This window comes from Leptodactylus fuscus, chromosome 1, assembly GCF_031893055.1.
Source record: "Leptodactylus fuscus isolate aLepFus1 chromosome 1, aLepFus1.hap2, whole genome shotgun sequence".
Taxonomy (NCBI): domain Eukaryota; kingdom Metazoa; phylum Chordata; class Amphibia; order Anura; family Leptodactylidae; genus Leptodactylus; species Leptodactylus fuscus.
The window spans coordinates 54,014,257-54,302,614 of record NC_134265.1 but is presented as its reverse complement, the minus strand read 5'-3'; the positions used below and the strand labels follow the sequence as shown (position 1 = coordinate 54,302,614).

At 43.5% G+C, this 288,358-nt stretch overlaps 6 protein-coding genes across 8 annotated transcripts; 2 read left to right on the top strand and 4 right to left on the bottom strand.

Moving 5' to 3' along the window:
• Nucleotides 1-5,939: 5,939 nt before the first annotated feature.
• ENC1 (ectodermal-neural cortex 1) lies at nucleotides 5,940-17,803 on the bottom strand. The gene is made up of 3 exons (XM_075270468.1): nucleotides 17,535-17,803; nucleotides 10,539-12,339; nucleotides 5,940-6,868 (listed from the first exon to the last, which is right to left on the bottom strand). The coding sequence occupies exon 2, from the start codon at nucleotides 12,326-12,328 to the stop codon at nucleotides 10,559-10,561; it is 1,770 nt and encodes a 589-aa protein (XP_075126569.1). The 5' UTR covers nucleotides 12,329-12,339; nucleotides 17,535-17,803; the 3' UTR covers nucleotides 5,940-6,868; nucleotides 10,539-10,558.
• A 63,916-nt stretch (nucleotides 17,804-81,719) lies between these two features.
• HEXB (hexosaminidase subunit beta) lies at nucleotides 81,720-118,929 on the top strand. 2 transcript variants are annotated; one of them, XM_075270689.1, is made up of 14 exons: nucleotides 81,720-82,044; nucleotides 87,114-87,265; nucleotides 88,401-88,466; nucleotides 89,238-89,284; nucleotides 90,258-90,368; nucleotides 91,085-91,186; nucleotides 93,261-93,393; nucleotides 105,117-105,297; nucleotides 107,413-107,499; nucleotides 107,826-107,898; nucleotides 111,892-112,066; nucleotides 116,872-116,962; nucleotides 117,800-117,904; nucleotides 118,260-118,929. In XM_075270689.1, exons 1-14 carry the CDS (start codon nucleotides 81,755-81,757, stop codon nucleotides 118,318-118,320), a joined length of 1,674 nt encoding a protein of 557 aa, XP_075126790.1. In that variant the 5' UTR covers nucleotides 81,720-81,754; the 3' UTR covers nucleotides 118,321-118,929. The 2 variants fall into 2 exon arrangements, with proteins under 2 accessions (XP_075126790.1, XP_075126798.1); XM_075270697.1 differs by lacking the exon at nucleotides 111,892-112,066 and adding an exon at nucleotides 109,547-109,721.
• A 1,781-nt stretch (nucleotides 118,930-120,710) lies between these two features.
• GFM2 (GTP dependent ribosome recycling factor mitochondrial 2) lies at nucleotides 120,711-137,998 on the bottom strand. Its single transcript, XM_075262417.1, has 21 exons — nucleotides 137,944-137,998; nucleotides 136,351-136,439; nucleotides 135,761-135,848; nucleotides 135,633-135,678; nucleotides 134,830-134,927; nucleotides 134,583-134,708; nucleotides 134,401-134,489; nucleotides 132,046-132,134; nucleotides 131,767-131,827; nucleotides 130,511-130,696; nucleotides 129,652-129,732; nucleotides 129,002-129,150; nucleotides 127,426-127,566; nucleotides 126,921-127,020; nucleotides 125,346-125,532; nucleotides 124,775-124,851; nucleotides 123,867-124,005; nucleotides 123,131-123,301; nucleotides 122,332-122,447; nucleotides 121,818-122,000; nucleotides 120,711-120,889 (listed from the first exon to the last, which is right to left on the bottom strand). The coding sequence occupies exons 2-21, from the start codon at nucleotides 136,399-136,401 to the stop codon at nucleotides 120,764-120,766; spliced, it is 2,304 nt and encodes a 767-aa protein (XP_075118518.1). The 5' UTR covers nucleotides 136,402-136,439; nucleotides 137,944-137,998; the 3' UTR covers nucleotides 120,711-120,763.
• A 283-nt stretch (nucleotides 137,999-138,281) lies between these two features.
• Nucleotides 138,282-142,423, top strand: NSA2 (NSA2 ribosome biogenesis factor). The gene is made up of 6 exons (XM_075270457.1): nucleotides 138,282-138,434; nucleotides 139,355-139,542; nucleotides 140,554-140,704; nucleotides 140,787-140,966; nucleotides 141,956-142,148; nucleotides 142,248-142,423. The coding sequence occupies exons 1-6, from the start codon at nucleotides 138,432-138,434 to the stop codon at nucleotides 142,313-142,315; spliced, it is 783 nt and encodes a 260-aa protein (XP_075126558.1). The 5' UTR covers nucleotides 138,282-138,431; the 3' UTR covers nucleotides 142,316-142,423.
• A 3,858-nt stretch (nucleotides 142,424-146,281) lies between these two features.
• FAM169A (family with sequence similarity 169 member A) lies at nucleotides 146,282-215,666 on the bottom strand. Of its 2 annotated transcripts, none has more exons than XM_075270628.1 (13): nucleotides 215,461-215,666; nucleotides 182,997-183,133; nucleotides 182,797-182,896; nucleotides 181,666-181,751; nucleotides 172,154-172,325; nucleotides 170,256-170,435; nucleotides 165,912-166,037; nucleotides 164,092-164,228; nucleotides 161,952-162,003; nucleotides 161,535-161,658; nucleotides 160,773-160,950; nucleotides 156,813-157,007; nucleotides 146,282-146,948 (listed from the first exon to the last, which is right to left on the bottom strand). In XM_075270628.1, the coding sequence occupies exons 2-13, from the start codon at nucleotides 183,129-183,131 to the stop codon at nucleotides 146,430-146,432; spliced, it is 2,004 nt and encodes a 667-aa protein (XP_075126729.1). In that variant the 5' UTR covers nucleotides 183,132-183,133; nucleotides 215,461-215,666; the 3' UTR covers nucleotides 146,282-146,429. The 2 variants fall into 2 exon arrangements, with proteins under 2 accessions (XP_075126729.1, XP_075126738.1); XM_075270637.1 differs by having other exon boundaries at nucleotides 156,813-157,004.
• LOC142200435 (ropporin-1-like protein) lies at nucleotides 150,520-151,429 on the bottom strand. Its single transcript, XM_075270794.1, has one exon. It carries the CDS (start codon nucleotides 151,278-151,280, stop codon nucleotides 150,621-150,623), a length of 660 nt encoding a protein of 219 aa, XP_075126895.1. The 5' UTR covers nucleotides 151,281-151,429; the 3' UTR covers nucleotides 150,520-150,620.
• Nucleotides 215,667-288,358: the final 72,692 nt, after the last annotated feature.

The window sequence follows — 288,358 nt, the reverse complement described above, 5'->3', positions numbered from 1 at the left end:
CACTTGAACCCTTGTGCACCCTCGGCTCTGCTACATCAGAGCCGAGGGTGCGCTTGAACCCTTGTGCACACTCTGCTTCATCAAGCTAATAGAATGCATTGGCCAGCGCTGATTGGCCAATGCATTCTATTAGCCCGATGAAGTAGAGCTGAATGTGTGTGCTTAGCACACACATTCAGCTCTACTTCATCGGGCTAATAGAATGCATTGGCCAGCGCTGATTGGCCAGAGTACGGAATTCGGCCAATCAGCGCTGGCTCTGCTGGAGGAGGCGGAGTCTAAGATCACTCCACACCAGTCTCCATTCAGGTCCGACCTTAGACTCCGCCTCCTCCAGCAGAGCCAGCGCTGATTGGCCGAATTCCGTACTCTGGCCAATCAGCACTGACTAATGCATTGTATTGGCGTGATGAAGCAGTGCTGAATGTGTGTGCTTAGCACACACATTCAGCTCTACTTCATCGGGCTAATAGAATGCATTGGCCAGCGCTGATTGACCAGAGTACGGAATTCGGCCAATCAGCGCTGGCTCTGCTGGAGGAGGCGGAGTCTAAGATCGCTCCACACCAGTCTCCATTCAGGTCCGACCTTAGACTCCGCCTCCTCCAGCAGAGCCAGCGCTGATTGGCCGAATTCCGTACTCTGGCCAATCAGCACTGGCTAATGCATTGTATTGGCGTGATGAAGCAGTGCTGAATGTGTGTGCTTAACACACACATTCAGCTCTACTTCATCGGGCTAATAGAATGCATTGGCCAATCAGCGCTGGCCAATGCATTCTATTAGCGTGAACTGAGTTTGCACAGGGGTTCTAGTGCACCCTCGGCTCTGCTACATCAGATTGCTACATCTGATGTAGCAGTGCCGAGTGTGCATCAGATGTGTAGTTGAGCAAAACTGACTCAGCAATGCTAAGTCTCTGCATTCGCATAGGAATGCATTGGCCAGCCTTCGGCCAATCAGCGCTGGCTCTGCCGGAGGAGGCGGAGTCTAAGGTTGGACCTGAATGGAGACTGGTGTGGAGCGATCTTAGACTCCGCCTCCTCCAGCAGAGCCAGCGCTGATTGGTCGAGTTCCGTACTCTGGCCAATCAGCACTGGCCAATGCATTTCTATGGGGAAAAGTTAGCTTGCGAAAATCGCAAACTGACAGGGATTTCCATGAAATAAAGTGACTTTTATGCCCCCAGACATGCTTCCCCTGCTGTCCCAGTGTCATTCCAGGGTGTTGGTATCATTTCCTGGGGTGTCATAGTGGACTTGGTGACCCTCCAGACACGAATTTGGGTTTCCCCCTTAACGAGTATATGTTCCCCATAGACTATAATGGGGTTCGAAACCCATTCGAACAGTGAGCGGCTGTTCGAATCGAATTTCGAACCTCGAACATTTTAGTGTTCGCTCATCTCTAATAACTATATTGCTAGAAGTCTCTCTCCTGGTATACTATACAGGCCGGTAAACCTGGTCAACAAATGGACCAAGTTTCACAGTCATGTGAATGCGGAGTTACAGAGGAAGTCATAATAAGACAGGTCATCATCACTTTATACTCTTGCTTTCCCATATGTTAAGTGCAGGATAGGTCTACTCTAGATTCCATTGTTTGTGTTGACAGATAGAGGGGAATGTAACAAGATTGGCGTTTTATACACTGGTCTTAATCAAATCCCCAATTAGCACAAGATAAGTCTTATTAATTAATAGGCTCCGACGTCTTAATAATTCAGACACATCCTGTATGCCAGAATTTAAATCTATGCTAGCCAGTAACTGGTTTAGATTTCTAGTACAACTCATGCCAGTGTCCTAATGCGAGTTATAGCAAATTATTTGGACCAAAACTTACCTTACCCAGTCCTCCTTGGCCTCCACCCAGTCCTCTTTCGTTACAGAGTGGGGAGCAAGGTGCACAACCAACAATGTGGCCCATCTTTGGTGCAAAAGAGGCTATGCGGAAAAGATGCAACACAATTACAACAGGCACTGATGGGTTAGTAAATTCCCGCCATAGTGTTAAACTAGATTTCCTTGGGTCCAACAGAGGAAACAAGTTATTTTTTTCTTTTAGAAATGTATGTAAGTATTAAATTCCCCTGCAGTGACCTTCTCTCTGGGGTCCAGGGACTTGTGTCTACCTTCCTCTTGCTCTATGCCTATAAGATAACTGGATAAAGAGCAGCAGCTTCCTACTCTTTCTTGCCTGCATTAAGACATAAAACTGTTTAGTAGAGATGAGCGAACACTAAAATTTCCGAGGTTCGAAATCCGATTCGAACAGCCGCACACTGTTCGACTGTTCGAACGGATTTCGAACCCCATTATAGTCTATGGGGGGAAATGCTCGTTTCAGGGGTAGGCAACATTGGATAAAATCATACTTACCAAGTCCACGAGTGATGGTCGGGCTGGATTCTGCTTGAAGTCTTCTCCCGGCGCAGGGTCCCCGCGTCCTCTTCCAGGTGGAGTTCACTCTGCCTAGGCATCCGGCCTAGGCAGAGCCGTCTGTGCGTGCATGCACGCACATGCATGCGCAGTCGGCTCTGTCCAGGCCCGACACCTGAGCAGAGCCGACTGCGCATGCGCGTGTATGCGCGAGCATGCCCGCGCATGCCCAGTTGGCTCTGCCTAGGCCGGATGCCTAGGCAGAGTGAATTCCACCCGGAAGAAGACGCGGGGACGCAGCGCGGAGAAGATTTCGGAAAGGTAAGAGAAGAACCAGCGTTGATTGGCAGAATGTATAGCATTCTGCCAATCAACGCTGGTTCTGCATCGAACCTTAAACTTCGAACAGCTAGTAGTGTTCGATCGAGTACGAGCATTTCGAATACCGTAGTATTCGATCGAACACCTACTCGATCGAACACTACTCGCTCATCTCTACTGTTTAGCCCTCGTCTTCTATCTTCTCACTGATCCAACATAGAACTGATCAGTAAGAAATTCTCAGTGTTCTCTGCAGGATTTTTTGAGACTGTTTAAACTACGATCATGCAGGATGTACAGTATATGCAATAAAGGTCGACAAAGTGTGACATCAACTATATCTGTCTTCTTTATTTTTTATTTCAAGGTTTAGCTTTCCTTTAATTCCGATGTCAATAATATATTGTTGGAGAAACATCCATAGACTTGGAGAAAAATAGACAGATAAAAGAAGAACAAAAACACTTAAATGATCATCTAAAAAGAATACATTCCTTGTTCTTTTTAGTAATCTTGTTGCTCCTAGGACTTAACTTGCAACTGACCTGAAAACCTATTAAGACTGGAGTGGGGTGGAAGAGGGAGGGGGCGGAATTGCTAATTCAGTCTCAGAGTCAAAGCCAACTAGAATTATAGCCTGTTTATAGGTTTAGTGGTTCTTTCCAGTTAAAAAGATTTCATGAGATATAAGATCGCTTGTACCGTATCTATACTACTTATTACAATATTACATTCCATCTTATCACGCTTTTCCCATGAAATCCATATGTTTTCAGAGTGAACGTTGAGCTCTAATTTTCAATGATAAAATGTGGGGCTGGACCGACGTAGATGTTAATCTTGTCCCATGGCGTTTCTGTTAATGCCGTCCAAGTCGGGGTTATAATAATAAAAACAACGGACTTTGATGTAAAATTGGATCCATTACACTTCAAATCCCCGACAATAGAGAACCTATCCAAAAGTATACAAGGGCAAGACATAAAAGCTGTACCCGATCAACTAAGAAAACACAAAGGAAAAAATAGACGAATATTTAAACAGTGCAATTTTATTATTTTCTTACCACAAATTCACTTGAGAAGAAAATGCAACAAGTATACAGCGGAACAAGGAAAACACATACAAAACAAACGGCTTTGGCAAAAAACCAAGAAATTCCTATAAATAAATAAATAAATAACTTTGGATGATGTCGATATCGATCCGACGAGCAGACAGTTAACAGTTATACAAAAGACGACAGTGACGACAAGGTATTTAACAAGAGGCAAGGATGAAAAGTTCCAGGTAAGAGCAGAATAACACTGTACAGACACTATGTGCCAACAAAGTTTATACAAAGGATAGAGGATGATGCGTGACCTGCGGGGTGGATGGCCTGAGAAAGTGACCTCCACCGCTTCTTATTTTACCACCGGGTGTAATTAAAGTACAGGTCTTGTTACACCGACAGCTTCATCTCAAGAGGCTACAGTCCTCCTTCCTGGTCTTCCATGACCTTTACACTTATTCCATTACAGTTGTATTTTTACCTTTGCAGCATTGCAACTTGAGTTTATGAGATGCCCCGAGCATCTCTGCAGAAATAGTATACACATAAAGCAGATCCTGTAACCTTATTCTACCTAGTTCCTGCTTTGTAGGACATCTTTGTGAAAGCCCCCACTTGTCACTTAATAATCATTACCAAGGGTCCTTCACCGTACAGACTGCTAATGTTTGTGCCTTAAGAGGGAGATTTAGGGGCAGCAGCTGTGACACATATCTGAGACTAGTCACATTCAATATAGCTACAAGGAAGAGCTCCAGCCAGACATTCTTCACATGACCCGGACTCTCCAACTTCACTTTCAGAACTGAAAATATTTACATCACATTATGATTCCAGATGATTTATTCAGAAAACTACATCATTATAAGTGGACCTGGGCTCCGAGGATCTTTTCTACAAAGATTGGTGAAGGATTGTATAATCTCAGAATGTAGGATTTGTGCTTGAATAAGTATTTTGTCAACAGCGGTAGCGATCAGCTGATCACTGAGACGCCAGAAAACACTCTACAGGAGAAATGTAGTATTACATGTGGCTATTCAAGTGATGCGGTCCTTGTAAGGCTGGTTTTACGCGACTGTATTGATTTTACGGTCCGCAAGTTGCTCATCAGCAACACTAGTCGCTGATCAGCAGCATAGACATCGCAGACGCCCGTGTCCTGCTGCACGCGCCCATAGTTCTATGGACGAGTCCGTGCAGTGCCGTGAATTCACGACTTTTGCAGACTTGCGCTATTCAGTGCGGACCTCGGTCACGGCCCGGCACACCACAGATAAAATATCCGGCGGTGTAAGAGGCCGCACTGAATATAATGCGCAATTGAAAACCCTCAATTTGCGGATTTAAATTACGGTTGTGTAAGACCAGCCTAAGACAGCACATAAATTGTTGTTTCTGACTGGGAATTAAAGTGACAAATTTTGGAGTGATATTTGTAATTTTTTTTCTACTTTTCCAAAAGAGTGACTGGGACTTAGGACCCCGTGGCTTGACAGATTGACTATAAATTGGCGTAAATTATAGATAAATTAGATTGTGCTTTATGGTGAACAAAGTCCAAGATGTCCACATTCATTAAGAGGCACACATCTCTTAATAAAGTTGATGTATCTTACCCCGCCGCATTTCTGGTTAAGACTGGTGTAAGAAAGGCCAGTCTTTACAAATTGTCTATAATGCTATTCATGTCCGCATCAATCCTCACACACCTATACTAACTATAGGTTATAGATTAGGAGAAAGATTTTACTTTTCGATTCCTATGCACTACTATCACACCAAAAATATGCAAGTCGAATGAATGGCTATATTTATATGATGAGGTAGTCAATGTAATTCTCAAGTCACATTCAATGAACAGCCGGATAGAAATGGAGGGACGTGATCATTAGTCATAACTACTGGTAATATTCCTTGTCGTCCACACGATGCAAATAAACCACTCTAAAGCCAGTTTGCAATGCTGTTCTATGCACAGGGTCATATAACATAAGTTATAAGTTACTTGGCATAGAAGCATAGACAGTGGTCTACAGATATAGACGAACTGAGTTTGTCATTCGTCACAGTTTATTGTGATGTGACAACTCTTCAGAATGAAGCTGTCCCGATAGTCAGGGGAATTCTGGCCCCTGGCGATGAACCCATAAGCAAAGGGTTATCAAATATAAGAGCTTCTAAAACTTAGTGCACACACAGCACATTAAATGATAAACTCAGCCCTGCTATGTCTGCACTTCTAAGACTTATTTTACCAAGGACCCCAGCTAGTACATGTATATATATAAGTATATATGTTGACACATCTACACAGTTTGCAATGCTGCATGCAGGTCCTGAAATACACTGTGCCGAAACGATGAAGTGGTCTTTAGATATACAATCATGTAATGAAGCCTTTCACATGTCAATACAACTACAAGCATTGTATCAGCATGCAGACAGCACACGACAATAAATAGACAACCGGGAATGTAAGAACAAAGTCATATATAAATAGGCAAATGAAATGGCAATGGATTCTGGGTAATAAGACATCCAATATTTGTTCACAGTTTTTTTTTCTTCTGGCTAAGTTACATTTGTGGTTTTTATGCCTTGTTAATGCTGAGAATGCGTTAAACCACGAGTTCAGAAAATGCCCATGGCATGGCCCACTTGTGTAGTCTTAAGTCAAGATACGTGCGGCTAGATCTGTATGCAACTTGACATCTTTGCTACTTGGAACCCGCCAGCTTCCCCCACAGCTGGTGCTGACATTTCTATCTCCCTTGGAATCAGATGATAAACTCGTCCACAGAGAGAACTGTCCAGATGGATTCAAGCAATGCAGGCTCCTGGGGGTTCCAAATACAAAGCAAAAAAAAAATATATATTTTCCTTCTGGTGCATTGTGAACATTAGGAGTTAATACTGATATCTGAAGCACAATACAAGAAAAATGTATCTTCAGTTCAGAAAGTCTTAAGCGGTTCTGCTGCCGGAGCACCAGACTCCCCAGCTGCAGGAGGGAGGGTGAAGGATTGGCAAACGTCTTCTGTTAAGATCAAAAGTCCTTTTGTCGTGTTCATGTAAGAGCTGGCCTAAAATCTTCACAGCTGAGGTCCTGTACAGTGGACAAAAGCAAGACAGAGGACAGCCATTAGTCTCATCTCCCGTAACACTGGCAGATGTACAGAAAATAAACCAGAATCAGATGATCCATCACCCATATAATAGCCACAAAATGACACAATAATCATATTACTAAACCCTAAATCAGATTAGTCACCTCGCACCAGGGGGATTTCATAGTAACTTCTGCGCTGCCATACTTGCTGGGCTTATTAATGTGTAATGGCTTGCCTGTGGCAATTCTTGAAACAACCCGAGTCATGAAAACAATTCTCCAGAGAAGACAAATGTAAATCTCGAGAAATGGCTAGTCAATGTGTACATTAGAAAGGGGGTAGTGGGAATAATGTAAGATAGATAGATTTGCCTTTGCAAGTAGATACAACATGTAGAGGGGAGAAGGAGTGATGTGAGCAGCTACAGGTCCGTCTGTCAGCTGCCATAAAACTCAAAAGTCTCATACCCATCTTGAGATTTAGCTTTTTTTTATTCAAGATGCAGAACCTTTTTACATCATAATGCATGTGGTTTTTAAAACCGCATCCATATGTACATGAAAAAGGAGAAAGCTTCTTCCCAAATCTGCAGGATAATCTAAACTTTTCTGTGGTAAAATCTTCTGCAGCAAAATCTACATGTAATACATGGAGAATTTTTTACAAAATTAATGCTGGATTGTGTTGTGGATTTTCAGTGGAAAAAAAGTGTCACACATGGACTCGGCCCTTAATGGAGACTTCCTTACTATGAGGTGATAGAATATCACTGGGTCAAAGCACTGGGGCCTACACCTACTGCTAGATATCACTAGCCCAAAGAACTGGGGCCTACACCTACTACTAGATATCACTAGTCCAAAGCACTGCGGCCTACAGCTACTACTAGATATCACTAGTCCAAAGCACTGGGGCCTACACCTACTACTAGATATCACTGGCCCAAAGCACTTGGGCCTACACCTACTGATAGATATCACCGGCTCAAAGCACTGGGGCCTACACCTACTACTAGATATCACTGGCTCAAAGCACTGGGGCCTACACCTACCGCTAGACTGAATGAGCGGCAGCACTTTAGAGCATTGAGGCTCCCTCCGACTCCTTGCTAGGCACCACTTCTATCACCATCCAGATCCTGCAATTTAGAATCCATGAGAAAATGGCATGGACAGCACATGGATGGTATCCATGTGTCATCCATGACCTCCACTGACCCTTACATTAATGTGCCTGGCCTGCAAAACGGACAGGAATAGGAATAGGAGTTGCCTATGGGCTCACAACTCCCACAAGGATCCATGATAATAGATGGTCATGTGTATGGGACCAAAAGAAAATAATGGGTCAGTGTGCTAGCTGTTAAAAACACAGATAAACTGACAAAGCACACAATTGTGAGCATGGGGGCTTAAGCCCTACTTTGTTCTCATGGTCAGACTTTTTCAGCTGCAGATGGCAGTGCAAATCCGCATGTATTACAGATTGTACGGCTGATTTACTATGGATTTCACTCCTATACATTAAAGTGATTAAATCCAGACTGAAAATCTGGCATTTCCACAATATAAAGAGCATATTGCTGGATTTGAAAAGAACTCCAACACCCCACTGAACAGTAAAATATGGCAGAATAGGCTCAGTAGTTAGCACTGGAGTCCTGGGTTCGAATCTAGCCAAGGACAACATCTACAAGGAGTTTGTATGTTCTCCAAGTGTTTGTGTGGGTTTCCTCCGTGTACTCCGGTTTCCTCCCAGACTCCAAAGACATACTGATAGGGATTTAGATTGTGAGCTCTATATGGGACAGAGTTTACAATATCTGTAAAGCGCTGTGGAATACGATGGCGCTATACAAGTAAGCCAAATAAATCTCCTAAAATGCATACCCTATTTCTGGTCTCTGCATAACATTAGTAATCATCACACATTTTTCTAATGATCCAATATACATATGGCCCGGACCTGGTAAATTTATCCCAAAGTGGCAGCACGCAAGCTACAATCATATCTTCATTCAGCACCAGGCCAGCTGGATTACATTGGGATGAGGTTACCTGCCCTGACCCTGGTTTACACAGTTACACAACCTTAAAAGCACTAGGATTACAGGTCGGCCGGCCTTCAATATCTTAACCATGAAGCCACACCTGCCCCACGAGGCCAAATATGAAGAAAAAAAGAAAAGTTTCATGTAACCGATCCCCGTAGATTATTAATCATGTTTCAAACTTCTAAGGAATGAGACAAAACAGAAAGAAATGAATTACAGGAAGGCGAGACCTTCAAGGAGTTAACCCTTAGTGGCGCAGTGAGAACGAGGAATCTATTGTTTTATTGACATATCTACAAGGAGTCGGAAATGTGTGTGGCTGGGTGAAACACTTAGCATACTTGTGATAAAAGATGTTTGCTGAAACAACATAGCATGGAGAGGGGGACGTCACAGTGTTACTTCTCAAGAGGTATGTACTGTACAAGTAAAAGTGGGGAGGAGGGCAAACAAGGTCCTCCGCCCAGGCTGGGAGCTCTCTCTATATGACCTTGAGTATGTTTGTCTTTCAAAGCTCAAAGCACCCAAATATAAAGCTTTTACTACCAATAGTAAATGCGGAATTCACTAAGAAGGCAGAAAACATGGAAAGAAACACCGGGAACATATATTGTAGCTACTATTTAATAGGGCCCCATCTGCCCCTGTCACCCACCAAAAAGGTTGTATGTAAGCTATAGTTTGCTCCTACAGAATTAATGTGTTTGGGATTAGAAACTTCAGAGGAATAGTGGCTGGACTAATGTTCACAACTATCCAATGTGAATGGTCAGCCTAAAGGGGTTGTCCAGGATTAGAACAACATGGCAGCTTTCTTTCAAAAAGAGCACCACACCCTTCCATGGTTCATGTATAGTATTGCTGTTTATATCCATTGAAGTGAATGAAAAATAGCTGCAATTCCACATATAGCCTGTGGACAGGTGTGGCACTGTTTAACAAAACGGACATGTTTTTGGAAATCTGGATATGTTGGATATATTTAGCTAACAGATGGATAAATGAGAAGCATATGTTTAAGACAAGAGCATGAAATAAATATTGACTTTTGTGCCGTCACTTCTTTGAATCTATATGGATATTTTCTTAACCTGGGTTTATGAGTTTGCATTATATCAATGTATTATAATAAAAGAAAAAACAAGTTTTTGGATTGTATGTAAGTTTGTCAAGAACAAAACAATCTCAGCTGTTGCATACCGCACTGCCTCATTTCAGATCTTATAAGGGATTGTTTTAAGAAGGAAAGCCCTTGATCTTGTCTATGAAACCCTAAAGTTGTAGCTGGTTATATATCTTCCTTGAAGCGGTCCTACAATATGGGTATATGTAGTATTGTATGAATGGTATAAGTCCACCGCAGTGGGAGCCACTCTTTCATGGTAACTCTCCACTTGGACTTGGCCTAATAGGAGGGGACAAGTCTTCTTCGTGAGACAACTAATTTAAGAGGTTCTTCAGCAAGATGTTATGAATCATTTTTCTACTTGTTGCTAAATATCATAGCCATGAATGTTTGCACAAATTACCAAAATATTGGACTATGTTCCCTGCATTACTTTACTATGACCCAACCCAGTTTTCATAGTTGTATCCTATCACTTGAAACTTACCATTCCAGTCTACAGTGCTTTTAAGATGGCAGATGTTTCCATGTGCTCACAAATGCCGTGGGAATAAGGGAATAGGGTACTGTAGTTATGCTGTTCCATGCATCTATGGTTGGATCGTAACAGTCCAAGGTCTTGCACCTCTGAATTCCAAAATAACCTCCGACTACAAACAGTTTATTGCCAGATGCCACAGCATGACAGCTCATTCTTTTGGCTGTCACATCTCCAGCTTTAGTCCATTGATACGTTTCACTGTTGAATTTATAAGCTGAGCAGGCAGAGAATTCAGTATCCCCTCCCATGATAAAGATCTGGGTTCCCAGGACAGCTGCAGCTGTGTAGCGCCATGGCTGTGGACAAGTGGCAGGCACACTCCATCTGTTTTCAGAAGGATCATAACATTGAACTTTGGGCAACTTGTCATGAGTAACACTAGTCCCCCCAAAGGCAAATAACTTAAGCTTTGCACTAACCACAGCAGCATTGCTAACACCTTCTCGCAGAGGCGCTACCATGGTCCACTTGTTGGTTGCTGGGTCATACTGTTCCACTTGTTTTAAGGACACTGATGGAGATGCAGGGAGTGAACCTGTTGCTGCTGTGTGCCCCCCTACTACATATAAACAGTGTTTAAGTTCAGCAGACCCATGGCCAAACCGTGCCACCAGCATTGGTGCAGCCTTTGACCATTCTTCATGAAGTGTGTCATAGACCCACACATCCTTCGAAACACCATTCTCTGAACCCCTTCCACCAGTGATATAGACTTTGCAGCCAATCGCACATGCACTGAATTCTTTGCGAGGACTTGGAATGTCTGCCTTGGGTATGATTTCTTTTGCCTTCTGGTCAACAAGGTATAATTTATCACACATGAAAGTCTGTCCACCAAGGAGAAACAAAGCATGACCAGTTTTGCGAGGTTTTGCACACATACTTGTCACCACTCCATCGTTTTGTAAAATTTTTAACTTGCACCTTATCGCTTCTTCTACAAGCTCTTTGCTTTTTTTCTGCTTGATGATCAGCTCCTCCATGGCCACATTCTCCATGAGATATATGGCAGGTAAGAGGGCTAATCGCACAGTCTGGAGCAGCTCAGATAAGTAACAATGACGTTTATTGAGATCATAATTTATCCAGTTCATTGCAGACTCATACACCATCCTCTCATCTTCCGTTTCCAGTTCTTCGTGGGATAAGAGTTGGACAACAAACTCTTTGGGTAATTGTAGAAAGTCTTCAGTTTTGCAGATGGTTTGGAAGTTGGTAAGGCACATTCTCCAAGACAGTTCATACAGCTTAGTACATTGATGGGCATCGGAGAGGAGAAGCATACCTAAACAGTTGGTTGGATGTAGGTTCTTCTCCAGGAACTCAGCGCATGCATCTCTGATGTCCTCAAACTCTAACATGTCCCCAGCTTCCAAAAGGGATTCTGCATTTTCTTCATTTATTATGACTCTGGAGGAATATGCGTAATCCAAAAGGAGTTCTAAAACTTCTGGGTGGATGGCATTGTGAAAGTTCACCTCATTGGCCTGACTTTCTTTAAGACCTCCACTGAACATTGCCTCAAAGTAACGACTGCAAGCAGCCAGGACGGCACGGTGACAGGGAAAAGACCGGTTTCCCGCCAGTAATAAGACATCGGTGAAGAGGCACTGCTGTCTTAAAAGGTTAAGATGAGTTAGCACATTGTCAGCATATGAAGACTTATGGAATAGGTAGATGTTCATAGAGCCAGTGCTGGCTCTAGACTTGCGGTTCTCATGTATGCTGACCGACATTTTCTTCTCTCCTGTAAGAGACAAAACAACAGATGTATAATTAGACAGTCAGACAGATGAAACAGCAAATTATCCAACCTCACTTTCCCTGTTTACTTGAAAGCACACCCGTCCTTGCCATGGTATGATTCCAACCACTTTGTGGGCTGACCTAAAACTTCTACACATGCGGCCAATCTATTCACGTGGGATTAGTGCCATCCAAGCCTCAATAATATTACTTGTCATAACAAACTAAAAAAGCTGCCAGAATTTAGATCAGCTACCCCTTAAACCTAAAGTGCAACACTTATAAATATACCAATATCTAGATATATGTGGATGGAGGTATCAGTACTGGAGATATGTTATACAAATATAGCCATCAAAAGACCACTGCCTCATATATAGAGTTGGGCTACATTGGACTTTTTGCAACATTACTAATCGATTTTAACTCCTAAACTACTGTACAACCAGTGACATTACAAGGAATTAACAATGTAGCCCTGGACTGAATGACTGGCCAATGCCACCAAAATATAATCAGGTTGCGGACATTATTCTAATGTGTATGGCCAGTTTTAGATAAAAGAGGGGACTCTTATTTACTAGCAAATCTAAGAAACAAAGATCACCAGGACAAGCCACTAATTGTAATGGGTATTGTGTAATGCTTCATTTGCCCTGTGGGGGAGCTGCAGGGAAGTGGAGCACTTCTTGCTAGATTTACCCATAGATTGCAACTTATTGTTGGGGGTCAAAGCAGCGCAACACCCTGTGATCAACTTATGGTTATGGGATCCTGCCAATAAGTAGGAACAGGTCATAGTGTGAACCCCCTTTACAGTTTAGTGTCCTACTAGTTCAGAAAAAAATTGTTATCTTGATTTTAACAAACCACTTTCTGCAAGTTTTTTCCTGCAATTCAAGAATGAACTTTGAGACATATAAATAGTAGTGGATTTTACAATTTCAACTATCTTATATTTCTACGGTATGCTTTGTACTTTCCCTCTTGTGGTATATGGGTGACATATTTAACAAATCATTTTCCACCCGCTCAACAGTCTTGTAAAACCTGTTATCCAGCATCTTTGAGATACACCGAAGACCTAAGTTCACCGCAGAGCATATGCTGCTTATCCCCTCCTCACACCTCCATCTGTGACAGTCATACAAGTCACTTTACACATGTCAGCATGCAAATACCTGACCGTAAGAGAAAAACATATCTGCTAGCTCCGATACTTGTGATATGAGTTGCAGACAACCTGGACACCTCCATGTGTTGAATTGTGACAGCATAGATCACAGAGCTGTTCAGTGTAAATCAATGGAGACTTCTGTGGGACACAGTAAGTTGAGAAAGACCAAGCCCCGAAATGTGACAGGTCAACAGCTGCACAAAACATTAGACAGGAAACCCTTTGTGATCTGCAGTTTACTGCCCCTAACTAAATAAACATCCTCGGTGCTGGACTTCCTCCGTTCTACATACTAAGTGCTAGTCAAGATGGAGACTATATATAGAAACACCCAATAATGACCAGGAATATGGCTGTTTATAGGGTCCTTTGAGTCTACCACAGTATATTATTTTGAGGGACAGACCTTAAGACTTACATGTTGACTTTCAATTGTCATCTTTGCTATTACAGGTTATTTGTAAATTATCCTAAGAAATGGAGCCTAGTAGGATCTTCTGCTGGACCGCTCTATAGACGTCTATGGAAAGGGCTTATTGATGGCAGGCTTGACTTCTGTAGTAGACATTAATGTAAAGTCTACTCTATTATGTCCATCCCTGCATAACACTAGGGGGTTTACAATCTTGATTTCACATTACTGGATCCAGGCCTGTTCTTCGCACGGAGCTGTAATAAACTCATGTGAAAATGGTGTAAATTTCACAATATTAAACATACGTGACCACTAAACCATTCACTAGTATGGGACTGCCAGAACAACACTGGGCATCTCCATCTGTCCCATAGAAGTGAATAGAGTGGTGACTGTATATGCCCTACAGCTCCATTCACACGGGGACTTATAGCAGTCAGAGCCTTCTTTAAACAGATATTCCCATTTTACAGATTATCTCTTTCTAGCAGACTTCAATATAGAGGGCACAACCTCTTCTCCAATTGTGCAGGATATAAACAGGTATAAGTCGTCTACATGGAGGTGGTAAGACTGACAATTTATGTTTCAGGGGATGAAAAGGACAGGTATCAAGTACCCTCCATTTTCCCAATTACAAGGGGTTCCTGAATGTGGGGTTCACATCTATCACAGATGTATGTCTACATTACAATGTGCATATGCCATAAATGTGTAAGACTGGAATATGCAATGTGCTCCTCCACCCCTATAACTGACACCACACACAGCTGTCAGATCCAAGGAGTGATAGACATGCAGATCTCTGGAAGGAACATAAAGGGAATGCATACAAGTTTTATCTCAGTTGCCTTAGAGGAACGAATGTAATGCCTATCATTTATACAGATTCCACACTACACATTTTTTCCATTGCACTTAGAGCCAGACAGCAATTCTAAGGCAAGCACATTGCACTCTCCAAGATCACGCTTCCTTTGTGTTACTAACCTGTCAGTCATTACCGGAGTGGAAGAAGAAGACGATAGTGGGTGTCTGTATATAAGGATGATCTCATTACAAGGGTTCTTTCCCTTTGTATCTCAACTTTTACAGTAAAGTGAAGGAATTTATCTGACAGACAGAATTTATAACCCTCGCAGGCTGGAAGGAATGTACATGTGTATCTGACTTCAAGGCTTTCTTTGAAAGGTTGTCAAGACTGATCAAACCTGTGAAGTACAGGAATCAGTCACCCTCTTAGTGTTAAAAGGACTCAGAGCTGAGAAATAGGATGACTGCATATTCTGTAAGCAGCGATGAAAGGCTTTCTATGACATGGTCAGGACTCGAGATATCTTTTATACTGATATAAAGTCTTTGCAAAGGGTTACAACGCAAGACAAAAAATTGTATATATATATATATATATATATATATATATATATATATATATATATATGCACTGTCCTATGGACTACTAGATCTGTGCAATAAGAAAGCAAGCAGAACCTATGTTCAGGTTTACAGGCTATAAATTATTTTTAATACCCAACCAATGGAAAATAGTATAGCACAGAGGGCCCCAAGACAAGAGACCCCTGTTAGTCAGCCCCTTGATATGACACATGGTATTGCCATAGCTTTAGAGGATAGACTAAACAACAGAGAGTCAGTAAACTGCTTACCCACTAGCGGAGCTGAAATGGCCATATGTAGAAGGTCAGAGTTTGCCATTTGTTACTCCTATTCAGGCCATTATAAACCTATATGGGGATTATTCAAGCACTGCTGGGTAATTTAATCCACCATCGTGGCCATATACGTGGGTTCACTATCAACCAGAACTCATGCCATTAGTCATACATCAAATGGACGATATGAATGACCTGACCATCACGATGGACGTTTTTTGTTTTGTTTTTTTTTAAATGATGTATGCCGATACAGTGGGCATCTGCCACAATTGGCTGATGATGTCCATGGCATGGCATGATCAAGTCCAATCTAACAGATCTGGACGAAAATGTGAACGATTGTTCATGCATAATTTTGAAACGATAGTTGCCTGAAATGGTCAAAATCCTGCATTTCGGGCGACTTTTAGCTTATATGTAAAGCCAATTTAATCTCAATAACAAATTCAGCTCTACTACACATGATAGTCCTTTAGATATTGAAGGATCTTAAGACCATACATCCTCTGACACAATACAATATAACCACTAGAAGTTAAGTACCATCTATCAGTATTGTTTAGTACATACTGACAAGTCACCCAGCGACTCCTTCCTATACAATCTATCCCAACGTTTCAATATGTAAACTTATTTCATCAATTTCATGCACCATACAAACAAAACGCCATTCTCCGGTGCACATGGTAGAACACCATAATGGATTTATCACATATTCTGCATAGCCAATGTGCATCTGTAGCAGCCACTCCTCTGAGCCTCAGCTCATATTGGGAACACGCTCTTAGCCTAACCGAACATGACAGCTGAATATGCAGCACGTGTAAGAAGCATTAGGTGTATCCAAAGCCGCGTCTACAAAATTATTTAATGCTCAACTCGAGAGCACACGGGTCCGGTCTCTGCCAAGTCTACATGATACCTAGTTATTCATTTCCAATATAACCAAACACAATGTAAAGCATTACTAAGCCCTATGTTTTTATATGTTGCAGTATTTTGCATATATCAGCTTTGGCATTTCTAAAGAATTATGAAACACAATGTATATGTAATGTATAATGTATGACTAATATTAAACTAATATAATATACAATATAAGGTAAACATATGGAGATTCCAGGCAAATATGTAAATGCCATAGAAATAGAACTGCATGGAGGGGGTTTTTTTTTGTATTTTTGTTGCGCCAAGTTTTCTGCATGGTAACATCGTGGAATGGGTGATTTAGGGTAATGGGCGACATACATGTTGGGGAGGGAGATTCCTTGCAGTAAATACAGCTCTGATCCCCGACCATGCTGCCTAGGAGCAGACACAGTACTGGAAAGCTGGGCATGGGAACATAACAAGCATTCAGGCTGCAGAACACACAGCGCTTCTCATTCAAATATCGCTCCTCCCTAGATTGGGAACGCAGGACAATCTGAAAGCGCATCGCCGTTACCATAACAATCCCAAAACCAGTCACTTCAGGACCCATCACAATGTATTATAGACAGCCGAGAACGGCATTGAAATCCGATAAATAATATGAATTATGCTTGGCGATATGTAGCAGAGCTGAATTTGTCAATTGATTGTTTTGTCTCTGCGATAACGCACCAAGTTAAGATATTGCAATAGGTTTACCTGCAGTCCTATGGAAAACCACAGAAAACACTTTACGACGGTAAATAACAATCTCAGCTCTACTATGTTTATAAAACCACCGTTACATTCCGGATCAATGTAAGTGATGGAAAGACTGGGATGAATATATATATATATATCCTAAGATATAATAGTAATATACGGGCAGACTAGACAGACCATGTGGTGTTCTTATGTCGTCAATCTTCCGACCCAGTATGTAAAGTTATTCTGTATCCACATGGCTAGTTAGCCTATAGGGTACATACATCCCACAACATACAAGACACGCTTACCCTCAGCTCATGTCACTGTGCTGTTCCTGATGTAGCAGTGTGGACTGTGACAACTCTCTGCTTCTTCCAGTCTCTACAAGACGTTACGAAGTGTCTTGGTGCAGCTCCCCAGTAATCCGGGGCTCACAGGCGATATTCTCTAGACTTCTTCTTTGGCTTCCTGGAGGACACATGGACTGCAGGCGGAGGAGGGGCGAGGAAATGCCACACAAGGGGAGTAAGGAGCAGCCCTGTGCCTGAGAGCTTGTGCCTCACTGCAGCCTGGCTTCATTCACACAGAGGTGTTAGAGGCACAAGGAGGAGGGAAAGCTGGATGAGCACACCCACACAGCTCAACTACTCCTGCAGGAGGGGCTGGGGTATGCTAATACACCCAAAAGTCTTCCTGAATGAGGACAAAGGCATTGCCGATAGCTAGCAGTGTGCTCGACAGAGGATCAGCCCAGACACATTCTGACTATAACAAGCCGGATCATCCTTATGCTTGGTTATCCATTTCCTGTTGCTTATATAGCACTGCCGTATTCCGCAGCGCTGTACAGAGATTGTCATTTTACACATTATTATTAATAATAATAATAGTAATAATAATAACAACAATTCTACCAATAAGACATCATACATGTGCACGACCCAAAACCACCCTAGTCAGAGGTACCGGTTGCAGATCCTTATTAGAGGGACAGTCCCCTATATGTAGAGCAGAACATGTGAACCCCCTGGGGCCCCAGGGCAAAATTTGTAACAGTGCCCTCAACTACCATGTGGGATTTTACTGGGTCTTATGGGGCAGGGGTGCATCTAGACTTTCCTCTATCAGGGGCAAAGATTGAGTTTGCTGCCCTAGCCCTGTATTCCAATACCATGGCACAGTATTGGCAACTTGGGTCACATGCCAACCTAATCACCCCCTACCTACCTTTGTGCGGAGAAGCTTTTGAGCCCCCACATGCACCAACTTTGGATACATCTGCTACCTTTAACACCCCTTATAGCCCCATGACTAATGTTCACCATTATACCAGGCGTATCACACAGTTGGGCAGACGTATAATGGAGAGTATTGAAGTGTATCAATCCAGTCATGCACTGGTGTCAGATGCACCAAATTTATTAAATGTCGATTGACTCATAACACATTGTTCACAGATGTGCCAGAACTAAAATGTACGCCAGGTAGGAGCTGACAGGTATCTGGAATAGGTAATAGTAAATGAACTTGGTCTGTCCCCTTCTCAACCACACACTGCCAGGTGGAGATGGTTACAAAAAAAGTGCACCAAAAATTGGTTACCAAGTGTGTTACAATAATACAATGCCTCATTCATATGGACATGTACCATGCAGAAATCCATAGATGTGTCACACTAAGGCCCAGTGCACACGACTATAGTTGTCTTCAGCATATTGTTTGCAATTACAGATTCAGATCCACCTATAATTTCCCTACAGCACTACAGAATATGTTGGCGCTATATAAATCAAGAGAAATATTATGATGATTTACACCAATGCTACATTTACATTACTTATACATATGTATCTTTCAACACATAATACATAGTGTATGTACAGCAATTCTAAGGCTAGACTATAGGCTGCTGGTCAATAGCCTGGACTGGCCGCAGTATACTTCATTTCCTATTCATGGACATGGATCTATGTATAGCGCAGTGTATGTGAAGAATAGTATCTCTCAGAGGCAGAATAACCCCTGTAATAGAGAGCTGGAGGGTCTAGACAAGATGTCTGAAAGGCGCAGTTCATTGAAATGCACATTTTCCTGATGAAGACTATTTAGTGCCATAGCTTTAAATGACCTCCTATTGATTCACAAATTATAGCCTTCTGGGACTTATCTCCTGCATGTGCTATTATTCCCTGCTGACAGAGGGTAAAGAATAGAAGTCTTCTCATTCTGGAGCATTGTAGTAACACGTCTGATAATATTGGCAGATAATATCAGATCATCTGGCCTCTGGCACCTAGTAATAATCCATAGTAGCCCGGCAGAGCTTCACGCCACATGTCATTTACTAATTTGTAAATGTAGACTAACATATATGTGAGGAAGTATTCTGGTATGGCATGTATGGCTATGTATTTATACAGCTATACCCATGTATTTATTGTGTCCTGTGCAGTCAGCTATACGGTTTATGTATTATTATTATTACTTAGTGTATACCAGACTGATGACAGCAGTTTGTCGCCATCTAGTGGCTACTCAAATACAGGCCTCTAATAAGGACAACTTCTGCCCTACTGGTGATAGAATTACATGCCCTAACATGCCAGTGCCTTGACATTCAGCCGGACAATCACTTGATTTATTAAGACTCGGTTCAAGACAGGTCAGTTTATGGGTCCTAGTAGTATAATATGATAGGTAAGTACCCTAGTATGTATCATTTCCCGCAAATATTGTCTCCCAGCTGTACCAGGTAAAGATTGAGATCACTTGCACAGTTTTATGGCCATCCTATATTTTGCTTACTTATACAGAGCCATCATATTCCACAGCATGATAAAGATGTGGTCATCATTGTCCCAAGCAGGGCTCACAATCTAAACTCCATGACAACTACACTACAAGACAACAAAATTGAGACATCACTATATCGGAAGCCGATTGACCGACCAACCTACCTAGGATGGGATAGCTTTCATCCGAAACACATAAAGAACTCTATTGTATACAGCCAGGCCATCAGATACCATCGCATATGTTCTAACCCTGCAGAGAGAGACAAACACCTTGGAAACCTCAGAAACACATTCTTGAGGCAGGGCTACCATCCAAGAACAATTGATAACCAAATCACCAGAGCCACCAGGATACCAAGATCGGAGTTATTAAGATACAATACCAAAAAGGAAAACAATCGGGTGCCCCTGGTTATCACATACAACCCACACCTGGAGACACTAAGAGGTATCACACGCAAACTACATCCACTACTACAAAAAGACAACCGTCTAACATCCATATTTCCAGATCCCCCTCTCCTGTGCTACAGACAGCCACCAAACCTTAGGAATATGGTGGTCAGTAGCTCACTGTCTTCCCCAACTAACACAGGAACATTTCCATGCGGACAGCAACATTGCAAAACCTGCCCGCACATACTAACGACTGACAGGATAAAGATACCAAACTCGAACAAGGAATATAAAATTCCAGGTACGTTCACCTGCAGCACACCCAATGTAGTGTATTTAATAATATGCACCAAATGTTCCACTGATAATCTGTATGTTGGAGAGACCGGACAGCAACTTAGAATGCGGATGAACTCACATCGCCATACAATTAAAGAATGAAGGATAGACCTTCCCGTATCAAAACATTTCTGCAATGAGGATCATAATATCACTGATCACATGAAAATTTTGGTTTTGAGAGGGAATTTCAGATCAAAGAGAGAACGACGCATTCATGAGTGTAAATTCATGACCCTGCTTCAGACACTGGAGTGTGGATTGAATTTGTCACAGAGTTTCATGTCTCTTTACAGGAGCGTGTGAACTGATAAGGACCTGTTGTCTCTACCAATTACTAACAACCCCCCCCCCCCCCTTCCTCCTGGAATTCTAACCCTATGTGCCTTCTCTGTATATAAATATGCATCCTTCAGAAATGTTTTAAATTTACTTTGATAAAGGACCCAAGAGGTTCCGAAACGTCAGTAATTTGTCATCATTATGAGTTAGCCATTAAAAAGGTATCAACTACTGAAGACTATCAAGTTTTTTTGTTTTTTTTTATATTTCCAACCCACTGGCTAACACGGTACAAGAACGAACACTTTCCTTATACTTAAATCTTAGATCTTTGCAGTAGGAGAGGAACCTGGAGTATCCAGAGGAAATATAGGCAACAAAGGGAGATATTTCCACTATATTAATTTCTATGTACTGAGCTCCCCCTAGTGATGGCTGTAAGCAGCAAGTTCTATCACTCAGAGCTGTATAGAGGATATTTATAAATGTATTTATTCCACTTGTCTGCTGTAAATACTTTGCAAAATATGAGGGCTGAGTCTTACAAAGCATGTCAAAAATACCAATTTTTGGTGAATGGATATAAAATTGTGACTTCCCCCCTCCCCCCACTTGCACCACACTTGTCACTTTGCCTTAAAGTACAAGGGAAGGGGTAGGATTTACACCCCAACAAACTCACCAATACAAATAATGGCAGAAATCTACACCCAGTCCTGAGCTGGCATAGATTTTAATCTCTGCTTTATGGCCCACTTGAGATGCCCCAAAATTATTAAAAAGTCTACATGTCTTAATATTTTACCTTGGTATGGCTGCACATTAAAGGGATATTCCCATAACTCATGTTCTGCAGCCTGAAGGCTCTGTGCTCTCTTCACTTCCTGGATTTCTCGCACATTGGTGGGCAGGGTTTCACTTGCTCTGCTATCTGCTATAATCCACAGTATGACGCTGATGTGGAAACTGATGTAGCAGAGCTGGATTTGAGTCAGCTTGCATTACATACAGAGGTACCAGACTCCTTATCTCAGCCCTTATCAGCCAAATTCAATTAAACCAGCTGATAAGTGGAAAAGCTGAAGATAGACAGCACAGTAATCCCAGAGCTCTCACCTCCCCTATCTGAGGAGCTTCGTTGCTTGTCAGCCTGTCCCCCCTCCCTCCCTGAGAGCAGGCAGCTACTTCACTTGACAAATGAGCAGATAATCCCAAGGGCCAGTGTCAACAATGAAGTGAATAAATTAAGATAGCGGCCAAACAAAGTAGTTTTGATAAAGCAATGTATTTAGGAAAAGTCTTATATCCACATAAACTAGCAGTATAGATAGGATCCTTGTTATGGGACAACTCCTCTTAGGACTGGCATGCTACACACGAGTCTTAATAAATAGAAAATTTAATCATATCCTGCCCCAGTTTCAGCTCTGTTTTCAGTGCTAAAATCATGTCAAGAAAGGACATACTGCTAGTGGGAAAATCCATGTTGTATGAAGTACGGCACATCTACCCACTGGAAATAACAGGAGGCAGCAGCAAGTGTTTTTTCACACTGAAAACTGTATACTAAGTATACACCAGCTAATCCTTGTAAGAACATAACCAGCAAAGTCCAAAAGTGACTACAGTGCTCCCTCTAGTGGCAAGACACATCCAACTACATTGCACTCATCCTATCTGGCTTCAGACAAGTTCTCTAGCATTAACTTATGCATACACCTTATACTTGGCATTAAAGTCAAGAGCGACATTCACAAATCTGCCGCTTGCTGTTGGGTGCAGTTTATATAACTGAGAAGAACTCAGCGCTAACAGTTTATCTGAGCTCCTACAAGGCAGAGGACAGTCAGATTAACCTTTAATAGATCACTTTTCAGATTATACTTCCTTAAATGCTATTCATTAGAGCCAGCTTTGTGCAAACACTGAGCCAGCAAGGAATGCAGAGAGTTGGCTCTGAAGACTGTCTTATAATAGTATGCAGAGTGTGAATTGTAACAGTGAACCGGGTGTGGGGATGCAGCACATTACGTTCAGTGGTACTATATTTAAAGGGCGTCTGTCACCAGAGCCCAGTATATCAAACCAGACCTGCAAAGACATAGGTTAGGGTTACCTGAACCAGTGTTTCCCTTTGTGAATCACTAACTCAGTTGCAAATATATCGCCTTTTTGGAAATTAACTGGAGCAACAAGGTTCTTGCTATTGCTCCTAAAAGGTAAGTGACACTTGCATATTGACAAAATCAGCAATATCTTGGCAAGAGAGGCTGGCCCCTTTTTATTGTATATGCAGTTATTTTTGGCAATAAATCCCTCTTTACACAGGGCAAAGTGCAGATGACATTTGGTCATCTCATCTTCTGCAACAGGAGTAGATATATAAATAGGAATAGGCGTAGCTATGGGGTTGTAGAGGTAGCAACCGCTTCTGGGCCCTCTAGCCTCAGGGGGCCCACAGGCCTCTCTACAAGATAGAACACGAGTATTTTAGATAGGATATGGTGAGTGGGGGCCCATTACATTGGGACCTAGAAGCTTCAGGTTACCCCTCTGTTTACACTGGCCAGTTATCAGAGATGACTAATAAATACATCCCAGGACACAGACATCTTGTGCCTTACACCGTACCTGTACCTCAACAGGGGTACAGATTAGTTGTTTAAAAAAAATTGAATTGCGGATGCATAAGTGGTTGATCATTGACCAAATGTGGCCAATCATGCCAAACTGTGGTATTGTGGGCCAAACGCCAGATGAATATTTCCAGCATGACCGATCTCTTATTGGCAGACTAAAGTCTTCAGTATCTACAAGGCTATTTGTCAGCTGAAATGGACATATTCTTCTGCTGGTTACTAGTGAAAGGGGAGAGGATTGTTGTGACCACTAGAGAAGAGAGTAGGCTACTGTGACCACTGAGGAGGTAGCCCGTGACTACAGAGGAGGCAGGTGTGAGTACTGTTGAATGGAGACCGACCAGCTGTAACTACTGGAGAGGAAGGGGAGCCAGCTGTGACTGTGGGGAGGTGGAGGGCCCTGATGTGACTATTGGAGAAGTGGGTGGGGCTATGATGCCTGGGCAAGTAGAGGAGTAAGTTGTGACTACTGGAGAAGTTTAGGGGGTCTGCTGTGACTACTGGAGAAATAGTTGGGGCTGGTGTGAACACTGGTCAGGTTGGGGACCTATTGTCCTGCTAGTTAAGTTGAGAAGGGCTGCCTACTGGAAAAGTGTACTGGGGGGGGTATATTTTTAATACTATAGAAACGCACTACTATAACTAATGGGGACTGAGAAACCTCAAGGGGGAGGAAAACGTCAGGTGATCGGTATGATCAATGTCCAATACAAATTCAGAAAGATGAAAGATGGTATGTACAGAAAGAAGAATACTTGGTATGTTATAAAAACTGATCTAGCTAAAAGGAAGCATGCTGCCCTGCATACCAGAGCCCAATGTACACATCTAGCTTTCAGCATCTCATAGCTGTCAATGTCACATGCACCATGCACTAAACAATGCATTTCTGTACAACTCAGTCATGCCTCAGTCATGGAGGTAAATGTCTACATATGGAGAAAACGTTAATGTCAATGTGCGGGTCAATAGATTCACACCTATAGGCCTCATTGAGCAATGTGTTCGTTCAGAGCTGGGAGGCAGCGAGGACGAGAACACTGCCATAGCTTTTACTTATGTAACCGGAAAAGATTTATGAAGAGCAAACAGACCTGAGTGACAACCCCTTCCATTGGCATTCACCTGAGGCTACGTGGCATTCTCTCAATTATTTAATGTTGGATGTTTCACATATTTGTAAGAAGTTCAATCAACAATAAAATGACAGAAGTATAATGGACGGATTATCACAAGACTGGAGAAGGGCTATGAAAGGGCCTATTGCTCCACAGCTCTGTATATCTACACATTCCTGCCTTACGTCCTTGTAATTTATGGGCATCTTTATCGCTTTAATATAGAGCACAGGCAGAGCTCAGCACAAAGAAACTTCTTATTATAAGAGCAAATTGGCAATCCAGTCTACCCAGTTTCTTATTTACCCAAATTACTGCTTGGCAGGGATGCCAGTCCGTGTCTTATGTCTGCCCAGCATTTCTGCATTCCATTTATTGCTTAACATAGGACTAGTCAGCGCGACTCTCCGGCAGTTCAACACCTATTCATATCACACTTACCCAGCTGGTCCAGGACTGGGAATATTCCAAGACACATATCTGCACTGCTTTATTGGTCTATAAAGGACACACTGGGGGTAATGCATGAAGAATGTTATAGGGGCTACTGTGGAAAACACCGGGCTTGGGTCAACAGATCTAATGAATAAGTCCCAAAACCAACATAAGCAGCTGAAGAGCATTTCTTACTGAGGCTCCATGTATACGGCCGTGCGCCTTCTCAGTGTGCTAGTCGTGTTTTTCACACTAGCCCATTTATTTCCATGCCTGCATACACACACCCATGTATTATCACAGGCCCACATATGCTCAGGACGGGTCCTATACCTGGTCCTTTTCAGACACGGGCTTACTGACAGCAGTAAATGGGGTTATGGGGGCGGTACACGAATGTCATTTATGTGTTGTCTGTGCCACTTACTTAGGGCTCATCTACATGTACATGGTCGCCTAAAATAAAGAAAATTCATATAGCAGTGATAGCTACCCAACTCTTCCAGGCTCCTTAATAGTAAGCCTGCCAGCTCAAATTATATGCACAGCATTGTAGAAGGTTGTACTGGATCATTATTCCATAAAACCATCCATATTGTATCAGTATCTCATCCATAATTACAGATCCTCAAAAAGACTTGTATTATCCCATGAACTTGTATGGGTGAGTCTGTGCTGCATATATGGGCAGGAATAGGGCATGCTCCATATTTTAAGGATGGTTTGTAAGGTCCAGACACGTATGTATGGGGCTATAGAATTTAATGGATCCATATACTATACAGAAAACAACTACGGTCATGTTCATGGGGCCTTACACTGCAACATGTGTCCCAACATTGACATTAAAGGTGGTTGACTGTTCTGGATCCCCATTTGTGATGGAGCTTCATACGAGTGTTAAATCCCGTGTAGCGCCACCAGAGGGTTATTGAGTATTACAGCATTACAACATATTGTGCATATTACACTAGGACATTGAGAATAGTAAACTTTTGTAATGTACTTTTCTCATGAAGACTCAAAGTGTAGGGGGCATTGTGGAGGAGGGGAGTTGGTGACTGCCATACAGGGGTTAGCTCAGGCCCCTCAAGGCCACAGGGGTCAGTTATTTTGTATAGGGAGCCAATTTAACCTATCAGAAAACCAAAGTATGTGGTGGAAACCAACAAAGAACATACAAACTCCTTGAAGGTGCTGTCCTTGGTTAGCTTTGAACCGAAGACCCCAGTGCTGTAAGGGAACAGTGCTAACCACTGAGCCACCATGTTGCCGTACACAGCAGCTTTGGCCATGCACGCAATGTGCAGAGCAATGAGCGATGATTTTTCTAATTAAAGAAAATGTCTGTCTCTCAAAGCTTCTTGTTAGTAATGAAAATACCAAATATATTTAAGTACAGATGATACATAAGTATATACCTAAGGTCAGACATGTCCCAATCACATCAATACGTGTATGTTCACACTACTGTAATTACATTTTGTTGCTGCCATCCGTCATAGGATAACAGCAGCAGACAATGATAAAACAGTAGTAGAGTAGCGGACACAGATGGGACCCCCTTCGTCTGTGCCCATTCCCATTGATTATGATGTAATGAACATGACAGACACTTTCCTCCATCATCTTTGTTTACTTTAGCAATGGACGAAAATGCCCTAAATGAGGAACTAACACTACCGTCAGAAAAGTAAAAAACTTGACAGAACAAAGCTTCTGTCATGTCTATTACATGGGGATGAATGCGGATGGATGTCAGAGAGGGCTACAGCTGCAACTGTGGTTTAATGTCCATCAATCTGTGACGGATAAGAGCAACATACATTAAATAACAGTAGTGTATATCTAGCCTAACAGTTATAAAGTGATTATTATGAGGGTAAAACTTTAATATTGTACTTTCAGATTGCAATAAAAACACCCCTCAATTGGACCCACCTGCCAAAATTTATATATGTAAATTCAATTCCTGATAAATACCTGCAACATGACTCAATATACAGTATCATCTTAACTCAGAACCAAATATAACATACCATAAGCTAATGAATAATGTATAGGGTTTCGCTTGCAGATCAGTGGGGGTCCAAAAGCAGGAGAATGGGGGAGTTTTGTCCTCAGTCCTAAATGAAGTGTTGGTCAGGCAGTACAGTCACAGCAATAGGAGAGCCAGAGGTAGCCGAACTACAGTACTCAGACAACTCAGTAAGTAATTGGGACCCATTGTCGGGTCTACTCTGGATTCCTATGATTTCTGGGTGTGCCTCTGACCGACACTGCTAAAAGTATGAGGTTCTTAACCATATAATGTGAACCAGGGTCTTATCAATCCAATCTACATCTGTCTGTAAAGGGTTGAAACACAGCAATATTACCTCTTACAAATATCTATCCTTTGTAGTCTAAATATAATTGCCATAGGTGATGGTGTGAATAACACTTATATTATGTTATATTTGCTGCAATGCTGATGTTATATAAAGTGTCTGTCAAATGCCTTATACTGAAGTGCCTACATAAAGTGTATGGATATATGTGCATGTGCGACTTTGTGTCCGGTTAAAAAAAACGGTTTCGCCGTGGACAGGCACAAAACGCTCGCGGGTGGTCACTTTGCAAACCCGTGAAAAATGACTGCTGGGTTTCCATCCCTTGTCCAGTTTCTCGGGGCAGAAGGCGGAAACCAGCAGGATTGCCTAAAGTGGGTACGGACGCAGGTGTGAACCTGAGAATGGAGGACCAGGCATTTGCATAGTATTGTGGCTAACTAGCAGTTAGTTTGCCTATAACCATCAACCGTTTGCCTGTGTGAAAGTAAAGCTTGTTCTATAGTTACCACCATCTCTGGTGCGAAAACCAGTTATGTCTCTCCAACGCTAAAAAAATGTCCTTGTCATGTCCTACTGCCTTACATATCTGCTGTAGTTTTTCTACATGCAGACTGAAAATATCCTGAACCCTGAATATTGTATGTATTCTTTTACTATACACCCTACACTATTTGATCCTGGGGGACACACTGCTGAATCTTCCCAATTTCTTCGCTGTGTCGCACACGTCTCTCTGATAGATAAATGTGTTGATTGTAGCAGCAGGTGAGAGACTTAACACTCCGAAAAGTGCGAAGACTACATTACTAGAAAAAGTAATACTCTCGTATATAATGTATCTACGGCACTACGTGCATGCAATTCTCAGAATTACTGTATTAATGTTTTTCCTTTCAGTTTGAAATACACATGAAAAATCTACCATCAGCTTTTAGCATTTCTCTTTTTCATGATGGATTCTTTTCTATTTCCTAATACAATCCAAATATGAAGGGGACAGAAATAACAGGCAGACAACACTGAAGCAAGATGCAGAAACATAAATTTACAAGGCACAGTCCCTTAAAGAGGTTGTCCCAGTCTGATAATTAAAGGGGTTATTTGACAACCTATCCTTAGGATATGTCATCAATTGAAGATCACTGGTGTGGTTGAGCCGATCTTGAAATTTTAGGGTGGTTTTTAAAATCTAATTTCTGATAATTTTCCATTCGAACCCGATCCCGATTCCAATCCCAATGCAAGTCAAAGGGATTTTTTTAATAATCGAAGATCAGATTTTAAAAACGATCCTATTCACTACGCAGCGTGTAGTCCAAAAATTGTTTAAATTTTTGGACTCCACGCTGTGAAGTTATTTAAAAAAATCCCTCGGCTCTTTAGCCCCCCTGGTGTCCGCTTACCTGCACAGGTCCGGTGCTACTCCCCATTCTTCTCGGTCCAGTCCTCTCTCATTGATATGCCTTCAGAGCGCTGTGCGCACCCCCATCTCCCTAGGCTAGTGTTAGAGATGATGGGAGTAGGCGGGGCTTGTTGTGGCTTAGGAGAGTGTGCTATTACAGTTGAACTCCCTTTCACTTCACTGCAAGAGTTTTCCTAAATACATTGCTTTAGATATGCTGCTTTGCTGACCTGTTATTTAAGATTATCCTCCCATTGTTTACAAGTTTCCTTGGTCCCTGCCCTGGCATCTGATTTCAGGACAGGTGACTCACTGTTCTCTAGAGTTCTCCAGATCATGCCTGTTCTAAGAGCTGTTATCTCCAGCTCTTATCAGGTCAGTTAATTGCATTTTGCTGATAAGGATTGGGGGTTTCTTAGTGGCTGTTATCTCACATAAATGTGATAATTGTTGAGATTAAAGCAATCCTGGTCTCCATCCTGACACCATGTAGGTTTTTTTTCTCTCCAAACCTGTGTAATATAATATACATTTACTGTGCATATTATTTGATATGTATTTATTTTAGATTTCTAGTAATCATAATAAATAATCTCTCGGTAAAGGCAATGTCTATATCTAATGAAGTAATTCATAGTATAAAAGTCAAAGCCCACTCATCAGCTTGCTAAAGAATGCAGGAAGTGACAAGAGACAGCAGGCAAAGCTGGTGAGAGAGGGAGATGAAAAACCCATGGTGACTGCAGAGGCGCAAAAGAGAACCAGAAATGTACGAGCAAGAGGAATCAAATAGCAGATGTATAATATATGAACAGGCTGGTGGAGCAGTATAGTTGTGTGCAAAAGAACCACCGAACAACTCATATACTGGAACCCAACTTTACTAGTCTTGAGTGAATGTGAAATGTAGAACAAATACTGTCATACAAAATGTTACACTACTCCAAAGCAATGACTAAAACTACTTGAAGTTTACAGGAGATCATAGGCAAGGTTTTGGTTCCATTCTCACTCACAGACTCAGTTCTCAGGTGCTTTGTGATGTTTTCTGAGATGACACAGACTGGACTAAAATGTCACCTCCCCAGACCAGCGACCTCATAAAAATCTGCAAGAACTGCTTAAATTTTCATCCCAACCTAAACGTCACACCACAGCCAGCCAGAGTCATTCTTCAGGATATACCAAATAACTTCCCCCAGTACAACACCTAGATGGAACCACAGTTCTCTGCTTGTACTTTTCAAAAAGAAGATTACAACCAACACATTACATGACCAAGCGATAGCTCAGAACTTTAGAACAGCGGTACAATGATCAAACATCAGTCAGTAAAACAAGCATAACAACAAGCATACATCTTTAAGCAGGGATTGCTAACCTGTCTTGGGTAGGGACACAGTACATGACCTTCAACAGACACCTGCCTAAGATTAATAATCAGAAAGTATGACCTTCACCCTTCTACAGGTAGACCACAGAATCAATCTTAAGTACAAAAAGAGAAAAAAACAGAAGCACTGTATAACCAGAATGGTGGAAATCTGGAATCAGTAAAATACTCTGAAGCTCCGGTGAGGAATATCTAAGCAGGGAGTCACCAGAACCCAGTAGATAGCCCAGCCATGTAGATGGATAGTTTAGGGTCACCTCAATTAAACAGCATTTTCTTCTTGTGAATCCGTACTTCAAATGCCAAGATATATATTTTTTTCAATCGGTTGTGAGAGCAATCCGCTCTAAGTGTCACCATATTGAAGTCTAAATTAGTACAAATAGTATATCAGCCAGCTCAGAGAAACACACATAGTCACGAAGTGCAATTGTGTGACCAATATGGATTCTGTTCTTTAATGGCAGATGGTGAAGTTTTTATACATTGTAGGCAGGGTCGGACTGGGGTGTCTAGAGCCCACCAGTGGAATTGTTTCTAGGGGCCCACCGCCAGGACCCTGCAGATCAGCGGTATCGAGACAGGGTGGTTAAAGGTTATAACATGTTGGGAGCCATGATACTCACGCACTATACCATGTGCAGTACATATACCTACTGCTACAGCCTGTATGGCAAGTGAACAGCATGGCTCCTAGAAATGTTACCATTACCTGTAGCTGAAGTGTCCGGGAAAAAGCTGATCTGCAGAGGTCCAGGCTGTTGTATCATCGCATATGTAATATTGATGGCCTATCCTAAGGACAGACCATCAATATTAGAAACATGGCTAAATCCTTTAAAGGGGTTGTTCAGGAATTGGAGCGACGCATGTGCTGGGAGGGAAGTGTAAAATAAAAAACAAATAAATAAAAAAAGAATACTCACCTGTCCCCGGTGCTCCGTTGTCCGGCGGTAGTGTCTATTTGGTTTCGTGCCGGAGCCTCCATGCTGGGAGTCCTGCACCTCATGTGATCGCTGAGACCAATTAGGTACAGGATTTCCAGAAATGAAGCCATGAGACCAAACAGACACAGGTGGGGACAACGGGGTGCGGGGGACAGGTGAGAAGGCTTTTTTAAAAAAAAAAATATATTTTACACCTCCCTGGTGGCCACCACAGCGATCACTCCAATTTATAGACAACTTGTTTTAAGGGGTTGTCTGGAACAAATATTTTATGGCCACTTCACTGGTCCCCCATAGAGTGGCCACTTCACTGGTCCCCCATAATGTATGGAGAATAGTGATGGGGCCATTATATTGTGTGGGAGCAGTGATGGGGTAACATCCTGTGCGGAAGGGGGATGTTAAACTGTGTGGGGCATATTAAAGGGGTTGTGCAGGGTTAAAGTTTTTTTATGGCCTATGCTCAGGATAGGCCATAAATACCTGAAACCTCACATTGCAGAAACACAACGTCTTTGGCTACTACAGAAAAAAAAAATGTGTAAGGAACCAGCAAAGTGAATGAAATTTAATCAAATTTACCTCATCTGCACACTGCAGGAAAAAAAGATGTGAAACAGCCACAAACTCTAAAATGTGCGCGCTTCTAAAAACATGGCCGGTTACATTCAGCTGCGCAATTGGGAGAAAGTGGGGGGAAAATGCATCAAAAGCGCAATGAAAAAAACACTATGGAAAAAATACATTGAGATTCGCCGCTATTTATTCCACAGCTATTTTTTTTAGCTGCGTCTCGCTGTTGGGCCTCATCCTTAGTATCTCAATATACTGAGCATTATACTATAAGGCTGAGTTCACACAGAGTTTTCTGGTCAGGAATTTGGTTTTATCTGGAGGCTTTTTTGGAGGCTGATTTTGAGGTGGATTCCTGACCAAATAACTCCGTGTGAACTCAGCCTTAGGCTAAAGCCCCATGTAGCAAGACAAAGCAAAAAGCACTGCCGGAAAAACCCCGGCAGCAACACATCAGTTTTTCCTGCAGCGCTTATTGCAGAAACTCCGCAAAGGTTTCCTCTGAGGACTTTGTTTCTTTTAGGGTAAGTTCACGCAGGGTTTTGTGGTCAGGATTTTGAGGCCGTATCACCCTCAAAATCCTGACCAAAAAGACGGCTCCCATTGAAATCAATAGGAGCCGGTCAGTTCTTTTTTTTCCGGGAGCCGTTTTGTTCCAGCTCCTGGAAAAAGAAGCGAGGTGCTCATTCTTCAGGTCGTTTCGCCTCGCAATTCAGCCTGAAGACACTCCCTCCTCCCATCTAGGCCCATTCATTGGGCCTAATCTGGAGCAGAGTGCGTGACTGGATGATGGTGCAGTGCACCGGCATTCAGTCAAGGCTACCTGTTTTTTGGTCCGGAACCTGAGGCAGCCTCCGCCTCAGGTTCCGGAGCATAAAACCCTGTGTGAACTTAGACTTATACCTATAGGGAAACTGCAGGTGTTTCTGCAGATATTAGTGACATGCTGCGATTTCCAAAACCGCAACAGTTTTGTAAATTGCAGTGTGTCTGCCGTGTGTGTTTTTCTGCAATGTGTGGATGGGATTGCACTCACTATATACCTACACACTCAGGCCTGGTTCACATCTGCGTTCAGTAATCCATTCGGGGAGTCTGCATGGGGACCCTCCCAAACAGACTACCGAACACATTAGCAAGTGGTGTGCAGTGAAAGCACACATAGACTATAATGGAGTCCATGTGCTTTCTGTGCAGTGTCCGCAAAGAACATGCGGACAGAAAAGTACTTCACAATCTACTTTCCTGTCCACATGACTCGTGCGGACACCGCGTGGAAAGCACACGGACCCTATTATAGTCTACGGGGTCCGCATACTTTCACTGCACACCGCTTGCTAATGCGTTTGATAATCCGTTCGGGGGGGGGGTTCCCATGCAGACTCCCCAAACAGATCACCGAACGCAGATGTGAACCAGGCCTTATACATATACCATATATACTCAAACATATACAATACTATAGCACATATACATTTATATACATTCATATACCATATATAAGTCATATATACAGTCCTATGAAAAAGTTTGGGCACCCCTATTAATCTTAATCATTTTTAGTTCTAAATATTTTGGTGTTTGCAACAGCCATTTCAGTTTGATATATCTAATAACTGATGGACACAGTAATATTTCAGGATTGAAATGAGGTTTATTGTACTAACAGAAAATGCGCAATATGCATTAAACCAAAATTTGACCGGTGCAAAAATATGGGCACCTCAACAGAAAAGTGACATTAATATTTAGTACATCCTCCTTTTGCAAAGATAACAGCCTCTAGTCGCTTCCTGTAGCTTTTAATCAGTTCCTGGATCCTGGATGAAGGTATTTTGGACCATTTCTTTCTACAAAACAATTCAAGTTCAGTTAAGTTTGATGGTCGCCGAACATGGGCAGCCCGCTCTCAAATGATCTGAAAACAAAGATTGTTCAACATAGTTGTTCAGGGGAAGGATACAAAAGTTGTCTCAGAGATTTAACCTGTCAGTTTCCACTGTGAGGAACATAGTAAGGAAATGGAAGACCACAGGGACAGCTCTTGTTAAGCCCAGAAGTGGCAGGCCAAGAAAAATATCAGAAAGGCAGAGAAGAAGAATGGTGAGAACAGTCAAGGACAATCCACAGACCACCTCCAAAGAGCTGCAGCATCATCTTGCTGCAGATGGTGTCACTGTGCATCGGTCAACTATACAGCGCACTTTGCACAAATAGAAGCTGTATGGGAGAGTGATGAGAAAGAAGCCGTTTCTGCACGTACGCCACAAATAGAGTTGCCTGAGGTATGAAAAAGCACATTTGGACAAGGCAGCTTCATTTTGGCAACAAAAATTGAGTTGTTTGGTTATAAAAAAAGGCGTTATGCATGGCGTCCAAAAAGAAACAGCATTCCAAGAAAAACACATGCTACCCACTGTAAAATTTGGTGGAGGTTCCATCATGCTTTGGGGCTGTGTGGCCAATGCCGGCATCGGGAATCTTGTTAAAGTTGAGGGTCGCATGGATTCCACTCAGTATCAGCAGATTCTTGAGAATAATGTTCAAGAATCAGTGACGAAGTTGAAGTTACGCCGGGGATGGATATTTCAGCAAGACAATGATCCAAAACACCGCTCCAAATCCTCAGGCATTCATGCAGAGGAACAATTACAATGTTCTGGAATGGCCATCCCAGTCCCCAGACCTGAATATCATTGAACATCTGTGGGATGATTTGAAGCGGGCTGTCCATGCTCGGCGACCATCTAACTTAACTGAACTTGAATTGTTTGTCCAAAATACCTTTATCCAGGATCCAGGAACTGATTAAAAGCTACAGGAAACAACTAGAGGCTGTTATCTTTGCAAAAGGAGGATGTACTAAATATTAATGTCACTTTTCTGTTGAGGTGCCCATACTTTTGCACCGGTCAAATTTTGGTTTAATGCATATTGCGCATTTTCTGTTAGTACAATAAACCTCATTTCAATCCTGAAATATTACTGTGTCCATCAGTTATTAGATATATCAAACTGAAATGGCTGTTGCAAATACCAAAATATTTAGAACTAAAAATGATTAAGATTAATAGGGGTGCCCAAACTTTTTCATAGGACTGTACTTGTATGAATACTATATATAACACACACATATATACATACACATTATAGCATACTGTATATACTCACACATACCTGTGTACAAACATACAGTACTCACACAGTATACAGGACACATACTTTACACAAATGTACACATATATACATATTAAACATACAGATTTTACAAAAAGAATTTACTCACCTATTCCAGCAGTAGCAAACTCAGCAGTCGGCTCCTGTCTTCCCCACACGCTGCGATGTAAGAGCATTCAGTGTGAGGAGGAGGGGGAGGGGGGAGAGAGGAAGTGCGTGTGGGCAGCAGGGACGAGACCTTACAGGAGAGCAGCATAGCAGCTGCAGGTAAGTGAAGGGAGAGGCCGTTAGCTGAGGCTGAAGCTGCACATGCTATACAGCTTCAGCATCAGCTAATAGGGGCCCCGTGTGTGGAGACAGATGCATTGGCCAGGTACCCGGTTGGGGGCCCCTGGCCATCCCGATCGGGCCCCGACCAATGCATCTGCATTGTTAAAATGAAAACTTTAAGTCAGGGCCCACCGGGGGATTCCCCAGTGCTCCGGCGGGCCAGTCCGACCCTGATTGTAGGTGTGGTTATATATTAGATAGACACAGAAAAGGTGTGATTATTATAATTAACATAATTTGACTGGGCATAAAGTTGTCACATATGTTTTAGCATATCATTTTTCAATAAGGTGCAAGAAATAAGGCGCAAGAAGAAGTTTCATCCCATTATAGATAACAGTTTTCTGCAAGGAGGGGATGAGCTCTGAGCTAGGGATGGAATGGCTAGAGCAGGGGTCCTCAAACTTTTTAAACAGTGGGCCGGAGGCAGAGCAGGTCACACAGACATCGGGAGCGGTGCCCTCCAATAGGTAAAGTGAAGTGCGCTCCATGACCTGGCCCAAGCTCCTGAGGAGCTTCATTATAAATGCACGCCTGCCGGCGTTGTCGGCGGGGCCAGACAGAAGTGCTTGGCGGGCCGCAGTTTGAGGACCCCTGGGCTAGAGGCACGAACTGGCATCCTTCACAATGCCTTCATTGGAGCAATGAAGACGTTGCTTTTCTCTTTGGAGCAATGGCAAAGTCCTAATTGCTTATATCCCCTGATAGTCCAGGAAAAGTTTTAAAATAGCGCCCCCTGATGTTTCTATGAATGACCTCTACTGTGTCCAACTGAACTATGGGACTAAGTGGACACACATGCTTGGTCTTAGTTCTCCCTTTGCTTGCCAGTATTCTGTTGTGTTCCTCAGCAGTGTTTACCAGTATTGTAACAACAATGCTTTTCTGTCTGTGTAAGTGCTCAGCATTTCCCATGACAAGCAGAGAAGGTTCTGCAGATTCAGAAGCTGCCAGCTCTCTATATCAGGGACTCTGCATACTCGGTAAAACAGAGACAGAAGCAAGACTAAGCATTTCTATCCACCTCCGAAAATATACTAAAGTGAACACAGTAAAGGCTATTCTTAAACACAGCAGGTGGCATTGTACTAACATTATTCCTAGAATCTCTGAGGATGTTTCCATATAAATACACAAAATGTTTATTACTATGGACTGGATTTGACTAAAATTCATGGGACAACCGATTTAATTCTTATGGCAAATGTCTAAAATAATACTAACATTGTGCCCATCATTTGATGTCCATCATTATCCATGACATGCAGGTTCCCTAAATATGGCCTGAGCCTCTTCTGAATCAAGCCCACACATATGGAAGTGACAGACTAAGCCATGAACTCTGTAGAAATCAAGATTCTTTCATTATTCTCCCTCTTCCTTCTTGCCGGTTATTAGGACAGAGAATCTTGTTACCAATGTGATTCTGAGATGCTGATATGTGAGCTGTATGGGGTTAATTGAATTAGCCAGTCTGAGAAATATCTCTGCTCCATTCACTTCTAATTTGTACTATAATTTGATAGATTAGATGATTCTCATTAACACCGCGGCACAGCAGTATAGGCCGAGATGTCCTTAGAGATTTTTCTATTTTCTGTTTTGAATCATATTTCTGTCAATGAAAAATGAGTCCCTAGGATTGCATTCCACCAGATGCCATATCTGTAATTATATCATAATATAATATATTGCATATATAGTGTCAATAAATATATATATACATCTGTATATACAGTACATATATCACAATATATGGATATGACAGCGATAGCTCTTTTCCATCCTCTATCTTCTTGCTTTCTTTCACAAGAAAAATTCACATCTGTGCTGGAGTCTCCGTTGGTGACTCCATTGCAATGTGCACCTGAAATCGGAGAACGATAAAGTCCTGCATGAAGAACTTTTTCCTCTGTTGGTTTCAGTTTTAAAAGGACAGACACTTGATGGACCCCATTACAGTCAATAGAATTCATCAGACTCCATGTGTAACTGCTATTTTCTTGATCCAACAGCTTGGCCAACACTAATGTGAACCTAATCTCAACACAAACACAGCCAGGAGGTCAAGAGGTTCAGGATGCAGCTGTACTCCTTTTCATTTCCTGGCCATCTGATCCACCAACCAAGGAAAGACACTGTAAATTGCCCTGAAACGCTTCTGTTGTTCTTACATGTCTCCAAATTATCCCTCAGATAAACACAGAACAAAATTTCACATGATATAGTTTTGTTACTGCCACAGTTTCCTTCTTTCTTGAGTTGTTCAGAAAGATCTTCCACATGTTCTTCTTCCTACTCTGCCTTCTGAAAGTCCCGCTGGTCATCCCATCACCACAATACGACACAGCTTCACTCTGCTGCATTCACATAGGTTCTCTGCTGAAAATTTTAAAGCTGCACTTGGCTGCCTTTTTTTGGCACAATTACTCATTCCCCTGTCTTGTCCATGCACCTTTAGTGCCCAAGTGTGAACATGCCCACTACCCCATACACTACACAACAGAATTTAGATGTTGTGTACTGCAGTAATACTGGTCTGAGTTATTGAATTATCTGACATAGTGACTGTGTCAGGACTATGCGACAGTAGATTACAGGGCTCTTTCTGATGTCATCACCTCTTGTGACACGCCATTGTTTCATGTTCCATCTATGAGAAGTCTCAGAGAAGCAGTCAGTCTTCATCTGGACAAACTGGCCATATGCCCTGGTTAGCAGCTGTCTTTTATAGCCCACAAGAGGTAGACAACAGCATGCAAAATGGAAATTTAGTTCTCATTTGCTAGTGTATGCCAGGTAGGTGCAGGGGTGCTTACTGATTGGAGGAAGTGGGGTACATTGCTACTTTCAAAGGAGGTTTAATTTTATAATGCACCGGATTGCTATATTAAATTAATACTGCCCAATTCCCCAGACATTAATAATACCCCCTTGTATGAACTGTGCCCCTGATGCTTATATAAATATTGCCCCCCAATGTTTTCCTTATATTAAAGATTTGCTGCTTTTGTTTGCAGTGGCCCATTGGTAGTTCCAAAAGTGCTATTGGTCCCGGGGATCTCTCCTTCCCCCATTGCCAGCTACACCAATGGTTTCACATCAGTAAGGACTCCTTCTTTCTACCTTTTACCTTTTAGGATGCCAGCATGCGCTCCTTGGCACTCAGAAATGGCCATTTTGCCACCAAAAAGTGACATGACCATGCATTGGTGCAGATTTTAAAGCTGCCCTCCAACCTGCCATGCACACTCCCCCTTCACCCAACACAGCAGACCTTAGTTGCTGCTATGTACAGAATTAAGCTAGAGAAATAATTGTGTCAGGGATGTGCAGCAGTAGAATGCAGGGGGCCCTTTATGTTGTCATCGCCCCCCTGTGTTCTGTTCCCTGAGAATCAGACAGTCTTCATCTGGACATCAGAGAGGATGCATGCTCCAACTACAGCTGCCTTTTAAACGCTACACGATGGAGATAACAGCAAAACAGAGTCCAGGGGTGTATGCTGATTTTTGTAAGTGAAGTACACTTAGGTTTACCAATAGGCCAGTGACAATATTTTATTTTTATCACACTCATTAAAAGTCTGTACTTCTAATAGTGGCAGCTGGCATATCCTGATCTCAAGTTCACCTTAGGACACAGATAGAGTTGAATACAATGGTGGAGAAAGGAGCCGTCAGCTCCCTGCTCCACCATTCTCCCTTTGTCCCCTACTGTGTGCAGTTAGAGCAGGAATTACTGCACATACAAGTCAGGAACAGCACAGGCTGGCGGATACCTCCAGGCAGCTCCATAGGGATAAAGGGGGATAGGTAAGTATTACATTTTTAAGCCACAACTTCTTTGTGGTGCCCATTATTGGGGCATTGTATTGTGTGGAGGCCACTAAGTGGAATTCTACTGTGCGTGGCACTTTGAGGGCAATATAGTGGTATAGGTCTCTGAAGGTGCATTAACTGTGTTCAGACCACTAAAGGGACATTATTCATTATTATTAAGTAAGCATTATATTGTTAGGAGGCCACTAAGGGTGTTTTATATTGTGTTCGAGCACTATGGGGTGTTAAACTGTGTAGACACCACTAAAGGAACAATAGGGGCACAATATACTGTGCGGGGCAATGAAGAGAACATTAAACTGTATATGAGACTTTAAGGTATTCAATGTGGGGACCAGTAGGGGGCATCTAAAGGGGTCATTATATTGTGCATGGCCCACTCTGAGAACATTATATTGTGTGGTGGCCCCTAAGGAAGCATTATACGATGTGGGAGACACTAAGGTGAGTCACTAAGGGAGAATTATACTGTGTGGGGACACAAAGAGTCTGGGTGCTATCAAACGTCACATAGATGGGTTAGGGGCATCGCTTTACACAAATAAATTTGCAATGGTATCTTTGTTCAAAAAGCATAGTTTGCCCCTGATATTTTGATGTAAAGATATTTTCCAGGATTTAAGGGAATTAAATAACTAGTTTGGCAATAGCAGCCACTAGTTTGGCTGGCGCACTGGACTATAAGACGCACCTAGGTTTTAGAGGAGAAAAATAGGGGAAAAAAATTTCAGGCAAAAAATGGTAAAATATTTAATATATGGGAGTTGTAGTTTTGGAACAGCTGCAAGGCCACATTGACAGGTGACCCTGCAGCTGTACGGGGATGTATAGGGCGTTTTTTTTGTGGGGCCAGGTGTACTTTTTAGATATACCATTTTGGGAAATGTTTATTGCTTAGATCACCTTTTATTTAATTCAGAGGCAAAACAGAGAGAAAAACCTTGCAGTTTAGCACTTTTGATTTTGACGTTCACTGTACATAAAAATAGTAGACAGGGCATTTTCAGACACAGGGATACCTAATGTGTATGTTTCACAGTAATGTTATACTTTTATATGTATTCTAGGGAAAGGAGGTGAACTTTTATTTATTTCATTTTTTATTATATTTTTTTTAAGTGGGTTTTTTTTTTTACTATTTTATTATCCCCCGCCTAGGGGGCTTGAACCTGCAATCGTTTGATTGCAAGTCCCATAGACGGCAATACAAGTGTATTGCCGTCTATGGGAGATTCTATACATTACTATCGTGGAGGGTCATAGACCAGCCGCGATAGTAATATATATCTATGACAAGCCTCGGAGCCTTCATTAGACTCCCGGCTGTCATCGGAACAGGTCGGCTCCTGCGGCCTCGCCGTGCAGGAGCCGGCCTGCATCACTGAAGGCATGGGGCCGGGGGGGGGGGGGGGGGGCTAACTGACTGCCGGGACCTGTGGAGGAGGAGTGGGTTTGCAGCATGGCCGCGCTACTGTCACCGCTGGTTTTCTTCAGCGGCAGTAGCGCGGCAATCTGCAGGTCCCGGCAGCTAAGACAGTCCCCGGCATCTGCTGTAATAGACCGGCGGATGCCGGGGAGTGTCTTAGCTGCCGGGGCCTGCAGTATTGTCACACTCCTGCCGCTGCAGAAAACCAGCGGTGGCAGTAGCGCGGCAATCTGCAGGCCCCCGGCAGCTAAGACACTCCCCGGCATCCGCCGGTCTATTACAGCAGATGCCGGGGACTGTCTTAGCTGCCGGGGCCTACAGATTGCCGCGCTACTGCCGCTGAAGAAAACCAGCGGTGGCAGTAGCGCGGCCATGCTGCAAACCCACATTCAGACTATAAGACGCACCCTCATTTTCCTCCGAAATTTGGGGGAAAAAAAGTGCGTCTTATAGTCCGAAAAATACGGTATGTAAAATAAATTGTTATTCGCTTCATTTTACTTCTGCTGTTCCACTATTGGGGCCCCATCCTCTGAGTTGGTCTCTGATTTCAGTACTCCAGCAAGGATTAAAGTGACCGCCCCCCCCCCAACAGCCAGTCACTGGCCTTAAAGGGATCCTATTAAACAAACACATTTTTTCTTAGTAACACATCGGAATAGCCTTAAAGGGGTATTCTGATGAACATAATCATATCTATACTTCTAGATAATTAAAAGTTAAACATTTTTCGAAATATAAGTAGTTAAAAGTTCTGTAGAATTTTAAAGATTTTCTCTGACCATCTTAGTGGCAGCACAGTGGCTCAGTGGTTAGCACTATAGCCTTGCAGCGCTGAGTCCTAGGTTCAAATCCTGCCAAAGGCAACATCTGCAAGGAGTTTGTATGTTCTCCCCGTGTTTGCGTGGGTTTCCTCCCACACACCAAAGACATACTGATAGGGAATGTAGATTGTGAGCCCTATATGGGACAGTGACTGCCAGTGTCTGTAAAGTGTTGCAGAATATGATGGCGCTATACAGTATAAGTAAGCATAATAATAAGTGGTGACGGTCTGTTGTCTTGATCGGTTGCCAATGGATATGACCACCAATGTAGAAACTTTCTATGGTCTATGACTTGTCAGCAACCCAGGTATGATTTTCTCATTGTAACTGGGTTATCAGGCAGGGACACTACATGTATCAGAAGATATCCCGGTCACAATAAGGACATCATGGTTGATTTTCTGATGTTAGAAAGTTCATGCATTCATGGTTGTATCCACTGACAACTGATCAAGACCGCAACTTATGACCACAAGATATTTAGAGAAAATCTTTAAAATTATACAAAATGTTTAATTACTTATATTTGCAAAAATGTTTAACTGTTAATTATCTACAAATTTAAAAATTGGTATGTACATGGGAATACCCCTTTAAGAAAAGCTATTCATCTCCTACCTTTCGTTGTCTTCTCTGCGCCGCCATTCCGTAGGAATCCCGGTGCTTGTCGGTATGCAAATGACTTCTCTTGTAGCACTGAGGGCGGGCCCCAGCGCTTAAACAGCACTTGGGGCTTCCCCAATGCTGCGAACTCTCCAGTGCCACCTCCATCTTCGTCAGGAACATCCAGTTTATCCTCTTCTTCCGGCGCAGGTCTCAGACTTCTAGGCCTCGGGCAGTGCAGACTGCGCATGCCCACAAGCCACGAGAAAATGGCCACTTACACAGTATTGTGGGCATGCGCAGTCTGCTCTGCCCGAGGCCTAGAAGTCTGAGACCTGCGTCGAAAGAAAAGGATGAAAAGGACGTTCCTGACGAAGATGGAGGCGGCGTGCGAGAGAACTCATTTGCATACCAACAAGAACTGGGATTCCTACGGAACGGCGGTGCAGAGAAGACAACGAAAGGTAGGAGACGAATAGCCTTTCTTAAGGCTATTCCGATGTGTTACTACGAAAAAAATGTTTTTGTATGATAGGATTCCTTTAACAGTCATGTGTAGGCAGTAGTCTGTTACATCAGCTGACAAATAGAGCCAATGTGAAAAAACAGAATATGGACCTCTTGCTATATAATAGTTGACCATAGAGCACCCCCTGTGTATCTCTAATAAGCTACTAGGAATTGTAAGGGCCGCTTCACACGGAGTATACGCTGGCTGATTCTGAACGTGTAAACGTTCCGAATCAGCGGCGATTAAAACAGATCCCATTGCTTTGTATGGGAGCCGGCATACGTGTGCTCCCCATAGAAATGAATGGGCTGCTTTTTTCATTCATTTCTATGGGGAGCGCGCGTATGCCGGCTCCCATAGAAAGCAATGGGATCTGTTTTAAACGCCGCTGATTTGGAACGTTTACACATTCAGAATCAGCCAGCGTATACTCCATGTGAAGGGGCCCTTAGGTAAGACATACATTAGCGTAGTAATAAGCAATAGGTTGCTGTGAGCTTTTTTACCTACTAGGCTCCTGAACAGCTGCACCACTTGTCTTGCACATAGAAAATATCTGCCCCTGGTTCTTGGTGTGGCTACAGTTCATTTATAATGGGGGGGGGGGGGGTGTCACAGCATCAGTCATGATGAGCGAATCTGCACCAATTTGCTATTTATTGCCTGTTAGCCCTAAGGCTGGTCTTACACGACAGGAGTGGTTTTTGCGGTCTGCAATTTGCTGATCAGCAACACTTTTCACTCATTCCGCAGCTGTGCCGTGATGTCTGTGACTTTGCGGACCTGCGGTATTCATTGCAGACCCCGGCACGACACAATACGGATAAAATATCTGGTGGTGTAAGAGGCCGAACTGAATACAATGTATCTGCAAATGGTCCGCAATTGAGAACCCACAATTGCGGACCATTTGCGGATTTAACTTACATTCGTGTAAGGCCATAGATCCAAAAATAAACTAACTGCACCAAAAAACATATCACAACTTCATGCTGATTCTTCCAATGCAAAAACAAAATCTCAAACACTTTGCTAGTACTATAAAACGCTGAGTTTCCACAACATGGGCCTGAGCCATATAGTTACAGTCTCATGCACAGCTATATAACGCTGTTATGATTCTGAAAAAAACAGAGTTAAAGCCATGTGCCTGTGGCCTTGTTCAGACTTGGCATAAGTGATTTGGCTGAGAGCATGTCAAAATATTATTTGGGGAAAAATCTTAGGCGTTGTTTACTTATCTTGCACAGAAGGTTATACTAATGGTAGAAATAGGAGATGCATGCAAAGTGTGAGCTAACACTGCCCTCTGCTGGACAGGCAGGTTACTGAGTCGTAGAACTGAATTCAATTCTTTAGTATAAAATTTGAAGATACATATTGGGGCACCATTACTGTAAGTTTGCACCTAAAGCTGGCACACTTTGGGTATATAATACTGAATCTTATTTTAGACATATTTGGGCAGAATTATTAACATAGTCTTAAAGCAAAGTCTTCATGTAGTCATGTCATGTGCCAAAAGAGATGAGGCTTTAGGCATCCAACAATTACATAAGAAAAATTGCTTGGTTATTAATGGTTACTAAGGGGTTAAATGTGATGTTGCCATGGCAACTGCAGTAAACAAGCAGCTATTGGTCGGTTTGAATTTGAAAATCAGTTGGTCGGTCAGTTATGTCTCCTGAGAGATGAGCCAGGGATTGTCTGCTCTGCTCCTCCTCTGCCCTCTACAGGACTGATGTGGTAACATTAGATGTTACTATGTTACTAATGGTCATGTAGCAGTCATGTGCAGCATCTCTGTATGAGGTCAGGATTATTGACTACATGGTCATAATTTTATCCCAAACGTTTATTCTGATTTATTATTACTTGTGTTTGGGACTTTGGTAACATAACACTACAGTACGAACTGGTTTATCCATTACACCAGGTGAAGTACTTGAAAAGTCTGGGGGGGGGTCTATGTCAGACTCCTGCTGATCTTAAATTGATGAACAGGTTGTAGAAAAGAAAAAAAAAAAGGTTTTTTTTTGCAGATTTGTTTGAGCCAAACCCAGGGGTGGACATGAAAGGAATCCCTGATACTTCTCCTTTTTACTTAAAGATGACCTTTCATGTCCTCAAGCACATGCGGTTTTATATACCGCTAGAAAGCCAACAGTGCACTGAATTCAGCGCACTGTTGGCTTTCCTGTTATGTGCCCCCGGGCTGGAGATATCGGTGCTGTTACCGACATCTCCCCACTGTCAGAAGGGCGTTCCTGACAGTCTAGCTGGGCTATGAGGAACACACCTCCCTCCTCCTTCCAGACTGCACTAGTCCATAGACTTGTACTGGGGGGAGTTCTTTACAGCTTAGCATCATCGCTGGACAGTAAGGAACACCCACATGACTGTACAGGGCGATGTAAATTATTATACTCTGAGGTCTCTTCAGACTCCAGAGTGTTATAGCTGGGGCCCATGTTGCCGCTGAGGCCAAATCACAGGCTCCAGTGGTGACCCCCAGACACATGACGTCACAGAAGAGTGCCAGACGCCACCAGGAGGAAGACACAAAGAGCCAGACAGCGCGCAGAAGAGGTAACTAAAAATATATTTTTTTAAGTAAGTGTAATTTATTTTTTTTTGTCACCTCCCCTGCGCCTCCACCTATTATACTTATAACAATTTCTCTTCCCAACTGAACTGTTATCTCTATGAACAGCACATGGTTATAGGATTTGAAGTCACATCAGATTTCATGTCATGATGTACCATTTTGTACAGAGTATGGGATACAACAGTAGTGTAGGAATATTATATAATCTGTAAGATGTCACCCAGGAAGTATATACTACATGCATTATGTATGTAACTATATGAGTGACACGTGCTGTATGCATGCAGTATGTCAATTATGCATGAAGTACTGTATATAAGTGATGTGCTGTATACATGTAATATGTAAGTCAGGTGCTGTATGCATGTTGTATTTCGGTGAGGCGCTGTATGCATGTACTGTATGAGTGGCATGTGCTATATGCATGTAGTGTGTGTCAAGTGAGCAGCATGGCTCCCGACATTTTATTACCTGTAGCCATGCTGTCTCAGTACAGCTGATCAGCAGGGGTCCTGGCTGTGGGCAGTGGACCCCTAGAAACAATTAGGTGTGCCCTAGATGTCCCAGTACGAAACTGGTGAAGGTCTAACCAATGATGAGAATGGGGCTGTTGAGTCCCTTACACTGTAGATAGGGGATAACTTTTAAGCATGGAACAACAATCTTTTAGATCAGGGACAAACTTCTAGTGGGTTAGCCGCTGCAGAATCGATGGCTAACATGTTGCAGTGTACAGCACCAGTGCAGGGGATGAGATTTACATATACTGTATCTCATCCATAGACTGTTGCTAAAACATGCCTGCAATAAATTCCTAAACTTATTGTTAGGAACCTGATGCGACAATAACGGACAGTAAATCCTGGGCAACCAGAATCCCCAAACACTGAGGCAAAAACAGTCCTGAGTGTACTATGCTCTACTAACCAGAGCAGAACCAGGCCCCAGAGATCTTTGCCAGAACCCCTGATAGTGGAATTGGTAAATTCTGGGACCCAGAACCGCAACTGCCCAGAGAGTGCTGCACACTCAGCGCACCCCAAGTAATGGAGGACCCAGAAAACCCAGAAACACTAACCTCAGCGGTTGAATAAACAGAAGAGCTGGTCAGCACGGAGAGGGATGTTCAGAGGTTTGCCAGGAGGTAGCAAAAACATCGCAGGGAAGTCGTACAAGCCAAGCCGGTACACTGGAGGTCTCACAGATTCCAGAAGTAGCCAAAAACGAAGTCAATCAAGCCGGGTCGGCACACAGGAGGTCACGAGAGCCGGATCATGCACAAGAGGTCACGGAGTAGCAGGGGCGTAACTACCGCAGAGGCAGTGGCAGCAGCTGCCACAGGGCCCGGGCCATTAGGGGGCCTGGTGACAGCCGCTACCGCTGCGTTTTTTTTTTTTTTTTTAATAGGCCGTTACGGGCCCTATTTACTTGCCGAACCTGGCTGGGCCGGGATCAGTAAGTGACACCGCAGGCCCCACAAATACTATCATTATACTTGGGGGTCTTTGCAGACCCCCGAGTATAATGATCGGCAGACCGGGAGAGGTAAGAGAACGTAAAAAACACTGTTACTTACCTCTCCACGATCCTGCCAGGCCTCCTTCCTACTTGTCTGACGTCTCTGACGTCACATGAACCCGGCCTGCGTCCCGGGTCATGTGACGTCTGACGTCATAGAAGAAGGACGGCAGTGGAGAAGACAGTGTAGGAGCCGGGGGACAGGTAGGAAACAGTAATTATTTATGTTTTTATTTCCCCGGGTCTCCGATTATTATACTCTGGGGTCTAAAAAGACCCCAGAGTATAATAATTGTTTATGGGTGTCCACTATGGAAAATAATACTGTGTGCAGGGGACACTATGGGGGATTATACTGTGTGCAGGAGCCACTAAGGGACACAATGCTGTGTGCAGGGGCCACTATGGGGCATAATACTGTGTGCAGGGGCCACTAAGGGACATAATACTGTGTGCAGGGGCCACTATGGGGACATAATGCTGTGTGCAGGGGCCACTATGGGGACATAATACTGTGTGCAGGGGCCACTATGGGGACATAATACTGTGTGCAGGGGCCACTATGGGGACATAATACTGTGTGCAGGGGCCACTAAGGGACATAATGCTTTGTGCAGGGGCCACTAAGGGACATAATACTGTATGCAGGGGCCACTAAGGGACATAATACCATGTGCAGGGGTCACTAATGGACATAATACTGTGTGCAGGGCTTACTAAGGGACATAATAGAGTGCGGAGGAGGGGGTCGGTCAAGGTCTTCGGCGTCGGTGTCGGTTGGGGCCCCAAGTCAAAAGTTCTCCACGGGGCCCCGCCATTCCTAGTTACGCCACTGCGGAGTGACCAAGCAGAGATCAAGCAGGAGAAAAATGGAAAGTCAGGGAACAAGCCGAGACCATCCACAGGAGGTCAGAAGGTAGCCAAATCAGGGGATCAAGGAGAGGTAGCTTGGAAGACAAGCCAAGGTCATACACAGGAACACAGCGGACTAACAGGAGGTTCTGGGTCAGGATCGCAAAGGAAGCGCAGGAAGGAGCTGTCACCAGAATGTCTGAATAACTAGTGGCGACCCAGAGCCAGAATGAGGCTTAAATAGCCTCCAGCCACTGACCCCCTGTCCCCGGAAGTGCTGGTCCCGGCCCCAGCAATAGACCAGAATCCCTGCAGACTATTCAGAGGTTCCGGCCTTCCCTCACAGGGGACCAGAAGTGCAACTCTGGCACTACAAACAGAGCATGCTGGTAGCCTCCGCGCGGTACAGAAGAGGCTCTGGCTTCTCCTAACACTTATCCTTGCCTGTGAGATCAGGGAAGGAGGAAGGGGATGGAGCGACCCCTGAGAGTTAGAGCATTGCTTCCAATCACGTGTCCCCGGGGGGTCAGGATGAAGTTCCCTTATGTCCATGATCAAGAGTCTGCCAGATCAGGTAAGTGAATCTAATGAAGTGAAGCTAATGTTTGGTTTTTTTTGTCAAGTTGTTTGTTATATTGAAAACTTTAGGGTTATATGGGGGTTTCCTAGAAACACAATTTATCCCCAATCCACATATTAGGAAACGAGAGTCTGATCACTAAAGGTCTCACCATTAGGACCCCACCAATTACAGAAAGGCGGTCCTGTATACCCTACCCATTACATTTCAGTAGAGAGATGATCATGCAGCAGAGCTTCTGCTATGATCATAGGACTGTCTAAGAGAAGCGAAGTACAATACTCTGCTATCTCAGGAAGTTCCATAGAGATGACTGTGTGACAATTGCTACATTCAAATAATATATGGCACCCTATATTTGCATTCTGTGGCAATCCCAGCAGTAGGACCGCAGTAATTAGATAAATATGTGGATAGGGGATCAGTTGTGTTTATGGGTAAATCCCACTTTAAGGGTAAGTCCCCTGCCTTAAGCAAAACACTTGAGCCATAGTCATATGATAATAATGTCCCCAAGATCAGACGGCCATAAAATGCTGCCTAATAATGGGAGCAGAGTTTCCTTCTAAATGTTTCATCTTAGAAAACCCAAGGTTTAGCCTGTGCCGCCTAATACACCAATTACAAGTAGTGGCTGACTGTATAAACATCACTTCTACCAATTGATCTCAATATTGTTATGATATGAGATTGGTGGAGTTGTATATTATATAGGTACATGCAGTTTATGAGCCTATCTGCATTACTTATCCCACCTTCTTTAGGTGGGTCCCTACACTAACACTATGTATGTATAGCAGGATATAACCAGCTTATCAGCTTGGCTTTCCATAATGGCGGTATAATTTGGTTATTTAGTGTAAATGAATCCTGTTCTAGAAAATAAAATAGTCTTAGTATAGGGACCCATCTGAATGAGGTCGCCGTGACGTGGCAGATGGGCTCACACAATGTCAACCAATTGTGTGCTAAGAACCTCAAAATTTCCAAAGTAATTTCTGCCAAAAATCAAAAAAAGGCAAAAGTATTGTAGGGAAGACTATCTGTGCTTGGTATCCCAACTCAGTTTATTCACTTGAATGGGACAGAGTAGCAATCAGGCCATGTGGCCGATGAACATGATATCATATGGCCTGTGAAGCGTAAGCGACGATCAAGGAGCGCCTTCACCGCTTTAAACAACTGAGTGGCTATTGTGGGGGTTTTGAGCATCGGACCCCAAGTTTTATTAAATTGATGACCTATTCTAAGGGTAGGTTATCAATTCATAAGGTTCAGAAAACCTTTCTTAACTTAAAGAAACTGAAAAAAGTTGCACTTTTTCTAAAGAAAAGGCAGCAAACAAAAAAAAGGAACTAAAGATACAAGATAAAACATAATACAGTTATACCACAAGGTCACAACTAATGCAGTCATAAGCCGAGCTTCCTTGTACTTATCCGCACACGTTCTCAGCCTTACACAAACATGGTTAATGAATCATCATTACTGCAACTTGTCTAGTCCATAGGCTTACTGGGCTGTGCAGAGGCGGCAAGTGTCCAGTTTTATGTTTCAGTGGTCCTTACAGTTACAGTAATAATTGGTTCCTGGACGACCATAACTAGTAATTGGTGCCAAAGACTCCTAAATTTCCATGATCAAACCAATGTAAACCTGAGTTGTTAGTGTACCTGAAATAAAGACTAGAGGTGTCCTAATATAGTACATTATGCTACCCCATGCCATTCCCTTGTGAAGGCATTTTCATGGCATTGCCCATTCATTGGGCCTAATCCGGAGCGGAGTGCGCTGCTGGATGGCAGTGCACCGGCTTTCAGTCGCGGCTACCCGGTTTTTGGATCGGAACCTGAGGCGGCCTCCGCCTCAGGTTCCAATCCAAAAAATCCTGTGTGAACTTACCCTAATAGTGTCCATCATTTCTAAACTGAAACCTTCATTCAGGACTTTTCCCTCCGCCGATTTTCAGCAGATACTGTGATGGAGTCACAGACTCTGGTGAAGGTGTGAACGTAACCTTAACAGATAACTAATAGCACAAGAGGAAATTACATAACACCTACAGTATGTGCGATTTTCACTTTTGCAGAAATGAGCCCTGATAGTAAAAGTGGCTTAAGTCAGGTCTATGATTGCAAATTTTTGGGTGAGGTATTAGGCACTGTCTTCTTCAAAAATATTCCTCATTAGGACAGATTGATAAATGAATATATATAATTTTTTTATTTTCACATTGCTTATTGATATTGATGTAGCTTTTCTTTTCCTTACACTTTTTATCCAAAAACAGTTTCCTACTCACCATTGGTGATCTTAGGAACCCTGGGCTTGGGAACTATGTTTATGCAACCAGAGTGAAAAAAAAAAATAGCCTAACAGCACAAACTGTGATAAAATGAAAAGCACATTGCTTTGCCGGTCTTGGTTTACTTTGCTGCAGCAACATATTGTGCAGCGTCCCAGAGCAATGCTACTATAAGTTCTGCGTTTGTTACATGTACCCCGGGGTTGTCTTGTGTGTCTTGTCTGTGTATGTGTTTATGGTGAAGCACATTGTATTCGCCATTTCACTGTACATACGCACTTATCTTTGCACCTTCTTGTTGTTTGAATGATGCATACTACCTCATGACCAATCACAGGCCACAGAGCAGAGTTTAAGGAAATGGTTCATATTCTTCATCAGCTGTAGGAAAGTTAGTCCAATGGTTTAGAGAGCCAGCAGTTAGTAGTCGAGTCCAGTGGTTCAGAAGTTTAGAAGTTCAGCTCTAGCACCAGACACCATGCTGAGTGAGACAGCAGGAGAACTCATCCTAGAAGTTAAAGATACAAGCCAACTTATTCAAATCAAATCAAATAGGCTTTATTGGCACGTCCGAATGGATATTTGGCATTGCCAAAGCTAGTAAAGTGTGTGTGTGTGTGGGGGGGGGGGGAGTTGGAGTCGAGGGGGAGAGTATAGGGGGGTGGCTGATTTGGGGTATAACAGTCCGTGGAGTCTCATCTTCCTCTTAGTTGGTGACAGCTGTATGGGGGGTGGGGTGATTTGGGGTATAACAGTCCGTGGAGTCTCATCTTCCTCTAAAGTACAACCGGAGGCTGCCTAAGAGCTAGTGAGAGAACTTTGGGAGTTCCCGAGAGACATTGTTGTTCATGCCATTAGGAGCTACAGAGATACCTTGGAGGCTTAGGACCCACAGCCCCTTACAGTCCCCTATCTGCTGAGTTAGGGAGTGGTACGAGAGGAGGAGAGGAGAACAGTACGTCAAGTACTGCACAGCATCTATATTACCGTGGCTAAACTCTTTAAGTCTTGGACTTTGTGCACTAAACTGTATGCTGTAACCATCCTTCAAAGCTGCTGGAGCATCTGTTGGCGTTGTTTAATAAAAGTTATTTGGTTTACCCTTACTTACCACCTTAGCCGCTACCTGCATCACCATCAGGGCATCTCCTGAACAACATCCACACGGCTCAGTATTGAGAGGTTCCCTCTCCTACAAGGAGTGCCCCGGGGAAAGACAAGAACTGCAGACATCCCTGTTTACTGCACAGCCTCGTGGAGGATTCGGTGTGTGTGAGTAGCGCACCAAGGCCTATCAGGCAGCACAGCCCGTGTTGCCGTATCCCGCACGCTCTGATCCCCCTCCACCAGGTTGCTGCAATGGCCCACACAGGGAATTAAACAGGTGAGTAACTTTTTTGATTTTATCACTTTCCTTACTATTAGATTACATGCATACAAATGTGTACATGTACAGATCCGTGAGGAAACAATATACAGCAATTTGATGGTATTTGTGAGCTGTCTGTGCCCTCCATGGAAGCAAAACGGAAAGAAGTAGGACCAGTCCTGAATTTTGCTTGTTGGCTTACAGCTTTCAATATGGACCTGTCGTAATGCACAATCATTTGTATGGTACCATATGAAAATAATGGGTCAGGTATCGCGCTGACAAAGCACACTGTCTTGTACATGTAGTCATAGGATTTTTTTTTTTTAATCCTAGACAACCCCACTAACATGGTTTGTTAATAGTACAATATTTTAATTTTTGCTTTCTGAACTACATACCTGCCATGTCCATGCCTTGCCCTTCTATAACTCCACCTGACATTCTGTCTTTAAATATTTCTGTTTCTGACTCAGTTTTCCAATGACAATGTTCTTATCTTAGGCACTTTTCCAGTCTCAAACTACTTCCTGGTATTTATTCTGCCATCTGATTCCTCTCGGCTACTTCTCTTCCTGGAGTCATCTGCAGCACCAGAGATGTCAACTCAGCAATACAGCAAACAGATTTGTTCTGAGAACATAAACCAAACTACAATGCAATAAAAGACACAAGTTGCCTCAAAACAGATACATAGCCCAGATATATAACAGATAAATACCCTGTCTCAGCTCAGGATTGGACAATGAGCAGCACTGGTTGTCTCAGAGCGGGCTGCAGACCCAGCCAGAGTTTCACTTGCAGTGAAGTGTTATAACCCTAAAGCGATGGCTATGTGCAGGGATATTTTAACACTTTGGTGGGCCCTGTGCAAAGGTTCCATAAGTGGGCACCCCCATCATCACCACTTAGAAATACTTGACCTATGTGGGGGCCTCTTCAATGGCCCCCACATAGTATAATGCCCCTTAGTGGCTCTCCCACAGTATGCCTCCCTAGTGGCCCCATATAATATAATGCCCCTCACAAAGTCCTTTTCCAGCTTGCACCCACATTTTTATGTCCCCCTTCAGGTACCCTCCAATATCAATGTCTCTCCACCCACTAGTTGTCCTCACTGTTTCATAACTTGCCCCCACACTATCATGTCCCCTGGAGGTTACCACCGTAATGTTATGTCCCCCAGAGGTTGCCCCCACAGTATCATGTCCCCCCTCCCCCTCGTGCTGCCCCTGTAGTTTCATGTCCCCCAGGTTACTCCCACAGTGTCCTACCCCTTCAGGTTTCCCCCCATCAAGTTGCTCCCTTAGTGTCATGTCCCCCTCCAGGTTAACCCCCCATATTCATGTCCCACCATTCACTTGGTTGCCCCCACAGTGACATGTGCCCCCTCCCAAGTTGCCCCCACAGAATCATGTTCCCGCAACCCTCAGTTTGCCTCCACAGTATCATGTCCCCCCACCTCTTAGGTTGCCCACACAGTATAATGTCTGCCCACCCCACAGTTTCATGTTCCCAGCTGTATATATATCAAAAAGAAAAACAAACCTTCATACTCACCTTTCCTTTCCCTGTTCCCTCATTCACTCCTCTCTGGTCCCGGAGTCTTTAAGGAGTAACAGGTGCGATGTAAGTGACTTCACTTCATCGCGCCTCCTACTCCCAGGACACCTGGAGCAAAGGCAGGAGCTGTTGGGTGAAGCAGGGAGCCTACTTCATCACTGGCTTCAATTTTGGCAGCAAAGACCCACTGCCTTGGACAGCGGGATAACAAATGCAGGACTGTCCTGATTTACAAAAGGGGCACCTGCTACCATAGGGCCTGGTGTAAGTGAACCATTGACCCTACGGTTAAAACGGCCCTGGCTGTGAGTAGAGCTGCTCTGAAAAGTATGAAGGCTTCAAGTAGGATTACACATATCGTTACTTGGCAGCATGTTTACTCAGTGGTTAGCACTGCTGCCTTGCAATACTGGGGTCCTGGGTTTGACATCAGGCCAGCAAATCAATCAGCTGTTCAGGCCTAATAGTATACAGTGTACAGAGCTAGAAGCAGATGACTTAATACATTGTATAGTCGCTATACAGTGTTACTGCACTTCTTCTCTGACTGAAGTGAATGAAAGCTGATATATAATTTGGCTCAACTTGGCCACTATACAGTGTACAGAAAAACTGCATTCCAGCTCTGAACACTGTATAGTAGCAACAGTTATGCCTATGCTAAGGAAAGGCCATCAAAACAACCCTAGAAAACCCTTTTAACTCCTATTGGTTTCCTTATTATGTATGTTATATTGTGTGTCTTTGTGTTTCTTTCTATAGGAGACAATTTGTACTGAAACAATGGCACTCTTACATTCCCATTTGTGCTAACAGTTGGAAGGCAGTATAACTGTATCATCTTTGCTATGATTTTATAGATCACACAATATAAAATTACAAGCCAGGTGTTTTACATAGTGCATGAATACATGTATGAGTCTCCTACATAACCTTCAGTGCCAGATCCCGTTTCTAATATTTCCTTTGGATATCCAATATGTGAGCAGATGGTTATATTCTATCTATAGTCCCTGACTAGGAAGAACGAGGACAATATAACTAACCCACATTATTAGATACTAAGTAAGATTTTAGATGCAATGTGCAGCAGTAAATACTAAAGCTTGTAGCTTTCTCATGACTCAGGATATTGTTCATAAAGTACTGGCTTGTCACATTGTTTTGTTGACACTGCGTCCTCCTTCAGGCTATTTCCTGGTCATATGAGTGAGCTGCTAGACTATATGATACAGTACTTGGTAGTGTAGGAGTCTTATAGACATGTATTTAGAAAAGGCCTGTCTACTCCTCTGACTGTCCCAGTTAATATTTGCATTTATAACAATTGTAAAGCGCCTAGTTTAAAGAATTCTGTGTTCAGTTCCTCTGTTACTCCTCCTGGAAATATGTGAACAAATTGATATCATCATGTTATCATTTCTCTTTTTTTGGATATAAAGGAAATGGTAGAATGGAGGGCTTTTATCTCCACTGGTCTCAGTATAAAAAATAGATGGACACCCTGCTGACCATTATAATCTAAGGGATCTGCGGGTGTCTATGGGTAACCGTTGCTTTAGCAGCTGGTCTCTCCATCATTCAGGTTCCCCGGCAGATCTGTGACCCTAGCCTTCAAAAGAATGCAAAGCGGTGACAGGTCCTTTTTATTGCCAACAAGAAGGATTGTCCAAAGAAAGGAGCTCCTTTAGGCCAGGGTCCTACATTGCAAAAACGGGAGTTTTGACCACAGCAGAACTGTTGTGACTTCAAAGACAGTTGTGTTTTTGTAAATCGCAGCATGTCAATTATACCTACGGAAACGTTGGTATTTTCTCTATAGGTAAAATACAGGAAGAAAGTCCACAGAGGAAAACTCTGCAGACATTCTGAGAAAATCGTTGCAGAAGAAAACATAATGCGTTTCCACCGCAGTTTTTTCTGCAACATTTTTTTTGCAACAATTTGCTGCATGGGATCTTAGCCTTAAAGAGGACCTTTCATCAGATTGGGCACAGGCAGTTCCATATACTGCTGGAAAGCTGACAGTGCGCTGAATTCAGCGCACTATCGGCTTTCCCGATCTGTGCCCGGGTAAAGCGCTATCGGTCCCGGTACCGTAGCGCTTTAGTGTCAGAAGGGCGTTTCTGACAGTTAGCCAGGGATGCCCTTCTGCCCAGCAGCGCCTATCGCGCTGCACAGTGTGAGCGGGGAGGAACGCCCCCTCCCTTTGCTCACACAGCTCGTCCATAGACGAGTGTTATCAGGAGAGGAGGGGGGAGTTCCTCCCCAGTCTTAGAGCACAGCGCGATAGGCGCTGCTGGGCAGAAGGGCGTCCCTGGCTAAGTGTCAGAAACGCCCTTCTGACTGTAAAGTGCTACTTTACCGGGACTGATAGCGCTTTACACCGGGCACTGATCGGTAAAGCCGACAGTGCGCTGAATTCAGCGCACTGTCAGCTTTCCAGCAGTGTATAAAGCTGCATGTGCCCGATCTGATGAAAGATCCTCTTTAAGCAAGCAAGCAAGGACGCATAAAGATGCTAAGGGTGTAAGGATAATGATGAACAGGCTGCAGTCAGGGAGGTAAAAAGAAACCATTAGGCCCCATAGCAAAACTTGTAATGTCTACCATGACTACCTTAGGCTAAGACCCCATGTAGCGAACCACAGTCAAAAAGCACCGTGGAAAAGACTGCAGCAGAAACGCATTGTGGGATTTTCTGCAGCACTTTTCACAAAAAGTCTATAGAGTTTTCTTCTGTGGCCTCTATTATATCTATACAAAAAAAACCGCCAGTGTTTCCATACAACACACACTGTGATATACAAAAATACAGCAAAAATGTTTCTTTTTTTCACAGCATTTCGGAAGCGTTTTTGCCTCTGCCATATAAGTCTATGGGGAAAGCGCTTCTTTTTCACAGGTGACGCCACACTCTTCATAGCACCTGCTGTGGAGAAATTGAAACCTTTGGTCAATGTCAAGGCATCATTATGTTCTGGACAGATTATAGCATTATATGATAACAATCTAAGGTTCCTTCCAATATGAGTCATTTTCACATCATTGTATAACCTTCATCTTTAAATGTCACTTCTGTGTGTGTGTGTGTGTGTGTGTGTGTGTGTGTGTAGTTTTCTCTTTTGCAAAGTTTCTGTTCAACTTTTGTTTCACACAATTAGTTAATAGAATTAATGCAGATTATTAAGGGTTTATTTTCCGGGCATGGACTGTAAACTCTATAGTCCTCTCCCCTCTTCTATAGTGTGCCGCAAATAGCAACATATTGTAACAGTTTGGCAGAGTTGCTGTAGTATCCTAGTGGGATCATCACTAAAGGACTTGTTATATATTTTACAGAGTTTCTGCACTTTATTGAAATCAATGGGAGCCGGTCAGGTGTTTTCTCCGGGAGCCGGTTTGAGCGAGATGCTCATTCTTCAGAACAATTCGCCTCACGATTTGGCCTGAAGACACTCCCTCCTCCAGACTAGGCCCATTCATTCGGCCTAATCCAGAGCAGAGTGCACGACTGGATGCTGGTGCAGTGTATTTTGGCCTGGAACCTGAGGCGGCCTCTGCTTCAGTTTCTGGTCCAAAAAACCCCATGTGAATTTACCCTAAGAAAGGTACATGGTAACTCCCCATAGAGAACAAGCGTAGACATTAAAGTGTTATTTCTCATAAGGAGGAGATAGATAGCTTCCTCAGCTAGGCAGAGAGGGTATACTGGACTGTTCAGGTTACATATATCCGTATCAGGTGACAATGTCGCAGTCAAGGCACAAATGAGACATTTTTTCTCTGCTCACTTTGCAGATTTAGTGTGCGTGACATACCATGTGATGATAATTTTTGGATGGACCTCAAGGCTGCCACTAAGACCTATGAGCCTTAGGCTGGTTGCAGGCGACCATGCTGCAACCGGTCTGCTATGAATACAAAAAGAACAACCATATCCACGGATAGGTATAGTATATTAATATTAGTCCCCGGACGAAGCCCTGTAGCAGGGGCGAAACGCGCGCGCCGGACGTGTCTATATGATGTTAAGGTGAGCTGATACACATATTTGTGACATGCTGGGTGTCCCAGGATATAGGTGAATGGGTGACCATGTCATTTGGTATTTTTGACTATTATGCCGTTTACGAGTGAATGTACTTAGTTGACATAATCTTTTACCTCTTGATATGGCATATGTGTGTATATAATACTATTCATCTGGACCCCTGGTTACCCTGCCTATGGCAAAAATATTGACTCTATATAACTGTATTACCTCACTAACATCACTTTGGCTTGCTGGCACTTTTAAACCTGATGGTTTTTCCCGGTCATTTTGTGTAATTTTTGTAGTGTGTCACTATGTGTCCATGTGATTTTTTAATATTTAGATAGCAATAAAAATTACTGTTTATACCTATCTGTGGATATGGTTGTTCTTTTTGTATATGTGAATTAAGTCCCATACCACATTATGCATTACTGGCCTCTTTATGTATTCGGTCTGCTATGAATTAAAAGCACAGGTTGCACACAGGAGACCTGGGGGATGTCCCCATGTGCCGCCCATGCTTCCACGGCTCCGTTCACTAAATAGGAGCCACGGAAGCACCGGCTTATGTAATGTTAAGGGGGCACTAAGGAGAAATATTAACTTCTTTCAATGGTTCCAGGGAACATTCACAATGAATGATCACGACAAACCACTGATAAACCTAGAAGGCCTAAAAGTACTTGTTCCATCGGAGCACAAATTATAGCAAATCCAGAGCAAAATAACAAAACGACATTAGACGTATTCTTCTAAACACTACAGAAACAAAAACATATTAACGTATTAATCTTGGCATCTAGTTTGAGGATGAATTCAGACAGACGGGACTAACAGCACCCCAACTGAAGTAGGGGGAAACCAAAGGAACCGGAAAAAGTAAGGGGCATCCTGAGCAGCACCAGAATGCCAGGTGTGGGTTTGAAGAGCTTATGCAGAGCTGCTGTGCAGGTGGAAGATCCAGTGGAACTGAATTTCTTTTGGGAGCCAGTTATAATAATGTTGTGTGGGGTCCATATATAGGGGTTCTGCTTGTGTATTTCATGTGGTAAGAGCCAATACCACATTCAATTGGTTCCCTCCTGAAAAATAGGTTGGGAATTTTTGGATCTTGCAGAAACGCTATGTTGTTTGTTTTGGAGGGAGGGTGAATTATATTACATTGAAACATTACATTTGGAACAGTTTCTAGCTCAGCTTGTCTGTCTGGTTTATTCTTCCTCTTTATCTCGGACTGAGGGTTTTCATCAGCAAATATGTCTGTGGTGATGCTTATGGTGACCCCGTTTTCATACTGGATTATTATTATTATACATTTATATAGCACCATTATTTCTATGATGCTGTAGATTTGTGAAAGGTTTTACATACATAGTACAAATAACAAATACAATAAACATAAAACTAAGTACCGTATTTTTTGGACTATAAGATGCACTTTTTTCCCCCCAAATTTGGGGGGAAAAGAAGGGTGCATCTTATAGTCTGAATGTGGCTGCAATACAGACCCAGCATCCGCTGTAATAGGAAGGCGGATGCTGGGGAGGGTTAGACGCCGGCACATGTGCCGGGGCCTGAGACATCGCTACACTCGTGCCCTGCATGAAGCCAGCAGCAGCAGGAGTGATGCTGCTATTCCGCTCTTTCGTCCCTCCCCGCAATAGCAGCATCGCTCCTGCTGCTGCTGGCTTCATGCAGGGCAGGAGTGTAGCGATGTCTCAGGCCCCGGCACATATGCCGGCGTCTAACCCTCCCCTATCCGCCTATTACAGTGGATGCTGGGTCTGTATTGGCGGCCGCTCCCCCCCCCCCCAGGCCAGTCCCCCCTGGCCCCATACCTGTAAAGTTGCAGGCTGGCTCCTGCGTGGCGATATTCGGGTGACAGCCGGGAGCCTAATGAAGGCTCCTAGGCCTGTCATTGCTATATTACCATTGCGGCTAGTCTATAACCAGCCGTAATAGTAATATACAGAATGTGCCATAGACGGCAATACAGTTGTAATGGGACTTGCAATCAAATGACCGCAGGTTCAAGCCCCCTAGGAACTAATAAAATAGTTTAAAAAAAAATACAAAGCTTTAAAAATATATAATGAAATAAATAAGAGTTCTAAATCACCTCCTTTCCCTAGAATACAATGTGGCCTTGCAGCTGTTGCAAAACTACAACTCCCATATATTAAATATTTTTACCATTTTTTGCTTCAAAATTTTTTTTCCCTATTTTCCTCCTCTAAAACCTAGGTGCGTCTTATAGTCCGAAAAATACGGTAGATGACCAACATGATACAAGTAGTAAAGAGGTCCCTGTTCAGAGGCTTACAATCTATATGGGAAGATAGCTAGACACCATAGAAGAAGGTAAGAGTTACTCATATAGTGGCAGCGGGGTTACTGCATGTTGTATGCTTTTCTAAAGAGAGTCTTCAGGTTGCGTTTGAAGGTTGTGAATTGTAGGGTATAGTCTTATGTATCATGGTGGCGAGTTCCAGAGTGTGAGGGATGTACAGGAGAAGTTTTGAAGGCGGTTGCGTGAAGAACTGAGCAGGCTAAAGCAAAGGTGGTAGTCTTGTGAGGATCATATATTATATGTGCGGAAGGAGCAGAAGATTATGCTAGAGATATATGGAGGGGAGAGGTTAGGGGCAGCTTTGTTTATCATAACTAGTATCTTGAATTGAATTATCTGAGGATAGGATAGTTAGCCAGTGAAGGGTTGGCAGGGGGAAGAAGCAGATAAGCAGGGGGAAGAAGCAGATAAATAATGAGAGGAGAGCTGGAGTAATCGGTCAGCAGAGATAAGGATGGATTGGAAAGAAGGATTATGAATGATAATCTGTTTTCCCTTAGCCCAAACAGCAGCACAACTGGGGTATTCCTGCCCCTATGAGCTGTTAGGACAGGTGGAATTTTTAATTACCTAACAGCTTTGACCCCTATAAGAGGCTGGAAGACCTGCTCCTCCCTTGTGTTAGCAATTTACAAAGTGGTACACACACATAAAGAATCTGTACAACAGTACCTCCTAGGGAGGGAGCCTTGTGCTGCTGTTTGGGCTAAGGGAAAACAGATTATCATTCATAATCCTTCTTTCCCCCTACGCCCAACAGCAGCAGGTGGGGGATTAGAAAGAGGCACGCTTACGCCCACGGGATGCGCCCCTACCTCTTCCTCTACCAGACTGCCTCTGGCCTCTGGCTCCTCTTCTGGGGGCTCCACGTCCACAAAAGGAGGAGCTCTGACCCTCCAAGGGCTGAGGCAGATTTTTTCCTTTGGAGTCGGCCAATCCCTCCATGATGCGGTCGAGCTCCTTCCCAAACAAGCGGCCGGGCTCAAAGGGGAGGCCGCACAGGCTGTTTTTGGAGGTTAGATCAGCCCTCAAGGGCTTCAGCCACAAAGGTCGACGAGCGGCTGTGGACAGGGCCATTGACTTGGCGGCTAGCCGGGTCTGGAAGTGAGTGGCCTCCGTTAAATGGTCCACCAACAAGGTGATATCCTTCATCGCCGCCAGAAGGTCGTCCCGGTCCACTCCAGCGTCGATGTCCTTGGAGAGAGAAGTGTTATGTCAGTCCAGGTAGCTGCAACGGGGCTAAGGACCAGCAGTAGGAAATCTCGCCCTGCACTACTCCCACTAGCTATCCCGGTCCCTGCCTCACGGGTGTAGGTCGGCTGTTCTCAGGCTAAGCCTGACCCCGACGGCTCCTCTCTCACTGATACCGTAGGCCTAGAGGGAAGTGGGAGAAGGAATGCCCTATAAGATCTCTAGGGACTGGAGACTAAAGGGGGTCACCCCTAACGAACAAGTGAAGCTGCTACTGACAGGGACTGACAAGGGTGTGCGCTGACTAACAACACAAGCAGCACACAGGAAACGTGGGAAAGGATTCCCCCAAACCAATATGGGAAGGAACCGAACACTAGGAAACAAACACAGGGAAACTGAGTAGAAATCAAAGGATAAGGCAATTCACTCACACAGTCAATACACACAAAGGTAGGATTGTTGAACACAGAAGGGAAAACTCACACACCAACTAGTTAACCCAAACCTCCCAAAAACCAACCACGGAACTTCCTCTATCCCAGAACACCACCTACTCCTCCTGCTAAGGCCTAGCACTGTAAAAGAGACACTCAGCACAGAACCATGGGAGGCATGGGTTTAAATACAGAGTAGAGACCACTCCTCCCAGGTGCAAATGGGAGGACAGACTAATAAACCAGGAAATAAAGCTGCCTACCAGCAGTGCGCGCGTGCAAGTCAGAAGGTGTGCACCAATACCCACGACAGGACAACCCCGCAGCGCCAGGATGCCACCCCAGACACCGCGCAGCCAAAAACTCCCCAGGTAAGAAAAATAGAAAGCAATGAACCTAAATACTCCTAACAAGAAGAGAATTCTGCCCGCAGACCAGAGACTACCTTATTGGCTACGATGCCAAGAGAGACTTGGGCAGAGGAGGCCGAGTACAATCGCCTCAAAGTACTCTCCACTCTACGATCCATAGGATCCTTCAGGCTTGAGCCGTCTTCAGTAGGGAGGACCATACGCCTAGACAACTTCGCCACAGCCACGTCAACCTTCGGCAGGGGACCCCAAGATTTCAATTGCCTCTCAGAGATAGGAAATAGGGTCTTGAATCGTCTGGAAGGAGCGAAGGGCTTCTCCGGGCGTCTCCATTCTGCTTCCATCAGACGAAGCATCTCTGATGAGGGTCTGAAGGTGCGGTTCTTACGGCTAGAGGACTCCCCACGTCCCTGATCCTGAGTGTCTTGAACACCCTCGACATTTTTTCCATAGGAAAAATCTCCTTCTCGTCATCCGAATCAACCTCAGAGGACTCCACATCTCTGAGGCGCAGGTTTTCCAGGGGTGGGAGAGACATCTCACAGGACTCCAAGCGCGGTCTCTTGGCAAGGTGGGAGACGGATGTCTCTATCCTGTTCATAGAATCCTGAACGAACCCCTTGACCCAGGAAACCATTTCCCGCATAGGAGTGGCCTCAGAGGAGGGCGCTCTGCATCCCCAACAGAATATGTATTGGGAGTCATCTGGACTCATTGGACCCATCCAAATGCTATAAAACCCCTTGGTGACTATATTCAGATGTGTGTGCTATCAATCAAGACCAGCAGAAACCTTATGTGTGGTATTAGTGGGGTAGGCCACAGCTTTATTTAGAAAAATGATAGCAAAGGTTAAGTAAACAAACTTGTGAACCGTCCATGCCCCGCTTCCGGCTCTTCCTTTCCTTTCTTCTTATCTTGCCCTGAATGCTCCGCTGCGACCCAGCGAGCATATAGGTTAACGTAACTTCAACAAATGGGCATGGACACCCCCGCCAGCTGTGACAACGAAACCTGAAAGAAAAGAGACGAAGACAACAAAGAGAAAAACCAGTCCATAGATACCAAAAAACCAGAAGGGCAGGGTGGGCGGGTGTTCCTCTCACCACGTCCTGGTAGAAGGTGAGTAACCCACCTACGTGCCCCCTTTTTATGGACTATTGCCAGAACGTCACCAATATTTTCAAAATAAACACTGAAATCAGCCAATGAGTCCAAAGCCCTTTCCTTATACAGTCCAGGGCTATCTAGACTCATTGGACCCATCCAAATGCTATAAAACCCCTTGGTGACTATATTCAGATGTGTGTGCTATCAATCAAGACCAGCAGAAACCTTACGTGTGGTATTAGTGGGGTAGGCCACAGCTTTATTTAGAAAAATGATAGCAAAGGTTAAGTAAACAAACTTGTGAACCGTCCATGCCCCGCTTCCGGCTCTTCCTTTCCTTTCTTCTTATCTTGCCCTGAATGCTCCGCTGCGACCCAGCGAGCATGTAGGTTAACGTAACTTCAACAAATGGGCATGGACACCCCCGCCACACAACAGGCAGTGTACTGCTACCTCCCTACACCTGCCTGTTGGCCCCCCCACCCAAAAGAATCAAGGCCCTCTCCAGGCCATCTTGCAACCCAGAAAGAAATATGTCAGAACCTATGGGATTGAGGTGCACCCCGTCTCTCATCAACAACCTTTCGTTATTACCCTCCAAGTCCACATGCCGCACCGCAATCCCCCCCAAAGATCTAACGAATTTAGAAACCCGGATATTCAAGACACACCGAGCCCTATCAATCGTGGCAACGTCTCGCGCGCCCCTCCAACAAAGGCGAGGCACGATCTCTGACCATACCAGCACAACCTTCCCGAAGAAATCATAAACTCGGCGGAGGTCCTGTTTTATCATCGTTATAAGTTCCGCTAGCTTCACATGGCCCAAATCATTACCTCCAGCGTGGACGATAACGACTGCAGGACCCGCTGTCAAACGGCTCGCGGCCACTATATCCGAAAGGACCTGCCTCCATTGTAACCCTCGGCAACCTCTCCAACGAACCTCCACTCCGTCCAGGCCGAAGTGCAGACCCCCAGGCCGAACCGCCGCTCTCCTCTCCGTCCAATAAAGGAAAGAGTGGCCAATGAGCCACACCACCACTGGAACGTTAACTACAGAAAAAACAAAACACAAAGAGAAAACAGAAAAAACATAGCATGCACCAGACAACAATGTAAAGGCCCAAATCAGCACCCCATCGCACTCAACGGACGCCAAGGCTCAGGGAGTCATCAGGTCAGGCCGAATGTAAGACCGAAAGCAGTCGGAACTCCAGTGCCCCAAGCGTTTCACCGCCTCATCTCCCAAGCCGCAAGCGTCAGCCGTTGTAGCGGCTCCGATGCGAAAAGAATGGGTGCCAAAGTCCCGAGGCTCCAGTCCCACTGCAACTAAACAAGCACGAAAAACAGATAAGAATTGAAAGCGAGTGAGGGGCGCACCAGCCTCATGCAACAAAAAGACGTCCCCTGCGGGACGCCTAGCAATATACTCCCGTATCAAAAACACGGGGCAAAACTCAGCCCCCGTGCGGCCAATAGTAATCCATGTTCCCCGCCCGAAAACATCCGTTTTCGAGCGACGAAGACAGATTTTAATCTCGTTATCAGACGCCACCACGTCGCCCACACCCAAACCCCCGGGCTTAAATTTACTTGGACTGACTAATTCCCCAATACGGAGGGCCGCAAAAAAGGCTAAGGCGAAAGCGGCCCTCAGCAAAACCAATTCAAAGCTATTCTGACATACTACCTCCAAAACCCCAAACAAACGCGTCAACAAACTAAAGGATACCGGTCGACGCCGATCCCCTCCCCGCTTCTCCTTCTTCCACCCCTTCAAAACTTGTTTAATAGCAAAACTTCTTAACAACCGCGCAATAAGACGACCCCTGAATCCTCAATCTGGCTAGAAACTCCAAAGAGACATCTAGAAGCTTCGGAGCGTCCGCGGGTACTGAACCGCCAGACACGGACAACCAAAGGACCCAAGCACTGTAATGACTCTTCCAAGTAGTAGCAGAAACAGACCCCCGAATAAGCTCTAGCAGCTGTTCCCTACCAGGCTCCACAAGGAATCGGGGCAACTCCATCCCTCCAGTCTCGCCGACGGATGCAGAGCACGGCAGACCTGAAAACGTGAGCGAGACAGAACGTCAGCAATCTTATTCCGCACACCAGGCACATGGCGAGCTTTGAACCAAATGTTACGCTGCAAGCAAACCAAGACTAAATGCCGAAGCAGAGCCAGTACCGGAGGCGAGGAAGAAGATTGGCTGTTTATGACCTGCACCACAGAAAGGTTATCACACCAGAACACTATCCTACGGTTGGACATCCTATCACCCCAAAGCTCTATGGCGGCTACAATCGGGAAAAATTCCAACAAGGCCATGTTCCTAACCAGGCCTGTCTCGAACCACAGTAGTGGCCAAGACCCCCTGCACCACTCATCCCCGAAAACAGCCGCAAAGCCATCACCACCTGCAGCATCCGTAAATAAGGAAAGCTCAGCGTTGGTAACCTCCCCCTGCTGACAGATCGCACGACCATTAAACTGAGAAAGAAAAACGCTCCAAACACGCAGATCTTCCTTCAGCGCACGCGTCATGCGGATAAAATGGTCGGGGTGGAGCACGCCCTTTGTAGCCAGCGACAACCAGCGACAAAAGGCGCGCCCCATGGGCAGCACCCGACACGCGAATGTCAGCAGGCCGAGGAGACACTGCATCTGATGCAACGTGACCTTTTTGGCGAGAAGGAAGTCCTCAACCGAACCCCGAAGACGGTCAAGCTTGTCAGGCGGAAGCCTGAAAACCATCTCAACCGAGTCTATCTCAATGCCGAGAAAGGACAGCCGCGTAGACGGGCCCTCCGTTTTCTCGGCTGAAAGGGGAACGCCCAGCCGGGCCATCAAGCACCGAAATGTAGCTAACAAGTACGCGCAAACTGGCGACCCTCCCGGACCAACAAACAAGAAATCGTCGAGATAATGCAACACCGATGGGATGCCCGATTCATACCTCAAAGACCACTCCAAAAAGGAGCTAAACAGCTCAAAATAATAACAGGAAATAGAGCATCCCATGGGCAGGCACATGTCGACGAAAAAACTATCCCTAACCCTACAACCTAACAAGTGGAAACAGTCTGGGTGTACCGGAAGCAGCCGGAAAGCCGACTCAATATCGGACTTAGCCAACAACGCACCCGGACCAGCCCTGCCAACCAGAAAAACAGCCCTGTCAAAAGAGGTGTACGACACAGCCGCATCCTCCTTCGAGATGCCGTCATTAACCGATGACCCGGGAGGGTATGAGAGATGATGTATGAGCCGAAATTTGCCCGCCTCCTTTTTAGGTACCAAACCCAGAGGGGAGACCCTCAAATTTGACAGCGGGGGATCGGAAAAGGGGCCGGCCATCCGGCCCAACATCACCTCCTTCATAACCTTCTCCCACGCCATCTCCTCATCCTCTCTAACAGACTTCAAATTAGGGGAAAGAAACATAGCAGAAGAAGGAGCGTGGGGAATGTAAAAACCGTATGAGAAACCCTCAAGAAGCAGGCTTGCCTCCCGCCTCCTGGGGTAGAGGGCGAGCCACTGTTCCAGCAGCCGCACATTCACCGGTGTTCTCTGCGGTGCCGGCAGCACCCAGCCTGCCGCCCTGCCGGTTACGGCGGAAGCAGCGCAAGGCCGAGTGCGACCCGCCACAGATCGAACACTCGTGTTTGAAGCGGCAGGAAGAGTGGAATTGGCAATGGCCCTCGTTATAGAGCCAGCAGGTTCCACTCTGACGCTGAGCCGCCGCTGCGGGCTGCTGCCCCGCACCGGCGGCACCTGGTTGAAAAGGCCGCTGGGGGCGTTGGGAAAGGATCAGCTGGATCCAAACGTCGGTAGCCTTAGAGGCCCAACCGACGGCGGGGGTCAAAGCCAGGCGGCGGCGATACTCCTCATCGTACCGCCACCAGGCTGAACCCCCGTGCAATTTGTACGCACTATAGATCGTGTCCATATAAATGAAAAGTTCTGGACCTTTCATCGGAGAAGCCTGACAAATAATGTAAGCAAGTGTGGCGAAGGCCTGCAACCAGTTGCCAAACGTCTTAGCCACTCTCTGCCTACGCTCCGACCCTTTCTCAAAAGTCCGCTCCTTATCGACGGCAATATGGTCTGCCGACAATAAGGACCAGATATCAATAAACTCTCCCTTGACTATCTTATCCCTAACCTCCGCCGGGACGTGCGTCCCCAACGGAGCAACTCCGCAGAACATAGTGTCCCGGAGCATACAACTGGATGCTAAATCTGCGACCGGAGAGGGGGCAGCCCCTCCGGGTGCAGCAGCGGATACCGCATCCTTCCTAGCCTGAGAACTATCCGAAACCTCTAACAATTGTCTAAGGAAGGAGGAAAGATCCTGACTAGGTGTGAGTGTCGATGTAGATGCGGTGTGAGGTGCCCAAGCTGTACGGCAGGCGTACTCACCAAGTTGCGGCCCTGGGTTGGCCGGAAGAGGAGCCGTCTGGACGGAAGCGGTCGGTAGAGGTTGTGCGTCCTGATGTGGCATGCCAGCCGAAGACAGTGTAGCCCTCTCCGGTCGGACACCCGCTGGAGATCCTCGGCGACTCTCACGATGCGAAGAGGCACGATGCGACCCGTCCCGCAACCTTCGGTCTGAACGACTGTAGCTCCGCCTGGACCTGGAGGACGAACGACTGCGCGGGGTGCGACGTCTTGTCCGGCCTCCGCGACTGCGAGAACTTCTCCTGCTGCCGTGCCTTCTGGAAGAATCCGAGTGTCGCCCACCTCCGCGGCGGTACCTGTCGTCCTCTGACGAAGAAGACTCAGAAAATGAGGAAATGTTAGAACGATGACTTGATCCCCCAGGACCCCGCCCCCAGCCCCCCACCCTGGTGGACGCTCCGCTGCGAGGGAAAGCCGACTGAAACCCTCTAGTGACTCTCTGACCCAGCTGACCTGAAGGACCCCCCCCCCCCCCCCCGACGAAACCGGATGCGCAACCCCGCTCCGATAGCTGCCAGTGACGTCGGCCGGGCCCGCCCCCCCACCAAAACAGAAAGACACGCCCACAGGTCCCGAAACCACGCCCACCGGATCCGAAACCACGCCCACCTGATCCGAAACCACGCCCATCGGGACCGCTGCCCCGCCCACCCCGAAAGCCACGCCCCTTGACGCCGCGCCGCACACACTGCCGACGCTTGCCTGCGCTGCTGAAGAGGATGCTGCCCGAGACTGAGTGGCAGCCCCCCCGCTAGAGGAGCCGGCAGCAGCAGGTACTATAGAAAAAACAGCAGGAGCCGCATCATCAGCAGCTCCGGCGAGCACGGCGCTAAGCTCCGCCCCTTCCGGCCCGACACTTCCGGCCGTCGCGACGACGCCCGCCAGGGGAGCTCTGCCCGGCGGCACGTCATCGAAAAGCAAGGGGGAAGCTCCGCCCATGGGAGCCGCAGCAGCATCAGACGGCCCATGCCTCGTGGCGGCGGCCATATTGGTGACAACAGAGAGATCCAAGGTAGGAGCCGGGGACCCACCCCCTCCACCCCCACCCCCCCGGGCGCGATGCGAAGGCCTTCCCGGCCGCTCACCTGCTCCGCTGCCACAGGATGCCGACTGCCCGCCACGAACCCGGGCCTCCCTTCGCCGCCTGGAAACGCCGGAGCCTCCACGTGCAGGCGGGCTGGGACTCAGCCGCGATGGCGGGCGAGACACCCGCTGCGGCCGGCCATCAGCCCTGGGAACCGAGCCACCATCCCCCGAATCACATGTCTGCTGGAGGAGGCTGAGCAACCAGCCAGGGCCCTGACTGGCTACCCTCTCCCGCACCAAAAGCTCCAAAGAGTCCGCCATCTGCAGGTCCTGTTCCTCTCACCACGTCCTGGTAGAAGGTGAGTAACCCACCTACGTGCCCCCTTTTTATGGACTATTGCCAGAACGTCACCAATATTTTCAAAATAAACACTGAAATCAGCTAATGAGTCCAAAGCCCTTTCCTTATACAGTCCAGGGCTATCTAGGAGTGGAATCCTGCAGGTGGCGCACGCAAGATGCTTCCTCTTGGATGCCGCTTTCCTCCGAGGTGGATTAACCGAGGATGACGAAGAAGACATTCTAAGGGAAAAATAAAGACAGCACTAAACAAAATCTGTCCCTCAACTACTTGCCCCCTCCCCTGGCCACCTCCACCAAACCTCAATAATGCAGAAAGGAAAACTTCTTTTTCACAGGCACGAATCACTGCAAGGAGTTACTTCGTGATGCTTGCAACCGGAGCGACAAGCAATGAATGAAAGGTAGGTGAGGTTTTTAAAGGCCTAGGGGGAGGGGCTTAATTTGGAGGGCCCGCCCCCGGCACGAGCAGCCAAAAAACAGGGAAAGGAGGGTTCCCCCCCGGCCAGGAGACATCTAGGCTGCCTAGGGGAGAAGGCAAACTCCCCTCCAGCCCAGAAAGGGTGCTTCTGCTCGTCTCTAGGGGAAGGGAGCCGCCGGGCGAGACCGCGCTAATGCGCATGCGCGGCGGAATCCCTAGCCGGTGGACCCAGGAACCTGAAGAAAGGTTCCCAGGTCCAAAGTTCCCCCCTCTACCAGGGAGCCCCGGCGCGCAGCAGACGGAGATGCAAGTGCGCGGCTCAAGAACCCTCCCGGCGGGGGGAGAGCCGGCATCACTGAAGGAAAAAAGGTCTTCCGCTGCAGGTAACAGACAGAAGGGGGGAGAGAAAGAACAGACCCCTACAGGAGGCCAGAACCCCTACTCCCCCCTGTCTACCTGTCCTGTCTCACAGGACAGAAAGAAACACAAGGGAGGAGCAGGTCTTCCGGCCTCTTATTGGGGTCAAAGCTGTTAGGTAATTAAAAATTCCACCTGTCCTAACAGCTCATAGGGGCAGGAATACCCCAGTTGTGCTGCTGTTGGGCGTAGGGGGAAAGGAATAGAGAAGGATGTTGCAACACAAACATATGTGTGTGATGTAAACATTATATATATATATATATATATATATATATATATATATATATATATATATATATATATAATGTTTACATCACCCCCTTTCCCTGGATCAGATATACAAAGAAATTACATGAAACACATACATATTAGGTACCTGATATTATCCATGCTGCTGTAACACACTGAGATTTCCCCATGGTGGGACTATTAAAGGGGACCCATTAAAGAGTACCCAAAAATGCAACCCAATCTACTAACTTATAAAAATATTTTTTCAATCTGGTGAACATACATCATAACAGAAAAATAAATGAAAGCCAAACCACAGTTTTTCTGACATTTTGTATTTCATAAAAAGTACATCTGGCCCCACAAAAAGATACCGAAATATAAAAAAGTTACAAGTGTCAGAATGAGCTCCAAGTTTTTTTTCTTCAAAGTTTTGGATTTTTTGAAGGTGTTGACACATAACAAAAGCTATATAAATTTGGTATCCCCATAGTGTAATTTTGGCTGTACAGTGTACACTATAAAAAATGAAACGTAAGAAAGTGGGACAAACCATTTTTTCCCTAATTCAACCTTATTATGAATTTTACATTACATCATACAGAGTATTAAATGTACCATTATGATGTGCAATTTGTTTGCTAATTAGTTCTCTCACAACGATGGGGGCGGCCCCAGCACAGGAAATGCGATGGGAGCATCCCCATTGCTGCTCGAAAACCGACTCCAGCGCTGCCTCTGTCTTCTTCTACATCCTCCCCTTCTTTCTTCGGCTTGACGTCGAACGCCTGCGCAGTACGCTCTGTTCGGCGAACTTGCAGTGTCGGCACTATGGCTGCAGGCATGCGCAGTACGTTCGGCGAAGATCGCCGAACAGAGCGTACTGCGCAAGCGTCCAATGTCAAGCCGAAGAAGGAAGGGGAGGATGCAGAAGAAGATAGAGGCGGCGCTGGAGTCGGTTTTCGAGCAGCAATGGGGACGCCCCCATCGCATTTTCTGCGCTGGGGGACGCCCCCATTGCTGCGAGAGAACTAATTAGCATACCAGTACAAACCGGTATTTCGAACGAACGGCGCAGTGGAGAGCACTTCCACTTGAATAGCCTTTCTAACGTGTTACCTAGAAAAAAAGTTTTTTAATGGTAGAATCCCTTTAAAGGGATTCTACCATTAAAACCTCTTTTTTTGTGGATAAGACGTTGGAATAGCCTTTAGAAAGGCTAATCGTCTCTTACCTTTGGAAGTGCTCTCTGCTGCGCCGTTCCTTAGAAATATCGTTTTTACTGATATGCAAATTAGTTCTCTCACAGCGATGGGGGCGGGCCCCAGCGCTGAAAATGCGATGGGGGTGTCCACACTACGCGCCGCACCTCCCATGAGGCGACCTGAAGCGACCGCTTCAGGCGGCGCTATGTCAGGGCCCCAGGGAGGGCGGCATTTTTGATTACCTAAGCCAGTCCAGGACAAGCTGTCCTGGATTGGCTTAGAACCGAGCGGTGGATTGGGGAGGCCGCTGAAGCAGCGCTGTTCCAGCAGCCTCCCCTCACGCTCAGGCAGAGAGCAGGTCCTCTCCCTGCCTGCGAACTAAGCCCCGCCCCCTTCATGCTCCGCTCCGCCCCCCTGGGGGGGGGCGGCTTTCTGTAGGTCGCCTCGGGCGGCAAAAGGGGCAGGCTCACACCTGCGCACTACTGCTCGAGAACACGATCCTGCGATGCCTCTATCTTCGGCTGGATCCTCCCCTTCTCTGTCGTCTGTTTTTGGGAGGCCGCTCCTGCATTGAGCTACAATAGCAAGAGCGGCCTCCCAAAAATGGCCGCTGTAGTGTTGTAGTGAGGATGCAGGTCTTCTGGAATAACTCCACTATAAGATGGTTACTGTTATAGATCAGAACACTATTTTCCATGCTCCATCATGGCTCCCTGTCTAACAACTCCTCCCCCTAAGCTCAGCTCCTCCTCCCTTACTACCTCACTGTTGCTAGGCAGACAAAGCAGAATAAGTAAGCAGAACAGAACATATAGAACATACTTATAACAACATCACATCTCTCCCCTTCTTATAAAAAAAAAATAAAATAAAATGCAAACATTATAAATGAACAATAAATAAAAGGTCCGAACTGAAAAGAAAATTTTACTGCAGAACATAGTCCCTGAGGTGCGTTGGTGGCCTTCGACTTATCCTTGTCGGGTAGCGTTGAGACATCTCGTTATCAGAAACAGTCTGTGAATTTTCGGAGGTATCTCTTGTTGGTGTTGCTGAACCAGTTGTAGCTGGTGAAATTTCCTCATCATCTGTCTCCTCTGCACTTGCTCCTGGGTTGTAGTCACAAAGCTTTTTAAAATGGGAGACATTTCGTGTCACTTGATGACCCTGGCGTTGAGCAGTAACCATGGTACCTTTGACGTGTGTGACTTGAAAGGGTTCCGGATGATAAGGGGATGATAACTTGTCACTGGGTCTCAGCCTTTTAACAAGGACCCAGTCTCCCACATCCAGCTGTTTGAAGCGACAACTTCTCTTATCTGCATATCTTTTCATCCTGCCTTTGGCAAGGGAATCATTGAGGACCAATGGAGTCTGGACGTGAACTACTGGGATGTTTGGAAGCTTAATGCGCAAAGGCCTGCCGAAAAGCTTAGTCGCTGGCGGAGTTCCTGTAGTAGAGTGTGGAGTGGCTCTGTACTGTCTAAGGAATCTGTACAATTCTTGCTGCAAATCCTTGTGTTCCATGGTAGCAATCCGAAGAGTTTTGTTGATTGATTGCATGAAGCGCTCCACTTCACCATTGGCTTGAGGCCAGTAAGGAGTTATTTTCCTGTGGTTAAAACCAAGATAAGTTGCAAAAGACTGAAAATCTGCACTATTGAAAGGTGGCCCATTGTCAGTCTTCACTGTTTCAGGTATGCCATATGCAGAAAAGATTTTGTCCAGTTTTGGTATGACAGCTCTTGCAGAGGTGGTGGAAACGGGTTCAATGACTGGAAACCTAGAAAAATCATCTATCACAACCAGTAAATAGGAATGATCTGGCAAAGTGCAGAAATCAACACTCACAGCAGTCCATGGATTGTCTGGCAGAGGTGTCATTTGTACTGGTGCTCGGCTATGGTCCACCGTAGTTGCTTGGCAAGGTATACATGTGGCAATAAGTGCTTCCACTTGTTTATCTAGTTCAGGAAACCATACTTTCTCCCTAAGTAATTGCTTTGTTTTAACTATACCTTGATGGGCCTCATGGGCCAGATCGATCACTCTACTCTGAAGTTTCTGAGGAATGACCAGGCGGTTGTCACGTAGTAGTATGTTTGAGTCAGATACAGAAAGAGAGTGTCTTGCATTAAAGAAGGCCTGCAAATATGCTGTTTGGCCCTGCGGTTGAAGACGAGTCTCAGCTAGAAAAGAGGTCCAGTTCTTAGACCGAACAGTGTCAATTACCAACTGAAGTTGGGAATCAGAATCCACCGCATGTTTAATTTCTTCGAGGGTCATTGCTCTTGGCACAGAGTGTGTAACAATGAAATTTACATGCTCCTCAGCTAAGACAGTGGCAGGCAAGTCATCTTTGGTAGACTGTGGTGAAGGGTGTCTTGAAAAATAGTCTGCAGGGTTCCCAGCTCCTGCCTCATATCTCAAGTGAAAGCGATAGTTCTGCAGGCGGAGTAGCCAGCGTTCAAGTCGTGGGGGTGGCTTTGATGAATGTTTATTGAAGATTGGAATGAGTGGTTTATGATCACTGACCACTGTGAATGGACGACCAAAGAGGTAAAGATGAAAATGAAGGCATCCCCATACAACTGCGAGAGCTCCCCTCTCAGTTTGAGAATAGCGCTGTTCCGTTTCTGTTAAAGCCTTGCTCGCATAGGAGACTGTGGAGATACTGCCAGTTTTGGACACCTGAGTTAAAATTGCACCAAGGCCTACAGGACTGGCATCCACAATACGCTCAGTAGACTTTAGTGGGTCAAAATAGGCCATGACTGTGTCACTAGAAAGACTGGACTTTAGTGTGTCAAATGCTGATTGATGTTCAACTGTCCATGACCAAGGAGTATCCTTTTTAGTGAGTTGTCGTAGGGGTTCAGAAACAGTAGCCAGATCCGGTATGAATCGTCCACAGTATGTGACCAGACCAAGAAAACTTCGAACATCTGAGACATTTTGTGGCTGGCTAGCAGAGGTTATGGCTGCTACTTTCTCAGGGTCTGCAGAAACACCATTTTCAGAAAAAATGTAGCCAAAAAAATTCAATGACGTCTTGTTGAACTCGCATTTTGATGGATTAACAGTTAAATTGCAGGTTTGCAGTCTCTGAAAGACTTGTTCTAGGTGATTGTCATGTTCCTCTTGGGTTGTGCCAAAGATAAGGATGTCATCACTAACATTGAGGACTCCAGGTATTCCTGAAAGAACCTGCCTGATAACATTCTGAAAGATTTCTGCAGCCGATGAAATGCCAAAATTCAGCCTCTTGAACCTTCTTAGACCGACATGAGTGCTAAAAGTTGTGATATATCTGGAGTCTGAATGCAATTCAAGCTGATGATAACCAGATTTTAGATCAATTTTTGAGAATACTTTTGCACCATTTAGATCTGTGAGAATATCATCAATGGTAGGCGTAATGTGCCTTTCTCTTTGAATGGCTCGATTGGCAGGTCGCATATCCACACATAACCTGATTTTACCAGGCTGCTTAGGTTTAGGTGCAACAACAATTGGTGAGACCCAGGGAGTTGGGCCCTCCACACGTTCAATAACATCATCTGTCTCCAGGTCTTGTAGCTCTTTCTCCACTAGCTTGCGGACATGGAATGGGATGCGCCTGTGAGGTTGAACTGATGGCTGTACTGACTGGTCAATGTGTAATTTCACTTGAAAGTCTTTCAGCTTTCCTATGCCTTGAAAGAGTTGAGGATATTTCTGCATAATAGTTTGGACAGAAGAGTGTGTTACGCTGTTTGCCAGTTTCACTAGGCCCAGAGATACCGCACTATTGCAGCTGAGAAGAGTGTCTGCAGAACACTCCACTACATAGAAAGTGTCCGTGATGGATTTCCCTTCAGCTGTTAGTAATGCCTGAAATTTGCCACATAGAGGTAATGCAGTAGCTGAACCATAAGGATATATCTTCAGGTTAGTACATTGCAAAGCAGGTTTGTTCTTTAGCTGGCTATAAGTGGCATGACTAATAACATTGACAGACGCCCCAGACGCCCCTGTATCTACCAGTGTCTCCACCGGATTGCCATGTATTAAGATGACTTGTTTGGGATTAGACATTGCATGCACATTGCGAGACCCCTCAGAATGAGAATAAGCAGGTGCTGCTGGGCTCATCCGCAGGGGACACTGACTGCACTGCCTGAACTTTCTGTGGCCAGGCTTGTTTAGCAGAGAGAGAAGATTGTGATTTTGATCTGCAGACTTTTGCAAAGTGATTTTGTTTCCCACAGTTATGACAAGTTACTCCCTTTGCTGGGCATGGTTGCTGATGAGGATAAGGACCTCCACAGTTGTAGCAGGCTGCAGCCTGTGTGTGAGGCACATGTGGCTTCTGAGTGAGCTTTGCTACAGAAGATGGCTGCTCTGGTATACAGTCTGTGTTCTCTATAAGTTTAGCTTGATTCTCTGCTGCATCATGAATACGTGCAATGTCCAGTAGCTTTGCTAAAGTCATGGTGGGATCTCTGAGTGCTTGTCTCCTTAACTTAGAGGACACACAACCTTGTATGATTTGCATCAGAATTTCCTTGTCTATACATGAGTCCCCCTGCGAACTTCCGGTTGACGCATGCGCAATGGAAGGGCGGCAAGAAAACTTCTGGTTCCTTAGTGAATTAACCAGGGCTGGGTATGTACTTCAGGGTATGGTCCTCGGGTTACGACGAGCCTGCTGCAGAACCTCATTTTCTGAATGCTATACAGTGTATAGCATTCGGCAAATGAAGGCTGATTGTGTAGCAGGCTCGTCCTTGCTATGAGCAGGTAAGTATGCTGTTACCAGTTGACTTTTTTTCATTGAAATGAATAGACCAGCGTTGATTGGCCAGTGGCCAGTGATTTGGCCAATCAACGCTGGTTCTGCCAGAGGCTCGTCTGAGGAGGCGGAGTCTAACATCGGACTATTCATTCCAATGAGAAAAACTCTTGCCTGCCCGTAGCAAGGACCAGTGTTCATTTGCCGAATGCTATACATATATATAGCATTCGGCAAATGAACATATATACTGTATAGCATTCAGCAAATGAGGTTCTGCAGCAGGCTCGTCGTAACCACGAAACAGTATGCCTATACCCCTGGCTAGACATGGCAAACTCTCAAAACCGAAAAGAGATCTTCGACCGGAAATAGGAAGGGCGGGACATAATCCTTTGTTGTTGTTGTCAAAGGGGGACTCATGTATATCAGCAAATTCACAGTAAGCTGCAAGCTGTCTTAAGCGGACATGATATTCATCAATGGTTTCTGTTGCTGACTGTTTTGACTGTCTAAACTTGAAAATTTCAAAAGCTGCATTTATGTATGGAGAGAAATGCTTAGTTAGCGCTGCTTTGCATAACTCATAGTCACTGTCCTCCCCTGTATTGGGCAGAGTTGTGAAGATATCATAGACTTGCTCCCCTGCATAGTGCAATAACATGGCTTTCTTTCTTGCATTGTCAGTAATGTTCATTGCTTGCAGGAATATCTCAAAGCGTTTCAGCCATTTATTCCAGCATGCTGCTAAGTTTGCTTGGGGCTGGTGCACATCAAATACAGCAAAGGAGGGTAAGCAGGCCATGGCTGGTGCTAGGATTGTAAACAGTTTTCTGTAGCAGTGAAATACCTTTAGCTGATTATTCTTAATCCTCGTCGCCAATTGTAGTGTTGTAGTGAGGATGGAGGTCTTCTGGAATAAGTCCACAGTGAGATGGTTACTCTTGTAGATCAGAACTCTTTATTCCATGCTCCATCATGGCTCCCTGTCTAATAACTCCTCCCCCTAAGCTCAGCTCCTCCTCCATTACTACCTCACTGTTGCTAGGCAGACAAAGCAGAATAAGTAAGCAGAACAGAACATATAGAACATACTTATAACAACATCACAGCCGCCAGCCGGCATGTGCAGTCGGCTCCACTAGTATCTCACTGGCAGAGCCAACTACGCAGGCGTCGGAGGTGACGCAGGAGGAAGAAGACGACAGAGAAGGGGAGGATCCAGCCGAAGATAAAGGCGTCGCAGGATCGTGTCTCGAGCAGCAGTGGGGACGCCCCCTTCGAATTTTCAGCGCTGGGGATGCCCCCATCGCTGCCAGAGAACTAATTTACATACCGGTAAAAACCGGTATTTCTAAGGAACGGCGAGGCGGAGATCACATCTAAAGGTAAGAGACAAAAAGCCTTTCTAAAGGCTATTCCGACGTCTTATCCACAAAAAAAGAGGTTTTAATGATAGAATCCCTTTAATGAACACAGAAAGTTCAGATTTTGGCAACACAAAAGTTTTGTCGCTCACATAAAGTAATGTGAAAATCAAACCAATAATTCAGTTCAAATACAAAGATATGTTTCATAACATTGGTGAATGAAGTTGTGGTGCTATTAGAGCCATATTTAATATTTTGTGTGACTTTCATGAGCGTGAAGGACGGCATCCATGTGTTTAGACAATGATTCATACAATTTATCGATGAAGTCATCAGGAATAGCACAGAATCCAGTCTTACATGCCTCCCAGAGTTCATCTTGATTCTTTGGTTTTGTCTACCAAGCTTCCTCTTCCATCCTACTCCAAACATGCTCAATGATGTTCATGTCTGGTGACTGGGCTTGCCAGTCCTGGAGCACCTTCATCTTCTTTTTCCTTGAGGAATTTTAATGTACAGATGGATGTATGAGATGGAGCACTATCCTGCTGCAAAATGTGACCCCTTTTATGACTGGGAATGTAAGAGGAAGCTAATACTTCTTGATATTTTAGGATATTGATATTGCCTTCCACCTTGCCAATGTTTCGCACACCCCATACTGAATGTAACCCCAGACCATGATCTTTCCACCACCAAACTTAACTGTTTTCTGGGTATATCTTGGACCTATACGGGCTCGAGTAGGTCTCCTGCAGTATTTGTGGTGGCTGTGGTGTAATTCAACTGAAGATCCATCTGAGAAATCCACCTTCTGCCACTTTTCCATTGTCCATCCGTTTAGCAGGCTGTGGGCCTTTAATTGCCTTGTTTAGTGCTGACTTCTGGGCACTGATTCGACCATGGAGGACATTTCAAGACAGAATCCTACAAACTGTTCTAGTTGACACAGGGACTTGAGATGACCAGGCCTGTTGGAGCTCTGCTGCAGTGGAAGAGGGGCTGGATTTTTATTTTCTAACCAACAAACGTTCCTCCTGAGCAGTTGTCTTGCGGAGTCTGCCGGACCTGGGCTTGTCAAAAACATCTCCAGTCTGTTCAAATCTTTTTTTTAACTCTTTGTACTTGACGCTGAGACACATTAAAGGTGCAGCCACCTCTGCAGTGGATCTGGTCTTCAGCCTCTTGCTACTCAAGGCTTTGGTCACAGGGTTGATTTTTGGCATGTTGTCAGAGGGGAAGTTGCAGTTCAAGTGAAGGTTCTGGGGTGCTGAAGTTCTTTTTATACACCCCCACTAATTAACCGATCAATTAGTGAGCACAGGTGAGGCTGTAAATTAGGATTGGGGGCATTATATGACAAGGCGACTAAACTTGTCTTGCCAAAATCTGACCTGTCTGTGTTCATTAAATGATCAATATTTCACCATTGAAGCCAATTTATTTTCTTAATAAAAAACACTTTTGGGAAGGTCTAAGCTTTCATATGAGTCATTTCTTAAACCAATAGATTAATTTAAAGTCAGGTTAAAAGCTTTTGATTCCTCAACATGGATAAGCGACAGAACTTTTGTCAAGGACTGTACAGAGTTGCTGCAAGATTTGTGTCTGTATTCCAGCCATGGCAGTGTGAACCAGTTTACATTTCCTTTAGGACAGCACACTGATATAGGTCAGGCTCACCTGAATGTATCATTTTTCCCCATGAAAGGGCTAGTTCACACGTGAACAAAGGGGTGGATTTTGACACCGGATTTCGCTTTACAATAGTGGTCTATGTAGATTGCTAGCTTTTTTTTTTCTGCTAGCAGCTTCCGCCTAGAGGCAGCACCCTCCGATGTCGGCTCATTCATTTGAGCCGGCTCCGAAGGGGAAAGCCGTGACCGCGATGGTTGTGGCGGGCGGGTTTTGACCCGAGAGTGACGCGGCTCCCGTGTGACTCTCTGTGTCAAAATCTGCCCCCACCGCCCCCGTGTGAACGAGCCCAAAATTTGTGCCTCTATTGCAAAAATATGCATTTATTTCTCAATATGTAAATAAGAAATGAGGAACACCAAGGGCGGTTCCATTGCTCCAAACTGCTACCCTTTACACTGCTCTGCTGAAATCTCACCTGGTCCTGTGCTCTTATATCCTGTTGTACTGTATTAGAGCAATGGTTGTATTAGAGCAAGGGATCTGCCCTCGGTGCTCTAAACCGCTAATCTGCATATTGGGAAATAAATGAATATCTCAACAACGAAGGCATGAATACATGGCGTTACATAGAGGTGAGCCTACTTCTCTAACTGTGTTACTGGTTCCATATGCTTCACCATGGTGACAGACTCCCTTTAAAGGGGCTGTATCAGCAAAATTATGCTGTATCAGCCCCACATAAGCGTGAATAGCCTTTAAAAAGGCTATTCAGGCACCGCTAATCTTATTTTAACCCCCCCCACACCGTTTTACAATAAAACTATAAAAACATATATGTAAATCATACTTTAGCGTGCACGCTGGGGGGTCGTGCACAATCCAATATTATCTTCTGGCACGCCTTCCTCTTCTTTCTTCTTCTTTCAGCGATGCCCTCCGGTCCTGGCTCTTCCCTGGCTTCATCATCATCTTCTTCCGGCGGTTCAAATCCAATTGGATCAAATCCAGCGCTTGCGCACTGCCATTGAGAAAAATGGCGTCGGAGCGTGTGCAGTAGCTCTGGAGGGAGCACTACTGCACACGCGCCAGATTTGAACCAATCGGATTTGAACCGCCGTAAGAAGACGACGATGAAGCCGGGGAAGAGCCAGGACAGGAGGACATTGCTGAAAGAAGAGGAAGGCGTGCCAGAAGATGACGTCGGATCGTGCACGACCGCCCAGGGTGCACGCTAAGGTATGATTTACATTAATGTTTTTATAGTTTTATTTTAAAACGGGAGGGGGGTTTAAAATAAGATTAGCGGTGAATGAATATCCTTTTTAAAGGCTATTCACACATATGTGGGGCTCATACAGCATAATTTTGGTGATAGAGCCCCTTTAAAATGGCAGCGGCTTAGAAATACAACCATGTAGCCTTTTACCTCTGCTTGGGATGTTACACTAGTACAGTCTCCGGGAAGAGATGGAGTACTGGCAGTGAGAGGGGAGATACAGGCAGAGCTGTATCTATGTTTCTAGACTTTGTTCACGTTTCAGGACTTCTTATTTTTTTTATATTGTTTGTCCAGTACTTGGAGAAACCCGTGGGGCGGCCTGGGAGGAGGTAAAAGAAAATACGAAACCCTTACCTTGGGGCTCCATTGTTAGCTGTGGCCCCCTGAAATCCTGAGGTTCTCGTGACTGCATAGATCAATCAGCGGGCTCAGGGGTCACTGGAGAGGGGCCGGTGACATCACTCACATACATCACTGTTTCCTTAACAGCAGTGGCGTAACTACCGTGGTAGCAGCAGTAGCAGCTGCCACAGGGCCCGGGCCATTAGGGGGCCCGGTGACAGCCGCTACTGCTGCGTTTTTTTTTAAATAGGCTGTTATGGGCCCTATTCACTTGCCGATCCTGGCTGGGCCGGGATCGGCAAGTGACACCGCGGGCCCCACAGGGGCTATCATTATACTCGGGGGTCTTTGCAGACCCCCGAGTATAATGACCGGCGGATCGGGAGAGGTAATAAACATAAAAAACTGTTACTTACCTCTCCGCTATCCTGCCAGGCCTCCGTCCTACTGTTGTCTGACGTCTCTGACGTCACATGAACCCGGCATGCTTCCCGGGTCATGTGACGTCCGACGTCATTAACGAAGGACGCGAGCACAGGAGGACAGCACAGCACAGGAGCCCGGGAACAGGTAAGAAGCAACAGTGGTTTTTTTTTTTAATGTTTTTATTCCCCGGGTCTCCGATTATTATACTCTGGGGTCTGAAAAGACCCCAGAGTATAATAATTGTTTATGGGTGTCCACAGAGGGCCACTATTGGGGTTAATACTGTGTGCAGGGGCCACTATTGGGGTTAATACTGTGTGCAGGGCCACTATTGGGGTTAATACTGTGTGCAGGGGCCAGTAAGGGACATAATAGAGTGCGGAGGAGGGGGTCGGTCGAGGTCTTCGGCGTCAGTTGGGATGGGGGGGGCCATGTCAAAAGTTCACCACGGGGCCCCGCCATTCCTAGTTACGCCACTGCTTACCAGCAATGGTGTTGCTTTGCATTTGTGTTTGCCCCCTACTTGCAGGAATGGCACAGCTACATACATGTCTGCAGTAATAATAATACATTTTATTGATATAGCGCCAACATATTTGTTTGCAACAAATCTACAAAATGAAAACATGGCCGGTGCAAAAAAATCACCGCTCACTACACTAGCTTTGTAATACCCACATGTCAGGCTACAAGGAAGTAACCAGGAGGGTCTGTCCGTTCCTGGGTGGGTGAGAACCTTATGACTATGGGTGACTACCCCTGCACTGACTCCTCCTTCACACGCCCCGCCCCGACTACACAGTCCGGCCTGTCAGCAGTAGCAGGGGGTGTGGCTTGTGAGAGGTCATGTGACCGCGCTGCCTTGTGATCTGGTAGATGCGGGTAGTCAGTGTGTTACCGGGTAGTGATGGCTGTGCCGCTCCTTCCAGTCTTCTCCCTGCTCCTGCTCTCCCGGCACTGCTGGGGTTCCCCGTTCTCGGTGCTGCAGGTATCGGATGACTGGGAAGTGCTGGACAGCCGAGCCCTGGCACAGGCGGCGCAGGAGGACTCCCCGTACGGATCCCTCTGGCCGTTACCGCAGTCGGTGCAGCTGTCTGCCGATGTCTACTATCTGCCCCGGGATGAGTTCCGGATAGTGCACGGTGCGGGCTCCACCGCAGGACCCCAGTGCCTGGTGCTGGAGGAAGCCTTCCGGAGGTGAGTGCCTGCAGATGGCAGACTACAACTCCCAGCATGCTGTGATGGCTCAGTCTGCTGAGAGTAAGTCATGTCATCCAGGCTGCACTGTGTATAGTGCTCTGCATCCTGTGCCCATCTCTATACTACTGAGCTGCACATACTACAGCGGGGTGACATGCTGGGTGTTGTAGTCCCTCAGTAGCTAGATCATCTCACTGACTCAGGGAACAGCAATGTCAATCTGGTTTATCCAGTGTTGGAGTAAAAGTTAATAAATGGCACCCATTGCTGCCGCCATCTTGTCTATTTTGATAGGGTGCATACGATTTTGTGTCGCAGAACTTGAGGTCCTCTGATCTGGCTCCATGGAGTTTTATTGCTGTAAAATCACAGTTCCTTTATTTCTCCCTTATGTTGGTCCCATAGACCTGAGTAGGGTTTGGCCCATCATTACAGAAACCGCACGTCTGCCCCAGGTTTGTGTTCCCACCATCATAGCTACCCAGGCTAGTGCCCTGCTGGCGATATGTAGCTTATGTTTCCTGTGGTTGTTTGCAGTCTTGTAGGTGCCCCAAAGCCAGATCCTATGGCAGGTCATGTGCCAACATGAAAATGTGCAAAGTTATGAAACAAAGGTTTAATGGGCCCTCACTTAGATGCAATGCCATAAGATGTCACGTGTTATGGTCTGCAGCCATGTCCTGGGCACACCTAAACCTAGAGGAGCTTCCTAATGGTACTTGAGCCGTTCCTGATATGTGTTGATAATGGTGCCAACATGGGTATTGGCACAGTTGTAGTAACTCCGTGTATGATAATTCCTGTAGGCATGTGCAGTATTGCTGGATGGTAGGGGGGCATAACGGGGAGCCCTCTCTATGGCTGGCATATAGATCCCTTTTTTGTACATAAACCCTGTGTGTTTGATCCTGGCCTGTATGTGGATGACACTGTTGCTGCTCCGTAACGTGGACACGTTTCACTGTGTCAGTATGTCATGTAGGAGGACGCTGTGACCTGTGTACTTACTCTCCCTGCTTCTTATTACTCTAGTTAAAGTGTAAACTAAACTTTCAGTCAACTTTTGATTTTCTTCCAGTATTTGTGTCTTTAATACATTTTGTAATATATTTTATTAACATATTTTGGATTGTTTCTGCGAAATCCTGCATTTTTCACTTTTCCCCCTTGTATTGAGAGCTGTTCCTGCCTCTCGCTGAATGTTACTGTGTATGGAGTAGGGGGCTGAGGAGGGGAGGGTCACTTCATACAGTTATATTTCAGACATAATAATACCTACAAACTTACTTTTGGTGTCATATGAAAGAGTTGATTCCCTTCCGTATCTTCATGATATCACTGGTTGAAAACAGTCGGGATTGGGATTGTTATATAATCAATATTATAGAGCTTCATATAAATATCCTAATCCCGACTGTTTTCAACCAGTGATTTGCCTGGAAATTCAGATAACACTTCAACCTTAGTGTCCTATACTAGAAGAGAATCTCCTCTCGTGTTTTTGTACATTTTATATTGTCTGAGATATAACTGTTTGACGTTTTCTCTACCTCTTACACAACTCCGTGCTCCAAGCCCGTACTCCATAGACAGTAACGTTCAGTAAGAGGCAGAAACAGCTCTCAATAAAGAAGCAAGGAAAAAGTGAAAAAATTCAAGATTTCACAGAAAGGAGCCAAAATTTGTTAATAAAATAGATTACAAAATGTATTAATGACCCAGATACTGCCAGAAATCAAAAGAATATGCAAGTCTTCCATTGGTGGTATATAGTCCCAACATATGTTACTCATTCCATTTTTTTTTGGGTAGCCTGAAGTGGTTTCCTGTTGAAAACAATGGGGCAGATTTATTATGCCTTGAACACAGTGGTTTATTGGCATATGAGGCATAAAGTCACAATATTTTACACACTTCAGGATTTTTGTTGAAAATATTGCTACTTTTCCAGCTCTGTGCCATCTTTGCTACTGTCCTAAAAAGAGGGCAGGCCATTGGCCCCGCTAGGTTTAACAACATTTATGCCAGAAATCTGGTGCACATTACCTTCTAATCGCACAGCCCAGGAGGGAAGGGAGAGGAGCACATGCACCTTGTCATATATGCTTTAGTTTCAGGTGTATGAAGACTGCTGTGTGCATGGATCACCATGGGCTGTATTATGATGACATATGGTAGGTTTTACATGACCATATGTCCTGTGCACTATGGAGATTCATTTCCTTGCATGTTAACCTGCAGGACACGTGACTGTCTCTCATTGTTGTTGTATTTTTGCCACACCTTGACTAGGGTGCAGGTATCACAAGGTGCAGACTTCATGACTGTGTTGTGATGAAACTGTGAATCTATTAGAAGTTATAGGGAAGTCAAACAGTAGGGAAGCAAAGATTTTACTGTTTGTATTATGCTGATGTTGCGCGCATGCTAATCAACTCCCACAGAATGGCTTCCTGGAAGAGCAGGCATATAACCAAAATGCAGTGCCCGCTTTACTATGTACTTGCCTATATCCTTTCAAGCACCCCAGTATGGTAAAGTCAGCCCCCCCAGCACAGGAGGGTGAATGGCAATGTTCTTTGGTCCAAAGAGCTGATTTGCATATTGACAAAAAAAGGCAATATTTTGGCATTTGAGGCAACGATTCATCGACTGCCTCCCTTTTAGGGATCTATTTGGGGGCTGTATTGTAGAGGAGGGCGTTTTAACTCTGGCCTCTGTATTGAGGATAGAAAGGTTCTAGTTCTGGTGGGTTATTAATTTTGGGGTGTCATGAAGGGTTCATCTGCATTATTTAGGGATCTAAGGCTTATGGCTGGGCCTTGACAGGTTTTAAGACTACTTTGTATACCTCCTTTCATAATCTCCTTAATCTCTCTTGTTAAAAGTTGTCTTATATGACTTAAAGGTTTACTCCAACCCTAAATGTTGTCTTAGAATGGGTTAACAGGGTCACAAGACCCCCATTCTCCAGGGTGAGGGGTCTAAAACTGAAACGCTCATCTATCAGGCATTTTTACCATAGCCTGTGGAAATAACACAAATGCTGTAGATGGGAATACACTATATAGAGAACCATCAGGTGGCATATACTCTTATGCAGTGCACAGGGTATAGGCTATATAGCGTTCACACTTGCGCCTTGACCTCTCTACTGTTATTCCGCTTGGGGACAGTTATGCAGCCTTTCCACCATGAAACAGGTTTTTTGTTTCACGGACACAAAGTCCTGCATTACTTTTCTCAGAGCTACCAAAGTGACATACATAACAGAGGTATGTTGTTTGTGACTTTACTGCAGTGATGGCAGTTAAATATGCCTGGGGCTAGTGGTGACTTTTCATTCCTTTATGATCATTATGCACATTGTTTATGGCATTTTCACCAGTTTTCCCTTCTGTATATTTCACCTCGAGTTGTCAGGTTTCCCTGCTCTGATGGGTTGAGAGTAGGGCTAGTTCACACGGGGACATGGAGGAGGATTTTGACAGCAGAATCCACGTCATAATCCTCCTCCAGCAACATGACTTTTCTTCAGGCGTTTTCCGCCTGAAAAAATCCAATAGAAGTGAATGGGAGGCAAAAACCGCAGGTTTTTTTCCGCAAAAATAAGCGATGCTTTTTTTTTTTTTTTTGTAAAAATAGCTTAAAAAAAAAAGCCAGGCTGTTTTCCCCTCCTGTAAAGTGAATGGGCTGAAAAAACAGCGTTTTTTTCCGCACGTTTTTCACCTCCCATTCACTTCTATTGCTTTCTTCAGAAAACGCCTGAAGAAAGGTCATGTCGCTTCTTTTTCTGCTAGCAGAAAAAAAGTTAGCAGAAAAAAAAAAGTGCTAGCTCCTTTGGGCTCCATTGTGATTTTTGAAGCGAAATCCGCTGTCAAAATCAGCCTCTTTGCCCCCGTGTGAACTAGCCCTAATTAGGAAGCTTTTTTTTCCGGTGCCAAAATAAGCCACACGTTATTTACGTGTGAACTAACCCTTAAAAGAACAGGATATTTTTTTCTACATATATCTCGCATGCAAAATGGCAGCATGGAGGACATTATGGAGAAGTGCTAACCATTGTAGGTGTAGCTCCTTGTGTCTTTTTGCTTCTGTGGTTTTCCTCCTCCCCTTTTCTAGATTTCTATGGGCAGCATTTAATCTTCAGTCTGTATCATCTCTCAAGACGGATTGCGCAGTGAATTTATGTTTGTTGAAATTTTTCAAATACAAGTAACAAAGTACAAAAGGGGAAAAAAAAGATTAGCAAACTCTGCGGACTCCTGGAACGGAACCAACGAGTGCCATAGAGTCTTGAATTTGTAGGGGTCAGCATAGCCTTCCACTATCAGGGTCTCCATTCTCCTTATGCAGAGAAGCTTGTGGAGGACTTCCATAGGCGTGGGGGCAACAGCGCTGTGCCAATGCTTGGGGATGACTGATCTGGGGGCCATAAGGAAGGGGCACAGGAGGTTGCCTTTCACTTCAGAGATTTTACCAGATATAACTGAGAGCAGCGCCAATTGAGGGGAGGGCGTTAGTGAGCGGCCACTCGCCCTCATATACTGTACTGAGCAGTGAATTTAATGTGAATAATCTGTTTAGTAAGGAGGGCCAGGGAGGGATATGAGCAAAGGCCGTCTAAGGCCGACAACCATGTTTGAGGTTTATGCCTAAATGTAATAATGTTAGTTTCACATACGGTGATTATGTGGTTTATTTATTCAGCTTGCTGCCGTGTCGCTCTCATGTTTTTAGAGAACGTGTTGGTATGGTAGATATTTCCATACCTTGTACAGTATATACAGAAGCAGAAGGGCGATTGAGAAATTGTGTAGAGTGAAATGCTTCACATTGCACAAGAGCAGAACCTAACAAACAAGTTTTTCGATAGAAAGCCCTGCTAGAAGTTGTGTAAGGAAAGGCGATGGTCACATGTTTATGTGAATGAGGGTGACAACCAATATGGCTGCCTTTGCTTCTTCCTCAGACAACCAATATGGCTGCCTTTGCTTCTCCAATGAGAATCTGGGAAAGCAGGGTGACTGCACCTGTTATATGATATAATTTATTTTCTTTTACAGATATTACAAATATATCTTTGGATATACTGTAAAGAAAGAAGGTGAGAATGACAGCGGTCCCACATCAGGGCGGTTGGTCCAGCTTCAGGTTGTTATTACTTCTGAAGATAATGAATGTCATACGTATCCTCACATCCAATCCGATGAGTCTTGTAAGTACCTATATTGTATGTGCACCGTTAGCTTAAATGCAACTCGTGGTAGATGGCACAAGCCCTGAATTGTAATAGGAAAACTTATCCTCATAGTGTTTCCTAAGAAATGGGATATAGTTGCATCTACAGCTCCTAAGTAGAGTCATGTTTCCATGGTTACAGACTACAAATAAGCCCTATGTGTAGTCAGATGCTTCCTTCCATCTGGTACCTTTTAGTTAACCAGAAAGTTTATATACAGTATATATAAATATAGATATATATTTTTTTTACTCTTTGCTGCATAAAATGTCCTTCAGAAACCGAGTGACTCCTGTTCATTGGCTGTGATATTGCAGCTGAGGCTTATACAATTAAAATGGCGCTAATGTGTCATACCGGACACAAACTAAGGCTAACAGTAGCGCTGTCATGGAGGGGGCGAAGGCTGAGATGTTTTTTTTCTTTTAAAATAATTTCCATACAACTGACTGCCACCCTGTCACATTTGCATTGTTCTTAGGCTTGGTTCACACATCAGTATGCCATCCGTCCGTTTGAATTCAGTTTGACACTTTACAATGGACTGATGCACATACTGATTGTATACTGACACCTTTTTATGCTGATAGCAAACACATCCCCTAGAGGACAGATAAGGGGATTAAAAGTAGAAAATTGTAAACAGAGTAGAGATAAGGACATTTGCGTCTGCTATCAGTATAAAAAGGTGTCAGTATACAATCAGTATGTGCATCAGTCCGTTTTAAAGAGTCAAACCTGAATTCAAACGGACGGATGGCATACTGATGTGTGAACCAAACATAAGAAGCTTGATCTAGGGAGTTGTTTGCAGGAACCACTCATACAGTTGATATCCAGATTGCTAAAAAGCTTATACTCGAGTATATACGGTAAGTCTCTTTGTCCTATTGCAGGAAGGCTTCTATTCCGGCCTGTTGTCTTACTTCGAGACATAGGGAAGACTGGGCAAAGCAGATTTCCTAAGGCACATAGAAATCAATAGAGAATGATCTGGATTATTATTGTTGTCGTTGTTGTTTTGTTTTTTTTTGTGCGTGCATTTTCTGTGTTTATATGCCGTTTGACATCTTATGGCCTTTTTTATTTATTTATTTTTTTTAAATTTTAGACAAATTGAAAATCGATGATGATGGAGCCATCTTACAGGCCGCTCAAGTGTGGGGAGCCCTGCGAGGTAGGTCTTTTCACTAAGTAGTGTTAGACATTAGCATTGCGGAGAGAATTATTGGCAAACCTTCTAACTTACACGGTGTAATCGCTTTTCCTTATGCAGGAACTACTTAGTCTGGGCATTTTTGATCTTCCTCATATGTTTAAAATTTGATTCTTTTCTTATGGGGACTGCCCAGGGTTAAGAAAATCAGGTCTGCTCATTTTGCGCTCCACTAAGGGTGGGTTCACACTACCATTGTTAATGTGAGTCTTCTCTTTTGGAAGGCCGTCTGCATTCAACCAAATGTTTGTTTTTTGTTTGTTTTGTTTTTTAAAAAACATGACTAAAGCTTTCTTACATCATGTTTATTTTTCTGACTAAAGAAAGAATCGTGCATGCAGGACTTTTTCTTCCATTACAAAAGTAATGTGATGAAAGATGGTGTCTGTCATGTTGTTTACATAAGTGTCAATGGGAAAGGACACAGACGCAGAGGGCTCAGTCTGTGTCCATTACTCCACTATGGCTAATGTCCGTTGCTGTCATCCTATGAGAGGTGACAGCAATGGACATTAACAACAGTAGTGTGAATCCACCCTAACAATGCTACATTTGTTCATTGCCTCTTCTGGCATGGCAGCTCAGTACCACTTAAATTGAGATTAAATGTAATACCAAACTTGGCCAGTGAGTAAAATTGCTATTTCTGGAAGAAAAAAAAAATACAACCCCCCCCCCCCCTTTTATTGTTTAACTACTTTAGAATTTGCTTTTTTTTTTTTTTTTCTTAAGGTCTGGAGACCTTCAGCCAGCTGGTTTTTGAAGACTGTACAGGGGCGGTAAGTCGCATAAATGTGTTCTGAGCATATTGTCTTTGTTAAATATCTTGTATGACATTAATGCAAAGAAGACTTTAAAAGTAGTTTTCTCTTCTCCAAAGTGCTTTCCATTGTAGTAGTAGGAAATGTGACTGACTGTGTAATTGTCGCTAGTCAGCCGGTACATTAAAAATGGGTAAAATGAATACTATTCTGTTCTAACGTCACTAACTGACAGGTTCAGGATCGCCTACAGGGTAACCGAGAACTGGTTGTCCGTGACAGGCCCCAAATCTGTTTCATTTCGTTCGCACCAGAAGGTATTGGATCCATAAGTAAGAAGAAATCAGGAGACTTTATATAATTGAGATTAGAGTTTTTGCTACCCTGTTGGAGGACTGTCTATAACACTGTAGAAAGATTAAAGGGGTTATGGCACAAGAAGTATTTGTGGATAGAGAATAAATACGTGATCAGTGGTGGTCTGACCGATGAGATCCCCCACCGATGCTAAGGACAGTGTCTTCACTTACCTCTGGGACACGGATTGAAGTGAATGGTAATGTGGGCTCGTCCATCCACCAAACATCACATCTACATTCAGCCTGCCTGCGGTCAGCCTGAATGTGCAGCATGAGGAAAACAATCTCTGTTCTTGGGGTCAGTTTTGGTCTTGGCGGAGAGACTCCCATCAATCAGGTATTTATCCTACAGATAGAGGATGAATACTTTTCGTGGCATAACCCTTTTAACTGTGGCTGTTTGTGTCATCAGATTCAGTCCAGTTTATGGGATGTGCTTGAAAAATGAATCTGACCCATTGAGGCTCCACCTTACAGGACCTGGTACCAGACTCCACAGAATGCCTTCAGAGGTCTTGTGGAGTCCATGCCTTCATAGGTCAGACTTGTAAAGGGGATTATACAGTATAAAGAACAAAATATAATATATATATTTTTTTTTTCTTAAACGGTTGTTTTCCTTTTTTAACTAGTTCCTTGTAAACAAAACCCAGATTGCTGATGCTCCAAGGTTTCAATACAGAGGAGTCTTGCTGGACACATCCAGGCATTACCTGCCTTTAAAAACTATTTTGTTAAATTTGGTAAGTTATGTTTTATCTCCTCCCTACTTTTGGCATTGTTGATTTGGCCCTTGTGTTTTAAATGCTTTGGTGGGACAGCGCTGCAGTACCAAAACCCCTGCTACATATTGTATGGTAAGTAGGGACAACACGGTGCTCAGTGGTTAGCACTGCAGCCTTGCAGTGCTGGAGTCCTGGGTTCAAATCCTGCCAAGGACAACGTCTGCAAGGAGTTTGTACATTCTCCCCATTTTTGTGTGGAATTCCTCCCATACTCCAAAAATACATACTGATATGGGGCTCACAATCTACATTTAAAAAAAAAAAAAAAAAAAAAAAAAAAAATTGTATGGTGAGCGAGCAGTAGAGTTCCTGGTATGTGAACATTCCCGGGAGCTGAGGATGGGTGTGGGATACTAACAGATCTAATACTGAAGATTTATTCTAGGGATTGCTCGTCAACATTAGAAACCGGATAAACGCTTTCATTTTTGCTGAAAATAAGTGATTTATGCCCCATGACTGTTTGATTGTCAGATTGCATCCACACAGGCAGATATCCAGAATAAAAGGGTTTGGACATGTTTTATGTTATTATGCACAATCCAGCTTTTCCTATCAATTTGCATAAAGGGCTTTAAGTTCCCTTTAAATGCCCCCCCCCCCATTTACTGGACTGGATTTAAATAAAAAGTGAGGGGAATAAAGTTCATGTCACCCATTCTTCTCTCTTACAGGATGCAATGTCTTTCAACAAGATGAATGTTTTTCATTGGCACATTGTAGATGATCAGTCCTTTCCCTATCAGAGTGAAGTATTTCCAGAACTAAGTAATCAGGTGGGACAATTTTATTTTAATTTTTAATCAGATTCAGGTGTCAAGAAATATTTTTTTTGTTAATACCGTATCTGTGTACAGGAAGAGCCTAAAGCCTTGTAGCAAGTTGTGATGTAGTATTTGACAGTGTAAGTATAGGAGGATAGTGGGTGTGTATGGCGGTCAGCCTTTAACCGGCACCAGGTATCTGAGATTTTGACTGCAGAAATTGTGATGTATTACACATCCCATTATCACTATTGAGAATTGTTCTACATCAGATTCGTACAGCAAAAGTATAACTCAAAACTTTTTTTTTTTTTCTAAGACTATAGGTTCATAGGTAGCTATAAGACACATGCCACGTTGCACCTATACAGTGGCATAGCTTAGTACATTCCCCCAATGTGTATCTTTGATGTACACGGCATACAAACCAGAGTTTTAGTAATGTCTGTTATGTGTATATATATATATATATATATATATATATATACAGTCCTATGAAAAAGTTTGGGCACCCCTATTAATCTTAATCATTTTTAGTTCTAAATATTTTGGTGTTTGCAGCAGCCATTTCAGTTTGGTATATCTAATAACTGATGGACACAGTAATATTTCAGGATTGAAATGAGGTTTATTGTACCAACAGAAAATGTGCAATATGCATTAAACCAAAATTTGACTGGTGCAAAAGTATGGGCACCTCAACAGAAAAGTGACATTAATATTTAGTCGCTTCCTGTAGCTTTTAATCAGATCCTGGATGAAGGGATTTTGGACCATTCCTCTTTACAAAACAATTCAAGTTCAGTTAAGTTTGATGGTCGCCGAACATGGACAACCTGCTCTCAAATGATCTGAAAACAAAGATTGTTCAACATAGTTGTTCAGGGGAAGGATACAAAACGTTGTCTCAGAGATTTAACCTGTCAGTTTCCATTGTGAGGAACATAGTAAGGAAATGGAAGACCACAGGGACAGTTCTTGTTAAGCCCAGAAGTGGCAGGCCAAGAAAAATATCAGAAATGCAGAGAAAAAGAATGGTGAGAACAGTCAAGGACAATCCACAGACCACCTCCAAAAAGCTGCAGCATCATCTTGCTGCAGATGGTGTCACTGTGCATTGGTCAGCAATACAGCGCACTTTGCACAAGGAGAAGCTGTATGGAAGAGTGATGAGAAAGAAGCCGTTTCTGCAAGCACGCCACAAACAGAGTCGCCTGAGGTATGCAAAAGCACATTTGGACAAGCCAGCTTCATTTTGGAAGAAGGTCCTGTGGACTGATGAAACAAAGATTGAGTTGTTTGGTCATACAAAAAGGCGTTATGCATGGTGTCCAAAAAAAACAGCATTCCAAGAAAAACACTTGCTATCCACTGTAAAATTTGGTGAAGGTTCCATAATGCCTTGGGGCTGTGTGGCCAATGCCGGCACCGGGAATCTTGTTAAAGTTGAGGGTCGCATGGATTCCACTCAGTATCAGCAGATTCTTGAGAATAATGTTCAAGAATCAGTGACGAAGTTGAAGTTACGCCAGGGATGGATATTTCAGCAATACAATGTCCAAACACTGCTCCAAATCGACTCAGGCATTCATGCAGAGGAACAATTACAATGTTCTGGAATGGCCATCCCAGTCCCCAGACCTGAATATCATTGAACATCTGTGGGATGATTTGATGCTCGGCGACCATCAAACTTAACTGAACTTGAATTGTTTTGTAAAGAGGAATGGTCCAAAATCCCTTCATCCAGGATCCAGGAACTGATTAAAAGCTACAGGAAGCGACTAGAGGCTGTTATCTGTGCAAAAGGAGGATCTACTAAATATTAATGTCACTTTTCTGTTGAGGTGCCCATATTTTTGCACGGGTCAAATTTTGGTTTAATGCATATTACACATTTGCTGTTAGCACAATAAACCTCATTTCAATCCAGAAATATTACTGTGTCCATCAGTTATTAGATGTATCAAACTGAAATGGCTGCTGCAAACGCCAAAATATTTATAACTAAAAATGATTAAGATTAATAGGGGTGCCCAAACTTTTTCATAGGACTGTATATATTTATTTTTTTTCTGCTTTTCAGGGAGCTTACCACCCATTCACACACATTTACACTCCCAATGATGTCCGTATGGTGATTGAATATGCCCGACTGAGAGGCATTCGCGTTATACCGGAGTTTGACACTCCTGGGCATACTTCTTCTTGGGGTAAAGGTAAGTGTTTTCTTCCTTATCTTTCAAATTGTTCTCCATTGCATGCAAAATTCTTGTAAGCCAGTTGTATTGCAAATATGGTAAATAACAGTTTTTTGTTTAAAGCTTTATAGATATTTACTAGTGTTGAGTGAGTAGTATTTGATCGAATACCTCGCCGGCATAGGAATTGCGTGTAATCGGCCGAACAACAAGGGGTTAAACGCATCAAATATTCAAAGTGTTTAACACCTTGGCGTTCGGCCGATTACACGCATTCCTATGCCGGCGAGGTATTCGATCGAATACTACTCGCTCATCACTAGTATTTACCACTTGGGGCACACAAGCAATATTTGTAGTGTCTGTTTGGAATTAGGAATGTATTCCAATGGGTGACAATCCTATTGCTTGAAGACCACACCTTGGAAATGAAGTAGAAACTTCTTACTTCTCCTAGCTAAATTTCAGATCTCTGTGATCATCTGTGAGATTTGGTTACAATGGGGTAGGTTATGACTGGTGTTTCACACGCCAGTCTTAAAAAAAAAAAAAAAAAAAAAAAAAAAAGCCCCAAGAGGTGTAAAGGGATCCAGGCTCATATATCTGGTGCACACCAGAATGGAAAAACCTATGCCAGTCAGGTGTAAAATTACTGTATAACTCATGCCAGTGTAAGAGGGCCTTGTGCCGCATCATCCCCCTTCTGTGCCAGAAACTGGTGTAGATATGTTTATAAATGGTTTTTTGTGCAGCTCACTATATATAATTGAGGGGCACCTTGGTATCTTCCCTGCTTACCCATCCTTTTTTTTTTTTTTTTTTTTTTTTTTTTTTTAAAATCTTTGTTTTAACGCTTGTTTATAATTGTTCGGAAGGATTCTTGGTTCAATAAGTTATATTGAAAGGAATGTAGCAGAAGTTTCTTTCTTTTGTCCAACCCCCCCTACCCTAAAATACATTAAAATCAGTAGACCATCTGTGATCTGTTTAATGTATGGAAATATTTGCTTCCCAAGCAGGGAGTTATACATCTATTATACCCATATATCATGATGGGGAATACACAATTCTAATAAATTCTACAATAGCAGCAAATTGACACCGTAAGGTGCATAAGATCACTTGATAATTTCGGGTCCCGTAAGCATTTTTCACGGCCATTTTGCACCTCACTTGTCTGAATGTAGCCTTACACTAGCTTTTGGTTTGTGATTAACTGATGATATTCCACAGGTAAAACCAATTAGGACAGATTCAAGTTTTAGTCACCAAGCATAAATCTGCATGTATCTAGTCTATAGTGCAACATATGCGACAGCAGACTTCATTTGTAGAGATGAGCGAACAGTGTTCTATCGAACTCATGTTCGATCAGATATTAGGCTGTTCGGCATGTTCGAATCGAATCGAACACCACGTGGTAAAGTGCGCCATTACTCGATTCCCCTCCCACCTTCCCTGGCACCTTTTTTGCTCCAATAACAGCGCAGGGTAGGTGGGACAGGAACTACGACACCGGTGACGTTGAAAAAAGTAGGCAAAACCCATTGGCTGCCGAAAACATGTGACCTCTAATTTTAAAAGAACAGCGACGCCCAGGTTCGCGTCATTCTGAGCTTGCAATTCACCGGGGACGGAGGTTTCCGTCCAGTTAGCTAGGGCTTAGATTCTGGGTAGGCAGGGACAGGCTAGGATAGGAAGGAGAAGACAACCAACAGCTCTTATAAGAGCTAAATTCCAGGGAGAAGCTTGTCAGTGTAACGTGGCACTGACGGGCTCAATCACCGCAACCCAGCTTTCCCAGGATCCTGAATGGAATACACTGACAGTGTATTCCCGTATACCCGATATATACCCCCGATACCCGTTCCAACGGTGTGCCCCCCCACCTTCACCCCAGAAATACCCTGCAAGTCCCCTAGCAATAGAATTGGGGCTATATACACCCACTATTTTTGCTACTGCCATATAGTGCCATTGTCTCACTGGGAATTCAAAGAATATATTGGGCTTACATATAACTTCAATTCCAGGGAGAAGCTTGTCAGTGTAACGTGGCACTGACGGGCTCAATCGCCGCAACCCAGCTTTCCCAGGATCCTGAATGGAACACACTGACAGTGTATTCCCGTATACCCCATATATACACCCCAAATCCCCGTTCCAACGGTGTGCCCCCCCACCTTCACCTCAGAAATACCCTGCAAGTCCCCTAGCAATAGAATTGGGGCTATATACACCCACAATTTTTGCTACTGGTATATAGTGCCATTGTCTGACTGGGAATTCAAAGAATATATGGGGGTTATGTGCACCCACAATTTTTGCTACTGGTATACAGTGCCATTGTCTCACTGGGAATTCAAAGAATATATTGGGGTTACGTGCACCCACAATTTTTGCTACTGCTATACAGTGCCATTGTCTGACTGGGAATTCAAAGAATATATTGGGGTTACAAATACCCTCATTTCTTGCTACTGCCATATAGTGCCAGTTTCTGACTGGTAATTCAAAGAATATATTGGGGTTACGTGCACCCACAATTTTTGCTACTGGTATATAGTGCCATTGTCTGACTGGGAATTCAAAGAATATATGGGGGTTACGTGCACCCACAATTTTTGCTACTGCTATACAGTGCCATTGTCTCACTGGGAATTCAAAGAATATATTGGGGTTATGTGCACCCACAATTTTTGCTACTTCTATATAGTGCCAGTTTTTGACTGGTAATTCAAAGAATATATTGGGGTTACGTGCACCCACAATTTTTGCTACTGGTATATAGTGCCATTGTCTGACTGGGAATTCAAAGAATATATGGGGGTTACGTGCACCCACAATTTTTGCCTCTGCTATACAGTGCCATTGTCTGACTGGGAATTCAAAGAATATATTGGGGTTACAAATACCCTCATTTCTTGCTACTGCCATATAGTGCCAGTTTCTGACTGGTAATTCAAAGAATATATTGGGGTTACGTGCACCCACAATTTTTGCTACTGGTAGATAGTGCCATTGTCTCACTGGGAATTCCACAAATAATTTGGGGATTCATTCACCCTACATCTCAGACTCTTGCCATATTCACCCAGGTTGTCAGTGCTGCACCAGCTCGTTCCCAGACAGCTCGGCCCGAAAAACACGTTACCTATATAGAGGATTTGGACAATGAAGACAACATGTTCTAAATCTAATGTCTGCACCTTCTCCAGAATTAAAATAAAGGCAGCGTTTAACTTTCAAATAGCACTGCACAAAGGAAGAGCTTATCAGCTTGTCTCATGACATGCTACTGAAAAGTGTCATTTGTGTATCTTAATGTAAATATAGTTGTATAAGATTTTTGGGTTTTAGGCACTGCCAAGTTATTTATTACCACCCGCTCCCTTATAATGATGATGACGCCAAAGTCACTGTGGGTGTTCAGAGCTCACAGCTTTGGTTGACATTTGTCTTGCTCTCTGTCGGTACCAGCTGTCTTTTTGGATACCGTAAAGTTATGTTGACTTTATTAACAGCTATAGAAGCTTTAGCCAGGTTGTGACGGTGTGTAACCCTAACAACACTAAGTGGGATACACATTAATAGTCAGTCTATGTACGCTAAACGTATCACTGAAGTAATTTTTTTTCCCTCTCCCCTAATATAAGAAAGGAACAGACATTAGACCTAGACCGGGGTTCGAGGCTTGTAAAAATCCAGTATTATTTGTTCTTCATGATGTGAAATATGTGTTGAAAAGCAACCCAAGATGAAGTCAGCCATGTGTGCCAGTGTGTTACTTGGCATGCCTTTGCTGGCCCCAACTGTAAGGGTCACTCTCCATTTCCTCCATTTTCCACTCCCCTTCACACCATTTGTGGTGAAGCAATGGGATGCACTGAAGTGCACCCTCTAGCCTCGTGTGGGACAGGGACATCAGATGCCACTCCAACCCCCTCGTCTTCCTCCGCCAGCCAACGGTGCGAAGATGAGAGGAGTGTGCTCTGAATGTTTTCTGCCTAGCAGAGGCTAGTTCTCACTTACGAAAATGGCCCCACTTTGACCTGTATATCAGGCACAATGGTGTAGGTTTCAAAGAAACATGGCACCAACAAGTTGGAAAACGTGGGCCATGCGTGGACCGTGTTTGAGTCTGGCAAGCTCCAGATCTGCTACCAGGTTCCAGCCATTATCACAGGCGCAAAAATGCCAGGCCCCAGGTGTAGCAGGGAAAAAAAATGCCATCTCGGCCAGGATGGCATCCCTGACCTCGGAGGCACTGTGCTGTCTGTCCCCCAAGCTGATCAGTTTCAGCACGGCCTGCTGACATCTCCCCACGCCAGTGTTACAGTGTTTGCCGCTAGTAGCTGTGGTGGAGGTTGCAGCATCGTAGGGTTTCAGTCTACTCCTGCCATGAATTTTGGCCTGGGAGAGGAGATAGGCCACCCCAGTTTGCACCCGGGGACCAGACTCCACCACATTCACCCTGCCTGTCATTAAAGATAAGCACTGCAGCATCCCTGACCACAGGCGCTTGTCCATGTGTCGGTGGTCAAGTGGACCTTGCAGCAAAGCGCAGAGCTCTGGGCCCGACTGATGTTATGGGACACATGCAGGCGCAAGGCAGAGACAGCACACCAAGAGAAGTAGTAACGGCTAGGCCCAGCATAGGGAGTTGCCCCAGCTGCCATCTGCTGACGGAAGGCCTGGGTCTCCAGAAGCATAAACAAACACCAACATCTCCAGGGCCAGCAGTTTATCGATGAGGCTGTTAAAGGCTTGGGCATGGGGGTGGGTTGTGTTGTACTTCTGCCTGCAATGAAAAGCTTGGGAAATGTGGAGTGGCTGGGAAGAGGCGCATGATGGTGCAGGCCAAAAGGGTGCATGAGGGTGAACTCCCCAATGTGTCAGAGATAGGTGTGTAGGTGTCCTTGCATCATATACTTGCAACATATTTGGCTTTGGAAGTTAATTTTGTGCCAAAAAGTGGTTAAGACAGCGATCCCTCAGCTACTCCCGTTACACTGTCTAGTGAAGTTACCATCTGTGGAAGTGGACCACCACTTGTAAGATCCCAAAGGAAGCAGGCAAGAGATGTGCAGTGCAGAAAAAAAGATGAGAAAATAAGTGTAGGCTGTAGAGCACAGAGGGATCGGAGAGGACAGAGCTGGTGTCGGCCAGGTATTCCCACAACATGCGCCTATACTTGTCCCTCCTGGTGACACTAGGCCCCTGAGTGGCAGTAATTTGTCCAGGGGGGCCATTAACGTGTTCCAGACCTAGGAATAAGTCTTCCAACAGGGTAGAGTTTTGCATGCCTTTGCTTCTACCCACTGTTTTTGCTGCTTAGCTTCCCTCCACATCTACACTGCTTTCACCCCTAAAAATCACCCCAGTTTATGCCTTTGCTTCTACCCTGTTTTTTTTTGTTGAATTAGCTTCCCTCCACATCTACACTGCTTTCACCCCTAAACATCACCCCAGTTTATGCCTTTGCTTCTACCCTGTTTTTTTTGTTGAATTAGCTTCCCTTCACATCTACACTGCTTTAGCCCCTAAACATCACCCCAGTTTATGCCTTTGCTTCTACCCAGGTTTTTTGTTGATTTAGCTTCCCTCTACATCTACACTGCTTTAGCCCCTAGACATCACCCCTGTCCATGTGGGGTCGGTGGCCTCGTCATCCACCAACTCCTCTTCCAATTGCGCACTGGCCCCTTACTGCAAACCGCACATGACCACAGCTTGCCCTGATGGCAACTGTGTCTCATGATCCCCACTTAGGTCCAGACAAGTCGGTGGCGGGTCCAAAACCCCAAAATTGGAAGGAAATGGCGGATGCTGCAGTATTTCTAACACCTGTTCCTGGTGCTCGGGCCTGGTCTGTGTTGTACCCTGCACCCTGCTTAACACAGCTGCCATATCCGAAGTTGTGCTGAGCGCATGCTAATGTTTCGTGTCCAGTGCAATGGATGGGATTTCACATAAGTCTGCCACCCATGGCCACTCATGGTTGAGCAACTGAGGGATTTGACTTTGACGAACCCGAGGGTTTTGGACTTGGAACTACATCAAAGGTCTGTGCTGCTCACACACTCTGCTCAACACATGATATGTTTAGTGCCAGCAGTGTGGAGACGTCGCACAACAGCCGTTGTTCCAGCAGGTACAGGCGTTGTAGGAGTGCATAGAGGCTAGCAGCGGCAACTATAGACTTTAAAAACTATCCGCACAAGCGCCACACTTTCACCAGTAGCTCAGGAGCATTGGAGTACCTTTTTAAAATGATTAGCAGCAATGAGTTAAAAACGTGGCCCAGGCATGGAATATGTTGCAGGCTGCCAAGCTACAGAGCCGATCCCAGGTTACGGCCATTATCACACATGACAACATGCCTGGGCCCAGGTGCAGTGGCAAAAACCACATTGCCGTCTCATCGAGGATGGCATGACTCACTTTGTAGGCAGTGTGCTGTCTGGCCCCCAAGCTGATGAGCTTCAGCACGGCCCGCTGACGTCTCCCCACACCAGTGTTGCAGCATTTCCAGCTCGTAGCTGGGGTCAATTTAACAGCGGAGGAGGGTGGTGTTTCAGCCCTCCTCCCAGGAATGTTGTGTGGGGAGACAAGTCAGGCCACCACATTTTGCGACCCGGTCCACGCCTCAACTACATTCAACCACTGTGCCAAAATTGAAAGGTAGCGTCCCTGTCCGCATGCACTTGTCCATTCGTAACTGGTCACGTGAAACTTTAGGGCTAAGCGCTGAATTTAGGGACCGCCTCATGTTTGGGGGAAAGTGCTGGTGTGGACGGCACAGTGCGGTGGCTCAGTAGACACTCTGCCCAAATAGGGCAGAGTGTCCCCCAGCCGGGATTCCAACATCTCCTGGGCCAGATTTCTTGAGATGAGGCCGTTGAAGCCTTGGGCATGTGGGTGGGTTGCGCTGTACTTTAGCATGAAATGAAAGGCTTGGGAGATGGGGAGTTGCTGGGAAGAGGCGCATGATGGCGCGGGCAAAAGGAGAAATGGCAGGAAAAGGTGAGGATGAGGGTGAACTCCCCAAAGTGTCAGAGGCAGATGTGGAGGTGTCCTGGCTGCTGGTCTGGACTGCAGCGCCAGCCCTGACAACAGTGGGAGAGGCAGTGGCCACCAGGCCAAACGACGATTATCCTGCGCTTGCTCTCACCCACTGAGCCCAGGGCTTGCCTTCCAAATGATGGCACCCGCAAGAGGTGGTGAGATTCCTCTCCGCAGATCTCCAAACCATCTTGGACTTGCAAATTGCACTAAATTTGTCATGTAACTGACATGTATATGATGAGTCTATCCATTGTCTGTTCATTTTGGTGAAAGTCAGCCTGTCAGCTGACAGACAGCTGTGCTTGTCAGTGATGATGCCACCGGCTGCTTGTACCCCCAGTTTTTGCTGCTTAGCTTGCCTCCACATCCACACTGCTTTTGCCCCTACACATCACCCCTATCCATGCCTGTGCCTCTAGCCATAAGTCTGCCACCCATGGAAACTCATGGTGCAGAAAGTGAGGGAGCTGACTATGAGGAACCCTTGGGTTTTGTAGCTGGTACTCCATCAAAGGTCTCTGCTGCTCACACACCCTGCTGAACATACAGTATCTAGGGTTAGAGCATGTGGTGACCTCACACAACAGTAGGTGCTTCAGGCAGATGTAGGCCTTGCTGGAGTGTATTGCGGCTAGCTCCAGGTACTGTAGACTTGGGAAAGTGGGTGTCCAAGTGCCGCACTTTCACCCTTAGCTCAGCTAATTTGGGGTATGTTTTTAAAAATCATTGCACCACTACATTGAACACGTGGGCCAGGCATGGAACGTGTTGGAGGCTGGCAAGCTCCAGAGCCCTCCAACAAGACAAAAAAGCCTGGCCCCAGGGGCAGCGGGGATAAACAAATTGCCATCTCATCCAGGATGGCATCCCTGACCTCAGAGGCAGTGTGCTGTCCGTCTCCCAAGCTGATGAGCTTCAGCCCAGCCTGCTGACGTCTCCCCACACCAGTGTTGCAGCGTTTCCAGCTCGTAGCTGGGGTCAATCTAACAGCGGAGGAGGAGGAGGAGGGTGGTGTTTCAGCCCTCCTCCCAGGAATGTTTTGTGGGGAGACAAGTCAGGAAAATTCTTGAAACAGGGGAGAGTTTTGCATCTTTGCCCTTGCTGCCTATGGACATCCCTTTGCCTCTAGCCACTATTTTCCCTGCTTTGCTTGCCTCCACATCCACACTGCTTTTGCCCCTAGACATCACCCCAGTCCATGCCTTAGCTTGTACCCCCAGTTTTTCTTGCTTAGCTTGCCTCCACATCCACACTGCTTTTGCCCCTAGACATCACCCCAGTCCATGCCTTAGCTTGTACCCCCAGTTTTTCCTGCTTAGCTTGCCTCCACATCCACACTGCTTTTGCCCCTAGACATCACCCTAGTCCATGCCTTAGCTTGTACCCCCAGTTTTTCCTGCTTAGCTTGCCTCCACATCCACACTGCTTTTGCCCCTAGACATCACCCTAGTCCATGCCTTAGCTTGTACCCCCAGTTTTTCCTGCTTAGCTTGCCTCCACATCCACACTGCTTTTGCCCCTAGACATCATCCCTATCCATGCCTCTGCCCCTAGCCATAACTCTGCCACCCCTGGAAACTCATGGTGCAGAAACTTTGGGAGCTGACTTTGAGGAACCCTTGGGTTTTGTAGATGGAACTCCATCAAAGGTCTGTGCAGCTCACACACCCTGCTCAAGATATGGTATTGTAGGGTTTCAGCGTGTGTGAATGACGGACAACAGCCTGTGTTTGGACAGATGTAGGCCTTGCTAGAGTGTTTTTAGGCTAGCAGCGACTCCTGTGCACTTGCAAAAGTGGGCGCACAAGCGCCGCATTTTCAACAGTAGCTTCGGTACATTTGGGTATGTTTTCAAAAAACTTTGCACCACTAGGTTAGACGTGGGCCAAACATGGAACGTGTTGGAGGCTGGCAAGCTCCAGAGCCGCTACCAGGTTCCAGCCATTATCACAGGCGTAAAAATGCCAGGCCCCAGGTGTAGCAGGGAAAAAAAAATGCCATCTCAGCCAGGATGGCATCCCTGACCTCGGAGGCACTGTGCTGTCTGTCCCCCAAGCTGATGAGCTTCAGCACCGCCTGCTGACGTCTCCCCACACCAGTGTTTTAGCGTTTGCCGCTAGTAGCTGTGGTGGAGGTTGCAGCGTCGTAGGGTTTCAGTCTACTCCTGCCATGAATTTTGGCCTGGGAGAGGAGATAGGGTACCTCAGTTTGCACCCCGGGACCAGACTCCACCACATTCACTCTGCCTGTCCTTAAAGATAAGCAGCATCCCTGACCACAGGCGCTTGTCCAAGTGTCGGTGGTCAAGTGGACCTTGCAGCAAAGCGCGGAACTAAGGGCCCACCTGATGTTGAGTGACACGTGCTGGTGCAAGGCGGGGACGCCACACCGGGAGAAGTTGAGACGGCTAGGGACGGCATAGTGAGGTGCCACAGTTGCCATCAGGTCCGGGAAGGCGGGAGTTTCAACAAGCCGGAACGCCAACCTCTCCTGGGCCAGCAGTTTAGCGATGTTGGCGTTCTAGGCTTGCGTGGGTGGGTGGTTAGCGGTGTATTTCTGCCGGCGCTCCAATGTCTGAGAGATGGTGGGTTGTTGTAAAGAAGCGCCTGATGGTGCCTTTGATGGTGCAGGAGAAGGAGATAAGACAGAAACAGGGGAGGATGAGGGAGAAGTCAACAAAGTGGCGGAGGCAGATGAAGTGATGTCCTGGCTCGTCCTCTGGAGTGCATCGCCAGCACTGTGAGCAGAGGCAGTGGCATGAATGGCGGGCGACGTTTGTCCTGCCGTTGCTGCCTGCCACTGATTCCATTGCTTGGATTCCAAATGACGGTGCATTGAAGTGGTGGACAGGTTGCTCTTCTCAGGGCCCCTACTCGATTTCGAGAGGCAAATTGTGTAGACGACACTATATCTGTCCTCGGCGCATTCCTTGAAAAAACTCTACACCTTCAAGAAACGTGCCCTCGATGGGGGAGTTTTTCTGGGCTGGGTACAAAAGGGAACATCTTCGGACGTTCCGGGTCTGGCCTGGCTTCGGCAAAGCAGCTGACCTCTGCCTCTGGACATGTCTCTGCCTCTAGCTACCCTTTTTGGTGCTGCACCTGCCTCAACATCCACACTACTTTCCCAGCTTGACATCCGCCTTGTCCAGGTGGGGTCGGTGTCCTCGTCGTCCACCACCTCCTCTTCCAACTCCTGTCTCGCCTCCTCCTCCTGCACAATGCGCATGTCAACTGGCTGCCCTGACAGCAACTGCATCTCATCGTCGTCGATGAGGGTGGGTTGCTGGTCATCCGCCACCAAATCGATCGGAGATGGAGGAGACTCTAGTGTTTAAGCATCTGGACACAGATACTCGTCTGTTAGGTCCGTGGAATCGCGAAATGGAGGGGCAGGTTGCGGTACAGTCAAAGGAAGGGAGAACAGCTCTGGGGAGCAGGGACAGTTGGGGTTATTGTTCTGGGAAGATTGGGAATTTTGGGTGGAAGGAGGACAAGACTGTTGGGTAAGAGGAGGTAGAGGCTGACTGGCTGGTGGACAATGTGCTTTAAGCGTTATCCGACAGCCATTGCAAGACCTGTTCCTGGTTCTCGGGCCTACTAATCTTTGTACCATTCAGCCTAGTTAATGTGGAACTTTTGTGCAAAGCGCAGAACTTAGGGCCCGCCTGATGTTAAGGGACACACGCTGGTACAAGGCTCAACTCACCCTAAGTGCCAAAAACACTGCTGGTACAAGGCTCTACTCATGCCAAGGGCCTCAATCTCTGCTGGTAGCTCAGCTTAAGGTCATGTAACTTTGTTTGGAAGGGCTCATGTTAAGGGCTAGAAAAGTGAATTTTGGAAGGTCTTACCACATCACACACACACACACACACACACACACACACACACACACACACACACACACACACACACACACACACACTCAAAATGACAGTTAAGGGTGAGGGCTTTTGGAATTCCCATTGCCTATTCCATTTGTGGTTGTCATGGGGAACGTGATTTAAAGGGGTGGTTGTTACTGTTTGTTGAGCTTAAATTGAGGTTTGTGTCCATCCATTTGGGGAGTAAAGAAGGTTTCCAGGTATTTTTCCACTTTGTGGGTGCATGCACACTACGTAACGCCAGGCGTGTATGAGAGCCGTACACGCCGGCGTTACAGCAGGGCTGCCGAACACTTCCCATTCACTTCAATGGGAGCGCTCGTAAACGCCGCTGTTACGAGCGCTCCCATTGAAGTGAATGGGAAGTGTTCGGCAGTCTGCTGTAATGCCGGCATGTACGGCTCTCATACACGCCCGGCGTTACTCAGTGTGCATGCACCCTGATAGAGGTTTTTTTGAATGTGGAAAGTGTGTAGTTGTTAGGCAGTGATGTTGGGGTAATAGAGGGTCTTTGGTGTGTTAGATGCCCCCAGACATGCTTCCCCTGCTGTCCCAGTGTCATTCCAGAGGTGTTGGCATCATTTCCTGGGGTGTCATAGTGGACTTGGTGACCCTCCAGACACGGATTTGGGTTTCCCCCTTAACGAGTATATGTTCCCCATAGACTATAATGGGGTTCGAAACCCGTTCGAACACACGAACATTGAGCGACTGTTCGAATCGAATTTCGAACCTCGAACATTTTAGTGTTCGCTCATCTCTATTCATTTGTTTTCTTGATTTTCAGGTCAGAAAGATCTCTTGACACCGTGCTACCAGGACGGACAGCCCAGTGGTACATTTGGGCCCATTAATCCCATTAATAATGACACCTACCGCTTTATAGACCAATTGTTTAATGAGATCAGCTTGGCGTTTCCTGACCAGTATATCCATCTGGGAGGGGATGAGGTTGATTTTGCGTGTTGGTAAGTTCATTATTTTATATACTTCATTTATCTTGTATATGATTTTGTATCTTTGTTTTTTTTTCTTCTGCAGTATTCTATTGTATTGGTTAAATTAAAGGAGTTTCTGAGGCAGAGATGTTTTATTAAAAAAAAACAAAACTACCTACCATTCCCATTCTGATACTCTTCAGTTGCGACTCACTCATGTGATTAGCTGAGCCACTGTGTGTTGAAGGGGAAAGGCATCCACACACAAATGGAAGGGAGATCATTGCGTATTACTGCTTTTATCTCTAAATCAATCTTGAGCCCTTCCAGACAGTTGCTCGTCTCTGTCTCCCCTTTTTCAATAGTTGTTTGTATTGTATTTTAACCCCTTAAGGACCAGGCCATTTTTTGGTTTCGCATTTTCGTTTTTCCCTCCTCACATTTCAAGAGCCATAACTTTTTCATTTTTCAGTTGACAGAGTCACATGATGGCTTATTGTTTGCGGGACAAATTTTACTTTGTAATGGCACCATTCAATATGCTGTGCAATGTACTGGGAAGCTGGAAAAAAATTCAGAATGAGGTGCAATTGGAGAAAAAATGCATTTGCGCCATTTTCTTATGGGTTTAATTTTTACAGCGTTCACTGTTTGGTACAAATGACATGTTACCTGTGTTCTACGTGTCAGTACGAACTCGGTGATACCAAATTTATATAGTATTTGAAATGTTTTGATACTTTAAAAAAAAAAAAAAAGATAAACTTTGCAAAATAGAAAAAAAATTTTGTGTCATCATGTTCGTTTTAACACCTGTAACTTTTTCATATTTCCATGTATGGAGCTGGTTGTGGTGTCTTTTTATGTGAGACAAGATGACGTTTCTATTGAGACCATTTGGGGAAAGATCTGATGGTTTGATCACTTTTTATTCAATTTTTTATAGGAGGCAAAGTGATGAAAAAAACGCTTTTTAGCTGTTTTTATTTTTTTTGCCGCTACGCCGTTCGCAGTACGGGATAAATGTTTTAATATTGTAATAGTTCGGGCATTTTGGAGATGCGGGGATACCTAATATGTTTATGTTTAATGTTCTTTATTTACTTTTATAGCTAATCTAGGGAAAGGGGGGTGATTTGAACTTTTATATTTTTTTTTAATTTTTTTAGTACTATTAAAAACTTTTTTTTTTTTTCTTGTTATACATTTATGATCAGACCCCTTAGGTACCTTGAAACCTAGGGGGTCTGATCGCTCATACTATTCACTGCAATACTACAGTATTGCAGTGAATAGGAAAATCCCAGCACTTCTATTAGACGATGCCTCTGGCATCGTCTAATAGATCTAGTGCAGAGACAAGCCTGGAAGCCTTCAATAGGCTTCCGGCTGTCATAGCAACCGATCACCGCCCTCATGTGACGTTCAGGAGGGCGGCGATCGGCGAAACATGGCGGCGCCCGTGCCGCCGGCGCCGTTTACACACTGCGGTCACGTTTGACCGCAGTGTGTAAAGGGTTAACAGCAGCGATCGGCTTGGGCACCGACCGCTGCTGTTAGTGGCAGATCCTGGCTGTATTATACAACCGGCATCTGCCGTGTATGGAGCGAGCTCAGCGTGTGAGCTCGCTCCATACATCCCCATGCGACCCATGATGTACAGTTACGTCAAGGGTCGCTAAGGGGTTAAAGGGATTCTATCATTGGGAAAACTTTTTTTTTTTTTTTTTTAATTCCAAGGCTATTCCAGACATACCTTTTACCTAGTAATCCTCTCAGCCGTTTTTGAATTAGCACGGTTTTATTGATATGCTAATTATCCACCTCGGAGCATTGGAAGTTCACTGAGCACTGTGTGCTATGTGTACACAGGGGGAGGTGAGAGCAGGGAGGCTGTTGCTGATGACTCATCGGCCCTGTTTTGTTTTTTGTTTTATAAAAAAAACCCCCAAAAAAACAACTTAAAAATCCATATAACCGAACCCGAAAAACTAGTTTTGTAGCTATCAAGATATGCATATTTAAGTAATTCCTGCGTTTTAGGCCCCAGTTACAGCCCCTTACATACTGAGAGTCCAGACTGTTCTGTATTGGTTATAAAACATAATATTATATCTTTCCTTTTTTTTTTTTTTTTTTTTGTAGGAAATCCAATCCTGACATTACAAAGTTCATGAGTGATCACGGCTTTGGCACAGATTACCGTAAACTAGAATCTTTCTACGTCCAAAAGTTAGTTACTTGCTGTCTGCATTTTTTTTTTTTGTACTTCTATTTCCTGCATTTCTGTCTGGGGCTTAACTTGAAGTCCCTGTGCCCCAATGCAAAATCTAGAATAGTGGTTTGGGACCCCTTCAGGGTCTGCTGCCTCTGCACCCTCTATAACTATGCCTATTACCCTACATTCACACCTGTATCAGGTGAGATCAAAGTCCTTTACTTCCCATTTACGAGAGAGGCTTTCTTTGCTACCATAGACTTAAATACTTATTTTTGGTTATAGCTGCAAAAACTGTGCTACCATGTGCTTACCCAAATGTAATTTTAACTTTTTCCAGACTATTGGACATAGTGTCTAAACACCAGAAAGGCTACATGGTCTGGCAAGAGGTATTTGATAACCACGACCAGGTATGTTCTTCTGATAAGTGGTGAATGTGTTACATTGGGTGTCTTTCAGAGGACATAAGCTGTCTAGAGATCTGTGGCTGTATTCTTTTCTTATTGGTGTTCTCTCTGGTGAACATATTCTTGCACATACATGTGATATGTTATTACCGTATATTCTTTCTTATTGTGTCTTTGGTGAGGTTTCATGCTGAGGATATCTCAGTCATTCCTTAGTGGCTGCTGAAGGACCTATCAATCTAAAATACACATCATCCTTGTAATGCTTTCACTCCTAGTAACCTCTATCAAACTAAAGATGCTTCTGCTTTGCTTTCTGTTAACCCATATCCTTTAAGAACCACATCTGAATTGATCGTGCTAACATCCGCCATGGTCTCTTTATGGTATAAAGTGTTCAGGTGTTAGTAGTAAGATTAGTATGTGAAATGGTAGTCAGTCATTTATAACCACAGTAGTTGTCACTAGAGATGAGCAATTAGTGAAATATTTATTTGTTTCGAGTAGCCTCTAAATATTTGACCGAAAATCGAATCCCATTATAGTCTATGGGGAAAAAAAAAATGCTCATTTCAGGGGAAACCCAAATTCGACTAAGAAGCGTCACCAAGTCCACAATAACACTCCAAGAAATGATGCCAACACGTCTGGAATGCAACTGGGACAGCAGGGGAAGCATGTCTGGGGGCATCTAACATGCCCAAGTCCCTGTATTACCCCAATATCACAGCCTAACAACTACACACTTTCCAAACTCAATAGTACCTATATGAAAGTGGAAAAATACCTGGAAACCTTCTTTCCTCCACAATAGTATGGACAGAAACACAAATTTAAAGCTAAAGAAACATTAGCATGCACCCCTTTAAATCACGTTACCTATGACAACCACTGATGGAATAGTATAAAGCAGAATATATGCAGCTCTAACCACTGTGGAATGACCTGTATATGTTTTCCATAGATCTGTTAAACAAGCAAATGGGCTGCACAGAGAAACCCCCGGACTGTCTCACGGGATGGACAATAGTCAAAAAAACAAAAATTTACTCCAGCATGCCCAATTATGCATAAAATTTAACTTTTACTTCAAAAATTTGAAACCATAGTACAGACATGGATCCAGGCACTTACAAAAAACAGATGAGCTTACGCGTTTCGGGAACAAGGATGGGGTCCCTTCTTCATAGCTTGAAGTACTTCGTTGAGGGAATACTATTTTATACTCCTTGCAGTCCCGCTACACAGCCTCTGCAGATAATGATCTAATTGCTTAGCAGGAAGCTGTGACACGGAACCTGCTTAACTAATATAAAACCAAAAACCACATTCATCAAATTACAAAGATCACAGGATGGTATAAGGTTTAGTAAGTGTTAAAACCTACCAGGCATGTTGACTTCACTAAATACAAAACAAAAAGCCACATTCATTATTTTATACCTAAATATAGAGATCACAGAATGGGTATAGGGTTAGTAAGTGTTTAAACATCTCTCCAAGATCAAGACACTCCTTTCAACATAAATTCAATACATCCGACTAGCACGATTCATTTGGAAACACATTAACAAGTGTCCTTTTTTGTGAAGGCGTGTAAGAACTACACTTGTGCCCTTCTTAATAAACTCATTTATTGCAATCTTTTCAGATTAAACCTGATACTATAGTGGATGTGTGGAAGGGAGAAAACGATCAGGAAGAATTGTACAAAGTGACAGATGCGGGCTTTTCTGCTGTCCTCTCAGCCCCCTGGTACCTAGATTATATTAGCTATGGCCAAGACTGGGTGAAATACTACAAAGCTGAGCCGTTATCCTTCAATGGTTTGTTCACTTTTTAATATTCATCTAATTATTACTAAGTTTGCTTTACATTTCTTAAAGGGATTCTATCATTGGGAAAACTCATTTTTAACTAAGCATATATTTGCATAGCCTTTAGAAAAGCTATTCAAGACATACCTTTAATTTGTTAATCCTCTCAGCCGTTTTTGAAGTAGCCCGGTTTTATTCATATGCTAATTAGCCAGCAAGGTGCACTCTGGAAGTCTCTGTGATGCTCTCTGAGCACTGCTTGTGTGCTATGTGTACACAGAGGGGAGGGGAGAGCAGGGAGACTGAGTCATCAACAGCAGCCTCCCCTGATCTCACCTTTCCCTGTGTACACATAGCACACAAGCAGTGCTCAGTGAACTTCTGGTGCTCCGAGGTGGCTATTTAGCATATCAATAAAAGCAGACGAATTCAAAAACGGCTGAGAGGATCAACAAATTAAAGGTATGTGTGGAATAGCCTTTCTAAAGGCTGTGCAAATATATGCTTAAATAAAAATCAGGTTTTCCAATGATAGAATCCCTTCAAGGGAGTTTTCTCATCCCCATGTTTCAGCAGTTTTTGCCTGCACTCTGTTCTTCTAATTTCCTGTATTCTTCCTCAAGCTGTGGGGAGACAGCTTTGACTGTTTTATGAATTGGACACTATGAAGTATCACAATATAGATTTTGCCTTTACCATGAGAGATGATTACTAGATATCTACTATAAATGCAGATCAAATACTATACACAGTAAATGTATATTGCATTACACCGTTTGTACAGAACACTTATGTTTCTACAAAGAATGGATTCTTTCTTATCTTTGTGTTTACATAGAAAGATAAAAGACAGATGGCTGGAGCCTTTATCAGCAAACTGCAAGTAGCTGAGCTGATTGTCCTGCAGGCAGAGCTGTAGATAATGGTGAGAGCACTCAGCCCCCGCCAGAGAGCAGTGACTCACGCCATACGTTCTGGTTATTACTTAAGCTGTGCTGCTCCATTGAGACTAACCCATTCATTTCTATGACACAGAACAGGTCCTAAAATTAGTGATTGGGGCCTTGGAGGCATGGGTGGCATACAGATGTCATCTATGTATAGTCCAATCATGGCCCGGGTACATGCTCACAATTTAGAGGTGGTGTCCCTGAATAACTGCATTGATTGAATTAATAAGCTACTGTCTATGGCATGACAAGTTGTAAGCCTAATGCCTGTTACATCAAGGAGTCACAATGGCTAAAAAAGATCTAACTGTTCTTGCTATTCTTCTTGGGTATATGTTATGCTCTGCCATGTATGAATTGCCTTTTCTACCCCCCCACGCTCCCTCCACCATTCAGGTCCTCAGCAGCCACAACCAGAGCTAAACTTAATATGGTCAATAACTGTTCAACAAACTTTGCATAAGTCAATAGTACAAGAATATAAGAAGCTTTGTTATAGATCTTATCAGAGATTTTTCTTTCTTCATATTTCAGACTTGCTCCTACCAACTGACATTTACTCATAAATCTCTGCTTTATTGCTGCAGATTACAGAGCCATCATATTACAGCTCACAATAGAAGTCTATGGATAGAGGGAAGAGTGAGTAAGAGCTCAGAGTCAGAGAGGTCTTGCACAGACAAAAGCTTTTAGAGTTGAATAGGAAGCTTCTATCTTCAACTGCTGATGCTTCTGAGTGAGTGCAAGAGAGTTTGGGAGCAGAATCTCCTGTTTTCTCCTTGTGTTGTGTATGGGAGACACCGTAGCAGCTGGTCTCCACTGTGCTCTGAGACAACTAAAAGTTATGGATAGAGGAAACAAAACGAAAAACTGGTGTGTGTGTGTATATATATATATATATATATATATATATATATATATATATATATATATATATATATTTATTAAAAGGAAAAACTTGTGTATATGTATGTATATATATATATATTGATTTATGCAAAGCTTGTTGGTGTGATTTAAGCTTGCACTGGATCCTCGTAATCCAGCTGACATCTATTTTATGCCATCTGCATAGTACAATGATCAAATCTCTTCATCTTCCTTATCAGAAATGACATAGAGGGTTTTTGGGAACTTTTTTGACATTATTGATATATGCAGTCTTGCTGTCTTTGCAGGTGTAAGATACAAAGTCAGATTTTTATTAAATAAATTCTTAAATCCCCCAGTTGAGACCAGACACCGTGGTTGAAGTTTGGAAGGAAAAAACTTATCAACAGGAGATGGCGGCTGTTACAGCTGCCGGGTTTCAGGTTCTTCTGTCAGCACCCTGGTACCTAAACCGCATTTCCTATGGTCAGGACTGGATCCAGATCTACAAAGTTGAGCCAACAGATTTCACTGGTGTGTTTTTGGCGCCTCTTTACCTTTGGCAATTCTGCATGTGACCAAAAAATTCATTGGTTGAGAAGCAGCAGGAATTTAGTAGGCTCATAGTTTTGGAATTTTGCTACAAACTGGAAGTTGTGTGAAGAATACAAAATTGTCAAACTTTTATCAGTAGTTGTAGGTGACTGGTTTGTGTGGGGGGAGGGTTACACATGTTTATGGCTTGGGGGACTAGTCCAGGTGTAGCCCTAGGAATATTATCACTGAGGGCTTGATAGGATTGCATAAAAACACCCTCTCCACAAATGGTTGGCAAGTATTGACCACCCTCTATTTTTGAGCTGGTTAGGAGGTGTCCTGCAGTTAAGTGTGGTCCACTGTGCACAGTCCTGTTTTACAGCAAAGTATCAGGCCACATGGCTTAAAAATTGCAGCAATCCGTGTGGTCCTGTCTTTAGTGCTGCAAAGACTAAGATGCAGTTTGGTACAGAGTGTGGAGTTTCTGTACTGTTGAAGATTACAGGCTGTGGTCAGTTCTCAATAAATTAGAAATTAGTATCTGCTCTATCAGGGGTCGGCAACATTTTTTAATTATACTGTATATACTCGAGTATATGCCGAATTTTTCCGCATAGTTTTTGTGCTCAAAAAGCCCCCCTCGACTTATACTCGAGTCATGCAAAAAACATTTCTTTTCTTTTTAAGAGGCAATATCAATGTATAGAATCTCCCATAAAATAGTGGGGGAAAAAAAAGCTTTAAAAAAAAAAAAATCACTCATTTCCCTAGAATAAATACAAAAGTAGAAAATGACTGTGAAGCACATACACATTAGGTATCCCTGTGTCTGAAAGTGCCCGGTCTACTGAATATAGGGGATCTGCAGTGCTCCTGTTCCGTCAGGAAGGGGTTAATAAGAGCACTGCAGATACCCTATATTCAGCTCGACTGAATTCCAAGTGGGGGAAAAAAAAAAACAGTCCTCAAGCTCAGGGAAGGGGCAGACAGACAACCAAAACACCCCCTCCCCTTCCCCAGCACCCAGCATCTACTGCACCCAAGAACTCAGAACACTTTAATTTTTGAAGTTTTCCAGTAGCTGCTGCATTTCCCCCCCTCGGCTTATACTCGAGTCAATAAGTTTTCCCAGTTTTTTTGTGGTAAAATTAGGGGCCTCGGCTTATATTCGGGTCGGCTTATACTCGAGTATATACGGTACTTTCACACTTGCTTCAAGTTATAAATACTTAGACACAATGTCACACCTCACACTTCCCTGCTTACTACCTCCTCTCCTGGAGCAGCACATGTGAGAGCCCCTGAGGTTGCTGACCCCTGTTCTATCTGGTCTTCCTAGTGACCACAAAATGTCAGGCTATGTTCACACATTGCAGATTTGCCTGTATCAAAACAAATATGTATTTACGATAGAATCCATGGCAGAAATCTGGGGCTGACCTTAGGAAGTCTTCTGTGAGTTTGTTGTATTGCACAATCTTTTCACAAGTTGGGCAAAAATCTGTTTTTGTTTCTTCCTTCGGATCGTGTTTACCAGGGTTGCAAAAAAAAAAAAAAATCAGTTCTCCTGCAATGGGAAGATGTAGGTTTTGTGATTAATATATATATATATATATATATATATATATATATATATATATATATATATATATATATATATATATATATATATATATATATATATATATATAATTATATTTTCATTTAGTATTTTGGATTTTGAGTATACTGAAATCCTCAAAAAACCCTGAACTGGAGTGTAAAATGCTACAATATGGTAACACTTCTGGCTGACGCACATGGTTTTATGATGATTCAGCTTTGTTTAGATACAGAAAAGCTTGGATAAGCCTTTTATTATACTGGTCTAACTCTGTATAGAGTTATTCCATATATCTGTGTATACAAAGAGGAGATATACAATGAGAATTTTTAATGTCTGTTTTGCTGAAGTTTGCATTGCCTTGGCCACTTTACTGTTTATATTCCATATCTGCTGTTTCAAATCAAATCAAAAAAGCTTTATTGGCACGTCCGAATAGATATTTGGCATTGCCAAAGCTAGTAAAGTGTGTGTGTGTGGGGGTGGGAGTTGGACTCGGGTGGGTGAGTGGTGGGTATGGTGGGGGTGGGGTGGGTGGTTTGGGGTATAACAGTCCGTGGAGTCTCATCTTCCTCTTCGTTGGTGACCGTTATATGGGGAGGTGGGGTGTTTCCTAGTGGCCATATGACATAAGCTGCTTCTCATAGATGTGAATGGGAGAAGGCTGGAATTTCATTGCACAGCCATTATGCAACCAAGTCAGTCACAGCACTTGTATAAGCACTACGGCGGCCTCTTCAAGCTGCTGATCAGCAGGGGTCCTGGGTATCACACACAACTGATCTCCTAGTAATTGGACAACCATATAAAGCTTAACACTACTTTTCTAAGATTAGTACAATTTCTGATCCACCCCTTACATATAACTTTACAAGTCCCATTTGATAAATATCCTATACAGCAGTTTGATGGTTAACCTCTCCCAATTTTCAAAAGTGAAATAATTCAAGTAAAAATGCAAGTTTCCAGAACTATGGGGGATTGGACTTGATAAGTTCCCGTGAAAGAGTTCAGTGAATGAATCGCGCAGGCTGTGTTGGTGTGTATGAGCGCAGTACAAGCCTGTTACCATACAGGTATTAGTCAGTACTAACATGGTAGGAGCTCAGTATGAAGACTCCTCATTGTCACTTGAGTACATTCTTCTGCCTCCAGCCTTCATTTTATAATTGCTCATGAGGTTTTTTTTGTGATAGGTGTGAACATGACTGACCTAGAAAAGCCTCAGCTTGCTATACGTTCAGTGCCACGTGTCTATAGCATGACAGCCCTTTGTGACTGCACCATTGTTAGGACTTGTATAACATGCTTAGTTTGCTGCTGTGCAGTAGTCACAATGTGAACCTTTTGTACTAAAGGCTGTTTGTGCCCTTTTTCTATTGCTAAGACGTGTGCATATTTTTTGACTTTTTTGTGCACTTCCCTATTATGGATCTGTTATATGATCATAATTTATAGCCAGACTTTTTTCTTCTTTCTTGCAGTACTTTGCTTTATGTACAGATTTTCATTTTCATGTTTCAAGTTTTATGGCGTTTAAGTAATTAAAACCTAGAAGATTGACACATATATATATATATATATATATATATATATATATATATATATATATATATATATATATATATATATGGGATACAGAACAAAGAACAGGGTAGGGGTACAGGAAATTCAATCAACTGTAAACTAGCAGCCTAACCAAAATAGATTAATGCCTAACATGTGTGAATCCTCGAATTTGTGAACTTCCATAGTATCATGGAGTACGCTAGGTAGGGGATAGGAGGGGTAATAAGAATAGGTGAGGGACGTTAGAGAAGGGGGAGAGAAGGAGAGGATCTGGCGGGATTAAGGGTACAGCCAGCATCCAACCAACTATAGCGTCCTCAGCCGTGTAGACACGGGATGTTACTCTTGGAGGTTCCTCTACACAGTGGAGAACAGTCTCCGAAATGCGACAAGTCCAGCGGAAGGGTTTTTCAGGACTTCAACCATGGGGCCCAGATTTTGTGAAACTTTTCGATTTTTGACCAGGCGACCAGCTATTCGAAGCGCGCAAGCTCTCGAACTTTCGATTCCCATAGTGAGATTGGTGGGGTGATCTGTTGACGCCAGAAGTGAGGGATGAGTAATTTGGCTGCTGCTAGTAATTGAGTGGTTAACTCATCCTTGTGTGGGGAGTAGGTGTCATTTGGCAGGGCTAAAAATAAGACTTCAGGGGTGAGGTCTAGAGATTTCCGTGTAATCCTCTGGATGCGATCTTTGATGCTGTTCCAGGAGGGGACGATAAGAGGACATGTCCACCATATGTGGAGATAGAAGATTGACTATATTAAACATGGTCCATCCAGTTCAGGGGTCTAAAACTTGGCCGAGCAAATGGGCCACACATAGGAAAAATGTAAAGTAGATGGGCTGCATTCCTTTCAACGTCTATACACTACAAACTTATTGTGAACTAACCCCAGCAGTCGCCCCTCATAGTTCAATGTATCTATCAGCAGTGACCCTGCACAATTTAATGTCCCCCAGTAACTGGCCCCATATAGTTAATCGTCTGGTTGCATGTTTCCCTGTTACATGTGCACATAGGGCAATGCAATGCACTCTGAGTAGGGGAATAGAGGGGGAGAGGTAAGTAACTATTCTGAAGCTGCCCTGAGTTTGGGGTTCTTTTTCTCCTGGTTCTGCTGATCCAGACCAGCAGAATTCAGGGAGAAGGCTGTAGGCCACAGATAGAAGCCAGGAGCTATGTGTTTGAGACTCCTGATCTAGCCTCCCCTTATTTCTTAGACTTGATACGTCTATTCCAGGCAGGCTTTGACAGTTTCAAAAACATCTGCTGGAATTTAGTTCCAAGCCCCAACTATTCTTTCAGCAATATAATATTTCCTGACCTTGCTTCTGATCCCCCCCTGCCCCACAAATTACCTCACCTTGTGCCCCCTTGTTCTTGTGTTCACCCATCCTGAACCTTATTTGTACTGTTTAAGGTATCCATCACGTCTGCCATTTACATTGTTTCCTCAGAGCTATATAGATAAAAATAAATAAAATAACCTCCAAATGTGTCCATCTGCGGATACTGCTACAAGTGTGTGAATGGGTTTCCTATTTACATAATCATGGTTTTGGCTGTAGCATGTTAATATGGCCGAGATGTTTATCTCAACAGACCAAATTTCCTTTGTTGCTGCAGGGACTGAACAGCAGAAGCGTCTTGTTCTTGGCGGTGAAGCTTGTTTGTGGGGAGAGTATGTAGATGCTTCAAACCTCATTCCAAGGTTGTGGTAAGTTATAAAAAACCAAATTATATACACACTCCATCTCTTCCTATTCACAAATGACTTGTATATTTGATTGTCACTTGCACGCTCACTCGTGGAAAAATGTGTATTCTCTAATCTGTTAGAAAGGCAAGTGATGTAAATTGTAGTAAGGGTTATCTAGTTACACGTTATCAACCCTCTTTTCTGTCACTTGATCAATACATGCAATTTAAGTGATACCATTCCACATGCTTGGATAGGAAGTCTGTTCTCTACTCATTCTTACGAGACTCTCATAGGAATGAATAAAGAAGCGGTCTACTCAAGACCCTGTTAGATTATCGGTGACATGACATAGCAGAGGACCAGCTGTGAGTAGATTACTCCCAAATACGGCCATTGGTAATTTTACATTCACATCACATAGAAAAACCACGGGAGTGCTTCTTTAAGTTGTTGATATTCTGCTCCAGCGAGGCCTCTTGGACTGAGCCTGAACAAGGATGTACAAAAGTTACTACAGCTCCATATGTGCCAGTTTTTTTTAATGTCTCTTTTTGGGGCAAAGTCAGACGTGGCTAGAAAAGGAGTTGAAAATATAAAGGAAGAACTTGTATTTCTTATCCTGTTGGACCTACCTTTGCTCAAGTGCACATGACAGACTCCTCAGTCGGGTGCTGTCATAGTCTTGTCATTGGTTTGCATGCAGCACTGCCCTGGCACCAGGTGGTAGACTACAAGATGGTGTATAATGTCTCTTCTGCTTGTGCCTTTGCTATCTTATGGACTGAATATCTCATGTATATGTGTTCTAATTAAATCTACAACTAAAACTGTATTATTGCTGTTACTACATAGGCCTAGAGCCAGCGCAGTTGCAGAAAGACTTTGGAGTAGCAGAGATACCACCTCGATCCAAGATGCCTATAGCAGACTTAACAAACAGCGTTGCCATATGGTCAGGTATGTCCACAGCTCCTCACTGTAAGCTCCAGGGATAATTTCAGATATCATGTACACCCATATTGGTTGACGCTTACTTCTGGGTACTGTTTGTATGTCTCCTGTATGTTATAGCCTCACATAGTCTACCTTCTTGAGTATCAAATAATGCTTGCCCATCTTTCAGGGATTTTACAAACTAGGAGACAAAACCTTATTGATGATGATTTCTGGAGTAAAAACCCCCTCACATGAGGCCTTGTGTACCTGGTTGGAGTCAAACAGGGACACACACAGTTACTACAACCACATATGATACTGTATAAGAGTAGGTTTATAATGTAGAATATTAACATTTTGGTTGACTATCTCCTAGGAGGGAAATCCGTGCAGAACCGCTGTTTGTTGGCTACTGTGAGCATGAGCTCAACTTCTAACTACATGACACAAGAAAGGGAAGGAATCTGCACTGTGGGCCAAATCTACTGTACCAACCGCAACCTGTTTTCACATTTTTAAAGCTGGAATCACATGGAATTTTTTGATGCAGTCTTTTGAGAAGAAATGGAACATATAAAAAAAAGATGACTTGTTCCCCTTCCTGCTGGGTCCACTTGTGGCTTCAGAAACTAAAATAGTTTTTCCAGCATAAAGCTTTAAATCGTTGATTTTGTTACTTTTTGAAAAATTTGAATTGTAAACTTTATTTACAGTTTCATGTAATAAATAGAGATGGGCGAGTACTGTTCGGATCAGCAGATCGAACAGCACACTCCATAGAAATGAATGGATGCACCTGGTACTTCTGCTTTGACGGCGGCCAGCCACGTCCATTCATTTCTATGCGAGCGTGCTGTTTGGATCGGCTGATCCGAACAGTACTTGCTCCTCTCTAGTAATAAAGCCTTTACTGGAATGTGGTGTCAGTGTTTGTATCCCACCTGTAAAGAAACTGCAGGGAGTTCATTGCATATTGGTAAAGCACTCTACTTCTGTAACTTACATGGGTTTTAGTGAAGAATGACCATATATGCTGAGATTCTGAAATAAAGGAAAAAATTTGATTTTTATACTTGCCGTAAAATCCTTTTTCTCATTGCATTCACTGGGGAACACAGCACCATGGGTATAGACCCAGCCACTAGGAGGCTGAAAAGCTGTCTGCTCTGCCTCATAGTCTATACCCTCTCACAGACCGTGTGCTAAGCCAGTTTGTACCGCAGAAGTAGGAGGGAGACACAACACAAAAAACAAAACACTGAACCAACCACCACCAGCATGTCCTGAACCCGAAAAGAACCAAAACACCTTGGGCAGAAGCGACAATAACAACAAGGGTGGGATCTGTGTCCGCCATTGAATACCATGAGAAAAGGATTTTATGGCGAGTGCAAAAAAAAATCCTATTTTCTCGATTTCACTGGGGGACACAGCACCATGGGATGTCTAAAAGCAGCCCTAGACAGTGGGAAATATACAGCCACGCGAATAACCTAGCGCATAGCTGCTTGCAGAACCTTACGACCAAGCTGGTATTGGCCTAGGCCACAGAATGGATCTGGTAAAACTTTGAAAGTGTGGATGGAAGCCCAGGTCCTTGCAAATCTGGATGGCAGAAGCCCGATGCCGAACAGCCCAGGAGGCTCCGACAGGGTCTATACCAGGGGTAGGGAACGTACAGCTCTCCAGCTGTTGCAAAACTACAACTCCCAGCATGCATACTTGCTCTGTTCTTGGAACTCCCATAGAAGTGAATGGAGCATGCTGGGAGTTGTAGTTTCACAGCAGCTGGAGAGCCGAAGGTTCCCTACCCCTGGTCTATACCAATGATGCTGTGTCCCCCCAGTGAAATAAGCAAGAAAAGTTTAGATTGTATAGGCCCCTCCAAGCTTCTATGGTAAGCCTTTTCTCTGTTTCCAGTTACTGGGTTTTTGTTTTTTTTGTAAATAATGGAGGCTATTTGGGGTCTTGTAAAAATGATGCATTCTCACTCTACAATATAGTAGAGCTCTAGAATAGAAAACACAAGTTTGATTTGGATAAGTAGTGCTTTAAGCAAGGAATGCAGGGACATAGCTAGATTGCCAAGACTGCACCTGATACATCTTTGTCATTCACTACTTAAACTGGAAAATCTCATTAGGATCTTTGGGGAATACAAATGATAGAGCCAGACCGCTAAAATAGTGGTAACATACTTGGGCTTGGTTTGGATCCCGTTCGGAAGGAATCTGCATGAGGATGACCCCCCCTCCCACCCACAGAATACCAACGCAACTGCAAGCGCTGTGCAGTTAAAGCTCACGGACCCCATAGACTATAATGGGGGTCCATGTGATTGCCACGCACTGCCTGCATGAGAGGCCTGGCAGATCTCATTGACTATAATACAGTCCATCGGGTGTCCACCCATTTGAAACTGAAAGCAACAGAGAAAGATGATCCATGCAAGACTTTTTTTTTTTTCTTCTCTGCTAATTGTCTCTGTGACTGTCTCCAACCAAGACTCAGATACAGTGAAACTAGCTTTAGGATACATCCACAAGGTGCATTTAAAAATCTGCATGCAATTTCTGACTTTATGCTAACCCCCCTCCCCAATCTGCTAATATATTAGCCAAGAAAATCCCTTTAACTGCACAGTGTGAATGAACCCTTTAGGTTTCTCTGTATAAGACACACATTCTTGTACACAGGCTCTGTGTGGCACCAGATTCTTCCCTGGAAGAAACAACTGGAATACCTCTAATACAAAATGAAGCAGAACGTTTTTTGCTATTGGTCCCAATATTCTTCAATAGGATAAAACATTCTTGGTTGTGTTTAGATCTTTTATATAAATACAGTATAAATCTGGACAAAATAACAATGCTATGCGGTTTATACAAGTCCTTTCTTCCTGAGCAGAGAATTCTGGTCCTGTTGATTCATGGCTTCATATGTTGATAGCTCTAGTGTAAATGTGGCTGTTCCTGATGTTACTGAGCGCAGATCAGTAGAATAGCCCTAAAGGGGAAAGAAATTCACATGGTATAAGATCAGTTTTTTAAAAAAATTGTATCCACGCTACAGTATACTATACATGAAACCTTAAGGAGAATCTGTCACAAAGTGCAACATGCCAAACGCCATCCATCATTTGGTTCTCGCTGTGCCCCTGAACAATTTTGGGGCTTGTTATTTTAAAAGCGGTCAACCTGTTCAAAAGATTTGGCCTCTGGAAGGTTACATGTGAATTAGGTTTAATCAAGTTTTTTTTTTTAAGTTTTTCAAGTTTATAACATCAAAGAGTAGAACAAAATGCAAGAAGGAAGCTGTGTGGCACCATATTGCAAGGCTAACCAGGGTCACAGGACCAAAAAACAAGGTGCAGTTCAGGCTCTCGTAATAACACGAACAACAAACGAGAAGGGGTTGAAGCCTAGAAGAAGGGCTTCCCAGAGCAATTGCTCCCATTGCTTACATGTGAATTAGCTCCGATTCTCCAAGTGAGTGGGAACTTGCATTTCTCAAGACAATAAAAAGGTTACTGCCCACTTGGAGAATCAGAACTAATTCACACATAGCCTGCCAGGCACCAGATCTTTTGAACGGGTTAACCGCAGGGATAGGGAACCTTTGGCTCTCCAGCTGCTGTGAAGCTACAACTCCCATCATGCTCCATTCACTTCCATGGGGGTTCCAAGAACAGCAGAGCAAGTATGCATGCTGGGAGTTGTAGTTTTGCAACAGCTGGAGAGCCGTACGTTCCCTACCCCTGGATTAACGGATCTTAAAGCAACAAAGGCCAAATTATTCAGAGAGAATCAAAAGAGGGAAGTAATTTCACATTTTGCACTTGGTGACAGGTCCTCTCTAAGGGGTGAGGTAGGTACCTCCATTCTGGGCAAAAGATACATTTTCACCTCTTGAAAATCTAAAGGTAGACATTTACCATCAGTTCTGCAAGTGGGACCAGGGCCAGCACAACTTTATTATCCAAGCGGTCCTGTATCTCCTTGACATTGCCTCTTCTCTGTGAAAGGTCTGCCAAGACACTGCTCAAGTAATCTTCACCCATTGTGATTTCCAAACTCATCATTGGTTCCAGGATTTGCTTTTCTACTGTCTTTAGTGCCTATGTGGAAAACAAGGCAGAAGTGTTATCTAAAGTTCCAGTACGGAGAAGATATTTAATGGTGGATTCAGATATCGTACGATTGCAGAATATACACTGAAATTCTGCTATAACATACTATGAAAAAGATGCAGCCCATTCTCGGCACACTTTTCAGTTTTTCAGAAATACTGTGTTTTCATTGATCGATGAGTGACATCCATGGCTAAATTCCACATCAAAATCAATAATAAATTCTTTATGGTGAAGATTTTGGTATCTTTAAAATTAGGATGTAATTGTTATGTAATGTGTGAAAGCAGTCTTGTGTAGCAGGAATGTGTGCACTTACTTTCTGCATGCACCGTGACACACAGGCGGACACCATTGTCATCGAGGTGCCAGGAAGAACACTAACTTCATGTACAACCACTCCAACATCCTGCATGGGGGAACCAAGCAGAGGACCTAGCATAAAAGAGAACATACAATGTTTAGTCCATAATACCCATCATCTGGTGTGCATTGTATATTCAACACAAAAGGGAATACGTGTAAAGAATAATAAAACAGTAAAATGCAAGTGAAATATATAAAGAACTAAACGTTGGAAACACATGAGCCCACATTCCAGATTCGGTGGCCATTTGGATGTGTGCACTACACAGAATAAGTGAATTGATTTTCCTCATTGTCTGTATGGATCAGTAAATCAATTCACGTACGAACGTGTGTGTGTACACAATATATGTATAAAAAATTATATATATATATATATATATATATATATATATATATATATATATATATACATATATATACACACACACACACACACACACACACATTTTATTTTATTTTTTTACACATTGTGCCAACCATACAAACACTGTTTTACAGTACCATCAAAGTGAATCACATTTTGTTTAATCTCATCCATACATTAGGAAATAAAACAAAAAATGCAGCATGTTAATTTTAGCTGCAGAATCGCAAGCAGTTGCCCTACGTGTTTAATAGGGGAACAAAAAAAAATTAATACTGCAATAAGAGATGAAGAATCAACTTTTATTACATGCCATAAAGTGCAAAGTCTGGTGAAACCATTCAGGTCAGTCAGGGACACACACAAAGTCTTCACGCGGTCTTACCTGTGTGGTAGGAACTATGAACGCCATTCTCTACGGCTTCTTTATAGCCGTCCACACTAGATGGAAGATTACTAGAATACTCAATAACTGGACTGTCATCAGATAAGGGTTTTACTTCTAGCTCTACTGTCACTTGGTGCCGGGTGTCGCCCATCGTTCTATCCAGAGTATCTGATAATCAACAGAATAAAAAGACACATCATACAGAGAAGCATACTCATAAAATAAAATAAATGAATGAATGATTTACAGTATCTGAAAGAAACCCACACTAACATGGGGAGACCATACAAACTCCTTGCAGATGTCCTAGGTCTGATTCGAACCCAGGACTCCTGCACTGCAAGACAATAGTGTTGACTACTAGACATTTTCTTCAGGTTTGTGAATGAATTGAGGACTGGGTGTTACCAGTTGGGGTTGTGTCTCCACATACTATGACACTGCACAATCAGTGCAGGACTGGGTAGGGATGCATCCTGTTAACAAGATCAATGATAACACCCACTTGTAAGTTTTGTCCTAAATTTCTAGGAAGACTAATAGAGGAACAGTATAACACAAAGTTATAAGAACAGATGCTCCAGAGCTATTTTTCAAGGAATACAAGTATTTACTCAGACATGTCAGTAGAGCTGATGGGTCCCCTTTAATCTTTATGTTCATGAGGCGACCTTTGAAGTGTGAAAAGCATATGTATCATTGTTTGCAGGGCCAAATGTCTGCTAAGACGTACCTGATGCTCGGGAACCACTAAGAATGGTTTCTCTATAGGCAATTTGAAGGGGACCTAAATAAGTTTCCAAACCATACTCCCTCCGTATGCGGTCATGTATTATCTCTATATGAAGTTCCCCCATTCCACAGAGAATAAGCTGAAAATCAGGAAAGAAAAAGAGAGAATTAAGGAGGAAACAATTAGGAACGTCACTTAAGTTATGAACACAGTAAGTTCTGTAAGTGAATGCTGCATTTATTTCATTTATAAAATGATAACAGACATCTTAAGGGTTTTCCAATACTAAGATATTGATGGCCTATGCCTAGAATGCATCATCAACAACAGATCTATGGGGACTCACACCCAGCACCCCTACCGATCATCCGTTTTAAGAGGCTGTAGCATTCGGATGGTTCTAAAGGACAGATCATCAATATTAAACTCCCAGAAAAACCCTTTAAAGTTCCGCCAAAAATCGGGGGAGAGAAAAGTCCTGCACGGAGGACTTTTCTCTCCACTGGTCTCAGTATAAAAAGGGTAGAAACCCAACTGAGACCCCGATGAACCCCATTATAGTCTATGAGGTCAGTGGGTAACAGCTGTTTTAGCAGCCCAGCATTATTGTAAAACAATATCATACATACTGTCCAGGTCTAGAACATGGCTGCTTTCTTCCAGAAACAGCACTACAACTGTCCAGAGGTTGCATCTCCTGAATGGGGATGCGCTGAAAACACGCATAACTGCTAGAAAAGTGTGGCGCTTTTGTTAAGAAATCAGCCATGTTTTTTTTGCAACGCTGGACAATCATTTGTGTTTAACCAGCAATATGCAAAACTAGCTGTCCGGCCTCAAAAGTCCATGTTCCTATCTGTGAAGCACAACCAAAAACGGTCTGGGAAATATTCAATGAAATCCCTTACTTGTCCAGAGTCAGGATCGGTCTTGACTTTCAGGCTTGGATCTTCTAGCTGGAGACACCTTAGTGCATTTTCTAAATCTAGGTGCAAACATAATATGTACAGGTGTAAATAAACGCATGCAATAAGTGGTCTGCACCAATATGGCAGCATAAAAAGCACAACAAACACATGAAACCTACAACTTATAGTGAAGCCTCCAAAAACGGAGTGTGACCTGGTTCAGTCAGTCCTCAAAATTGTCAATATAATCCATAAAAAAAGGAGAAATCAATGGGGTGATAATACCTGCAATCCCAACAAAGATGTGGAAAGTATCAGTTACAACTCACTTAGTCAGAGAAACGGAATTGGGAACCATTCACACCAAGACAGCAATTATACAGACATTCCTCTCCTCCACTACATTGGATCTCCAGGTTGCGAATGACTATGCAAGTATTGGATTTGGGGAGGGTTGGCCATCTCAATTTATGGCAAAAAAAATAGATTCTCAGCCATTGCTCGGAGTTCCACCCTAATTCACATTAAGTAGGTGTAAAAGGGCTAAAACATGTCAGCATTAAGGATTTACCTGGCTGTTTGGCTACAGAGGGAGGTTCAATTGTACAGAAGAAGACTGGCTCTGGAACCTCCACTCCAGCTAATACAAGGCTGTCCTGTGACTTCTTGTCCTTGCTCTTCTCCTCAGCTCGACCAGCTCTGCGAGCAGCGGCTGATGCCGATGCTTTTGAGGATACAATTGTGTCTCCCGTCGCAGTCTGTTAAGCAGAGAAGGTAAACCTATCAGCACAATAGTACAGAATGTGAGATATCCACCCAAATAGAATAGTGGTTCTCAAGTCACTACCTTTATGAAGGGGTAATGTCTCTCATTAGGGAGAGACAGGAACAGGGACAACCATGACTGCCCTGCTAAGAATTATGGGAAAGGAATAAAATTAAGACCTCATTAATGAAAAAGAAAAATTTGCTCCTAGCGCCACCTATTGGAAGTTAACTCCCTATAGATTAGTACCTGGTTTTTAAAAGAAACCTAAGGGCGTAATCCAGGAATAATAGCTAAAGCCAGAATAACTCAGAAGGAAAAGCTTCCCATTTACAGACAACCTGCTGCAAGGTTTTTGCCATTCGTCAGTGCAGAATAGAGTACTGGCTTGCTGTGTGAGAGGTCTCAAAATGAGACACATTACCCATTCTGACCCACATCGAGACCACTCACACAGCCAGCCAGTACCCTACTCTGCACTGATAAGAGGCAAAAACCTCGAAACAGCTGTCTATAGATGGAAACCTCTTCCTTCGGAAGGAGTCATATAGGGGATCTACTTTCCAATAGGTGGCACTAGGACCAATGAGGTCTTATTTGTGCTAACGTTATAACAGTATCACTACACATCATAACTGAAATAACGTATATACTTGAGTATTAAGCCGACCCGAATATAAGCCGAGGCCCCTAATTTTACTACAAAAAAACTGGGAAAACTTATTGACTCAAGTATAAGCCTAGGAGGGAAAATGCAGCAGCTACTGGAAAATTTCAAAAATTAAAATGGTCTGAGTTTTTGGGTGCAGTAGATGCAGTTTTGGTTGTCTGTCTGCCCCTTCCCTGAGCTTGAGGACTGGGTTTTTCCCCCCCACTTGGAATTCAGTCTGGCTGAATATAGGGTATCTGCAGTGCTGACGGAACAGGAGCACTGCAGATTCCCTATATACAGTAGACCGGGCACTGTCAGACACAGCTATACCTAATGTGTATGTGTTTCACAGTCATTTTCTACTCGCATATGTATTCTAGGAAAAGGAGGGATTTAGAACTCTAATTTATTTATTTTTTTTTAAAGCTTCTTTTTTTCACTATTTTATGGGAGATGCTATACATTTATACATTACTATTGTGGCTGGTCATAGACCCCCCCCCCCCCTCCCAAAAAAAAAAAAAAAATTTTTTTTTTGGCTTGACTCAAGTATAAGCCGAGGGGGGCTGTGCTGAAAAATTTGGCTTATACTCGAGTATATACAGCAAGTCACTTTTTGGAATCTACAAATGAAGCATATAGTCATACTGTATACAGAGCTTCCAAGAGGTCTCAATAGTCTGCATACAGTCCTTGAACTAGCATTAGTGAATAGAATACACTCTTACCTGTTTAAGTCCCACAGTAAGAGCAATATTGCCAGGGGGTAGGGAGGATATTTCAACTTGTTGATCTGCAAATGGCAAGAGCAATCGGCTCATCCTTTCCCTGTATATTACACAGTATAAAAAAAAAATACAGAAATGTTTAACACCACTGATAACTTGCTGTATTGTGATCTCCTGTGTTATGGGAATGGCAAAAGACTGGTGAGAGAAGTACAGCTTTTTTAACCCTGTGTCAAAATTTTTTCCCAAGGAAAGACTAAGTGCCTTTAGCGACCCCTAGTGGAGTATTCTGAACAGCTGTATAGATCATTCTTCAGAACACTCCCTCTAGTGGTGGCCACCAGAATTTTCATTACTTAACTTGAATTTGTGGTGTAAGAAGGTTAGAGCCCTGTATACAAATCCCCTACTGCAGAACTAGAATCTCCTATAAAGATATACTAAGAAATGAATAAGCACAGAATATGGACCTGCCCCTGATAAAGACAACTAAATAAATACACACGTGCAGTTCTTGTTCACATTATACACGGCTGACTGCGCCTTCATTGCACCAGAGTAAATTCGGACAAACACCATGGGTCCACGCTGCTTGTCATGAACAACCTTGAACGCCAAAGCACACAAGTCATCCTTGTACCAGGACCTATAAAAAGAACACAAAAAGTACCTGAGTTTATAGAAAAAATCTGTACAATTTCTGTTCAATTTCTTAGAATTTGATATAATTAGAGCAAGGGGAATGCAAAAGGGCCCTGGGGCAGCAATGATTGTTATAAAGTTAAAGTATGTCAAGAAGCCACAAGTATGCCAGGAGTTTCTGCTATCAAATGTTGTGTGAATTCAGCCTGAACATTTTATACTCTTAGGGTCACGGCAAAGATTTATATATTGCTGTAAAAGTTTCCCATGTGAGTCATTATAGGTGTTGTCAATTGTAGGCGATCTACTTCAGGTAATACAGCTGGTAATGCCCCTGATCACCCTTTTGGGTGTGGTAGCTAATATAATAAGCGCCGTCCACAGATTAAGATGGCATTCAGTAGTACAGTGGAAAGAGACACTCGTGCGCACTACTAGCACTCTCTATAGTAATCCATTTCACTTCTAACCTTTAGCCTGAGTTCAGACTGAGTTTTTTGGTCCGGAATTTGAGGCAGAGGCAGCCTCAGATTCTGGACCAAAAAGACGGAAGCTACGAATGGATGCACCAGTGCACCAGCATTCAGTCGCAGCACTCCGCTCTGGATAAGGCCCAAATGAATGGGCCTAGTCGGGAGGGAGTGTCTTCAGGCGGACGTCCGTGACTGAACCAGCCGCACCATCCACCTGAAGAACGAGCATGTCGCTTCTATTTTCCCGGGAGCCGGAACAGACCACTCGCAGAAAAAAAGAAATGACCGGCTCCCATCGATTTCCGCCTCAAAATCCTGACTAAAAACTCTGTGTGAACTCAGCCTTACACTGCTGTAACTTCATTGCTTGCTATCTACACTGTCAATCCTTTAGTTTTTTAGTGAACAAATCACATGTTGTTCCTATGGACAAGTACAGAGGAGAATAGAGTACAATAGTGAAGGTAGGTATACTGAGAAGGTTTTAATTTAAAAATTTTAGGCAGGCACCCTTTTGAAGGGTCACCATCACTTTATATAATGTGATATCATGTCACTAAGATATGCCATCACTTTATGATTCATGGACGCCCTTACCAATCCTGAGAATAAAGCGGCCACAATGTTGTTTCAGTGACGCAATCCCTTCACAGAGCAGAATCTCTGGCATCTACTGTACAGAGAAACCGCAGTGCAATGAATGGACCCAGCTGTATTCCCTTGCACAGCTGGGCAGCCAATAGCACAACATCATACTTAGGACCCATGAAGGTCCAACAGGTAACTCACTGACTGACCATAAAGTGATGACATAAATCGTGGGCTCTCTTTAATGTGCCATGAAAACCAATTTAACCTACCCTCCTACTGCAACACTATCTGCCTGAAAAGAATCAAGGAATATGGCATAATGCTTTGGATGGGAGATTTTTAATATATGGTATATATTTCATAAAATGTACTTACATGAAGTCATGTGAACAGTCATCTGGTGAGGGTAGATATAACGTGATGGAATCTAGCAGAGGCTGTACACCTTTATTCTTCAAAGCACTGCCACACAGAACCGGGACTGCTGTGCGAGCCAGCGTAATCCTGCGAATGGCGGCCTGTACCTGCGCAATACAACAGCTGTGGATAAATCTCTGATAACTGCAGATGAGAAAACCAATTCATCAGGAATTCTGACAAATCACTCAGAACGGAGTTACTCTCAGTCATTGACCGTAGATTAAAGACTGCTACTAGTCCTATGTATGGCGACTATGGTGTCTGCCTGTCAGTCACCATAATGAGGAACAAGAAGAGGTGATGGGTGCATCATAACCATCAGTCTGCTGTATTCATAAAAAGAGAGCTCCCCTGCCGTACCCTATCCCTCTCCATGGTGACTACTGTGTGTGCCTCAATCATCACCATGAGGAGAATGAAGAAGTGCAGACAGGTAGTAGATCATTCCCATCTTGAATGAGGATATCTATCAGTCCACACTATTCTTTCATTCATCCTATAAATCATCATATAACATCACCCATAGAATACGCTATATTCAACTAGTAGTCACAGGTGTTTTATTAATTCATCATGTGTAACAACATAAGAAATGGCCACTGTACCTTTTCTACAGGTATAACATCGAAATCTTCGCTGTATTCTTCGAGCATTAATGAAGCAAAATCATCATCTAAATCTGCAATCTACAAGTGGAAATAATTCCAGGGTTAGAGAAACAGACACAAACCCCCCACCCATATTCATTACACAATCTATTCAAAGTCTAAGTGTCAGGATCTTATCGGAGGTACATGGCACTGTCACCACCATCAACCACTTCAGTGGGGGGGGGGGGGGGGGTTCACCTTAACAAAAGATAGCATTCTTAGCCAACCAGTTTACAGAGGACTGTATGATAGCTTCACTTAACACTGGGTAAGCAGTGGTGCTGTACAGAAAAAAAGGTCAATGCTCACAATCTACATTTCCTATCAATATGTCTTTGGAGTGTGGGAGGAAACCTGAGTTTAAGGGAAAAAAACCCACTCAAACACAGGGGGAACATACAAACTCCTTGAAGATGTTGTCCATGGTCAGAACTGAACCTAGGACTACAGCGGTGCAAGGCTACAATGCTAACCACTGAGCCACCAGTCCCTCACATTTACCTTTGCTGAGAAAAAGCTTGCCTCTGTATGTAATGGAGCACCAGAGTGTGCTATTCCCTACAGCATAATAAAAGCATACAGACATATACCAGCCTGATGGAGGCCAAAAAGACACATATTCTGTATACAGAATAGTCATGTTGTGAAACTCCTATTAAATGAAATAAGATCAGTTGTGCACCCCGTCCTTTATTTTGTATTAAAGTAGGACAATGTAAGGACCCTAGTTTGAGACCTTCCTATAACATCACCTCTACCTTCTCTACAGTCCGTTTTCTGGGTGATATATTGTGTATTTACTTTAAAACTTTACTTGTTCTAATAAGGTATTTCTGGCATCTGTCGCTGACTGCAGAAGGTCACGATCCTTTAGTTCAGACAAAGGTTTCCTCTGAAATCTTCTCCCATCACTTTCATTGGACAGTGCGCTCCAGCTAAGGGATTCCATGGCTACTAAATCAATCAGACCTTGGAAGGATTTCCCCTCTCCTATAGGAAGCTGTATATAGGGGGGAAAAAAAGTGTCAGGACATATACTATAATGCTCCCATGTTCTTTATTGTATACATTTGACGTCACACTCTGATATATATATATATATATATATATATATAGAACCCGTCCTCCAGCACCCCTGAAACGGAATAGGTCCAGGTTAACCAGCTCATGGCATAACATGATATTCAGCTAGTTCTAGGCAGTTATGGCCTAAATCAAAATCACAATTAATTGAATTATTTACTTCAACAATTATGATTAATGAATGATTTTAGGACACTCCCCTATTTATATGGCACTGAATTTTGGTTATTACCATATCAGTAATTCTGAATAGCATACAGTTAGTGACATATCCTTTAGCCAAAGGCAGTGTGTGCCTGGATGGTATGGATGCAAAGTACCGTATATACTCGAGTATAAGCCGACCCGAATATAAGCCGACCCCCCTAATTTTACCACAAAAAACTGGGAAAACTTATTGACTCGAGTATAAGCCTAGGGGGGAAATGCAGCAGCTACTGGAAATTTTCAAAAATTAAAATGGTCGTAGTTTTTGGGTGCAGTAGATGCTGGGGGGTGTTTTGGTTGTCTGTCTGCCCCTTCCCTGAGGACTGTTTTTTTTCCCCCCACTTGGAATTCAGCCTGGCTGAATATAGGGTATCTGCAGTGCTCCTATTAACCCCTTCCTGATGGATCAGGAGCACTGCAGATCCCCTATATTCAGTAGACAGGGCACTGTCAGACACAGGGATACCTAATGTGTGTATGTGTTTCACAGTCATTTTCTACTTTTGTATGTATTCTAGGGAAAGGAGGGATTAAGAACTTTTATTTATTTATTTATTTTTTTAAAAAATTTTGCACTATTTTATGGGAGATTCTATACATTGACATTGTGGCTGGTCATAAACCCCCCTCACCCAAAATTATTATTTTTTTGCTGACTCGAGTATAAGCCGAGGGGGGCTTTTTCAGAACAAAAACTGGGCTGAAAAATTCGGCTTATACTCGAGTATATACGGTAACTGAAATAATTGAATTCATTGGGCTGACTTTCAGTGATTTTACCTGTAATATCAAGGGCCTGGCTTTCAGCTTCTCTTTAATGCTTTCAATGGAATATGTAAAACTAAAACAGTAACAAAAAACATTACATAAATGGTGTATTTCCAATATACTGCAGATCATATCACTGAAACAAGACAGAAATCATACACTACTCCCCTCATGAGGTTAGTGATGCAAAGTATAAATCTATATTCTAGAGTATAATTTGCGATCAAACGCTACTGTAAAGAACAAAGTGAAAGACCTCAAATCATCCCCATGATACAAGTACTGATATACCTGGCTCCAGTCTTGTCCATCTTGTTTAAAAAACACATTCGAGGCACAGAATGCTTGTCTGCTTGTCGCCACACGGTCAGCGTCTGAGCCTGGGGGGGCAACAAGATCTTAGAATTACCTTGATAGTATGCTCCTACTGATGATAGTATATAATATAATACAATAGTAAGGGCGCCCCTTTTATTATGATTTTATTCTGGGCATATTATTAAGTGCCTATCATATAAAGAGTGTCTATGGCTCAGCTCTTATGCTGTGGAAATGCAGCTTTATTTGTTGCAGATTTTGCTGTGGGTTATTGAGCAGAAGTTAGAACTATAAGAGCTTCCTATATATTTCCCATTCCTTTGTAGCCATTCTTTGCTTTGGCTCAAACAACCGCAGCAAAATCTGCAACAAAAAAGCTGCATTTCTGCAATGCCTTAGCCTTAAAGAGTGCAAATCTAACACAATCTTTTAAACAAAGAACCAAATCTCTGCACAAAGCCAAGGGGAACAGCAAGTCTGGAAAATGTATATATTGAAAAATTTGGTACTGACGTCCAGTGTTCGGGAAAATACTTTGGGAAAGTATTTTAAATACAAATACTAAATACGTTCATCCCGAAGTATTTTAAATAAAAATACTAAATACTACTTCAAAAGTATTTTACAAATACTAAAATACTTGAAAAATTTAAACAACTTCTTTTCTGATTGTAATAGGTCCAAACCCCTTGCAACTGGCTGCATAATGGATTTATACTGGTGTAGCAACTCCAATTCACCGGGCTTGAAAGCTGCAAGCTTCAAGGCTGTCGTTGTTTCGTGTAATTTGGGCTCCACGTTTTCAGAAATCAAACGACGGACTGCGTCGTACGTAGATTTCCATCTCGTCTCACCAGGCGGTTTTAGGAAAAATCCAGTGACGGAGTGTATGAAGTCTGAGGTCTTGGTACTGAGAAATGCCAAATTCCAGAGTTTCCTGCATTTGGCAAAAGTGGCCCGATACAGTTTTTTGTACTGACCCGATCCTGTAGTGCTTGTAAAAGCGTTCTTGACATCGGTTGTGGCAAGCAAGTTCAAGATCTGGCTCTGGCACCTTAAGTGCTGAGGCAGGATAATTCCTTCCCCTTCATTAGTATTACAATTTTCCTCCATTTTTGAAGTAATTTTACGGAATGGATTACGCAATCGGGATGATTAAAAACTAAAAATAAATCCCGCTTCACTACAAGGTGGAATTGCGTTGCTGGAATTTTCCCTCCTCTCATCGCAGCTCGCACGAGATACGAGAAACGAGAGTGATGACGTGACTCGCGCTGTTGTTGTTTTTTTTTAAGTGCAGTGAGGCGGGTTATTTAAATTACAACATTTGTTTTGAATTTAGACAGTAATTAAAATACATAAAATACTTCCAAAAAGTATTTTAGTTACAAATACAAATACCTGTCAAGTATTTTAAATTACTATTTTAAATACTCCCGAACACTGGTGACGTCAGCTACAAATTCCACCTGAAACCAACCTCCAAGTCAAATGCAGATTTTTCCTGTAGCAGATTTTCTCAGCTAGCACAAAAGTAAGCATCATGCTCATTCTACAGGCAAGTTTCGCCTGATAACTCATATTGAAATAAATGGAAAGTAGAAAATACAATGGATTTTGACGTGGAATTTGGACGAGCAGAAAATTCAGCTTCAAATTCCTGTGTGAACATAGTACTCTCTGTAGCTGTGGTCTTCAGCCAATGACTCAGAAACCACATGTGGCTTACAACGCCACCATCAAGGCCCTCCAGTATCGCCATAAGTACTGATAGCTATAGGACTGACATTATTATATGCATATCCTAACCTCTTAAAAATGCTAATTTAGATATTACAATATAGTATTATACTAATGTGTCATATTTTAAACTAAAATATCTGTAAACGTTTACAATTTCATGGTGTATTTCTCCAAGTTCACAATTTCTTGCTTTCATTTTTTTTTTAGTGAAAGTGACTTCAGACCACCACTCAAAGTTGAACGTGGCTCACAGTATTTAAAAGGTTTGAAACCTCTACACAATGTTTGGAGCTGTATGACTAAACATGACTTCAATGTCTGTACTGGTCGGTCAGCACATCACATTGCTGTAAACACTTGTTTCCCAGACAGCTATCTCTGCTGCAAATCTGCATAAGCGCATTTATCAATTGAGAGTGAAGAACAAACTTCTAAGTGTTAAAATCCAGGCTGCCCGTAAGAGAACAGGGGTTCATTACCCCGAAGTCATCCAATTAGTAAAGATGGCTGCCTAAATACATCAAAGCATAGGGGAAAAAATTCTTGTCCCTCCAAATGAGAACACAGATTAGACTGCCATTATACCTCCACACCAGCTGAGGCGTCAAACACAGCAACTGCTCCATCCAACACCCTTAATGAACGCTCCACTTCTACTGTGAAATCCACATGTCCTGTGAAGTGACACAATATATTGTTTAGAGGATATTCCAAGGAAAAGGTTAGAATGTATGTACATAATACAATATAAGTAACTCAGAGACAACCTGGAGTGTCAATCAAGTTGATCCTGTGTCCATTCCAGTCAAATGTGACAGCAGCGGACTGAATAGTAATACCTCGTTCCCTTTCCTGTGCCATAAAGTCAGTCACTGTGTCCCCATCATCAACATCTGTCACAAAGAGACAGAGTATTAGATTTTTCAATACGAGGGCAGCCAATTTGTTTATGTAGAGAGAAAAAAATTTTCAAACATCTTTATCCTATATAGTATAACAGTATATTTCACTCACCTCCGAGAGCTCGGGTATACCCAGAATAATACAGCATTCTCTCTGTGGTTGTGGTTTTCCCAGCATCAATATGAGCCATGATCCCTATGTTTCTGATCCTGCAGAAAATGTATCAAAAGTCATCCGAAGGAAAAGTGAAAGAAACTGCAGCAAACAAATCGGGTTATATCTTTCAATGATTCTACAGTCCTTTGGAAAATGGAAGCAGTGGCCTGACTGGTTGCTTTAGGCTGATGACCACACAAATAGCATTCATTTTGCAATACTATTCCTGGGGTGTTCATGTGTAACTGGCATTACTGCCAAAATAATTATCCACTATTGCCCACTGTATATTAAATAACATTTTAAAGGTTTTTCAGGTCTAGGGCATCAATATCAGAATGGCAGTGGTCAGACAACCAGCACCCCACCAAATCGCTGTTTGAAGAGGTTCCAGCGTTCTGACTACCACTGGAGCATACATTGTATAATGGCTACACTTGGCATTGCAGGTCAGTCCTATTCATTTGAAAGGGCGTGATTGCTGAAAGACCATGTACCAACATATCATTGGCTTGTGAAGCACTCTCACGATAATTGCAGTCTTTTCAAATAGGTGACTGCAGAAGTGCCAAACATAAAGATGGCCGATCATACAGACAGGTCACTAATAATACAGTCCCAAAAACCCCCTTGACTGTAAATTCTATGAAAAGAACTGCCACATGTCCCGAGCTGTAGCAGTCTATGTAGTTAGTGATCAGGACTGTAAGAATGTGGAGCATGTGTAGATTATTACAGCTGTGTAAAATTTGACTTACTTGGATACTGGCGGGGTGATGATACTCCGCAATGACTTGACATCACCTGCAAAACAGTAGAGATGACTATAGTCTCAGACACTGGTGTAATATAGAGTGAAAATATACAATGGTCTACACAACTGCACCTCCCGGCATGCTGTAATTCCTGGAATAGCCATTATGACGTCTTGGTCTACTACACAGTAAACGTTGTCTTCTACAGCAATGAACACACTGCAAAAGGTAACAAAAGAGTTAATTTTGTGATAACTCTATAAAACCAGACGTACACAGAAGATAAAGATGCCACATTGCTGCAATTGCCTGTGTGATCACTTGTATAAGTGACCCCAACAACGTAAAAAACACCTGAAAGTTTCCCGTTAAGCTCCACCCACAGAAATCTCACAATACTGCAGGCCGCTAAGGTCAGACAGAAGTCTCATTCACATTTGGAGTTAAATATAGACGCTGCATTTACTTTACAGATCTCTATAGAGAATACAGCTGTGACAAGGTCCTGGATGGAGCAGGTTTCAATGAAAAATCCAATGCTAAATATGTGTAGAAATACAGATGTGTAAAAGGTTCATCAAAATAATGACTATTGAAAATTTTGGAAAATCATCTTACAAAGAGGAAGACCCAATGGGCGGAGGCGGGAGGTCAGAGGATCATCAAACAGACCCTCATGTATGACCCCTTTAAGGTTACATTAGCTCACACTGTTACTGACCTCGGGGTAAACAGCAGCCTTTCCAAGCACAGACTTCAGCACTGCTAACATCCTTTATTCTTTGTATTTTACAGACGCAGCATAACAACCTGTAAAAGACGTGCCAAAGAATTTAGCAGCTGTATAACCAAAAACCCTACAAAATTACCATATATCTATAATTATATCTCTTTTCGTATTACATAACAGTGGTCATCTCTATACAGTGAGAACAGGAACCACAGTCATCCTTATTTTATTTGTAAATAATACATGCTAAGGAGGCAATCACATACATCCTGAGGTCAGGCCCCAAGCCATCCCATTTCTACGCAAAAGTAGAAATCCATAGGATAGGTCATCAGTATCAGATTGGTGGGGTTCCCATATCCGAACCCCAAACAATCAGCTGACATGGCCACTGTGAGCTATATACAAAGTATACAGCCGGAAGCAGCCCTGCGCCTATTCAAGTTAATAGCAGAGGGATTGCAGTTTCTGACGCCACTACACTGTACAGACTGGAAGCTTGGTATAGTGTATAACAGGGGTAGGGAACGTACGGCTCTCCAGCTGTTGCAAAACTACAACTCCCAGCATGCATACTGGCTCTGCTGTTCTGGGAACTCCCCATGGAGGTGAATGGAGCATGCTGGGAGTTGTAGTTTCACAGCAGCTGGAGAGCCAAAGGTTCCCTACCCCTGCTCTATACACTAGCATAGTGGTGCGGCCTAGAACTGCTCGCTTAATATAGGAGCAGGGCTGCTTCCAGCTGTATACTTGGTATATGGCTCCCGGCCACCAGCATAGGTGGATAGGTCCTCAGTATCAAAAATGTTCAGCCCCTGGACACCCCCTTCAATCAGATGTATAGTTTGTTGTATATCTACCTTCATAGGAATTCAGTGGCTTATTAATAAATTATATAATGTTAACTCCTTCATGTGACCAAGAATGGAGATTTTTGAGAAAGAGTCAGTGTCGGTCTGTGGAAAAATGGAATCGGTAATTTGGCTACTGACTCCACAATCTAGAACGCAAATCTTCTGACTTATCTTGTTGAAAGAGTCGCAGGGTGACGCAACGAGTGGAGTTACGGCCAAGGTCGTGGTGTAAACCCATCCTAACGCATTGACCAGCAGGCACTCTGGTGCTCCCAACAACTCTATGGGAGGCAGGCAATCAGCCTAGTAGGTGCTGACTAGGTAATGTCCCTTCAGATATATTGGATCTGATATGAGCATTGGGGCAGATTTTGCTCTGAAATCTACATAACATCTAATAACAATCTGCGTCCCGTGTGGGAATGAATTTCTAAAACCTTGTGCACACACAACAGATATTTTGGCACCACTGCAGATAAAAATACAGTGCCAAAAAAAAAAAATAGCCAAAGGAAGGCCAGGACTAGCCCACCTGAGCTGGGTTTCTGCTGGGGATGTTGCAGTAAGCTATATGTGCAGACATGCCCTACAGAAAGCACAAGACAACTTTCAATGAGATTTGCCGCATACAGAGAAATCCTCTCACTCATCCCAACTATAAGCGATACATGCATAAACCGCCCAGTGTGAATGACTCCTACAGACCGTAACGACCTAGGACACATCTCACCTGTCAGTGCAGCAGCTTGTACCTCATGCACCACGTGACCTCCATGCCCTGTATCACCCACGTGATGAGAGGACGGCGTACGTATTGACGTCATCCAAAATCCATAACAACTTTTAACTTCTTCCCAGAATTCCCGGTGTGGACTGTACCAACACTGCGCTTTATGTAAAGTATGAGAGATGTCAAAAAATATCCTGCGGTTCTTATTTCTATACCGAGCTGATAATATAACCTCCATGGAGCTCCTATATACAGATAGATTATCATCATATTCTAATGACTAAAGCGAACCCAACTAGTGGTATCACCCGGAAGTGACGTCTACCTACTCGGTGGGCGGGACGCTCCTTTTCCATTTCCATCTAGCTCGGTAGCTGTGGCCCGGGCCTCCGAATACCTAAGTAACCGTCTACTGCCCCTCCACGGGGTAAAGGCCGAAGCGGAGGCCACTTAATACCAGCCCAGGATTACAACAGTGATCAGCCGACATGGTGAGCACGCCGCGGGGGACCGCATTACACTGCTGTATACACTACATGTGCTTGCCCGGACATGCCTACAGCTGGCAGGAGCTGCTGGGACTTATAGTCCTACAACTGGCAGCATTAGGACTTATTCTTTTCATTTAGATGATTGTTAATCACTGGTGACCGCACATATGTATAGTGTGACTCCTCATAGACTTGTATGTGTGTACCAAGTAGGAGAATGTCTGTAAATCGCTGTGGAATATGATGACGCCATACTAGTAGGAGGAATAAATAGGGCTAATCTAAATCTAAACTCAGGTAATGGACGTGATCTTGCTGTTATGTATATTCAGTTGTATTCCTGTTACTTGTATAGCGCCATCATATTCCGTAGCGCTTTATAGACAGTCACTGTCCCATATCAGGCTCACAGTCAGATTGTCTTTAGACCCAGAGAACATACTAACTCCTTGCAGATGTTGTTCTCGAACCCAGGACTCCAGCACAGCAAGACAACAGTGCCAAGCATCAATTCTATCTATTATTTTACACCTATGCCACCCTATCTCATGCTGCTATTGATGAAAGGATGTATTTCTAACTCTATACCATCCAATCAGGATCACTGATGTGTGAATAACCAAAATTCAGTGGTGTGGTATGTCAAAATGGGACTCTTCTAAAATATTCATTTATCGAGGTAAAATGTTGATCATAGGAGCGTAACAGTGACTGCACCACCAGATCATTACATGACTCATAGGCCCAGTAGCGATTGCTGCACTCTCTATAGGTACGCCCCTGTCTGGGGATCCCAGCAGTAAGATCCGCAGTGGTCAAGCACAATTGTTCATGTGTAAAATCTTTCATCGTATTGTTTATATAGTGTACAGTCACAGTTTATTATTGATTCTCTGAATTATATTTATTTTTGTTTATAGCCTCAGAACGACTACATTGAATTACACCGTAAGCGGTACGGTTATCGCTTGGATTACCATGAGAAGAAGAGGAAGAAGGAGAGCCGTGAGGCTCATGAGCGATCACAGAAAGCTAAGAAACTTATCGGTCTGAAGGCCAAACTGTACCACAAGCAGCGCCATGCCGAGAAGATCCAGATGAAGAAGACGTAAGTGGCTCGCTTCTAGCATGGATGACAAGACTCATGGGCTACTTGTCGTAGGACATGGTCTTCATGAATAAAACAGAAATGTATTGTTATGACACGTGTTGCGCTGGGAACTAGTTAGAGACTGTAGAGGTGGTTTTAACAGGACCAAAAGAGACCACTTTATTGTAGTATGTGAATCTGCAACGTTCATCGTGTATTTCTAGCACCTAATTCATGTTTAATACGGATGACCTATATAAAGGAGAAGTCCTTGTCATCTGAACTGTGGGTGTCTGACTACCAGACCTTACACAGATTGGCTGTCCCGGCATTGTCCTGGTACCATATGCTGCTAAACTGGCCTGGGAGGGGATACAGAGTTGCTCCTGTTCATGTATCAGGAGTGGAGCTGGAGCCCCCTCCTCTGTATAGCGATACTGCTGGAGAACTGCATCTCTGCTAGTCTAGAAGCAGACTACACGCTCTCCTTGTTCTCTGCAGCAGATTCCAGTGTATGGAGTCTGCTAGAATAGCTGATATGGCATCCGTATTGAACATACATTAGGGGCCAGAAAACACGTTTAAGTGAAGTTAGTAAAAACAATGGGAAAGGGAAATATTTGCACTAGTTCCTATATAGAAGAATGTGCTAAAATTACAAGGTGATATTATTTTAGGGGTTCTCCAACATTCAGTATTGATGGCTTAACCTTAGAATGGGTCATCAATATCCGATCAGTGGAGGTAGAGGAAGCCTGGTACCCTCGCCAATCAGCTGTGTACACAATACAATACAGCTGATTGGGGGAAATCTGAACCCCACTAATATAATTGATCTGTTCTAAAGATCGGACATTAATATGAAGGTCTGCAGAACCCCTTCAAATTTCAGATGTTTTGAGATCTTTCTGTAAATATCTAATATTATTATAGAACACCATAGAACTATAAAATGCTTTATTCAGAGTATACTGCTGCTACGTGATAGTTAAATGCATTAGCTTTACATGTGTTTTTCCTATGATCTAGTATTAAAATGCATGAAAAGAGAAACACCAAACAGAAGAATGATGAGAAGACCCCAGAGGGAGCCGTTCCAGCTTATCTGCTGGACAGAGAGGGACAAAGTCGTGCCAAAGTCCTCTCCAATATGATCAAACAAAAGCGAAAAGAGAAAGCAGTAAGTGATCCCTCAGCAACATGACAAGGCTCATATCTGTGCTAAGAATCTTATATAATACTAAATTATTTATGTATTTTAGGGTAAATGGGAAGTTCCTCTCCCCAAAGTCCGTGCACAAGGTGAAACAGAAGTGCTCAAAGTTATCCGCACAGGAAAGAGGAAGAAGAAGGCTTGGAAGAGGATGGTCACCAAAGTTTGCTTTGTTGGAGATGGATTCACACGAAAGCCTCCTAAATATGAAAGATTTATTAGACCCATGGTGAGTTTATTACAAAACGTTTGCGTTCCAACTTCATAACTGAAGAAATCTAAACCCACTACCTTTGGAAAGATCAGGTCACCATTTAATGACTATGGTTTGTCCAAACTTTGCCCAATGGAAGAAAGATCAGACCATTGGGTTTCAACATGCTCAATCCTTATGTTATCAAAGGAGATGAGCCCCTGCCCAAGTGTGCTTGTATATGGGAGGCCGGGAAGAATCGCTTTCTAATGTATATGGGAGAGCCCGTGAACACAAGGAACCCTTTTGAGTAACCAGAATGATTGCCTTAAAATGTCCCGTGAATATGAGCTCAGGTCGTAGGCCCTAGCCCAAGTGAAACGAGGAATACCTTTCATAACTGGATGTTTTTTTGTTTTTCAAAAATCCTTATGCTTTCTGCTAAAACGGCTGCATGTGAATATATCCTTTAGCAGAAGTTTCCAGCTAAGCAGAGGCCTTCTCACATTGAAGCTGTATGGTGATGGTCACTTACAGTCTGGCTTTTTTTCCCCAAACTTTTGGGAACCTACTGATATCATTGGGCAACCTATAGACTACAGTACTTGTTTTCCTTCAAACACCCACAGAACTGAACAGACAACTTATGTATGGATGTTTGTAGAGGGAGATGTGGAGTAGAGAAGCTATTTTACGATGTCCATTAGATTTAGTGGGAAAACCTGCTTTAACGTGTCATTTAGGATTTAGGTTCACCATGGCAGTGTGCACAGAACTAACAGTGTCCTAATCTGTTATGATGCAGTGAACTCCTGATCGCTGCTATACAAAACTGACATAAAGCTGAGAGTTCAGTACAGAAGCCATTGGGCCATTTGGGAGCTCTGCATCGTAACTGACTATAATGCAATGAGTTCCACGCACACGGCTGTTGTCAGTCTGGGAAATAATATGGTCGTGTACATGAGACCTTACTGCGTCAGATTATCATCTCAATCTTAAACTGTATATTGTGTGTCTTTCAGGGATTACGTTTTAAAAAGGCTCATGTGACTCATCCAGAACTCAAGGCCACATTCTGCTTACCCATCCTCGGTGTTAAGAAGAACCCCTCCTCTCCACTTTACACAACTTTAGGCGTCATCACAAAGGGAACAGTCATCGAGGTGAATGTCAGTGAGCTTGGTCTCGTAACACAAGGAGGCAAAGTTATATGGGGTAAGGTTTCTGTTTGTGAACTGCAGTGTGTAAGATTTGGCTACTGTTTAGAATATATTAGAAATAAAATAACAATGTGGTGTTTTTTTTTTTCTATAGGAAAATATGCACAAGTCACAAATAATCCTGAAAATGACGGCTGCATTAACGCGGTGTTGCTCGTATAACGTTCTCTTTGGTTATAAATGGACTGGATTTCGATTTATAAACAATGCCCATATTGGGAGATCACATTCTGCTGCAATTAATAATAAAGTTGTGTTCTTAAGAATGTATTGGTGTGTCTATTTTATACTTAGTCTATTTGTCCGACATGGACCGCTATAACTATTTTAAAAGGCAGCCTGTCGGGGGCGGTACTCTGTAATAACAGCTACTGCTGGGCATTAGAGTCCAGGCCCAGCCGTACGATTGACTGGTTATCAGCCCCCCCTCCCTTAGCTGAGGTTGTTTTAATGAGATGTGTATCAAGCTATGTCCACATTAGCTATAAATTTTTCAACAGATGCTAACAGTTGTTGAGCAAAGATGTTTTTGTCAATGAATGTTGTAGCCCTGATATTTCTAGAAAGCATTGAGCGAGCATACTCTTACAGCAGGATCTAGATCCCACGTGATTACCGTATATACTCGAGTATAAGCTGACCCAAATATAAGCCAAGGCCCCTAATTTTACCACAAAAAAAACTGGGAAAACTTATTGACTCGAGTATAATCCGAGGGGGGAAAATGCAGCAGCTACTGGAAAATTTCAAAAATTAAAATGGTTGGAGTTTTTGGGTGCAGTAAGTGCTGGGGAAGGGGAGGGGGTGTTTTGATTGTCTGTCTGCCCCTTCCCTGAGCCTGAGGACTTTTTTTTTGGCCCCCACTTGGAATTCAGCCTGGCTAAATATAGGGTATCTGCCGTGCTCCTATTAACCCCTTCCCGACGGAAGAGGAGCACTGCAGATCCCCTATATTCAGTAGACCGGGCACTTTCAGACACAGGGATACCTAATGTGTTTGTGTTTCACAGTCATTTCTACTTTTGTATGTATTCTCGGGAAAGGAGGGATTTAGAACTTTTATTTTTTTAAAGCTTCTTTTTTTTCCCACTATTTTATGGGAGATTCTATACATTACTATTGCGGCTGGTCATAGACTCCACCCCCTGTCATAAAAATTTTAAAAAAAATATATATTTTTTTTTTTTGCTGACTCAAGTAAAAGCCGAGGGGGGACTTTTTCAGCACAAAAGCTGTGCTGAAAAATTCGACTTATACTTGAGTATATATACACTACTGTTTTTAATGCACAGTGATGTCATCTGTCATGGGTGCACATCAATGGTGCACAAATTTTTCTTCCAGTAGAAGAGTAAAAAAAAAACTGATTGGGGGAGGAGGAGAGTCAGTTGTGTTTACATGCAGACAGAATATTAAAAAACAAAACAAAAACCCTCTGCATAGATTTACTGTCACCTGTTGTTAGTGGGTTCTTTTTATTTCTTTTTTTTTTTTCTAGGCACCAGTGGTGTCTCACACATTCTCAGTAGCTCAGTCCCACTATCTGGATCATCTTGTACACTGTACAGACTAGCCAGTAAGAACCTGTACACTAAAATCAGCTTGTTTTCATCAACGCTGAACTGTGTACTCTCTGAGAGGAAATTAAAAGATTCCAAATTTAAAAAAAAATAAATTGTAGCATTCCAGTCATGTGTGAACTCACTCTTAAAGAGGACCTTTCATCAGATTGGGCACAGGCAGTTCTATATACTGCTGGAAATCTGACAGTGCGCTGAATTCAGTGCACTGTCTGCTTTCCCGATCTGTACCCGGTGTAAAGCGCTATCGGTCCCGGTACTGCAGCGCTTTACAGTCAGAAGGGTGTTTCTGACACTTAGCCAGGAACGTCCTTCTGCCCAGCAGTGCCTATCGTGCTGTACTGTGTGAGCGGGGAGGAATAATCCCTGGCTAACTGTCAGAAACGCCCTTCTGACTGTAAAGCCCTACGGTACCAGGACCGATAGCGCTTTACCTGGGGCACAGATCGGGAAAGCTGACAGTGCGCTGAATTCAGCGCACTGTCAGCTTTCCAGCAGTATATAGAACTGCCTGTGCCCAATCTGATGAAAGGTCCTCTAAGAGTGAGTTCACATATAGCAGTACTTTGCTGCATGGAAATATTGCATACAGGTTTACCAGAAACTGCTGTAGTTTGCAATACAGCTTTGACAAATGAAATGTTTACATAGAATATGTTGTCTGTGTTTATTCGTACAAACTCTAGTAAAGGGGGTGTGATTATTTTTTGCTAACTTCTCCCATATGTTATAGCTGGACTGCACATATGTTGGATTTACCAACCTGTACACTAAGCCAGGAGATGGACTGCTAGCATTCTAGTTCTCTATGATGCTAGGAGTCCCTGCCTCTCTGCTACATACTGTCCTTCAGAGGTTACATCATGTACTGGAGAGGCAGGGACTACTAGCATCATAGCTAAACTGTTATGCCCTTGCCAAGAAGTCTGTTTTCAGGCATAGCGTACAGGCCAATAAGTCCAGTGTACACATGGACGTAGTCTTGGTATGTTCACATGAAGGAATGTTGAGCTGAATTTAAGGCAGATTCTCATAAAAATTCTGACTAAAAAAGACGCAGCTTCTAGTCCATTAGGTGGATTCTGCCAAGTTATTTGTCAATTACCTTTAGATTAACTATAATAGTGACTGAGGACATAGAAAACAAACACCTCTGCTATAAGCCACACTGTAACGTGGTCACTAGGGTAAAACACTGCACTGGACAACGTGGGCAAATATAGTAGTTTGATGTGGAATCTTTTGGACAAATCGCATGAAATCATTATTTTGTTAGATGGAATATGAGCTGCATCTGCCAACAACTTGGCATTGTATCCCAAGATCTCTCCATAAGAAGGAATGTAATTTAGCTGAATTACTGATCCACTATCTTATCTTTGAAGTTTAATTACTTTACCTTCCCAATGGATTCCCTAAATTTAGAAAATACGGATCTCTGCAACAAGGAAATAGTCATTGTCCATGGACTCTGCCTAGCATTACAGCTCAGCAACATACAAATGTGGATGAACTGAAAGGCCAGGCACTGTCTTTAAAGGGGTTGGACACTTTCAGACCAATATTGACAAACAAACGTACAATAAAAAGATATACAATTTTCCAATATACTTTCTGTATCAATTCCTCACGGTTTTCTAGATTTCGGCTTGTTGTCATTCATTCTGTTACTTCTAGTGGATAAAACTCTGACCATGGTCATGTGATGTACAGTCCATGGTCATGTGATGAGCACACAGGTGCCGCTCGTTATAGTCACAGCACAGTAATCAGACATCAGCCTGGTAATCAGCTGTGCACCTGTGTCCTCATCACATGACCACGGACCGTAAATCACATGACCATGGACTGTAAATCACATGACCATGGTCAGACTTTTATCCTCTAGAAGTAACAGAATGAATGACAGCAAGCCGAAATCTAGAAAACCGTGAGGAATTGATACAGAAAGTATATTGGAAAATTGTATATCTTTTTATTGTATGTTTGTTTGTCAATATTGGTCTGAAACTGGCCAACCCCTTTAAGAAAAAGTGTGACCTTTTAGGAGAGCTAGATATGATTTAGGAAACCTGCTGGGTATCTGCCATGTGTGAACATACATGTAAACTGATGTAAAGTGATACTGGACAATGTGGGTACATCCGATGGTAATAATTAGGAAGGTCACAAATGTTTCTTGCAGCCCAGTCCACCAGAGGCAGAGCTGCTGTTGCAGTAGGCACCCCCACGCTAGCTTTCCTATGATGTCTGTATGCCCTAGTAAGTTTGGAAATGCCATACTGAATGAATATATTGGAACCATTTTGCAGTGGTGTGGTATTAAAGTCAGTAATACACAATTTCTGGGAAATATTAATATTCAAAAGTGGCTTTACTTGGTCAATAAACTGGAGAATGTTCTCAATAACATGAAGCCTTACCAGGCGTCCATCATAAAACACTTGTGCTCATTTGTTTGGATCTGACAACTTCGTGCCAATGTGTGTAAAGTAGAAAGAAACATAAGAGTTGGGTAAAATGCACAAAAAACACAAATAGAAAAAAATAACATGAACCAGAAAACTTTAAAATTGAACAGATACAAATGTCTGTGACCTAGGTTGCACAACTTTATAGAACTTTTAGAAAAATTCTAGATTATCTTGTTTTACAAATATTGTGTGAAGAACATGTAAGTTACATACTACCATCAGCTAAGCTGATAACTTGGCCCTTCTCTTGGGTGGTCCTTTGTAGCCTCGAGCCTTCCTGCGCAGACCGCCTCTTCTTTCTGCTACGGGGATCTCTGTTTCCACTTCTTCTGAACTGCTCTCGCCACCTCTCTCTATGGATTTCTGGGCTGACTGATCGGTCTCCACAGATCCTTCAGACTGTTCTCCAGAAATGCTCCTTTGTCCATCAGATTGTTGCTGGAAAGCTACATCCTGAAGTTCGACCACGAGAAGAGGACCTTGCCGGAGAAGAGGCAATGTTTCTGCTGAGACGTGGACTGTTGTTTCTTCTAGAGAACCGGTGTCCAGGGTGGAGGTTTCATCAGATGTTGGACACTCTTCTGCAGTGTTGCCCTCTGTGTAGCCATTATCTGTTAGGTCTTCCTCAGTGGATTTTGCTGCCATTCTCTCCTTGAATTCTTCATCTTGTATTTCTGTTTCTGCTACTTCGGTTGCCATGTTTTCATGTGAGGCCGTCTCTAGATCCTCTGGATTAAGAACCTGTGAAGAATTAAAGAGTAAAGTTAGAGACCACCCTGTATCTGAAATTGACATCTATTTACAGAATTATGTTAAATGGATTATAGGAGTTTTCTGGGCTGTGATATTGATCAACAGTATCAGAACCCCCTTAGTTCAGATTAGTGCAGTGTTTGGACAAGTGTTGTGCTCTCTTCCTTGCTTACCAAGCACAGCACCGTACATTGTATAATGGCAGCGCTTGGTATTGCACTCTACCCTATTTATTTGAATGGTACTGAACTACTGCATGGTCATGTGACCAATGGACGTCACGTCACTGGAATGAGAAAAGGAAATAGCATTCCCCTAAGTTCCTCAAACAGCTCATCGGTGGAGGTCCTGGCTGTTGAACTTGACCAGTCTAATATTAATGGTCTATGCTATACCTCTCAAGGGTGTCCTACAATTTATACATGTAGACATGTGAAACAGGTTTCCCAGGACTTTGCAATTTATGGCCATCAATATTAGATCCTTATTAGCACCTCCAGTGCTTAGCAAGTGCTGCAGCTTCTTTATTAACAGACACATCTTTTCTTTATAGTAGTACAAATCACGTTTACATGAATGGGAATAAGCTGCAGTAGCAAGTACAGCCACTAGGTATTGGCTGTAAACTGATGACGAAACTGAAGAGGCAGAAGCGGTCAGATGAATAATGTGCCCCTCCGATTCTGATGGACTCTGAGTCTGTAGGTTTATACACCTGTCGTTCCACTCTCTGAGAGATGATCAGTAACAATGGAGCACATGGTTAAACCGGATGTTCCTGCCCCTTCATTCCAGGAATCCGTGGGGAACTCTGCACCCAGACCCCCATGAGCAAAACCTCTGATACTATAACAGTTTTATAAAATGGCAGCAACACCTCAACTGTAGGTCGACCAACGTCCACAAACAACTCTGCAGATATTTGCCCATATAGAGAGCAGAAATGGTCTATTACTGTCTCAATCTGCCTGATTTCTGACAGCGCTCAATGGAAGCCATGTATAGACAGTTTAGGAGGAAGTGAAGCTGCTTACTGAGCTACAGAGTCTTTTCTGAGCCAGGTTAAGTCTACAATGTATATCAGAAGTCTGAATATCTCTGTAACTGGAGCACTGGGCCCTATGGTAGCGGGCAGACCCCCTTTGGACAGCGAGAAAGCCCTGCATTTAGAAAGCTACCCTGGACAGTGGGTCTGTGTCCTCCATGTGCAATAGGTGTGATGTAGTGACATAACTTACATCGAGTCTGTTGCTCCCTGAAGACTCGGGGGGGGGTGGGGTGGGGGGGCAATATGTACTGTGGGGACCACATATACTGATGGGGACAAGAAACTGTGGGGGCAACTGGAGGGGGACAAGAGACTGTGATGGCCACCACCACTGCTGCAGCCGATCAACAGGCTGTATAGTCACCCCCTCTACCTCATAGATTGTAAGCTCTTGCGAGCAGGGCCCTCAGTCCCATTGTGTGAAATGACTTTCTTTGTAATATATCTTTCTGTCTGTATTTGAACCCTACAAATTGTACAGCGCTGCGGAATATGTTGGCGCTATATAAATAAAATTTATTATTATATTATTATTATAATGACATACAGACAGAACACATTGGGACAGTTTTGTACACCATTACTAAAAAGGGTCCTCGCAGTCACAGACTAATTTATAAAAAGGCTCTTAGTCTGTATTCTGCTCATGTGTAGGAGGCTAAACCTTTGTGGCTTCCAATGAGCAGTAGTGCAGTATTCTGAGCATGGAAGACAATGCGCTGTCCCTACACCAAATCACACGATGAAGAGGTGTTTCAAATGTTTCTTCTGAGCAATTGCGCCTTTTTTGTTGTTGTAAAAATCTGATAGTTACAAGGACCTTATCTTCAGAAAAATTTGTCTTTATTTTGAGCACCTCTCACACAACTATCTGGAGCACTGGACTTAAAGGTTCTATCAGGTTGGGTTCACATCTGTTTTGGAGTTCGGAGACTCCATTTCAACGCCTGTCAGGAATCACTGAACAAAAAAGTCCTGCAAGCCCGGCTTTTTTATCTGCCAGTAAAACAGACACCCAACAGACTCCACTATAGTTGGGCTCCATGAGCGTCCTTCATAGGATGGATCCAATGGTTTCAATTTTTCTGTTCTTCTGGTTCTCCGACTGATCAGAGGGACAGAAAGTCAGATATAGGTGTGATCCTAGCATCATTACGTACATTACATTACAATTTCAGGACAACTTTTAGCTGTTTTATGAAGGTCAATCTATACCAGGTAACTGTCTCTCTTGGACATTCAAAACCACCAAAATGGCTAATGTGTGTTCCTTCAAATGGCTAAGAGTCTCATACATAGGCGTCTGGTTATATTTGGCCCAGATAGAGGGATCTATAGATAGAATCTCAGTGTATACTAGCATATGTAAAAGGTTTATTTTTGACTATTCTAGCCTTAGAGCATGTTGGCATAAACCCTGAATGTGCATCACAGATATAGTATGGATTAAGCCTAACATGCAGGTTTAACAGTAGCATTACATGTTTATTGAATATTCTGCCACCTCTATATACCTGCTGCCTGAATTTTGAATCAATATTGTGTGATTATATCTTTGTGGATATGGTATGGCATAAGATATTGTATACGGCATTATATTTCACCATGGCGGGTTTATCTGCATACCTTGTTTAGTAACTTTATACTGTCACCTTTATATTATCTGTGGCCCATAAGATATTTATAAGATGACCGCATTATATGCTCATTAAATAATTTATCACTATTCAGCCACTCACATTTGCAGGTGGAGACTCCTGCCGTCTGCATTTTTGGATTAATATTCGTGTGATGATACCACAACTTCTGCCGTTCTCTTGTACATGTTTTTATGTGTTTTATATGTCTTAGATTTTTGGTAATTGTTGTCATAGTGTATACTTTCAACAGATTGTATAGATTCTATGTAGGTATCTAATTATAGGTAGGCTGTTGCCTGTATCCATCATATGAGGAACCCAGCACTGCTTTAACAGAACAGAAAATCAGAAATAACAGGGCAGATGTAAACACAGCCTGAAATGGGTTGACCAGATACTTATCTAGTGGTAATAAGCTGATGTCATGGAAGGAACAGCGACTCTTTCTTTCAGCGCACCCCCCCCCCCCTCCTGCCCACACATTACACAATGGATAACTCTAAGAGAGCCTTCACACGGAGTAAACGTGTGTGTATTTTTGCAAAATACACGTGTAAAAATAAGACTCCCATTGACTTCAATGATATTTTTTACACGTGTAAAAATATGCCTGTAAAATGTCATTGAAGTCAATGTGTATTTTTGCACGTGCATTTTGCAAAAATACATGCGCGTTTACTCCGTGTGTAGGCTCCCTAACAAGGCATCTATCATGAAGGTATAGACACCAGGTGGCCCCTTTCATTTATATACTAAACATACTATACAGTGTTACACCTTAGCCTGTGATAAACATAATATAATATAAACTAATATAATATGTATAATGTAATATAACATATGTGGTAAGGTTTTTACAGACATAACACGATACTGGACATAACACATGTAATAACATGACATATTACACAGGTTTATTGATAAATAACTGGATACAATTGTATGTCATGATGACCCTAGCATGTAGATTTTCTATGACAGCGGAGGGCACTGAGGACTGAGGAAGTTCCTAGGTTGGATCATGCCCTCTTGCTTGCCCGCCTCCTCCTGCAGGGCACTAAGCACTCCTTCTATGGTACTGTCCGAGATGTCCCCATCAATCTGGGCCAGATATTTGTACAGGACTATAAATGTCTGTAGTGGGATGCGAGCGGCGCCCCCCTCTGGGTCCTGGGTGAGGATCTCACATGCATACTTGAGTGCTGTAGTAATACTGCCCCCCAGGGCACTGCAGGCCAGGGCCAGGAACTTCATCCACTCCACTTCTGTGCCCTGGTGCTCCAGCTCCAGGATGCTGTGCAGCTGGCCTAGTGGTAAGCACAGAGCCTTCCACTTCTGCTCCAGCTCCTCCACAGGGACCAGGAGCCTGGCGGCCAGCTGTCTGTGCAGCGCCCTCAGCAGGCCGGGGGTCAGGCCGCTGTCTGTCTTCTGGGTGGCAACTGGCATCTCCACCCGCTCCTTCACTGGCAGGGCCTCTCCTCTGGACAAGCTGCTGAAGTAGGCGGCTGACCACTGCAGCACATCGGCAGGCTGGGTGCGGATCGCCGCCTTGGTGAACTCCTTCAACAGGTCGGGGAGTTCGGGAGGGATAGTAATCTGCTGAGCGCAGAACATGGCCTCTGGAAGCGGCATGGCGGCACACTGGACAACAGCCGGGCCACCGGAACACAAGGCGCACGGAATCGCCGCACAGCCGGACACCGGCGGAGACTCTGTTTCTGTTTCAATTCAGCGTCCTCCGTTACCTGGTAACCGCTTCCAAGCAACGCGGTGACGTTACGTACGCCAGGACAGGTGTGAGTCCTCTGCAGTCACTTTAGCGCCACCGCCTGGCCCACAGCGGCACTGCATCCTATGCAAAAACATGTAGTGTGACGGAATGGAACCCCCCACTGAAGTCAATGGAAGACGAAATCGCTTCCTATGAAATAGTCCCTGCTTGTGGGCTTAGGGTATATTCACACAGCATAATCTTTCCCTGATTTGGGGGAGGATTGCCTTTCAACATCATCTCCATATTCCGCCCTGAATCCGCCTCATATTTTACTCAATAAGAGGCAGAGATCAGAGCAGAACATTAACATAACAGTCAGTGTGCCGGTCATGGTTTCACCATTTGCACACTGACCCATTTCTCTCTATGGCCCCATACACATGGCTGTGAATTGTCATGGTCCAGTGTATGGGGCCAGGACTCCTGTCCATTTTGTTTTTGCGAGGTGAGATGATCAGATAACATTCATTTTGGTATCTGTATTCTAAAGCTTATGGTGTTTATCATGTAGAATAAATAATGGATTCATTTTATTTTATGGATGTGGCGATACCAATTATGTGTTTAATTTGTTTCAATAACTAGGGTAAAAATTGTTTTTTTACTTTTTTCTGTAAACTAATCTAAGGAGTTAAAGGGTATTCCCATAACTCTTGTTCTGCAGCCTGCAGGCTCTGTGCTCTCTTCACTTCCTGGATTTCTCAGCACATTGGTGGGCGGGGTTTCACTTGCTCTGCTATCTGCTATATTTCCAGTCAGTAATGAGGGATTTGGTTGTAAATGCATTACCACAGTATGAAGCTGATGTGGAAACTGATGTAGTAGAGCTGGATTTGAGTCAGCTTGCATTACATACAGAGGTAATGGACTCCTTATCTCAGCCCTTATCTCAGCCCTTATCAGCCAAATTCAATTAAACCGGCTGATAAGTGGAAAAGCTGAAGATAGACAGCACAGTAATCCTGGAGCTCTCACCTTCCCCCTCCCCTATCTGAGGAGCTTGCCCCCCCCCCCCCCCCCCCTGAGAGCAGGCAGCTAGGTCACTTGGGAAATGAACAGATAAGCCCAGTGGCCATAGAAACGCAGTGTCAACAATGAAGTGAATACATTAAGATAGCGGCCAAACAAAGCACTTTTGATACAGCAATGTATTTAGGAAAAGTCTTAAATCCACATAAACTAGCAGTATAGAAAGGATGCTTTTCATTGGACAACCCCTCTAAATAGAAAGTATGCTCTCTTATTAACAATGGAGGGGAGGGTGATCTCATGAACAAAAGTCCATTGTACCTCCCCAGAGGTAATCTGAATAAGACCTCGTTCACATGTCCCCAATCTGTAGATGTGTGAGGTCCATGTACTGTTTGGGTTTTAAAACTGACCACCGGCTTTCCGTCCCCTGTCCAGTTTCGCCAGGGCAGAAGACGGAAACCCAGCGGAATGCACAAACTGGACACTGGGCGCAAGTGTGAAAGCCCCCTAAATATTATTATATACCTGATAATTTAAAGAGAGGCTCCTCACAACTATAAGAAGGTATAAGTGTGCACAGCTGGACACTCCTGGCCTTCCTGAAATATTGTTGTTTTTGATCACATACATACCCTATATATATTTCCAATTATGATGGCCTGCCTTTTGGGTATTCTTTATAACTATATACAGTCCTATGAAAAAGTTTGGGCACCCCTATTAATCTTAATCATTTTTAGTTCTAAATATTTTGGTATTTGCAACAGCCATTTCAGTTTGATATATCTAATAACTGATGGACACAGTAATATTTCAGGATTGAAATGAGGTTTATTGTACTAACAGAAAATGAGCAATATGCATTAAACCAAAATTTGACCGGTGCAAAAGTATGGGCACCTCAACAGAAAAGTGACATTAATATTTAGTAGATCCTCCTTTTGCAAAGATAACAGCCTCTAGTCGCTTCCTGTAGCTTTTAATCAGTTCCTGGATCCTGGATAAAAGTATTTTGGACAAACAATTCAAGTTCAGTTACCGTATTTTTCGGACTATAAGACGCACCGGACCATAAGACGCACTAAGGTTTTAGAGGAGGAAAATAGGGAAAAAAATTTTTTTAAAGAAAAAAAATTGTTGAAATATTTAATAACCTAATAATATAATATTTCACCAATGTAAATAGAACCGGGGGCTTTCGGACACAGGGATACCAAATGTGTATGTGTTTCACAGTAATGTTTTTGTTTCATATGTATTCTAGGGATATGGGGGTGATTTGAACATATATATATATATATATATATATATATATATCTATCTCATCCATGGATGGAAAGAGACACCCTGCAGTGAAGCTATGCAAGAAGAGAAAAAGGGGCGGGCCAGACGGGTGAAGGAGGTGTGGTTTTCTAAGCAAACTTGAAAACACGCCTCTTTCACCCATCTGGCTCATCCCTCCTTCACTGCCTCTCAGATCTTGCTCCTGCAATGATGCCACACAAGCAGGGAAGTAGGGGCGGGCCAGACGGGTGAAGGAGGCGTGGTTTCAAGCTTGCCGAGAAAACCACGCCTCCTCCTCCCGTTTGGCCCGCCCCTCCTTCCCTGTCTGTGTGGCTTCATTGCACGAGCCAGATCTGAGAGGCAGTGAAGGAGGGGCGGGCCAGACGGGAGAAGGAGGCGTGGTTTTCTCGGCAAGCTTGAAACCATGCTTCCTTCACCTGTCTGGCCCGCCCCTACTTCCCTGCCTCTCATATCTCGCTCCTGCAAAGACGCGACACAGACAGGGAAGGAGGGGCAGAGCAGGCAGGCACCGTGCTGCTCTCCTTTTGATTCTCATAGACAGGACACAGACGCTGCACACGCTGCATTCGGACTATAAGACGCACACACATTTTCCTCCCATATTGGGAGGAAAAAAAGTGCGTCTTATAGTCCGAAAAATACGGTAAGTTTGATGGTGACCGAGCATGGACAGCCCGCTTCAAATCATCCCACAGATGTTCAATGATATTCAGGTCTGGGGACTGGATGGCCATTCCAGAACATTGTAATTGTTCCTCTGCATGAATGCCTGAGTCGATTTGGAGCGGTGTTTTGGATCATTGTCTTACTGATATATCCATCCCCGGCGTAACTTCAACTTCGTCACTGATTCTTGAACATTATTCTCAAGAATCTGCTGATACTGAGTGGAATCCATGCGACCCTCAACTTTAACAAGATTCCCGGTGCCGGCATTGACCACACAGCCCCAAAGCATGATGGAACCTCCACCAAATTTTACAGTGGGTAGCAAGTGTTTTTCTTGGAATGCTGTTTCTTTTTGGACGCCATGCATAACGCCTTTTTTTTATAACCAAACAACTCAATCTTTGTTTCCAAAATGAAGTTGGCTTCTCCAAATGTGCTTTTGCATAACTCTATTTGTGGCGTACATGCAGAAACGGCTTCTTTCTCATCACTCTGCCATACAGCTTCTACTTGTGCAAAGTGCGCTGTATTGCTGACTGATGCACAGTGACACCATCTGCAGCAAGATGATGCTACAGCTCTTTGGAGGTGGTCTGTGGATTGTCCTTGACTGTTCTCACCATTCTTCTTCTCTGCCTTTCTGATATTTTTCTTGGCCTGCCACTTCTGAGCTTAACAAGAACTGTCCCTGTGGTCTTCCATTTCCTTACTATGTTCCTCACAGTGGAAACTGACAGGTTAAATCTCTGAGACAACGTTTTGTATCCTTCCCCTGAACAACTATGTTGAACAATCTTTGTTTTCAGATCATTTGAGAGCGGGCTGTCCATGTTCGGCGACCATCAAACTTAACTGAACTTGAATTGTTTTGTAGAAAGAAATGGTCCAAAATACCTTCATCCAGGATCCAGGAACTGATTAAAAGCTACAGGAAGCGACTAGAGGCTGTTATCTTTGCAAAAGGAGGATGTACTAAATATTAATGCCACTTTTCTGTTGAGGTGCCCATATTTTTGCACCGGTCAAATTTTGGTTTAATGCATATTGCACATTTTCTGTTAGTACAATAAACCTCATTTCAATCCTGAAATATTACTGTGTCCATCAGTTATTAGATATATCAAACTGAAATGGCTGTTGCAAACACCAAAATATTTAGAACTAAAAATGATTAAGATTAATAGGGTGCCCAAACTTTTTCATAGGACTGTAATCTGTAGCTGGTCCTGGGAATGTATGTCTATTAGACATATGGGTCAGTGTATCAGTGGTGTTCACTTTAATGTGGGGGGAGAGACAAATTTTAACAGTCTATTCACTGCACTGGATAAAAAGCCTTTCTATGAAGAAGACGGTCCGCCAGCGCCCTAATTTTTAGATTTGAAGAGAGCCGCAGGGATGGATAAAAAATTTGTTCTTCTGCCTTCCCTGCCGGTGCTCTGACTTTTGGTCACATGAACTTTCTCAATCTACTCTCTATAAAAGTAACCGTAGTAGAGCAGAGTCAGTGACGTCACAAAAAGCAGCAGGAGAGGTTGAGTGCAGAGACTTCCGGCCCTTGCTGCACTCTGCAAAGCTAATAATTGGGGTGACCAGGGACCCATTTCTATACAATAAGGGTATTTATCCAGTGCAGTAAATGGACAGTTAAAACTTTCCCCTCCAGAGAACCCCTTTAAAGGGGCTCTATAATTGGGAAAAGTAATTTTTAACTAAGCACATCCTTGCATAGCCTTTAGAAAGGCTATTCCACACCTACCTTTTGTGGGTAAATTGCCTCACTGGTTTTTGAATTTTTATTCATATGCTAATTAGCCTCTTGGTGCACCCCGAAAGTCTCATCGTGCACCCTCTGCCTATTCTTTCCTATGTATGTATACAGCACAGTCTGGTGCTGCTATTGACTTCCTGCTTCCTGTTTGCACACACAGATAGGAGAGAATAGCAGAGACGAGTGCTGCTGGGAACTTCCTGTGCTGGCTGGAAGCTCATTAGCATATGAATAAAAACGGGCTCATTCTAAAACTACTGAGGGGATTTACATACTAAAGGTAGTTGTGAAATAGCCTTTCTAAAGGCTATGCAAGGATGTGATTAGTTAAAAATGACTTTTCCCAGTGATAGAGCTCCTTTAATTTAATCTATAGACTATTGATGTGACACGTTGTATTCTGGGTACTTTTGCTCCAGTATACAAGTATTCAATCTTTTTCCTTTCTACCTTTTTAAATATATATTATAGCATGAAAAACAACCAAGCAAAACACATAAAGCAGACACATCTATGCTATAATGCTGTAGTGTGAACCAATGCGTACTCATAGAATATGATCCCATATGGACTTTTCCACAATATTTCCCATCACACCAGCACCATGGACAGCGCATTATCACATCATCCAGCATCAGCAAATAAATCCTCAAGGACAAGGATTGTTACAAACCTGGTCAGGAAAGGAGTCTTCAAAGGATTTCTCTAAGTCCATGTTAACCGAAACCAGAGTGGTGAGAGATTTCCCGTCATTGTCTCCTGGTTCTAAATTGGATTCTGTGTCTGAAGCGATTTCATGCGCATCTACCAACTGAGGCTCAAAGGCTTCTTTTGTGATATCACCATTCACTGGCTCCAGTTCAACCTCCTAGGATGGAAATATTAAGGAACACTATTACAAGCATTCTTACTCCAAATGTCTTACTTTATAATTGTTACAGCCAGAGCAGTTCACCCCGGTGCCCCCATAAGTGCCAACCAATGCCACCATACCAGAACCAACATCATCTTAACTCTCCTGAGCGCTGGTCTGTCCTGAGTAATGAATGGATGGCAAAGGCCCTTTTATTTTTTACCTCCTCATGGTTAGAGCTAATTATCTTTAATGTCTAAGGAGGCATTTGGGGTTATCCTATATGTTTTGTTATATATGTATTATGTTAAGCTGGTGTTTTCATGAATTTGCTTTTGCATTTTTATTAAAAGGTTTATGTCATGAAATGTACTTATAAATATCTTATTGTTGAGGGTCTGACCGGCTCGATCTCGAGAACGGAGCGCCATTTCTGCTGCACATTCAGCCTGAATGCAGTTAGAATAAATGAGGTGTGATTGGTGGTGGACGGCACTGCCACTCACGTCAGTGGGAGAGCTGACAATAACCACAGTACACCACTCAGCTATATTTGGTGCTGCCGTTGAAGTGAATGGGAGTGCCGTCCACCATCAGTCATGCCTAATTTTAAAATGAATGTGTAATGGAGGGATAGCACCCCCTATTCTCGGGTTCGGTGGGGTTTTCGGCAGTCAGATCCCCACCAATCAGGTATCCATCCATAATACTTTTCAGGGCATAACCCCTTTAACGTTATATTTAATTATTTGTGACATGTTATTTAAGTCGTATTAAGCGAATTTTATTTTTAAATAGAGATGAGCGAACAGTGTTCTATCGAACACATGTTCGATCGGATATCAGGGTGTTCGCCATGTTCGAATCGAATCGAACACCGCGTGGTAAAGTGCGCCAAAATTCGATTCCCCTCCCACCTTCCCTGGCGCCTTTTTTGCACCAATAACAGCGCAGGGGAGGTGGGACAGGAACTACGACACCGGGGGCATTGAAAAAAATTGGAAAAAGTCATTGGCTGCCGAAATCAGGTGACCTCCATTTTAGACGAATAGTGGATTTCAAATCCGGGTCATATGAGAATGTGAACTTTGTGACTATGAGACAGGGATAGCTGTACAGGCAGGGATAGCTAGGGATAACCTTTATTTAGGGGGGAATGTTATTAAAAATAACTTTTTGGGGCTCTATCGGGTGTGTAATTGTGATTTTTGTGAGATAAACTTTTTCCCATAGGGATGCATTGGCCAGCGCTGATTGGCCGAATTCCGTACTCTGGCCAATCAGTGCTGGCCAATGCATTCTATTAGCTTGATGAAGCAGAGTGTGCACAAGGGTTCAAGCGCACCCTCGGCTCTGATGTAGCAGAGCCGAGGCTGCACAAGGGTTCAAGCGCACCCTCGGCTCTGCTACATCAGAGCCGAGGGTGCGCTTGAACCCTTGTGCACACTCTGCTTCATCAAGCTAATAGAATGCATTGGCCAGCGCTGATTGCCCAATGCATTCTATTAGCCCGATGAAGTAGAGCTGAATGTGTGTGCTAAGCACACACATTCAGCACTGCTTCATCACGCCAATACAATGCATTAGCCAGTGCTGATTGGCCAGAGTACGGAATTCGGCCAATCAGCGCTGGCTCTGCTGGAGGAGGTGGAGTCTAAGATCGCTCCACACCAGTCTCCATTCAGGTCCGACCTTAGACTCCGCCTCCTCCAGCAGAGCCAGCGCTGATTGGCCGAATTCCGTACTCTGGCCAATCAGCACTGGCTAATGCATTGTATTGGCGTGATGAAGCAGTGCTGAATGTGTGTGCTTAGCACACACATTCAGCTCTACTTCATCGGGCTAATAGAATGCATTGGCCAGCGCTGATTGGCCGAATTCCGTACTCTGGCCAATCAGCACTGGCTAATGCATTGTATTGGCGTGATGAAGCAGTGCTGAATGTGTGTGCTTAGCACACACATTCAGCTCTACTTCATCGGGCTAATAGAATGCATTGGCCAGCGCTGATTGGCCGAATTCCGTACTCTGGCCAATCAGCACTGGCTAATGCATTGTATTGGCGTGATGAAGCAGTGCTGAATGTGTGTGCTTAGCACACACATTCAGCTCTACTTCATCGGGCTAATAGAATGCATTGGCCAATCAGCGCTGGCCAATGCATTCTATTAGCGTGAACTGAGTTTGCACAGGGGTTCTAGTGCACCCTCGGCTCTGCTACATCAGATTGCTACATCTGATGTAGCAGTGCCGAGTGTGCATCAGATGTGTAGTTGAGCAAAACTGACTCAGCACTGCTAAGTCTCTGCATTCGCATAGGAATGCATTGGCCAGCCTTCGGCCAATCAGCGCTGGCTCTGCCGGAGGAGGCGGAGTCTAAGGTCGGACCTGAATGGAGACTGGTGTGGAGCGATCTTAGACTCCGCCTCCTCCAGCAGAGCCAGCGCTGATTGGTCGAGTTCCGTACTCTGGCCAATCAGCACTGGCCAATGCATTTCTATGGGGAAAAGTTAGCTTGCGAAAATCGCAAACTGACAGGGATTTCCATTAAATAAAGTGACTTTTATGCCCCCAGACATGCTTCCCCTGCTGTCCCAGTGTCATTCCAGGGTGTTGGTATCATTTCCTGGGGTGTCATAGTGGACTTGGTGACCCTCCAGACACGAATTTGGGTTTCCCCCTTAACGAGTTTATGTTCCCCATAGACTATAATGGGGTTCGAAACCCATTCGAACACACGAACAGTGAGCGGCTGTTCGAATCGAATTTCGAACCTCGAACATTTTAGTGTTCGCTCATCTCTATTTTTAAACATTTCTTTCTGAATTTCTATATAACAGTACAATACTATCTGTGTATACTAAATGTGAAGACATCTTTATGAGTATACGATGATGCCCTGACAGACACTATAACTGGGCAACACTTGAGGGTTTTGTTAGGCCCTAGACTGTCAAAAGTAAATTTATATTTGACATATTTGTTGCTGAAACGAAGACTCAATATCCATCGAATACACAAGGGGGTGTCTGAAGTTCTCAAAGCCCCATTCAAGACAGTTGGAAAAATTTCTGTAATAAATCTGCCACATGTCTATATACCCTTAGGCATCACAGCAAAGCTGAGTAAACCAAGCCTGTATGGTTGCGCACAGTCCCTGCAGTTCCATATTACAGTAACATAAGCTGCCTGTATCCCGACATATGAGACTTTATTATTCCTAGAAACTTGGAAAAAATCACAATTTTACTTTCTTGCAGATCTTGTCTTTTTGTCCTTTATCCACTAGAGCTACCACTAGAGCTGCTACACTGATAGGGGTCCAACTGCAAGGACCAACTATACTGCACACGTGTGACTATAATTCCAATAACATGAGGAACCCTCATTCTCATGAATGGTGGCAGTCTTAGCAGTCAGACCTACACCGATCTATCACTTACCTCCCACCCAGTGGACAGGGTATAACTTAGTTATAAAGTAGAAAATCATATATAATAAACCGCCGGGGTTTTTTTTCAATAAAAGGTGATCTAAGCAATAGATATTCCCCAAAATGGTATAACTAAAAAGTACTTCTGGACCCGCAAAAAAAAAACACTCTATGCATCCCCGTACAGCTGCAGGGTCACCTGTGGCCTTGCAGCTGTTGCAAAACTACAACTCCCATATATTAAATATTTTACCAGTTTTTGCTTCAAAATTTTTTTTCCCTATTTTCCTCCTCTAAAACCTGGGTGCGTCTTATAGTCCGAAAAATACGGTATATGTTTTCTGTACCTGTGTGTTGTCACTCTTTTCATCTGTCTGAGAATCCTGGCTCTCAGATAACATGTGTTCCACAGGCTTTGCGGAGATCTCCTCCTGTAGCTTGCTCATGTCATTCTCATCCTTCTCCTCTGCAAGCTGCTGAATGAGTTCTTTGAAGTTCTCCACAATCTGTTCTTTAGAGTCCAGTCTATAACCAGCACAATAAAGAAGATAAAGGTCATACCAAAGTGTACAAGTACCTTGGGATCTCACTATGACTTATCTCTTCCAATATAACACAGGCAAGTTTATGATTCATTTCTTAAAGGTACAATCATTGCATTGTCACTCCATGTCTTTGTCTGCGACTGGCAGACATATCAGACTATAATGCACCCAAATGAGTAGCAACACATCTGCGCAATCTACTGCACCATTCTTAAGAAAACGGAACCATATTCTTAGGATTAGTGGGGGGCCAACTGCAGGGTTCCCCCTGCATTCCAGAGGACAGTGAACCGAAAGGTGAACAGAGAGCCATTGTGCCTGCATTCACTTCTATGGGGTTCTGGGTACAGTCTCAGCAGTCCATAGCACAGAATGGAGTGCCACTGACACAAACACACTTGTACTTTGCTCACAAGGAGGTTTTAGGGGGACTTTTGTTCCCCCGGCCTCCTGATCTCTGTGTCTTCTAGATAGAGGATACGTGTCCATAATGGCACAACCCCTTTAAGTAACAATCTATAGCTGGACACTATTGAAAACCTTTACACATAAAACCGCCATTACTTCTTTATTGCGATATCACTGCTGGTAGTCTCTTCCTCCATTGCTTCAACAACTTTCTTTCCAATCTTTGGCCGCTTCAGCTGACTGCTTCTTGTGCGAGTACAGACTGGTGTTACATCAGATTCTGCAATAGACATGGAATTAAGAAATCTTGTTAATTTCTTGCACCATATACCTGCTGTATCATGAACTATGAAACCATATTTCCAGCATGTAAGGTAATGGAATCTGTAATACAGATACTTTCTCTCCCATTTTCTCTAATGAGAAACCTGATTCTGCGATAAGATATTCATAGAGCTGGAAAATTTACATCATTTCAGTTCTCTTATTTTTGCTTGATGAATTATTCATTTTCTCTTTTTTTACAGAGACTTAATATTTTAGCCAGTTACAATAGATGGAGAAGTTCTTTACCGTCAGTTTTCTCGGCATCAGCATTTATAACAGCTTTCTCCTCATCTTCTATCTAAAAAAAAGAATAGGATTAGGAAGACATTTTACGTGTATTAAAGACAGAAACAGAACAAGTTAAACTGTCAGCAGTAGAAATAAAGTCCCAGTGCGGGGCCACAACTGAAGTGGATTCCTTGGAGGGAGAAACTGCTATTAGGTGTTTGAGCACTATAAGGTCGGGGCCCCACGGCCCGGAAAAGCCGCGATTAGCCTGCAGCGGAAACGCCGCAGGAAAGATTGCGGCGTTATACAGTACTTGCAAAGTGGATGGGATTCATGTGAATCCCATGCTCACTTTACGAAAAAATCGCAGCGCGGACCCACTGCGATTTCCAAAACCATTGCGGTTTTAAAATTGCAGCATGTCAATTATATCTACGGAAACGCCGATGCCATTCCCGTAGATATAACTGTAACAGAAAGTCCGCGGAGGAAAACTCCGTAAACTTTCTGTTCAAAGTGCTGCGGGAAGAACCGTGATGCGTTCATGCCGCGATCGTTCCTGCAGCGGTGGTTCCGACCCGTGGATCCTTAGCCTAAAGGTATGTTCACACATGGCAGATAAACTGCAGACTAAACTGACTTGTGGACAGATTTTAAATCCAAAACATGAAAATTTATGTTGTAGATTTTCAACACTGGTTGCAGACTTTGCAATATATAGAGTGAAATCTGCAGCATAGCCACAACAAAATTCACGAGTAAAATCCTATATGCATGTTGAAATTCTGTACAGTACTGTAACTTAGATAGATTTATCAAAACCTTGTCCCTTTCCTGTCATTAGGCTGCTGAAAAGCGCAGCAGAAAAAAAACACCATCCATTTATGCCGGGGTCTTTTCCACGGTCCTTTTTTTGACGCTGAGCAGCCTAATGACAGGACTACACACAGATTGTGCTTGTAGTCTGACTATAGCAACTCATACTTCTTCATAGGAGCTGTATACAATTTATTTAAGTTTGTTTTCAAAGTTATATTTTGTTACACTGAAATAAATGTAATATAATATGCAATATTTTCACATAACTCAGTATACTCAAGATCAATTCTGCTGGATTGATATGGTTTGTATCTTAATCCGTCAGTTGCAGTCCTTCTTCGCAATGTATCTGTTTTATACTGACTATGATGCATTGACTCTTATACACATGTAAGGGAGGGTTCACACGGTGTAACGTGCCGCGTGATGTGGCACGTGTACGCCGCGGGAGCCTTTGCGGGCCGTACACGCTCCTATTAATTTCAATGGGAGCGGGGATCGTATGCGCCGCGCTAGTTTGCGGCCGTAAACTAGCGCGGTGCATACGATCCCCGCTCTCATTGAAATCAATAGGAGCGTGTACGGCCCGCAAAGGCTCCCGCGGCGTACACGTGCCACATCACGCGGCACGTTACACCGTGTGAACCCTCCCTTAGAGTTCAATCTATGCCCTACTGCCCACATACAGACTGATTCACCTAGACAGGACTAGGTTGTGTACGAGGTCTCTAAAACCAGGTTCACGCAAGGTTTCTTGGGCCAGATTTTGACGCGGAATTCGCGTCAGTATCCAGCTCAAAAAATCGCCTTCCATTGAATTCAATGGGTTCCTTTTCCCATGAGCAGGAGAAAAGAAGCGACATGCCCTTTCTTCAGGCGGATTCCACAACTGATTCAGCCACGGACGTCCGCAGCGCGACACTCCCTCCCGATTAGGCCCATTCATTTGGGCCTAATCCGGAGCGGAATGCCGCGACTGGATGCCTGTGCACTGTATGCACTCTACCGGTATCCAGTCATGAGTAGCTGTTTTTTAGACCGTATTCTGAGGCGGCCTCCGCGTCAAAATCCGGTCCAAAAAACCCCCGTGTGAACCTGGCTTAACTATGTTCCATCTGCGTATGTATTTGTATGTTATTATTAAACTTCCTATTAGATTCAGGTGGAATTTACTAAGTCCGGCACATCGTATTTTGGTCTTAATATTTTGAGCGCTGGCTGCAACATGTCTGAATTATTAAGCCACAGACTTTTTCCATGAGGTAAAGTAATGCCTGCGTGGTTTATGTAACAGAGGAGAAAAGCAAACTATAAAAGTAATCTAGACCAATATTCAGACCTGTATGTCTGTGTCCTTGTCATCCAGTATCTGAATGTCCTCCTGTGAAGCTTCTAGCTGGGATTCGGCTGGTGGCTGCACTGACTGCTGTTCTGTAGACTTAGTAACTGAATCATCTTTGGCAACTTCTGTATCCAGAGAAATAAACAGGATGAGAAATAGGATGAATAAAATGTAGAGATGAGCGAGTACTGTTGGGATCAGCCGATCCGAACAGCACGCTCCATAGAAATGAATGGATGCACCTGGTACTTCCGCTTTGACATCGGCTGGCCACTTAACCCCCCGCGTGCCGGCTACATCCATTCATTTCTATGCAAGCGTGCTGTTCGGATTGGCTGATCGGTCTGCACATACATTACATTTATATCAAAATTCTGCTAGTTACATGCCCCATGAGAGAAAAGAGATGTTACTATTATGTTTAAAATGCAGCATGTTAATTTTACCAGTAGAAATACTGGGTTTTTTTTCCCTCTGACTTCTAAAAGGTGAAGAAAATTACAAAAAGCAATGAAAAAATATATGTGCAACTTTGGGGTTTATTCTATGCAGTAGTTTTTAGCTGCATTTCAGCAACATGTGGCCTCAGCTTTAGGCCTCAAGTATTGCAAACGCAGGAAAACTCTGTGGACTTTGGATATGTTCACACGACGGAATTTGCATTCCGCGTAGGAACATTATGCATGGCTAGCCGTGATGAGATGCCGTACAGTGCACCGGCATCCAGTCGCAGCATTCCGCTCCGAATTAGGCCCAAAGAATGGGCCTAATCAATAGGGAGCCTCACGCCGCGGCTGACTCAGCCGCGGAATTCACAGCAAGAAAGGTCATCTCACTTTTTTTTCCCCGCTACTAGCTAGTCAATGTCAAGGCAATGGGAGCCGGTTCTGGCAGTGGATTTTAAACTAGTGTGAACTGACCCTTACTGTGAAAAGTACAGCAGAAAAAAAACTCCATGCATTTATGCTGGGATCTTTTCCACAGCGCTTTTTCAATCCGGCTCGCTACGTGAGGCTTTAGCCTCAAAAAGTTTTTTAATAAATGTTGCTCCATAGCAATTTTAGGCCATATTCTGTGGAAAAGCTGCATTTTTTGTTACAGATTTTGCAGTTTTCATTCAACCAAAGCAAAGAGTAACTCATAAATTACTGATAACACACTAAATTACTCATTACTGACTATAGTCCAGCCATGTTCATGGCAACATTATGGTAGTGGCTTTCCACATTTAAAATACCAGTCATTGCATTTATATTGCCCCTATTGCTGTGAATTGTGGCATTATATACCATACTTACCTGTATGCTGCTCCATTTGTATGTGTTTTTTCCTTCTTGTCTTTTTTCTATTGGATATTTGTGTTTTAACATTTTTGTTAATAAAGTTTGGACAGATTTTTAATATTCATTGGGGTAGTCTTGCCTTTTTGTTGGCAAAAGAACAAAGCAAAGAGTAGTTTTAAAAGTAAAGGGAAATATAAATGAAGCGTCGACATTTCTACTCCTGGTTTTTGGTAAAAAAAAAAAAAAAAGCAAAAATCTGCAACAATAAACGCAACATTTACGCAATGTGTGGCGTCAGCCTAAATAAGTTATGTAATGTCACAGTGAATGTAGCTATGTGATAGGCCAAGAGGATCCTCAGTTAAACATATTATACACGGCTACTGGAATTAGTGACATTGTCATGTTGACTTGGATTAGTCATACACACGCTTGCTTAAATGGGTCTTTCCTTGTGACAGATAATATACATGGGAAAGTATAATCATACATTTCTAATCACTATTATATTGAATTATATAAGTATTTTACCCAATAATCTCTGTGATTCTCTCTTTATAATACTTGTGATCAGCGTTCTCTGAAACCAATGACCAACTCCTTCAACTTCCCAAAGCAGCTCTTGGTCTCCAGGATACTTCTCTAAATACTGCTTGCAGGCTAAAATACAAAGAAAGACAATATGCACATGGTGGAAAACAAAGCAGAATCAGTAATAACATACACTCACCGGCCACTTTATTAGGTACACCATGCTAGTAACGGGTTGGACCCCCTTTTGCCTTCAGAACTGCCTCAATTCTTCGTGGCATAGATTCAACAAGGTGCTGGAAGCATTCCTCAGAGATTTTGGTCCATATTGACATGATGGCATCACACAGTTGCCGCAGATTTGTCGGCTGCACATCCATGATGCGAATCTCCCGTTCCACCACATCCCAAAGATGCTCTATTGGATTGAGATCTGGTGACTGTGGAGGCCATTGGAGTACAGTGAACTCATTGTCATGTTCAAGAAACCAGTCTGAGATGATTCCAGCTTTATGACATGGCGCATTATCCTGCTGAAAGTAGCCATCAGATGTTGGGTACATTGTGGTCATAAAGGGATGGACATGGTCAGCAACAATACTCAGGTAGGCTTTGGCGTTGCAACGATGCTCAATTGGTACCAAGAGGCCCAAAGAGTGCCAAGAAAATATTCCCCACACCATGACACCACCACCACCAGCCTGAACCGTTGATACAAGGCAGGATGGATCCATGCTTTCATGTTGTTGACGCCAAATTCTGACCCTACCATCCGAATGTCGCAGCAGAAATCGAGACTCATCAGACCAGGCAACGTTTTTCCAATCTTCAATTGTCCAATTTCGATGAGCTTGTGCAAATTGTAGCCTCAGTTTCCTGTTCTTAGCTGAAAGGAGTGGCACCCGGTGTGGTCTTCTGCTGCTGTAGCCCATCTGCCTCAAAGTTCGACGTACTGTGCGTTCAGAGATGCTCTTCTGGCTACCTTGGTTGTAACGGGTGGCTATTTGAGTCACTGTTGCCTTTCTATCAGCTCGAACCAGTCTGGCCATTCTCCTCTGACCTCTGGCATCAACAACGCATTTCCGCCCACAGAACTGCCGCTCACTGGATGTTTTTTCTTTTTCGGACCATTCTCTGTAAATCCTAGAGATGGTTGTGCGTGAAAATCCCAGTAGATCAGCAGTTTCTGAAATACTCAGACCAGCCCTTCTGGCACCAACAACCATGCCACGTTCAAAGGCACTCAAATCACCTTTCTTCCCCATACTGATGCGCGGTTTGAACTGCAGGAGATTGTCTTGACCATGTCTACATGCCTAAATGCACTGAGTTGCCGCCATGTGATTGGCTGATTAGAAATTAAGTGTTAACGAGCAGTTGGACAGGTGTACCTAATAAAGTGGCCGGTGAGTGTATATGCTACTGTATAGTACTGCATAGTTTTTTATTTTTCACCTTCCCTGGCCTCCATAGAAAAATCGTTTTTTACCTGGACAACCCCATTAAATAACAATAACAACTGATACCCCAATATAATACGGGGATTATTTTCCAATAACTTTTCCACATGCAGTAAGTCATTGAAACTAGGGCTAGGTGATCAGACAATGTTGCATGACAAAATTGCAATGTATCTCTAGGTTTACACCTGCGCCCGGTCTTCCGTTCCTCTTTCCGCTTGAAAAATGCGGAGAGAAAAGTCCTGCAAGCAGCAATTATCTCTGCACTTTTTTATAGTCTATGGGGTCTGCAGTGTTCCACTATTTAAACGGATGGGGTTTCCATTTTTTGGTTCCCAAGCGAACCTGAAGAACGGAAACCTGAACACAGATGTGAACCTAGCGTTAGTCAAGTGACTTTTGTGCAACTTTGTGATGTATGACAAATGTCGCCATGCAGTCCTAGACATAGTGGACATGCACTTATGGTTTTACACCTTGGTGACTCAATGATATCGATTTTCATTAGTGTCGGCTTAGTGGATTATGTTTAGTTTTGTTAGGGCATTGCTATGATCAGTGACAAGAGCTTCGCTGCACTACAGGGGATCTTAATCCAATATTTGATAAGTCAAAAATCAGGCTGTGCCTCTGTTTCTCCCCTATGCTTTACACTATAGCCCTGCTTGTCACTGACCACCTGTTGTGAATAACCAATAAGTCAGTATTTCAATTGCTTATCTCCAGAATGATTATAAGCTACAAGCTGACAGACCAGTCAGATAAAGAAGATTATCAGATAAGTGCCATACAGAGACTGAGCCCCAGTACGAGGAGTCTGGAGATCCGCCGTAATGAGAACAGAACAGTCTGAAGTAGCGCACATTCTCCTTGGCATCTTGCTGAAGCATTATAAGCACTATATTGACTACATTGATCATATAAGGTGACTATATTTAATGAAAAAAGGCCCACTTTAGAGTAGTTTTACTATAAAGTTTCATCATTTTAAAACTGCTAGATATCTAATGTGTGAACAACGTAATCTACATAAGTGGCATCACCCGGCCTTGGTACTTGGTATCCAAGGTATTATGCCCAGTGTTCTTGGTCAGCAATTGCCATTTTCAATGGTATACAGCTGACATGTCATGTTACTTTATTGGACATGTGGACGTGAGCAGCACATATGATATAAGACATCAGATAAACAGGTCACCCAGTGGCTGGGCTGCTAAGTAGGGCATTGTGGCTATTGTTGAAGCCACTGTACTTGTCATAGGGGTTGGCACTGTGGCTTCCATGGCCATGAGGCATTGTGGCTCATATGACGGAATTATGGCTGTTATGGAAGTCATTGTGGCTATAATTGGGGAATGAAGCTAAAGCAGGACGAATGCCTATATGTAGCATGGCACAAACTTAAAGAGGACCTTCATGTCCTCAAAGACAGGGCATATCATATATCATTACAAAGTTGTCAAGTGTGTTAAATTCAGTCCCTGGTTCCAGAGATATCAGTGGCGTTAGTTTCGGCTACCTATATCGCTGTACTGTTGGGGGGCCAACCTTACAACTCAGAGTTGAGTGGAGAACACCTCCTTCAAGCTACATGACTATACAAGTGTTCCATCAATGGACATTCCCTATCAACCAGCAATAGCGCTGAGTTGTAAGGCCAGACCACCAGTGCATAGGTATCAGTAGCCAAAATTAATGGCACTGATATTTCAAAATTGAAAGTGCACTGAATTCAGCACACCTAAAGCTATATAGTGAAGTACAATATGTGCTGTCTTGGAAGAAATAGAAGGTCATCTTTAAAGAGGACCTTTCATGGTTTGGGGCACAGGCAGTTCTATATACTGCAAAAAAGAAATGCAGGTCCGCAGCACTGGGGTACGTATAAAATGTTCTGTACAACACACACGCTTGGAAACCGGACACAGATGTGTCCGGTTCCCAGGCGTGTGTGTTGTACAGAACATTTTATACGTACCCCAGTGCTGCGGACCTGCATTTCTTTTTTGGATTATCACCTAACACTTTGCTCCGTGGAGTCGGGAGGAGTGGTCGTGCACCTGGGTAACGTTTTTTGGACTTAACGAATATTCTCTGGAAGGGTGAGCTTTCCTTGCACATAATTTTTGTTTTCTGCTTAGTTCTATATACTGCTGGAAAGCCGACAGTGAGCTGAATTCAGCGCACTGTCGGCTTTCCCGATCTGTGCCCTGGGTAAAGAGCTATCGGTGCCGGTACTGTAGCTCTTCACAGTCAGAAGGGCGTTTCTGACAGTCTGTCAGGTACATCCTTCTGTATAAGCAGCGCCAATAGCGCTGTGCTCTGAGACCGGGGAGGAACGCCCCCTCCCTCTGCTCACAGTGCTTGTCCATAGACGAGTATTATCAGGAGGGGAGGGGGCGTTCCTCCCCAGTCTCAGAGCACAGCGCTATTGGCGCTGCTTGTACAGAAGGACGTTCCTGACAGAGTGTCATAAACGCCCTTCTGATTGTGAAGAGCTACAGTACCGGGACCGCTAGCTCATCACCCGGGGCACAGATCGGGAAAGCCAACAGTGCGTTGAATTCAGCGCACTGTTGGATTTCCAGCAGTATATAGAACTGCCTGTGCCCCGGACCATGAAAGGTCCTCTTTAACTCTCTACCAACACCCAGGATCAGCAACTTTATCAGGAAGCAGATTATGCAACAATGCAATTCAGGTAGACCTTGGTTTTTCATCCCAGTTTTTTTTGTGCTTGTCCCTGTATTAGCATGAAAACTCCCACACCACAAAGGTCAAAAAGCTTCAATATAACTAAGAAATGCATTATAGAAAAATAAAGCATTTAACACAGATGTCATACGAGGTGTGTATAGCGTACAGTATGTAGCCCTTAGCACATTACCTGCATACATTAGAGATGACAGGGGATACCTCAGTCCAAGGGCGTCTTCTGTGAAACAGTCAACAAAATCTTCAAGCATTTGTAGTGCAAAATCTTTACCACGATATCTCTTCCTGACAAACATGGTGTCCAGAACTGGGAGGGTGTAGCTCTGTGTTAGATATGCTGTGCACACACTTCCTGGTAGATGGATCAAAAAATACATAACATTAAGGGACTTCATGCAAGAAGCTACAATCTATCTGAAGATTCCACCATTCACAATTGACTTTAAATGAAGCAATCTGAATTATATCAGGTCAAAATGTAGAACATCAGCTCTATACGACCTCTCTGTATTACAGGTTTATGGAGACCGGTAAAAAAACATGTACCTAAAAAATTATGTTGTGCTCAAAATGGGCCCTAATCTTCACTATAGTGTACATCATAAATCGGATTTTTGTTTTTAAAGGGGCTCTATCATTGGGAAAAGGTACTTGTGGAATAGCCTGTCTAAAGTCTATGCAAGGATGTGATTAGTTAAAAATGACTTTTCCCAATGATAGAGCCCCTTTAAAGGGTTTTCTAGGCAAAAAAAAAAAATTTCAAAAAAGGTCTGTTAGGGAGCGTTCACACTACCGTTGGTGTCCGACAGCTAGTGTCTGATGCTAATGTCCGCGCAAAATCTTGCGTGGACATTAGCATCGGACACTACCTACATGTAGGTTTTTTCTGTCCGCTTGAAAAATCTGACATCTTTGTGAACGGACACTTAAGGACACCCACGGACAGTAAAAGAACGTACCCGATGTCTATTTAAATCAATGCAAAATGTAACGGACACAGCATATGTCCGATGCTAATGTCCCGCAAGATTTTGCGCGGACATTAGCATCGGACACTAGCTGTTGGACACCGACGAGTGTGAACGCTCCCTTAGTGCTATTAATGGGTCAATAAGTGACCCAAATATCTTTAACAATGTTTTGAGTGATTTTGGGGGGGTTATCTGGGAGCTCTTGGCATCTTCTGCATTTGTTTACATGGGCATCTTCCTGTTCTGTTTTTCTACAACTACCATGATGCATTGTGGTTTACTCAGCGCTGACTCACACCACCTTCCTCTCTCAATCCCTTCACCTCCCACAACCCCTTTCTGTTTCTTTGCTATGATGTCCCAGGGTGCGGATACCGAGATTTTTGGTCAAGAATTTGGTCAGGAATCTGCCTCAAAATCAGCCTCCAAAAAAAGCCTCCCAATATAGGTGTGGGAGGTGAAGGGACCTGCATAAGTGTTGTGTGTCCCATTTAGCCAGAGGGAGAAGGGGGGAGAGAAATACAGGTAGTGAGAAGAAGACACTGCAGACAAAGCTGATGAAACACTGAGATGGGAAAACCCCTTTAAATCTATATGGAAAACATTCTTCTTAAACATGGGCATTTTTGAAAATGCAGCTTTTCTGCTGTTTTTTTTCTCTACGAAAACGCAATGAAAAACAGTGTTTCTACTCCATTCTTCTTTCTCAGTTTTTTTGCTACGTTTTACTACATGGGGCCTTATCCTAAAGGCATTTTCCCACAAAACAAGTAAGGGATAAAGGATAATGTGCAGATCAGTGCGGGTCTGACCACTCAGATGCTCAATGATCAGGAGAACTTTTGGCCCGTTATGAACTGAGCAGTGGCCACGTAGTGGGGGTCTGAGCGTTTGGACCCGCACTCATCTGCATGTTGATCCTTATCCTATCGAGTGGGGATAACTTGTTGCTTTGTGGGAAAACTTCCTTAATACTGCAAGGTAGATTCTGACTGATATTATGATACTCATTGTGATAACTTCAGTACTTCAGAATTATGGAGCATATTCTAATAAAGCACATAATAAGTCTATTCCATCTATCAATGGATATACTGACCCGAAGGCTTCACAGAATAGAATCCAATGGCTTCCCCCTTTCTCCACAAAATCTTGGCATAGTCTGAGCTGCTGTGACACAGGAAGGGAACCTCATTCCTCTCCATTTCTTTCTTTCGATATATAATTCGGTTGAGCACATAAAGAACAATCCTTTCTCCAAGAGATCTGACCTGTAAACGAGATCCAGCAAATATGAACTTGAAGGCAACTTGAAGCATCAGCGAGCACCCCAGTGCAAAACAGGGCATTCCAACTACAACGCAACATATTTATAGTGTCCACATATAAGGTAGAGGAGTCTTTGGGGCCCCATCAGGTTTCATAGCCTTAGAGCAAAAGCTACATCCCTGTAATAGCTTACATCTAAAGATATAATTACGTATAAATATGTCTAGATTTTTTTCCACTAAATATCTGCTGTTTTTCTAAACTTAACCCCTTAGAGACACAGCCCAAAAGTGACTTAAGGACCAGGCCTCTTTTTTCAAATCTGACATGTGTCACTTTAAATGGCGATAACTTTGAGACGCTTTAACTTACACAAGTGAGATTGTTTTTTCGTAACACATTGTACTTCATGTCAGTAGTAAATTTTCGTTGATATGTTTTGTCTTTAATTATGAAAAAATAGGAAATTTGGTGAAAATTTTGAAAAAAATGCAGTTTTCAAACTTTGAAATTGCAAGCCTTTCAAATAGAAAGTCATACTACCCGAATTTTTTCATAAATATAATTAACCATGTCTCTGATTTATGTAGCAATCAAATTTTAAGCACCCTTTCATTTTTTTCAGATATTATAAGGCTTACAAGTCAAGCAGTAATTTTCCAAATTTTCAAGAAAATTTCCAAAACACATTTTTCAAGGGACCAGTTCAGTTCTGAAGGGAACTTGAAAGGCCTCTCTAATAAAACCCCCCAAAAGTCACCCCATTCTAAAAACTGCACTCCTGAAAGAATCTAAAACAGAAGTTAGAAAGTTTCTTAACCCTTTCAGCATTTCACAACAATTAAAACAAAATGGAGGTCAAATTTACATTTTTCAATTTCTATCACTAATATATTCATTTAGCCCTAGAATTTACACATTTACTAAGGTTTAAAGGAGAAACTGCACCCCACATTTTGTTACACAATTTCTCCCGAACACGACAATACCCCATTTGTGCTGGTACCCTAATGTACGGGCACACGGTCGCTCTCAGACCGGATGGAGCACTAATTGGATTTTGTAGGCCAGATTTTGCTAGAATATTTTTCAGGCGCCATGCCCCGATTGCAAAGCCCCCAAGGTGCCAAAACAGTGGAAAACCCCAAAATGTCACCCCATTTTGGAAACTAGACCCCTCAAGGAATTTATCAAGGGGTATAGTGAGCACTTGGACCCTACAGGTGTTTCACAGATTTTTTTTACCATTGAGATGTGAAAATGAAAAATTACTTTTTTTATAATAAAATGTCACTGTAGCCCCAAATTTTTCATCTTCACAAAGGGTTAAAGGAGAAACTGCACCCCACATTTTGTTACACAATTTCTCCTGAACACGACAATACCCCGTATGTGCTTTTACCCTAATGTACGGGCACACGGTCGCTCTCAGAACGGATGGAGCGCTAATTGGATTTTGTAGGCCAGATTTTACTAGAATACTTTTCAGGCACCATGTCCCTTTTGCAGAGCCCCCAATGTGCCAAAACAGTGGAAAACCCCAAAATGTCACCCCATTTTGGAAACTATACCCCTCAAGGAATTTACCAAGGGGTTTAGTGAGCCCTTTGACCCTACAGGAGTGTAACAGAATTGGCCCAACAAAAGGAAAAGTGACATTTTTTGCTATAAAATGTAGCTTTAACCCCAAATTATGCATTTCCACAAGGGGTTAAAAAAGAAAATGCACCCCACAAATTGTCAAGCACTTTGCCCCAACTACAGAAATGCCCCACATGTGGATGTAAAGTGATGTATGGGGACACTGTAAAGTCCAGAGCTGAAGGATCGCTATTGGGATTTTGGAGGGCAAATTTAGCTGAAATCTGTTTCAGGCACCATGTTGCATTTGGAGAGCCCCTGAAGTGCTAGAACAGTGGACCCCCCCCCCCCAAAACGACCCCATTTTGAAAACTAGACCCCTCAAGGAATTTATCAAGGGGTTTAGTGAGCACTTGGACCCTACAGGTGTTTCACAGATTTTTTTACCATTGAGATGTGAAAATGAAAAATTACTTTTTTTCCAATAAATCGTCCATTTAGCGCCATATTTTTAATTTTTGCAAGTAGTTAGAGAATTAAGAGCCCCCCACAGTTTGTTACACAATTTCCCCTGAACACGGCAATACCCCATATGGGATCATAATCTGCTGTATGGGTACATGTTGGGGCTCAGAATGGAAAGAGCGCTATTTGGATTTTGGAGGGCATATATTGCTGGAATAGTTTTGAGGTGCCATGTCGCATTTGCTGAGCCCCTAAAGTATCAATACAATGGAAACCCCTCAAAAGTGACCCCATTTTAGAAACTACACCCGTCAAGGAATATATCAAGTGGTATTATGATTTTGAGACTAAAAATGCTTCCCAAAAATTGAAATTTTTAAAGAAATATGCCATTTTGGTATCCAATGCATTGCACCCACTTTGTGTTGTCAGAGACCTGCACTCCTAAAACTATTAAGTGGGCCTTCCCGAGGGGCAAAAAAATTATATATGTGGGTATAAACTGCTGCTTGGGCACACAGCAGGGCTCAGAAGGGAAGGAGCACTGCGCTTTATAGCTTTTGGGGTACAGATTTAGAGGGACTTCCTGGGCGCCATGTTGTTTTTGCAGAGCCCTGGAGGTGCCAGTAAACTGGAATTCCCCAAGAAGTGACCCCATTTTGTAGGGGAAATTTTAGAGTCTCTGCAAAAGTGCCATGGCATCCAAAAACCAAACCGTCTAAGTCTGTGCTCCAAAAACCAAATAACCTTCTTCCCTTCTGTGTCTGGCTGGGCCCTAATATCAGTTTATACCCACATATGACATTACGTACGTTATCCGGGGTACACCAGTGTCATACATGTGCCCTAATATCAGTATATACCACATATGACATCACGTACGTTATCCCGGGTACACCAGTGTCATACATGTGGCATAAACTGCAGTTTGGGCACACAGCAGGGGGCAGAAGGGAAGGAGCGCGATGCGGCTTTTGGAGTACAGATTCAGATGTTTGGTATCTGGACGCCATGTCATGTTTGTAGAGCCTGTAAGGTACCAGAAAAGTGGATTCCCCAAAAGAGTGACCGCAGTTTGAAAACGGCACCCCTAAAAGAATTTATCAGGGGGTGTAGTGAGTATTAGTATCCCGGACGTGACTGCACAGCGGATGGCGAAGAGGGAATATATAAGCGGTGCGGAGGACATTGCAGACACTAAATTCCCTACTGTACCCCCAGTAGCTCCTATGATTGGGGGAGTCACACTGGGGTCACTTTGGGGGTCACTTCTGGTATATTTTCCCTCATAAGCTGTAAATATGGGGTGTCCCCTGATATTCGCTCGCACAGCTTATACATTCCCTGCCTGCCGCACCCAGTTGTGTTCTAATGATTTGGCGATTTTGCGTGATTTTGTCTTCACATTGGTAGAGGCTATATTTTCTTTATTTTTCTGCTGATGTGGCCATATAAGGGCTTGTTGTTTGCGGGATGCGATGTATTTTGTAATGACACCATCTTGGGGTGCCTAAAACTTACTGATTACATTTTATTAACTCTTTTTTTGCTGGATTTAAAAGAGAAAAAATCAATTCTGGTATTGAGTTTTACCTTTTACATTTTTCGCCATGCAGCGTACAGTATAAGTAACATGTGACCTTTATTCTGCGGGTTGGTACGGTTACGGCGATACCTCATTTATGTTATTTTTTTATGCGATACTAAGTCTGCAGAACAAAAACACATTTGGGGACATAAATCAGTGATTTTTGCATCGCCATCTTCTGAGAGGCGTAACATTTTTATTTTTCGCTTGACAGTGTTGGTTGAGGGCTTATTTTTTGCGGGACAACCTGTGCATTTTATTGGTACTATTTTGGGGTGCATATGACTTTTTGATCACTTTTTATAGCACATTTTGTAAGGTGAGATGGCGAAAAATCACTACTTCCGGCGGGTTTTTTCCGTTATTTTTTACCGCCGTTCACTGTGTACATTAAATATTGTTTCAGTTTTGTTGTACAGGTTGTTACGGACGCGACAATACCAAATATGTATTGTTTTTATTAATTTTTTGTGGTTTTTTTACATAATTCATTTTTTATAGAAAAAAGGGATTTTTGGGACTTTATAACTTTATTAATTGTTTTCAAATACTTTATTTTTTTTTTTACACTTTTTTTTTTACTTGTTCTTGTGTCCCTATGGGACACATGGATCAGTGAAGATTGCATCACTGATTCTCTACTCTAGACTGAGACACAGGCTGCAGTGACAGCCTGCACGTGTCTCACTCTAGACACAGGAAGTGAGCTGTGCGGACGGGACAGCTCACTTCCAGAAGACGCCGGGAGCATCACCAGGTAAGTGAGTGCTCAGGGCTGTCTGGGGTCACTAACCAGACCCCAGACTACGTATTACAGATACCGGCACCCCCCGATCTCGGTCCGGGGGGTGCCGGCGGTGGGGGGGAGAGATCGCGGCACCCTTTGTTTGCGGTGGTCATGTTTGACCATCGCAATCAAAGGGTTAAAACCTCCGATCGGTAAAAGTACCGACCGGAGGTTATGGAAAAGGGTGATAGCTGTCAGTAACAGCTATCACTCAGTTCCGATTCCGCCCGCTCAGCTAGTGAGCGGGCGGAATCACCATGACGTAATATTACTTCATGGTGCGCGAAGTACCTTGCGTACATGACGTAATAGTACGTCAAAGGTCGCTAAGGGGTTAAAGGGGTTATGCCATGAAAATTATTTGTCCTTTATCCATAGGGTAGAAGTTAAATTGCCGGTTGGTAATGTCATTCTTCTTCTTAAACCAGATAAAGACCCGATGGAGTGCGGGTCTTACAGGCCTACTTCTCTTCTATTTCTCTCCTTAGGACGGACCCGATATACAGGGGAGTACTGATTGGCGCTAAGGTGGAGAGGACATCCCTGTATGCTCTTATTATTCATGTCAGACCCTGCTAATACACTTCCTAGAGCTATGGAGATTATTGACAGATTCGAAATATACTCTGGTCTGAGGATAAATTGGTCCAAATCGTCATATATGCCCCTTTCTGTAAGGCCGCCGATAGGTGGGGATGGGTATATTTGCGGCCTTAAGATTGTAGACACTTGTAAGTATTTGGGAATTCACATCTCTACTGATCACAAACAATTTCTGAGTCTCAATGTGTTCCCTCTCCTTGGTCACTTTCAGGTGTGGCGAGCTTTGCCTTTGTCAGTGGCTGGGGGGCTTAACCTCATCAAAATGGTGGTTCTTCCGAAATGTCTGTACGTTTTAGAACACGCGGCTGTACCAGTGCTATGGCGATTCTTTAAATAATTGGACTCCTTATTTATTCCCTTTATATGGGGTAATTCAAGATCTAAGGTACGCCTCTCCACTCTACAAAGACCTAAAGCTATGGTAAGAATGGCTCTTCCTAACATATTTTTATATTACCTGGCCGGCCAGCTTCGCTATCTGAGGTCCTGGGTGTTATCGGATCCTTTACCTGACTCAGAGGCCCATTTATCTGCATATTTCCAATTTATGGCCGGTGTTGGAACACCCCCACTTATATAGAGGTAACTTATTGCCGATTCATGTCTTGGCATCGCAGATTTGGCAGCGGGCTAAACAAGTAGCAGCTTACACTGAGGTCCCTACTGAGACCCCAATGTGGGATAATCCGGGTCTGACAGAACTATGTGCATCCCGGGTGCACACAGTTGGAAGCAGTTTGGTGTTATGTCTCTAGCTGATGGTTATGACCAAGGGGCTTTCCGTACTATTGAATCCCTAAGCACCCAGTTTGGTATCCCCCGTTCCCAGTTCTATAGATTTCTCCAAATCAGGCATGCTATTTCTACACAGTTCCCCTCACCTAGTGTAACCATTTCAGCATATCCTCTTATAGGGGTGCTCCGTTCCCAGGGTCCTCAAGGTCTTATCTCGAGATTGTATGACCATCTCATACAGGTTAAGATGTCTAGTTTGGAAACCCCTGCGTTACGCAGATGGCGCACTCTTATCCCTGATCTCACAGACAATACTTTCTCTGATCTCCTGAAGTCAGCGCAGTTTGTTTCCCCTGCTGCTAATAATAAGCTGATACAAGTTTACATCCTGCATCAAAGCTATCTGACTCCTGCACGCTTGCACAAAATGGGAAGGTTGGGACACCCTGGGCGCTTGCAATGTACTGGTATATATGCTGATTTTTGGCACATGATCTGGGAGTGTCCGATCATTAAAGGTTTCTGGTCCGAGGTCGTAGGCCTGTTATCTGATATACTGGGCACTCCGATTCCACTCTTACCTGAAGTATGTCTGTTCTGAGTTTTAGATATAGAGGTATGGCCGCACCACTCACGTATCTTTTTACGGGAATCTCTTTTCTTAGCCAGGAAGGCGATTGCCCTGAGATGGATGGCTCCCAGACCCCCCTACCCCCTCCCCATGTGGTGGATGCTGGTGAACTCCATTGTCCCGTATAATAAAGTGGTATATAAAGGCAGGGGCTGCCCTCAAAAATTTTGTAAGGTTTGGGGCCCGTGGTGTGACTCTCCCTTGACCCTGCATACTGACCATTCTTTTCGCTCTGCCCTGAATGCACTTGTTCCTTAGATGTTCAAGGGGTGACTCTGGTCCATGCTTATACTGCATTTGGAGTAATCTGTATGTTCCTGTGCAGGTTTTTCTATTGTCTCTCTTGTTTTCTACTCTCATCCTCTGCAGGTTGGATGGAGATTGATACCTCTCTCGACTTTCTGGATTTGGACTTTCTACTGGATGATTTTTGCAAGCCTTCAATTACTAATATGGACTTTGCAGCATGGTTTTTGGTTCTTGTTCCGTTTGACAAGATTTTTTGGTCCAAGGTTGCTTTGGATTGTGTACCCTTTGCCATCTCTTATGTCTTGCTTATTCTTGTGCTGGAATTTGTTATATACTTTCTCAATTAAACGAGTTAAAAAAATAAATAAATTGCCGGTTGGTGGGGTCCAATCCTGAGCAATGGGGGGTGTTTTACTCCCATTTAGAATGCAGCTACGGTGGGTGCAGATGCTCCCAATTCCATATATTTCAATTTGGCTATTTCCTGTGCTCCCATTGAATGAATGGAGTGGGGATTGTCTGCGTCCACCTTGACTACATAGTAAAACATCCCCATTGTCCGGATCGGTGGTGGACTCAAAGGTCAAAACAAATTAATTTCTATCCTATGGATATAGGATAAATATCTTTTGTTGCATAACCACTTTAATATTTCATTTCTTTTACGTTGATAAGTCCCATTCACCTTATTGTAAATGTGAGTATAAATGCATGTTACAGCCATTGTGGTTTTTTGATAGGTTGTTGAGTGTCAATTACTTGCTTACTGCAACTGGTGGGTGGTGCCGTACTCTCTGCTCGCACCGAGGACCACCCATCTGACAGCAGAGAGCAGGAGGGCTATTATTTATAAGAGGGCTAATATTGATAATGTGGGCGATTATTTTTAAGGTGAACTATTATTTATGAGAGGGCTATAATTAATAAGGGGGACTATTTATATTGGAGCACTATTATTTACTGATAAGGAGGAACTATTACTGACATGGGTCACTGTTTATAAGCAGGGACTATTATGCATAATGAGGCGCTATAATAACGGATGAGGGGGTGCAAAATCTATTAGGCGGTACAAAGTTGGTTATTTGAAATGTGTGTAGGCATAAGGTGGGGTGGTTATTACTGTTTTGGGGGCAGCAAGGGGGCGTCATTAAAGAGGCTGCCAATAGAAATATGGTGGCAGTACTGGTATATCAGCATTTGGGGCCTCGCTTTTAATTTTGCCCAAGACCACAGTTTCTCTAAAACTGGCCCCACTGGTACACAGAGAAAATACTAGAGGGTATGTGAAAATATGTCTTTTTAAACCAAACAACCCCTTTAAAGGGACTGTTACCAGAATCCGGCATATCAACCCAATTTATTTTTTCATTAATCTATAGTGCAGGTAAGGGCTCGTTCACATCTGCGCCCGGTCTCCGTTCATACAGGTTTCCGTTTCCTGCACAAAACAGAGCAGGAGACGGAAAGCTGCAGGACTCTTTCATACCCATTCATTCAAACCCATTCACTGCAAAATCATTATTTTTTAAACCGGACACAGAGTCGGACATGCAGTACTCTGTGTCCGGTTTAAAAAAAAACGGATTTGCGGCAGAGATTATAAAACGCTCACAGGCGCTCACGGCCGGACCCGGTCTGACAGCTTTCCATCTTCTGCATGCAGAAGACGTAAAGCTCAGAACGGAGTCCGGGCGCTAGTGTGAACCCAGCGTAAAGGGAAAAAACTTTGCAATATACTGTATTGTGAGAAAAGTATATGTGCCTTTAGCTATTACTCCTGTCCTTACTTCTGGTCAGTATGCCACAAATAACAGTGTCAGTTTCATGATTAAAGGGGTTTTCCACAAACAGATCCATATTTAGATTTGTAATTGCAAGTTCAAAATTTTGGATACATATAATAAATAAACATTTTGCCGTTTCGAAAGATTTTCTCTAGCCATCTTAGTGCTGACAGTCATTTGTCTTGATCTGTTGCCAGTAGTTATGACCAGGAATGCAGGAACTTTCTATGATCTGGGACTTGTCAGAAACCCAGCCATGGTGTCCTTATTGTGGACAAGTTATCAGGCAGGGACACTACACGTATGAGAAGATAACCCAGACACAATAATGAAACCATGGCAGGGTTTCCGACAAGTACCAGACCACAGAAAGTTCCTGCACTTATGGTCATATCTATTGGCAATCGATCAACCGATCAAGACCACTAAAATCTAAGAATCTTTAAAACTCTGCAAAATGTTTAATTACTTATATTTGTTAAAATGTTTAACTTTCAATTGTCTACAAATTTATATATGGATCTGTTCATGGGAAAACCCCTTTAAATCAAAGGAGAGGGCAGGGAAGAAGAGCGACAGAGATAAGAGGCCGTCTACAGAATTAAATGAGTCCTGTCTGTTAGGAGAAGGCAGGTAATACTTCCTGATAACCCAGTAGTGTTGTGAAAGAAAACCACCTCTCTGCTATGAAGAGCTCTCCTCTTCCTTCCCCTCCTCTCTCCATAGACTTCTATTGTACAGATTTGAGTACCAGCAAAAGGAGACACATAAGTGAAGAAACAGGCTATTTTCTTTAATAAAGTATATTACAAAGCTTGTTATCTTCCCCTGTACCACAGATTTATGGAAAAATAAATAAAAGTTTGGTTACACATTAAACAGAAATGTATTATTGCAGATAATGGGCCGGTCTTACTTGCTGAAGGCCTTCTCGAGAGGAGTTTGATGTCCTAAGAATATCGTCAATTGTCCACCACTGGTGAGCGAGATATAGCGCCACGGCTGTAGAGGAATAATAACATATAATGAACAGGACAGATATCATATATGTATTCATTCTACTGTATCTTATTCCCCAGTATATTTACATGTAAAAGTCAAGTGGACAGTCCATCCACCTAAGCTAAATATCTCCTATTTGTTATTTACTTGCATTTTTATGCTTTCTCCTTTCATGAGACATTAATTTCAAGAACTGGTGTAAAATACTAAATCCAGCAAAAAGGTTATAAGTAATAATCTCGCCAATGCTTTCAGAAACATACATGACTAAAATGGCCAAGAGTGTATGTTTAGGGTTTTTTTTCTTTTAAGAAAAAAAATTGCCAGGCATCTTTGGCAGTGCATATCTACCTGTGGGATAAGGATTGAAAAGGTAACATATACGGTAATCCCTTGGCTTGCCAACTTTAGGCTCTGTTCACATACGAGCTGCAGCTTCTGTACAAATCAGAAGTAGTGGTGGAAGGATCCAAACTGTACCCTCAAATCTCACTGACTGCTTTCACTCAAATCATCCTTTTTTGGGGCTTTAAAAAAAATGTACACCCCATTTTTTCCATTTTGTATCTGTGCCATCCATTTTTTCCCATCCAAAATTTTTTTTTTTTTTTTAAATCCTGTCTTCATTCATTTGAAACGGCCCTTATATTGGAACATAGCCAAACAGACCAAGCAACACTTGCATAAAACTTTTTACATACGGTGACACTTATTTAAGGTATCGTATGCTATTCTATGTATAGATACAGTAGATACAGTTAATATCCTGGTTTTATAAACTGGTATTTGTAGCTGTTTCAGTCAACAAAATTCAGGAGTTATAGAGTAGTGGCCACCATGAAGTTATCCGTTTCAACTAAAGCTGAGTTCACATCTGGGCCATGACGGAAACATATCAAATCACAGTCACTACAACCATGGATCACATTTACAGTCACTGGGGATCCGCCAGGTACTGTTCATGTCCATCGTGTGATGGATCCAGCACTGCATTGTTCTGTTCCTAGAAGTTCATATATGCAATGAGTATTACATAACATCTTACCTGTCAATGGATCTTCTGGTGCAAAAAGAGCCAGAACTTTGTGAGTTTGATCTCCTCCATAAAGCGGGACATATCCTACTGTACTAAGACTGATCGGTACCTGAATAAAATCCATTAATGATCAATATATCAATAAGGAGGACACATGTTTTTATAAGCATGCACTAAAAGGGAACTTAAGAAATCTTTGTCCATATTACCTCTCTTCCATCCCGCGATGATAAATACTCTGGGTTATCCGGGTCAGCACATCGGAGGTAAGACAAATAATCCTCCGACAGGCTCTCCAAGTCTTCATGGCTGCAGTTCTCCAAGATGTCGGCAGGAAAGGCCATTCCTGTAAGTAACAATATATGAGTAACATGCAAATAAAAACTTCACACAAAGAACAGCCTACCAGCCCAGCCATTGTTAGTCCCCACTATCACCCTAATCTTTGGGATTTCTCCACACACTTGAGAACACAGACATCTTCAAGTTACCTCTTCCCAAGGAACTAGTATCAGTTTATTGTATATTACATTATAACAGCTTATATTTTTTAGATTTAAAGGTGTTTTCCAGGTTTATTAGGATAAGTCATAAATTGAAGATCAGTGAGAGTCCAACACCCGGGACCCTCGATGATCAGATACTTGGGTGAGAACTGCAGCATCTTCACAGCAAATCAAGTATCTTGTTATGCTTCATGCTAAAGAGAGCAACGGAAGGGATTTTACACAATGACCTGCTGGGACATTTATAAAATGGATGAGTACAAATGATCGTATCCTGTTTATTTGTCTTGCTGTTTATGCTGTCAGATGTAATATTCCCTATGGCATTTCACATGGGTACTTTGGTACTTTTTGTGCTCGCACAGACGCTGTTATGTAATGTTCTCTTGGCAGAATTAGATTTATGAGTATGTGCAGGTCCATTTCTTTCAACAGCTATTAACAGAGCACAAAGGTTATATTTGTGCCAAAAACATTAGTGCCTAAAGGAGACCCAATAGCCCCTCTAACATACAAGAGGACACCAGTACTATTAATAGAACAAGACAGATGGAGCCCAGTTACAAAATTTGGAAAGAGTCCCAGTGGTTATATCTTATTGATATATACACACTCCAGCTATGCTAAAGATGCATTTTATCTCCCCCAGGTCCAGTTCTCATCCTTCAATAGACACTACTTCAATGATCCAATTGGGTTGGAATTTTTTTCTCTAGCCTCCACTATTCCCAAGCAGTCAGAACAGTTAGGTTCAGTGCTCAATATGCTAATTAGGCTCTCTACTGGCAGGTAGGCGGCCACAGGCTGTCTGCTCCAGTACCTGGACCATCTGCCTGACAGTATACAGCCTACTTAATGAATTAGGTGCTGAAACTAATAGCATTGATTGCTCAGGAACAGTGGGGGCTAGAGGAAAAAATCCAATTACTTCAATGGAGTGGCACATATTTAAAGAAGACTTTTCACTACAGACAACAAGTCTAGCTCTTTAAATTATATAATAGCTGATGCTCCACTGATTCTGGCACAGTTGGAATTTTTCCTCTAGCCCCCACTGTTCCCGAACAATCAATGCTGTTAGTTCTCATGACTGATATGCTGGTTATGCTCTGTACTGTCAGGATAAGGCAAGTGAGGTGATTTTGAGCTCTGACACGCACCCCTGCCTGACACCGCCCTTCTGATATTACAGAGCTTAAACAGCACATCTGGTATCAAAACTAGCTGATCTTTATGCTAAAGAACGGTGAGAGCTAGAGAAAAAATTTCAGCTGTGCTGGAATTAGTGGAGCTGCACCTATTAACAGATGCTAAGAACTTAAACAGGTGGAGATGGTGAAAGCTCCTCTTTAAGGAGGTAAAGACTAAAGAAGTTGGTGAGGTGGTGAAAAGTCCTCATTAAAGGTGAGTAGAGATGAGCGAACACTGTTCGGATCAGCCAATCCGAATAGCACGCTCCCATAGAAATGAATGGAAGCACCTGTGACGCTGACTTTGCCGGCGGCCGGCCGGCGTCACAGGTGCTTCCATTCATTTCTATGGGTGCGTGCTGTTCGGATCGGCTGATCCGAACAGTGTTCGCTCATCTCTAAAGGTGAACACATGAGCACAAATCTGTGACCTGTGACTCCAGCTTAGCTACCAAGCCTACAGGGAATATGAGTCTGAAATCCACCTCTTGTCACATCAAAGACTCTGCCCATGCTTTATACTGCAGATCCACCACAATATATATAACTTAAAGGGGTGTTTTAGAAAAAAAAAAAAAAAGATTTGCTGATGAAAGATTCCAGTAACATAACAAACATTACAGTTCCTTGCTCCTCCATTTCCAATTTTAGCAGATTCGGTCTACTGTTTACAGGCCCTAAACCCCAGTACACTAGTGACTTACTGTTTGTGCCAGATGACTGCTGCAGCCGATCACAAGTCTCTGCAGTGACTCCTCTTCGCAAGTCTGACAGTGACCAGCCACTTGTGAAGAGGTTATCAGGGGAGTGAGGGGGCCTCTAAACAAAAAACCAGACCACTGGAAAAATGACAGATGAGTAATGTATTTTTTATTTTTCTGGCCCTGTGGGCAGCAGTAGTAAACCTTTTAAAAATGAGTCTACAAACAAAACCAATAGGAAACATAAGATAAAGGGCAGGTTCACATCTGCACCCCAGTCTCCGCTTTCAGGTTTCCGTCTTCTGCCGACAGGAGTGTTTTGTGGTCTTTGCGGCAAAACCATTTTTTTTTAACCGGACATAAAGTCCTGCATGTCCGTCTTTGTGCTCACCGGTGCTCACAGGCGCACACTTTGCAAACCCTTTCAAATGAATGGATTTGAAAAATGACTGCCGGTTCCCGTCTCCTGTCCAGATTCTCGGGCAGAAGACAGAAACCTGTAAGCGGAGAGCGGGGCGCAGTGTTTTCTACATATCTACAAAGGAAAATATAGAAACACAGAAGATTGATGGCAAAAAAAGACCACATGGACCATCTAGTCTGCCCTTATGTATATTATGCTCCAGTATGTGGTTATCTAAGATCTGCTATAAAAAGGAACTCTTGATGACAGACGGCCTCTGGTCATATGACCTATTAGGAATATGTGTACAGTTGTATTGTCGTCTATGGGACTTGCAATCAAATGACCGCAGGTTCAAGCCCCCTAGGAACTAATAAAATAGTTTTAAAAAAAAAGCTTTAAAAATATATAATAAAAAAAATGAAATAAATAAGAGTTCTAAATCACCTCCTTTCCCTAGAATACAATGTGGCCTTGCAGCTGGCCACTACAACTCCCATATATTAAATATTTTTACCATTTTTTGCTTCAAAATTTCTTTTCCCTATTTTCCTCCTCTAAAACCTAGGTGCGTCTTATAGTCCAAAAAATACGGTACATAATGGAAAATGGTCCCCCATGACCCTGAATGGAGAGCTGATCTGTATGAGTGGGTCACTATTTGGGGGGGGGGGGGACATATTACAGCCAGGCTCTGTTGCGGCTTCCCTTCTGCTCTTTCGATGAGATAACCACATTGACATACAGTAAATCCTAGTACCCTAGATCCTCATACAGCTGTGTTCCTTGTGCCAGGTGTTCGTCTCCAGTTCAGCAAGCCACGTTTCAGTTTCTAGGTTCTGGGATATGCCCACCTGTCATATACATTTATAGTACAGCTATACATATAGTTGTACTCTTCACTAGTGACTGGGATTGTTGCTACTGATCTGTCTGATAGCGCCTTAGTGTTGTTACTGTCCACCAGCTTGTCAGTATAAATACTTGTCACATCATCCGAGCTCGTAGCCAAACTTCCTGCGATAGGCCATGGCTGATTCTGCATGGATGAGCAAGTTACATACAGCCTTGGGCAAATACACTCATTAAAACTCTCATGCAGAAAGGATATTGAAGTGGAAAAGAATGTCCAAATAAAACAAAAAAAATGTGCCCTGGAAACCGAAAACCAAAAATATGCAAAAACATGGGAAATGTGCAGAATATCAGAGACTGGGAACGTAGAGCTATAACTAACTAAAGGGAAAAAGAGCACATTCAACTCCTGACATAAAGATATAAACCCAATAAAGATATTAAACCCAATATAACTCGTAATATTACCCTGAACGTAAACATTTTACATCAAAATACCGTATATACTCGAGTATAAGCCGACCCAAATATAAGCCGACCCCCCTAATTTTACCAAAGAAAACTGGGAAAACTTATTGACTCGAGTACAAGCCTAGGGGGGAAATGCAGCAGCTACTGGAAAATATCAAAAATTAAAATGGTTGGAGTTTTTGGGTGCAGTAGATGCTGGGAAAGGGGAAGAAGTGTCTTGGTTGTCTGTCTGCCGCTTCCCTGAGCTTGAGGGCTGTTTTTTCTTCCCCCACTTGGAATTCAGTCTGACCGAATATAGGGTATCTGCAGTGCTCCTATTAACCCCTTCCCGACGGAACAGGAGCACTGCAGATCCCCTGTATTCAGTAGACCGGGCACTTTCAGACACAGGGATACCTAATGTGTTTGTGTTTCACAGTAATTTTCTACTTTTGTATGTATTCTAGGGAAAGTGATTTAGAACTCTTACTTTTTTTTTTTTTTAAATCTTCTTTTTTGCACAGTTTTATGGGAGATTCTATACATTGATATTGTGGCTGATCATAGACCTCCCCCACCCACCCTCCTAAAAAAAAAAAAAAAAAAAAAAAATTTTTTTTTTTTGCTGACTCGAGTATAAGCCGAGGGGGTTTTTTTCAGCACAAAAACTGGGCTGAAAAATTCGGCTTATACTCGAGTATATACGGTAGGTAGAAAAACATTTCATATATCACCATTTCATCATCTCATGTGAGGGTCATAGGCTGACAACAATGGACAGTAGATGTAGCAGAGTGACAGTCCATAGCATGGTCACTGGAGAGACAGACGTCAGCAATATTTTACAGGACATCCCCTTTCCTTTTTGGAACCTGCAGTGATGGCGTTGGTCATGTCTGACATGATTGGAATGTATTAACCCTTTGTGTCACCAATGTGTTTCTCTGTCGCAGTTGGATTTAATTCTAATGTAGTATCATAGTTGTGAAGGTTGGTTAACGATACAAGTCCATTCAATCCAACCTATAAAACTACCATGTTAATTAAGCAAATGGCAATATACTGTAACCCCATGAACTGGACATTAACTGCCCTACATTAAGGCGGGAAAAAAAACTTGCCAGCTCCAAATATGGCAATTGGAATAAATTCCTGCATCAACATCCCATCCCAAAATTCTAGCCATAATCTGTGATATTTTCACTTTGAAGAAAATCATCCAGTCCCATCTTGAACTTGTCCAAGTTATTACCACATCCCACTGAGTTCCATAGTCTTACTGCTCTTACTGTAAAGAATTCCACCTATGACTTTGGTAAAACCTTTTATCTTCTACACGTGGAGGGAGGTCCCGTTGTCACAGATACAGTCCTGGGTGTAAAGAGATTATTGGAAAGATCTCTGTACAGTCCATTCATATATTTGTACATTGTAGCTGGGCGCCAAAATGCTTTCACACAAAAGCCAAAACGTTACGACATCAATTAAACTTCATAAAGGAAATAGATTGTATTTTACCTGGCTGGCTGCACTTTTACCTACTAAGGTCTGGCCAAACTTCTATAGATAAAAGTGAGACCAGTACAAAGTAACTAGGATGTCTATTGTAACATCCACACCCAAAGATAATACACAAAGCTGTAGGAACAAAATAATTTTATGTCGGAGGTTTTCCGCTAATTCCTCCGAAATAAACAATACAGGGAGGTGTAAAAGAAATTACCATATAAGTATAGAGTTATAACAGTATTAAAAAATATAGGGTTAACCAAAAATGTCCCAAATTACATTTGTGTATATCTGTGAATTGTCCATAAGCGTGAAAAAAATTGCGCAAAATGGCGCAGCCTGACTGAACGGATATATGGGATTATAACAACCATATGATAATGTATGCGCTGAATAACAAGAAACTGCACATTTCAGTAAATAAATAAGTGATTTATGACTTTCATAGATATATTATATTTTAGATATCATAATAGATGAGAAATTTACTTTGTCTATCGTTTTCTCATTGTATTTTCAAATAACATGTCAAGTCGCCAAAGCATCCAATTGCCAACGTCCATTTATCAGATACCAAATAGGAAGTCAGTGACGCTAAACAATGGTGAAAAAAAATCTGTCACTAACCAGAAATAATAGCGGTGACTGGAACGGACCTGGTGACGCCCTTTATTGCCATCAGCGGTCACATTTAGCACAGAACTTGAACGCACAGCGAACGCCCAAGTGGACAATAATGGGAAAATGTTTAAGTGCTGGGGACAGGTGAATATTTTTTTTTTTTTTTATTGTAACCTCCTGAGGAAGCCTTTGCAGGTAAAATGTGTAGGGTGGCGTTTCGTGATCTCTTTGTGTATTGGGTCTCCAGCTCTCACTTGTCATGGCTACTGGTATCTTCGCCACTTTAATTCTCTTTCTTTCAGCCTTTTAGATGGCAAATTGATCATATGGATATAACTGCTGGGTATATATTATGATGTTTTATTAGCGTACCAGAATCTGGAACGGTCTACATATGTATTTTCAGGAACGCTGTAGCACGCCAGAATTTGGTGCAGCACATATATATATATATGTGTACTAGCTTTTACCCGCGACTTCGTCTGCGGTGATTTGAGAATTGGGCGGACACAGACGTGTGAAACTGTAAAAGTGCTTTAAAAAGTTTGGTGGGCTAGCAAATGAGATGTGATGTGTTATATTGTGTATGTAGTGATACAGACAATGTGATGTGTTATATTGTGTATGTAGTGATACAGACAATGTGATGTGTTGTATTGTGTATGTAGTGATACAGACAATGTGATGTGTTGTATTGTGTATGTAGTGATACAGACAATGTGATGTGTATAGTGGAAAGCTATATGTAAATGTGAGTGAGTAGAGTGAGGGCTACTCCTGAGGTGACAGTAAGGAGTGTGCAGGCAGGTTGAGGCAGGAAATGCCAGGCAGTGTGTGTGAGTCTATAGCTGGGGCTAGGAGTCCTGCTTTTGTGAGTCTCCTGCTAGGAAGCCATGTTGTTTAGTGGCACCAAAAGTAGCCTGTGACTCAATCCTAAGGGAATACTATGTTTGTGGAAAATTGCACGCAAATCCGTCCAGGCGTTTTAGCGTGATTGAGGAACAAACATCCAAACTCTCAAACATCCAAACACACAAACTTTCACACTTATAATATTAGTAGGATGTCGTGATACAGACAATGTGATGTGTTATATTGTGTATGTAGTCATACAGACAATGTGATGTGTTGTATTGTGTATGTAGTGATACAGACAATGTGATGTGTTGTATTGTGTATGTAGTGATACAGACAATGTGATGTGTATAGTGGAAAGCTATATGTAAATGTGAGTGAGTAGAGTGAGGGCTACTCCTGAGGTGACAGTAAGGAGTGTGCAGGCAGGTTGAGGCAGGAAATGCCAGGCAGTGTGTGTGAGTCTATAGCTGGGGCTAGGAGTCCTGCTTTTGTGAGTCTCCTGCTAGGAAGCCATGTTGTTTAGTGGCACCAAAAGTAGCCTGTGACTCAATCCTAAGGGAAAACTATGTTTGTGGAAAATTGCACGCAAATCCGTCCAGGCGTTTTAGCGTGATTGAGGAACAAACATCCAAACTCTCAAACATCCAAACACACAAACTTTCACACTTATAATATTAGTAGGATGTCGTGATACAGACAATGTGATGTGTTGTATTTGTGCATGTAGTGATACAGACAATGTGATGTGCTGTATTGTGTATGTCGTGATACAATGTGATGTGTTGTATTGTGTATGTCGTGATACAGACAATGTGATGTGTTGTATTGTGTATGTCGTGATACAGACAATGTGATGTGTTGTATTGTGTATGTCGTGATACAGACAATGTGATGTGTATAGTGGAAAGCTATATGTAAATGTGAGTGAGTAGAGTGAGTGCTACTCCTGAGGTGACAGTAAGGAGTGTGCAGGCAGGTTGAGGCAGGAAATTCCAGGCAGTGTGAGTCTATAGCTGGGGCTAGCAGTCCTGCTTTTGTGAGTCTCCTGCTAGGAAGCCATGTTGTTTAGTGGCACCAAAAGTAGCCTGTGACTCAATCCTAAGGGAAAACTATGTTTGTGGAAAATTGCACGCAAATCCGTCCAGGCGTTTTAGCGTGATTGAGGAACAAACATCCAAACTCACAAACATCCAAACACACAAACTTTCACACTTATAATATTAGTAGGAGATATATATATATAGATATATATTATACACATGCACTGTATATGTGCAACTTCTTTAACCTTCTTTTATATTTGTGGATATATTCCCTCTCTGATGTGTATTGGTTCGGGTGTATGCCTTTAGGCTATACTTCTAACAGGCTATATATTGTATTTCTAACAGTCTGGGATCACCACTTATTTTTTATATATATAGACGCATCACTTTGTTTTGCTGCTTCAATGTTTAATACAATGATTGCAAACTTCCCATATTCCCATATTCTGGTCCACTTGTGGACCCCTAAAAACGGAAACCCTATCCACTTAAAAAGCAGTTACCCACTAAAACAGACTAAAATAGGGTCCACTGATAAATTGATCACAAGAATATCTCACTACTGGGTCCCAAATGATCTTCTGTAATCATAGAGAATGCCCTCAACAAGTGATCAATTCCCTGCAGCACCACCACAGGGGAAAATTAGGCATTACATGATGACCATTGAAAATAATGGGCTGTCCATGTATTACAGGACAAGACAAGTCCTCCAGAGAGACAGACTATCTTTGCTAACACTACCGTCTCTGAATAATAGATGAGGATCTTAAGTAAACGACTCCCATTTATTAATTCATAGTTCTATGGGGGATAAAGGTCACCCCTTCAAATCAGCATGGGTGTTCTCCGGATTTTGGCAATCATTTTTTTCAACCTTGTGTGAATGATTAGTTTTGAAGGCTGTAAAAATGGACATTCTACATAACAGTGTATTTCCATTTTTGGTTGTGTGATCCGTGTGTCATCCATGTGTCATTTGATACTGTCTTACTTATTTTCCAGCATCACCTAATAATGAATCTGTGAAAACCAGCACATGGGTAATGCTTATGTCCAATCTGTGTTTTCACTGCGTCAAAGATTTGCATTGCTTAGACGACTAAAGAAAATGTAGAAAATAATGAAGGAAGTGATTTTTTTTCCCACTGACCCTAAATCCGTGAAAAGAAGGAGATGCGAAAGACTCCATTCACTATAAAGGGTCTGTTTTCTGCCCATGTGCTGTCCGTTCCTTCCATAGAACAGAAAGGCAGAGAAACCGTTTATGTGAAGGAGTCTTAATACAGTGTATTTTTACTGTATACTGAAATAGTAAGCAAAGTCCCATAACCTGATGTGACACTTGTTCTGTTCTCTGTAACAACTTCTCTGCTGTGAACATTTCCAGGGTTAATCTGACGGCAAATAACGTAATCCTGCTTATCCGTATCAAGTCAACAGGCCTATAGTGACCTACATTACAGCTGCAGTCCTTGCCGGGAGAATTTTTCAATAAAATTGGATTACAAACAAACCCACAGGAGGAAATTCCCAGTGTTTCTATGACACACTACTCTTAGTAGTACATGAACCTTCCATTATGATAATGAAGGAGGGAAAAGCTTTTCACTTTCCATTTCAATGTGATATTAAATCTAGTAGAACACGCTGAGCGCTGCTTTGTGGACGCTCGGTTTATCTCTGATTTATGGAGGTATGTAGACAATGGTAAATGTTGTCATATAGCTGCAGTAGATGCACAATCCTCGCACCAGTATACCACTACACAACACTGCACTATACAGAAAGTAAGGGTGCAAGGAAGCAGATGTGTGATGTGCGGCCAGCTGTTCTCTACTGTAGGACTTCAGGGTAAATATATTTTCTAGACCGAAAAAGTTAACAGCACTGGGGGGCGTCCAGTGGTCTCCTCTGTTCTCCCTTTCCGGTGCTGTAGCAATGTTATAGCTGACCCTTCAACCAATCACTGGCCGAAGCCATTACCGGTGTTAATTGGTCATTTATTGCTGCATCAATAACTAAACTGATTGAGGATAAAGCCCCACATTGCGAAAATGCAGTGTTTTGCCCAATGTGGAAATGGCACAGAAAAAAATGCAGCATTTTACAATACCAGCAAAGTGAATGAGATTCTGGCTAATTCCATCTACACATTGCAGAGGAAAAAAATGGAAAAGAGAGAAATCATATTTTTAAAGCAGGCAAACACTGGGTGCATGTGTGAACCTAGCCTGACACTCGGTTCACATCTGCGCTTGCCACTCCATTTGGGGATTCTGTTCCCCTTTCTGCATGAAAAATGCGAACAAAAAAGCGCTAAAAGCAGCATTTTTCTCTCCGCATTTTTCATCCTTTTCAGGTGGAAGCTGAACGGAAACCACACAGACCCCATTATAGTCTATGGGGTCCGTGGGTCTCCTAAAGTAACCACTATTTTATGCGGATTAGGTTTCTCTTCGTGAGGTCCCCAAGAGTTCTAAGAAAAGATGTTGAATTGTTACTGCATAGGGAATGCAATTAGTTACTAAACAGACATGTCAGAAGAGACGACAAATCCCCCTCATCGATTGTTGTTTAGTTTCGGGATCAAAGTGATGGATCCAGGTCTCGTCCATGGTCACAAAACGTGACAAAAAATTCTCCTGGTTTGCTTGGAACTTTTTGAGATTTGCTCTAGAAATGTCGACTTGTTTCTTCCTTTGCTCGTCGGTTAACATTCTCGGCACTCAACGCGCAGAGACCTTTCTCATATGCAATTTGTTCACAAGGATTCTTTGAATACTGCCATATGAGATCCCTGTGACCTCAGCTACATGCCTGATAGTCACTCTTCGATCTGCCAATACAACTTCTTCAACTTTTTTCACGTTATCTTCAGTGAGGGACGTGGATGGGCGTCCTTCACGATGTTCAACTTCCGTCGATGTTCTTCCCGGCTTAAACTCCTTGGCCTAGCGTGCACCTGTGGAATATGGAGGAGAAGAGTCCCCCAATGTTTCCACCAAGTCGCTGTGTATGTCTTTGGTAGACATTTTTTTCGAGCAGAGGTATTTGATGACAGCTCTGACTTCGTTTTTTCCATTCTGATGTTCACTCCTCGGCAGTTCGTATTCAAATGAATGTAGCTCCCGGGAATCGTGGCCTATTTAAGTGATTTTTTTCCCCCTGAACTAGTGGGTACCTAAGCAAGTAGAGGACATTTTATTTTTATTTTTGTGTGCGCTAGAAATAACCGATTATCATTACTTTTGGATCACCCCTCGTACATCTGGTCACGGTATGACACTCTTCTCTCCATCCTTACTCCAATCATTACATAATGCTTATAGTACTGCTAGTGTTTGGATACTCTCTCTTATCTATCTCACAGTTCACATTCAGCTTTTCCTTTTGTTAGTGTTATACTAAGGTCTTGCTGAGCTCAGTATTCTTTCAGCTCCATGTGCTGTCTCAGAGAATGAATAACCTTGCAGATGCCTCCAGAACTAACATTCACCCAGGCTACGACTGACCGGACTATTCTGTACCCTTGTGATACATTTAGGAGATTAAGAAGAGCCTCATGGGAAAAGTCTGTGAAGCCAAAAACTGTAACAAGGTCTGCAGCTTCAGATAGATTCTAAAAGGGTTGTCCAAGTCCCAAAATTAATGCCCTATTCTTAGGATAGATTATTAGTATAAGATTGTTGGGGGTCCGACACCTAGCCCCCATGCCAACCCCTTGTTATCCATGCAGTGGGGTGAATTATTTAAGACTTGCATTTCCTATTTCTTAATCTATTGTCCCACTGGCGTAATATGCACCAGCATTATAGTAAATTACTGAGTCGTCTCCGACCCAAAAGGCTTTGATCCCCACCCCTAGGAATAGGTTATTTAATTTTGGGTCTTAAGTAAGAACTTTTACTGTCTAAATCTGCCCTGTATGGCTCATCCTAAATATCTGTAAATGCAGAAAATCTGTTGATCACTGTAAGGCAACATACATGACAAAATGATAGCAAAAAGGAAAATTCTATAAATTTATATAGGAAATTGTCACCTGGTGTGGTTATAGTCACAGACCCCCAAATATTACATATCTGAGATGTAGACAATGGCTTATCTCACCTTACTTCAGGGAACCCTAAGTTACAAAAATTTTGGGATGGGGGGAAAATGTACAAATATAAGAAATACATTAAATGAACATCTACAGGCGCATTTTGTTGGCACACCTTTACACTTTTCTTAAGGGCTATGGAGTCGGTAGGACAAACCTATACCGAATTAATTAGACTAAAATTAATTTATAAAAGAATATGAAGAAAAAACTAATAGGGCTGTGTTCACATACAAAACAGAATCCATTACACAGAGCTGGTTCCATTAATATGCTCCAATTACATGCAAAAACGAGATTTACACATTTCATAAAGTCATTTGATATCTCGGTTCTCGACTTTCGTTCCAGAGATGTACATTATATAATAGTTGATACTTGGGAGGGGCAAAAGCGAATGAAAGGCTAGCAACTTATGTCTTATACACATGACTAGTAAGATAAGCCTTACTGCTCGGGGCTACATACTAGTGTCAAATACGGTGAGTGCACAGATACCTCCAATACGTTCCCAGGCGATGTGCGCACCAATTGCTATGTGCAGAATGAGAGAAATAATATTTCTACATGAACTGACAAGTCCTACGATCTCGTATCTTACACCAATAGATGAGAGACATGAAACTAGTCTTTTTCTATGTTCACTGCAGCTATAGACCGTCGCAGAAAAAAAATTGCTGAGAAAACGCTTTTTGGTTTGGTTTTTTCTGCAACATTTTTCATTTTCCTGTGCATTTTTCTTCCCCTATTAAATCTATAGGGAAAACGTTCGCAATCTTGCAATTAAATAAACCTGCTGTGTTTTTCAAAATGTTTTCGTATATTTTCCCCTCAATGTGTGGATGAGATCTCATTTCTGCAACATGGGGCTTAACTTAACACTGAGGCTGAACTTAAAGGGGCTCTATTACTGGATTTTCGCTATTTTAGATAAACATATGCCTGAATAGCCTTTAAAAAAGCTATTCAAGTCCTGCTAATCGTTTGTTAAACTACATATCATAGATCTACTGCACGGGGCTGACAGCTTCCATTTTGACAGGATCAACCAGGTACGTGGAGCGGACGGCATGGGGCAGACCTGGGGTCACTGATCAGACCCTGGGCTGCCCAATACCAACACCGGCACCCCCCGAAACCGTCGCGGGGGGTGCCGATCAGCACCATTATGTACCAAAACCCCTGAGATGCTGGCGGTCATATTTGACCGCCCGCATCTCAGGGGTTAACACCCGCGATCGGACCCAGTTCCGACCGCGGGTGTTACGGGGCATTGTCAGCCGTATGTTACGGCTGACACCCGCAGGGCATGGTGCGCACACAGTTTCTGTGTGCGCACCATGCAGCCGCCGTAGTACTACGGTGGTTTGCGGAGGGTCCTTCCCGGCAGTGCCGTACTATTATGGCGGATGTCGGGAAGGGGTTAAAAGCAAGACTACTTAAGAAGGATGTCCCACATTATTAAGCAGCCTACATTTTCTGCCAAAATGGGAAAGAAAAAGGATGTGTCGGCTGCTGAGAAGCAACAAATTGTGGAGTATTTAGGTCAAGGAATGACTACAATCAACATTGCCAAGACACTTCATCGTGATCATTGCACAATCAAGAAGTATGTAGCTGATTCACAGCACACACGTGTACGTGCTGATAAGGGAAAATTGAGGACTCTTTCCAACAGACAAATACGTCAGGTTAAAAGAGCAACTGCAAAAATGCCTTGTCATAGCAGCAGACACGTTTTTGAAGCTGCTGATGCCTCCAACGTCCCCCAAACAACAAGATGCAGGGTCCTTCAGAGGTTTGCAGCTGTGCGTAAGCCATCCTGTCGACCTCCTCTATCCACTGCACACAAGCAGAAACAGCTCCAGTGGGCCAAACAATACATGAAGACTGACTTCAAAACTGTTTTGTTCACCGATGAGTGCCGTGCAACGCTCGATAGTCCAGATGGATGGAGTGGAGGATGGCTGGTTGATGGACACCCCATGCAAATACGGCTACGGCCCCAACAAGAATGAGGTGGAGTAATGTTTTGGGCTGGAATCATGGGGAGAGAGATTGTCGGCCCCTTTAGGATCCCTGAAGGGGTAAAGATGAACTCCATAATGTATGTAGAGTTTCTCAAACAGCACTTCCTGCTATGGTTCAAGAAGAAGAACCGTGCATTCTGCAGCAAGATCATTTTCATGCATGATAATGCACCAATGTCTCATGCTGCAAATAACACATCTGCATCTCTGGCTGCTTTGGGCATAAAAGGGAACAAACTTATGGTGTGGCCCCCATGCTCCCCTGACCTCAACCCCATTGAGAACCTCTGGAGCATCATCAAAAGGAGTGTCTATGATGGCGGGAGGCAGTTCACATCTAAGCAATAGCTCTGGGAGGGTATTCAGTCCTCATGCAAAACAATTGAAGCAAAAACCATCCAAAACCTGACAAATTCAATGGACAAGAGAGTTCAGAAGCTCCTTTCGAACAAGGGGTCCTATGTGCAAATGTAACATCACCTACAATAAAGTTTTGACTTTAAAACTGTTTGATTTCAGTTTGTAATAACCTGCTAATGCTTATAGTTTCACAAATGTTTTTGTTCTTTATAAAAATAGAAAGGTTGAAAACTCTGCTGTGCATAATAATTTAGAACATTCATTTTGAGTGCATTTTGTGTTTGTTTTTCTTTAAATTAAAATATACTGTTATCATGTGAAATTCTGCTAGCAGAAAAAGAACCCATTGAAGTCAATGGGAGGCTATTTTTTCAGCGCTGAAATGCAGCACCAAATTCAGCGCCATTTTCCTTCGTGTGAATGGAGCCTAAAAGTGACTACATTTGACGTTTTCTGAACCAATAATGTTCTATCTCCAAAAGTCATTGCTTGTATTAATGAAAGTATAAACAATTTAGATAAAAAAAAAACTCTTCCTATAATTACTTTCATTACCTATGTACAGTAAAAACAAAATCAGCCTAATTCACTTATTTATTTAACAATTATAACTTTCAAAACTTCAAGATCGATTTTCCGAAAAATAGGTTGTGTGGAGATCGAACCCTTCTGATCTAACACAGCGACTTGTAGTTTTTGTCAGTAGTTACAATATTGAGCTGACAAGGGCTTTTGGACATTGACAATTCTGAGTGTCACTGGATGAATGTCTAGATTATATATTTATAGATAGAGATGAGCGAGTACTGTTGGGATCAGCCGATCCGAACAGCACGCTCGCATAGAAATGAATGGACGTAGCCGACACGCGGGGGGGTTAAGCGGCCGGCCGCCGTCAAAGCGGAAGTACCAGGTGCATCCATTCATTTCTATGGAGCGTGCTGTTCGGTGTTGGCGTGTTACAAGATCCAAATATCTGTGAATCATTGTCTATATTTTTATATAGTTGGAATTTTTGAGGATAATCAATAAAAGTTAAGTTTTATATTTTTATTTTATTATTCATCCATTTGAAAACTGAAAAGATTTACATACTCCCGGGGACAATTATATCTTCTCATAGCTGTACCTAGTTTATAAAAGGTTTGACCGCTTAACTTTTCCCTATTAAACGGACTGATACAGTCAATGATGCCAATAATATGTAGTAGTACACCAGTAAGGAATGAGGTGCCAATGATTGGCTGCAGTGGTTACATGCTGACCACAAAGACCAAGAAGACAGAGGAAGAGCCACATTTAGCCCACCAGGGTAGGAAGTGAGTAGTCTTTCACACAAACATGTCCTCAAATACAAACGCCATTATACAAATCTTATGCAGCCACGGAAAGAAACGAATCCATGTGCTGACAGATCATGAATAATACACTACTCATCCACAGCCTCCTGCTCCAACCATTCAGACCTTATTTTATCAAATTTAAGAAAACGTTTCCTGTTCCCGTCGAGAATCTAATACACTGGCACATACATATTTATAAGGCTCAAACAAGGGGTTAATGCGGCAGAGTTCGCTGATTTCTCAGACATAACAAGATCTTACAAGCAAAGAAAAGTAGAAAACAGAAAAACATCCTGTCCTATATATCCTCTCACCAAAATGGGGTTCATTTCATGAATAACCATACTGAATGCTCACAGCTCTGCTCACATATTCAGCATTTAGAGTTTTTGTTCTGCCACAGTAACACAAAAAGGCTAGAAGCAGCTTCATGGACGTTCCAATGGAGGTCCAAAAGAATGTGAACAGAGCCTAAAAGCCAGTATCAGCCTGGTATCTAAAACAAAAAGCAGTAGAGAAGCATCTCATATGTTATGGCCGTAAGTGTTGTCACCCCTGAAATTTTTCCAGAAAATGAAGTAATTCTCCCTAAAAATGATTCCAGTTACACGTTTTGTTATACACATATTTATTTCCTTTGTGTGTATTGGAACACAAAAAAACTGAGAAAAAGAAGCCAAAAATTATATAATTTCACACAAAACTCCAAAAATGGGCTGGACAAAATTACTGGCACCCTCAACTTAATATTTGGCTGCATACCCTTTGGTAAAAAATACCTGAAATCAATTGCTTCCTATTACCATCAACAAGCTTCTTACACCTCTCAAATGAAATTTTGGACCCCTCCTCTTTTGCAAACTCTCCAGGTGTCTCATATTTGGAGGTGCCTTCTCCCAACAGAGATTTTAAGATCTCTCCACAGGTGTTCAATGGGATTTAGATCTGGACTCATCGTGGGCCACTTCAGAACTCTCCAGAACTTTGTTTCCATCCATTTCTGGAGGCTTTGTGAAGTATGATTGGGGTCATTGTCCTGCTGGAAGACCCTTGACCTAGGACGCAAACCCAGCTTTCTAACACTGGGCCCTACATTGTGACCCAAAATCCTCTGGTAGACTTCGGATGGCACACAGTCAAAGCACCCAGTGCCAGGTGTAGCAAAACAACCCCATAACATCTTTATCCCTCCACCATTTTTGACTACTGATGCTGTATTCTTTTCTTTGTAGGCCTCGTTATGTTTTTTGTAGTAGAATGATATGCTTTACCAAAAAGCTCTATCTTGGTCTCATCTGTCCACAGGACATTTTCCCAGGCAGATTTTGGCTTACTCACTTACATTCTGGCAAACTGCAGTCTAACTTTTTCATTTCTCTGTGTCAACAGTGAGGCCTCAGGGGTCTCCTGCCATAGCATTTCACATCATTCAAATGTTGACAGATAGTTGGTGTTGACACTGATGCCCTGGGCCTGCAGGACAGCTTGAATTATTTTGGAACTTTATTGGGGCTGCATATCCACCATCTGAATTATCCTGCATTACAACCTGGAGATGTAAACTTCTTGATTAAGTTGAGAATTGTAGAGACAAGTGACAGCAGGATCTCTGGAGATGGACTTGTAATCTTGAGATTGTTGATCTTTTACCTCAGACAGTTCTCTTCTCATCTTTTTGTTTCCATGTTTAGTGTGGCACACACAGACACACAATACAAAGATTGAGTCAACTTCTCTCCTTTTAATCTGGTTTCATGTGTTATTGCTATATTGCCCACACCTGTTACTTGACACAGGTGAGCTTGAACGAGCATCACATGTTTGGAACAGAGTTATTTACCTAGAATTTTGAAAAGGTACCCATTTTTGGTGTTTTATGTGAAATTATGTCCAATCTGCCTTTTTTTGTCAGTTTTTTTGTGTTGCTCCAATACACACAAAGGGAGTAAACATGTGTATAACACAACATGTATAACTGCAATAATTTTCTGGGAGAAATAATGGCAATTACTTAGGGCATGTACCTTTTAAAACCATGCCTTTTTAAAAGTATGAGTATGTGTTGGACAAACCTTCAAAATTCATCTCTCGAGGATCGTCCACTAGTTTTGTTTGGAACGAACATGTCCAAACCAAAACTGCTATTATGCTCTGGGGTTTGTGACTCGAGTGACTACTATGACCCAATAACCGGCCTCAGCTGTCCCTGAGGTCAGTTAGAATACCCAAAGAGCCCAGGAGAGATGAGTAACACCATTTCAGACGTGTTCAGCTTGAATAGAACTGCACATGGAACTTTGTGAATATTGTAATAACTGAACCGAAATAATCAGTGTTTATCTCCTCTTCGGACGGGATGGTTAGCAGTGTATGGGCTCCTAGACAGTATGTAAGTGTCCACAAAGTTCTGCTCAATGGGAGGCTTTTTTTCAGCGCTGAAATTCCACACCAAATTTCTCCGTGTGAATGGACCCTAATAGAGGCAAGAGGTTCACAGAGGAAAGCTCTGTGGACTTTCTGTGAAAAAAGAGATTTTTGGCTGCAGCCCACTACATGGAGCCTTAGGGGGAGTTTGCACGGTGTAAAGTGGCACGCAATCTGGCACGTACACGCGCGTCAGCAGTTTGCGCGCTCAAAAAGATCCCATTGATTTCAATGGGAGTTACGATCGTATACGGCGCGTAATTTTGCGCCAATCATTTTACAGCCGCAAAATCACGGGCGCAAAATTACGCGCCGTATACGATCGTAACTCCCATTGAAATCAATGGGATCTTTTTGAGCGCGCAAACTGCTGCCACGCGTATACGTGCCAGATTGCGTGCCACTTTACACCGTGTGAACTCCCCCTTAGCCTTAGTGATAGTGGAGTGCTTAGTTCAGTTTCACCATGCCATGTCACCTCTCCATAAAAATCAGTGGCAGTTCCAGAACCTCCAACACTCAACTGCAACCATCTTTCTGTTAAAATAAGTGATTGGTCCCAGAGTACAGAACCTTAGTAATGTCACCTTTACTATGGTACAGCACGAGTGATAATTCCATGCTTATAGCACAGGAATCACTGATCTTACAACATTACTGAACTCTACAAATGCAATCTGTCCCATTTTCAGCCTAAGCGCGCCATTTCATATTTATATATGGAAAAGGAGGGTAGGTTTGGTGCCGTACCTCACAGAACATTGCTGAGTGTGTCCCTATATACTGAATCTCACCTTTAAAGAGGACCTTTCACCATTTTGCCCACAGGCAGTTCTATATACTGCCGGAAAGCTGACAGTGCGCTGAGTTCAGCACACTGTCGGCTTTCCCGATGTGGGCCCGGTGTGAAGAGCTTATGGTCCCGGTACCGTAGCTCTTCTATGGTCAGAAGGGCGTTTCTGACAGTTAGCCAGAGACGTCCTTCTTCACAGCACAGCCAATCGCGCTGTGCTGTGAGAGCCGGGAGGAATGCCCCCTCCCTCCCTGATAATGCTCGTCTATGGACGAGTACTGCGAGCAGAGGGAGGGGGGAGTTCCTCCCCACGCTCACACTGTACAGTGCGATTGGCTGTGCTGTGAAGAAGGACGTCTCTGGCTGTCAGAAACACCCTTCTGACCATAGAAGAGCTACGGTACCGGACCGTAAGCTCTTCACACTGGGCCCACATCGGGAAAGCCGACAGTGTGCTGAACTCAGCGCACTGTCAGCTTTCCGGCAGTATATAGAACTGCCTGTGGGCAAAATGGTGAAAGGTCCTCTTTAAAGGGAACACGTCACTAATTTTTAGGGTGCTAAACTACCACGATGTTATACTGCTGAGGTTTAGCATTTTACACATGCCCCTAGCAAAACTTTTACTCTATTTTTACACAGTCCAACTCCTGCAATGACTCCTTCCAAAATGGCTGAGAGCCATGCTTAGAAGCAATAAAGAATCTTTATTTTGTGAAAAATCTTGTGATTAATTTCCTAGTAAACTAGATATGTAACAAGCTATGTATACAATACCAATAATTGTATAATCTAGTTAAAAAGAATTGTTCCCCCCAAACGGAAACCTATATGCATCAAAAAGCAGTTACCTGGGAAACCCATGGGCCCTATAGACTATAATGGGGTCTGTGTGGTTTCCACTCGGTTTCTGCACAAAACATGCGGAGAGAAAAGTCTTGCACTTTTCTCTCCGCATATTTCATACGGTAACCAAGCGAATACCGCACGGACCCCAACATAGTCTATGGGGTCTGCGGGTTTCCTGAAGGTAACCATTTTTTAATGCCTATAGGTTTCCGTTCTGGGGGGGGTCTCCAAGTGGACTCCTCAAACATAAACCTGAACGCAGATGTGAATGGGGCCTTAAGCTGGAACAGGTCATTTTTCTCCAACTACACCCAAAAATTGCCTAACTCCAACTCTACAGCCCTGGTACAATGTATTACAAGAGAAGTGTCATGAAAGGATTCCAGTGGTGTCCGGCACAGTGCACAAATAAAACCGTGGCCAGTGCTTTATTTTTAGACACTCCTAAAACAGACAGAATACAAAATCCAGCATTTTAGTGCCCTAAAATCTAAGGACAGGTTCCCTTTAAATTAATTTGACCTTGGCACACGGCAGGACTGGTTGCAATATATGGAAAAATTGATTGAAACCCCAGTATCCCATCCACAGAGCAGTCTGTACCCATGAACATGCAGGTAGAGGACATTGTGCTCTCATTCCCAATCGTCCCCAAGGTCAATGCTCAGGGATATAGTTTACAGTAATGTATAGCACTTTTTTCCCAACCATGTATCACGGCTTGGGGTTCTCTGTTACATAATATACTAATATAATTTACCAAAAAGCTAAATTCTCTCATTATTTGGTCATTACTTAAGGAATACAATAAAATTGATGAGAAAACTTAGGAGAGCATATTCAAGGTCTGCAAGTGTTATACATCCCATCCGCACAGCACAATAGAGCATGATATATCATTGTACAAAGGGCTGATGTTAAAAATAGGTGTGCAAGCTCATTATGTGCTCCAGCGGCCTCCGACCAAAGAGTATAATTACTTCAGCCTTCACTGTCAAGTCTATTATTGCTCTGTCTTCTTATCCCGTAATTCTAATAGCAAGGCTATAACATGCACTTAATAATTCAGTCAATTTATTTGAGAACTGCTATTTGGCAATGTGAACATTAAACATACTCTTCAAGACTTTTTGATCATTTTTTAAAAGATTTTCCATTTCACTGTGATTTTTTTTTTCAAGCACTATATCGTTCAATTTTAAGTCTGACCACTAATCCTAATAATAGACAGTCGTTTTTCAACTCTACAGGGGATTTCTTTGCAGTAGTCACCTTATTTCCATTACAAACTGGATTACAATAGAAGATAACACCTCTATAGATGACAGCACTGAGTTACCATTACATCACTACTGACAATAGATGATGTCACAGCTTCATTACTTCCATTCAGAGGCTTAGCTAGGGTCTTAGCACAGGGAGCGGGAGCGAAACATGTCTGAGTGGGCCCCATACCAAGCAGATTCCCCCATACATGTTGACAACTTCAGAAGCACATCTTATTAACCATAGTAGTTATAATTAGAGATGAGCGAATAGTATTCGAAACTCTAGTTTCGATTACCTCGCTCCATAGGAATCAATGTAAGTGGCCGATGCGTGGTCGGCTCTTAACCCCTTGGTGTTCAGTCGCTTCCATTCATCCCTTTGGCAGTGAGATACTCGAAACTAGAGTTTTGAATACTATTCGCTCATCTCTAGTTATAATGCTTTCACAATGTGATGCATATGTTTCTAAATAAAGATAGCGAACCTCTTAAGATTGGTTTCATCCTGTGTTCAGATGTAATCTACTAGTTGGGTCCATGTTTATTTTTTTAAATAGCCACCACTTCTTTTACTCTGCGTTTCCCAGCGTTTCTCAACCTTTTTGCGTCGAGGAGCAGTATTCAGGACAGAAATTCTGTAGGGAGCACTTAACATATTTTACCTAAAACCTACATAGGTGCCAAAGATAACGAGCGATATTATTGATCGGGGGGACTTCTAATGAATTGATATCAGATATTACATTTTCTATTAACTTTATTCAAACTTTTTTCTTTTTCAGACACAGTTAAAAAATAAGGAACTTAACTACATATAACGAAAAACAAAAATCCTGAAAACACAGATCCTATTTCTCAAATCGAATTATTTCAGCATCAGTAATCTATTCAACACTGCAATTGGAAAGTTGTATCATCCAAATATGGTTCTGGATAATCACGACATCCATATTTTAACTTTTTAACATAGTATTTGAACATACCTGTTGGATGTTAAAGCCGCTGCTCCTACTGGAGGGTCTGTGTCAGTTCTATTAACTGCTTTTCTGAAGGATCCAGTCTTCTACCAGCGATCCATTGCTGAACAACCAAATTAGGAATGTTTTTTGAATAAGGGTGCATTCACACTACGGAACGCCAGCGTGTATCACAGCCGTACACGCCGGCGTTACAGCAGGGCTGCCGGACACTTCCCATTCATTTCTATGGGAGCCGGCATGCGAGCGCTCCCCATAGAAATGAATGGAAAAAAGCAGTCCATTCATTTCTATGGGGAGCGCTCGCATGCCGGCTCCCATAGAAATGAATGGGAAGTGTCCGGCAGCCCTGCTGTAACGCCGACGTGTACGGCTGTGATACACGCTGGCGTTCCGTAGTGTGAATGCACCCTAACACGTGGCGAATAACTCCAAATACTGCGCAAACTAAACTGACACAGCAACGATTGAGTGACCGCACAATGCGAGCGTGAAAGATGACTAAAGCTCTTCTGTCCTTAGGTACAGTTTGTTCGGCGAATATACGAAACCGGCGTATTAAGCCAGAAAGGGCGTTCTGAGACCAGTTTGGAAGTGCCGTCCGACTGTGGAGCGTTAATCCGCCAGCCTCGTATATTCGCCGAACAGACTGTAGTGCCGCGCCGGTAGAATATTAGGAGTACATGTGAGCCAGTGTTTTAATTTTGAAACCCTTCACATTTATCTATTTTTTATTGTTAATCGTTTATTATCGCCATATCGCGGAGCACCTGTAAATGGTTCACGGAGCACTTGGTGCTTGGCACTTAACGCTTTGACTCCAATTCTACAGCCCTGGCACAGAACTCATTTGCATAACGCCGAAAACCGGATTATATACCGAACGGCGGCGCGGAGAAGACATCTAAAGGTAGGAGAAGAATAGCCTATCTTAAAGGGGTGTTCCCACCTCACATACTCAGCAGTCTTCACTCTTGTAAAATCTTCTTTCTTCCTGGTTTCTTGCATCATTTGGTGGGCGGGGTTTCACATGCAACCTGCCGTTTAGCTCCACCCCCAAATTCGCGTGTAGCTCCGCCCACCCACATTGGACTATGAAGTACAGGCAGCAGCAACTCCATTCTGTGTTACATACAGAGACTGCCTGTCTCTGCCATAATAAACACAACTGAATTAGCTAGCCTGATAACTGGGAGAACAGAAGAAATGAAAGCAGCTCCTCTCCTCTATCTGAGTGCAGGAAGATAGGTCACGTGGTGTAGACACAGGATTAGCTAGATACACAGGCTCGCTCCCTGCACTTAGCCCCTCCTCCCTCCCCCCTAAGAGCAGCAGATACATCATTTGACTCAGGAGCAGCTAAGTCAGGGCTGTGGCCACAAAAAATTGAATAAAGTAAGATAGTGGACAGACAAAGCAGTTTTGCTGAAGCAATGTATTTAGTAAAAGTCTTACATCCACATTAACAAGAAGTATAGATAGGATCCTTGTGATGGGACAACCCCTTTAAGGCTATTCCGACATGGTAGGCAGAAAAAAATGAGTTTTAATGATAGGATCCCTTTAATAACTTTTATTAGGTGTTTGGCAGAAGACATGTGACGCTTCGGTCATGGACCTTCATCACACCAACATGTTGCCTGGAACTACAGCACAGAATGAATAGCGACAAAGTGCCTCTCCATTGTGACGTTGTGAAGAGTGTGAAGTTCATTTGTATCGGAGAGACTCTGTTTCATCTTCTTCTTATCACTGGGGTCCCTGCAATTACACCCACAGCGATCTGGCACTTATTCTCCGACCCACATGTTAAGGGATAACTCTACATTTACAACTGCACTGTCCTATCCGTTCTTCTGGTCCATCACGGGAAAAACAGACAGCAACAGATATCCAAAATGATGGACATGGTCAGGAATGGGATCCGTCAGTCGTCTGTTTTTTGGACTAAAATCACTAGACAAAAAAGTTTGGTTTGCAGAACTTTTGTGTGCCACTTTCTGACAGATCGTGCTGGACGGATACCATCTAGCACTGTGTGTATAGTGACACAACCCAGGAGCTGAGTGGGCACCATAGCTGTCAGGTCTCTGTTTTATTACAAAGCAGAGGCATCTCTGACTGTGGGCACTTGACCCCTCAGATGCCAGGGTCAAATACAAAATCTTGTTAAAAATATGGAACAATTGCATTTTTCTTCAGTTCCACTCCATTCTAAATTCTTACAGCTTTCTAGTACATTGCACAGAATATTAAATGATGCTGACTCACAAAAAAATAAGTCATCATACATCTCTGTGGATGGAAAAAAAAGTCTGACTTTTGTAAAGCAGGGAGTAAAAAAAACAAACAAAAAAAATGCCAAGTCCTTAATGAATGAATTAAAAGTCTATCCATGAGCAATAAACTCTCTAAAATAGCAAACAAGGCTATGTTCACATCTATACAGTACCTCCATACCTACACCAGCGATTCCCAAACTGTGCTCCGTGAACCATTTACAGGTGCTCCGCAATATGGCGATAATAAACGGTTAACAATAAAAAATAGATAAATGTGAAGGGTTTCTAAATTAAAACACTGGTTCACATGTACTCCTAATATTCTACCGGCGCGGTACTACAGTCTGTTCAGCGAATATACGAGGTTGGCGGATTAACACTCCACAGTCGGACAGCACTTCCAAACTGGTCTCAGACCGCCCTTTCTGGCTTAATACGCCAGTCTCGTATATTCGCCGAACAAACTGTACCTAAGGACGGAAGTGCATTAGTCATCTTTCACGCTCGCATTGTGCGGTCATTCGATCCTTGCTGTGTCAGTTTAGTTCGTGCAGTATTTGCAGTTGTTCGCCACGTGTTATTCGAAAAACATTCCTAATTTGGTTGTTCAGCAATGGATCGCTGGTAGAAGACTGGATCCTTCAGAAAAGCAGTTAATAGAACTGACACAGACCCTCCAGTAGGGGCAGCGGCTTTAACATCCAACAGATATGTTCAAATACTATGTTAAAAAGTTAAAATATGGATGTCGTGATTATCCAGAACCATATTTGGGTGATACAACTTTTCAATTGCAGTGTTGAAGAGATTACTGATGCTGAAATAATTCGATTTGAGAAATAGGATCTGTGTTTTCAGGATTTTTGTTTTTCGTTATACGAGACTTCCTTATTTTTTAACTGTGACTGAAAAAGAAAAAAGTTTGAATAAAATTAATAGAAAATGTAATATCTGATATCAATTCATTAGAAATCCCCCCTCCCCATCGTTAATATCGCTCGTTATCTTTGGCACCTATGTAGGTTTTAGGTAAAATATGTTAAGTGCTCCCTACAGAATTTCTGTCCTGAATAGTGCTCCTCGACGCAAAAAGTTTGGAAAACGCTGCCATAGACTATAGGGTATTAACATTCTGCTATAACACACTGAAATTTCCCCACAGCGGGACTATTAAAGGATAATCTTATCTTATAATGGGGTCCGTTTGGTTTCGGACGAAACACAAGGAGACAAAAGTTCTGTTTGCAGTACTTTTCTCTCCGCATGATTCGTGCAGACATCAAGCGGAAAACACACAACCCCATTATAGTCTATGGGGGTCCATGTGCTTCATTGCTCACTGTTGTGTCCCCAAGCAGACTCCCCAAACAGAATACCGAACGCAGATGTGAACCAGGCCTAACAGTGAGCTGCAAAGGGACAAGGTCACACAAATAAATCCTAGTAGACTAGTACTGACAACTTGTGATGCTGGAAACTGGCCTAGAAGGACCCTGATGTGAAGGACAGATGCAGAAAGACCTGTTGCTGCTTCCTGCAGAATCATTTACCACATGGACCACAGGCAGGGACCAGGGGGAGGAATCTTGGCCTGCTGTGAGTCATCTGACAACCTCTGCTCCAAACAGCTGCTGCTACCTTTCCCTGCTCAGCCTCAGTCAGCCATAAACAACTGAGGTTGAGCAGGGTGCCAGTGCTGAAAGTCTGCGATGTGCTGCTCAGTGCACCTTCTCAGTGAGCCCGGGGCCGCAGCCCCCCTTTGCCCCCCGCTAGCTATGTCTCTGCTTCCCCTCAATGCACAGAGCATGTCTAGAAAAGGCTCCCATAGACTTCAATGAGTTGGCTCCAGTCTGTTGCTGCCTATGCCCATAACTATGCTTGGGCTTGAGGAAAATAATGTTAAAGAAGACCTGTCAGGAGGTTTTGGGCAAAAAATGTTTTATTTTATTTTTTTTTTAATAAGTCTGTTAGTACTATTAATGGGTTAATAAGTGCCCTCATATACCTTTAGCAGTGTTTTGAGTGATTTCTGGGTGTCTTTGGGAGCTCCTGCTATCTCCTGCATTTGTTTACATGCTTCTGCTTCCTGCTATGTAACTTCCACACTAACCCCTCTCACCTTACTCCCCCCTCATTCCTCAATCACTCTTTCCTCTCTCCTTCCCATACACCCCCTCCCTGTCTCTCTAGCTATCCCGCCCTTCCCTACCTACTAAGCCCAACCCCGACCCATATTATATACTTATCCTCCACGCTTCTTCGTGTGAGACAGCTCTTCCTCCTACACTGATTCAGTCCATGTGCTCTTCTACATTGCTGATCTGCAGCAATGACCCACTTCTACTGCGCATGCGCATACCCTGCAGAATCAGTACAGGAGGAGAAGCTGTCTTCCTGGAAGAAGCGTGGAGGGTAAGTATAAGGAGGTGGAAGGGGGGGAGTAGATGATGCATTCGAGATGATGCGTTATCGAAAATTAGGAAGAAGATCTTCACTGGATAATCAGAAAATATCCCTGTGGCGGTCACATGACACCCAGGGATATGAGTAACTATACATTTTTTTAATTAATTATGTTATTTAGAGAGTAGGAGGGGGAGGGTGTTTAGATTAGTGTAGGTATTTCCAGTTATCCTGGACAACTCCTTTAAGCCGAAGTGTGGTTCCCTGACTTCAACAGAAAACACATCTCTTAGTATTGGGTATGTTCACACTGAGTTTTTAAAAGTAAATTCTGAGACAGAATCCACCACAGAAAATGTCTCCCAATTCTCCAGGTCATTTTAATGGAAGTAAGGAGTTACTGGCAAAAACCGCTTCAAAAACTGTTAGCATTTTTTTTCTTCTTTCTATTCATTTCACTGTGCTTTACAAGCCAGAATCCGCCTAAAGATAGGTTAGAATGATTCTTTTTTTCCTCTCGCTGAAAAAATCAGCTAGCTAAAAAAATCTGCCTGACCACTAAAATGAATCAGAGCGTTATCACTCGTTCACATCTGTGTTGGTATTTCAACCGGGGGAGTCTGCATGGGGACCCCCCGAACGGAATAACAAATGCAATTGCAAGCGGTGAGCAATGAAAGCACATGGACCCAATAGACTATAATGGGGTCCGCGCACTACTTTCCTGTCCGCATGATCCCTGCGGAGATCTGGCGGCAAGCACACAGACCCACACAGGTATATTCACAAAGGGTTTTTTGTAGGCTGATTTTGAAGCGGAATAAGCCTCAAAATCTGCTTCAAAAATGCTTCCCATTTATTTCAATGTGAGTCAGTAGCAGTTTTTTTTCCTTTAGTTGATTTTTTTTCAGCTGGAGAGAAAAAAGCGACATGACCTATTTTCAGGAGGATACCGCCTTGAAAAATCCATTGAAATCAATGGGAGTTGGAAAAAACAAGATGCATTTTTAATGCAGTTTTTGATGTGGTTTTTGGAGCAGTTTTTGCAAAACCACAATTTTTTTTTATTAAGTGAAGTTTCCAGGTCCATACAGTGTACCGAAGTAAAAAAAAAATGCAACCAACACCACATTTAACAAAAAAGGATAAAAAACAACAGCTAAAAAATGGGTTAAAAAGCCACCCATTGATTTCAATGTGTTACGCACGTTAAATGGAACCCAATGAACTCAATGGGATTCTGTTTTGCAGCGCTGATTCTTACGTGAGTTATCGTGCAAGAATCAGCGCCGCATTACTCCGTATGAATGCCCCCTTTTGTATTCTGTACAGATTCCAGAATCGGCACAGGCGATAAATAATAAAAATAATCTTTTATTCATTAAAGAAATATGGTGACAAAAAATATTGAAGTTTGTAGCTCCCTCCTCCCCTAAACTATTACCTGGAGAAGTGGCTCATTTTCGGACAACCACTGTTTGAGCCGCCCTTAATTTTCTATGCAGACCAGCTTTAGTAAGTGTGTCAATGACTACTGATGCCAGAGCAATTAGTTGTGGAAAAATAATAAGACTTCTGCATAGAATACCAGAGCAATTAGTTGTGGACAGATAATAAAACATCCATTGTACATGATGCCAGGGCAATACATTGTAAATATGTAATAACATTTCTACTTACAATGCCAGGGCAATAGGATGCAGATATGTAACAAAACGTCGAGATACATTGCCAGAGTAACATATTGTGGACATATAATAACACTACTGTATACAGTGTTGGCAAAACGTATTGGCACCCCTGCAATTCTGTCAGATAATACTCATTTCTTCCAGAAAATGAGTGCAATCACAAATTCTTTGGTATTATCTTCATTTAATTTGTCTTCAATGGAAAACCACAAAAAGAATTGACAAAAAGCCAAATTGGATATAATTACACAGCAAACATAAAAAAGGGGGTGGACAAAAGTATTGGCACTGTTTGAAAAATCATGTGATGCTTCTCTAATTTGTGTAATTAACAGCACCTGTTACTTACCTGAGGCACCTAACAGGTGATGGCAATAACTAAATCACACTTGCAGACAGTTCAAATGGATTAAAGTTGACTCAACCTCTGTCCTGTGTCCTTGTGTGTACCACATTGAGCATGGAGAAAAGAAAGAAGACCAAAGAACTGTCTGAGGACTTGAGAAGCAAAATAGTGAGGAAGCATGAGCAATCTCAAGGCTACAAGTCCATCTCCAAAGACCTGAATGTTCCTGTGTCTACCGTGCGCAGTGTCATCAAGAAGTTTAAAGCCCATGGCACTGTGGCTAACCTCCCTAGATGTGGACGGAAAAGAAAAATTGATGAGAGATTTCAACGCAAGATTATGCAGATGATGGATAAAGAACCTCGACTAACATCCAAACAAGTTCAAGCTGCCCTGCAGTCCGAGGGTACAACAGTGTCAACCCGTACTATCCGTCAGCGTCTGAATGAAAAGGGACTGTATGGTAGGAGACCCAGGAAGACCCCACTTCTTACCCAGAGACATAAAAAAGCCAGGCTTGAGTTTGCCAAAACTTACCTGAGAAAGCCAAAAACGTTTTGGAAGAATGTTCTCTGGTCAGATGTGACAAAAGTAGGAAAAGGCATCAACATAGAGTTTACAGGAAAAAAAAGAGGCCTTCAAAGAAAAGAACACGGTCCCTACAGTCAAACATGGCGGAGGTTCACTGATGTTTTGGGGTTGCTTTGCTGCCTCTGGCACTGGACTGCTTGACTGTGTGCATGGCATTATGAAGTCTGAAGACTACCAACACATTCTGCAGCATAATGTAGGGCCCAGTGTGAGAAAGCTGGGTCTCCCTCAGAGGTCAGGGGTCTTCCAGCAGGACAATGACCCAAAACACACTTCAAAAAGCACTAGAAAATGGTTTGAGAGAAAGCACTGGAGACTTGTAAAGTGGCAGCAATGAGTCCAGACCTGAATCCCATAGAACACCTGTGGGGGAGAGATCTCTTGATGGCAGTTTGGAGAAGGTCCCCTTCACATCTCAGGGACCTGGAGCAGTTTGCCAAAGAAGAATGGTCTAAGATTCCAGCAGAGCCTTGTAAGAAACTCATTGATGGTTACCGGAAGCGGTTGTTCGCAGTTATTGTGTCTAAAGGTTGTGCTACTAAGTATTAGGCTGAGGGTGCCAATACTTCTGTCCGGACCATTTTTGGAGTTTTGTGTAAGGGTGCATGCACACTACGTAACGCCGGGCGTGTATGAGAGCCGTACACGCTGGCGTTACGGCAGACAGCCGAACACTTCCCATTCACTTCAATGGGAGCGCTCGTAAACGCCGCTGTTACGAGCGCTCCCATTGAAGTGAATGGGAAGTGTTCGGCAGCCCTGCTGTAACGCCGGCGTGTACGGCTCTCATACACGCCCGGCGTTACGTAGTGTGCATGCACCCTAAAATGATCAATGATTTGACTTTTTTTTCATTCTCTTTTGTGTTTTTTCATTGCAAGCAAAATAAATGAAGATATTATTACCAAAGAGTTTGTGCTTGCAATCATTTTCTGGAAGACAACGAGTATTATCTGACAGAATTGCAGGGGGGCCAATACTTTTGGCCAACACTGTATGATGCTGTGGACAAATAATAAGACTTCTGTATAGAATACCAGACCAATAAGTTGTGTACAGATAATAAAATACCTACTTTACATGGGGCCAGGGCAATATATTGTAAATATGTAATAACACTTCTATATACAATACCAGGACTATAGGATATGAGCATAAGACAACACTTCTATTTGCAATGCCAGAGTAATAAACTGTGGTCATATAATAACACCTTTACTTGGATTGTCAAGGCAATAAATTGTGGTCATACACAGTAATTAACACTATATACAATACCAGGGAAATATATCGCAGAGATACAAGAATGCTTCTATATACATTGCCAGGGCAATACATTATGTACATATATACACAACGCTGGGGCAATTCATTTTGGACACATAAAAACAAATTTCTACACCAGAGCAAAAATCAGTTGCCATATCAGAACACTTCTATATATGATGCAAGAGCAATAAGCTGTGTATACTACTATATACAATGCCAGGACAAATAGTTGTGGACATATAACCAATCTATATTCAGTGTCAGGACAATAACTTATGGGCATATAATAATGCTTCTATATATGATGCCAGCACAGTAAGTTGTGGAAATCTCTGTATACACTGCTAGGGTAATAAATTGTGGATATATAATAATTTTTGTTTATAAAATGTCAGGGCAGCGATATGGGGACCCTTGTATTTATGATGCCAGACTAATGATCTGTGGGCAGACAGTGACATCTGTACATGATGCCAGACTGGCAATGAGCAGTGGGTATATACTGACACTTCCATACATGACGATAATCTAACGAGTTGTAGGCAAATAGTAACAATTGTGATACTACATGTAATAGTTTTAATAACTTAGAATTATTAATAACAAGAAATATATGATGCCAGCGATATTTCTATATATGATGTCAGGACAATAAGCTATGGATATACAGTATGGTAATGTTTCTATATATGACACCAGGGCAATAGATTGTAGAAATATATGAACAATTCTATATATAAACTTCCAGACTGAACAATGACCTATGGAGGTATACAGTATATGATGCCAGACTGAACAATGATGTATGGGCATATATAGCAGGCACACTTCTGCTTATGATGCCGGGCTGAATAAATATCTATGAGTATATATAGTAAGAGCGCTTCTATATATGATGCCAGGCTGAGTAATGATCTATGGGCATATATAGCAGGCACAGTTCTGTATATAATGCCAGGCTGAGTAATAATCTATGGGCATGTATAGAAGGTGCATGTCTGTATATGATGCCAGGCTCAGTAATGATCTATGGGCATATATAGTAGGTGCACTTCTGTATATGATGCCAGGCTCAGTAATGACCTATGGGCATATATAGTAGGTGCACTTCTGTATATGATGCCAGGCTGAGTAATGATCTATGGGCATATATAGCAGGCACACTTTTGTATATAATGCCAGGCTGAGTGGGCACACAGTAACACTTTCATATATGATACCAATGTAATAACCAGGACACATATGCCCAGTTCTATGCAGGATCTCTGTGTAATGATCTGTGGGCACACATGATGTGATGCCAGCGCAGTAAGCTAAGGGCACACAAATATGATGCCAGCCTGCTCATTAATGGCCATCTCCTCTATAATAATACACATCTAACCATACATTACATAATACAATCTACAGACAGCCCCTATTCACCAGTCTCAGCTGGCACCTACCCTGGCACCTATGCCAGCCTCCTCATACATATAGTCTCCATCCTACAAAGGACATTTATCTGCTGCTACATTTCTAAAATGGAGGTTTGTGGAGCCGGGAATGTGCAATACAACATTACCAGAGCCAGACAGGAGAGGATGGAGATAATAAGGCAACATCCGAGTAACAAAGAGGCTGCAGCAGCCGGGCCGGCACATACATGGCCCATACATGAGCAGGCACTGGCATGGTGGGGATAGTAGTGCCAGTAACAATGCCCAGCAGCACATCACTACTAGTCACTGTCATCACACAATAGCGGGCAGGGGGCTGTGTGTGCCCGGGTGATGGGGGTGATAGTCCAGCTGCATCACTCACCTCCACCAGCTCTCTCCTCCCCGGTGCTATGGATGATTGGCAGTGCACTGGGCGCCGCCGGCTGCTGCTGCCCCTTCCCCTCTGACGTTACCGCGCACTGCCCCCCACACACGTAATGTGCACGGTGCTATACGCTTATGTAACGCAGCACCTGCCTCGTACACTGCCGGCTGCGCGCGGTACCGCTACAGTCATTGTTGGTCAATGAGAACCGAACCTGAGAAACGTCCATGTGCTCTGCAGACAGCACTGAAAGCCGCTGCGTCTTCTCCCCTCAGCACATACAGCTTTCTGCAAATGAACAATCCCCCACCCCCCTCTCCTTACCTCACCTTCGTCTTCCTCGGTGCTCTTGTCCTGCGTTTATTCCACTGTTTCTGCGGTAATGATTGACGGGTTCTCCCAGCATTGGCCACTAGGGGGAGCATCATGCCTATAAATTCATGCAGCTTGTCTAACTACTGCACAATTCCGTATGCAGAGAGCGCCACCTAGGGGTAACTATGTGCTTTTATGGTGGCAATAAATAAATGAATCTACAATGCTGTGCTGGTTCTGTCTTATTACTAATCCCAAGCAATAAGCAAATTTATTAGATCACCATTCCTGTACAGATTTTACCGGCAATGTCTATTGGGAGACAAGGGGGGAAAGGGGAGGTTTGTGAAAAGGATGAGGCTGCTAAACTGACAAAAACAATTGCACCAAAGAGGAGTTGTTGGAATAGATAATGTGTGAATATAATGATGTGATAGGTAAGTCTTTACAATATTAGGCTATGTTCACACTACAGCTATTACAGACTGATGCTGTCATCCATAATAGGATGAACACAACAGGCATTACAGCTCCATCTGTGTCCATTCACATTGACTATAATGTAAAAAAAAAAAGATGAATACTTTATTCTGCTGTGTTTGATTTTTGTAACAGGCAAAGAAATAATAATTACAGTAATAAAAAAATTAAAAATTCAAGTCTACAAATTATAGTACAAAACCAAACAGGAAAACAAGTGGATCCCACTGGTAGTCACCTACAAGCCTCACACTGAGGCCTCGTTCACATCTACATCAGTAATCCATTTGGGAAGTCCACATGGGGACCCACCCAAACGGATTACCCAACGCATTGACAAGCGGTGAGCAGTGAAAGCACATGGAACCCATAGACTATAAAGGGGTCCGTGTGCTCTCCGCATGGTCTCCGCACAAGTCATGCGGACAGGAGTAGACCATGATCTACTTTTCTGTCTGCATGTTCTGTATGGACACCGCGTGGAAAGCACACGGACCCCATTATAAGTCTATGGGGTCCATGTGCTTTCACTGCACACCCCTTGCCAATGCATTCGGTAGTCCATTCGGGGGGGTCCCTATGCGAATTTCCCCAAACAGATTACCAGTGCAGATGTGAAGGAGGCCTGAGATTCTTAGGGAGCCTTCACATGGAGTAAATGCGCATGTATTTTTGCAAAATACACATGTAAAAATAAGACTCCCATTGACTTTAATTACATTTTACAGCCGTATTTTTACAGCCGTATTTTTACATGTGTAAAAAATATCATTGAAGTCAATGGGAGTATTATTTTTACCCGTATATTTTTACACGTGTATTTTGCAAAAATAGCTCCAGTCACCATCACTATTAGGAATTCACTATAGGGATGAGGTAGGGGGCGCCGGACTGGGGCCCGCAAGACTTTAGTTATGTCACTGGTCATTCTGCATCACTTAAGGAATGTGTCCTGACACCTGGTGGGGGCAGCACCGCACCTCTAATGAGGCGATGTGAGGCGGCCGCTTCGGGCGGCACACGGGAGGGGGGCGGCGCATGGGCGACTTTTTTTTTTTTTTTTTCTTTTATTACTTTTTTTTTTTTTTACTTTGAACCAGCGCAGGAAAGCTGCTTCTCTCTGCGCTGGTTCAGACGTCTGCGTAGGCGGCGTCACTAGGCCGCCTACGCACGCTGATACGTACTCAGACGTCTAGGTATCAGCGTGGGCGGCGTCATCATGTGATGACGCTTGCTGATACCTAGACGTCTGAGTACGTATCAGCGTGCGTAGGCGGCCTAGTGACGCCGCCTACACAGACGTCAGTCTGCAGGAGAAGAGGATCGCGGAGGCGGCGGGAGCAACAACAAGATCGGTAAGTATAAAACTTCTTTTTTTGTTTTATAATAGGCCGCTACTTGCTGGAGTATCTCCAGCAGGTAGCGGCCTATTTACCTACCTCCCCAGACCTGCTCACTGCCGCCCCCGCTTCCCCTTGTACTATAGGCCGCGGAGGCCGGCAGTGAGTAGGCCCAGGCAGGCCGCGATCCCACTACCGCCATTATTATACCCGGGGGTCTTTTCAGACCTCCGAGTATAATAATCGGAGCCCCAGGGGAGGTGAGGGAACATAATAAACAATGTTACTTACCTCTCCGGGATCCGATGTTACTCCTAGCAGGCTTCGGGCCTATATGGTAATGCCCAGACATCACGTGGTCTGGGATATTACCATATAGGCCCAAAGCCTGCCCTAGCAGTACCATATAGGCCCGAAGCCTGTGCTAGTAGTAATAGCCTGTTACTGCTAACACAGGCTTTGGCCTGTATGGTACTGCTAGGGCAGGCTTCGGGCCTATATGGTAATATCCCAGACCACGTGATGTCTGGGCATTACCATATAGGCCCGAAGCCTGCCAGCATTAAAGAGGACCTTTCATGGGGCACAGGCAGGTTTATATACCGCTGGAAAGCTGACAGTGCGCTCAATTCAGCGCTCTGTCGGCTTTCCCGATCTGTGCCCCGGGTGAAGAGCTATCGGTCCCGGTACTGTAGCTCTTCACAGTCAGAAGGGCGTTCCTGACAGTCTGTCAGGAATGTCCTTCTTCCCAGCAGCACCTATATCGCTGTACTGTGTGAGTGGGGAGGAACGCCCCCTCCCCTCCTGATAGTGCTCTTCTATGGACAAGTACTGTGAGCAGAGGGAGGGGGCTCGCACAGCACAGCACTATAGGCGCTGCTGGGAAGAAGGACGTTACTGACAGACTGTCAGGAACGCCCTTCTGACTGTGAAGAGTTGCGGTACCGGCACCAATAGCTCTTCACCTGGGGCACATATCGGGAAAGCCAACAGTGCGCTGAATTCAGCGCACTGTCAGCTTTCCAGCAGTATATAGAACTGCCTTTGCCCAAACCCATGAAAGGTCCTCTTTAACATCGGGTCCCGGAGAGGTGAGTAACAGTGTTTGTTATGTTCCCTCATCTCCCCTGGGGCTCCGATTATTATACTCGGGGGTCTGAAAAGACCCCTGAGTATAGTAATAGTTCATGGGTGTGCAACTGTGGGGCATAATAGAGCTTGAAGGTTCCACTGTGGCCCCTGTAACCTCTATTATGCCCCACAGCAGCCCCCCTGCAACCTCTTTTGTGCCACTGTGGGGCATAATATCGGCTGCAGGGGCCGCTGTGGGATATATATAAGATAAGATAGTCCTTTAATAGTCCCACAGTGGGGAAATTTCAGTATGTTTCAGCTGCATAGTAATACAGATACATGGTAATACACAGTAAATATTACAGAAGTAATAGACACACATATGCTGAGAAAGATATACTAGGAGTCCATAGCAGCTAAGGAACAGAGAAGAAAGAAGGAGGACATTCATAATCATTAGTTCTCTGTGCGGAGTGATCTTCGCTTGGTCTGATGTAGATTATACAGCCTGGTCGCGGTTGGAAGGAAGGACTTGCGATAGCGCTCCTTCTCACACTTGGGGTGAAGTAGACGGTCACTTACAGTGCTGCCAAGTGCCATCAAGGAATCATACATGGGGTAGGATTTGTTCTCCCGCATGGAGGTCACCACAGACAGTATCCTTCTGTCACCCACCACCTGTACTGGGTCCAAGGGGCTCCCCAGGACAGAGCTGGCCCTTCTGATCAGCCTGTCCAGTCTATTTCTGTTCCTGGTTGATATACTGCTCCCCCAGGAGGCTACACCGAAAAAGATGGCTGAGGCAACCACAGAGTTGAAGAAGGCCCTAAGAAGTGTCCCCTGGACTCCGAAGGCCCTCAGCCTCCTGAGCAGGTAGAGTCTGCTGTGGCCCTTTCTGTGCAGCGCCTCCAGGTGATTAGCCCAGTCTAGTCTATTATTGAGGAGCACACCCAGATACTTATAGGTCCTGACTATCTCAATACATGTTCCTTGGATCTCCACCGGGGTCGGAGCACTCCTCCGTTTCCCAAAGTCCACCACCATCTCCTTGGTCTTCCCAGCATTAATCCTGAGATGGTTCTGCTGGCACCATTCAACAAAATCCCGGTTTAAGTCTCTGTATTCCCTATCGTCGCCATCAGTGATAAGGCCGACTATAGCAGAGTCATCAGAGTACTTCTGTAAGTAACAGCTGGATGAGTTGTGCCTAAAGTCAGCAGTGTACAGTGTGAAGAGATATGGGGCAAGAACTGTACCTTGTGGTGCCCCCGTACTACAGATCACAGAGTCAGACACACAGTCCCGGGCTCTCACATACTGAGGCAGTTTGTCAGGTAGTCTAGGATCCAGTTGGAAAGATGGTGGTCCACTCCACCAAGGTTCAGCTTCTCCCTCAGTAGCTCTGGCTGAATGGTGTTGAACGCACTGGAGAAATCAAAGAACATTATTCTCACTGTGTTCCCGAGTTTCTTCAGGTGAGAGAGAGCTCTATGAAGAAGGTGGATGATGGCGTCATCTACCCCAATGCCCGGCCGGTAGGCAAACTGGAGGGGGTCCAGAGCGGAGCTCACTAGGGGGCGTAGGTGTGTCAGGACCAGTCTCTCTAGGACCTTCATCAGGTGGGATGTCAGTGCTACAGGTTGGTAGTCATTGTAGTCCATCGGGTTGGGTTTCTTTGGGAATGGTACCACACAAGATGTTTTCCACAGTTGAGGTACCACTCCCAGCTTTAGACTCATATTGTACATGTGCATAATAATACCACACAGCTGGTCACTGCACATTTTAAGAACTCTTGCGCTTATCCCATCGGGCCCTCTGGCCTTGTCTGCCTTAATCCTCTTGATTTCCCGACACACCAGAGACTCTTTGAGGATCAGACATTCGGATTGCAATTTACTACCAGTCGGTGGGGGTTGGGTCTTGGTGTGTGAGGGGAGGGGGGTTGCTTGTGACGGGGGAGTTGGTTTGGAGTCGAATCTATTGAAGAATAGATTAAGCTCATTAAGCCACTTCCTGTCACCTTCAATCTGATGAGCTGCCATTTGTTTATGTCCGGATATCACCTTCAGACTGTCCCAGACCTTTGAGACTCTACCCTCCCCCATCTGTAGTTCCATCTTCCGCCTGTAGTTGGATTTCCCTTCTCTGATCAGTTGTCTTAGCTGTTTCTGCACCGCCCCCAGGCCATTTTTGTCCCCAGACCTAAAAATTTGCTTTTTCTCCTTAAGAAGAGTTTTAATCTCAGAGTTGATACATGGTTTGTTATTGGAGAAACACCTCACCTTTCTAGTTGGTACCGTGCTGTCCACGCAGAAATTAATGTAGTCCGTTATGCAGTGTGTGAGTCCCTCAATGTCCTCTGGAAATGAGTCTTGAAATACTTCCCATAGAGTTATATTAACCCCTTAACGACCGGCCCATAGGGAATCTACGTCGGCACTGACAGGTCCTTCCTGACTGCCCTATAGGAAAACTACGTCGGGCAGTCAGGGAAGGATTCCCTTTCAGTGCCGATGTAGTTGGAGCAAGTCTTAGCTGTATCTTACAGCTAAGACCTTGCTCCATAACCCCCCATCGGAGGGGGCTCCGATGGGGGGGGGTTTAACCCCTTCAGTTCCGTGATCAAACATGATCACGGAACTGAAGCAGTTCCGCTGTGTTGCCGGTCAGATCGGCACCCCCCGCGGCGAGATCGGGGGGTGCCAGTGTCTCTAACATGCAGTCTGGGGTCTGGCCAGTGACCCCAGACTGCCTGAGCCTCCATTACCTGGTTGATCCTGCCCCCAGTACTCAGGAAGCCAAGCGATGCGTCTACATCGCTTGGCTTCCTGATACAGACTGGAGACACGTGCAGCCTGTGTCTCCTGTGTCTCCAGCCTGTAACACTGATTCAGCAATGAAATCATTGCTGAATCAAGTGTCCTAAAAGGGAAACATAAAAAAAGTGAAATAAAAAGTGAAAAAAAGTGAAAAATAAATAAAGCTTTTGAAAAAAATGAATCCTATTAATATTATAAATGTGAAAGTTTGTGAGTTTGGATGTTTGTGGGTTTGTGTGTTTGGATGTTTGGATGTTTGTTCCTCAATCACGCAAAACCCGCTCGACCGATTTGGCTGAAATTTTCCACAAACATAGTTAATACACCCCATTGCGCAATAGGCTACTTTTCGTCACAATAGCGCACATACGTTTGTGCCAGGACCCCCACAAAACCCAAACTCACACCACCATCTCTGCAATCTCACACACTTTGGACCATAGCAAGCCACAAAATTCATATTGCCCTCTACAGCCTCGCCCCTAACCCCACACAATCTCATATACATATACTTTACCACTTTGCCCCTCACCTTAACGATACTCCAGGAGGTTCTCTTTAACGCTCCAGAGCAGCCATGTTTGCCCACCCCCACCGCTCTGACAATCCGCGACACCGCCCACCCATGTCAATACCCCTAGGCGGTCTAATAAATGCAAAAACAAAAGTTTAAAAAAAGTAAAAAAAATATAAAAACAAATAAAAAGATTAAAAATTCAAATCACCCCCCCCTTTCCCTAGAACACATATAAAAGTAGTTAAAAACTGTGACACACATACATATTAGGTATCCCCACGTCCGAAATCGCCCGCTCTACAAAGCTATACAAATATTTTTCCTGTTCGGTAAACGCCGTAGTGGGAAAAATGGTCAAAAGTGCCAAACCGCCGTTTTTTCACTGTTTTGATTCTGATAAAAATTTGAATAAAAAGTGATCAAAGCAATAACATTTCCCGACAATGGTAGAACTAAAAAGTACACCCGACCCCGCAAAAAAAGATGCCCTATACATCCCCGTACACGGACTTATAAAAAAGTTACGGCTGTTCGAATATGACGACTTTTCAAAAAAAAATTTTTTAACACAGTTTTGGATTTTTTTAAGGGGTCAAAATGTAAATAAAACCATATAAATTTGGTATCCCCCCGAATCGTAACGAAACACAGAATACAGGGGACATGTCATTTTGGTTGCACAGTGAACGCTGTAAAACCAAAGCCCGTAAGAAAGTCGCACAAATGCATTTTTCTTCAAATCCACCCCATTCTGAATTTTTTCCCTGCTTCCCAGTACATTATATAGAATAAATAATGGTGGCATCATGAAGAAAAATTTGTCCCAGAAAAATTAAGACCTCATATGGCTCTGGGAGCGGAGAAATAAAAAAGTTATGGGGTTTAGAAGGAGGGGAGTCAAAAACGAAAAACGAAAATCAAAAAATGCCCTCGACGGGAAAGGGTTAACTTCAAATACTTCTGTCCCAAAGTCACTATGTAAAGTTTCTCACAACACCGTATATATAGCGGCTCAAATACAAATTAACTTCAACACAAAAGTCTCACGTACTCTCTGAATTACAGCAAAAACAAGATACAAAGTTACATTTCATATCCCATCCCTTATACACAGTACGAAAACCTTACCCACGCCTGTATATACCCACTTCTACAATCACCGCAGACGAAGTCGCGGGTACCAGCTAGTTATCCATAAATGAATACGCAGCTGATTGTGTGAAGTGAAAATGACCATTTTTCCAGGAATACGTCATTTCAGTGCGTAATATGTTGTGCCCGACTTGTATCAGAGATGAACGCTCTAAAAGCTGTTGTGCCCGGGATACCCGCTTACCAGTTTTTGGAGTGTCTCTGATGACATAAGTTGGCCACAACATATCGGGCACTAAAATGGCGAATCTCTGAAAAACTTTCATTTTTAACTTCTCATTTTCAGTTGCGATTTCATTTCTGGAAACTAAATAAATGCAACCCTCAAGGGTTAAAAACGCTCGCTACGCCACTTGATATATCCCATCAGTGGGCTAGTGTCCAAAATGGGGTGACATGTCTGCAGATTCCACTTTATTGGCAATTCAGGGTCTTCGCAAAAGTGGCATGACGTCCAAAAACCAAACTGCGCCAAAAACCAAAATAGCGCTCCTTCGATTCTGTGCCCGGCTGTACCAAACAGCCATTTCTATGCACATATGGCATTAAGTCCGTTATCCGGGGTACACCAGTGTCATACATGTCGGCATACACTGCCATTTGGGTACACAGCAGGGCGCAGATGTGAAGAAGCGATATGTGCTTTTGGAGTGCAGATTTAGATTGTTGGTGTTTGGACACCATGTCACATTTACAGAGACCCTAAAATTGCTCCTACAAAATGGGGTCACTTATTGGGGAATTCCAGTTTACTGTCAACTCCAGGGCTCTGCAAAAACATCATGGCGCCCAGAGGGTCCCTCTAAATCTGTACCCCAAAAGCTAAAAAGCGCAGTGCTCCTTCCCTTCTGAGCCCTGCTGTGTGCCCAAGCAGCAGTTTACACCCACATATATAATTTTTTGCCCCTCGGGATGTCCCCTTAATAGTTTTAAGAGTGCAGGTCTCTGACAACACAAAGTGGGGACAACGTATTGGGCACCGAAATGGCATATTCTTTAAAAATTTCAATTTTCATTTTGTACATTAATTTTTGGGAAGCATTTTTAGGCTCAAAATGTTAATACCCCTTGATTCATTCTTTGAAGGGTGTAGTTTTTAAAATGGGGTCACATCTGAGGACTTTCCATTGTATTGATACTTTAGGGGCTCAGCAAATGCGACATGGCACCTGAAAACTATTCCAGTCACATCTGCCCTCCAAAAGCCAAATAGCGCTCTTTCCATTCTGAGCCCATCATGTTCCCATACAGCAGATTATGGCCACATATGGGGTATTGCCGTGTTCAGAAGAAATTGTGTAACAAACTGTGGGGGGCTTTTTCTCTTTTAACCCCTTGTGAAAATGAAAACTTTGGGGATAAAGGGACATTTTAGTAATTTTTAACCTACACATCCCAAGGTTAGTAAAATCTGTGGAATGGCTATAGGGTCAAAATACTCACTATACCCCTCAATGAATACCTTAAGGGGTCTAGTTTATCAAATGGGGTCATTTATGGGGGGTTTCAATTGTTTTGGTAACTCAAATCTTGTTTGAATGTGCAATGGGCCTAAAATATCTGCAAGCAAAATTTGTGTCTTGAAATCCAGTTGGTGCTCCCATCTTTTTGGGCACTACTGTGCGTCCGTACATAGGATTAAGGCCACAAAGTGTACATTTTTGAATACGGGAGAAATGGGGCCATCTATTTTGGGGTGTTTTTCTTTATTTTCATGGCATGTGTGCAAAAAAACTGCCTTTAAAATTACTCTTTTGTGTAAAAAATATGACAATTTTTTGTTTGACACAAATTCTTTTAAAACCTATGGGGTCAAAATACTCATTATACCCCTCAATGAATACCTCAAGGGGTCTAGTTTATAAAATGGTGTCATTTATTGGGGTTTTAAATTGTTTTGGTAACTCAAATCTTGTTTGAATGCATAATGGGCCTGAAACATTTGGAAGCATTTGTCTTGAAATCCAGTTGGTGCTCCCTTCTTTTTGGGCCCTACCGTGCGTCCGTACATAGAATTAAGGCCACAAAGTGTACGTTTTTGAACACAGGAGAAATGGAGTCATCTACTTTGGAGTGTTTTTCTTCATTTTCATGTGTTATGTGAAAAAAAACTGCCTATAAAATGACACTTTTGTGTAAAAAAAATATGAAATTTTTTGTTTGACGCAAATTTTCTAAAAACTTATGGGGTCAAAGTACTCACTATACCCCTCAATGAATACCTTAAGGGGTCTAGTTTATAAAATGGGGTCATTTATGGGGGTTTTCAATTGTTTTGGTAACTGAAATCTTGTTCAAATGTGCAATGAGCCTAAAATATCTGAAAGCAAAATTTGTGTTTTGAAATAAATTTGGCCCTCCCTACCTCTTGGGCCCTACTATATGTGCGTACATAGGACTAAGGCCACAAAGTGTACATTTTTTAACACGGGAGAAGTGGGGTGATATATTTTGGGGTGTGTTTCTTCTTTTTGATGTGTTGTGTGCAAAAAAACTGGCTTTAAAATAACACATATTTGAAGAAAATGAAAATGTAATTTTTTTCATCATTTGTAATAATTCTTGCAAAACAATATTTTTTTGATCAAAATGCTCACTAAACCCCTCAAAGAATACCTGAAGGGGTCTAGTTTTACAAATTGGGTCATTTAATGGGGGTTTCTGTCATTATGTCACCTATTCCTGTCTGCAAACATAGCTTGGTACAGGAAAAAATCACATACTCCAAATTTCCAAAATTTGCTTATAAACTTGATAAACTTGTAAATTGTCTAAATTACTCAAATATGCTAAAATTATTTCAAATATGCTTGAAACACAAAAGGAACATTTGGAAGTATATAACTACTAACTTTTTTGCCCTGTATTATTGTGCATATATTGAGATATCGCAGCTGAAAATGGAAAACATTGAAAAAATTTCAAAATTTTCAGCATTTGCGAGTTTTTTAATAAATTTACACAAGTTATATCAGTCTAATTTTACCTTCTCAGTAAAGTACAACATGTCACGAAAAAACAATATCAGAATCGCTTGGATGCGCTATACTGTTACAGAATTATTCACTAACAAAGTCACACAGGGAAAATTTCCAAAATTTGGCTTGGTCATTAAGGTCTAAAATAGGCTGGTCACTAAGGGGTTAAAACAGTCCTTTAGAGACTCGACACTTCCTTCTGACCAAATCTTCATTGTACGGGTAACCGCCGGTTCTCTGCGCACCAGTGGAATGTATGTGGGTCGCAGATGTACCAGGTTGTGATCTGATCTGCCTAGGGGCGGTAGGGCAGATGAGTTATATGCATCCCTTACATTGGCAAAGAGCAAGTCCAGCGTTTTGCTGTCTCTTGTATGGCAGGTTACATACTGTCAAGAAACACCAGTGGATCTCTGCACTTAGTCACAGTACACAATACAATATAACCATGTGCACCACACAATAATGGAACTAATTGTAATAGAAAAATATGTTCTATAGGTCAGATAAGATGAATACCAAGTATGGAAATATGAGGGTCCGATATTGTTGGCTGAACACAGTATATAATAACTGAACTGCCTCCCTCAACCATATAAGCATGCCTAATAGACAACCAGCACGGTTAAAAAATTGTATCCAACTCACTTGTGTGCTGCAAAGCACTCCAGCACTTGTCTCCCCCGAGGTTACTGGCCTAACGCCACGCCAACGGGATCTTTCAAGTCTGAAGGTGCCTAGTGAGTGGTAATAAACCGTCTGCTGCTTATCTAATAGAAGACATGTAGCTAAATAATCTGACCTATATGCTTTGCCCAACGCTGCGTTTCTTCAAAACTATGAATCATCAGGGGCTGATACACTGTAGTACATCATGGGTTAAAACCCTTAATCACAGATAAAAGTGACCGCACAGGACCGCACTGATGTCGGCGGTAGCGCGCCAAAGACATAACCCACTTTTAAAGTATAGTCTCCTCCTCCACTCCGTCATTCCTCCAATCCTCGCGTTAGCAGGTGTGCCATGGCCTCTCGTAATATCGCGCATGCGCATAATAGCCATTAGGGGAAATAGTCCCAAACTGGCAAAACGATACTCGCGCTTTGCACAATCCCGCGCATGCGCAGAGTGGCAGAAGAGGGACTTAGTCTCTACGCCACTATAAATTTCCACGCATGCGCATAATAGCGGAAAAAGAACTTAGTCTCTAAATCACCACGCACCGTACGCGCATGTACCTTAGGGCGCCATGTTATATGCCCATAACTATTCTTGTTATAAATAAACAACTCATTTACAAAAGGTAAGTGATACCACCTATGCAAATATAATGAGCATATTCTCATGTTGGCTAACCAAATCTAGAGAGGTAAATGGATCGATCTACCCACTATGATGAAAAAAACGTGGGCAAATCATACATATTACAATAAGTATAAAGGCACCAGAGAAATGAAAAAGATTCTGGGAAACAGTAGGAGAACTATATAACAATAGTAAATGGGGAATAAACTGACCATAGCCAGTGGTCAGATCAAAGAATTTTTGATAGTCGGTTTATCTTCCAATGACATGATTAATGTCTAGGCAGGGATTAGACAATCCCTCAGAGACAGAATATGCACTGAACAATATCATAAAAATGACTATACTCAAACAGATAGTGATGATAGGAAAAGTTTAACTACAGTCTGCCAACACTACTTGATATATATTAAATGTAACATGAGAAATCAATGGTCTCATTAATTCCATTTGGTTGGAGGGTGTCTAATTTATAGATCCATTGAGTTTCCTTTCTTAGGACAAAATTGTCCCAATCTCCGCCACGAGCATGTGGTCTCACCACTTCAATAGCCTGAAATTTCAGGGATCCAACATCTGCATTGTGGCATTTTTGAAAATGTCTTGCCACTGGAGTATCACGGTCGTTCAAAATATCGCACACATGATCTCTAATCCTTCTCCTAAATTGTCGAATCGTTTTGCCCACATAGCCCATTGGGCATGGACAGCTGAGAAGGTAAACCACCCCCATTGTGGAGCAGTTAGCAAACTCGCGACAGTAAAAACTTTGATTGGTGACATAGTTAACGAAGGTCTTGGAGGGATTAATGAAGTCACAGGCAGAGCAACCCCCACATCTATGGGTTCCTACCGTCCGTCCTTTACTCAGCCAAGTTTCTCCCCCAACCTCTGGTGATAAGAAACTGTGGACCAATCTGTCCCTGAGGTTTTTACCCCTCCTGTACGTCACCAAAGGCCTAGACCCCAATACTCCTTCCAGATCTGGATCAGATTTTAAAATACTCCAATGTTTTTGAAATCTATCTATATATCTATCTGTATTTGCTTCTATACATGTCTCCCATTATAAATACTAAAATTGTATTTTATAATGTGATGCTTAGGCCTGGTTCACATCTGCGTTCTGGTTTCTGTTCGGGGAGTCTGCTTGGACACTCCCAAAACAGAAACCTATACGCACCCCCTGCGTCATACCTTCATACCTTCAAACTTGCTTGCGCTATGAAAATTCCTCTTTCTCTCTCCCTGTAACCGCCTCCAGCGTCTCTCATCACCATTTTTTGTGTGCTTTCTTTGTCTGTCCACAAGAAAATGGTGCTCGGGCATGTGCAGTAGCGCTCAGAAGGAAGTGTTACTGCACATGCCCGAGATTTCAATGTACAGGAGTGAGATGAGAGACGCTGGAGGTGGTTACAGGGGAAGAGGAGGAGGAATTTTCGGCCCGCAAGCTAAAGAGGGGCCGGTTTCAAGGTATGACGCAGGGGGGTGCACGGTGGCTTGGAGGAACGCCCAGGGTGCACACCAAAGTACTTTTACTGGCATGTTCTAAAAACCGGGGGTGGGGGGGGTGGGGGGGGGTGTTTCCTTTAAAAAAAAAAAGAGTAGCAGCATCCTTCTGCAACCACTATTATGCCCCACAGCGGCTATGGAGCATAATAGAGTTGGGTGGATAACTGTGGGGCATAATAGAGGTTTCATGGGGCCACTGTGGGACATAATATATATAGACGCACACCTTCCCCCGCTACCTGATGCGGACGGTTAAAAGAAAAACCTAATTGTGCCGCCCCCCCAAACCCCCCCTTCCCGGTTTACCACTGCCTACGATGGTATGACCGACCCCTTAACCACTTCCGGACTGCCCATAGACTATATACGTCCGGGAAGTGGTTGCCTAGTTCTGACAGGACGTACCTGTACGTCCAGTCAGAACACAGCAGCTGCACAAGATCGTGCAGCTGCTTTCAATAGGAGCCGGCTGTAACTTCAGCCGGAGCTCCAGAGAGAAGACAGGGCAGATTTATTACCTCCCCTGCCTTCTCGATCGCTGTGCATACAGCGCTCAATGAGCTATGGACGCAGCCATAATTCAGCTGCCCTCTGACCCGGTGGACGTGATCCGCCGGGAGCAGAGTCTTGCAAAAGCTGCTGGGTCCTATAGGACTCAGATCAGCTCAGTAAGCAGTGTATACAGCATGAAGGAGGCTGGATTTCTCCTGCAACTGGAGTTAAATGTAGCAGCCCCAGTTATAGGAGAATTCAGCCTCCAGTACAAAAAAAAAGTGATCAGATGTCCCCAAAGGTCTCTTATCACCTTATGGGGACACAATCTGGAAAAAAAATAAAAAATAAAAATATAATAAAAAAGTTTTAAAAAAATGTAAATAAAATAATAATAAAAAATAAATAAATAATACGCTAATAAAACGCCGTTATTAAAGGTTATAGCCCCACCCCCGATGACACCATACAAAATAAAAATTACCGTAACGGAGAGGAAAAACTATTTTATAAAGTTTTTCAGTGACACTTTGTGTTATTAAATAAAAAATAAATAAATAAATTGAAAACCAGACACAATTTCCCTCCTATTTTGTTTATATTTTCCTGGATATAAAAAAAATTAAAACACATTCGAAAATAAAGATAACATAAAAATAAAGCCCTATGTGTCCCCGAAAAAAGACGCAAAAATTAGTTGACTGAGACATACGGGAAAAATGTTACAGACCTCAAAACCGCACATACATAATAAACCTAAAATGTGTCTGTCCTGGACCACAAATTGGCCCGGTACTGAAGTGGTTAAACAAGCCCTGAGATCCTTCTGGGTATTCTCAGATAATGGTGGACTTTCTAACAACACATCAATATTATATGCTAAATGGACCACACACACTAAACGCTAGTTATCTAGTTAGTTGAACTTAGCATATATTACCACTAGATGTCAGCAAACACCACAAAAAAAAAAAATTAAAATTCAACAACACAGAGACCCGCACATAGAGTTGTGTGAGGGTCAGTTCACACGTGAAAACCGCCTAGCTTATTTGTGCGAGGTAAAAAACCTCGAGGAGTTTTTTTGACGCTGTTTTTTGCATTCCACGCGGTTTTTGACGAGGTTTTTGACGCGGTTTTCGCTAGCGGTTTTCGCTAGGGTTTTTTTTTCCTATATGTGCTATAGAAACTGCAGGCGAAAACCGCGCGGTTTTTTGCAAAAAACCGCGCGGTTTTGTGTGCAAAAAACCGCGCGGTTTTTTACCGCGCGGTTTTCGCCTCCCATTCACTTCTATGCAATTCTTCAGGCGTTTTCCGCCTGAAGAAAGGTCATGTCGCTTCTTCAGGCGGAAAACGCTAGGAGGAAAAAAAAAGCTAGTGGTCTACATAGACCACCATGTTAAAGGAGAGGTTTTTGAAGCGAATTCCGCTGTCAAAAACCTCCCCTTTGCCCACGTGTGAACTAGCCCTAATTCTAGTCAATTTCTATGTTGAAGCTATACAACTTTATTGATACTTACTGAAGGGGGGAAGGGGGGATTGTATCAAGCAGTGTATTCCAGAATTCTGGTGTAAAAGTTGCAAAGTAGACTTAAACTGTGCAGCACAAAAGTTTGCATCATTTTACATTTATATATTACTTACTCCACATTTCCAAAGTGGGTGAGAAAGTTGGTAAAGTTATCCTGCCTGGCTGTCTATACATGAAATTTATCAAATGCAAATGTTTAAAAAGTCACAAAAATTGATGCAATCTCACTCCAATAGAGGGTGTTGTAAGAAGTCTACTCTCAAAATAGAAGTGTTAGGGTGCATTCACACTACGGAACGCCAGCGTGTATCACAGCCGTACACGCCAGCGTTACAGCAGGGCTGCTGGACACTTCCCATTCATTTCTATGGGAGCCGGCATGCGAGCGCTCCCCATAGAAATGAATGGACTGCTTTTTTCCATTCATTTCTATGGGGAGCGCTCGCATGCCAGCTCCCATAGAAATGAATGGGAAGTGTCCGGCAGCCCTGCTGTAACGCCGGCGTGTACGGCTGTGATACACGCTGGCGTTCCGTAGTGTGAATGCACCCTTAGGCTGAGGCCCCACGTTGCAGAAATCCCGCTTTAAAAAAAAAAAAAAAAAGCTAAAGACAGAAGTGGGTTGAACAGTATGGAGAATTAGAAGTATTTTTGTAGTGGCAATCCCAGTGTCAGACACTAGGAGGCAGTCAAGGTCTCATGTAGCCAGTCAATGACAACGAAGAATAACAGAATTGTGGTACCCAAGGATGGGTAGGTCAGGTTCTTTATACACTGCTCAAAAAAATAAAGGGAACACTCAAATAACACATCCTAGATCTGAATGAGTGAAATATTCTCATTGAATACTTTATTCTGTACAAAGTTGAATGTGATGACAACAAAATCACACAAAAATCATCAATGGAAATCAAATATATTAACCTATGGAGGCCTGGATTTGGAGTCACCCCCAAAATTAAAGTGGAAAAACACACTACAGGCTGAACCAACTTTGATGTAATGTCCTTAAAACATGTCAAAATGAGGCTAAGTAGTGTGTGTGGGCTCCACGTGCCTGTATGACCTCCCTACAACACCTGGGCATGCTCCTGATGAGGTTGCGGATGGTCTCCTGAGAGATCTCCTGCCAGACCTGGAATAAAGCATCTGTCAACTCCTGGACAGTCTGTGGTGCAACGTGACGTGCTTGAGGCGCTACCGGGAGACAGGGCAGTACACCAGGAGATGAGGAGGGGGCTGTAGGAGGGCAACAACCCAGCAGCAGGACCGCTATGTCTGCCCTTGTGCAAGGAGAAACAGGAGGAGCACTGCCAGAGCCCTGCAAGATGACCTACAGCAGGCCAAAAATGAGCATGTGTATAATCTTGCAATAGGGCCTAATGTCTCACAATACTCAAAGTACCATTTAATTGGTGAGCACACTTTCGGATTGGTTCAATCGTTTACATTTCAATACACACTTTAGGCTGAGGCCCCATGTTGCGGAAATGCAGCTTTTTTGTGACAGATGTTGTTGCGGTTTTTTGAGCCTAAGCCACGAAGGGCTACAAAAGGAATGGAAAATGTGGGAAACGCTCCCCTCTCCTGACAGTGCTTGTCCATAGACTAGTACTGGGTGGGCATTCCTCACTGCTCAGTTTCATGGCTGACCGGTAAGGAACGCCCCCTCTGACAGTATAGTGCTATGGACAGTACTGTCAGAAGCGGCGTTCCCAGCTAGACTGTCAGGAACGCTTTTCTGACAGTGAAGAGGTATCGGTAATTGCACCAATATCTCTTCTCCCTGGGCACATAACTGGAAAGCCGACAGTGCACTAAATTCAGTTCACTATCGGCTTTCTAGCGGTATATAAAACCTCATTTGCCTGAGGACCTGAAAAGTCCTCCTTAAGTCATCACTTATGTGATTCACTATAGGAAGACGTAATTACGCAGGTTCAGCCCATGGTCAAAAGGCTGCGCAGTCGCACTGGCTTTTTAGACACTCCTGCATGTCTTGCAGAGGAACAGTTTGTTTTGCTGTGTTCATAGTCTTACATAGTTGAGGTGATTTAACATCTGATCTGGCTTCATTCAATTTGTTGGCACATCCTGTTCACATACGCTATAAATAAACATCCTTCTGGTGTATTCTGGTGTATTTAGCATTCCCCAGGGTATACAGTGGGGCAAAAAAGTATTTAGTCAGTCACCAATAGTGCAAGTTCCACCACTTAAAAAGATGAGAGGCGTCTGTAATTTACATCATAGATAGACCTCAACTATGAGAGACAAAATGAGAAAACAAATCCAGAAAATCACATTGTCTGATTTTGTAAGAATTTATTTGCAAATTATGGTGGAAAATAAGTATTTGGTCAGTAACAAAATTTCATCTCAATACTTTGTTATATATCCTTTGTTGGCAATGACAGAGGTCAAACGTTTTCTGTAAGTCTTCACAAGGTTGGCATACACTGTTGTTGGTATGTTGGCCCATTCCTCCATGCAGATCTCCTCTAGAGCAGTGATGTTTTGGGGCTGTCGCTTGGCAACACGGACTTTCAACTCCCTCCAAAGGTTTTCTATAGGGTTGAGATCTGGAGACTGGCTAGGCCACTCCAGGACCTTGAAATGCTTCTTACAAAGCCACTCCTTCGTTGCCCTGGCGGTGTGCTTTGGATCATTGTCATGTTGAAAGACCCAGCCGCGTTTCATCTTCAATGCCCTTGCTGATGGAAGGAGGTTTGCACTCAAAATCTCACGATACATGGCCCCATTCATTCTTTCATGTACCCGGATCAGTCGTCCTGGCCCCTTTGCAGAGAAACAGCCCCAAAGCATGATGTTTCCACCCCCATGCTTTACAGTAGGTATGGTGTTTGATGGATGCAACTCAGTATTCTTTTTCCTCCAAACACAAAAAGTTGTGTTTCTACCAAACAGTTCCAGTTTGGTTTCATCAGACCATAGGACATTCTCCCAATACTCTTCTGGATCATCCAAATGCTCTCTAGCAAACTTCAGACGGGCCCAGACATGTACTGGCTTAAGCAGTGGGGCACGTCTGGCACTGCAGGATCTGAGTCCCTGGCGGTGTAGTGTGTTACTGATGGTAGGCTTTGTTACATTGGTCCCAGCTCTCTGCAGTTCATTCACTAGGTCCCCCCCGCGTGGTTCTGGGATTTTTGCTCACCGTTCTTGTGATCATTTTGACCCCACGGGGTGAGATTTTGCGTGGAGCCCCAGATCGAGGGAGATTATCAGTGGTCTTGTATGTCTTCCATTTTCTAATTATTGCTCCCACAGTTGATTTCTTCAATCCAAGCTGGTTGCCTATTGCAGATTCAGTCTTCCCAGCCTGGTGCAGGGCTACAATTTTGTTTCTGGTGTCCTTTGACAGCTCTTTGGTCTTCACCATAGTGGAGTTTGGAGTTTGACTGTTTGAGGGTGTGCACAGGTGTCTTTTTATACTGATAACAAGTTTAAACAGGTGCCATTACTACAGGTAATGAGTGGAGGAAAGAGGAGACGCTTAAAGAAGTTACAGGTCTGTGAGAGCCAGAAATCTGGATTGTTTGTTACTGACCAAATACTTATTTTCCACCATAATTTGAAAAAAAATTCTTACAAAATCAGACAATGTGATTTTCTGGATTTGTTTTCTCATTTTGTCTCTCATAGTTGAGGTCTACCTATGATGTAAATTACAGACGCCTCTCATCTTTTTAAGTGGTGGAACTTGCACTATTGGTGACTGACTAAATACTTTTTTGCCCCACTGTACTTCCATTTTTATTATCCAGGTATATTGTGCATTCTACGTTCTGGCTACCATTTATATGTGTTTACTCACCGTCATTCACAGTATATTGCCTGTAGCATGCTATTCGTGCTTGGACTTTACTCCACTATACTTACCTTGTGGTTATTCTCCTCCTTTGTATATCATTTTAATCTATGAATTGTATTAATAAAAGTTGTAACTTTTTATTGGAGTACTTTGGTGTCCATGATATTGTTATGTGTAGTTTGTAAACCTATACAAATGAAAAGCTTTGAATTAGATCCAGTGATGAAAGATAGATAGATAGATAGATAGATAGATAGATAGATAGATAGATAGATATTAGATAGATAGATAGATAGATATTAGATAGATAGATAGATAGATAGATATTAGATAGATAGATAGATAGATAGATAGATAGATAGATAGATAGATAGATAGGCAAAGGAAAAAACACTAGTAGCTGTTGTATAGGCAGTTGGATACATTTACCATTTTCCCCCTTATTAGAAATATTTAGCAAGGTAATAAGAGGACTGTCACTATGCCATATGCTGGATATGCCATAAATGTCTTGCTCAGCTGTATAGAGCTCCTATAAAAGATCGAGTGTTCTTCAGATCTGGAGCCAAGTTTGCAGTGGAATGCACTCGATAACACTTAGCGTGACATCCAAGTGGATTCCTTGATGTACTCACCTCTGTGGGAGCTTCCAGTCCATTCCATTCTGAAAACATGGAGCAGGATAGGACCTGCTTTATAATCATCCATATTATTGGAAAAGAATGGATTGGAAGCTCCAGCAGAGGTGAGCGCATCACAGAATGTCACCAAGTTCATTACATTGCAAACTCGGCTCCAATCAGAAGCGTGCTCAGTCATCTGTATGTGGCCTGACAGCATGGTTCAGTAAAGGAGCAGTTAGGTTAGTTGCTGTGGGCTCCTATGTTGGCAAGGGGATGACTCTTTTCAGGTTGGCTACCAGCATATGTTAGCTGTGTGGATTAGGAATTCTACTAAAACAAGTTAGACCAGAGACTGTATGAGGGACCCCCTTATTTTGGAGATGCAGGTTCCAGAGGTGAATATGCAGTGTTGTACTGAAATGCCCACCAAAGGAACTTGTTCTGAGAAGCCACCCAACAGCTTCATTCTAATAGCCTATAGCATGGCTCCTTCACTGATATCTTAGATATGTGCTGACTATCCGGCATTACTAAGTATTTTCCTTTGTCATCCCCTATAGTACTGTTCATGGCCGGTTCATGCACAGTACTGTAAGGGAATGACACGATCATGGAGCACCCCACATATGCACAAGATATTAGTAAGGGAACTATGATACATGCATAGCACATAGGACTGCCTTCAGGAATTTTGAGCCCCCTCCACAATATAATGCTCCACATGTTAGATAATACCTGACAGTGCCCCCCACAGTGGCCCCACACAGTATAAAATGCTCCCTTGAGCCCCCTATAGTGGCCCTACATGGTGTGTAATTATCCACACAGTATAATATACTCCCCAGAGCCCCAACACAGTATAATGCTCCACAGTGGCAAACACAGTATAATATGCTCCCCAGAGCCCGCCCCCACAGTATAATATGCTTCTGACAATGGTCACACACAGTATAATGCCCCACACTGGCCACAGATAGTATAATATGCACCACAGAGCCTACCCCCACCACAGTATAATATGCTCCACAATCACCTCCATACAGTGTAATGCTCTGCCGTGCCCCACACAATATAGTATTCCCCACAGTACAGTAGTTTATGGCAAAAAGAAATATAAATTTGCAACTTGACGTCTCTAAAATATTGTGTGAATTAAAAGCCATCATTGCAAATTGTCAGTCATTATTTTATTTTATTAGGCTGTAATTGCAGGATTGGTAAAAGTAAACAGGGATATTGAGAGGTGATAATCCTACCAATATTATAAATGTGAAAGTTTGTGTGTTTGGATGTTTGTTCCTCAATCACGCCTACACCGCTGCATGGATTGTCCTCAAATTTCACACACACATAGAATGCTGGCCGAAATAGAATATAGGCTACTTACCATCCCCGTGGGTGACCGAGCATCACGACCGCGAGCACCGAAGTTCAGTTGGGAGTAAGTTTGAGGACCTGAGATTACGTCAACACAGGCCCTTGAAGCGCTCGCCAATTGGTGCACGCTATGGTGTGGGAGGATGCAGCCCAGCACAGCGCGGAGTGAAGAACATGGCGCCTCATGTACAGGATCTCTGGCGCGACGCTGCCATGCTGCATCAACTTTGTGGCGTTCGGCAAATACAGCGACTGGAGACAGTCAGTGCCCCTGACATGATGCCTGAAACTCCCAGCTCAGGCCTGAGGCAGACACGCAGCCTGAATCTACAGGACACCACACATGGAGCGGATGTGCTGGCTGTGTGAGTATACCGGGGAAGTGCAGGATATGGGGCCAGGCGCCCCACATTGGGGGCACGGGAGCGGCATTTTGGTGTCCAGAGTGGTGCACGGGAGAGGAATTTGGGGGGCCAATGAGGTGCCCAGGGCCGCGGGGCAGGGGGGACGCAGAGGAGAGGTTTGGAAGCCCACCCAGGAGGGGAGGGCCATGCAAGACAGCTTTCGGTGGCCCGGGGTACTACAGTGAGGCGCAGGATGGGTCTAGAGGAGGAGGAGTTCACGGTGTGCCGTGCGGGAGGGGTCAGCGCAAAAGAGTGGTTTGGGGGTCAGCGGGGGTTCACGGGCGCAGCCGCATCGTCTCCAACAACGACCTGCGGACGAAGTTGCGGGCAAATGCTAGTAAGTTAATACAGTATGTTAACTAGCGGCAGATTTATGGGAAATATTTTCAAGAGCAGTGAATAAATAGTAGGGTGTAGACAGGTTACGGATGTGTGGGAGTGGGTCATCCATGCTTAAAATTGTATTTTTATAGGTCTATTAGGCTCTTTTCACATAATTCTTTCAGTTATAGTGTACTCTCAGAGAAGAACAAACACACAAAAAACAGAGCGCTTGATGGACATCACTGACTTAGAACGGGTCTGTTGGGATTCCTGTCTGCACCGTGACTTATGTCAGTAAATACTTGCATATACTTCCCCATGAAAAACAATCTGGAAAATTTTAAAACTCAGCATTGTAGACATTCCTCCGGTAAATGTATGAACAAGTTGACAACTTCTTGCTAAAGGGGTTGTCCCATTAAAGACACTTATCCCTATCACATCACTGGGGGATCCGACCACCAGGGGCTCTGAAAGTTTTCAACATGTGAATGAAGCCAGGACTGCAATCTCTGGTAGCCCCATAGTAGTGGGTGAAGTGTTAGCCATGCAAGCACTGGAGGAGTTATACGCCCGTAACGACCCATTGAAATATATGTGCCAGAATGCGCTCCCGTAAACGCTGTGTGATCTGGCCCTTAGGGGATAAGTGTTTTAATGCGACAAGCCCTTTAACCATTGCCAGTGTGAATAGGTTTTGTCTGTAACACAGTTACAATGGATACTGTCAACTGGTAACACCAATAGTCACTTTAGACATACACTTCAGAGGAATGTCACAGATCAAGGTGCTCTAGAATTGTTATTTCATACATACTACAAGTACTTACTAACAGATATGTTTGGAATTCTTACAGGTCCTTTTAAAATAATGTTTTTGGAATCAACTCCTCTCCTCTAAAAGTTGGGAACATTCCAGCTAAAGCACTCTAAAGAAAACTGAAGCGCCTCCATTGTAGTTCTGGTGCCAGCTGGCAGCCCAACAACATTTCTGATCTGTATATTGGCATCATCTACAGCAAGAAACAGCTGAAAGCAAATTTTTCTTTCCCTTATTTTCCTGGGGGTCGCACATAATAAGTCATTTTCTACACTGTGATAACAGACACTGTAAAGTAAAGCTAAAGAATCTAATTTTTTATATACTTTTAGATTCTAAATAATGTTATCCAAGCATGGCTATGTAAGGGCAGAGACATAGCTAGGAGTTCAGATGGGGAGGGGGCATGCCCAAGTGGGCTCTGAAGGTATACCAATGTTACTACCACACAGTGACCATATATTGGTAGATACTAGGTCTACACAGTGCATGCAGACCATTTAGGTGAATACAGTACAGCCAGGAGTGTAACTATCGGGGTAGCAGCGGCAGATAATGGGTCCTATTTACTTACCAATCCAATCTGCAGAGGTCGCTGTGAGCAGGAGCTGGGATCGGTAAGTGAGGCTGGGGGCCTGTGACCCCACAAACACTGTTATCATTATACTCAGGAGGGGGGGTCTTTTCAGAGGAAATACAGTCCTATGAAAAAGTTTGGGCACCCCTATTAATCTTAATCATTTTTAGTTCTAAATATTTTGGTGTTTGCAACAGCCATTTCAGTTTGATATATCTAATAACTGATGGACACAGTAATATTTCAGGATTGAAATGAGGTTTATTGTACTAACAGAAAATGCGCAATATGCATTAAACCAAAATTTGACCGGTGCAAAAGTATGGGCACCCTTATCATTTTATTGATTTGAATACTCCTAACTACTTTTTACTGACTTACTGAAGCACAAAATTGGTTTTGTAACCTCAGTGAGCTTTGAACTTCATAGCCAGATGTATCCAATCATAAGAAAAGGTATTTAAGGTGGCCAATTGCAAGTTGTTCTACTATTTGAATCTCCTCTGAAGAGTGGCATCATGGGCTACTCAAAACAACTCTCAAATGATCTGAAAACAAAGATTGTTCAACATAGTTGTTCAGCGGAAGGATACAAAAAGCTGTCTCAGAGATTTAACCTGTCAGTTTCCACTGTGAGGAACATAGTAAGGAAATGGAAGACCACAGGGACAGTTCTTGTTAAGCCCAGAAGTGGCAGGCCAAGAAAAATATCAGAAAGGCAGAGAAGAAGAATGGTGAGAACAGTCAAGGACAATCCACAGACCACCTCCAAAGAGCTGCAGCATCATCTTGCTGCAGATGGTGTCACTGTGCATCGGTCAACTATACAGCGCACTTTGCACAAATAGAAGCTGTATGGGAGAGTGATGAGAAAGAAGCCGTTTCTGCACGTACGCCACAAATAGAGTTGCCTGAGGTATGAAAAAGCACATTTGGACAAGGCAGCTTCATTTTGGAAACAAAAATTGAGTTGTTTGGTTATAAAAAAAAAGGCGTTATGCATGGCGTCCAAAAAGAAACAGCATTCCAAGAAAAACACATGCTACCCACTGTAAAATTTGGTGGAGGTTCCATCATGCTTTGGGGCTGTGTGGCCAATGCCGGCATCGGGAATCTTGTTAAAGTTGAGGGTCGCATGGATTCCACTCAGTATCAGCAGATTCTTGAGAATAATGTTCAAGAATCAGTGACGAAGTTGAAGTTACGCCGGGGATGGATATTTCAGCAAGACAATGATCCAAAACACCGCTCCAAATCCTCAGGCATTCATGCAGAGGAACAATTACAATGTTCTGGAATGGCTATCCCAGTCCCCAGACCTGAATATCATTGAACATCTGTGGGATGATTTGAAGCGGGCTGTCCATGCTCGGCGACCATCTAACTTAACTGAACTTGAATTGTTTGTCCAAAATACCTTTATCCAGGATCCAGGAACTGATTAAAAGCTACAGGAAGCGACTAGAGGCTGTTATCTTTGCAAAAGGAGGATGTACTAAATATTAATGTCACTTTTCTGTTGAGGTGCCCATACTTATGCACCGGTCAAATTTTGGTTTAATGCATATTGCGCATTTTCTGTTAGTACAATAAACCTCATTTCAATCCTGAAATATTACTGTGTCCATCAGTTATTAGATATATCAAACTGAAATGGCTGTTGCAAATACCAAAATATTTAGAACTAAAAATGATTAAGATTAATAGGGGTGCCCAAACTTTTTCATAGGACTGTATAAAAAAAACACTGTTACTTACCTCTCCTGGGCTCCTGGGCCTACTTGGTGATGTCACAGACACAAGCCTTGCTCAAGTGATGTGCCGTCCATCATTGAAGATTGCCGACATCAGTGGAGAGTGCGCTGTGGATCCAGGCTTATGTTTGTATCCTCCCCTGGGTCTCTGATTATTATTCTCTGGGGTCTGGGTGGTCCACAATACAGCATAATACTGTGTGCAAGGACTACTATGGGGCATAATACTGTGTGCAGGGGCCACTATGGGGCATAATCCTGTGTGCATGCAGGGGCCACTATGGGGCATAATACTGTGCGCAGGTGCCACTATGAGGCATAATAGTGTATGCAAGGGGAACTATGGGACATAAATGTAAAGCACCATGGAATTAATGGTGCTATATAAATAAACAATAATAATAATAGTGTGTGCAGGGGCCACTATGGGGCATTATACGGCATGAAGGGGCCACTATGTGGCCTAATAGTGTGTGCAGGAGCCACTATGGGTCATAGTACTATGTGAAAGGGACACTATGGGGCATAATACTGTGTGCAGGGCCACTATGGAGCATAATACTGTGTGCAGGGGCCACTAAGGGACATAATACTGTGTGCAGGGCCACTATGGAGCATAATACTGTGTGCAGGGGCCACTATGGCTCATAATACTGTGTGCAGGGGCCACTATGGGGAATAATACTGTGTGCAGGGGCCACTATGGGGCATAATACTGTGTGCAGGGCCACTATGGAGCATAATACTGTTTGCAGGGGCCACTATGGCTCATAATATTGTGTGCAGGGGCCACTATGGCTCATAATACTGTGTGCAGGGGCCACTATGGGGCATAATACTGTGTGCAGGGGCCACTATGGGGACATAATACTGTGTGCAGGGGCCACTATGGAGCATAATACTGTTTGCAGGGGCCACTATGGCTCATAATACTGTGTGCAGGGGCCACTATGGCTCAAAATACTGTGTGCAGGGGCCACTATGGGTCATAATACTGTGTGCAGGGGCCACTATGAGGCATAATAGTGTGTGCAGGGGCCACTATGGGGTTATGGGGTATAATACTGTGTGCAGGGGCCACTATGGAGCATAATACTGTGCGCAGGGACCACTATGGAACATAATAGTGCATTCAGGAACGTGTGTGTGTGTGGGGGGGGGATGGGGTCGGTCGGTGTCTTCGGAGGGAAAAAGGCAGTTGGAAGTGTGTGTGTGTGTGTGTGTCCAGCAGGGCCGCCCCAATACACCGCTCGCTTCCTGTGTCGGGCTGCAGACACGGTGACGCTAAGCCAGTCCAGGACAGCTTGTCCTGGACTGGCTTAGGTCAGCAAAAATGCCGCCCTCCCGAGGCCCTGACATAGCGCTGCCTGAAGCGGTCGCTTTAGGTCGCCCCATGGGAGGTGCGGCGCTGGACCCGACCCATCAGTAATTGGGAGCGCTTCTTGTCAATAAGGTACGGAAGTAGAATCCATGCAAAGCCCCAGGCAACGTTATAATGGGGACCAATGAGGTGGCTATTGCTGCTTAGGAGCTGATGCCAATATTTTGTTAAATTTAGATTTTTTCCCCATTATCATCATTTTAATAACTTTGGTACTATTTTTACAACCTGATAAATGTAGTTGACTTACTCTAAGGTTTATTATATCGCTCCTTTTTGCAATCTTTGCAATCTGAGCCATACACAGCTATTTGCCTTTCATTGTCATTTGTTATTTTATTTTCAGTTATTAAATATGTCATAATCGGAAGTCATTTGTGGCGACGTGATTCATCTCTGGATATAGTATGACATGATTCTCAACTGTTCACCTCTTCTCCGGTTTCCAGTATAGTCTATTAAAGATAAGGGGATTGTGCAATCTCTCTGCCTCCAGCTCGACATACTGGTTTTGTGCTTTGAGCGTTACAATAAAGATAAATGTTATTGTACAATGACCAATAATGACAAGATTTTCCATTTGTTTCTGTCACGGGATGTTTAGAGTCTATATTATAGGCAATGTGTAATATATATTTCATGTGGAATGTATTCTCTAACCTGTTGTATACATCAATGTGTAGTTGGCTGATTAGGGTCTAGTGTGTTAGCACATTGTATGCAAATACCTCTAACTAGCGAGGACAAGTGAGGACAATGGGTGGAGATAATCTGATTGGTGTCTCCAAGAAGATGTTGGATGGTGCATTGTCCAAAGAAGACAGGGAGTATGCTGTCTTTGGCATAGGTGAGGGGGGAAGGATCTGTGACTCAGCCCTTCCCACCCACAGATATAGTATGTAACAGTGTTAGTTTATGTTTGTAGTTAGGAGTTAGTATGGGTTAGCCGGCCTGTGAACAGCTCTGCACAGAGCCAGGATTTAGTTAACCCCTTCCCGCCGATGGCATTTTTTGATTTTCGTTTTTCGTTTTTGACTCCCCTCCTTCTAAACCCCATAACTTTTTTATTTCTCCGCTGCCAGAGCCATATGAGGTCTTAATTTTTGCGGGACAAATTTTTCTTCATGATGCTACCATTAATTATTCTATATAATGTACTGGGAAGCAGGAAAAAAATTCAGAATGGGGTGGATTTGAAGAAAAAATGCATTTCTGCGACTTTCTTACGGGCTTTGGTTTTACGGCGTTCACTGTGCAGCCAAAATGACATGTCCCCTATATTCTGTGTTTCGGTACGGTTCCAGGGATACCAAATTTATATGGTTTTATTTACATTTTGACCCCTAAAAAAAATTCCAAAACTGTGTTAAAAAATTTTTTTTCTAAAAGTCACCATATTCCGACGGCCGTAACTTTTTTATACGTAAGTGTACGGGGATGCATAGGGCGTCTTTTTTTGCGGGGCCGGGTGTACTTTTTAGTTCTACCATTTTCGGGAAATGTTATTGCTTTGATCACTTTTTATTAAAATTTTTATCAGAATCAAAACAGTGAAAAAACAGCAATTTGGCACTTTCGACTATTTTTCCCGCTACGGCGTTTATCGAACAGGAAAAATATTTTTATATATTTGTAGAGCGGGCGATTTCGGACGCGGGGATACCTAACATGTATATGTTTCACAGTTTTTAACTACTTTTATATGTGTTCTAGGGAAAGGGGGGTGATTTGAACTTTTAATTCTTTTTATATTTTTTTTTTATTTTTTTTTGCATTTATTAGACCCCCTAGGGGTGTTGAACCCCAGGGGGTCTGATCACTAATGCAATGCATTACAATGCTAATGCATTGCAATGCATTGCAAAAAAAGCATCCTTTCTTTTGCAGGCTGCATAGACCAGCCTGCAAAAGAGAGGATTTGCAGACAAGCCTGGGAGCCTGTACAAGGCTCCCGGCTGTCATGGCAACGGGACGTCAGCCCTGGAGCATGCTCCAGGAGCTGGCGATCCCGGCCAAAATGGCGGCGCCCATGCGCCGCCGGGAAAATGGCGCCTCCGGCGCCTTTGACCGTGGCGCCGGAGGGGTTAATGCCTGGCATTAGAGCCAGTTGTCTACTGCTTAAAGCAGTAGACACCCGGCGGCTATGGCGGCCGCCCGGCTCCCGGGCGGTCGCCATAGTTACAGACCCGACATGCGCCGTACTATTACGGCGCATGTCGGGAAGGGGTTAAAGGACCAAGGAACCAAAGCTATCATTGGATTGTGACTTCCGTGGACTTATTGTTATTACAGTTGATGTGACCAATGCTGGCTACTAACTTTGTGGATTACAATAAATTGCTGCTGTCTCCTGTCCTCTTATGTCCCTGTTGATTCAAGAGATCTTCCGGAGGAAAGACGTATACCTTTGCTCCGTGACAGTTTCATATAATGCAAATCTCAATAAGCTAAAATGTAGTCCAATATATTGCTTCTACCGATAAAGAAATGCTACCATGTCTAGACTTAAAGGGAATCTGTTAGGGCAATTTGGGAAACTAAACCACCCACAGGTCTGTTATTGCTATTAAAGGGTTAATAAGTGCACCCAAATACCTTTAGCTGTATTTTGAGCGACTTCTTGGTTCCTCTGGGAGCTCCTGACATCCTCTGCATTCACTCAGAGCTGGCTCACTTTATCCCCCTCCCTTACTCCCTCCCCTCCCTCTCACACTCCCTTACACCCCCTCCCTGTTTCCCTATCTAGCTCGCCCACTACTAGCCCTTCCTTACTAACTCAGACCACCCCATAATACTTACCTGTCTTGCTTTCCTGATCATCTGTCAAGGGAGATCACTTCCTTCTCTGGCCTGCACAATAGAGCTGGAGTGATGTATACATCCAACTAGTCATTACAGTACTGTGTGAATAAGACTAGGATCACACTTTCTCGCCGACCACAAGAAAATGGCCGCTTATAATACTGTAGAAGCAGCCATTTTTCTTGTGGCCGTGGGCATGCACAGTTGGCTTGCCCGAGGCCTAGAAGTCAGAAGACACCACCGGAAGAAGACGCGGTGAGGACCTTGTTGCATAAGAAGATGGAGGCAGCGCTGGAGAGCTCTCTGGCAGTATTGGGGACACCCCCAGTGCTGTTTCAGCACTGGGGCCTGCCCCCAGTGCTGCGAGAGAGCTCATTTGCATACCAAGAAGAACCGGAATTGCAGGCGAATGGCGGCGTGGCAAAGACAAGGAAAGGTAGGAGACGAATAGCCTTTCTTAAGGCTATTCCGACATATTAGGGAGAAAAAAATGTGTTTTAAAGATAGGATCCCTTTAATGAGTTCAATAACTCAATGGAGAGGGCCACAACATGGCCATCCAACTCTCCTATATCTGGCTGCCGTAGGGGTCCAAATAAGGTCCCATTCGCAATAGTTGGACTCTCTCACCAACTTTGACACAGCCCCATGTCCTGCGCTAATGCATTATGCTATACCACTATTGGCAGACGTAGGTACACCAAGTCCAGCTGAATCGATGAATTTGCCCACCATTGTAACTATATGTTACCTTTATAAGTACTATATTATATTAAGTCCTATGATTATGTGATTTGTATTATTTTAATCATTTCATAACCCTGGCAAGTTTTTTCCACTCTGTCATGAGAGTAAATATCAGTATTAAAATCACAGAAGGAACAATCTAATATTGACTTATATTTTGCCATATCAGAAAATCCATTAAACCTGCTTAAATTAGATTCATGAACGAACAAACTAAAATGTAATTATAATTATATTTGTAGGATATCAGAAATGACCCGCTCCATTGTATACACAAGAAAAGATTTATAGATGACTTTCTGCAGGACAAAGAAATTAGGTTTATATGAAACCGGCTAAGATAAGAGTTTTACTGTTTCCAATCCAATTATGGGACACGATGAATCCTTGCAGATATTGTTAAAGCGCAGTATTCAATTTATTAAAGGTGATTAGATCATAGTTACTATTACTCAATGAGAATCAAAAGTTGAAGGGGTTTTAAAGGACTATGATATTTGGATACGTCATCAATACCAGAGTTCCAACACTCAACACCCTCACCGACCAGCTGTTTGAAGAGGGTGCAGTGGTTAGACAAGTACCTGGGTTGTTGCAGCAAAAGGCAGATCACATATATAGTGGATAACTGAACAAGTCTGGCAGGCCAATAATATGTAGAGAAACTGGGGACAGGCAGACCCCATTTTGTAAATTTAGATAAATAATTTCTCTAGGTATTGTGTAAATCTGTCTTCCGTGATGTAATTAGGAAGTCAGTGCCTCAGTCATGCAGTCCAATAGAGGGCGCTGACTGAGAATGTGCAAGTCTGTCTTCCATGATGTAATTAGGAAGAAAGAGCCTCAGTCATGTAGCCCAATAGAGGGCGCTCCCTTTAACATCATGCTGATCTTCCCAGAGGCCTTTGTTTGCAATGATGTGGGATTTTACCAGGTACAGTCTCTCAGCCGAGGACAGCTGTTTCAATGTTATTGCATCTCTTCAGCCCGGCGCAGAGAAGACTTTGTTTGCAATGATGTGAGATTTTGCAAACAAAGGCCTCTGGGAAGGTTGGGCATGATGTTAAAGTGAGCGCCCTCTATTGGGCTGCATGATTGAGACTCTGTCTTCCTAATTACATCATGGAAGACAGACTTGCACATACTCAGGGAGCGCCCTCTGTTGGACTGCATAACTGAGGCACTGACTTCCTAATTACATCATGGAAGACAGATTTGCATATTCTTCCCATGTTCCCTTGCACAGTAGAGCACTCATAGCTTAATAAGACTCCACAAACCTAAATGGTGGTCTCTCCCTATGGAGAGACGATATCCCCCTAACCCTAGGTATTGCGTGGAATTTGAGGGCCAAATTTAAATACAGCATCTTGGAATTTCCTTGTAGCCATGGACGGTAATGGGATGGGTTTAGAATGTTTGGTTGAATTAATACAATAATGTAGCTAGCTTAAAAAACAATGAATAGTTTTTTTTTTACAGAGCAGCTTTTATTAAATGTATCATAAAGTTATTTTCATATTTGTACCCCTTACAGTGAAGTGTATATTATGGAGTAAAAAAAAAAACCAGGTGCACTTTATTTTGCTTTCTTAAAATTTTTCCAACTAAAGAAAATAATAAAGTTAACGTTATAAGTAACTACATAAATAAAAATGAAAGAAGTTTCTGTACAAATATACTGTGACCAAAGAAAAAAAGCTTGGCCTCGTGTCCATGACACCATGGCCCAGATTTACTATTGTGGTTATGACTATACACTGCTGTATCTGTGGCGTATCTAGTTTGAGATAACGTTTTTGGACTTGCTAGATGTGTGGGTGGGGATTCTCAGAAAAATGGGATGAGACTTAAATGCACCAAAAATGTGCCTGAATTGTGTCAAAAAAATTCAAGATCAAAGTAAGTGAATTCAATGGTGGTATCAATGTAGACTAGAACGTCTATAGATATGCCAGACTTATACAGAGTCAGCTACCTAGATAAATATGGAGTATATTCAGACTGCCTATTAGTAAATCTGGGCTCTTGTGTTTCAGAAACTGATACCTATTCACAGGATAGCTTATCAGTATCTGATCAGTGGGGGCCCGCTACCTGGACCCTGCACAGATCCATCTGCCAGAAGTTGTATGCAGTGTATGTGGCAGGCATCAGCTCTGCATCTATTCAAGTCATTGGGAGCAGATCTGCAAATCCCAGGGCACTAACACTACAGAGCTATACACTGTAAGGGAGGGTTCACACGGTGTAACGTGCCGCGTGATGTGGCACGTCTACGCCGCGAGACCCTTTGCGGGCCGTACACGCTCCCATTGATTTCAATGGGAGCGGGGATCGTATGCGCCGCGCTAGTTTGCGGCCGTGATGTTGCGGCCGCAAAATCACGGCCGCAAACTAGCACGGCGCATACGATCCCCGCTCCCATTGAAATCAATGGGAGCGTGTACGGCCCGCAAAGGGTCCCGCGGCGTAGACGTGCCATACACCATGTGAACCCTCCCTAACAGTGGGCTGGGGAACTTCACTTGAATAGAAGCAGAGCTGCTTTTGGTTGTATACACTGCATGAAGATGTTGTGTTTTAGGGTGCATTCACACTGAGTAAACGCTAGCTTATTTTGTAGAGTAAAATTACACTCGTAAATTTTGCTATCCCATTGACTTCAATGATATTTTTTTACAAGTGTAAAAATACGCCTGTAAAAAATACGCCTGTAAAAAATACGCCTGTAAAAAATACGTCTGTAAAATGTCATTGAAGTCAATGGGATAGCAAAATTTACAAGTGTAATTTTAGGGTGCATTCACACTGAGTAAACGCTAGCTTATTTTGTAGAGTAAATTACACTTGTAAATTTTGCTATCCCATTGACTTCAATGATATTTTTTTACAAGTGTAAAAATACGCCTGTAAAAAATACGCCTGTAAAAAATACGCCTGTAAAAATACGCCTGTAAAATGTCATTGAAGTCAATGGGATAGCAAAATTTACAAGTGTAATTTTACTCTACAAAATAAGCTAGCGTTTACTCAGTGTGAATGCACCCTTACTCTACAAAATAAGCTAGCGTTTACTCAGTGTGAATGCACCCTTAGGCTCTTAGGGCTGTGTACTGGATATAGCACTTAAAGAGGACCTTTCATGTCCTCATGAATGTGCGTTTTTTTTATAGGCTTGTATACATATCAGCTTTCCCAATATGTGCCCCAGTGGTGGAGACATTGGCACCGATATCTCCCCACTGTCAGAAGAGCGTTTCTCACAGCCTAGCAGTAAGAGTACATGCTAAAGTACAGTCAAGTGGGGTTGTTAATTAATGGTATCGATATCTCCACCACACAGTCCGCTGAATTCAGCATACTGTCAGATTTCTAGTATTGTATATAACTGCACATTCATGAAGACATGAAAAGTCATCTTAAAGCACATTGTACTTTATTATATTTCCTATATTACCTAGCCCCTTATTACTGTAAGTATTGATATGTTCTGGTAATATTATGTCCTAGATCCCTGACATGTCGCCCCACCTTTTGTGTGTCCTCCCATTTTTAATCTTGGTGTCATTTATTAATAAACAGTAACCTTGTTGATACATCCAATCTATTATGTCAGTAATATAGGAGCTACAGTAAGCTGTTAGTGGTGTGCCTTTCAATTGACTTGCTGATTGTTTCCTGCAGGATTAGGTAAATGTATTACATCTGCTCTATTGTATAATGCAAACTGTATTTCAGGTTCAATCTACTAATATAGTTAGTAAATGTTCCATGTGAATTACTGGATATCTATATCCAATCTGTAAAATTGTATTCATCTCCCTATATTATAAAAATGAATTTCTGTCTGTCTGTCTGTTCTCTAATGCGAACCAAACGACTGGACCGATCTTGACCAAATTTGGTACAGAGACACTTCAGGTATCCGGGAAGGTTTAAGACGAGACTCCAACTCGCTCGGACGTATCGTTGCTGAGATACAGCATTCCAAACACAGTGCCCCCCCTTAGCCAATACAAACCTGCAAGACTTTCACTCATATTCCAACTGTAATACACACGGTCACTCCACATGCACAATACAACACTGATATCCAAACTGAGATACACGCATCAGAGGATTAGATACACAGATCAGCACACAGTATCACACGCCAGAGGATTACATATACGGGTCTGCACACAGTCCCACACACCAGAGGATTAAATACGCACTTCTGCACACAGTTCCACACACTGAAGGATTTGATACGTGCGTCTGCACAGAGTACCACATGCCGTAGGATTAGCTACACATGTCTACACACAGTTCCACACTCCAGAGGATTAGATACGCGCGTCTACACACAGTACCACATGCCATAGGATTACATACGCGCGTCTGCACACAGTACCACATGCCGGGGGATTGGATACACGCGTCTACACACAATACCACACAGGGGAGGATTAGATACACGTGTCTTCACACAGTTGTACACGCCATAGGATTAGATACACGCGTCTGCACACAGTACCACATGCTGTAGGATTAGATACGCGCCTCTTCACACAATACCACACAGGGGAGGATTAGATACACGTGTCTTCACACAGTTGTACACGCCATAGGATTAGATACACGCGTCTGCACACAGTACCATATGCCGTAGGATTAGATACGCACCTCTTCACACAATACCACACAGGGGAGGATTAGATACACGTGTCTTCACACAGTTGTACACGCCATAGGATTAGATACACGCACCTGCACACAGTACCATATGCCGTAGGATTAGATACGCGCCTCTTCACACTACCACACAGGGGAGGATTAGATACACGTGTCTTCACACAGTTGTACACGCCATAGGATTAGATACGCGCGTCTACACACAGTATCACATGCTGTAGGATTAGATACACGCGTCTGCACACAGTCCCACACACCAGAGGATTAAATACGCACTTTTGCACACAGTTCCACACACTGAAGGATTTGATACGTGCGTCTGCACACGGTTCCACATGCCGAAGGATTAGATACAGGCGTCTACACACAGTTCCACACTCCAGAGGATTAGATAAGATAAGATAAGATAATCCTTTAATAGTCCCACATTGGGGAAATTTCAGCGTGTTACAGCAGCATAGTAATACAGATACAGGATAATACAGAGTAATATATTACAGATGTAGACACAGATAAGCTGAGAAAAGAAGATATACTAGGAGTCCATAGCAGCTAAGGAAAAACAGAAGAGAAAGAGGAAGACCTCATGGTCATCCTCATAATCATTAGTTCTCTGTGCGGAGAGCTCTTCGTTTCGTCTGATGTAGATTATACAGCCTGGTCGCGGTTGGAAGGAAGGACCTGCGATAGCGCTCCTTCTCACACTTGGGGTGAAGCAGACGGTCGCTTACAGTGCTGCCAAGTCCCATCAGGGTCCCATACATGGGGTGGGATTTGTTCTCCCGCATGGAGGTCACCACAGACAGTATCCTTCTGTCACCCACCACCTGTACTGGGTCCAAGGGGCTCCCCAGGACAGAGCTGGCCCTCCTGATCAGCCTGTCAAGTCTGTTTCTGTCCCTGGTTGATATACTGCTTCCCCAGCAGGCCACACCGAAAAAGATGGCTGAGGCAACCACAGAGTTGAAGAAGGCCCTAAGAAGTGTCCCCCGGACTCCGAAGGCCCTCAGCCTCCTGAGCAGGTAGAGTCTGCTGTGGCCCTTTCTGTGCAGCGCCTCCAGGTGATCAGCCCAGTCTAGTTTATTATTGAGGAGCACGCCCAGATACTTATAGGTCCTGACTATCTCAATACATGTTCCTTGGATCTCCACCGGGGTCGGAGCACCTCTCCGTTTACTAAAGTTCACCACCATCTCCTTGGTCTTCCCAGCATTAATCCTGAGCTGGTTCTGCTGGCACCATTCAACAAAATCCCGGTTTAAGTCTCTGTATTCCCTATCGTCGCCATCAGTGATAAGGCCGACTATAGCAGAGTCATCGGAGTACTTCTGTAAGTAACAGCTGGATGAGTTGTGCCTGAAGTCAGCAGTGTACAGTGTGAAGAGGAATGGGGCAAGAACTGTACCTTGTGGTGCCCCCGTACTACAGATCACAGTGTCAGACACACAGTCCTGGGCTCTCACATACTGAGGGCGGGTTGTCAGGTAGTCTAGGATCCAGTTGGACAGGTGATGGTCCACACCACCAAGGTCCAGCTTCTCCCTCAGTAGCTCTGGCTGAATGGTGTTGAACGCACTGGAGAAATCAAAGAACATTATTCTCACAGTGTTCCCGGGTTTCTCCAGGTGAGAGAGAGCTCTATGAAGAAGGTGGATGATGGCATCATCTATCCCAATGCCTGGCCGGTAGGCAAACTGGAGGGGGTCCAGAGCGGAGCTTACTAGGGGGCGTAGGTGTGTCAGGACCAGTCTCTCTAGGACCTTCATCAGGTGTGATGTCAGTGCTACAGGTCGGTAGTCATTGTAGCCCATCGGGTTGGGTTTCTTTGGGACTGGTACCACGCAAGATGTTTTCCACAGTTGAGGTACTACTCCCAGCTTCAGGCTCATATTGTACATGTGCGTTATAATACCACACAGCTGGTCACTGCACATTTTAAGAACTCTTGCGCTTATACCATCAGGTCCCCTCGCTTTGTTCGCTCTAATATTCTTCATTTCCTTACACACCTGAGACTCCTGCAGGATCAGATAGTCAGATTGCAGTTGACCGCAGTACGGTGGGGGTTGGGTCTTGGTGTGTGAGGGGAGGGCGGTTGGCTGACATGCTGGTGGAGGGAGCATTTGCTTGGAGTCGAATCTATTGAAAAATAGATTAAGCTCGTTAAGCCACTTCCTGTCCCCTACTGTTCGATGCCCTGTCTTTTCCTTGTGTCCTGAAATTGCCTTAAGGCTGTCCCACACCTCAGAGATTCTACCCTCCCCCATCTGTAGCTCCATCTTCCGCCTGTAGTTGGCTTTCCCTTCTCTGATCAATTGTCTTAGCTGTTTCTGAACCGCCCCCAGGCCATCTTTGTCCCCAGACCTAAAAATTCTCTTTTTTTGCTTGAGGAGAGTTTTAATCTCAGAGTTAATCCATCAATCCGCGCATCTGCACATATTTGTACACGCCATAGGATTAGATACACGCGTCTGCACAGAGTACCACAGGCCTTAGGATTAGATACATGCGTCTACACACAGTTCCACACTCCAGAGGATTAGACACGCGCGTCTGCACACAGTACCACATGCAGTAGGATTAGATACGCGCGTCTACACATAGTTCCACACGCCGAAGGATTAGATATGCGCCTCTTCACACAATACCACACAGGGGAGGATTAGATACGTGTGTGTGCACACAGTACCACACTTTGGAGGATTAGATACATGCCTCTGCACACAGTACCACATGCCAGAGGATTAATACGCGCGTCTGCACACAGTATCACATGCCGGGGGATTGGATACGCGTGTCTACACACAGTTCCACACGCCGTAGGATTAGATACGCGCGTCTGCACACAGTCCCACACACCAGAGGATTAAATACGCACTTCTGCACACAGTTCCACACACTGAAGGATTTGATACGTGCGTCTGCACACGTTCCACATGCCGAAGGATTAGACACATGCCTCTTCACACAATACCACACAGGGGAGGATTAGATACGTGTGTGTGCACACAGTACCACACTTTGGAGGATTAGATACATGCCTCTGCAAACAGTACCACAAGTCAGAGAATTAGATACACGTCTCCGCACACAGTACCACACGGGGGAGGATTAGATACGCGTGTCTGCACACAGTACCACACGGGGGAGGATTAGATACGCGCGTCTGCACACAGTACCACACGGGGGAGGATTAGATACGCGCGTCTGCACACAGTACCAAACGGGGGAGGATTAGATACGCGCGTCTACACACAGTACCACATGCCATAGGATTAGATACGCGCCTCTTCACACAATACCACACAGGGGAGGATTAGATACACGTGTCTTCACACAGTTGTACACGCCATAGGATTAGATACACACGTCTGTACACAGTACCACATGCTGTAGGATTAGATACTTGCATCTAAACACAGTACTACACGGGGAAGGATTAGATACAGCTTTACTCCAGGTATCCATAACAACTGATCACAGGTTTTTCACTGACATTCAAAATGAGATACACATAATCACATGACGCTTATGGACATACACACAAACCACATACAAAATACATCAGTGCAAAATTGAACAATTCTTATGGGGCCACTACACAAACATAAAATGTAATATACCCGTGCGAAGCCGGGTCCTCCCTCTAGTGGTTGATAAAAACTTTAGAAATGCCAGAAGAACCTATACAGAAATAGTCCAAGCATGAGAACCCCTAAAATACAGTTGGAGGGGTTCACAGTGCCCCCTACATACTCATCAATGATTCACTACATGCAGGGATACTGTAGAAAGGTTAGCTATGATATGTACAGTACTTGAGGCTGTACCTTTAGTTGAATAAACTTCTCGTTGGACTTTGCTCAGCTCATAGCTTTACAGCAGCATTCCCTTCCTGTTACCATATAAATATTTTATATAGTGTAAGAATTACTGTTTAACCTCCTAATCCACATAATACACAATACATCTTAAGTGTGTCAGGCTATTTACTGTCTACTCTGCTAATATTGATGCAGAATTTATTAATGTACTAACACATTCGGGTTGTCACTGTTTTACCAAGTCTAACAATGTTAGGTCTAGGGTGTGTTATATATATATATACTAGAGGGATGACCCGGCTTCGCACGGGTATGTTACATGCTATATTTGTGTAGTGGCCTCATAAGAATTGTCCAATTTTGCACTGGTGTATTTTGTATGTGGTTTGTGTGTATGTCCATAAGCGTCATGTGATTATGTGTATCTCATTTTGGATATCAGTGAAAAACCTGTGATCAGTTGTTATGGATACCTGGAGTAAAGCTGTATCTAATCCTTCCCCATGCAGTACTGTGTTTAGACGCAAGTATCTAATCCTTGTTGGTGTGGTACTGTGTGCAGATGTGTGTATCTAATCTTATGGCGTGTATAACTGTGTGCAGACGTGCGTATCTAATCCTCTGGAGTGTGGAACTGTATATAGATGCGTGTATCTAATCCTATGGCATGTGGTACTCTGTGCAGACGTGTGTATCTAATCCTATGGCGTGTACAACTGTGTGAAGACACGTGTATCTAATCCTCCCCTGTGTGGTATTGTGTGAAGAGGTGCGTATCTAATCCTATGGCGTGTGGAACAGTGTGTAGACGCGCGTATCCAATCCCCCAGCATGTGGTACTGTGTGCAGACGCGCATATCTAATCCTCCCCCGTGTGGTACTGTGTGCAGACGCGCATATCTAATCCTCCCCCGTGTGATACTGTGTGCGGAAACGCGTATCTAATTCTCTGGCTTGTGGTACTGTGTCCAGAGGCATGTATCTAATCTTCCAAAGTGTGGTACTGTGTGCACACACACGTATCTAATCCTCCCTTGTGTGGTATTGTGTGAAGAGGCGCATATCTAATCCTTCGGTGTGTGGAACTATGTGTAGACGCGTGTATCTAATCCTATGGCATGTGGTACTGTGTGTAGACGCGCATATCTAATCCTCCCCCGTGTGATACTGTGTGCTGAGACGCGTATCTAATTCTCTGGCTTGTGGTACTGTGTGCAGAGGCATGCATCTAATCCTCCAAACTGTGGTACTGTATTCACACACACGTATCTAATCCTCCCCTGTGTGGTATTGTGTGAAGAGGCGCGTATCTAATCCTTCCGCTTGTGGAACTATGTGTAGACGCGCGTATCTAATCCTACTGCATGTGGTACTGTGTGTAGACGCGTGTATCTAATCCTATGACGTGTACATCTGTGTGCAGACGCGCGTATCTAATCCTCTGGAGTGTGGAACTGTATGTAAACGCGTGTATCTAATCCTACGGCATGTGGTACTCTGTGCAGAGGTGTGTATCTAATCCTATGGCGTGTACAAATGTGTGCAGATGCGCGTATCTAATCCTCTGGAGTGTGGAACTGTGTGTAGATGCGCGTATCTAATCCTACGGCAAGTGGTACTGTGTGCAGACACGCGTATCTAATGCTACAACATCTGGTACTGTGTGTAGACGCGCGTATCTAATCCTACGGCATGTGTTACTGTGTGCAGACGCGTGTATCTAATCCTATGGCGTGTACAACTGTGTGAAGACACGTGTATCTAATCCTCCCCTGTGTGGTATTGTGTGAAGAGGCGCGTATCTAATCCTATGGCGTGTGGAACTGTGTGTAGACGCGTGTATCCAATCCCCCGGCATGTGGTACTGTGTGCAGACGCGCGTATCTAATCCTATGGCATGTGGTACTGTGTGTAGAAGCGCGTATCTAATCCTCCCCCGTGTGGTACTGTGTGCAGACGCGCGTATCTAATCCTCCCCCGTGTGGTACTGTGTGCAGACACGCGTATCTAATCCTCCCCCGTGTGATACTGTGTGCAGACGCGCGTATCTAATCCTCCCCCGTGTGATACTGTGTGCAGAGACGCGTATCTAATTCTCTGGCTTGTGGTACTGTGTGCAGAGGCATGTATCTAATCCTCCAAAGTGTGGTACTGTGTGCACACACACGTATCTAATCCTCACTTGTGTGGTATTGTGTGAAGAGGCGTGTATCTAATCCTTCGGCGTGTGTAACTATGTGTAGACGCGTGTATCTAATCCTACTTCATGTGGTACTGTGTGCAGACACGTGTATCTAATCCTATGGTGTGTACAACTGTGTGCAGATGTGCGTATCTAATCCTCTGGAGTGTGGAACTATGTGTAGACGTGTGTATCTAATCCTACGGCATGTGGTACTCTGTGCAGACGCGTGTATCTAATCCTATGGTGTGTACAACTGTGTGCAGATGCGCGTATCTAATCCTCTGGAGTGTGGAACTATGTGTAGACGTGTGTATATAATCCTACGGCATGTGGTACTCTGTGCAGATGCGCGTATCTAATCCTCTGGAGTGTGGAACTGTGTGTAGACGCCTGTATCTAATCCTTCGGCATGTGGAACCGTGTGCAGATGCACGTATCAAATCCTTCAGTGTGTGGAACTGTGTGCAGAAGTGCGTATTTAATCCTCTGGTTTGTGGGACTGTGTGCAGACGTGTGTATCTAATCCTCTGGCATGTGATACTGTGTGCGGATCTGTGTATCTAATCCTCTGATGCGTGTATCTCAGTTTGGATTTAAGTGTTGGGTTGTGTATGTGGAGTGACCGTGTGTATTGCAGTTGGAATATGAGTGAAAGACTTGCAGGTTTGTATTGGCTAAGGGGGGGGGGCACTGTGTTTGGAATGCTGTATCTCAGCAACGGTGCGTCCGAGCAAGTTGGAGTCTCGTCTTAAACCTTCCCGGATACCTGAAGTATCTCTGTACCAAATTTGGTGAAGATCGGTCCAGTCGTTTGGTTCGAATTAGAGCACAGACAGACAGACAGACAGACAGACAGACAGAAATTCATTTTTATAATATAGGGAGATATATATATATATATATATATATATATATATATATATATATATATATATATATAACAGGGTTAGCTCAAGGATCGCCGTCTCCTCAAATAGACGAGCACTTTTTGACACAGTAATGAAAGTCCAGTCCAGCCAAGTGTGGTGCGACTGGCCGCAACCAGTTTTATTAGAACTTGTCCAGGTAAAACAAAGCAAATATAATACAAAATAAAATCCTAGCCGTCCGGCTTCTATCTTCAACACAGGTTACCTAACTACTGAGAGCTGGGCCTACTGCACAGCTCCCTAAACACAAAATACAGCAATGTTACTCACAAATGGCTTCCCAGGAGCAGAGAGAGCTGTATACCTGTGGGCTGTCTGCTCTTTTATATACACATTTCAGGAAAACAGAAATGAACCCGACACATCCCAAAACCTGCAGTGGTTGAATGGAGTAGAGACCCCCAGCAAGGAACACAGCTCTTCTCAGCTGCATCTAGATCATATATGACAGGAACCTGGGAGAAATGTACACTCCTTCTACCACTTTGCCCCTATTCCTGTCAAATGTTCTACCCCCCTGTTTCGACTTCAGGGGCGGAACACTAAGTAGTTAAACAATATGCCCGAGACAGGGCATATGTATTTCCAAGTTGACAGCCTGGTTGGTGCTTAAACCATCTGGTCACACGCCTGTTTTTCTTTCGGTTTTGAGACATCAACTTAAGTGGGGCATGGTCTGTAACCAGTCTGAATGTTCTCCCTATCAGGTAGTACCTGAGAGCTTCTAATGGTGTTATCAACAATAGCTGGGAACACAGAGCTTTCTTCAGTCTTTGGAGGCATGCTTGGCTTCAGCAGTCCATTTGACCATGGCTGAATCCTTACCTTTTGTAAGGTCAGATAAGGGGGCAGCAATACTGGCAAAGTTTTCAATAAATCGCCTGTAGTAACCAGTGTGGCCCAGAAATGCCCTTACTTGTTTCTTGTTTACTGGCTTAGGCCAGTTCTGAATGGCTTCAATCTTGTTAATTTGAGGCTTAATAACACCTTGTCCAATTGTGTACCCCAAGTACTTTGCCTCTTCTTGCCCAATGGTACATTTTTTTGCTATCAAACCCACTTCCCTAATAGAATTCAAGACAGCTTGTACCCTGGGTAGATGACTTTTCCAATCTGGGCTATGTATTATGACATCATCAAGATAGACAGCTGTATACAGTATTTCCGATGGGGTTTTAAAATTCTGTCCATCAGCCGTTAGAACATGGCTGGAGCCCCATGCAGACCAAAGGGAAGAACTGCATAATGAAAATGACCATCAGGGGTGCTAAAGGCAGTTTTCTCTTTGGCCTTCTCTGTTAAGGGCACTTGCTAGTAGCCCTTTGTCAAATCCAATGTAGTGAAATATCGGCACTGTAGTGAAATTTTGATACTGTATTTAACTTTCTAAAGTCATTATAAAATTGTATAGTGCCATCATGTTTTGGTGTTAGGACTATAGGACTAGACCATTCACTATGTGACTCCTCGATAACCCTGAGATTAAGCATCATTTTCACCTCTTCTGAAATAGCTTTGCGCATTGCCTCAGGTACCTTGTATGGTTTTTGGTATACTTTGACACCCGGTTCTGTTATGATGTCATGTTTGATCGTGTCAGTTCGGCCTGGTAATTCCTGAGAATGCATCTCTGTTGTGCTGCGCAAACTCTTTTACCTCATGAGTTTGTGAACCAGACAACGTTTCTGGAATGTTCACCTTAGGTATCCTAGAGACTCCATTCCCTTTACATGTATTGTTGACCGCTACCAACACCTCACAGTCCTTCCAAGGTTTGATTAAATTTACATGGTAAATTTGGTAGGACTTTCATTTAACTGGTTGAAGTACCCTATAATTTACCTCACCAACCTTCTCTACAATTTCATACAGCCCCTGACATTTAGCCAAGAATATATATTCCACTGTCAGAACAAGAACCAGGACTCTGTCACCAGAGTTGAAGTTTCTTGTTCTAGCAGACCTGTTGTAAACCCGGGACTGAGTCTCAGGGGTGAACCTGCTCCTTTCGCCGCCCAAGCGAGGTACAGAAAGCCGCCCCCCCCCCTGACGGGAGGAGGGGGCTGAGCTGGGGGCGTGGTTTAGCGGAGGGGGCGTGGCGCCTCGAAAGGGGGCGGGGCTTATCACCGTTCGCCGGCAGAGAGCAGGCCCGGAGACTGCCTGCGCTCTGCCTGAGCGTGAGGGGAGGCTGTTGGAGCAGCGCTGCTCCAGTGGCCTCCCCAAACCACTGCTCCGTGCTAAGCCAGTCCAGGACAGCTTGTCCTGGACTGGCTTAGGTTAGCAAAAATGCCGCCCTCCCTGAGGCCCTGGCATAGTGCCGCCTGAAGCGCTCGCTTCAGGTCGCCTCATGGGAGGTGCGGCACTGCTGAGTCTTCTGAGCTTGCTGTAAGTGCTCCTTTACAATAGGCATCGCTTTTTCAATTCTTTCTTGCATCTGGGCAATACGGTCAATCACACTTCTGTATGGGGTAGCCTCATTCTCCCAGGTCTCTTTTGCAATATCCAGAAGACCACAGGGATATCAACCATACACTAGCTCAAAAGGAGAAAACCCCGTAGAGGCCTGATTCTACTGATTATTTCTAGATCTCGCAGAAGTCATTCAGAGAAATCTGTGTCTACTTTATGATTTTTTTTTAATTTTTTTTTTAAGGAAGACAGGCTGGTAGGGTATATGGGTGCAATAACAGTCCAATCCGCCTGGCCAGGGTACTTTGATACAGATTTAGGGCTGCAAACTAAACCTTTGCTCCATGTAAAGAGTCTGATTCCAGGAAATCCTTGTAAATATATAGTATGAACATTTTATTTATGCTTTTTTTCCGCCCATGTTTGACCTGGTGCGACACGGAAAGGAACAAACAGACTTTACAACAGCTGCTGCCTTTCAATGCTGAGCAACTGTTACCATGTAAGTGACTGTATTCGGAAACATTACAGCTTGTGAATAGCCTCCTGACATCGGACACCATCTTTATCTGTTATATTTGCTCCACTTCATTTTTCACACTTTTTTTCTTCTAGCTTTCAGTATTACATAAATGTGATAAGAAGAGTAGATTGATTTTTTTCTGCATAGCGTAGCCTCTTGGTGATTAGATGCATCTTGTTTTCTGTCAAATCTTCCATCTTTAGTCTACTAAATTAACCATATAAAGGCTTGAACTGGCCCACAGGGGCACAGGTGAATTCCCCTGTTGGGCTGCTGATCCATAGGGTTAGTGGCCCATTCTCTAGCCCCTCAACCTCTGTAAGATTGGTACATGGCACAGTACACTCATTGCACTACATACAGCACCTCATATAGCCTATGTATCCATACAATAAATTATCCAGTTTATTATATATTGGGTGGCTAAGATAACATCTAGGGACAGAGGCAGTTTGACCGCTATCCTCCCCCCTGAGTCCAGTCTCCTTACTCTCACCAATATTCTAAGGGGGCCCTAGTCTAAACAAGAGTAAGTCAACAGCCTTCTGAGGGGGTCTGAGATGTGGGCTAGTGTGTGAGTGTAGTTTTAGAAGGCAGATAATATTTGAATTTTGCTGTACAATGGACCCCAGAATGAATTCTACTGGTGGGCTCTACGTACCCCAGCCCAGCACTGATCATATCCAAGTCCAGATGCAGCAGAGTTAATGATTACAGGAGGATCACGCTAGTGCAATCTGTGTGCAATGTTGTACTTCACTGCCAGGCACCTAATTTGAATTGCCAGGCGTTCCTTGCAGATCATATGAAGGAAAAATATATCATAGCAAGGCTGTGGCCACAGTGATGTCATAGTATAGGAATAAAATTAATAATATTGGTGGGGCAGTGTAAAAAACATAGTGGTGCTTAGCAGCTTTAATAGTGGTCTTTAGCAATTCTGTGATTCGCCCACTTGAGTTTAGCACTAAAGGAAGTGCTTTGGCCTAAATTCAAGGGCACAGCCACTATTAGCAGCAGTGGCCCTGCTATGGTTTAACCCCATAGCATAGGGATAATAATAATATTGATGGGACAGTGTTAAAAAAAAAAAAAAAGGAAATCAAAGATATCAGAGCCGCATGGCTTTTAGCCGCCACAGCCCCACTACGATTTGGCCTGTTAGCCATTCGAATTTATCATCAAAGCAGGTTCAGTGGCACTAACACAAGACAGGGTTCTCACATCACCAGACTTATTGCTTTCAAAACCAATCCAACCCTACTTCACCAAATCTCAATCACAAAAACAACAATGTGAACTAATACTAAAATTCACTATTATTACATCAGTAAAAAAGGCCTCAAACAGGAAACAAAAAAGTATGACATATACTAACTCAAAAGCTACTTGCTGGTTAGGTCATAAATACAATTGACAGGAGTTCTCAATAGTAACCGAATAATACTGTACAAAACACTGTGCCCATGCCCATGCCATTCCAGGCCTGCAGCTCACCACTGTGAGAGCGTTAGGCACAATTAACCACTGTGTTGCTGAGCCGCCCAGTCCCTCTGATTGCACTGTGGGTATGTGCACGCTGTGAATTATTGACTTACTCGCCTTATGTACAAAGCCACACCTGCATAAAGGTCAATAAGTAGGGAGCTCGTACCCAATCTAAATATGATACGTTTATTATTGTATTGTCATACTGTATTATAGCCATGGTGCTGATAACACACTAGCTGCAACCCTTGTTGCATTCTTTGTTTTCCAGTATAGTAGTAGTAGGATTTCCTGCAACCCTTCTAGTGATGGTAGTGAACATGCACTAGGAGGTTATCTATATGGATAAAACTATTGGAGCAAACCATGGGGCGGCTGGGTTAGGTGTAATAAAAAAAAAAAATCTAACTCACTCCTCTCGTGTCTTTATAGTCTGATCCCGGACCCCTTCCTTTCTTGTATTAGGACTTCCACCGCTAATCCTGTGCTTCTCACTGTTTTATTCATATGAAAATAAAGGGTTTTTTTTAAACCATCATAAGGATTTACATGAAAACAAGGCTCCAAAGCTGAATAACGGAGGCATACTTGGAAACTGCAGAATCACCTCTACATTGATTTACAATTTTGCACCATTTGCGTGCTTTATAACTGTAAGATGACAATTCTATTCATAGGTATACATTATTTTTAATCTATCTTGTTGCTTCTTGCTGCCCAATCCTCCTCTGCACCAGGACCAGGTGAGGAGACCCAGGAACAAGGAGAGGTATATGGGGCTTATAGAAGGGTTTGATCTGGAGTCTAAACATAGAATTTTTATGGGATAGGGCCCTTCAAACCCTTACATGCAGAAAATCTTACATGTTTTTCTGGCCTTTTTTCTCTCACCCTCAGTGCATGATGGGAACTATGTAATATTTCTCCCATTTTTTTATGTGATTTGTTCCTTAGGCTAAGGCCACCATGTTGTCGTAACTCTTTTTTTTTCAGATTTTGAGTTTTCAGAGTTTTTTTTTTAGCCAAAGCCAAGAATGGCTACAACAAGAATGGGAAATATATAGGAAGATCTTATACTCCTACCTACTGCTTAATCCACTCCTGGCTCAAAAAAATGCAGAAAAATCTGCAACAAGAAAAACTGTGGGGGCCTCAGCCTAAGGAACACATCACATCAAATCAATATTAACACTTTATTTATGTAAATTCATAAAATGTAACTTTTAACAAATACCAACAAACAGAGGCCTATATATCACCCATATAACCCATATTAGATAAAAGCCCTGGTAACTCAATCCATATAGACCTACCACCATCCGAGGTTCATTCCATGGATATACATCATCTCTGTCACTAATAATATTAAATGGGATTTATGTAGTCAAGTGTCTGTGTCCATAGCTGAAGGTGGAGGGAGGGATGCTCCTGTGGTCTTTGTCTGTGCACAGTATACACTCATAGTCATATCACTATGATATCCCTGCTGGGCTAATAATCTGGCTACACCCAAAAATGTGACTCCTACCCTTACAAGGACAGTCACAAACAGGCCGTATGAAACTAGTAAATCCTTACTCTGCCATGACGCCTTTCACCCCATGTTACAGAACTCATCAGGGGACCTCATGACTACTTAAGGCTTTCTACAATGGTTGCAATGGCCTCAGTATACAATATTTTCAAGTTTCGGCATACAACTGTCCCCTCTGGAGCATTGTTACTTGAGACCAGACTCAACATGCAATGCTTGGCTGATGGTTCCAACAGATCATCATGGTCATTTCACTGGTAATGAAGTGAGTACGCTGACTGACTGGACTAGTATCGCCTCTCTACAGTATAATGGAGTGCTACATGTTCTCTACTTCTGTTTACCTGTGCCAGCTGTTCCTTTGGACACCAGGTGACAGCGGCTCCATGTTATTTCCAGGGTACATTGTAGACCCTACAGGACCCTGAGAAAGCGCCTGTCATCATTTGCAGTTTCCAGCAAGTCTAGATAATTTCAAATATGTTGTTATTTAGGCTTCTATATACAGAGTGAAAGAAGAGACGTCAGGGATTGATTGGAAAGTGACAGGTGGGAAGGGGGAAAAAAGGGTCAAACGAAAAAAAGGCAATACATAAGTAATAACAAGTAAAACTCTGTATTTTTATATGTATTAGGATTTGCTATATCTATATTATATACTATATTAGTTATCCAATGATCTTTCCTTTGGTCTAAACAATTGGTAGTTTTCCATAGAGTTATGGACTCCACTCACAATGGTTTTAATTTACAAAGATCATGGGGGCATTTACCCACGCTGACCTATTGGTTGGCTTATTCCCAGCCATCTAGCATATTGTTTGTTCATATATGTACACTGTCTACCAATGGTAGAATAGAGAAACAACATTTCTTCACATTCAATAGTTGGTAGTTGTTTCCTTATGGATGGTATTGATCGACACAGTACTCTCGGATCCCTGTTGAAACTCCTGGTGTATGTGAGCCATCGGTTGGGTGCGGTTTCTCTGGCCAGCCCTCGTCAGTCTCTGTCTCCCAGTTTCAGGTGTCTGCCGACTTGGGGCACATTCTGACAATCACTGTTCACATTCCACTTTTTTTTTCCATTTAAGTATGTCTTTGTAGAATGGGAGGAAATCCACGCAAACACGGGGAGAACATACAAACTCCTTGCAGATGTTGCTCCTGGCGGGATTCAAACCCTGGACTCAAGCGCTGCAGTGCTAACCACTGAGCCACCGTGTTTCCCCCGTTCACCTTCCACTTTGTAATCACATAGGCCACTGTCGTTTTTGGGTAATTCAGCTTACTATGTCCCTTAAGGATCGACCATTTCTGTGGTACCCCACAATTACCCCTTTCTCGAAATCGGACAACTCTGCACTTCGTGGCATCTTGCATGCGACTAATGCCAATACACTAATGCCAATGCTGTTTCCTATTTAACGGCAGAAGGCATGGCACACATCACGATCCCTGATATCTTCATTTGCATGGCTGTCCAAATACTTATTGGTAGACAGTGTAATTTCAGGATCAGGCTACACAAGGTTTGTTTGTAGTCTGTAACCATGACAACTAATAGGTCTATATAAGAGCTGCACACAAAAATGATAGAAAATTATTTTGCAACTTGCACACTAGACACATCGATAGGACCTTATGTCTGTGGACAGCTTTAGACTAAATACAAGATTCATCTGCTGCCTTTATCAGAGTTGTAACTACTAAGAATGTAGAGGAAGCAGATGGCCCCCGATGCAAGTGGGGATCTAAAAGTCTTTGTCATACAATAAACAAGAGTATTATAAGCGGCACATAGATGTGGACCCTGTTACAGATATTACATTAAGGTCTAGCAGCTCCTAGATCTGCCTCTGGCCATGGTGTAGCTGTGATGCCTTCTGTAGATGATGTGCTGTCAGTTTCAGTTCTATCTTCTTCCTAATATGTGATAAGTTGTTCTGGTTGGTAATTCCCTTGTCCATACTCTCTGTTTCTTAAAATGTAGTGTGAATGTGCAAAAAAGACAACTTGACCATTCTTCACTAGAGCCAAACATCTGATTCATTATCATTTAATGGATTGAGGGCTCCTGTTAATGTATTTTTTTTCTCAAGTACATTGCGATCAATCCCCAATAGAAACTGGAAATGGTTTTGTGCACATATACTGAAATCCAGCAGTCCATAAATATTCTAGTACTTGCACTGAGGAAGGCGCTGACTTTCAGCCCAGCAGCTTTCACATAATCCCATTAGTATTTCTATGTAGTTTTCTGATGTCATCCCAAGCACTTATACTCCTATTATCCCCTTTTCTACAGTTTTTAGATTGAAATTACCAAAAATATAATGAAAGCTTGTGTTTTTTACTATTTTACTATTGATTTTTGCCCATTAGCCCTTATAACAACCACAGCGGAACATAAACTCTGCTTTCTGCACCACAAAATGTAATATTATGGGCATAACTAGAGACATAAGAAGTCAAATCTATTTTAGGCCTCTTCCTACCCTTAAATATATCTAATACTCATCTAAAATGCTGTGTGTGTGTGTGTGTGGGGGGGGTGTTGTGCTACCTCAGACACTAATTTTAGGCACTACTATTCCTCTGATTCCCCAAAACAGTCCTGAAAGTGTACACAGTGATGTCACTCAACAGGAGTTAGGTTATATTCACATCTGAATATGTCTGCCATGTGCAAGGTCCATCCGAAATTTCTGGCATAAAAAGTCATGCAATGGGATTTTTCATCCAGTGATGAACAAGAGAAAATAACAGATATCCCACAGACTCCATTATGGTCAGGGCGTAAGTACCGCAGTAGCGACTGCCACAGGTCCCGAATATTAGGGGGCTCTTTGGCAGCCAGTACCACTGCGTTTTTCTTTGTTTTTTTTTAATAGTCCGTTACCTGCTGGAGTAACTTCAGCAAGTAACAGGCTCTATTTACATACTGATCCTGGCTCCTGCTCACGGTCTCCGACACTTCTTTTGCGGAGGCTGTGAGCAGGAGCTTGGATCAATAAGTGAGGCCATAAAAAACTTACCTCTCCTACGCTGTGGCAGGCTTTGGACTTACTTGGTGACATCACAGACTTGACATGGCCCAGGCCAGCATCATTATGTGTTGCAACGCCAGCATGAGTCAGGTGATGTCTGGTCTATCATTGAAGATGGCTGACATCAGCAAGGAGTGCGCTGGAGCCCAGGGAGAAGTAAAGGAGAGGTAAGTAAGTGGGTTTTTTATGTTTGTATCCTCCCCTGGGTCTCGGATTATTATACTCTGTGGTCTGAAAAGTGCCACTATGGGGCACAATACTGTGTGTTGGAGCCACTATGGGGAATAATACTGTGTGCAGAGACCGCTATGCCATAGTGGCCCCTGCACACAGTATTATTCCCCATAGTGGCTCCAGCACACAGTACTATGCTCCATAGTGGCCCCTGCACACAGTATTATTCCCCATAGTGGCTCCAGCACACAGTACTATGCTCCATAGTGGCCCCTGCACACAGTATTATGCCCCATAGTGGCTCCAGCACACAGTACTATGCTCCATAGTGGCCCCTGCACACAGTATTATTCCCCATAGTGGCTCCAGCACACAGTACTATGCTCCATAGTGGCCCCTGCACACAGTATTATTCCCCATAGTGGCTCCAGCACACAGTATTATGCCCCATAGTGGCCCCTGCACACAGTATTATTCCCCATAGTGGCTCCAGCACACAGTACTATGCTCCATAGTGGCCCCTGCACACAGTATTATGCCCCATAGTGGCTCCAGCACACACTACTATGCTCCATAGTGGCCCCTGCACACAGTATTATTCCCCATAGTGGCTCCAGCACACAGTACTATGCTCCATAGTGCCCCCTGCACACAGTATTATTCCCCATAGTGGCTCCAGCACACAGTACTATGCTCCATAGTGCCCCCTGCACACAGTATTATTCCCCATAGTGGCTCCAGCACACAGTACTATGCTCCATAGTGGCCCCTGCACACAGTATTATGCCCCATAGTGGCTCCAGCACACAGTACTATGCTCCATAGTGGCCCCTGCACACAGTATTATTCCCCATAGTGGCTCCAGCACACAGTATTATGCCCCATAGTGGCCCCTGCACACAGTATTATTCCTCATAGTGACTATGGGGAATAATACTGTGTGTAGGGGCCACTATGGGACATCATATTGTGTGCATGGCCTACTATGTGGCATCATACTTTGTGCAGGGGCCACTATGGGGCATCTTACTGAGTACAGGAATGCCAGGGATGGGGGGTTCTGTCAGGGTCTTCCAGTGATGGGAGGGACCATGTTAAAAGTTCGCCATGGGACCCCAGCATCCCTAGTTATGCCACTGATTATGGTTGATTAGTTCAGCCAGGATCAATTGATGTCTGTCTTTAGATTGATCATCTTTGTTGTTCTTCTGGTCCTACATTGGACCAAAAGAATGGATAAAAGGACTCAAACATGAATGCACACTTAATGTTAAAGTTATGTCACATATTTTTGTTTATACAAGGCAATAGTATGTAGAAGAACCACAAGGACAAAATAGTATCTGCTTGAGAAATAACCAATGGATGGAAACAAATACATGTCTGATTTCATCATCAAAAACGGCTGTTGCAAATGTTTCTTCCTTATTAAATTCTCTCCGGACTTTTCCCATGCTGCGCCCATTCTGACCACTGGTTTACTTGACTCATCTATTGTGTGAAAAATCTAATACATAACCTGTGGCAGAAACTCAAGGCTCGCTCTCAGATTTATTTTAAGGATTTTTCTGTAGTAGATAGCATGGATCCATACTCCAATTATCCCCATTCAATATGGGGAATTTATTAAGAGTGGTGTTCTGTATGGCAGTCTTAAGGAAGTACCTAAATGGCGCTAACTGTGGCTGAATTATTAGTAAGCTCTGGTTTCTTACTCGTTCACGCAAACTCCCATGCATTAACATGGAAGTCCACGCCGGTCAGGAACTGGTGTACATTTCATATACAACTCATGCCAATTTTCTGGAGTAAGTATCATAGTATAGAAAGAATACTAAATAGTCTAATCCGTGTGATAATCTGCAGCAATTTCTGCACAAAATCCACTTCAATAAGTGACATATGCTTACTCAGATATGCAGCATACATGGACTTACATAGTATATGAACTGAAATCCTCTGCAGGGTGAGCCTGGCCCAGCTCTGTGTTGGTTTACATACTGGCTAGTGGCAAATATTAGCACAATGCTGTATCATTCCTTCCATTCCATTTCAGGGAGTCTAACGCCACCAAAACCACTTCTTTGGTTGCATCTGCAATAACATTCCTATTTGACCACAGGCCAAAAAATGGGCGCACCGTCACACCCCAGGTACATTTATTATTATTATTTATTTATTATGCTTACTTATATAGCGCCATCATATTCCACAGCACTTTACAGACATTGTCAGTCACTGTCCCATATAGGGCTCACAATCTACATTCCCCATCAGTATGTCTTTGGAATGTGGGAGGAAACCGGAGTATCCTCAAGAATTCATTTGCATTTGGATTTGAAGTTGATGTTTTTGGTAGCAATATTTGACCCAAGAAAGATATGTGTCACTAACCACCCCTACAATAGCGTATAACAACTTAATTTGGTGATGGTACACTCCCTTTAAATTATAAGCTTTTATAAGTAATGATATCAATAGCAATCATGGCATCCAGGGACCGGGAGCAAGATCACCCCCTCCTGCCACCCCTTGTATTTTATCTGAGGGGTTGCCAGGGCAGCAATTTTGGAGTCTTCAAACCGAGACTCCAAAACACATGTGAACGTAGCCTGATCTGTGCAGGGTCCAGGTGTTGGACTCCCACAGACCAGATACTGATGACCTATGCTGTGGCATACAAAGCATAAAAAGTTTTTATAAATATTTTATCAGCTCTTGCCCAAAATTGTAAATCACCTAATGCTTCTTCTCATAGAATAGATATCATATGAAGAATTAATAAAAATTATGTATTGTGAATATATTTATGCTTTCAACCAACAATGCCATAAACGTCCTGTAAGAATGGGAACGCTGATAAACCTGATACTTCTCTGCCCCCTCCCATCTTGAAGTACGCTTCTCTCATATCCTTCTAATAGAATGCTTTTGTTTGACCTATTTGTGACAATGTTTTTTCGCACCCTGGTCTCTATCGCCCATGCTATGTGATGTTCTTGTGTAACTCTATTAGCTAATGCTCTATAATCTTCTCACTTATAGATAACTATGTACTGTATGAGTCTGTGTTATATATCAGCATTGCAATATAATTGTATACCAACTAAACTGAAAAAGTCTGAATTGATTGCATAAATCGGCTTTTTGTACAAAATATAGCATCTTTTTCATTTTTGCAACAGGGAGCTAGGACATTGGCTAGATTTATCATCGTTTATGCCAGATATCTGGTGTAGTCAAATTTATGCAAAAATTTAGGAAAACTCTGAAAGTTTCTCAAACTTTGAAGCACTGTTGTATAGTACATATTCATTGTATTGTTGGAGGAGGGTGATATGATTACACTTGTAGAGTAGAGAAGCTCAGGCTCACCTGTCACATCCCAGCTCAACATCAGAAGTCACTCGCCCCTGTTTCCGTGCCTTTCAAAGAAATTGCAGAAGTGTTAACAGTAATCTCTAACCTCAAAAAGTAGACATAGTTTTCCTGTACCACCGTTTGTTCTTCATTTTACTCATCTGTGAAGAACCTCAAAAAATGTCATAACCTTAGCATGGGTTATATTTTATTCTAAAACCATATTACTAGAGATGAGCGAACAGTGTTCTATCGAACTCATGTTCGATCGGATATTAGGCTGTTCGGCATGTTCGAATTGAATCGAACACCGCGTGGTAAAGTGCGCCATTACTCGATTCCCCTCCCACCTTCCCTGGCGCCTTTTTTGCTCCAATAACAGCGCAGGGTAGGTGGGACAGGAACTACGACACCGGTGACGTTGAGAAAAGTAGGCAAAACCCATTGGCTGCCGAAAACATGTGACCTCTAATTTAAAAGAACAGCGCCGCCCAGGTTCGCGTCATTCTGAGCTTGCAATTCACCGAGGACGGAGGTTTCCGTCCAGCTAGCTAGGGCTTAGATTCTGGGTAGGCAGGGACAGGCTAGGATAGGAAGGAGAAGACAACCAACAGCTCTTATAAGAGCTAAATTCCAGGGAGAAGCTTGTCAGTGTAACGTGGCACTGACGGGCTCAATCGCCGCAACCCAGCTTTCCCAGGATCCTGAATGGAATACACTGTCAGTGTATTCCCGTATACCCGATATATACCCCGATACCCGTTCCAACGGTGTGCCCCCCCCACCTTCACCCCAGAAATACCCTGCAAGTCCCCTAGCAATAGAATTGGGGCTATATACACCCACAATTTTTACTACTGGTATACAGTGCCATTGTCTGACTGGGAATTCAAAGAATATATTGGGAATACAAATACCCTCATTTCTTGCTACTGCCATATAGTGCCAGTTTCTGACTGGTAATTCAAAGAATATATTGGGGTTACGTGCACCCACAATTTTTACTACTGGTATACAGTGCCATTGTCTGACTGGGAATTCAAAGAATATATTGGGAATACAAATACCCTCATTTCTTGCTACTGCCATATAGTGCCAGTGTCTGACTGGGAATTCAAAGAATATATTGGGGTTACGTGCACCCACAATTTTTACTACTGGTATACAGTGCCATTGTCTGACTGGGAATTCAAAGAATATATTGGGGTTATAAATACCCTCATTTCTTGCTACTGCCATATAGTGCCAGTGTCTGACTGGGAATTCAAAGAATATATTGGGGTTACGTGCACCCACAATTTTTACTACTGGTATACAGTGCCATTGTCTGACTGGGAATTCAAAGAATATATTGGGAATACAAATACCCTCATTTCTTGCTACTGCCATATAGTGCCAGTGTCTGACTGGGAATTCAAAGAATATATTGGGGTTACGTGCACCCACAATTTTTACTACTGGTATACAGTGCCATTGTCTGACTGGGAATTCAAAGAATATATTGGGAATACAAATACCCTCATTTCTTGCTACTGCCATATAGTGCCAGTGTCTGACTGGGAATTCAAAGAATATATTGGGGTTACGTGCACCCACAATTTTTACTACTGGTATACAGTGCCATTGTCTGACTGGGAATTCAAAGAATATATTGGGGTTATAAATACCCTCATTTCTTGCTACTGCCATATAGTGCCAGTTTCTGACTGGTAATTCAAAGAATATATTGTGGTTACGTGCACCCACAATTTTTACTACTGGTATACAGTGCCATTGTCTGACTGGGAATTCAAAGAATATATTGGGAATACAAATACCCTCATTTCTTGCTACTGCCATATAGTGCCAGTGTCTGACTGGGAATTCAAAGAATATATTGGGGTTACGTGCACCCACAATTTTTACTACTGGTATACAGTGCCATTGTCTGACTGGGAATTCAAAGAATATTTTCGGAATACAAATACCCTCATTTCTTGCTACTGCCATATAGTGCCAGTTTCTGACTGGTAATTCAAAGAATATATTGTGGTTACGTGCACCCACAATTTTTACTACTGGTATACAGTGCCATTGTCTGACTGGGAATTCAAAGAATATATTGGGAATACAAATACCCTCATTTCTTGCTACTGCCATATAGTGCCAGTTTCTGACTGGTAATTCAAAGAATATATTGGGGTTACGTGCACCCACAATTTTTACTACTGGTATACAGTGCCATTGTCTGACTGGGAATTCAAAGAATATATTGGGAATACAAATACCCTCATTTCTTGCTACTGCCATATAGTGCCAGTTTCTGACTGGTAATTCAAAGAATATATTGTGGTTACGTGCACCCACAATTTTTACTACTGGTATACAGTGCCATTGTCTGACTGGGAATTCAAAGAATATATTGGGAATACAAATACCCTCATTTCTTGCTACTGCCATATAGTGCCAGTTTCTGACTGGTAATTCAAAGAATATATTGGGGTTACGTGCACCCACAATTTTTACTACTGGTATACAGTGCCATTGTCTGACTGGGAATTCAAAGAATATATTGGGAATACAAATACCCTCATTTCTTGCTACTGCCATATAGTGCCAGTTTCTGACTGGTAATTCAAAGAATATATTGGGGTTACGTGCACCCACAATTTTTACTACTGGTATACAGTGCCATTGTCTGACTGGGAATTCAAAGAATATATTGGGGTTATAAATACCCTCATTTCTTGCTACTGCCATATAGTGCCAGTTTCTGACTGGTAATTCAAAGAATATATTGTGGTTACGTGCACCCACAATTTTTACTACTGGTATACAGTGCCATTGTCTGACTGGGAATTCAAAGAATATATTGGGAATACAAATACCCTCATTTCTTGCTACTGCCATATAGTGCCAGTTTCTGACTGGTAATTCAAAGAATATATTGGGGTTACGTGCACCCACAATTTTTACTACTGGTATACAGTGCCATTGTCTGACTGGGAATTCAAAGAATATATTGGGGTTATAAATACCCTCATTTCTTGCTACTGCCATATAGTGCCAGTTTCTGACTGGTAATTCAAAGAATATATTGTGGTTACGTGCACCCACAATTTTTACTACTGGTATACAGTGCCATTGTCTGACTGGGAATTCAAAGAATATATTGGGAATACAAATACCCTCATTTCTTGCTACTGCCATATAGTGCCAGTGTCTGACTGGGAATTCAAAGAATATATTGGGGTTACGTGCACCCACAATTTTTACTACTGGTAAACAGTGCCAATTTCTAACTAGGAATTCAAAATGCGCAAGGCTCCCGGAAAGGGACGTGGACGAGGCCGTGGGCGAGGTCGGGGGAATGGTTCTGGGGAGCAAGGTAGCAGTGAAGCCACAGGGCGTCCCGTGCCTACTCCTGTGGGGCAGCAAGCATTGCGCCACTCCACAGTGCCAGGGTTGCTTGCCACATTAACTAAACTGCAGGGTACAAACCTTAGTAGGCCCGAGAACCAGGAACAGGTCTTGCAATGGCTGTCAGAGAACGCTTACAGTACATTGTCCAGCAGCCAGTCAGACTCTGCCTCCTCTCCTCCTATTACCCAACAGTCTTGTCTTCCTTCCTCCCAAAATTCCGAAGCTTTACAGAACAATAACCCAAACTGTCCCTGCTCCCCAGAGCTGTTCTCCGTTCCTTTCATTGTCCCTCAACCTGCCTCTCCACGTCACGATTCCACGAACCTAACAGAGGAGCATCTGTGTCCAGATGCTCAAACACTAGAGTCTCCTCCATCTCCGTTCGATTTGGTGGTGGATGACCAGCAACCCACCCTCATCGACGATGATGTGACGCAGTTGCCGTCAGGGCATCCAGTTGACCGGCGCATTGTGCGGGAGGAGGAGATGAGACAGGAGTTGGAAGAGGAAGTGGTGGATGATGAGGACACTGACCCGACCTGGACAGGGGGGATGTCAAGCGGGGAAAGTAGTGTGGATGTTGAGGCAGGTGCAGCACCAAAAAGGGTAGCTAGAGGCAGAGGCAGAGGTCATCAGCTTAGGCGAAGCCAGGCCACACCCGGAATCTCCCAAGATGTTCCAGTTCGTACCCAGCCCCGAAAAACTCCCACCTCGAGGGCACGTTTCTCGAAGGTGTGGAGTTTTTTCAAGGAATGCGCCGAGGACAGATATAGTGTTGTCTGCACAATTTGCCTCTCGAAATTGATTAGGGGCTCTGAGAAGAGCAACCTGTCCACCACTTCAATGCGCCGTCATTTGGAATCCAAGCACTGGAATCAGTGGCAGGCAGCAACGGCAGGACAAAGGCCGCCTGCCGTTCACGCCACTGCCACTGCCTCTGCCACTGCCTCTGCCTCTGCCACTGCCACTGCTGACTGTGCTGGCGATGCACTCCAGAGGACGAGCCAGGACACCACTTCATCTGCCTCCGCCACTTTGTTGACTTCTACCTCATCCTCCCCTGGTCCTGTCTTATCTCCTTCTCCTGCACCATCAAAGGCACCATCAGGCGTTTCTTTACAACAACCCACCATCTCTCAGACATTGGAGCGGCGGCAGAAATACACTGCTAACCACCCACACGCGCAAGCCTTGAACGCCAACATCGCTAAACTGCTGGCCCAGGAGATGTTGGCGTTCCGGCTTGTTGAAACTCCCGCCTTCCTGGACCTGATGGCAACTGCGGCACCTCGCTATGCCGTCCCTAGCCGTCACTACTTCTCCCGGTGTGCCGTCCCCGCCTTGCACCAGCACGTGTCACTCAACATCAGGCGGGCCCTTAGTTCCGCGCTTTGCACAAAGGTCCACTTGACCACCGACGCGTGGACAAGTGCATGCGGACAGGGACGCTACATTTCACTGACGGCACACTGGGTGAATGTAGTTGAGGCTGGGACTGCTTCCCAAACTGGCCCGGTGTACCTCGTCTCCCCGCCTAACATTCCTGGCAGGGACACGAGAAGAACACCCCCCTCCTCCTCCTCCTCTACCGCCTCCTCCTCCGCCACCGCCTCCTCCTCCGCCACCGCCTCCTCCTCCGCTGTTAGATTGACCCCAGCTACGAGTTGGAAACGTTGCAGCACTGGCGTTGGTAGACGTCAGCAGGCTGTGCTGAAGCTGATCAGCTTGGGGGACAGACAGCACACTGCCTCCGAGGTGAGGGATGCCCTCCTCGATGAGACGGCAATATGGTTTGAGCCGCTGCACCTGGGCCCAGGCATGGTCGTTTGTGATAACGGCCGGAACCTGGTAGCAGCTCTGGAGCTTGCCGGACTCCAACATGTTCCATGCCTGGCCCACGTCTTCAACCTAGTGGTGCAACGTTTCCTAAAGAGCTACCCCAATGTTCCAGAGCTACTGGTGAAAGTGCGGCGCATGTGCGCCCACTTTCGCAAGTCGACAGTAGCCGCTGCTAGCTTAAAATCTCTCCAGCAACGCCTGCATGTGCCACAACACCGGCTTTTGTGCGACGTCCCCACACACTGGAACTCAACGTTTCAGATGTTGAATAGAGTGGTTGAGCAGCAGAGACCTTTGATGGAATACCAGCTACAAAACCCTAGGGTGCCACAAAGTCAGCTGCCTCAGTTTCACATCCATGAGTGGCCATGGATGAGAGACCTTTGTGACATCCTACGGGTCTTTGAGGAGTCCACAAGGAGGGTGAGCTCTGAGGATGCGATGGTGAGCCTTACAATCCCGCTCTTGTGTGTTCTGAGAGAATCCCTGATTGACATCAGGGATAACTCAGATCACACAGAGGAGTTAGGGATAGCATCCGATCCGTCACAGCTGGAGAGTAGGTCCACACATCTGTCCGCTTCACTGCGTTTAATGGAGGAGGAGGAGGAGGAGGAGGAGGAGGAAGAAGAGTTGTCCGATGATGTGATGGTGATACAGGAGGCTTCCGGGCAACTTCGAATCGTCCCATTGTTGCAGCGCGGATGGGTAGACATGGAGGATGAGGAGGAAATGGAGATTGAACTTTCCGGTGGGGCCAGAGGAGTCATGCCAACTAACACTGTGGCAGACATGGCTGAGTTCATGTTGGGGTGCTTTACAACCGACAAGCGTATTGTCAAAATCATGGAGGACAACCAGTACTGGATCTTTGCTATCCTTGACCCCCGGTATAAAAACAACATCTCGTCTTTTATTCCGGTAGAGGGGAGGGCCAATCGCATCAATGCTTGCCACAGGCAATTGGTGCAGAATATGATGGAGATGTTTCCAGCATGTGACGTTGGCGGCAGGGAGGGCAGTTCCTCCAGTAGGCAACCAAGTTCTCACTGGTCCACACAAACGAGGGGCACACTGTCTAAGGTCTGGGAGACCTTGATGGCACCCCCTCGCCAAAGTGCCGCCACGGAGGGTCCTAGTGTCACCAGGCGTGAGAAGTATAGGCGCATGTTGCGGGAATACCTTTCCGACCACAGCCCTGTCCTCTCCGACCCCTCTGCGCCCTACACGTATTGGGTGTCGAAGTTGGACCTGTGGCTTGAACTTGCCCTATATGCCTTGGAGGTGCTGTCCTGTCCTGCCGCCAGCGTCCTATCTGAGAGGGTGTTCAGTGCAGCCGGTGGCATCATCACTGACAAGCGCACCCGTCTGTCAGCTGAGAGTGCCGACCGGCTCACTTTGATAAAAATGAACCACCACTGGGTAGAGCCGTCATTTTTGTGCCCACCTGTGTAAAGCACCCCAACATGAAACTCCATGTCTGTACTCAACCTCTCCAATTCCTCCGCATCCTCATACTCATCCACCATAAGCGTTGCACAATTCTGCTAATACTAAGCTCCCTCCACCCTGATTTCCCCCAACTCTGCTGGTTAGAGGCTCCCTCCACCCTGATTTCCACCAACTCTGCTGGTTAGAGGCTCCCTCCACCATGAATTTGCCCAAACTGGGCTGTTTAGAGGCTCCCTCCACCATTAATTGGTCCAAACTGGGTTTTTTAGAGGCTCCCTCCACCATGAATTGGTCCAAACTGGGCTGTTTAGAGGCTCCCTCCACCATGAATTGGTCCAAACTGGGGTTTTTAGAGGCTCCCTCCACCATGAATTGGTCCAAACTGGGCTGTTTAGCGGCTCCCTCCACCATTAATTGGTCCAAACTGGGCTGGTTAGAGGCTCCCTCCACCATGAATTTGCCCAAACTGGGCTGGTTAGAGGCTCCCTCCACCATGAATTTGCCCAAACTGGGCTGGTTAGAGGCTCCCTCCACCATGAATTGGTCCAAACTGGGCTGTTTAGAGGCTCCCTCCACCATGAATTGGTCCAAACTGGGGTTTTTAGAGGCTCCCTCCACCATGAATTGATCCAAACTGGGCTGTTTAGCGGCTCCCTCCACCATGAATTGGTCCAAACTGGGCTGTTTAGCGGCTCCCTCCACCATTAATTGGTCCAAACTGGGCTGGTTAGAGGCTCCCTCCACCATGAATTTGCCCAAACTGGGCTGTTTAGAGGCTCCCTACACCATGAATTTGCCCAAACTGGGCTGGTTAGAGGCTCCCTCCACCATGAATTGGTCCAAACTGGGGTTTTTAGAGGCTCCCTCCACCATGAATTGGTCCAAACTTGGCTGTTTAGAGGCTCCCTCCACCATTAATTGGTCCAAACTGGGCTGGTTAGAGGCTCCCTCCACCATGAATTGGTCCAAACTGGGTTTTTTAGAGGCTCCCTCCACCATGAATTGGTCCAAACTGGGGTTTTTAGAGGCTCCCTCCACCATGAATTGGTCCAAACTGGGCTGTTTAGCGGCTCCCTCCACCATTAATTGGTCCAAACTGGGCTGGTTAGAGGCTCCCTCCACCATGAATGTGCCCAAACTGGGCTGTTTAGAGGCTCCCTCCACCATGAATTTGCCCAAACTGGGCTGGTTAGAGGCTCCCTCCACCATGAATTGGTCCAAACTGGGGTTTTTAGAGGCTCCCTCCACCATGAATTGGTCCAAACTTGGCTGTTTAGAGGCTCCCTCCACCATTAATTGGTCCAAACTGGGCTGGTTAGAGGCTCCCTCCACCATGAATTTGCCCAAACTGGGCTGGTTAGAGGCTCCCTCCACCATGAATTGGTCCAAACTGGGGTTTTTAGAGGCTCCCTCCACCATGAATTGGTCCAAACTTGGCTGTTTAGAGGCTCCCTCCACCATTAATTGGTCCAAACTGGGCTGGTTAGAGGCTCCCTCCACCATGAATTGGTCCAAACTGGGTTTTTTAGAGGCTCCCTCCACCATGAATTTGCCCAAACTGGGCTGTTTAGAGGCTCCCTCCACCATGAATTGGTCCAAACTGGGCTGGTTAGAGGCTCCCTCCACCATGAATTTCCCAAAACTTGGCTGTTTAGAGGCTCCCTCCACCATTAATTGGTCCAAACTGGGCTGGTTAGAGGCTCCCTCCACCATGAATTGGTCCAAACTGGGTTTTTTAGAGGCTCCCTCCACCATGAATTGGTCCAAACTGGGCTGTTTAGAGGCTCCCTCCACCATGAATTTGCCCAAACTGGGCTGGTTAGAGGCTCCCTCCACCATGAATTGGTCCAAACTGGGCTGGTTAGAGGCTCCCTCCACCATGAATTTGCCCAAACTGGGCTGTTTAGAGGCTCCCTCCACCATGAATTGGTCCAAACTGGGGTTTTTAGAGGCTCCCTCCACCATGAATTGGTCCAAACTGGGCTGTTTAGAGGCTCCCTCCACCATGAATTTGCCCAAACTGGGCTGGTTAGAGGCTCCCTCCACCATTAATTGGTCCAAACTGGGCTGGTTAGAGGCTCCCTCCACCATGAATTTGCCCAAACTGGGCTGTTTAGAGGCTCCCTCCACCATGAATTTGCCCAAACTGGGCTGTTTAGAGGCTCCCTCCACCATGAATTTGCCCAAACTGGGCTGGTTAGAGGCTCCCTCCACCATGAATTGGTCCAAACTGGGTTTTTTAGAGGCTCCCTCCACCATGAATTTGCCCAAACTGGGCTGGTTAGAGGCTCCCTCCACCATGAATTGGTCCAAACTGGGTTTTTTAGAGGCTCCCTCCACCATGAATTTGCCCACACTGGGCTGGTTAGAGGCTCCCTCCACCATGAATTGGTCCAAACTGGGGTTTTTAGAGGCTCCCTCCACCATGAATTTGCCCAAACTGGGGTGTTTAGAGGCTCCCTCCACCATGAATTTGCCCAAACTCTGCTGGTTAGAGGCTCAATCCACCCTGATTTTCAAAACAAATGTTGGTGCCAACCTCAACTTACTACAAGGGCCAAATTCACTGCTGGTGACAAGCTCTCCTCACTGCAAGTGCCAAATACACATGTTTCAAGGTGTTTTCCTACTGTCAGAGAGGTGGTATTGAGTGTGTAAAGTGTGTAGTTGTTAGGCTGTGATGTTGGGGTAATAGAGGGTCTTTGGTGTGTTAGATGCCCCCAGACATGCTTCCCCTGCTGTCCCAGTGTCATTCCAGAGGTGTTGGCATCATTTCCTGGGGTGTCATAGTGGACTTGGTGACCCTCCAGACACGGATTTGGGTTTCCCCCTTAACGAGTATCTGTTCCCCATAGACTATAATGGGGTTCGAAACCCATTCGAACACACGAACATTGAGCGGCTGTTCGAATCGAATTTCGAACCTCGAACATTTTAGTGTTCGCTCATCTCTACATATTACTAGACGTGAAGTTCATTTTTGATGCAAGTCTTCAGGTTTCCTATTTCTATTTCAATGACATAGTACCTATTACCTAGTAATTACCTTTTCTTATTGGTTTAGTATCCTAAGGTTTATGGCTAAAGCCCTACATTATGATTTTGTTTAATCTCATCCCCACACAATGAGATAAAAAAGTTGCGTTTCCAAAAATCTGTGCATTTTTTTTAAAAAAATGCAGCATGTTAATTTTAGGTGTGGAATTGCAAGAATTTTCTCTATAGATTTCATAGGGTAAGAAAGAATACAGAGAAAAAAAACGCAGCAACAACTTATTGTATGTTTTTGTCACAAATTTTAGTTGGGTGGAAACCGATGTAAGGATCCACAGACGATAGAGCTTGCAACTCCTTAGTCCGCTTGGCAGATGTTACAGCCAGGACAAAAACTATTCTTAGGGTACATTCACACTGAGCATACGCTCAGCTCATTCTGAATGTAAAACACGTTCAGAATGAGCACGTACAAAGCAGATCCCATTCATTTCTATGGGAGCCGGCATACGTGCGCTCCCCATTGAAATGCATGGGCTGCTTTTTTCCCTATTCCTTTCAATGTGATACGCGCATAGAAATGAATGGGATCTGCTTTGTCCGCGCTCATTCTGAATGTGTTTTACGTTCAGAAAGAGCTTAGCGTATACTCAGTGTGAATGCACCCAAAGTAAAAATCTTTAAAAAATTTGACAAAACCCAGTGAGGGACTGGATGAGAAATTGAAGCACCTCAAAGAAAGAGAAATGACCATGCACAGCTGACCATCAAAGCTGTGGCTTTTTAGGTTTCTCATCCTCTCTGGAATTTCACCGACTGGATTTCTTCTTTGAAATCTAGAATGCCCTGGTAGTGGCCTCTGGACTGCTTAGGTCACTGAGGTGATAGACCTTTCCTCCACTGTCTGCTACGACCACAAAATGACTTAGAAGGGACTTACTCTTCTTATCAGCTAGACCCTCCATTAGCCTGTCTAGTTCTTCACTGAACAATTTGCCCAGCTATATGGAAGTCCAAAGATGTTGGTGGACAATGTCATGGCCTTGGATGAAAAATGGAAGTTCCATTCAAGAAATCTGCTTCTAGACAGATGCTTTTCATGGATGATTTCAAACACCAGAATATGTCTAACTGCAACTGGGAATGCTCTGCACATAGCTTACTTGCTACCTTGAGAATCTCCTAGAGGTGGACTCTGGAGCTTCCCTGGAATCAACATTATGGTTGCCCAATCTGATTTTATAAGCCTCTGGATGTTTTACACAGGAAATACCGCTTTACCAACATCCAATTCCGAGTCTTCAGAGAAAGAGTTGGTTTCATCCAGTACTCGGAATTCCTCATCCCAGAGTATTATAGATATGGATGGCTCAGCATGTCTAGGCCTCTTAGAAAATTAATCCTTTAGTTCTTGCATCGAGTCCTGGATGTATTCCTTTACCCAGATGACAACGTAAAGGATTCATCATAGCGCTCCTTGGGCCGACACTGACGGCAGGTGTTATGTTCATACCCGTCAGATAATGGAATTTTGCAGACTCTACAGGAGAGATGTTTTTGTTTAGAGGAAGACGTCCTTCTAAAGGATTCATCATCCCCAAAGGCCGAAGATGACATCTATTTAAACAAAGAATAGATGATTAGATACAAATCTAAAAAAAAAGGAGAAAACATTTAAACCGTCTTTACCTTCAATGATCAAGAGTTTGGGTGTAAGAAAGAAAAAGTAATGTCTATTTATTCCAAACCAGTAATCACAATAGAAGCCTATTGTCCGTCTGTCTGAAACAAAGAGGCCGGACAGTTGAGCAGCATGCCAAAATAGAGAATTTGACTATCACCAAAGGTCACTTCCTGTTGGAACTTTCTTTTTTTTAACCGTTTTAGAGCATTTACTATTCTTTTTAATATTCTTTTATAAAATAAAGATTTTGAGATACCCCTTCACAAAGCAGTGCAGTCACATGACCTGTGCTAACAGGTCACTTCCTTTAATTTGCCAGACATCTGGCAAGATAGACAAGGTGCTGAAGCCCCCAGCCACATCATTTCCACCAAGAGGGCGCCAGCATCTTGGAAGGAGGCAATAAGTGAAACGGCAAAATGAGACATCCATCAGTAAGATCACATCCATCATTGGGAACTACATGCAGAGGATGGTGGGAAGAGGAAGTCACCCATGATGTCACCTCCGCCAGAATGACACCGGAATAAGGCTGGAAGCCAGTGGTACAGAATGCAGCTGGATAAGAAAGCAAGCGGAGAAGGGCGCCAGCCTAGAAGACACCCTAGAGAACGAAATGGAGGCGACCCAATTGGAGGAGGGGAGGATAAGTACTTAAAATGAAAAAAAGTGCTAAAAATAATGCATAAGTATGGGTGAAGCAATACTGAATGTCCCACCACACAGGACAGAAAAAAACACAGTTCGGGAAAGTTCTTCCTTATTTGGGAAAAGGGGGAGGGTCTAATTAATTAACTATTTGTTAGTATTATTAAAAATTCCACTCTGTTCTTCCCCATCATTGTGCTGCTGGTGGGATGTAAGAGAAGTAGGATTTTCACCTGTATAATTAACATGCGGCATTTTCCAAAAACACATGTTTTACAGCAGCCTGAACTAATGGTGAGTCCTGTGGGAACTGCTGCTAAACTGTAGTCACAGATTAAGATACAGTAAACTAAGGCTGCTTTCACACAAACACATTTCATTCAAGTGTGAACCACCTTCTCAGTGTGTCCCCTGCACACCGTATAATGTCCAATAGTGGTCCCTCCACACTGTATAATGTTTCATAGTGGCCCATTCACAAATTATTATGTCCCATATTGGCCCTCCATACACTATTATGTCCCATAGCAGCCCCACCATACAGTATTATGTCCCATAGCGGCCCCACCATACAGTATTATGTCCCATAGTGGCCCCTCCGCACAGTATTATGTCCCATAGTGGCCCCACCATACAGTATTATGTCCCATAGCGGCCCCACCATACAGTATTATGTCCCATAGTGGCCCCACCATACAGTATTATGTCCCATAGTGGCCCCACCATACAGTATTATGTCCCATAGCGGCCCCTCCTCCCAGTATTATGTCCCATAGTGGACCAACCATAATCTAAATGATTATACTCTGGAATCTTTTCAGACCTCAGAGTATAATGATTGGAGGCCCAGGGGAGGTAAAATAAAACAAAAAAACGCATAAAAACCAATGTTACTTACCTCGCCTGTCCGACAGACACTTGTGATATATCTGACTGTGAAGACTACGGTATGATGTCCTACCAGTTATTCCACTTCCCCTCACGTGTATATCCCTTACCTTTTTCTCCTTCTGTTTTCTCTGTTTTCTGTGTCCTTTGTCTCCATTATACTTGATTTACCTTTATATGAGTCTTGATGTTTTTTTGTATTTTACTCTGATTTTTGATAGCTCTGTGCATATATGTCTCAGTATTTTACATATCTTCATTACGTTGTTTTACTTACATTTTCTTTAATAAATATACAGTTAAAATAAAGCAATAGATGTGGAGGGGGCAGACTGCTCCTTATTGTACATGCCCATAGCCTGAGACAGGAATGCAAAATGTGTTTGTCATAATGTGATTATTAGCAGAAGAAAAACCGGTAAGACATCATATATGAAGACTTATACAGTCATAGAACAGACTGACCACAAAGACCCTGCACATACTGGGGTACCCTTTAACTGTCAGTCTCTATCGTACTTGATGGCTAGATCCAGTTTACATGTCTGTGTCTCTATTATCAGCTATAAACTCCCAAATATAATGTTATACAGGGCAGTGATAGGGACTTTGAAACCACCTTCTCCCACAAGGATATTACCAAAGTACTACAGTCCATAAAGGCTGAGACCCTAATAAATTCTTACAGGTAGGTTCAAGGTGCACTTCATTTGCTGTTTTGTCTTTAGGTAATATTTACCCCACGCAGTACATAAAATCCTTGCATCTAGAGCCTGTTGGAGAATGATTTAAGACTTGGGTAAAAAAAAAATAAAAAAATACAGGTATATTTAAAGGGACAGTTCCGTCAATCTATTTTACTCTCCTATTAATAACCAACATGTGACTACTGTATGTATTTTTTATTTATAAATATTGAGTGGATGTTTTCCTAGATAGAATTTTTTGGTGTCACTCCATGTAAACTATTTTCTTTCTATCATGGTCCTATAACTTCCTGTGTGCAGTCTTTAGGTGTGACTTGCTTTACTCTCTCCTAACCATCAGCCCGAGCAGAGGGGATTGAGGGGATTGAGGGGTGGTGAGCAGAGCACCATTCCTCCCCATTTGGGTAGTCACTCAGGGATTCTTATATGCATTGATCCTTGGTGAGTTTTCTTTCTCCCAAACTTAACTTATCTATATTTAATAACTGTAATGGCTGCAAGTCTGTTATGTTAACCCCTTTTCTGCTGATGTTAGAAGTAAATCCAGGGAGAGCAACCTCGTAGCTGGGAATAACATCTATCAGTGCAATGAATTGCCATATAAAGTTCAGAGTGACTCAGACCATGGTTACAGACAGGGGCATAACTAGCAAAGACTTGCCCTCCCCTCCTCCCACAGCATAGCACCTTCTTTCCTGACCTCTACACAGTATAATGCCCCATTTATAAACACTATAATATCCCAAAGTGGCCTCCAGACAGCATAATGCTACATAGTGACCCCTGCACACAGTATTATGTCCCATAATGGCTTCTCCACACAGTAGTATGTCCCATAATGGACCACCCACAAACTATTATTATACCCTGTGGTCTGAACCCAGAGTATAATGAACGAAGACCCAGGGAGGTGACAAACATAAAAAACCAGTGGTACTTACCTCTCCTGGGATACAGTGCACTCCCTGCTGCTTTCGGTCCTCTTCAATGTCAGCACAGATGTCACTTGGGCCAGGCCCAGCATTGTGATGCATAATGACACCAGCTTGGGCTACATGACGTCTGGGATGTTACTAAAGAGGCCCAAAGACTGGAGAGTCACATCAGAGTGCAGGAGAGGTGAGTAACACTGGTTTTTATGTTTGCCACCTCCCCTAGTCCTTTGATCATTAAACCCCAGGGTCTGACAAAACCCTAGAGTATAAGAATAGTAGAATTTGTTGGGGTTCGTCCAACAAATACTCTTGCTGCAGGGCTGCAACCTCACTTATCATGTCCTTTGGTCACATGGCCAAGATAATGCAGGTTTTGTCAATGTACAAATAATCTCTTTTAAGCGACGAGGGGTTTGTCACTTATATCTTTTGAGCAACAGTAATATCTATGCTTATCCAAAGAATGAGGCAACGGAGTAAGTGATTCACAAGGGGGAGACACTATTTGATTCAGGTGACCCTAACCTATCTGCAGGCATGGATTCTGGTGCCCCTGACTTATCTATCTGCAGGGCTGGGTGGAAATGTTGTGTTTTAGTGACAGATTCCCTATAAAGGGGTTGTGCAAGACTCGAAAAAAGTATTCAGATGTTGATGATACTAACAAGCCATTTAGGATTGCTGAATGATTCCCCCCCTCCCCAGCAAAATTCACTAGAGACAGGGTGTGTTCACATTTGTGTCATTTGATCCATTCGTCTGATCTGCTGTAGAAACAGAAGTACAGAATAAACAGTAAAGACATTCCAAAACAACAAAAGATCCTGAGGGACCCCATTATAGTCAATATCTTTCTTTTGGGTTGACATCACCAGCAAAAAATTGCTTGGACCAGATGGATCAATGGCTCCTAAAGGATCCGCTGACACAGAGGTGAGCCGAGCCTAAGCTTTGACAAAATTAAAAAATGCACCTAAGTGTTTCTGACACGTGACACATTCACAAGGTAGCATGCGCCCAGCACCCAGGTCTAAGAAGCATAGTCATATATATGTCTTTTGTGGTCTCCCTAATTTCATCCATAAGGCTTCCAGCTCACCCCCAGTAGTGACTATGTTGTGTGGTGAGAAAACACCTGCTTGTAACCATCCTACGCAAGATATCTGACTATGGTTTGTTGTTAACAATTACAAGGTGTCATGCAGTGGCGTAACTACCACCATAGCAGTGGTAGCAGCTGCCACAGGGCCCGGGACATTAGGGGCCCGGTGACAGCTGCTACCGCTGCTATCATTATGCTCTGAGGTCTTTTCGGACCCCCGAGTATAATGATCGGGGCCCCCTGTTGGTGGAATACTTTCCACCAACAGGGGGCCCCGAAGCTGCAGCAACGGCTGAGACACAGGAGCTGCAGGTCTGGCTCCTGTCAGCGCTGCAGGACGTTCCCCCCCTCTCTCCCCCCTCCCTTTCTCTGCTGTCCTCTGCCCACCAATGAGAGGAGGAGGCGGGGCTTATCCCTGCCGAGCTCCTGCACAGAAGAGAAGAGGAAGAAGCTGCTCTAGGAAAATGAAACTGAAGCTACACAGGTACGTACTGGGGTTACTATACTTATTACTATCAGGCATTTGGGGGGATTACTTGTGTTTTAGTTACTCCATGTGCCTCATATTAATAGCAGTTAACCCCATCATCTCCCTCACATTAACCCCTGTTTGCCTCACCATAAGAGTTACTGATATGTGAGACATATGGGGGTAATAATAATGAAGATACTTTATTATTACCTCCATGTCTCTCACATATCAGTAACCCTTATGGTGAGGCAGACAGGGGTTAATGTGAGGGAGATGATGGGGTTAACTGTTATTAATATGAGGCACATGGAGTTACTAAATTGTAATGCACAGGACCATATTTTTTTTTATCCACAATTTGTCCTGGTATAGCGGTCAGCGGTGACAGTATTTAGTCCTGTAGGGGCCACTATGGGACATAATACTGTGTGCAGAGGCCACTATTGGGTATAATACTGTGTGCAGGGGCCACTAAGGGACATAATACTGTGTGCAGGGGCCACTAAGGGACATAATAGAGCGCGCAGGAATGCGTAGGAGGGACTCGGTCGAGATCTTCGGTGTCGGGGGGGCCCCATGTCAAAAGTTCGGCACGGGGCCCCGCCATTCCTAGTTACGCCACTGGCGTCATGATAAGGATCTCTGACAAGAGTAAAGGTTAAATCTTAGATGACTGGGTGTATCATTGCCAAAAGGGATTTTTAAGCCTTATTTCTAATACAGTGAAGCTAAGGCATATACTGGTAAGACATGGCATTACTACAGAATTATTCATAACCTTCTGGTCTAAGAATAGAATCCTAGTTGATATGGCATATGTTTCACTCTCAGTATAGATGTCTAGATCTGTCCTCCATAGGGCTAAGCATCAATTGTTATAGGAACCTATGAAGTGAGAACAATGATTTTGTTAGATTTGTGAAAGCTTGTGTATTGAATTATTTTTATTGATGTATAAATAAATTTATATATATATATAAAAATTATAAATGTATTAAAATGTATAACTCCTTGTCCATGACCCGAGCGTCTTATTCTGTACAAGTCATATTGAGTGTCACGACTATGCCAGGGCTCAGAATACCTTGTACTGCCGTTGTTGGATCATTGCCATCATCTACGCAGGAAGCAGGATGGCTTCATCTGCTACGAGTCTATGCAGCCACCCCCGTAAAATCACTAATGTCAGTGACATCTAATAATTACACCCAGGCAGCCGGTATAAGGAAATGTAATGCAGTCTTTTTAAAGAACTTCACATTTTCCCAAATAACCAGTATGCTGCCATTTATACATGCAGGCTGTCAATCTAAACTGGCTCTTTTACCTGTTATTCAGGTCATGCCATAATTTCTGGAACAATCCTAGAATTTCTGCAACGTGAAATGAAATTGTGCACTTCCATATGGCTTTACTCACCCGTTGGTATAGTCCTTGTCTGCAGAGCTGTTATTTCATTGTATACCATACAATTAGAAGATGGTATCTGAATCTTTCTTAGTTTTCGCCTTCCCACCCACAATATATGAATAGATGGATGCAAGTAGATTGAGGACTATTTTATCATAGCCCCTAATGTATTTTCATCTCTAAAATTTAGCATTCTCAGAGTCAAGGAGGCAAAGCCTATATAGTCGCCAAGGAGCATGAACCAAGTCAGCCAGTGCAATTGAAATACAGGGCACTGCCAAGCCCCCAGTCCAAATCTAACCCCATTAGATAATTATAGGCTAAACCCAATGACCCTGACAGGACCAACCAACCATCAGACCAACTACTGTCTGTCCCCTAGTAGCAGAAATAAAGATCAGGTGGTTGGCTGATCTTCGCTTCAATTGGCTAACCCTAGTTTTTGGCGAGATAAGCCAGCCCTTGAGGAATCCGCCCTGCATTGTTTTGTCACATCCAGTATACATGTGTATGGGGAAATCAGGTGAGATAACCATTTTATTTGTATGGCAAATATTAGACATGGAATAAGCCTAAATATACAAGTAACAGTCTTTTTTTTTATGAATGTCACATGGCTGCATTAAATTTAATGTAAGTGAATGGGGGCTGTTCAAATGTGAGTGTTTGTGAATTGAGTATATTATATATTACTTTCAGGGTGTATTCACATGCTGTGATGACGTCACAAAAAATGCTGCAAAACACAATTTCACTACCACCCATCAATACTCCCAACCTCCTCATAGCTCAGCCACAAAATTCAGCTTACAATCCAATCCATTCTGTTCGGTAATGTTCCAACCTCAATGACAAATCTCTAGTCCAAAAATTAAAGGAATTGTTAGGAACTAAAAAAAAAGGCTGTTGTCAACAGGATGGGTATGGAATTGGAACTCAGTTGAGCTGAGCTGCAATACCATGGACAGGACTGATGCCATTTTTGGGAAAAAGCCGTCATGTTTTTATATTCCTGTAGAACACTTTTGAGAAATAAAGATCTGTTT

Excerpts from the sequence above, each read along its gene's own strand:
- ENC1 (XM_075270468.1), bottom strand. The coding sequence starts at position 12,328 with ATGTCGGTCAGCATACATGAGAACCGCAAGTCTAGAGCCAGCACTGGC.
- GFM2 (XM_075262417.1), bottom strand. The coding sequence starts at position 136,401 with ATGTTAGCAGTGCTGAAGTCTGTGCTTGGAAAGGCTGCTGTTTACCCC. Across the intron at positions 135,849-136,350 it reads AGGCTGCTGTTTACCCCGAG|TGTGTTCATTGCTGTAGAAG; the intron begins GTCAGTAACAGT and ends TACCTTTTGCAG. Across the intron at positions 134,928-135,632 it reads ATCACCCCGCCAGTATCCAA|GATCAGAAACATAGGGATCA; the intron begins GTAAGTCAAATT and ends CATTTTCTGCAG.
- LOC142200435 (XM_075270794.1), bottom strand. The coding sequence starts at position 151,280 with ATGCCGCTTCCAGAGGCCATGTTCTGCGCTCAGCAGATTACTATCCCT.
- HEXB (XM_075270689.1), top strand. The coding sequence starts at position 81,755 with ATGGCTGTGCCGCTCCTTCCAGTCTTCTCCCTGCTCCTGCTCTCCCGG. Across the intron at positions 88,467-89,237 it reads AGTGTGGGGAGCCCTGCGAG|GTCTGGAGACCTTCAGCCAG; the intron begins GTAGGTCTTTTC and ends TTTTTTCTTAAG. Across the intron at positions 93,394-105,116 it reads TACTTCTTCTTGGGGTAAAG|GTCAGAAAGATCTCTTGACA; the intron begins GTAAGTGTTTTC and ends CTTGATTTTCAG.
- FAM169A (XM_075270628.1), bottom strand. The coding sequence starts at position 183,131 with ATGGCCTTTCCTGCCGACATCTTGGAGAACTGCAGCCATGAAGACTTG. Across the intron at positions 161,659-161,951 it reads TGATGCCGAGAAAACTGACG|AATCTGATGTAACACCAGTC; the intron begins GTAAAGAACTTC and ends TGTCTATTGCAG. Across the intron at positions 160,951-161,534 it reads AGTGATATCGCAATAAAGAA|ACTGGACTCTAAAGAACAGA; the intron begins GTAATGGCGGTT and ends TGCTGGTTATAG.
- NSA2 (XM_075270457.1), top strand. Across the intron at positions 139,543-140,553 it reads AAGATCCAGATGAAGAAGAC|TATTAAAATGCATGAAAAGA; the intron begins GTAAGTGGCTCG and ends CCTATGATCTAG. Across the intron at positions 140,705-140,786 it reads AAAAGCGAAAAGAGAAAGCA|GGTAAATGGGAAGTTCCTCT; the intron begins GTAAGTGATCCC and ends TATGTATTTTAG.